At 38.2% G+C, this 288,358-nt stretch overlaps 1 protein-coding gene and 1 pseudogene across 3 annotated transcripts; one reads left to right on the top strand and one right to left on the bottom strand.

Annotated features, from left to right (window-relative positions):
* Positions 1 to 124,121: 124,121 nt before the first annotated feature.
* On the bottom strand, positions 124,122 to 138,177 carry LOC122490499 (annotated as a pseudogene).
* Positions 138,178 to 164,754: 26,577 nt separating this feature from the next.
* On the top strand, positions 164,755 to 282,006 carry CEP162 (centrosomal protein 162). Of its 3 annotated transcripts, none has more exons than XM_043593037.1 (28): positions 164,755 to 165,023; positions 166,067 to 166,182; positions 178,068 to 178,182; positions 181,150 to 181,296; positions 181,627 to 181,810; positions 184,195 to 184,259; positions 190,912 to 191,027; positions 193,227 to 193,257; positions 204,464 to 204,577; positions 209,046 to 209,237; positions 209,829 to 209,910; positions 214,854 to 215,136; positions 216,049 to 216,310; positions 223,807 to 223,940; positions 224,196 to 224,423; positions 224,955 to 225,095; positions 226,855 to 226,967; positions 228,595 to 228,700; positions 235,414 to 235,540; positions 236,743 to 236,906; positions 237,890 to 237,994; positions 245,664 to 245,876; positions 249,428 to 249,653; positions 249,963 to 250,080; positions 253,407 to 253,548; positions 255,829 to 255,927; positions 264,807 to 264,941; positions 280,397 to 282,006. In XM_043593037.1, the coding sequence occupies exons 2-28, from the start codon at positions 166,126 to 166,128 to the stop codon at positions 280,604 to 280,606; spliced, it is 3,909 nt and encodes a 1,302-aa protein (XP_043448972.1). In that variant the 5' UTR covers positions 164,755 to 165,023; positions 166,067 to 166,125; the 3' UTR covers positions 280,607 to 282,006. The 3 variants fall into 3 exon arrangements, with proteins under 3 accessions (XP_043448972.1, XP_043448971.1, XP_043448970.1); XM_043593036.1 differs by having other exon boundaries at positions 249,428 to 249,878; XM_043593035.1 differs by having other exon boundaries at positions 249,428 to 250,080.
* Positions 282,007 to 288,358: the final 6,352 nt, after the last annotated feature.

The following is a 288,358-nucleotide window of genomic DNA, read 5'->3' as shown; positions in this document are numbered from 1 at the left end:
TCCATTGGTCTGTAAATCTATCTTTATGCCAGTACCATACCGTCTTCATTACTATTGTTTTGAACTATGTTTTGAAATCAGAGGGTGAGAGACTTCCAACACTGTTCTTTTTTGGTCAAGATTATTTTGGCTATTCAGGGACCTTTGAGATTCCATGTGAATTTAGGACTTTTTTTTCCCATTTATGCAAAAAAATGGTGTTAGGATTTTGCTAGGGTTTGCCCTGAATTGGTAGATCATTTTGGGTAGTATGGACATTTTAATAACATTGAGGCTTTCAACCCACAAACATGGTATGCTTTTCCATTTATATATTCTTTTATTTCCTTTACCTAGCAATGTTTTATCATTTTCAGTGTATAAGTCTTTTCTGCTTTTTTAAGTTTATTCCTAAGTGTTTTATCATTTTTGATGCTATAGTGAATGGGATCATTTTCTTAATTTCCTTTTCACAATGGTTGTTGTTAGTGTATAAAAACATACTTTATTGTTGATTTTGTATCTTGCAACTTTGCTGAATTTTCCAATTATTTCTAACAGCTTTTTGGTGGAATCTTTACGGTTTTCTGTATGTAAGATAATGTCATCTGTGAACAGAGATCATTTCATTTCTCCTTTTTCAATTTATATGCTGTGTATTTCCTTTTCCTGTCTAATTGCTCTGGCTAGAACTTCCAGTACTATGTTGAATAGTAATGGTAAAGTTGGGCATCCTTGCCTTATTTCTGGTCTTAGAGGAAAAGCTTTAAATATCTCCTCATTGAGTATGATTGTTGTGGACTTTTCATGTGTGGCTTTTATTATGTTGAGGTATAGTTTCCTTCTATTACTAGTTTGTTGACTGTTTATCACGAAAGGGTGTTGAATTTTGTCAAATGTCTTTTCTGCATCGATTGAGATGATTATGTGGTTTTTGTCCTTCATTTTTTTAATGTGGTGTATTACATTGATTGATTTTCACGTTGAATTATCCTTGTATCCGAGGTATAAATTCCATTTGGTCATGCTATATGATGCTTTTAATGTGCCATTGAGTTTTGTTTAATACTATTTTACTTAGGATTTTTTATCAGTATTCATTGGCGATATCGGTTTTTGTAGTTTTCTTGTTTTGTCTTCATCTGTTTTTGGCATCAGGGTAATGCTCGCCACATAGAAAGAGTTTAGGAGTGTTCCCTCCTTTTTGATTCTTTGGAAAAGACTGAGAAAGATTGGTGTTAATTCTTTAAATGTTTGGTAGAATTCCCCAGTGAAGCCATCTGGTCCTGGACTTTTATTTGTTGGGAGCTTTTCTTTTATTGCTTCAGTCTCCTCACTTGTTATAGGTCTGTTCAGATGTTTTATTTCTTCATGATTCAGTCTTAGTAGATTGTATGTTTCTAGGAATTTATTAACTCCAAGTTATCCAATTTGTTGGCATATAATTATTCTTAGCATTCTTTTATAATCCTCTTTATTCTGTGATATCAGTTGTAATATCTCCTCTTTTATTCCTAATTTTAGCTATCTGAGTCTTTCTTTTTTTCTCAGTATATGTAAGAATTTATCAGGTTTTGCTGATCTCTCCAAAAAGCCAACTCTTGGTTTTATTGATTTTTTCTATTGTTTTTCCATCCTCTCATTTGTCTCTGCCCTAATCTTCATTATTTCCTTCCTTCTGCTGGCTTCATCTTCATGTTTTTAATATTTATATGCCAATATTTTAAAATATTTATACCTCCAGATGAGCCCTTTCTCTGGAACTCCAGATGAACATATCAGCCAATTACTGGATGTCTTCATATGGATTTCCAATACCAAAATACCTAAACCTGAACTCCATCTCATCACCTTTAAAACTTGTTCCTTTCCTAAAACAAAAGTGGTAAGAACTTTTATTGTACTTTCTATGTACCAGCAGCAATTCTAAGTACTTTACATCCATCTACTTATTTGAACCTCAAAACAATTTAAGAGGTAATATTCTTAATAAACTTCCCATTTTATAGATGAAGAAACTGAGGCACAGATTAGGTCATCTGCTCAAGGGTTACATAGTTAGCAGTGGCAAAGCTGAGATTTAAACTCAGGCTACATGGCCCCAGAAGCAATGCTATTAACCACAGTGCTGTATCATTCTCACACCAGTTACCCAGCCACCAAGGTTGTGCACCCAGAGACCAGCCTCATCACCTCTTTTCTTCATCTCTACATCTAAGAAATTTTGTATACCACAAATCCATCCCTTCCTCTCAGATACAGTATTCCATTTTTTCAAATATACTCAGAATTCTTCAATAACTCCCCAACATGGAGAGAATAAAGTCACACAATTTCTTCATATGATCTGACCCTGCCCTACTCCTCCAGCTTCACCTCTTTCTATTCCTCACCTGGCAGGATGCTCTAGCAACACTCAACTGCTTTCCATTTTCTTTGGACACAACATTATACTTGTCTTGCAGATTTTCCCACAGTGTCCTCTTGGTTGAAATGCTCTCCCCATTTCCACCTGTCCACCTCCCAATTCCTGCTCATTCCACGTTTAGCTTAGTGTTCCCTTTCCAATAAGCCTTCCATAATATCTCTGCCACCATTGCTGTCCCCTCAAGTTGACTGGGTAGTTCAGCCATCCTTCATGCTTTCATAAAAACTGGAAAACATCATGTTTCCATCATTGACTTCTTCTATTTCACTATTCATTCTGTTCATTTCTCTGACTCTCCCACCAGAACCGTTTGCTCCTTGAGGGCTGTCACAGCACTCAATCAATCATAGATTCTCTAGTGTTTAGTTTGGTGACTGAAAAAAAAAACCAGTATAAATTTAATGAATTTTTCATATGTGAACAGACATGAAGAGAAACTGAAACTGAAGTGCCACATGGCATTTATGAATAGACCAAACATGCATATCCATAGGGAAAAGAATGGCTAAAGTCTTGCATGGATTATTTAGGCAGTATTTAATAAACACCTGCTTTGTACCCAGCCCTGGTCACATGACACACAATTGAAATATTTGAATGGAGAATAAGATCATTCCAAATTAAACCAAATATGTCAGTTCATCACAAGAGGGTTACTCTCCAGACATCAGCCATCCCCTTAGGATGTGCCATAATTTCTCTTGAGTCTCTAGAGTTTCAGGTAATATCAGAAAGAAGAGCCACTGTGTCCTTGCGTCCACCTTCAAGGCAAATGTGAAACTCAGAGGGCTGCTCACCCTGGTTTTCTTCTGGAGTCTCTCCTTGGCAGGCATGCTCCGGACTGGATTTTCTTGAAACTGAAGTGGGAGAATATCAGATACAAAGATGGCTTTGGGACAAAAATAAACAAAGGAGGCCAAAGCTGAATTAGATTCTTTACCATGCTAATTACATATTCTAGATCATAGGGTAGTAGCTTAGCTCACCAGAGAGCCATTTTGAGGTGTGACTAATAGCATAACTCTTAGTACTTAGTACTTCTTAGAGTTATTTGTATGTAATAAAATAAGTCATCCATTTAGCATCTCTTGAGAATCCACATATGTCAGGTACTATGCAACTTTCTGGAGATAAAAAGATAAATAAGAAATAGGTTTGGCACTTAAGACACTTATAATTTAGTGAGTGAGACAGAGAAGAAAATACATAATTACAGTAAGTCATGATGAGGGTGGATGAGTTACAAGAAACACAGGGTTTTGTGAGAGCACGTGTGGATTAGGGGAGTGGTGAGGAGAAGCAAATATTCTCCACCCCCCCCCCTTCTGCCTCATAAGACTTATTCTCTGTAAGACAAGACTGGGAGTGACTAGATTGAGAACTGACAATGCCCCTTTCCACAAATCGGTCAGTCACAGAAGCCGAGTTTGTGTGAAGCTGGAGTATGGAGGATGCAGCATGAATGATCTTGGTGTTAGAAAGTGCCAGAGGAGCACTATGAATTTCCACCATTTGTGAATAGCATAGGAAATTGCAGGGACTTAATTTGCTTTTTCAGAAGTCCCAAAAGGGCTACCTGCTGAGTAAAAGGGGACTCCAGAAGCCAGGTAGGTGGAATAGACCTCCCCCTGCTTCATGAAGGCTAATAAAATTAGAAGAAGCAGTCTCACGAAGGACATCCCAGAAGACAGAGGAGGCAAGACCCCCTTTCTGTTCTCCAAAGGACAACAGATGTGCCCTACAAGAGACCAGCACTGGGTGTGCAACCCAGAGAGACCAAGAGAGTGGAAAGGCTAATGTCTGAGGTAAAAAAAAAAAAAAATGTGGACAAGGCCTCAGAGTCTAGATTTGAAGTCAAATCAGAAACAGGCATGGCCAGAGCAGGCTTCTGAGTCAATAACTATAAAGACTATGCATATTGTGTATCTGTCATGTGCCAGGAAATGATGGTGCAAAGGAGATCTTTAGTCCACTCCAACCTCACCCCAAACATATAGGTAAAAATAGTGGCATTGCTCTGCTAACACAACTTCAAGGCAAATCCTTTAAAGCTATTGTCCCTCTTCCAATGAGATGGTGACTCAAGAGTCCCTCCTATATGTAGAGTAACCATATGTCCTTTAGCATGGGCAATCTTGGTTTACACCTATCTTCCAGAAAAATTATTAATAGCACCTCTTTAATTCTCAAAAGTTATTATTTGGACTATGTGAAGATTCTGGAACCCTAACTGTGTCAGAAGCTGGGTTCAACACATTGCTTTCATCACATAATTTAATCCTTACGATTATCATCTCATTTTTATAGACAAGGAATTGAGGCTTAGAAAGTTGAAGGAGGTTTCCCCAAGTCCCTCTATCATTAAATAGAAATAATGGCAATTGAACTCAGCCTATCTGAAGCCAAAATGTGGCTACAGTTTACCTGTGTTCCTACAGTGAAACACTGTGCCCTGGGCAAGAACATGAAAAGCTATGTCCAGGGTGAAACTAATTGAAGAAGTACATGAGGATTTATGTAAAATCACTATGTATTTACCATGTTCCAAGTAACCATGCTCTAACTTACTTTAGTTGGGTTTCAAAGGATGACTAGTTTGACAGTAAAAGGAAGCTAGTGTGGGGAGTTGTATTTCAAGAAGAGGAAACAGAGATGAGAAAGAACATGGCCTAATAAAGAACTTCTGGATGTTTAGTAAAATGAGAATAGAAGGTTCAGGTTTGCAGAATAAGCAGAGAACAACCATTAAACTGGAGGCACTAAACAGTTCATGACAGCCAAAACTAAAGCTGTAACAGTGGAGAATAAGAGGAGAGGTGTGGTTTGAGAGATGTTTAGTAGACACAATGGATAGACCCCAGTGCCTGAGTGGAGGGGTAGGAGTGAAGCAAATGGAGAGGGCAAGAATGAAACTCAGTCCTATCTGTGCTTTCCAAACAACCCAGAACAGCCAACTGAATCAGCATTTCTAGTGAGAAACCTTGTAATCTGATTAGCAACTGGTGCAAGTGATGTTTATCATCTGGAAAGTTGTGGGAACACTGGATAGTGGATAATGGTACCATTAATAATATATTTTGGAAATAATAAATTTGATCCCATGGAAATGTTTAACACATAACTGGGTATCTGGAACTAAGGAGAGGGGCATGCTGGAAATTTAAATTTTTAATTTAGGAAATTATCCAAGAGTAAATGAGAATGAGTAAAATCACCCATGGGACCCGATACTGTGATAAAAGACAGAAATCAAGAACAAAACCTCAAATAATGGTGACATTTAAAGAGCAGATGTAGGAAAAGGAAACAATTAGAGAAAGAGATGTTTTGAACGTCATAAAAGAACCAAGAAGGGGTGATATTGGAAGCCAATGAAATATGTTTTTTAATGAACAGTGAGTGGTCAGCAGTGTCAAATGCCACAAAGGAAAAGAATTTGAATTTTCCCTTGAAATTGGCAATTAAGAAACCTTTACCCAAGTATGTAGATTACAATGAGATGGAAGGTAAAGGGGAGTGAGAAGGTGCAGAAAACCTGCATTAGCTACACTTTCTAAAATATTGGTGGAGAAGGAAAGGACTGGAGAGAGAAAAAAAAAATACCTTCACAGGGATTTGGGATTGAGGGAGAGCTTTTCTTTTTAAAAAGGCTGGTCAGCAATTGTCAAGGAAGCAAGAGATGAAGACACAGGCAGAAGAGAAAGAACAGAAGAAGACCTTGGCTTGACACCCACACACCCAGTAGATGTTATTTTATACTAAAGGATACATCATCATGTCTTTAGCCCAAAGGAAAGGAATCATGAGGAATGAGGTTAACATGTAAGAAAGAGAAGATAATAGGCAAATGGCTATGAGGAGGTAGATGGGATAAGACCAAGCTATAGATAGATTTTTAAAAATTAGAATGCATTGTTCTCTAAGAAAGGAGTGAAGAAAGAAGAAAGAAATTAAGATGATCTTTTTGGTGGAGAAAGAATTCAAATGTAATATATGCCAGGCGGCCTGGTTTCCATTAAGAGAGAGGTAGGGATTGGATCATGAGCCTATGTCGGCAGCTCCAGTGAGGAACCTTGAGAAGACTATGGCAAATTGACACTTTTTTTTTTAACTTTTAGAGAGAGAGAAAGCAGGAACAGGGGAGGGGGCAGAGGCAGAAAGAGAGAGAATCTTAAGCAGACTCCGTGCTCAGCATGGAGCCCAGTGCAGGACTCAATCCCATAACCCTGGGATCATGTCCTGTGCTGAAATCAAGAGTCAGACACTCAACCTACTGAGCCACCAGGTGCCCCCAAATTGACACTTTGAACCCCTTGGCTCAAAATCCTTGCTTTGCTGTGTCCATCAACTTATATTATGATCCTTACCCAACCATAACCAAGTTCCACCTCCCATACTAAACCAGACTTCAAAATGTCTATAAAAATCTCAGCTTTGCCCTTGTACTTCTGAGATGCTAGTGAGACTGTTGAGGTAGTGCTATCAGTAAACTCAGCTTTCCTTTATCTACAGATTGTTCTGTCAATATTTTGGAAAGCCAACATTCAGGAGTTATTCCTTTCAAAAAAATGCAAACTGGTATAGCCACTCTGGAAAACAGTGTGGAGGTTCCTCAAAAAATTAAAAATAGAACTACCCAATGACCCCGCAATAGCACTACTAGGAATTTATCCAAGGGATACAGGAGTGCTGATTCATAGGGGCACATGTACCCTAATGTTTATAACAGTACTTTCAACAATAGCCAAATTATGGAAAGAGCCTAAATGTCCATCAACTGATGAATGGATAAAGAAGATGTGGTTTATATATACAATGGAATACTACTTGACAATGAGAAAGAATGAAATCATGCCATTTGCAGCAATGTGGATGGAACTGGAAGGTATTATGCTGACTGAAATAAGTCAGTCAGAGAAGGACAGATATCATATGTTTTCACCCGTATGTGGATCTTGAGAAACTTAACAAAAGACCATGGGGAAGGAAGAGGAAAAAACAGTTACAAACAAAGAGGGAGGAGGCAAACCATAAGAGACTCTTAAATACAGAGAACAAACTGAGGGTGGATGGGGGTTGTGGGGGAGAGGGGAAAATGGGTGATGGGCACTGAGGCGAGCACTTGTTGGGATGAGCACTGGGTGTTGTATGTAAGCGATGAACCATAGTAATCTACCCCCAAAATCAAGAGCACACTTTACACACTGTATGTTAGCCAATTTGATGATAACTTATATTTAACAAAAAAAAGAAGGTAATTAGAACTTTTCTTGGTAAATAGGAGCCAACCATTCACGTGATAACAGAGTTCTAAAAACGGATTTTTCAGAAATGTAAACACTCAATAGTTTAGAGATTTCCTGATCAAATATATACATTTTACAAATGAGGAAAATGAGACTCAATAAATACAAATGATATGGTACAAAAAAAGGTGAACAAATAGAAATCCGTGAAAGGGTCCCACAGGGCTTCACTTATTAAGGAATCTCTCTAATCAAGGAAGCTGTTTTTCTTCCTCTTCATCCCTGGTTCTCTGATCTCCCTATAATAGTTCCATTAACAACTCCACAGGCTACTACTACTTCTATTCTACTGGGCATGTCCCCTCCCCTAAAAGGCAGGCATAGGGGAAGCGGGGAGAGCCTTTGCCAGCAAGGGCAAGTGCTTACAGATGAGAGTGAACTTTGAAATATGTCAGAATTCTAAACTCAAGCCAAAGAAGTATGTCCAAACAGGCTCTCCACCTATAGAGCATTTCCTCCCCTCCCTGAATTCCTCTTTTGCATGTTGTTCTTCTATCTCTTGTTGCCTTTTCTCAAAATAGGTCACCTCTCATAGTACCAATTAGAGTGGTGCTTGTGTTCATATCATTAACTTGGATCAAATTTATTATTTCCAAAATATATTATTATTGGAACCATGATCAAACCATTACACAAAGAGAAAGAATATTTGATATATTCTCTTAATTGGGCAAGTTTAAAAGAAAGTAGAATTGCAAACATTATGACTAGTGGCAGAAACTTTTGGAGGTTAATATCTTTGCACTTGTAAGAAAAGAAGCGCTCAACACAAGAAAGTTTGTAGGCTCCATTTCTCCCCTAACACTGGGGTGTGTTTTCTCTGCCCACATTCTATTTCCACCTGGGGAAGTAGGAAAATGTGGGCAAGTGACTGTGAAATTCCATTTTATTTTTCTTGAAATAAAAATGTGTCTTCTTTGTTCTTTAAGGCACTGCCTCTGTGCTTGTAATTCTTAACAATCCTTCCTTTACAGAGACTCTAAGTGGCATAGAAAATGGTTGCCAAGAATTCAAAACCATCACAAGTCGTAAGGGATTATATTTGAGTGAGAAGCTGCTAAAATTGTTTCAAATCACCCAATTTCACGTAGTTGAAATGTGAACAGGGGAACAGAGGTGAAACGTAAGCTTTTAAAGGAATGTTAACTGCTATCATCAGGGAAAGATATCAAAAAAAAATCCTACTGTCAGTAAAAATATGGATATATTCACTGGGATATGGGGGGGGGGGATCCAGATGGAGAAAACGATGGAACAGAGAACAAAAGGGCAGACAATGTGAAATCTCTGTTTAATAAACACAGCTGGGATGCAGCTGAAGTTGAGGAGACACTGGAAGCTACCTTTTTACTCACAAAGAAAGTCTGCTAATGGTGGAAGTGAAATTGAATATTTGGTGAATGAATGGACATTTTCATGCCAAGAAATAGGCATGATTATTTATTCCCAACAGCTTGTAGGACTTAACATTAAAGAGAAATTGCAAGAAGCAATGACTGCCAGGAGAGGATATCTGCCTGGTTGCATGGGAAGCACATTGACTGTAAAAAGAAGAAATGTGCAAATCTTTGCAGCCATTAATGCACTCAGAAAGGCAGCTATCCTGTTGTCCTTGGGCATTATAATGCACACGTGCTATTCTTAATTAAAGAAGATAAGCATTTTTTAATTCCATAGGTAAGATTTATTTTAGGACCAGATGATTTTATCTATGAGACAAATCAGTTAGCCAAAAGTAATGCCTTATTGAAATATAGCTGTTAAAATATAGTCTCATAAATACAAAAGTTGTAGCTTTACTGGATTTATAGATCTTGACTTAGGCTAATTTTACTTATTAAAATGTTGATGAGAATGTATAAGAACTCATTCTAACCCTAGCTATTCTGAGACATGAATGTGATTTTTACCTATCTTGATAGTTTAATATAGTAGGTTTTGTTAGCAGCATGAATTCAAAGAGTTCATTCATCAACAATTACGACGTATTATTTTTTTTAGCAAGAGTACACATCCCCTTTGCCCAAATTACCAGGCTTTCCTCCCTTAGGCCAGGGGGGAAACAATGTGATTAAACAATGCACATTTTCTCATTATTCAAGATGATAGCTGGATTTTGCATTAGCTTCAAAACTGGTTTAGTTTTCCATGAACCTCTACTAAAAATTCCTTTATTCATATAAGATAGGTCATGAACTATCTGAGTAAAGAAATTGCCGTGCTAGCCCTTTAAACACTGCCTTATTATAAAGATGCCCACTCCAGATTTCTGTTCTCACAAACTGAAAGCAGAAAAATAATGAAATTGTGAATTTTTTCTTAGATAATAAGCTCATATTTGTTTTATATAACAAACATTTATTGAGTATCTACTATATGTGAAACACTATTGTAAGGCCCTGGTGGAATTCAAAGATGAATAAGGCACAGTCTCTGTGTTCAAGGGACTTATAATTAGTAATGACACAAGGATTCAACAAAGTATTGGGAAAAGGTAAGTGTAGAGACCAGAGGCTAGAAAACTTTACTGTTAAATATAGCAGTTACCAGCCCCCAAATCTCAAATAGGTATTTTCCTGTGGCAGTGGTTGGTTCTGTTTTGGTGTGGGTCATTGAAAATTCCTGTTCCATCCTCAGTATTAAAAGCCATTTCCAGGGGCATCTGGGTGGCTCAGTCAGTTGAGTGTTCAACTTCGGCTCAGATCGTGATCTCACGGTTCATAGGTTCGAGTGCCGCATTGGGATCTGTGCTGACAGCTCAGAGCCTGGAGCCTCTTGGGATTCTGTTTCTCTCTCTCTCTCTCTCTCTCTTTCTCTCTCTTTCAAAAATAAATAAACATTAAAAAAATTGTAATAGTATAGGTGGAAATAAATGCCGCAGCCTGGAAATCTAGAGATTGGGAAGTCAGCAGTCTGCTTCTGACTTTCTATTTAATCCTGAACTATCGATTTCATCTCCTTGGACCACAATTTCTCCGCCTTTGAGATGGTGTTAATAACATCTACTAATAGGGGTGCCAGGAAGACAATTCTTTGCTTATTTAATGAATTCTGCTTGCTAAGTTTAAATTGTCGAAAATGCGCTACATGCATCATGTGACGTATTCTATGTGAATGGCTTCTCCTGAGGTTATGTGAGTTAGCATCTTGCATGAAATGCCTTTCCCAACGTAGTGAACTAAACATTGAACCAGCAGTTTGGCTTTGGGATTACAGTCTCACCCACTAAGCAACACTGCTTCTGAGAGCTAACAAGATGATGTACTTAGAAATGTTAGAAGTGCTGAAGATACCAGAAGTGTTGAAATTAAAGCCCACTTACTTCCTAGTGTTTCACAGCAGAGAAAAGCCATCCCATGTGAAGATTTTCTTCAAGACTTCCAATATTTTTTTTCAAGGTTTAGTCCCCTAAAGCAGTCCTTAGAGAAACCTCCTCACAAATAAAAGCATTGACAAGTTTCCACTGAATATTACTGTGTGAAACCAGTGATACTAGGATATTATAGCTCAGGGGGTGGGGGATGAACATAATGGGTTTCTTGGGTAAGAAGACGTGGAAAGGAAAGACAGACTCTGGCCGGGCCATAAACCAAACTGTATGTAGACTCATCTTTTAACATACTCCTCTATTCTTTGATGTGATGTAATAAACATATAAAGTCACCCATTTTAATCATCTCAGAGTTAACTTCGTGGGGTGCTTAGGGAAAAAAATGGATATTCATCCATCCATCCACCATTTACTAAAAAAACAGTTGTATTTATTACATGCCAAGAGCATTCTAGGTTCTAGGGTTCAGAGGTGACTGAGAAATGTCCCTGCCCTCAGGTAGCTATAATCTGATGAGAGGGGGAAAGAAAGCAAAAATTAATTAACATTTTGTGGTGGGGGCCAATATTTAAAAAGGAATCATGTGAGATGAGAACACAGAGAGCCAAACAGCTGATGTAGTAGAGGCATAAAAGGCTTCCTCAAAATAGGGACCTCTGACCTGCTTCTTAAAGGATGTGTACAGTCTATTCAAATAGGCCAGTCTTTGTGCAGAATGAAGCTCCCTCCATCCCCACTCTGCCATCCAGCCACCCCAATATAGTAAATAAAGAAAAATGGCCTTATCTACCAGCTGTTTTTAAAGGATAGATGAAGCCTATTTATTTTCTAAAATTATAAATGAAGAACTTAGATTAGTTATCATCTTGTTAAGATGACAATCAGCCGAAGTCAGAGTAAACACAACACTCTGAGATAATGAAGACAGAATTGGATGCGCATGGGAGACCCCGTTTCAGATCTCGGTCCACACCAGCTTGTAGTGCAATCTTGTGTAATACTATATCTATGATATATGATATACAATATAATGAGAAGAAAAAGTGTTTTTTTTTTTTAATTGCAGTTTGAGCTGGAAGGTATATAAGAATGACCCTTCGGAAAGAATCAATCCTTCCTTTATTTTTTTAAAAATTTTTTAACGTTTATTTATTTTTGAGACAGAGAGAAACAGAGCATGAACGGGGGAGGGTCAGAGAGAGAGGGAGACACAGAATCTGAAACAGGCTTCAGGCTCTGAGCAGTCAGCACAGAGCCCGATGCAGGGCTGGAACTCACGGACCACGAGATCATGACCTGAGCCGAAGTCGGATGCTTAACCGACTGAGCCACCCAGGCACCCCTCAATCCTTCCTTTAAAAGGAAAGGGAGGGAACCATGGACCATATATGTTGTTGCTGTTTTGATTTTTGAAAGGAGGTTCCTTGGGTGGAGTCTGCCTGAAGGGAAAGCCATGAACAGAGAGAAAGGTAAATCATTCTTCAGTTGGAGGGTCGTCCCCTGGAGACTCAGGAGATGGGAGGTGCTGGATGCCACAGAGGACTCCGGGGGGAGAGGGGGCCACGTGGAGGGAGGATTGTAGAGGCAGAAGAGCACAGAAGGCCGGTGCAGGGCCAGAAATGAGATGTGTTCTATTCAACTTTAAATTGTTTACTGCGGTGTATACTCTGCTGTGTTGTGGTGCTTTGGGGGAATGGGGAGGGGTGGTGGTTATAGCGGTGTGGGGTGTGAGCCAGAGCTGTGGCCACACGAGAGCAGGAGAGCATGACTGCCCCCCAACCAGGCGCTGGGGTGGAGGGCTTCAGTAAGCAAGAAGGAGCTACAGAAGGGTTTGTGGGAAGGGGCGCCTGGTGGCTCAGTCGGTTAAGCGTCCGACTTCGGCTCAGGTCATGATCTCATGGTCTGTGAGTTCGAGCCCCACGTCGGGCTCTGTGCTGGCAGCTCAGAGCCTGGAGCCTGTTTCAGATTCTGTGTCTCCCTCTCTCTCTGACCCTCCCCCATTCATGTCTGTCTCTCCGTGTCTCAAAAATAAATAAACGTTAAAAAAAAAGGGTTTGTGGGAAAGCAGCGCATCTGCTAGTATTGGGTAGTATAGCACTGTGAAAATTAATTTGGTAGTATCTATTAAAGTAAAACCACATATACCCTAGGATATGTGCAAAGTCACTTTTGGAAAACTATCGGCCAGAAATAAAATTACCACTATGAAAGAATTTTGTACAGAGATGATAATAGCATTGTTGGGTGGTGGCCATTGAGGTAAGAAAAACCTGAGTATCTATCACAAGGAGAGCAATTATGTGATACTGTGCTGTTGAATATTATGTGGCTGATACAGGGATCAGGCACAGCTGATCCACAGCTTTCAAAGCAACCCTCTTAATAGAGGAAAGGAAGGAAGAGAAGAAGAGAAGGAGTAGCAGGAAGGAATGCTGGAGAAGCCAGAGAAAGGCAGAACTCCAGCTCTCAAACTAGCCTGCTTGTATTTGAACCCTAGTGCCCCCACTTACAATGTGATTTGTACAAATTATTTAGACTATCTGCGACTCAGTTTACTCATCTGTATATTGATAATGATAGTATCTACCTCATACATTTGATTTAAATAGCAAATGATATAAATTCGCGAAGAGCACTTAGAACAGTGCCTCGCGCTTGATGAACATTATCATTGTTATTATTATTTGCTCATAGGAACACAGATAAAAGTGCAAAAATATATTCACCAAACTGTAAGCCTTGTTTTTACAGGAGAGTGTGTCTAGAAGAGGGAGGGGGAAATGATTCACTTTATGTATACACCATGCTCTGCAGTTTTTGTTGTAAGGAGCATGTGTTAATGTAGTGATTTAAAAATCAATAAAATACTTTAAAAGGCTAAAAACAAAAAGAAAAAAGTTTGAAGTCAACCAGTACTACAATACATTAATAAGTACTACTGAAACAGAGTGGCTCTAGTGATTAAATATATCCCAATGGATAGAATAGAAAGGTCTGGAATGGATCCCAGCAGATACTAATTTTTATTATAGACTAAGATCAGTATTTCTAATTATTCTATAAAGGTGGGATTATTTTTAAATGGTACAGAAACAGTTGATTAGCTCTTTGGAAAAAATAATGTTGAATTTCTCCTGATACCATACCCTGAAATAAATACCAGAGATAGCAAAGAGTTAATTATGTAAACAAGCGAACAAACAAACAAAAACAATGAAAGACAATGTAGAGGAATATTTTGCTGATCTTGAGGTAAAGAGAGCCTTTGTAAGCATAACAACAAACTAATCATAAGTTATAAAGAAATGGCTATATAAACATTTAAAACTTGTATACATCTCTCCTTTGTCCAATTAAAAGAAAACTATAGAGCAAAAAGCAAATGAAAATCTGGAATCATATTTTTAAATGACATTGAAGATGAACACTGCAGTAGAAAAAGAGTGAGCAAAAGAAGTGACAATTTAAAAAAGAAATAGACATGAAAATATGAAAACTGTTCAGTTTTCATAGTAACCAAGGAAATCTAAACAAGAACGTAACACTTTTATTTATAAAATTGCTAACAAGTTTTACAGATTAACTCCTGAAAGACTGCTTTAAGTTAATTCATTCCTAGATGCAAGTGACACCATCCAAGTGGCAGTCACCGCCATCTGTTGGTGGCAAGCAGGGGTGACCCACTTTTGCTCTGAGGCATGGCTTTGTTCCTCTCCACCTTATAAATCAGAAGTTTGGAAGTACAGGAATGCTTGTACTTGTGGGGTTTGGTGTGTGGGGAAATGGCTTTCTCATTTTATGCTGTGAGAGGGATGGAGTGGGATAATCTAGGGAGGGGACTTAGCAATAGGTATGAAAATAGTTTAAAAATATATGTGCATGTACATTTATGTATATGCACAGACTTTGATTTAATGTTAGTCTGTATGAAATTATAATGAATTATCTCAAATGGGGAAAATATTAACCTGAAAGCATGTCCATTGAAGCATTGTATAGGATAGCAAAAAATGAAAAGAATCTCATCAATGGCAGATCTGTTAAATAAATTAACATGATGCATTCACTAAAATGTGACGTATAAAGACATGGAACGTATTTACTATACCAAGCTAAGCTATGGTGAGGGAGAAAAAATTGCAAGACCCTATGTACATTATCAGTCCATTTTCTAATTAAAGTTTGGCATTATACATGCTATATGCTGAAGGTGGTCATCTCCAGGAAGCAGAATTAGAAATATTTCCATTGTCTGTTTTCCTGTGTGTGTGCGTGTGTGTGTGTGCTTTACGTGTTTCATATTTCCTACAATAAATACATACCTACTTTTGTAATCAGAAAGGAAAAGTCTTGAGAAATGGCCAGTGCTGGGGTCAGGAAAAGAAAGCAGTCTACGGATTTGTTCTTTGAGCCAGTGTGATAGGTGAAAGTGACAAAATCAAGTTGCTGGACGCTAGAGGCTCCAGTGGGCTGCTCGTCACTGCTGACAGCTGCCCCTCCCAACCCCCAAGTCCCTGGCCGGCTCTGGGCTCTGTTTCTCCCATCTCTCCTCTGCTCCGGCCCAGGCCCCTGCTTCTCCCCAGTGCCGGTTTACAGAAGTCTCCAGCATCTGTGCTCCTTGTCCATCTGCCTCCGCGGCACAACCAGCCCTCCCTACTCTCCCGCTTGCCTTGTATTCCCATTTCAAAGCCCGTTTCCTCTAACGGGGTGTTCCCTCTTCTGTGCTAATGCACTAGAACAGTCTGTGATCCTGTGCAAATTAATTCGCCTCTCTGTGAATCAGCTTTCATACAAAATGGGAATAATGAGAGTACCTATGTCATGGAGTTGTTTTGGTGACTAAATGAGTTAACTCATGTAAAATGCTTCGAATAATGCCTGGGAAATGGGGAAGCCACAAGAAGTGCAGGTTATTCTGATTGTTTAGTAGTCGCTCTTATTTTACTATTTCCCCAGAGTTTGTCCCATAGCACCTTGGTTCTACAAAGTATTGACAGGTGTAAGACTACAAAAATAAATCCCAAAAAGTGAGGGAAGCACCTGCTAGACAAAATTTATAGGGTTCTTTCCTGCAAAATTAACAGGATCTGTACTAACTCTGAATGAGGGAGAGAATGTGGAGGGTTTTCCAAACTTCTATTTTAACCTATTCCCTGGGTCCCCTTTTCTTAAAGCATCTTAATAAATGGCTCTTGTCTTTCTCCTTCTATTGACTTCTGTTCGGTAAATTGAGGACAAAGTCCGGGTTGCCTTTATTTTCGAAATTTTATATGAATCCATTAGATCTTTTTAAAGCACTTTCTTATAAGAACTATCTAATTGTGAGGTGATGGCTCCTTTAAACGGTTTGCATTTCTGAGACATGAAACCGTGCTTGCCTGGCTCACATGAGTTTGAAATGGAAAAATCAGCAGATGATTGCAAAGAAAACAATTCCAGAGTCTGCAATAATGAATTAATTAATTGTTTTGGAGAGCTGACTAAAGCAGCGGTTCTGGGAAGGGAGGCTGTGTTCTATATGAAATGTGTGTACTACATATATAATTTACACTATATTCTTGCTTACTGTATGTTTTTGGAAGCTTAACTCAAGAAAGGCTTGTAAGAAAGCAGAAATACAGCAGCACATTTGTATCATAAAGAGTCCCCCCAAAGTCCGTGTAAGTGCAGACATAAGAGCTGATGTAGTCAGTCAGTGATCTTGGCTGTCTGCTCTGTTTAGATTCTTGGCATATTGTGATCGATGAAATGGACTCTTGCACCGATTTGCAGTGGTTCAAGTAAGATACATGCAGGTGGTCTGGGCTTGTAAGCTGGCAGCCTCACCCAGGCCTCAGTTCACAGTTCACACTCTTGTTCCCCCCATAGGTAGGCTTTTTGGTCCACTGACCCTTGGTCACCCAAACAATTGTGTTTACACCCAGGATAGCAGTTTTATCTAAATCAGGATGCTTGGGACTGCCCGCCCTTTGCAGATGATGGATGTAGATTAGCTGATCTAAACAATTAGTTAAGGAACTATCTGATCCCTAGTGACAGTTAGGATGTTTAAGGCATCTTGCTGACAGTTGTGGTGACAGCGGACGGACAGTAAAACTACCCCTCATTGAAATCAAGAAACTGGGTCTTTCTAATTTACAGGCAGGTTTGGGGGTTTGGGGGTTGGGGTTTTTTGTTGTTGCTTTTGTTTCCCTTTATATGGGCTTTTAAAGAACTTAAAAATGACTGAAGGGATTGCCACATAGTGAAAATGTAGAAATGGCAACCTGTAATTCTAGCTGAGTCATTTCTCAGATGCAGCACTTCAGAGGATTAAACTGACAGGAGAAAACTGACACCTTACACTGTCCCTGAAAGAAGCCAATTTGAAGACGTACGTCAAGGTATTTTCAGAGACGGCACATGTGAGGTACTCCTGTCTTTTACTTCCACTAAGTATGAAAGTGTTCTGCAGCTTACGGAGTGATATGCTTTTAACCTTTGCTAAAGGCTAGAACAGCAGAATTTACAGAAAATACTTCACTTAAGGAATCTGGAAATGCTAAGATGCCAACAGAGTACTGCTGTTTTGCTGCCACTCTCAAAAAGGAAATATTTTAATTATAAATGCTCTGAAGAAATTGATTTTTAAAATCTATAGACACTTTTGTATGTTTTATGTTTTGTATGTTTACATGATCTTTTCCCAACTCTTCCCTCAGTTGAATAAGCCTGTGAATGTGCCCCAACCTGGCTCCTTCCCTACAGAAAAGAACACATTTCTTCAGAAAGGATTTTAAGGAATGTGTCCAAATCCTAAATCCCTTTGTCCCCATGAGAAAAAATGGGGAGGGAATCGGGACATGGATTTCTATTTCAACTCTTCTTTCTTAGATCTTTGAATTACAGGATATTAAAAATAAACCTAGAAGACATTGCAATGAATTTTTGGAGCAGCTGGAAAAGAAGCCATAAAACGAGTGATTACAATCAGCAAAGTGTGATAACAGCTGAACGCATTAGACCCATCCTTAAGAGCTGGACCCCACCTCCTTCCCCTCTCCGGCCTTTTCGACAGAGAAGGGGATGTCACACAATACAATCCAAACACGTTCTCTGTCTGTATTGGGTTAAGAAAATAGAGTGCTGGTCATTGTCCCCAAATGACAGACATCCACAGATGGAGAGCAGGAGGATTCGACTTCCACTGGGCTGCTCATTCCGCCAGGCAAATTCTGTTAGGAAAACACCCACCTGCACCAGGCTCTGGCCTGAGTTCTGTAAAAACCAAATTCATCATCATCATGGTCATTGCCCTCTAGAAGCTTAGATAATTTCTGTGTGTCTTCCTTTGACTATGATAGTAAAAGGAAAGCCGTAAGAGTATGTAACATTTCTTGCCTTCATGAGAGTTCTCAATTTAAAGAGTCCCGTTCTCTTTCATTTGGAATGCTTAAAACTTGCCCTTTTGAAGAAATGCCTTTTTTGATATGTGAATATAATAGTTCAATTTCCAAGTTGTTATCTGACTGCAGTTAAAAGTTATCTAAGTAGCAGTGGGGGAAGAAAAGTTAAAGATGAAATGTGGTTCACTGAAAACAGTGGTAGGATTTTGAAATTATCTGCTTGAACTATATTAACTAGTTTTAACAGCCTAGGTGTAAAAATGTAGTTATGCATCATGGTAGTTCTCTTTCACTGTCTCATTGGCAAAGTTTAAAAAGAGGAAAAGTTTTCCTTCACTAAGAAATTACAACTATGATGTGTATAAACAGAAAGTCAAAGAAAAAGAGACTATGCTCAAATACCTCTGAAAAAGTTTATGCCCAAATATAGAAAGAAAATTTCAAAGCAGACACCATATGTTTAACTGTATATTCAAGTATAACCCTTCATATCTTCAGATTTTCAACCACTATTTTGACATCATAGACAAATGTCTTCTGTATTTAGCAACATTTATGTGGGAATTCATTTTCAGTGCACAAAATTAAATACACAATCCTCTCAAAAAGAAGGGCATTTTCTTAGGCTCAGGGGCATCAGAGTTTTTCCTAGCAGAGCTCTTGATCTCCTTTTCAAATCCATTTCTGTAGAAAATAAGATAAAACATCAACATTTAAATATTAAATTAAATTTAATATTTCAGATCTGTTGAGTAGCCTGACATTAACTTATATATTAACAAATAGTTCCAGAAGTAGCTTTTATATTTCTAGAAATAGAAATGTAGCATCTTAAAGTTGATCCAAGTTGATCTGGTGTCAGTTCACTCTTCTTAGGGACTTTAACATCCAGACTAAAAAAAAACCCATGTCTATATTCAATTAATTTTATATCATATAGGCTGATATTGAATTAATTCTGCAAAGAATGATTTCTTTTTAAAAATAAATTTTTTAACATCAAGATCAGAAATATTTTTTATATTAAGTGAAAACTTTAAAATCTAAAGACAGTTGTTTCATAAGAATTTATATATATAAATGTAAATTTTATTGATATGAAATTGAGAATTTATTAAATTTTATTAATAATTATTAAAGTGTTATTTAAAAAATAGAAAATAGTCCTGCACAATAATTAATAAGCAAATTTTTAAGACAATTATGATGCAGATATCAGCAGATTTTCTAAGAGGCTTTAATAATTTGGGAAAATGCCTGTGATATGATATTAAGTCAAATGAGCAAGATGAGAAATGGTAGATATGGCATGACTCAAGTTGTGCATATAGAAGACTATTTTCCTCTTGGCAGTGGAAGATGCTGATGGTTGAGCAGACCACTGTCTTTAAGACGGCTTCACTTTAAAATGAATCATATGTATTTTTGTAGCTGTGAACCTTATCCTCTATGCTTCTTTCCCTTTGAAAATGAAGTGCTTTCTTTTTTCCCTGTGCACAGAGCAATATATCTGCCTAGTTAAACAATAAAAATGATTGAGATTATGAGGGGAACAGAGTTTAATTTGTGGTTTATTCCAAGACTTTGCATATTTCATTAATGATTCTCATAAGGGTGGAGTCCAAGGTGCTAAACTAAAACAAGATGCTGGCTCGAAGTCTTCATTATTTAAAATGTAGTCACCTTTCTTCTTTTATCATGAAAAAATATATATACATACTATCCCCGACTTCAATAATAACTTCCAATCACTTTGAATCATTGGATTTAAAAACTGTATTTTATGGCACAATTTACTGAAAAGTTAAGAGTGGATTCCTGGGAGTTTAGATGCGAGGGTTGTTTTACTTTTGATCTACTAAAGTATTTTCAAGAAAATATTTAATTCAAAGTTTGAAATTATACTGATACTATTCCTTTTATCCCAAACCTTCATTTCCATCCCCTGTATAAACATAGTTGGGATAGCTAATAACAAATGTCCAACTGATTTCTAATTACTTTGTTATTTTCATCAGTTCTGGACGGTCAATGAGTTTTTACGGTATATATTTCACATATACAGTGAGAGGAGCTACCAGAGAGAGAGAACTTGATTCAGGTTTGTTCTCTGCTGCCTACAATGGCGCAAGGACGGCGAGGGCGGGCGAATCTGGGCCTTAGAGCGCCACCCCATGGTAAAGTGAACGAAGGGCACCGCCCGGGCGTGCTCTTTTCACTCAATGTTCTCTTCTTAGTCACAGTACTTAACACGAACGTTTGTTCACCCGATGTATTCAAAACGTTAGCAATTCTAAATAACTTACTTTATCTGCACTGGTGGCTGAGAAACTGCCGAATTTAGGATTTTGATTACTTTTAGGATCGCTGAATATTTTGTCGTCTGACTTAAAGAACAGCTTTTTTTTTGCCTTCCGGATCTGAGTAAATAAATACTGCCACAACAAAGAAAGCCTTGTGAGCCTGTGTTACCAAATTCACTCTTACAAAAACTCTAGTTTAATTATCAGTTTCAGTACCTTAATCATTATTCATAATGTTTCTGTACTGTTACCTCGCAAAGGAATCCTAAGGTTTGCTAAAATTGCCCAAACCGATACACAAGAATACGTGCAATTAAACCTTCTGGGAGTATTAAAACAGAATTTGAATATGTGAGTCGTTAGATTTATGGATAAGAAAATTAGGAACAAAAGCAAGCTATTTGCGAAATTACAAGTTTTTGCATGAATTAAAACCATTTTTTAATAGCTGCACATCCCCTCCATTTTCACCTTAGTGATTTCTTTTATATAAAGTTAAAGGAAAGTTACCTTTCCTATGTTCATTACAAAACTACTTTTTTTAGACTAAAAGGAAAGAATATAATTGAAATTCTACTTTACACTTTTGTATCCACATTAGCAGAAAAAAAATATTTTAATAACACTAGCTTGAAGGCTATTTGTGTTAACTGTTAAATTTTTTACTGTTGTTGCATTTTTCAAGATTAATACGTCCTCAAGACTCCCACACACAATGGAAAAAATCCATTTACAAATGTAACAAGCCCTGGCAGTGACATTTCTTCAGGCGATTCCCAAGGAACAGAATTGGGACAAGGGGCCAGATTTAGGAGTCTAATCCAGCATTTCTGGATCCACACAACCCCTTTTTTCCCAAAAATCTTCCAGTCGGCTTCACAGATGGCTTTTGCAGTCATAATTGGAGTGAAAACCAACAATAGTTGTGGGAGGGGGATATAAACTCTGTAAAGAAAAGAAAATGTTAAATAATGGGAAATGTCCCAGGAAAAGCACTTGGAAAACTGGATAGGAAGACAAGTTTCATGGCATTTTTCTGCCTGTGCCCCAACCCTCGCTCTTCCAATGACTTCTTTTGTGTCAACAGAACTGCCACTTTACTTACCTCTCAGGATTTCTCTTTTTCAGAAATGGTGATGATATGAAGTATTTTTAATGTGCAGAGTCATTGTTTGCCTTGCTCTGTCCTAATCCCTGAAGAGAACTTCCCTTGTGATTTAAAGCTGGAGTATGAAAAATTTTCAACTTAAAGACATTACATGTCAGTGGGACTGTTGTCTAATATTTGTGCAAATATTTGTGTCTAATATAACTGTGCAAATCAAGGGTACTGCTTGATATATTTTAAATAAAAATGAAATAAATGGGAGAAAAGTATTTTTTATACTTCATAGTCCAGGTTAATCCTGCTATCTTTTTTTTTTTTTTTTAGTCGTGGAAGATAACTTACATGGGGAAGAATATATAAAGCATTTATTATGTAAAGAGTAATAAATTACACACATATGTAACTGTTGATTAAGAAATAGAACATTGCTCTACTTTAGAAGCCCTCTACTGACTATTCTTGTTATATTAACTCCCTTCCCACAGGGGGAACTTTTATTCTGACTTCTGTGATACTCTCTTGTTTTTTGAAATATAATTTTACTATCTATGTAAGTATAAAGGGAATGATTTTGTATGTTTATATCAATCTCCCTTAAGGTAGAAATTTTAGAGAGTTCATATACTCACACCTCTTTCTCTTGGCCTAAAGATTCACATTCCCCAGGACTCATGTCCCCTTCCCAAGCCGACTTCAGTCTCCTGAATTCCAGTTTACTCTATCAGATGCTTAGGCTGTAAATAACAGGGTACAGTAGATAGCTAATAACCAGTGCATTCTATGAATGCTCCAAAGTTACCAGTCCTGGGTATAGGCTAACGAAGAGTAGGTGAACAGTTGTGTTGTGTGATTTCATGACATCAGACCTCTCATTGTGTTATCTCAAAATATGTCTCAAAATCCAGTTAATGCCTAAATGCTACAATGCAGGGCATTATTGCTTTGACCTTAAGCTGTGTTTTAAAAGTAGATAACCCTGGAATAGGTACCCTAGTCTGCTTTATCAACTGTGTATTCTTTCTAGTAAAAGAAGGTCTTAGACTGTTTTCTGGGATGATGTTTTTAGAGAGGAAAAAATGAAGACATCAGAACAAAAAGGATCACTAATGGGATCTCTTAAAAACGTGCCATTTGATGACTGAACAGGCAGGACAGGTAGAAAAAAAGCAACAACAACAGTGCATTGAGTAGAAACTGTGTGTCAGCAAGGGCCCATTGTGTTTAAGCTTTGGATATTGGCAGTCTTGGATTGTGATACAGGCTGGCTTCCTGAGTCAGGTGGAACTATACCAAATTTCCCTCCCAAGTTTCTTCTGGAGCTTTGCTGTGAAAGAAAATCTGTAATCCATGGAGAAGGGCAGCGTGTAAAATAGTGTTGAAAGAAGAGTTTACTAATACTTTGGACAGTCCAACCCAGCAAACGTCACCCACACTGATTAGCACCTCAAGAGTTCTTACAAAAAACAGTATGGTATCTTTATTAATGAGATGTGCTTAGAAAATTTAGAAAAGGATTCTTCCAGCAATACGGTGTCCCCAACACGACCCAAAGCTCTGGCTTAATTTAGATTTGGAAACAAAGGTTATGTCTAGCTCTAGCCCTTTTACAAAGAGTACTCTTGAATTAACAAAGGCACAAGGTTGGAGCTTGATTTTCTTGTAAGTTTCCATCAAATCTTGCTTTCAACCCTTCTATTAAACTCTACCCCCTACAGATAAGGGTTGGCACAAAGCACAGGCAGAAATGATATGTAGGAATCAAGTACCATGATTTCCATGGGTGAGCTGATGGGACAACAAATTCCTCTAATGTGTCTATATTCTAGAATACTAGATTTGTTAAACAGATAAATCCCAAAGATTCTGTTTTAATCTAGAAAATCCGAGGCTTCTATAACCAGACTCTAATTGCATCCTTGTTCAGCAGTTCCTAACTTTGTGCATCGGAATCACCTGGGGAGCTTTAAAAGGATAGATGCTCATGCTCCACCCCCTGAGATAAAAGATGTCCCAGGTGATTCTAATGGGCTGTCAGGACTGGAAACCACTAGGTTATTCACTCTAGAATTGACCACATTTTATAATCCAAATAGAGGATAATAGAAATAAGTGGTACAGGGGTTTGTTCCCAGGCACCATGTGTAGTGGATTGAATAGTGACCACCCAAAAAGATACAACTATGTCTTAATCTCCAGAACCTGTGATTGTGACCTTATTTTGAAAAGGGTCTATGCAGATGTAATTAGACTACAGAACTCAAGATAACATCATCTGTGTGGGCTCTGAATTCAATGACAAGTGCCCTTATAAGTGAAAGGCAGAGGTACATTTGAGATGGGGACAGAGGAGAAAGCCATTTAAACAAAAAGGTAGAGATTATAGTTATGTAGTCACAAGCCAAGGAACACTTGGGGCCACCAGAAGCTGGGAGAAGCAAAGCCCTTAGAGTCTTGTGAAGGAGTACTGATGATACTTCAATTTCAGACTACCAGCCTCCAGAACTGTAGGAGAGTAAATGCTGTTTTAAGTCATTCACATTGAGATATCGTGGTATGGCAGCCTTGAGGAAGTTAATACACCATCCAACTGCTTAATTCACATGATCCTCATGGAAATTCCTACAAGGGAGGTATTATTATCCCATTTTAGAGATGAGGAAACCATGGCTGAGCAGCTTGCCCAGATACAGAGCTAGCAGTGGTACAATTAGCATTTAAACTTGGCCAGAGCATGGGGCACCTGGGTGGCTCAGTCAGTTAAGTGTCTGACTCTGGCTCAGGTGATGATCTCATGGTTCATGAGTTTGAGCACTGTGTCAGGCTCTGTGCTGATGGCTCAGAGCCTAGAGCCTGCTTCGGATTCTGTGTCTCCCTCTCTCTCTCTGCGCCAACCCCACTTGTACTCTGTCTTTCGCAAAAATAAATAAATATTTTTAAAAAATTAAACTTGACCAGAGCCATGCTGGGTGGAATCAAACTCCGAATATGGGACTTCCAGAAACTTGATGGCAACTTTGACTTGGATCCAGTAAGTCCAAAGACATCCTGGTTCCAGCCCCACATCTTACCCCCAAGGTCAATATGCTCCATCATTAAAAGTTTTTAGACACAGTTGTGTAAATGATACTTCTCTATTCATACGCATTAAAAAATATGCAGTTGAGAGCAGGTACTGGGGAAGAAGAATGTTGAAATTAACTTACGCTGTTGCTTGCTAGGAAGGTTTTCCAGGCCTTGGGCTGCTGGCACATCTATGAATGTTTTGTGGTCTTCAAAATCACTAAATATAGGTTAGGTGTGTTAAAACTTGAATTGCATTTCCAATTCACTTACTAAGATCTAGAATCTAGTGGAGACCTCTCAACTCTTCTGTGTCTCAGTGTATTCATCTGTACAGCGACATGGGAACAGCCTACCTTTCAAGGTTTTATGTGTGAAAAAGCTTTGAAAATGATAAAGCTCTTTACAGATTTATGTTGTGCCTGTGTTTGCCACAAGTTATTACTGAAAGCCATAGAGGCTCCATGATTTAAGTAACTATGGAAGTTGGAGAAATCGAATGTCTTTTTTTAAATTAAGAACTGTGCGTTAAAATGGTAAAAAATACTTGGCAATCTGCAAAGTCAGTGAGTCTTTATAAGACTTCAATCCCTAGGGGCGCCTGGGTGGCGCAGTCACTTAAGCGTCCGACTTCAGCCAGGTCACGATCTCGCGGTCCGAGTTCGAGCTCAGAGCCTGGAGCCTGTTTCCGATTCTGTGTCTCCCTCTCTCTCTGCCCCTCCCCTGTTCATGCTCTGTCTCTCTCTCTCCCAAAAAAAATAAATAAATGTTGAAAAGACTTCAATCCCTAGACAGTCTCATACAATTAATTTCCTTTATAAGATTAACAATAAAACCAAACGTATTTGAAAAGGAATTGTCACGATTCTGGAGGTGTGTGTAAGAAATTTATTTTTTATTAGTGATTTTTCTTCTGATACCCCCAAGTCATTCTTCACTCTCATATATTTTCAGTTGAAAACAAATAGATATGTTGAATTTTAGATAAATTAAATGGAACGGAATGGTTTTTCCTTATATACCAAGAGCAGTGTGATTTTTCTACACACACACAAACACACACACACAAACACACACAAGGGTTTTTTTTTTTTTTTTTAATTTTTTTTTCAACGTTTATTTATTTTTGGGACAGAGCATGAACGGGGGAGGGGCAGAGAGAGAGGGAGACACAGAATCGGAAACAGGCTCCAGGCTCTGAGCCGTCAGCCCAGAGCCCGACGCGGGGCTCGAACTCACAGACCGCGAGATCGTGACCTGGCTGAAGTCGGACGCTTAACCGACTGCGCCACCCAGGTGCCCCAAGGGTTTTTTAAATAATCTTCAAATTAGAAGACAATGATGAAAGAACAGATTTTCTTTGATGAATGGTACCTATTGTAATTGTAACTAGCACCATAAATAGATGGCCCATAATTTTATAGGAAACTAAATATTTGATTACAATGTGGGCAAAATTTTCCCAGAATTTGGTTGACAAGAGATGGTAGTACCAAATTTTATTTATAAAGTTACTCATTTCAAATGAGATTTGTTTAATGTACTATCTCTTTAAATTAAGATAGTTTTAAGTAGAGATAATGTTCCTGTATATCTAAATAACAGAGATCTAACTTCCCACTACAGTCATGTAACATCCTCCTAAATGGCATGAGAGAAGAAGGGATGGGAATAAAATCAATGAACATATGTAATAGTTCACATTTGTTTATGACACTTTGGCAGCATTTCTTTTTCAGATACAGCCCACATGATATGATTTGACTACATTTTATCATAATAATATCATAAGAAAAAAATTATTTTTCTTGTCATGTGAGAACAAATGCAACTTTTTTTGCTTCATTTGATGTCACAAAATAGAAAACTCTAGTCACTTTCTCAAGAAACATAGTCTTTTTTCCTCTATGCATTCACTTTGCCTTTACTCGTGCAACAGCAGACCCCGATTCTTTCTCTAGAGTCATCCTTCTTTGGAAAATATCCAAATATTTGGCATCCTGAAATCCTTGGAGTACAGTATCTTTAACCATCATTACATATAGGGACTTTTTTCAGAAAGTTATCACAATGCAGTAGAGAATAAATAAAAAAGAGTAAGTTCAAAAATAAACACTGATCACATTATGAAATAAATATGCTCTGATTTTTGTATCTAGTTTTAGCCAATAAAAACATGGCAGAACAGGATAATGAATGTGGATCGGAACCTATTCTTTTCTTAGATAACACTAGGATTGCTCAACAGAAATCTCTCAGGTCCCTAAAATGATCCAGGTTTTATTACTCCCTGATTTCCATCCAGAGAGTTACAAAACTATTCCTTATTGTTTTATGAAATGCACTACTTGGAAGTCTGCAAAGGTTATGTTATTTAGCAATCAGTGTTTTAGTTAGCTGTGAAATTGCCTGTTTGCCTTTTCAGGGTCTGGGCTTGATGGTGGATGAATTGCAGTGTGAAAAATTTCATGGTCACATTTAAGCCTCCTTTATGTTGCACTGCATTAATTTATAAAACCACATTTTACTTAAAATCGAGGGGGAGAAATCTACTTTTTATGACAAAATAAATTTGCTTTTGGATAACACTCTCTTTCCTGTGATCTGCGTAGGATGTGCTCTCCAGCGCCTTCTCTTTTAGCTGGTTTAAAATTTCAAAGCCCTGCAGCCGGTTCTGAGGAATCCCTGGGTTCCCCACAGCAGAGCCCGCACACCTCCACCACCTCTAAGGCCTTCTCTGCTGCTGAACACAAGTCCACGTGCCCCCAGGCATCTTTCAACAATAGTATCAGATTTGCTTGTAGTTCTGAAGTCAATGTTTTCATGGTCTGTCACCTTGATTTTATTAAAGGTGTTGGAACTAAAGCATTAACCAAGGTTGAGAAAACTCATATAAAGGTTCTGAAATGTTTGGAATTTATAATCACCCATCTTTTTCAGCCTTCTATCAATTGTTTTCACATGGGCCATATCTACAATTAATCAGAAGTTAAATAAGACACCACAGATGTTTTCAAGCATGGAGCATTTCATTTCTGTGCCTATAATGCTTAGATTTTAGGCAAGGCAGCCAGATTTGGGGGTTCCTTGGTCATTTGAGGTGGAGCTTTGCCTCACTTGCTCTGGTTAGGATCAAGAGTTTTCAGGTTATATGATTTGAATATAAAAAGTCTCCCCCAGCCCCATTGATTCCAACCCCAGTGATTTCACAATCTCTTTAAAAGATTCCCTTTCCAGAAAGCAGCCGACTAGAAACTTATTTTATTAAATTTGTATTGATTTTCCAGGCTTTTGCAATACAGGAGTCTTACTTTAGTCTTATTTTAGTGCTTTGTTATCTTAAATGATATTCACACAATTTTTTTAAAAAACGGCTCTAAAATAAAAAATTTGAGAGATGTACATGAAATTTATCCATAGGTGATATATACACCAGTGTGCAAACTCAGAACATAAACTTAGCTCTTTTTGCACACTGCCCCTACTCCCCTCTCCCCATTTCTTCTCAAAGGAAACATCCCTTGGAAACTGAGCTACTTGGAAGAAACATATACTTTTTAACAACACAGATTCTGAGTCGCTGAGCTAAGTGCAAAATTTAATTAAGTGGCGGGAGCCATCTAGTCCCCACGTGAAGTGCTCCCGGGCTGCTGATAGGTGGTGAAGCAAAACAAGTGTATTGTGGAGTCCTGGTGCAACGCAGCTGAATTGTGTGTGGTCTTGGGTGGACGTTTTCTGTCATCCTGTTTGGGAACCAATTCAGGATCTGTTTCTGTTGGCACTTTCCTCCTGTTGTGAATATATTAGTACATTTCTCAAAGTCTCTGCAGACCTGAAAAGCTGGTAATTTAAGCCCCGTGGCTATGACAGACAGTTCCCCTCCATCAGTTCAAGCTTGGGTGATGGGATTTCTCAGAAAGGAAGAGACAATGCCTCAAAGCAGAAGAAATAGCACTGGCCCAGAGTTAGCCATGGGTTCTTATCTGCCTTTTAGTTTTTACCATAAATGTTCAAGAATGCTTTATCTTTGGTTTGGAAAGTTATGAGAAAACCATGCCTGTGCTCCAGTCCTTCAGCTGATTTCTGAGCCACGCTTGAAAACTGAGATGAGAAACGTGGAGTTTTCCATAGGCCATAAAACTTCACATCATTGTAAAAGTCATATTTATGCCTACTTTCATGAACTGGGTTTTGCTCTCTCTCTTCTACATTCTTTGGTAGAGCCATTTGAAGATGTCATTTCCATCCTATCGTACTGAGCTCACTAATAATGCAGTTATGTGAAAGATTCCCTTTTATGAAATGAGCTCATATTTGTACTTAAGATAGCTGTTGTCCTCAGCAGTAAGGAAAAGGAAAAGAAAAATTATACAGATATTCAGCTGTTTACAAATATATTTCTAACACGTTTAATATAAAATCAAATTTTATTTTAAATTCCTTAAAGTTTCCTTTTACATTCTATAGTTAATGATCTCATTAGCCCCCAAAATCCTGGAATCAAATGAATGCCAATTACTCCCCGTGATATTCTTGTAGTATTTATGTTATTTTGTGCACAATGATCTCTATATGTGACATTATTGTGACATTATTCTTTGTGTTTTCAAGAGTTAATGGCAGCAGTGAAAGGTATCATATAGGCAAATCTTTTATTTTTCCAAAATACCTAAACGAAAGCAGCACAGAACTTTCAGGTATCAGTCCTGATAGTTTTCTGTATGTTCATTTATGTGACATTTCACACTCATTGAAATTAACTATCCACCTGATACCATAAGACGGTACAACCACGACATAAGCCATTCACACTGGCCACATCTGCAAATATTTTTTCCTCTAAATTTTAGTTCCATTAATGAAGACGTGGTTGTTTCTCTGTGACCTTTTAGCACACTCCAAATCCTAGGAGAAGAACTGCTTCTCCTCTTAACCCTACTGCACCACAGATGTTCCTATTCACACTGAGTATCTCTTATCTCACAATGCTCCCGCCTCACCATTTAAGGGAAGGCTGCCCCCTCCCCCAGATTCAGGACTGAAAATGAAGCGTAAATCTTACGGGCTAATAAGCGCGGCAGTTACTTCAATAAAATGTTACTTAAAAGTCAATAGGCTGCACATGTTAAAGACATTAGAGCTGTTAACAGACCGTTGTAAAGTAAGCAGAATCTTTAATAACCTGCATGCAACATTGAACCATTCCATTTTCGGTTCAGGGAAGGCTTAGCTCTGGCACTGAGGCACCGTATTTGTGGTATGAGCCACTCTTGCATTCTCAGAGTTAACAGTCTAACAAGAACTGGATCAAGGACTAACATCCCAAGCCTCTGGGAAAGCTTAAAACCCAGAGAGATTTTGCCTTCCTCCACCTTGAGCATCAGGACAAACAGCATGATGCTCAGCATCAGACCTGGCACGTCTCTCATTCCTGAGTTCCTAAGCCTTCAGCCTGAGAGGCAGGAGACACAGCACTGGAGGAAGTGAGACCTGAGAATTAGGTTCAGCTGTGGTCTTCTGGGGCCACTGGACCAAACCCAAGGGGCACCTCTGCAGCGCACGTCCAGACACCAAACTGCAGAGTCAGAGACAGCGAATGGTGGGAAATAGAGGACAACAGCCAAAGAGCAATTAGACAAAATTAATTTGAAAGCATTTCATGCCACTTTTCTCCAGAAGGAAGAAAGGCAGCAGTTCTTTTGTCCAAGAAAATTTCTTTCATGCTGCCCTGAATGGCAGTATTTGTTTTTTAAACGGCTACTTTGAAAGACACAGATATTGAACAAATATGACATAAGGGCAGAACATCTCATTCCTTAGCGTTACTGCTTGTCTTTCTGCTGTTTCTGGGCTCTATGTCATTTTCTAGATGGAGAAAAAAGGAAAGGAAAAGAAATGGCTTTGTTTTTCTAATTAGGTTACTCTTAAATTCAACGACTAAACTAAAAATTTTTAAGTCTGAATTATTAAAAGAGTGAAAACTGATTAGAGGTCCTATTTATAAATTTAATCTCACTGGTAACCTTTTCCTTGTGGCAATTCAGTATGTATCCTAATTACCTTTTTCATTCACAGATGGGATTTTACACAACTTCCAAATTGTGAACTGAAAGAAAGTGATCTCAATCTAAAGTTGAGAAAAACCATGTCAGTAAAGGTACTAATAATTTGGGTAGGGAAAAAAAAGGCTGGGTCAAAACTGAGGATTATTGTCAAAAAAAGTAGGACAAGGTTACAGAAATTTTTACATTTGAAATTTCAGTTAATCTCACTACCCAGATCATCTCTATTCATGTTTCACATATCCCATTTCTGTCTTTGTCCATAAGGATATGAATTAAATGAATCATAATAAACATAACATTTCACACTGAATTTTTTCAATTAATATTTTTATTTTTCATATCTCTCTATTATTTTTATTATGAGCACTTAAAATACTTCCCTGAGGGGCACCTAGGTGGCTCAGTCGGTTGGGCGGCCGACTACAACTCAGGTCACCATCTCGCAGTCTGTGGGTTCAAGCCCTGGGTCAGGCTCTGTCCTGAGAGCTCAGAGCCTGGAGCCTGCTTCGAATTCTGTGTCTCTCTCTCTCTTTGCCCCTTCCCTGCTTGCTCTCTGTCTCTGTCTCTCTCCCAAAAATAATAAACAATAAAAAAAAATTTTTAAATACTTCTGAGTTGAGGCATCCTAAATTTATTTTTTAATTGTACATTTAGATTTTCAACTTTTGTGATAATTTGAAGTACCTATTTTTTTTTAATGTTTATGTATTTTTGAGAGGTCTCAAGCCGGGGAGGGGCAGAAAGGCGGGGGTGGGGGGACAGAGGATCCAAAGCTGGTTCCACACTGTCAGCACAGGGCCCCATGTGGGGATTGAACTATGAACCTCGAGATGATGACCTGAGCCAAAGTCGGATGAACAACCAACTGAGCCACCCTGGTAGCCCAAAGTACTTATTTTAAGATCAGTTTTTCAGATGGTTGACGATAAGAGGCTGAGAAAAAATGGATGCACAAGACGATGTCTGCACTATCCTCCAGAGCGTTCCTCCAAAACCACTGGAGAGTTCCAGGGAGAGAGGTGAGGGAGCCAGAAGATTTTCGGATATGATAATTAAAAAGGGACATAGTAATAAGTGGTGAAGCAGTATGGCAAAAAGGGTACACAGAGGGTAAGACCTGAGGAGATTACCACAGTCACCCAAAGGGAGGGTCAGGGAGGGAAGGAACAGAAACCAGCAACAACAAGAAAAGTAGGATAAGCAGAGAATCTTGACATCCATTTGGGGAACAGAGCCAGATACAGCAGTAAGAGATGAAGTGTTCCCTGGCAATTTCACAGAGGGACCAAGTCTATGTAGTGACTGGGAGAGGCTCCAACCAAGCATTCAGGGAAGAAGCTGGAGGAGAGAAGAAACCGGGAGCTAGCTCTCTCTGCCAACATTTACATATGTATTCAGTTGTCTGAAGCCTTTGGTCTCAGTTCAGGAGTAAGTACGTGAGTAGGTAGTTCTGCTTCTACCTTTGACGTAGAGTGTGGCCAAGGGCAACCTGTTTCCTGTTTAGTTTCTCCTCAGCTATCACATGAGGGTAAGAGCTTGGAGTGTTCCCTTGGTCTACTGTGTGGGCTAATGAGCAGCTGTAAAGCATGATATATGTATAATGTGTAGTGTAAAATATTTAACACCTCTCTTGAGAAAGAAAATCCTAACTGTCCACCTGCAACTGTCACCCACACTAATTAATTCCAGTTTAGGATATAGACACAAAGGGTCCCACCAAATCAAGCACATGCCTATGAAGGGATCGAACAGGTGAAAGAGTGAGACTACCACCCACCGTCAACAAAATCACAATGCCTTTGGAGGAATTATGCTTACAACAGACCAGCCAACCCGCCCCTGTGCTTTGCAGGTAATATTTTCATAAAAGAGGTTTCTTTTTGCTCGGTTCGCCTGGTAAGAACATTTAGAAAGTAACGAGTAGCTACTGAAGCTAACCAGGGACATTTTTCCACCCAGGGAATTTTCATTATGTTCAACATTTGGAAATTTCAGCTGAAGATAATTGCGGGTAGGAATTCACCAACAGATGTATTCATTCTCCATTGTAGTTTCTTAAAGGGGTACTTGTACACAAAAGACCTCCTTCCTGTATACTTCAGCTCTCCAGGGTACAATTGCATGAAATTATTCAGCAGCCAAGTTTGCTTTGTATCACTTGACTGTGTAGGGACATGGAGAAAGCTGCTCCCTATGGCACTGAGAGCTGCAAATCTTTTTGCCTAAATGTTTAACAGCCACATTCATCACAGTCTAATAACAAGGCCTCCCACAGACAACACAGTTCACTTGTTTTCACCCTCCTGTTAAGAGTTTACCAGAAAGACCAACTCGGGTCTTTATGTTGATTTGATATTCCTACTAACTGTACATTGGTTGAAATGGTCCTGCATGTTCAACATATCGCACTGAGCTAACACAAATTGATTTTTGTTCCCATTTATATCTCCCCAATGCCATCTACAGTTTAGATGTTCTTGCATAATATTTACATTTTTAAGTAGCAAAGTCTTAAATAAATTACAACAAATTTAATAACTGTAATGTATCTTACACTTGAAAAACATTTCACATTATAAATCACACTGATATATTGTGCATTATTTGTTCCTTAGAATAATTCATTAGAGTAGGCATTATTCTTAAATGATAAGATCAAAAGTATTTTTTTTTGATTCTGTTCTCTTTGATGATAGTGTAGCAAAGCTGGGCAAAAGTTTATTTCTTTAACCTTCAAACCCTTGCTGGTGGTTCTTATTTACTTATTTATATTTTCTTTTTCAGTTTAACATTTACAAGACACTATGTGCCAGGAAATAGTAAATGTGGATTTCTTCCTGGGAGATACATGAGGGTGATAGTGATGCCCTACACCCATAAAGATCTTGGCTATAAAGGAAGGAGGTAGAGTTGCCTTCTGGGAGTTAAACTGTGAAAGCAAAAAATAATGGAAGAGGGCAGAGGTATTTAAAAAAAAAAAAAGACTTTAAGGAAGATAGTCTCCTAGACTAGATCCAGGGCAAAACCTCACTGCAGGGATTTATATGCATAATTTTTTAAAATGAGTGTCAACAAAGCATCAGTCAGTCATAGAGGCCCAGAAGAGGTGCATGTTCAACAGGGGAGAGCTGCTGGCTCCGGGCTGTGACTTGGCCAGTCTCAAGACTAGGTTTACTCCTTTGGGGTAATCATGGTTCTTTGCTACCAAACACATGAGCTACAAGACAAACCCTCTGCCTTCTGATTCCATGGACCCATGACCTATTCTGATGAAGACATGGCTTCTGTCCCAGTTTCCAGGAAAGAGCATATAACAAAGCTGCAATAGGTGCCTTTAGGTGCCTATAGATCTCATAAAATAACATTGATGCACTGTTTATACAACTATCTCTGTAAATTCTGTGCATTGGAGTTTGCCCCTAAAAGTATACCCACTATCAGTGTTCTAGGTCTGCAAACTTGATGGCTGCAATCTGAACTGTGACAGTCATTAATGGAAATGCCAACACCGTGCCTCTTTGGGATTTGTTTTTTTTTTTTTTAATTTCAACAAAATAAACATGTTTTCTGTCCGTAAGAACCTTGCCTGCTTCCATAAAAAAAACAAAACCTTATCTTATTTAAAGATGAGGAAAAGGAATCCCAGAGAGATTAAATGATTTACTCAATGCCATTCAATCAATTAGTATCAGGGTCAGAAGAAGATTTCAAATCTTCTCCCTGTACAAAGTATTCGTATTCTCCAAGGAAATACTAGTTGCTTTACGTATTTTTTAATATGAGGGATTTCATTTGGCTATTGGTATTTCTCTTGCATTTGCCTGTCACTTCAAACACAATCATTATCTACCCACTCTTCCACATCCCTTCTCACATCTCCATTTTTCTTAAATCCCCTTATCTTTCTTCTGGAATCTTAAGTTTAAGGGAAAAGACATCTATGCTCTAGAAATACACAGAGCCTTTATTTGGTTTACAGTTTCATTAAAAAATATTGAGATATTTTACAATATTTTTCTCATTCTAGGTCTTTGAAATCAGGTGCTTGTTTCAAACTTACAGCACAGCTCAATTCAGATTAGTTGCACTTCAAGTGCTCAGTAGTCACTTGAAGCTAGCTGCTACATTGGATGGCACAGGTGTGGACAATGGGCTGTGGGGACCAAGGTGAGGCAAGGAGACCAGTGGAAGGCCACTGTCCAGGGGAGAGTTGTGGCAGGCTCTGGGATCCCCACTCAGACACCAGCCCAGGTAGGCACACAGGAGAGACTCAGGATGACGAGTCCCAGCTTGCACAGAAGACAGTACCAGGTCTACACTGTCCGGTGGGTGGGTTTCAGAGCAGCAGAAACACTCACAGACTTTAATATGGTGATGTTCGTCATGCATCTCCAAGGAGGATATGGGATGCAGTGTCTCCAACTTTGAGAAACTTTTACGCAGAGCATCTCATTATACTGTGAATACACATTTCAGAAATGCTGCATCCGAATGTCATAGTGCATGTGCTTTTTTCTTTTGACATTAAATACTCTTAGCCTCAGGAAGCACGTGAGTTAGGGGCAATGGAGAGAGTTGAAAGATAACAAGAGTGGTGAGTGGAAAAAGTTAGCAGAGTCATTTAACACGCCTGCCTGTAAAACCAACCAACTAAAGTGCTATAGTATTTCTTCACACTGGTCCAGAGAGGATTCATTAATTAGTGTTTGAAAAACAGATCATTGGGGAAGGTACCATGTGAATGTGGTAATCATCAGCTCCATTTACAATCACGTCAATAACATGTGGTGATGGCATGTTGACTCTGATTGTGAACAGTTGTTGCTGTTGATAAAGCTGTGAACTTTGAATTGTTAAATGTGCTTGCTTTGTGGTTTTGAAACCCCATAGCAGATGTTATGTAGTAGAGTTAAGTTATATCTTGAATATGTTCCTGGAGTCCAGAGCTAAGAAAGAAAACCATCAAAGAGCCCAGAGCGCATGACAAACAGGTTTTGACAAAGCCTCTCCCATGAGAGCCGCCATCGAGAAGTGATATGATAGGTTAGTTCCATTGTCCCATTTCTCTTTCCTGTTAAAGAGTATTTTGCCAGCTCAGCTTACAGTACATTGAAGTTCATAGTGGACTGTCAACCTTAATAAATTTTCCATTAACTTTTATTCATTCTAAACACAAAGCACCAGAAAAAAATTTTGATGATCAAATACATTCCCAAATGACTCTTCACTCCTTAAAATGGATAGCGCAATTTGAGAATAATTTATGAAAATGGATAATCTTCTGAAAAGTCCCCATGAGATGTTGTCTGCCCACTCCCACTTGCCAACTATATCATCTCATAGAAGACTTACTTTTCACTCCAAAAAAAGGGGGAGGAAATGGGGGAAAGAACTGAAGCACAGAAATGTATATGTCAGCCATTGAAATGAGGTATTTGGCTGGTTGAAAGAGAAAGACCTGCTATATTGCTTTGACCTCTAACTTCTGTTTGTCCTTTAGCTATTAACCTAATTTTGATCTTACTCCTTGGTTTTTCCAACTAGTACCTGAATTGCCCTCAAATTACGTTCCTCATCTGTTTCCAGACCCCAAAAACTCACATGTTCAATTTCTGGACCACTTGCCTACCTTCTGATACTGGATTCCGTTGTAACTCCCTGCTACCAGATACTTACACAGGACAAGCATATTCCAGTAGGACATGCCTAAACTGAGGGCACCCACCTTTGCCTTGGCCTTCTTTGGGCTGGCTGCCTGCCGTGTTTTAGCAAACCACTGCTGATCACAGTCCAAACATCAAAAACCAATTTTGAGCTTTCCTCCATGCATTTGAAAAAACAGTGGCTAAACATATGGGTGAGAATATAGGAAGTAATGTTCTTACTATATTTGTATGGAAAAGGGAGTTATAATAACATTGTGACGGTAACTCAATTTGTTTTGCACTTTCACATGATCCTAGAAGGTGCATTCTAGTTGTAAGAGAGGTGAGCGCCTATGTCCTCAGCAATCTTTGCAGAACTGTCTCTTTTGGAGTCCCAGGATAAGGGGCACTTAACAAATGGCACTGCCTGTAAATTATGGGGCTGACCAGTTAGTAGATAATGGTGGCAAATTCCTGAGGACAGAATGGCTATTTCTGATTGCTATGCTCCTGTTTTAGCCCCCATTCCCTTATCACCCCTTCCAAAAATGGTCTGGTGGAAATGAAGTTGGGTGAGGTTAAGGTAGAAGTGGAGTATGAAATGGAAACATTGATAATTGACTTCAGTGGTTTCCAAACCAAAGAACTTCCCACAATATGCAAAATGTCTCCCTATTAAAACAGTTTTACTGAGGCTGTTATAAAAGATCTTTCCATTCTTCCACATTTTTCATTGTTGCCAGGCATACTTTGGCACATACATAGCAATGTCTGCAAAATCCCAACCAAATTATGGAAGGTATTTTCAATGTCTCTTTTGATATTGACATGAAAGCTTCATATATTCAGAACTCAATGTGGCATGATCTGTGTATAGATAGAAGAGTTTTCTCCTTACTGATTAATGCACTCATTTGCCTGTCTATTGAAGCAAAGAATTTTGACGACACTTTTTTTTTTTAAGGATATAGACTTAGTCATTTGGATATCAGTTAATGTGCTTTAGAATAAGACAGTATTCCATTCAAGGTATGTGGAAGTGTTTGCACAGTTGTGCTTTCGGAGTGCCTGTTTTGCTTTTTAGTGAGTTTTTTTGTTTGTTTTTTTGTTTTGTTTTTGGTCAACTTGTGCTGTTATTGGTGTTTTTTAATGCAATTTAGACTGTAATGCCCTCCACTCCAACCCCATTCTTTTTTTTTTTTTTTGAAGGTTTTATTTATTTATTTTGAGAGAGGGAGCGAGTGAGCTTGCATGAGAGCAGGCAAAGAGCAGAGAGAGAGAGAATCTCAAGCAGGCTCTGCACTGACACTGACAGCGCAGAGCCAGATGCACAGCTCAGTCTCTTGAACCAGGAGAACATGACCTGAGCCGAAATCAAGGGTTGAACGCTAACCGGCTGAGCCACTCAGGCAGCCCCCAACTTCATTCTTAAAGATTCTACCTACTATGTTGTGGGTTGAGAAACCTCTTTGTTTTGTTAGAGTTTTCTGGAAGATAAAGTCAATGGACTCTCATGAATAACCATGATATTCATACTTATTTAAATATATGGACTCCAGGGTTCCTATCACTGCTTTTCAACAGCTTTTGGGTAGGGAACCGAGTTACTACTTCTCAGCTGAATTCTGTAGAGGGGAGTTTATCATGTAGCTGTGTTCTAGTAAAGAGTTCATCCACTGCAATCCTAATATGTTGTGTAAAACTTCGTGACTCTACTATTTCTCTCTTCCATAGCCCTGTGGTATAAAATGTTCACTGGGGGAGAATTTAAACTGTTTATAGTTTAGTTTATGCCCCCTTCCTTCTTGTTGCTCTCAGTTTCCATTTTCTCTCCTTTCATGTTTTCCCACTGTATTTTTTTGTAGTAGCAGGAGACTTAATTAGGGAAATATAAAACTTATGGGGCTCAGTGGAAGTAGGTATGTTTTTAGAATCTTCTTCTTTGTTCTCTACCGATTTCAATTTATACCTCATCATGCTTTGTCTTCTTATCTGTTTAATTTTTTTTCCCTGGCACTTGCATCCTGATATGTTATATACGTGTGTATGTGTTTTGTTTACAGCTAGCTATAGGGTCAAAACCTAGAAAAACATATAGTAAATAGCTCACTTTTTCTCTCTCTTATAGTGAGACCCTCAGATTCCTGAAGCCACTTCTAAGATAAGTTGTCATACTTTGCTTTAGAGAAATCCAGATCCAGTATTTAATATCCATCTTTTTACTGCCATTTGAGTTACTTATAAGCTCTATAGGAATTAGATAGCCAACACATATATAGTGCTTCCTATATACAAGCTGTTTATAATTATTTACCCATTTAATCCTCATAACAGCTCTCTAAATAGAAAATGTATTATCCCCCAATGATAGGTGAATGAGGCAGAGAGAGGTTAGATATCTTGCCCAAGATCACACTGCTCTCACATGGCATGGGCAGAAATTGAATGAAAAATCTGGCCTTTGTGTCCTTGCACTTGATCCCTAAGCAACACTGTCTAAAAGGTCATGCTGGACCACATAATAATTGATTATATATTATCTTCCATTGAGCCAAGTTATTATGTTTCTGATGATCTCTCTTGTTTTGGTGGACCTATTAGAATTATCACCACTCAGAACATTTATAACAGAGGCAAAAGCTTTGCCAATTAATCTCAACATTCATAATTTATTGAATGGAAGCAAATGATTTCCTATTTTAGTCTCCTGATAAAAGTAATGAAACGAAAAGGTAAAAAGGTGACTTTATAATCTTAAAAATATTTTTCCTAATAAATTAGTGTCATATCTTCATTTTTACATACTGGGAATATTCTACCAACATTTTCCCAATAATCCCAGAACCAATACTGAACAGAATTCCACCACATTCTCAGCAAATTCTAGCAAGGGTTCAGCAGCAAGTATATACATAACCACATACATATGTATGTAGAAATTTACAAGCTACAATATCCAGACATCATGAGGCTCAGCTCATAATTTTCTCAACCTTGCCAGACTGTAGCAACATTTATGATCTGGAGATTTATTGATTTTAGTTTTTATCCTCTCATAATAGGAAACCACCCTTTAGACCATTGACCTTCTCTTGTTATAATGAGAGTAGAATAAAGAAATATATTTATAATACCATTCTTGGAAACAGGCAAGCTTTTTAAGGTGTTATAAAGAAGTGCTGGTTATATAATGATGGTGGTTGTAACAAAGGTTATAAAATGGTCATTTAACACTTGAAAATAGGAGAGCGTATACTGATTGGATTTTTCCCTTGTCTTATTACTTGAGTAACTTGACCACATTTCATTTTGTAACAGGTTATTTAAATAATTGAGTGAGTATATTTCAAAATACTGTACTGTAGAAAAAAAATGCTCTCTAAAGAAAATCAGATGCCAAAGCAGGTCACTGTCTAGTCTTGAATATGGATTATTCTAGAAGGAATTTTATTAAATAAAGAGACAGAGATAAAGAAGAGGGAGAAAATATTCACCTCCAGATAATGAAGATATAAAAACTACAAAAGTAGTGACCTTGAGAAGAAGATGAGGAAAACAAATATACAATAACTTGAATTGTAATGTTCTTGAATGTAATGTTCTAGTTTATAGCTTTGGAGATCTGGGCATACGCAAGTCGCTGAATCTCCATGGCTAAATTCCTCTGTAAAACAAAGTAGTCAAAACAGTTCCCTATCTTGCAGAAACAACTCAATTCAAATTCATTATAAATATGAGCTACTCTCTTTGTTAAGAATGATATTAAGATATTAAATACTAGCTGTTGCTCATATTTGACTGAAAATTTGAAATACTTTGTCTACCTTCAGACCTCAAACCTAATCCAAAAACAACTTGTTTTTATCAAATCAATATGTGTAAAGTAAAAGGCAAATGAAAGGAGCAGTGAGGTGGGTCTGACAGAGGATGGAAACCTCATATATCCACAGGAAGGTGAGGGTGCTGAGTGTCTCAGTTCTCCTCAGCTGGTTTCTCCTAACTCATAAACCCATTCCAGCCGCAGACTCAGGGACCTCCCCTACCCTGGGGAGGCCGGTGCCTGACCTCCACATTAGCCTGCACCTGGTGGAAAAGGTGAAGGCCAGGCAGATCAAGCACACAAGTGTTCCACTAGCTGGGACTGCTACCCAGCATTCTCTCAGATCATAGTGACAACACAGAAGCGATTCAAATGTATTCAGAATAGCTAGCATTGAGTCAAAGTACTGCAGACTGCAAAAAAGATACTCAGAGAACTCTACTGGCTTTCTGTGAACCTTATAGTTCAGTAGAACCAAATGACCTTTTATTGTCATGATTATTGATTATTCCTTTTGGCAAACCCAAGTAACTTGCTAGAATTACATCGTGATAGCTAAGTTTGTGGTGCTAATATACAAACAGTGAAAGAGAGCTCCTATTTTATATCGTTTATAAATCAAATCATAAAGAAACATTTGAACATGTGATATCCTCTTAAGAAGATTTATACTACAGCCTCTGTCGAAGTCCTAGCGTAATTCAGAACTCATTGAGTAATGGTAATAGCTGTTGTCTATTGAGAGTTCGTTTTCTTCCAGGGACTGGACTAAGTATTTTACACGTATCATTTTCCTTAATCCCTACAACAATCCACTGCCATAGGTATCGATTTTATCTCCATTTTTTAATGGGAAGAACAGGTCAGAGACGTTAAGTAATTTACGCTCGGTGCTAAGAGAAGTGAGTGGTGGAGATGGAGTTCTGATCTGAAGAAAGTTGGCTGCAGAGCCAGTGCAACTACCAGTAATGCATCATTGCTGTAAGCTAATGATTGACGTATTTAATGAGACTTGGATTTCGAATATCATTGAATTATAACTGGAAGGCCATGTCTCAAATCTGCAAATTCAATGCTTGTAGAGGCCCGGCATTTAAACTGGGGAGGAAGCGGCATTTTGCCGTTTTCGATCTTGTTCCACTGTCAGGTCTGTCGTTCCTTTGCACTACACTTCCGAGTCCTCTCCGTGCTCTTGTAACTCTGCGACAACACGCTGTTACTTTCTACTTGATATTTGTTAGCCTAGTGGTGGGGAGCCTTTTCTGTTGATCTGATGAAACTCCAGTCTTAGGCACTGTGTCCGTGTATCTCAGGGGTGTGGCTGCTCAGCCCCTCTCCCAGTTGTAGTTCAGAGCCCAGCATTTTATTCCTGCCCTTCCCTAGGGCAATTGGTTGGTTTTTTTGTTTGTTTATGTTGTGCTCACTTTGAACTGCAAGGGATTTTCAGTAGCATCCTAAGGACAGCAGTGTTTGCTTCACTTACACTTTCACGCACATACACACATAGTTCAAGGATTTTTATTCTGTTGGAAGAAGGATCTGGGTGAGGTTTTATGCCTTTCCTGCAGTGTTTGCTATTCCCTGCCCCTGGCCTGTGCTATGAGGGACACTTTCTCAGGACCCTTACCAATCTTTTCTGAGAGAACCTGTGAGCTCTGTAGTCAACAGCCTGGGAGGGAATGAAAACTCCCTTTGTTCTGTTGTTTTAACGTTTATTTATTTATTGTGAGGGAGGGGAGGGGCAGAGAGAGAGGGAGAGAGAGGCTCCATGCTCAGTGCAGAGCCTGGCGCAGGGCCCAGTGCCATGACCGTGAGATCATGATGAGCCAAAATAAGAGTCTGACACTTAACCGACTGAGCCACCCAGGCGCCCTGAAAATTACCTTTGTGTCTACCTCTCCCGAGGTTTCTGTATTTAGCCCTTATTTTTACCCTTACTAATTTAATAACTTTGGATAATTTCTTCTTATCAGTGTCCAGCTGTGTCTGCCCCAGATAAATGTTTATATTTTTTCCTTCCTTGAGGTCTCTATGAACTCAGTTTTTAGATTGATTAATAAAAGTTGTGAATTTGTGGTTTGTCTGGCTTATTTATTGTTTGTTGTTGTTGTTGTTGCTGTTGTTGTAATGTGAGTGGGACCTATGTTCTCTCCAGCTTTCTACATCCCAAGCAGAAATTCAGGAAGTCCTAAACAAATATTTTAGGTTATAAAAGCAATACAAATTTGTTATAGGAACCTGGGCTAACACACAATAATATAAAGAGAAAATAGGGGCGCCTGGGTGGCTTATTTGATTAAGCACCTGACTTAGCTCAGGTCATGATCTCACGGTTCGTGGGTTTGAGCCCCACATTGGGCTCTGTGCTGATGGCTCAGAGCCTGGAGCCTGCTTCAGGTTCTGGGTTTCCCTCTCTCTCTGCCCCTCCCCTGCTCGCTCACACTCTCTCTCTCTCTCTTAAAAATAAATTACCCATAGCTTCCCTATGAGGAGATGAATATTTTGATGTGTTTCTCATATGGAATATGTAAAGTTTTGGTCAGACTGCATGATTGCTTTGAAACCTTTTCTGCTTGCATGTCCTTGACTCTATGAACAACAGTTGACATGAGCTCAGGATAGATCCCTACCTAGATCTATAATGCTTTGATAGCGGATACACTTTAATACTGTTATCAAAGCTTAAATTCTGGATTGCCACAATTCAGCATAAACCCTTAGGACAAGAGCTGGGATTAAGCTTTCCTTTTTTTTTTTTTTTTTTTTCTTCCTCTCAGGATTGCTACCTCCTCTTTATTTTGAGGCTGTGCCCATTCCTTTCTTTCATAACAGCCAAGTGATATATTTTCCAGGATGATTTCTAATACTTTAGCCAGAATTTTTTGTTTCTTTGAATATGATCCTTTGATATAGCTCTTTTGCAAGACTATTGGGAAAAGAAGTCAAAGTCATTTACTCTTCCTGTTCCTCTCCAATCCATCCCATTTGGCCTTACTAAATAAATAATACCTGATTATATTGTTAGCCTTCAGTTATGGATGGATTATTTTCCACCACTTGATTACAAGTTGTTTGGAAGAAGGAAGAGTTCATGTTTTAGATTTTTTGTAGTCTCTGAAATATCTAGCAGAAGATACTGCACGCAAAAGGTGATTAATAAATAGTTTTTAATGCATCACTGATGCAGGCATTGTATTCTCTCTAGGTTGGTATGGGGACCACCAATATGAACAATGTGAACATTCGAAACATGAGTAACTCATGACAATGAATTCGCTATTTAATTTGAGTAGAAAAATAGGTTACTTTCTTGTTGAATATGAAACTAATTTCTTTGTAATATAGCCCTTCAAAATGTATGTTAAGGTTATCAAATACAATATAATTTAATGAAAAATCCACAATGCTGAAGTTTGACCGACTAGGGTTTTGAATCCCAACATTTCATTTATATAAAAACATATAAATTAAATGTTTCATATAAATTAAAACAAAAATGAATTATATATATGTAAATATATATATAATTCATACATGTATTCATATATGTATATATATTCTCATATATATATAATTCATTTTTGTTTTCATTTATTTCATTCTCTTCTCTCTTTTTCAAATGAGATCCTTTCCATCAACATTGTAAAAAGTGTAAATGAATACCTTTTAATGCCTCCCACTGGTCAAACAGAGAAGATGTGTGAGCCTGGAAAGGTGGCTGGCGAGGATCAGTCCTCTGTAATTTCCAACCTAATCAGTCCCCATTCGGAACAAAGGATGAGGACTGGAGATGAGTAAAAAGTCCAGGAACTGGCACAGGTCCACTATTCTTGTAGTCACAATGTGTCATCAACTTTCCCTGACTAATTGCATCTACAGTTACATATCTGAAAATAATAGAGTGTTAGTTACAATTATTGGGTATTATTTCACCAGAAGAACTGAGAAGACAGTGAGTCTTTTCCTTTACTTCACAAGGCTTCACAAGGTCTTTCCGATTCACAGATTGGAACCCAGATTTGTCTGGCTTCAAAACATAGCATCTAATGTTCTTGATGACCTCTTAAAAAGCTTCCTAAGCAAGAGTTTTAAGAACAGTGATATTCTAAAACAATAAGAACAAGTATTATTCCATGTGTACTTTTTAGGTAATGACCACTTCACCAAATCCCACTTTTAAAGTCTGGTAGTATTATTTCTGTAGATCTAGGCTCTGGGGATTTATTGAAATGCTATTTAAAACATTTATTAGACTGGAAAAGAAGACACTTAACAATAATTTCATCATTGTTTGAGGTTTGCTTATATTGTTTGGGGGAGAAATCCTTTGTTCAAAACATTTTCAATGACTTGAGTATATTAATTTATGTGATTCAATGACTCAGACTTTTCAAAATAGTGATAGATTTCCATTCAGCAAACATTCTGTATATTAGTTTAACAACCCTAGTGGGATGTGTATTAATTTAACAGCCATTGGTTTCTATGATGAATTGTTAGAGTTCCATTTTCTTCCAAGCTTGAAATAGAACTTTTAAATAGAATGATGACTTTTTTCCAAACTAAAAATTTTATTTTGGAATCCATAAAGTATAGACTGCTGCCAACATCCAGGTGGATCATTAAAGGATCAGGTACTGTCACACAAACAAATTCAATCACAATGGACTTACTGTACAACTGGAAACTCTTCTTATCTTGTAAATCATGGAAAAAGAGGACTGGCCATTACCGTGAAGGAGTACACTAAGGAAACCCATGGACTTCCAAGGTCAGACATATTTGCCAAGCAGTTTCCCAACTCTAGGTCTGTTTGGGGAGTAAACTCTTTTGACTGAGCTTGAAAAAGAATGGTACTTGCTTCACGGTGAAGCCTGCAAAGCCACAGTAACTGATAGTGGTGAAGCTCATTCTGCCTTGTTTATCCTTTGATTCAGATCTCCCTCAGAAGTGTATACATGTACACAAAATCGTAGTATCTAGTCCAGTCTAAGAAAAGTGTACAACCCTTAGAATATAATGGAGATAACATTTATGCTAAATCTTACATGTACGCATGATATCATTTAACCATTCCAATTACCCTCTAAAGTGAATACTACAATTGTCTGCATTAATTCATAGATAAAGGTATCAAACTGCCAAAAAGGTAGGTTACTTGTCCAAAGTCTTATAGCTATAAATATGCAGAACCAGATTTGAATCCACTGTATAACTGAAGAGGATGAAGCTTAATTTGCTATGCTGTTGTGCCTTTCATATACCCACCATTTCAAGCCCTTACAAATATTTGTTGTATTGATCATTGTATCTATTACTAAATTCCAAACTTCAGTAAAAATGTGCATCATCTAGAGCACCACTATAACATCAGGGGCAATTTTGATATTACTTTATGCTATTTGACCAGAGGACCCAGGAATTCCCGCATCTTACCCAGAAAATCATCCCCCTTTTCCAAAAGGTTCTCAAAGAAGTTATACACCCAAGGAAAGAAGAATCAAAGCATCTCTTTCTTATTTCATGTGCCCATGTCCTAAATCCTATAGTGCTGAATTCTGATAAAGTTGGGTTGGAACATGAAACTTAACTTTAATTCTAAGCAAAGCCTCTGTCTTCTTTATGACAGAAGCTCAATCTTAGGTTCTGAGACCCTCTGGCCAGCCACATTATATAAAATCCAAAGCAAAAATCTATCCTGCATGGGAAGGGAGAAAGATGCATGGCCTGTCCCAAGCCAAAATCTACTTAATTATCATTCAAGGAGATAAAAGCAATCAAAAAATACTAAAACATGACAACACGTGACCACTTAATACACTATAACTCTCATCTGTGACAAATAAGGTCTAATCAGTTCTCTGTGATCTGAAAATTATAATTCCTGCTTGGGTAGAAGAAAGAGGAAGAAAGAAGGAGAGATGTCCCTTGTTAGAAGAAGATTGTTGAAAACTCTCCTCTTACTAAGAAGCCTGTGAATAATATTATCAAAAGGTGATGCCTTCTCAGTCATCACTGACAAGAAAAGAATCCTGGGGTAACAAAAACCCAATGAGAAGCAGTATGGCAAATGAAAACTAATAGCATGGAATCCAGTTTCCTATCCCTCGGGGACAAATTAGTTCTAGGAACTGAGTAAGTTATTTAACTTTTGGGCTTTAGAATTTCATTTGTGAAATTAAAGGATTTTGTAAACCATTAATTATGCTCTAAGAATGTATAATTTTCCAACCATAGCTAGAATAATATCTTGACAATCTATGAAATATAGAGACCCTGAGGTAACCCAATAAGCAGGAGCCTAGTCCCTCTTTTTAGGAAGTTGCTACTGGAGTCAAACTAAGAAGAATGGAAACAATCTCCTAAGATTTACAAACAGACTAAATTGATGCAACTAAATGTAAATAGACAGTCTCAAAGACATCACCATTCTTCATGTTAATAACAAACTTGATAACTACCAAAGTATATTGTTATTCTATGCTGCTAGAGAGATCCTTTGCACAAGGCTTTAGATTTCAATGAACACGTTCTCTAATCCCAGGGCATAGTTCAAAATTTCCTTTCCCATGAGTTCTATCCCCAAGAAGGAGAAGCACTGATACATGTCAAGAATATTCCTTTGTAAGGGCTAGTATCCAAAATCTATAAAGAACTCACCAAACTCCACACCCGAAAAACAAATAACACAGTGAAGAAATGGGCAGAAAACATGAATAGACCCTTCTCTAAAGAAGACATCCAGATGGCCAACAGGCACATGAAAAGATGATCAACGTCACTCCTCATCAGGGAAATACACATCAAAACCACACTGAGATATCACCTCATGCCAGTCACAGTGGCTAAAATGAACAAATCAGGAGACTACAGATGCTGGCGAGGATGTGGAGAAACAGGAACCCTCTTGCACTGTTGGTGGGAATGAAAACTGGTGCAACCACTCTGGAAAACAGTGTGGAGCTTCCTCAAAAAATTAAAAATAGATCTACCCTATAACCCAGTAAAAGCACTGCTAGGAATTTACCCAAGGGATACAGGAGTGCTGATGCATAGGGGCACTTGTACCCCAATGTTCATAGCAGCACTTTCAACAGTAGCAAAATTATGGGAAGAACCTAAATGTCCATCAACTGACAAATGGATAAAGATGTGGGGTTTTTTTATACAATAAATTTCATATTAAAAAAAGATGTGGTTTATATATACAATGGAATACTACTTGGCAATGAGAAAAAATGAAATATGGCCTTTTGTAGCAACGTGGATGGAACTGGACAGTGTTATGCTAAGTGAAATAAGTCATACAGAGAAAGACAGATACCATATGTTTTCACTCTTATGTGGATCCTGCGAAACTTAACAGAGGTCCATGGGGGAGGGGAAGAAAAAAAAAAAGAGGTTAGAGAGGGAGAGAGCCAAAGCATAAGAGACTCTTAAAAACTGAGAACAAACTGAGAGTTGATGGGGGGTGGGAGGGGAGGGTGGGTGATGGGTATTAAGGAGGGCACCTTTAGGGATGAGCACTGGGTGTTTTATGGAAACCAATTTGACAATAAATTTCATATTTAAAAAAAAGAATATTCCTTTGTAGAAAGTGGAGCTTCGAGTATTATAGTAACTTTGATATTTCTTGCCTCTCTCTCTTCCCACCTATTGTGGGTGCTCTTTGTTCTCTTGCCGAGATCACCTTGATGCTGGTGCACCCACACCCTAGGCTGCTTTTGAGTATTGACTGCAAAGGGTTCATAGCTGCCTCCTTCTTCAGAGAATTTCCCTTGGCCAGATAGGACTGGGAGATTACCATACACCTCATTAAAAATTGCCAGTGCCCAATGACTGACTGATGCGGGAGCACAAAAGACCAGACTGGCCTTCGTGCCTCACATTGAAAATAACTCTGTAGTGCACTCCTTCTCCCAGGGCTTCTTCATGGAACCAAGTGGAAGCTAGTTTTCAGGCTAAACAATTTCCTTGCTTACCTTTCTTTACTGATGTACCCTGTTTCCCCAACTCCTCTTCTGAGAGTATTCCATCAATACATCACTAGAAAAGAACTTTTATCTCAGGCTCTATGTGTAGGGAACCCAACCTAAGACACACCTATGAGTCTAGTCGATGTCAGATAGCCTTGGAACCATATCTAAGTTGAGAGTGGAGACCTCCTCAGAAATGTCACTGAACCAGTGATGTCAAAGAAAGGATGACTAAACCTCTGTCCCTCTGTGGGAAGGGATTTGTTTCTATTAATTTCTCAACCTTCTCATAATCATAGTAAAAAGATCCAGAAGGCTGAGATTAGAATATGAATCCAAAGAATGGAGCCAGAAAAACCCACTTGATCTATCTTTCAATCTTATAGGGAAAAGAGGGGCTTATAATTATGTGGTCCACCTTAGTTCAATATAATAGAGAGACTTGGAGTTTCAATTCTGGCTGATAGGAAGTAATGTGAGTTGACCCAGAAGAGCTCTGAGTACTAACTCCCTGTAATAACTGAATGGAAAGAAGGGCTGGTCAAAGCGTCTGTTATTCAGAGTTCTAGCCAGATCTCCCTCTTGCCATCGAGAGATCATCTAATACCAAATACTGCCCAGCATCCGGCAGTATATGGTATAGCATGACTTTACACACAGGATGGGTGGACTAAGTCAGAATAGTTTCTTCTGTTTCACATCGAAGCTAGTGATAGGAAATTGAGAGAGGAAAATCTCATGATGAGGATCCATAAAGAAGCCTAGACCAGGAACAGATAGAGTTAATCTGTATCCATCTGTTTTTATTTTTCTCCAACCCACTCTGTCAGCCACTACAAAATATTCCCATGTGTTCCTGGGTACTGTTGAACAAGACATCTGGAAACAAGCTTCCTTGTTTTTAAACCATGATAACAATAGAGGAATTAGAAAAATTATGTTAAATGCTTCATTATTCTGATGGGAAAAATCTCTAGCCAGGAAAACTCTGTTAAGACCCATATTGGAAAGTGTTGTTAGCCTACATGTCTTGTCCCAACTTACAGTCTGATTGGCAAGCTTATGAAAGAGGTGGGAGACCCAGCGCAAAGGGGCAGGACTGGTCAGGTGGCTGTTGGAATCAAAACAGCCAAGCAGTGTTCTGAGTTAGAAAAAAGAATCAAGTCAGGGGTTAAGGACCTCCAGGCTGCTTCCAATAAATAGAAAACACCAAAGGAATAAAAATACCAAAAAGAGAACATTTAAACAAATAAAAAGGCTCTATTAGAGCACACATGCATGTACTTAGTTCTGTTAGTTCAGAGATACAATTATTCCCTAATCTCAGTTTAAACATGGGAGTCAGAATCATGCGGTCACAGAATGGAAACCTGGGTAGGACTTTTGTGCTCATCAAGGATAACTTGTTCATTTTACACTGGACTCAGAACGGGTCAGGAAGAGCAGCTGGGATGAGACCCCATGGCTCTGCCACGCAAGTTAGTACACGTGCCCCGCACTGTGGCGTATGATCACTGCCCCCAAAATGTGACCATTCCCCAGAATTAGCTGCAGACACCAATGCTATCTTTAAAAATGTAATTAAGATACATTGTGTTAACAATATGCTTTCTCAGTAAAAAATAATGTATTTAGCCCAGAAAGTTTAGCTCTGCATATAACTATCGTTTCTTCCTTGCAAGTGGAACTATCATCTCTCTCCATTGCAACCAAAATTCACTGAAACAAAAAAAAAATGCAATGATATTTATTATCAAAAACTGTTTTTTATTACATCAGAACAAATACCACTATATTGTTAACACCTTGGCGTAAATTATCTTCAGATCAAAGCCAGGACATTATGAGACTTGCTATGGCCTGTGTAGCCAGGGCACAATTAAAGGGAACCATAAACAAAGTTACCAGCCTGACAATTCTGCCTTCCTTCTGGCCAACCTCAGAAGGGTAACCTAACACTGAAATCCCTAATCTTCACAAGCTTCAAGCTGGGAAGCAGAAATCAGCTGGCCCACTTCACTAACATTTTGTAAGAATTCAGAGTTAGAATAACTGCTCCAAATAAAAGCCCACTGTGGAGCCAACACAGTGTAATTATGTGCCGGTGGCGGTTAGGGTGGGGGGTGATTGCCAAGTATAGAGATGAGGGTGAAATTAAAATTAAACCAAATCCCAAAACTCTGTTAGAGCATCATCAGCCTTAATTCTGTCCCAACCAAGTAGAAGAGTAGGGCCGCCTTGCTGACATCAAATAAAAATGGATTAATTTGCACTTACTCAGGGTTGCCAGGTAACCATCCCCTTTTTCCCCATTCATTAAAAGCCCTCCAGATGTGTAAATTCCACCTTACATCTATATTCTTTCTGCGGCACATTATAAGTCCCCTTTGTGGATTTTAATGGGGATGAAAGACGAGGCTGCACCTGGGCACAGCTAATGTTCAAAGTACAGGCTTTGGGATTTTCTAGACGGCCAGACACTCATAAGAAGAAAAACGGCAGATTCCATTTTCTTCTGCTTCAGAGCCTTGTTTTTGACAACTCCCAGTGAAAAGGGTGCATTTCCCTCCAGCTTAAATCGGCTTGCCAACCTTTGTGAGCAGCATTGCCAAGGTCAAACAAAGGCCAGGAAGAACCTTTGGGAAACCAACGGTGATATCCCTACTTCTGCACCCTCACTCTCCACCTCTCAGCAAGCCACCTTAAGAAGGTGTTACATTTAAAGCCTTGTTGGGACTATTCCTTACCCATGCCAGGCAGTGTGTGCACAGCAAGGAACTCCCACCCTGCTGGCCCTGGAATGCACCTTTCATTCATTCCATAAACATTTACAGGGTGCTTATGATATGCCAGGCTGTGCTAGGTGCCAGGGATTAAGAGAAGAATCAGAAAGTCCGTGCCCACCCGGAGCTCAGCCTGCTGCACATATAATAGAGTTCATTTACCATTCTGGGTTTTATTTGTTCATTAATTTTAGTTTGGGGCCTTGGAATAAGAACTCGCCTTCTTTTTGTCAGTATATGCCTATATTTAGAAATTCGTGTCCCTTTTCTGAGGCTTCATTGGATCCAGATAACTCTATCTTTATGACTAAAAATCTTGTTAATGCTGAGCACTATCTACATTAGTAGACAAAGCAGGAGTTTATCTCTGAATGGTGGTCAGGCTGGGGGCAGCGATGAACAGTGGTGAGGCAGCAGGGCAGCTGGGCCCCCTGTAATGCCCAGGTGCTAGTCCTTCCTCTCAGGAATCTACTGGATGTCGGAAGCCACTTCATTGGATTAATAACATGGAAGATGGTAATAAAATGCAATCGCAAAAGGTTACATTTGAAGAGGGCCTAGATTTGATCTAACACACGTTTTGCTGCAGTCAGTGTGACCTCGTAAAACTCTCTTGGGTCTCCATGCATGTTCAGTTTTTTCATCTCTATAGAAAAAGAGATGAAAAAACTGAACATGCATGGAGACCCAAGAGAGTTTTACGAGGTCACACTGACTGCAGCAAAACCTTGGGATACTGGGTACTGTTTGTGATCTAATAACATGTTCGGGGCTCTAGCCCAAAGGAGAGATAACTGGAGGACTCCAGAAGCCTGTCAGGCTGGCAGAAGAGATTTTTTTTGTAAAGGAGGGTATTTGGAAGTTTCTCAGATTGCACCAAGTAAATGTTACTCATTCCAGAAAACCCTGCCTCAGTGGGTGCCCTCGCTGGAACAACTTCTGTGGCTGTATTAGTCAGGATTCACCAGGGAAATAGAACCAAGAGGATTGACTGATTGATTATTATTAGCTCACACAATTATGGAGGCTAAGGCAGCCCATGATCTGCAAACTAGAGACCCAGGAATGCTGCTGGTGCCATTTGCAGCCTGAATATTGGAAAGCTAATGGTGTCCATTTCAGTCTGGTTCTGAAGGCCTGGGAACCGGAGCACCGAAGCACTGAGGGCAGAGGGAGATGGATGTCACAGCTTAAGCAGTCCTCCCAGAGCCAGTGATTCCTTCCTTCTTCTACCGTCTGTTCTAGTTAGGCCTCAATGGCCTGGATGAGGCTCACCTACACTGGGGAGGATAATCTGCTTTACTCATTCTACCCATTCAAATGCTAATCCCTTCCAGAAATACCCTGACAGATATACCCAGAAATGATATTTAAGTACATATCTGGGCATCCGGTAATCCAGTCAAGTCGACATGTAAAATTAGCTATCACACGGGCATAACTCACACCCTCTTGCTACAGAAAAAAATGGAACAAATGGATGGATGGTGGTCTGTGCTCTGCTTTTGATGTGCTGTTTTCTTTTGAGTTTTCTGGAAGACTCTTAAAAAGAAGGCATTCCTTTATTCTAAGAGAGTTTAAAGAAATATACTTCTATAATGTATGGAAGTGCAGATTAGTGGAAATTTATTGGTATCTTTAACTGCTGCCATGTTTAAATTGATTTCCCTTTCTTCCAAGCCATATTTTTTAAATGCTTCCAGGGGAAAGAAGTATAGGTGAGGATAGGATGAGGCCATGAAAAAGTGAAGACTATAGAATCCTGAAAGAAATCCAGCTTAGGTTTAAAAAAAAAATCAGGCAGCTGTAATAACAGAAATATTGAAGTGCCTGGATGGCTCAGTCGGTTGAGTGGCCGACTCTTGGTTTTAGGTCAGGTCATAATCTCACAGCTTCATGGGTTCGAGCCCCACATCAGGCTCTGCACTGGCAGCAAGGAGTCTGCTTGTGATTCTCTCTCTCTTCTCTTTCTGACCCTCCCCCATTCATGCTGTTTCTGTCTCTTTCAAAATAAATAAATAAACAAAAAAATATATAGGGGCACTGGGTGGCTCTGTCATTTAAGTGTCCAACTTTGGTTCAGGTCATGATCTCGTAGTTTGTGAGTTCAAGACCCACGTTAGGCTCTGTGCTGACAGCTCAGAACCTGGAGCCTGCTTTGGATTCTGTGTCTCCCTCTCTCTCTGCCCCTCCCCCACTCTCTCTTTCTCTCTCTCTCAAAAATAAATCAATATTAAAAAAAATTTAAATATATAAAGCCTTCTCTTTTATTACATTTTAAAATCAACCCACAAATCTAGTTTGTTCAACTCAGATGGGGGATAAAAGATGCAATCACCATCCCTATCTTCAAAGAAGGAAGGTGGCAGTGAGGAAGAATAACACAGCAAGTTTACACTTCAGAGCAATATTCCATAAGTGCCAAATGAGTGCTAGTGATAATCAGTTACATCTGAAACATGCCATGTCTTTATCTCCATTGCCACCTTCCTATCACCAGCCGCTGTCATCTCTTGCCTTGACTGGTATAGACGCTTCCTACCTGGACTTCCTTCATCTTCCCTTGCCTCCTGCGATCTACTGTCCTCACAGGAGTCAAAGAGATCTTTTACAAAATCCAAAAATGACTCTGTCACACACAGTTGCTTGAAGTACATTGAAGGCCTCCCATTGCTTTCAAGATAAAATTTGGCCTGAATAATCTGGCCCTACCCTTTCTTTCAACGTTATCGCTCACATCTCTCTCCCTCTCTCACCCTGCTCCCAAGCTCCAATGCACTTTGCTCTATTCCTGGAATGTTCTAAATTCCTGCAAGTTTCAGGAGCTTGAATGGACCCCACTGCTCCTCCTACCCTCCCATGCCATCCTATCTATCAACCTGGACATAAATTCAGTATAACTGCCTGGAGCAGGTCTTCCATGATCTTCCATTCTCAAATGTCCCCTGTCATCCTTTCTTATCATGCCTTCTACTTTTCTGTCATCACTTACGTTAGTTGACTACATGCTCCAAAAAAGCAAGAATGATCTGTTTTCGTTACTGCTTTATAACAAACAAACATATTAGTAACTATTTGCTCTAGAAACATTTTTGAAAGAATGATTGAACTGGGAGATTAGCGGAGACACCAGAGCACGAGCATTTGAGGTAGTGAGGGAAGACTTAAAGAAACTGAGCTTAGAGTCAAGCCTTAATGATTAAGTAGGGCGGTAATGGCTGAAGAGAGAAGGGAGGAATTCTAAGATTCATGTTTATAGTGTGGCTTTGGTCATGGTTATAAGGCTTAACAAAATCCAGTGCCATTTTTCAGGTGGGTTCCATTTGGATCTGATGTTTGGCAGAAACAATTGCTGAGTAGCAAATCAAGTTTTGAAAAAACTCAATCCAGTTGCTTTCCTAACAATAATTCAAATAGACTCCATGACATTACTGTCATCACTTTACATGTCTACATTAACATTTAAACAGAAAAGCGATATAGATTTAAAGTGGTTTTAGCACAGACTCCTAAATAGTTGATTTGGTGTTGAGATCACCCTCACAGTGGCTGTGGTAAGTGGGAGGGAGAGAATACATAAAAGGGAAGTGAAGATGGTGTTGGCTTTGGTGGGCAGGGACTGTGCAGTGGGTGAGGTCAAAACCTGTGGAAAAACTTAAACATAATTTGAACTTATCTGCTAGGATTTGTCTGCTAATGCAACCGGAATTTTAAAAATACTTAGCTGATTTAGGTGAGTCGTTAAAAACTATTATATATGAGGCTACCTCATAAGTAGTTGAGAAAAAGTGCCTCTATCACAAAGAAAGGGATAAAAGCTGAGTCTTCTCAAAAGGTAATTCTAGTTTCAAGGCCTAGGGGTGGGAACAGAAGAAACGAATTTGGGGACAAGGTAATTCTTATCAATCTTTCTATTTTCTGCAGTAGAGCAGGATCCCCTGCTCTTTTTCTTGAATCCTTGGAATGTACCAAGCTCCCTTTGATTTCAGCCGACTCACAACTTCCTCCCTCTTTCTGAGAACTCTTTGCTGGCATCATCACCTGGCTGATTGCTGTGCATTCCTCAGGTTTTCTCTTACACCAGTTTACAGAGTCCTCACCACTCCTTTTATACCTTTCACAACTGTCCTTCTTTGTAGCACTGTCAGGATCCAAAAAGCTTTTGAATGTGAACCCCAAGACCAAACTAAGGGCTAACCTCAATGATGTCTGAGGTTCTTTTATTTGCAATTCTGGGAAGATTTGATAGAAGCTTGGTGGTATTGTGCTTATCTGATTTGGCTTCTTAACTGAGGCAAAGAAACACAGAAACTAGTTTTTTAGCTCTATAAGAATAATGATTGGCTCCATTTAAACCAAAGGAAATGCAGGAATTCTGTTCTGTCCCACTGGGTTCTAAATGATACAGATACGTACTTGGCATTTTCTACTTTTCCAGTTTCCTCTTACAGGCTTTAAGTCCTTGCCTATAGATAGCATATTCCTGGGCCCCACTTGGAGAGAACGGATTGGAAATGACTAGAGAGATGGTATATAAATAATTTAGATATGGAAATCTAGCTAGCTAGCTATTTTACCATACACACATATTTTTATTATAGACATGTAAGATAAATATCTATTTAAGCACAACTCCTGACCTAAATATGGCGTGTATAATTCTCAGGCCACAGACTCAGAAAAAATATTTTTCTTTGTTTTACCATAATTCAGTTTACTTTCTATTCTCAACGCACAGATGGAAGAAACTCAATCTCAGCTGATTCCATTTTACTTCAGTTCTGTGTTTCTCAGTTGATCAGAATCCCTAGGTCTTCATAGAAGTTCCAGGTGCCTAGAGAGAGCCAGGTGTCAGGAAAGTGGTGCAAAGAACCTCACATCTGATTGTCATCCCTTCAAGTGGGCACCTGCAGAGTCTTCTAGATGCTGATGAGTGTCCTCCGTCACCTTGCAGATCACTGTTGCATTGACCTCACACTGTTTGGGAGGCCCTGACCGGCCCAACACCTTCCTCTGCCTGTCTGCACCCCTCTCAAACACTCCACTCCTCTACTTCCTTCCTTACACCACCACCACCTGGCAGGGTGTTCTTTGAGGTTGTCTCTCAGGCTATTCTGCCTCCAGATGCAGCCTTTTCTCTCCATTTTCCCCATGCCAGCTGAGTTAGATGTAGGTTGGCTACTTCTATCACATGGCTTGGTCTAAGAGCTGAAGAACGGTGGGAATAGTCATGGAAATGTCCTCACATATTCTTAAAGGACAGGAAAGACATTTCCAGCATATGACATGGTTTGAGAGAAGGTTCTGAGGTTGACATGAGATAAACCAATAAAAGAGATACTGAACAAGGAAAGAGACTAAGGTGGGCCGTTGAAGAAATGAAAGGAGATAGGTTCTGCTGAAGGATTTTCAAAGAGATGCTAATGATCTTGAACATGATCCCTGACTGAAGATGCTGCCAGTGATCTTAAATAGAAAATATAGTACATGTTATTGTATCTAGAAATGTTGAAACATACACGGACTTGAATATCACTCAATTACCCGTGAGTCTCAAACACAAAAAAGTATCCTACAACTCTGGATGCTTGCCTCATTTGCTACACATAATATGGACTTGTCCTCAGTCCCTTGGTTTAGAGATGTGACACCATTCTAGCTCCCCAGTTTTTAGGTCTGTATTTGTTGGGGAATAATAGAAGGTAAGCACCACTTCTTCAGTGAAATATTTTTGCTCATTTTCTAAAATGCTATTTTTTTCTGGCTATTTAATAAAGAAACTTCATTACAGAATATTTGGAAAAATACAGAAAAAATACAGAAAATAAAATACAGAAGAAAATAAAATACCTATAAATCCGTCACTCAGAGATAACCACCATTACCATTTTGATGTATGTACTTACAGTCTTTTTCTCTACATAAAGATGTAAATTTTTTATTACAAAAACGTAATGATACTTCACATACTATTTTCTACCCCATTCTTTCCCTTGAATTTATTGTGACCATTTTCCAAATCATTAACTGCATTCCTAAAATAATTCTTACTGGTTGCTCAGGCTTCAATTATGTGTATACACCATAATCCATTAATTCTATTCCCTGTGGTTCAACATTTAAGTTGTTTTCAATCTTTCACTATTACCAAGAGCACAGCTTCACTTAAAAAATAGTAAAACAATTGCTATTGCCATTACCACTGCATTTTCTCTCTTCAGAACAGTACGCAAATTGAAATCACACATACAGTTCAGGGACTGAAAAGACCAGAAAGAGAAGATTACTTTGGTAGCAGTGTTTATAATTTTTAGAGGCTGTTTAAATTGAGGGTAGAAAGTTCCAGTGGGAGAGATAACTAGCATTTGGCAAAGACTTTACACGAAGGAAGTATCACAAACAGAAACGGTGTGAAGGACTGTAAGGAGGATTGAGGAACAACACCATGTAAGAAGCAAAGCAGAGAGGGTGCCTGGGTGGCCCAGTTGGTTAAGTTGGCTCTGGTCATGATCTCGTGGTTGGTGGGTTCAAGCCCCATGTCTGGCTCTGTGCTGACAGCTCGGAGCCTGGAACCTGCATCGGATTCTATGTCTCCCTCTCTTTCTCTGTTCCTCTCCCACTCGTACTCTATCTCTCTCAAAAATAAATAAAGATTTTTTAAAAATTAATAAGCAAAACAAAGAGCTTACAATGATATTTTAAGAGGCAATTTTTTTGACTTTAATGACAAACATGTCAAGTGCTGAAGTCCATTGGGAGGGTCACAAGACAGTGTGATGCAGACAGCTTCCAGACAAGCACTCTGGCCTCCATGCTCACGGCTGTGCACTGGGTCTTAGCATCAAGCCAGTTTAGTTAACATGCTGACCTGTGGTATTTATGGACATGAAACTGTACCTACAGATAAGGTAAGTAGGACAAAAAGAGTGTGAGTCTACAAAATTTTATCCACATCTGAAGTGTCTCTGAAAAGTCCAGTCCCTTGTGACTCACTCATTCGTCCTACTCCATAAGTAACATTATTTTGGAATAATTTATAGCTCAGAGAAGATACTCTCTCCATCTGGAAATGGGAACATGCAAGGAGGCAAAGTAAAACAAAAACAAACAAACAAACAAACAAACAAAACAATTGAGCCCAGGAAGTTCAAGACATTCAGAATTGCTTAGAGAGACTACGGATACCTTCAAAGAAAAGGAACTGGATTCAATTTCCTAGCACTCTTCCCCCTGTCTACATATAGCCTAAGTAACAGCCATTAAGAGAGTTCTGCCTCTGACTTTCAGTTTGTGTCATGATGTTGGGCAACGGCAGTGCCAAGAATTTTTCACTCTTTAGATCTTTGTGGAGAGATGCTTGCAGTTGGGCGAATGAAAATGTTTGTGACATTAAAAGGCAGCAACCTGTCCTGGCCTCAGTTTGTATCACAAGTGACGTGTGTGAATTGCCTTCTACTCAGGCAAGTAAAAGAGAAAGTTGAAAAAGAAGTTCAAGGATTAAGTTTCCATGTGGGTCTCCATTCACAACAGATGGCCTCCACACGGACAAGCTTTACGCATTCGGTGATCTCCAGATGGGCAAATAAAATGCCATTTTTGATCTTATTGTAAATTCGGGAGGGGGGTTGTTACAATCTTTCAATCAAACAAAAAGGAGAATGGATTTTCTCCAGGCAGGGACCCTAAGCTAAAAGAGTGAACATTAAGGCCATATAAGGATTCTGGACGTAAATTTATTTGTCTTCACAGAAGCTGAAGTTTTAATTTGTTGCAAGCCTTGGAGATAAAAATATACGAATAACTGTAGAATACTTTTGATAGGTTATACATATGGCACACTCAAAGAAAATTAGTGTACAACTTTTGGGCAATCTTATGCAATTCAATATGTATTGTGAAAAGAAACTGATTTTAATAGTTTCATTGAATATTTGATTTTATAACTATCTTCCCATTTAAAATAGGGAATTATCTTTCCTAAAATTATCTTTCTCTTCCTTATTCTACTAAGCAATCAACTTTCCCCATTATTCCTGAAAGGGCTCCTTTCCTCTTCATTTTCACAACGACAGCCTCAGCCATATCATCAGGCGACTCTTTGATTTATATAATACAGCACACGATTGGCATCTTGCCTTTGATCTGGTGTTTCATTCTGCTTCCCCACCTGAGCCAGTCTCTTCAATATTCTCCTCAATTATGTGACTCCCCCATCACTGACACACACACACACATACACACACACACACACACACCTAAAAGCATCTGATTTGAGTAGCCACCTCATGATTGAAGTACAAGATCCTTATTACAGCAAAGAAGGTTAAGTATCAATTTAAGCAAAATAAAGTTCTGTTTAAACTTCAATTCTTACTAAAAACCCATTGCTCTGCTTTAAAAATAGGACAATGATAGGGGCACCTGGGTGGCTCAGTCGGTTGAGCGTCTGACTTTGGTTCAGGTCATGATCTCACAGTTCGTGGGTTTGAGCCCCACGTCGGGCTCTGTGTTGACAGCTCAGAGCCTGGAGCCTACTTCGGATTCTGTGTCTCCCTCTCGCTGCCCCTCCCCCACCCATGCTCTCTCTCTCTCTCTCTCTCTCTGTGAAAAATAAACTTTAAAAAAAATTTTAAAAATAGGACAATGATAACGCACACATGTTCTTGATTCTATTAATATATTTAAATATCATAGACTTTGCATTTTACCCTAGGACACCAAACAGCCAAGACACTCATATACATGGAAACATTTGATTAGTGTCTACACCTTTAATTAAGCCAAACAACCTAGCCCAGTGCCAAACCTATGGTCAATTTTCAGTGAATAATTGATTTTAAAAATTTTAATTATCTATTCAAGTCTTAATTTTTAAAAAATGTAGTAGCTTCTGAGATTTACAGTATAGCATATTGAGGTGAGGCCCAAATACACCCACCCAGAGAAAAGCTAAGTGAGAAGCAGCACCATCTATTGGTGATAACCATAGTCTCTGGAGTCCAGTAGATCTGGGTTCCAATTCTGACTTAAATATTGGTTTGTACTCTAGGATGGTTTGTACTCTAGGATGTTACCTGCCTCTACAAGCCTGGGTTTTCACACATATCAAATAAAGAAAATAGTAGTACATACCACATATCAAATTGTGTAAGGATAAATAAGATTGTACACGTAAAGCTCTTTGTGCATTTTAGCAATACCCTGCCCTGCCCTTACATACACACAAATTCACACACAGCTATGATTATGTTCAGCATCAATGAACCTTTCTTTATAAGCTACTAGAAGAGAGGGGCTTTGTTTCTGTCGTGTGGAACAATGTTGAGCAGTACATCTGTTGGATGCTTCATTATGCCTTTCGTTTATTGTGGTGATAAAAATTCTGTTGCTGTATTCCCTAAGTAACCCTCTATTTCAGCTACATCAAAAGTCTTATCTTTCCAATAAATCCGATGTTCTTTTAAAACCCCCTGACTTCACCCCCGATCTCTCACCTATCCCCAAAGTTCTGGGAACTAGCAAGTGACACAATGGTTTTCTAGTTAGCACCCATGTCTGTAAAGGTCACCTGTATTTGACATCTGTTACCTTGTCCATAATCAAGACTGAGGTGACTGCTTTTGGTTGTCTGCACCTATGTCTCCTTACTTTATCACCTGGTGGTCTCCTTTCCAGAATTCACACCTTCAGCCAAAAAGACCAAGAGTTCCTGGGAGACAAGAAGCATCCTTCATTCGAGGGTGTGGGAAGGAGCACAGACATATGGTCTATGATCACAGGTAGGAAAATAACTTGGAATTTTCATAGGTGAGCACCTATCACTGCAGCCATGTTGCAGGTCGTGTCCTTGGAACATAATTGGATCTGTCAGCCCTGACAAACACAGGATTTCTGCTCCAATCCACTGAGAACCCACTGTTCTAACTGCTTGTGGGATTTGTATTACTACCTGCCTTGCTTCTCCCACATGATTCTTGTTCATTTGAGTCTTTTCACGTGCTCTTGCTCTATGATATGCTGGCCAGTCTATACAGCATTCCACTTGATCATCTGCTGGAAAAGGGGCTTTCTGTTGACTTTTAAAACCTGGATTAGTTGAACATTCAACTAATATAGTAAGTTTCAAGGTAAAGTTCTTTTTTTTTTTTTAATTTTTTTTTTTTAACGTTTATTTATTTTTGAGACCGAGAGAGACAGAGTATGAATGGGGCAGGGGCAGAGAGAGAGGGAGACACAGAATTGGAAGCAGGCCCCAGGCTCTGAGCCATCAGCCCAGAGCCCGACGCGGGGCTCGAACTCACAGACCGTGAGATCGTGACCTGAGCTGAAGTCGGACGCTTAACCGACTGAGCCACCCAGGCGCTCCAAGGTAAGGTTCTTTTGAATATTGGAAAAGAAAAATCCCATGGGAACTCATGACAGAATGGAATAGTGGAAAAAGCACAAACTTGGAGTCTCATAAGCCCTGTGAGATCTGCATCTGTTTCCTCACTGCATACTTACAGTGCAGAGCTGTGATGTGCATGGAGTGAGATAAACAAGTATATAAAGTACCTGGTGCAGTATGTGAGACATTAGTTAGAACCCAATTCATTTTCCGTACCTTCCTCCCTACGTGTTCTACATCTCTTCTCTGAGTTAGAGTCTAGCAAGTAAGAAGGCAGTTGCATGTGCCGGGCATCTCCCTGGAACCTACATTCTTGGCCCAGAGATGTTTACATGCAGTATGCAGGGGTGAGGAGGCTGTCAGCATTGAGAGTAAAATAATAATGAGTTTATTCTCCTGAAAACAAGGTCTAGCTAAGCTGATATTTTATGCCATGACTGTCTTATAGAGAAAGATGGTCTCTTCTGTGTACTTCTGAGCATTTTTGAAAGGTGCATTGAAAAAGACTGAGGAATTCCAAGAAATTTCAAGCACACCATTAGAGTATCAGAAGAGAATAACCGATGGGTACCCTTTATCCCAAGAGTCGTAGACATGGATTTTTCCGGAGGAGGCTGTGTCTCAGTGCAGGCTGCCATGACAAATACTATAGACAAAGTACTATTCACGTCAGAAATCTATTTCTCACAGTTCTGGAGGCTGGAAGTCCAAAATCAAGTGCCAGATTGCCAACTTCTTCTTGTACCTTCACATGGCAGAAAGGAAGCAAGCTAGTTCTCAGTCTTCTTCTTACAAGGACACTAATCCCACTCATAAGGTGCCCATTCTCATGACCTAATCACCTTCCCAAGTCCCCACCTCCCAATACCATCACATTGGGATTAGGGTTTCAACATATGAATTTGGGGGAGGCACAAACATTCAGTCTACTCAGGCTGGGTTTCCTTCTGTTTTCTCATTTGCTTTCATCTTTCTCCTTCCATGCTGCTTCCACATGGCCCTCGCTTCATGAAAGCACACGACTGGTTTGTCTTTTGATTTTATGTCATAGAGCCTCCCTCACACCTTAGTCTTCATCTAAAAGTGGCTTCTTATTATGTATTTAATATCCTTTCCCTCTGTTACTGTCTCAGTGCCCCCAGTTATGGATGTCCATGGTGACTGACAGTTCTTCAAATTCTTGCTTTGAGCAAAACTTCCTCCTGATTCTGTAGAAGTTTCAGATGGATAAGCAATGAACCTCTCATACATTATATGAACATTTTGCCCCGTGGCCTAGAATTTCTGTATTTAAATAGGAGTGGTTTTTTTTAATGAAAGAGGATTGGATTAAAAGCTCAAAATATTGTTCTCTAATTGTGTCCTGTACTACTTCCTGAGATCCACAGATAAGACTTAAGTAGGTTCCCTGTGAGTTAAATTTCTTGTGTTTAATATACCAGAATATATGGGGTAGACCGTTAGCTTTTGGAAGAAAAAAATTATGGTTCTTGGCATTGTGCTTTTTTTCTTTTTCTGCAAATACGACTGTGGAACCATCTCTGGATTCCCTAGTCTTAGAGACATACACCAGGTTGTTTATAATTTTGTGATTTCTCCATATATCACACACAGTATTCTAGAACCTTAGCTCTGACTAAATGCCTCTGTGAATTCAAATACCAATCTGTTAATCAGTTTTCATGATCAAGAGAAAACAAATAGATTATTTTGACATTTTTAGCAATATATTTAAAGTGAAAGATGATCTTGTGGACTCTGTGGTCTGGTCTCGGCTGATGCAATTATGCCAGGAGTCCCCTGTAAAAGTAATTAGGGAAGTTGAAAAAGTGAGCAGTCCCCAGATGTGATCTTACCAGTGGCCTTAATATATGACATCAATGAGTTAAATGAGGAAACTACCAGAGGCCAAACATCTAGGTTTTAAGTTTCAGATGAAGTTTTTGCTTGTGCTCACCTCAGGAAATGAATATTGCATTCATAAATTGTTGTTCTTATCCAGGAGATGAACCATAGCAGTTTCATTTAGCCCTAGAGTATTAAATTTCTTTAACACTTTGCCACATTAGAATATGTTTTCCATCCGAATGTGATGATGCAATATTTGAAGGGAAAAATCGTTAGCCAAGTGACATTCCATAACAAGCCATAAAAGTTTATGATGCACGTAGTAGGATAATTGGCACAACAGGAATTGAATACTTCCTTATGGATAATATTTGATAAGCTATGGCATGTATAACAATCATAACATTCCAATTGACCAATGATGGCTACTTTAGAATGCATTTATTTTATTGTTTCCATAATGGATTTTACAGTGCCAGAATTGGTTCTACTCTACTGGAAAGATGGAAAAAGGACCATATTATTTTTCCTCCTGCATTTATTTTCCATTGTAATCTTTTGCTTGTGCATTTTATTTTCCCCCCACCAGACTTTTTCACCACAAGCTGTTGACAAAGGATTTGTTGAAAGGCAAAACTAGTGGACAGCAATGTTTTAGTTTTCTCCTCAAGGTGGCATTCTTTTGCATAAAGTCCTTTTATAATATTAATTAACTCACTCCTGGACAGTGTCCTTTCTCCCAGGCTCTAGCTTTTCTAAACCTCACACCTGTTTTTCCTTGGGTGTTGTGCTCTATAAGCTTATACATTTCCCGATATTTCCCAGTGTAGCTTCTTATGAAATAACACATTTCCCCCAAACCCCTGCAAAACTTCTACCCAACTGTTTTCAATAGTGGCAGTCAAGCCTGAACTTGTCAGTCAAAGCACAGCTTATCAGTCTGAGCTTTTTCTTTTTAAGCTTTTACTCGGTGACTTTTGAGACCTGTCAACACCCAGTTGATTTTAGCCCTAACAATAAAGTCACACTCTATCTCCCACATAGAAGCTTTAAGATTAAATTCTGATGTCATATACGTCATATTTACATAGTTAAAACTCATAACAAGCAACCCACAGGCAATAGGATGTAATAACCATGCAACAGAGCCATTTCCTGTCCCCCTTTTTTCTCTCACACTGTGTTTCGTGCGGTTTATTGGATGTGAATGTTTATGAAAATGAAAATCGTCTGGGAGAAACCTGCTGGCCAGGTCTGAGGTTTAGAAGAATTCAACTGGAGGGGAATATAGAGCTGTAAATGCTTGGCCACCTCTTACATTATAAAGTAGAAGCACTTTCAACATTCCCTTCCTTTCCAGAAAAGAGAGAGATGGGAGGCCACCATTACATGCTCTAACAGCAGATTTTTAAGATCTTTAATTCTTCTGCTCTTAAAGGAAAATAACTAACTTAGGGTCAAAAAAACACAAAACACCAAAAGTTTTATAGTTTTCACTTTTAAACACAAAGCACCTACTTCAAATGCACTGCAAGGTGAAATTTAACCACGGATGCGATTTAAGAGTCAAATCTACCGTGGCACTTTAAACAGCCAATTTGAGAGGAGTTAAGCATTTTCTTGGCAACCACTTTAGAGCTAGAAATATGTGTGTCATGTTAAAGCAAGAAAATGAAAGCCACTGCCTCTGATTTAATATGAAACCTCTGTCGCATCAAAAGATTAGGGCTTAGGTAAAAATATTGACAAGAAAATAAGGCTTAATGGAAGCACATTAAATACCACAATGTGGACACTTTCTTGTAGTTTCATTATTTAAAGTGAGGCAGAACGAAATCATTCTCTTAAGAGTGTTACTTTGGAAAACCTTCCGTATACAGAAAGCCTAAGATACCATTTTTAAATAAGGTCTCATTCCTTCTGGGATAATCACACATATTATTCATGTTAAAAGATACACACGGCAATTTAACAACTAGATGCTAACATGCTAGCAAACATTTGCATTTCCTTTCTATAGTATGTAAAAGGTGCAGTCCTATTCCTCATGTGAAATAATATTAAGAAAAACTCAATGGAATTAATCATTTCTCACCGTTATGATTTTGAGAAGTAAAACAAAAAGAAAAAAAAGACAGTAATAACATTCTTCACAAAGGCTCATCTTCCATTGTTTCCATACAAAAATCAGGCTATCTCAACATTTTTTTTTTCTTATTCAACTATAAAGGATGCTGATTTTTGTACTCAATTTTGTTTCAACAAATAGAGTTCCTAGAAGTATATAGACCCCAGAAATACAAATGCTTTTTTTTTTGCCAGCAAAAGATATATTTACACACCTCTCTCTCTCTCTCCCTATCTCTGTCTTTGTCTCATGCGCATGCTCATGCTTACACACACTCCACGTGTTCATGGAATAACTGAGAGAATTCAGGAAAGGACTCCTCCAGCTAGACCTATATGCTTTCTCCTCACTGGCCTGAGGTTCTGCTAACTGAATCCATTCCTCCTTGTCAGGCTCTCTGTCTTGAACAATTGTCAGTTCAAATGAAAATGCTCCTAAAATAAGAGTTTGTGGAGTCCATGAACTACCCCACATCAAGCTAATGAGCTAATATTGTTCATTAGCATCATATTGACAAATAGTTTAAATTTACTTGGAGGAATAATTATTATCGTTTTGAGGGCACCTACAAGTTTTGAGGGCACTGTCTAGGCACCGTGAGGAGTATCAGGACCACTCAGTCTCCTACCCAGTGGGACGTGAAAGAGACAGGTCAAGGACAAGAAGACAGAGAAAATAAGGTTATAATAGAAGAGATAGAGGAAGAGATGACAACAGGTGGAAAAGGAAATTAAAACAGAAAACCAGAAAATGTCAAAGGCAAATTTCCTCTCTTACAGTTTTGCATGGCATGACCAAAGAGCCAAAATATAGCAACAATTTGTCAAATCTGCTTTCCTTCACCTGCCCTTTTGCAGACCAGAGAGCCTTGCAAGAATAAGAAAAATCAGTCATGCCCATGACTATGTTTTTAATTGCAGAAATATCTGACATACTTACCCAAACATTTGTCTCTATGAATAAAGGGATGCTATTAAGGATTGCATAGAATTGCAAGGCTTTTGCATAAGGTTTTATGAAATTTTAGTTATTAATATAATTGCTGTTGAAACATGAAACTGAGACACATCTCTGCACGACAAAAACATAACCACTTCATCTCTGCCTGATTCTTTCACTTGTGTGCTAAAATAAACTAGAGGCGGCTGAAGTTTAGAACAGTTTTTCAGAACTGTAAATCCTGTTGAGTGTAAGCCACTTAGAGAAGGGTGATTGGTCGAAGATTATTGGTCTCTTTCAGATGGTATCAAATTAAGGGCTGGATTCAGCTCCTGGAGTCTGTGATAGCAATTACAGATGGAGCGAACTTCAAACGCTTTGGAGCTTGTGTCTAATTCAGAGTAACACATGACATCTTGGACAGATCCCGACATGCTTATGAAAGTATAAATGGAGTTGGAAATCTCACGAAATAAGTTAAAGATATCATCCTTTATGAGGTATGACTATAAAGTAATAGAACTGCTTTTGAAACCAACATTGCAGAACTTACACGTGCAAGTTGAATGTTGTCCCTTTAAAAACAGTCATGTGAGAGGTTCTACATTCACCCAAATGTTGCTGCCAGAAACGGCCATGGTCTTTCCTTGCCAATGGAAATGCCTCTGCTTTGGAGTGTAAATTGGAAATTTAAAATGGATGAAGATGTGCAGCCCAAGGTCTGATGAATAAAGTTAGTAGTTCAACTGAGGGATGGAATTCAATGGAGCAACAAGTAAATGAACCTTGTTAAGAAATTTTGCATTGTAACGTGTAATAAAAATAGCTAACACTTGCATTCTTACCACGTGCCAGATGCTGTCCCAAGCATTTGACACACGTGATTTCATGCAATGTCCACACTAACTCTGTGATGCAAGCTGTATCAACACCATTCTAAAAGGAGGGAAACTGAGGCACAGAGGAAAACAAAGCACCAGACCAGGCGGCTAGTAAGTGGCAGAACCAAGGATTCAAGCCTGGGGAGTCAGTCTCCAAAGCCCTTGCCTTTAAGTACTGTGCAATATTACCTCCAAGAGTCGCCCTAAAGGAAGACCTAATCAAGTTCTGATTTAGTGGAACAGGCTGTTGGATGTAACATTTGCTCATTATCAACTCTGAACATTCATAATGTATTAATGTGCGAGTATTCAAAGGCTTGGATTTGAAGTTTACGGGCTAGCTTGCAGGAGCCTATCCTGTAACGAGTGATTGAGCCTGTTTCAGTCCGCTTTGTGGCAACTGTGGGGGAAAGTTTATGCCACTACTATTCCCTCTGAATTTGGGGTTTTGAAAATTCTCTAAATATAGTGTTTGTGAGTGTCAGACTCTCTTATAGGTTCACAAACTTTCAGGGACAGCATTTATTCGGATGCTGTGCTTTGAGAGTATTTGGAAATATTCAAAACAGCGAGGGATCCAGCTGAGGACAAGTGGGCTTGTGAGTTCCTCAGGACTCATGCCGGCCAAGGAGAGCCAACAGCAAGATATGCTGGCGAGAGTGCAGGCTTCATAATCAATCAGACCTGATAACGTTGAGTAACTTTGTTGACTTCTCTGAGCCTCAGTTTCCTCACCTGCAAAGCAGGGGTCCCAATGCTCACAGGCTGTGTAAGGATTAAGTAAAATATAATTTAATCTAATTTTGCATGGTACAATCTGTAACAACACACCTTTTATAAATAGGAGTTTTCTTCCTTTTTCAGAAATATCCTTGGATTCTCCAGCTGAAAATAAATTACCTTCCAAATCATTGACTCAGCTTTCTCAGTGTTAGGAGTGTAATTGTGATATGGTAATTTAGACGCACAGAGGAAGGTTATTTTTACTGGTCTTGTTCATGATTCACCCCTGCTATTTTATTTGCCTAAAGTTTAGTGCCTGCAGCAGGCACCAATTGGGTTCCAACTGATAGAGACAGCACATGGGAGGAGGTGTGGGGTCTGACAAAGGGCTTGCAGCTGTTGAGAGAGCAAATGGATTAGGCAGCCAAGACCAGAAGCATCTGGTAAAACCGACATTTTTTTTCCACAAAATTGACGTTTCTGTCATAAACAATAATTCCTAGCTTTCTTTTCACTACATTTGGAAACTTTTTTTTTTTTTTTTTAGTGTGGGGATGAGAAGATAGGGGTAGTTCTCTGTCTGATTACCATTTTCTTCAGAGGAAAAGAGGAAGACAACTGAAATACAAAATAAAGGCCAAGGAAAGTATGTATATTTGTGCGAATGCTTGTGTGTGTTGGGGGGGGGGGGTGTGCGGTGCATTTGTCTGCAGCACAGAATAGGCATAAGGGGAGGCGTGGGCCCAGAGAGGCTGGGAAAGTTCACTGAAGTAAATCTTGGGAAAAACAATGGAAATGTTAAGGTATGCATCAAGATTACCAACCAGATAGCATTGATCATCAAACTGATGTCCCAGGATATCTCTGAATTTGCACTGTCACATGTTGTCCAGTTCTCCTTTCCTCATACAGACCAAGTACCACCTGAGCCTTGAGGAGTGACTCCAGGTGGAGAGACAGGGAAGGAAGCAGTATCTAGAACAACGCTGAGTCATTCCCCCAAATATCCCTCAGGAGGCTGAGGTGCTCACAGCGACAATGTGGTAATTTTGTCCACTTTAAAGAATACTCAGGTCCAAAACCCAGTACAATCTGAAAGCAAAGCCAGACTCAGACTGGCCCAGGACTTCCCTGGCCTTATGATGCACCCCTCCCCAGGAACAGCCCAAGGTGGACCTACCATTCCTCAGAATAACTCATTCAATAAACACTTCAGAATGAATACCTACCCTCTGGCAGGCCCTGTTAGTATGGATAGAGATCAGGAAGTAATCACAAAACCAAGGCACGAAAGCCTCTGACCTCCCAGAACTTATATTCTTATGGTAAGACAAAAACAATAAACAAGCTAAATAAATAATAAATAGATATAGTGTAGTAGATGGTGATAAGTGCGGGAAAGGGGAATAGAGTGTGAAAGGAGCAGTGTCAGCCTCAAGTGAGGGAAGAAGCCTGATGTAGCTGCAGGTAGCAGTCGCCAGGTAGAGGCAGGCAGGGTGCAGAAGCTGGGGCCAGAGTATGTGAGAAGGGCTTGAGGGACAGCAGAGAGGCCAATGTCAAGTGAGCAAGGAGGAGAATATTAGATGAGGTCAGAATAATGGAAGCAGGATACAGGCTATTGTTAAAAACAAGACAACATGGGGGCACCTGGGTGGCTCAATCGGTTAAGTGTCTGACTTTAGCTCAGGTCATGATCTCACCGTTCGTGAGTTCAAGCCTCGCATCAGGCTCTGTGCTGACAGCTCAGAACCTGGAACCTGCTTCAGATTCTTGTCTCATTCTCTCTCTGCCCCTACCCCACTTGTGCTGTCTCTCAAAAATAGATAAATGTAAAAAAAAATTAACAAAAAAACCAAAAACAAAAACAAGACAACATGTCCCAAATGGAGTCACTTATGCTAAGCCTCACATCACCAAACCAAGACCTGACTTAATTACAGTTTTTGGCTCTTTCAGAATTGGAGTCTTAAACCAACCAATGAGAAATTCCCTGGTCAGCAGTTGATCTAATAGACTCCTGCCATTCCCTATAGGAAAGTAACTTTGTAATAACTAGTCTGTTTTGTTGCTGGTGGTGTTACTGTCATTGTTGCCTAGTGTGGCTTCCTTGTTCTTGATTCCTTGCACCTATAAAAGCCTTTCATTTTGCACAGCTTCTCAGAGCTCCTTTCTATCTACTAGATTGGAATGCTGCCTGATTTGTGAGTCACGGAATAAAGCCAAGAGTATCTTTAAAATTACTCAGTTGAATCTTTTTTAACACTGGGGAGGGCTTTTTGGCTTCTACTTTGAGTAAGATGGGACAGAGCACCTACTGTGTGCTAGGCATTAAATGGGGTTCTGTCTTATGAGTATTCTCTGGAGTGCTACCAAACAGATAAAACTAGCTCCTTTATCAGACAAGGCAAGTGGAGCTGAGAATTCACGATTAGCCCAAGATAACACTGCTGCAAGATGGAGGAACAAAGGGTGCACACCAGAGCCCATGCAGACCAGAGCCTGAATCCCCACAACCTGCAGGGCAGGTAAAAATCAGAAACCCTGGACAGGGTGTGACCTGCCAAACTGCAGGGTTGCCTAAAAGCAATCCTGTTGTGAAAAAGTTGTCATAAAGTGTTGCCATAAAGTATTTACATCTGTCTTAGTGCCATCCTCTCTGGAGGACTCTAAATGACTCATGGTTTCCAAGACTGGTTTGTACAGGAATCACTGAGGGGATTATTTGAAAACACTGGTTTCAGACCCAACTGGAGACGACTGAACCAGGAGATTGTGGTCCGTAAAACTTTCTGATGATGGACCTATATTTTACTGAAGCACTTCATAGATAAAAGTATTAGGAAGAAGGCATTTTGGAAATGAAACCACAAGTACAAATCTCGTGGTATACAGTCTTCGATCCCAATTAATTAAAGGACAAAACTCAAAGCCTTTACTGCCTTGTTAGTTGTTCACTTAATTGATTTGTTGCTTTATCTACTGAGTTGTTTTTACATTTTGGAATCATAGCTATTAAGTGTTCAGTAAATGTGCTTAGCTGACAAGTTTTGCAATAACCTTTTTTTATGGTCTACTTACTACTTTAAATTTTTTAAAATGTTTATTTACTTTTGAAAGAGGGAGAGAGAGACAGAGAGAGAGAGAGAGACACGGAGAGTGCGAGTAGGGAAGGGGCAGAGAGAGAGGGAGATACAGTATCTGAAACAGGCTCCAGGCTTTGAGGTGTCAGCACAGAGCCCAACGCGGGGCTTGAACCCAGGATCCATGAGATCATGACCTGAGCCAAAGTCAGATGATGCTTAACTGACTGAGCCACCCAGGTGCCCCTACTTACTACATTTAATAAACGCACCATTTTTTTTTTTCAACGTTTATTTATTTTTGGGACAGAGAGAGACAGAGCATGAACGGGGGAGGGGCAGAGAGAGAGGGAGACACAGAATCAGAAACAGGCTCCAGGCTCTGAGCCATCAGCCCAGAGCCCGACGCGGGGCTCGAACTCACGGACCGCGAGATCGTGACCTGGCTGAAGTCGGACGCTCAACCGACTGCGCCACCCAGGCGCCCCATAAATGCACCATTTTAACCTGTTAAAAACAAAAACCCAAAAGCCATGCAAAACAAGTGGTTTAAACCACTAGTAAGTTTCACTACCTTCCTCTGTGCCTGTAATCTCACCACACCTATAACAAAGACGTAAATTCTGCTTTCTTAAGAACTAATAAAATAATCTCCTAAGGACCACCATAATCATTTTAAAAATCCAAATTGACGTACGTCGTTCTGTTTCTTTACCAAAAAATGTTTCACTTTTTATAGTGACCATGAGATAGCTTTGCCTTTTACATTACCGAAATGTGAATTGCTTCATGTGGTATTATTTGCTAATGCTGCCACACAAGCCATAGGTAATCTGCAATACTGTTCAGATAGGGGGGAGGTGGAGAGCTTTGATGGTTCACACCGTGGAAGAAACAAAGGAAGGACGTGTGCCCTGGAGCTGTCCTAAACTTCGAGTCTCTCTCACCACCCATTCTGCCACCAGTGGCCCGATCTCTAAAATCAACCGAGTCCCACCAGTTTACTGTGGCAGGTTGAAAACCAGTTCTTTTGCTTTTTGTTTTGTTTTCTTACAGATTTGTTCCTGTATGATCCCATTCCAGTGCTTGAAAAAGCAGAGCAAACATTACATAATCCCTGCTGATTGAAGGATAATGAATATTCAGTTTTCAAAATCACTTCCAGATAACATCGGCCACTTAAAATTAGTTTAAGTACTTTAATGTGTTTTAATCGGAAATGGATGAAATCGAAGTGGTACTTCTCTACTAAATGAAGGTGTTTAGTTTATAGGAATTATTTCAGTAAGATAGTCCTAAATGTTACCATCTGAGAATAAACAGCAACCTATCAACACTTCTTACGTATGTACACGACAGACCAGTGGCACTCAGAATGCAGGCCTCCTTCCCCTGCTGCCAGGCAGGCCCTGTACCCGCTTCTGGTTGATGGACTGGGAAGACTTGGCAGAATGTGATCATCCAGGAAAGGCCTCCTTTGTTCTCTTCCCCTGCTGAAGCAGTCATAGGACAGGTGAGATGACAGATCCCTGACATCAAAACAAATGGGCTCCTGGGTGACCACGTGGAGGACAATTGCACAATTGGTCTGACAAGGCAATCAGACTTCCAGTAGACTTTGCACAAAAGAAAAATAATGCTTCTTTTGTATTAAGTTGCTGTGATTTAGGTGCTATTTGTCACTGCACCATAACCTATCCTAGTCTGATGAATACCGTATGGACTGAAGAAACATGTTTAACAATGCCAGAATGCTAACAACATAGTAACCTCATTTAAAAAAATTTTTTTTAACATTTATCTTTGAGAGACAGTGAGAGACAGAGCGCAAGCAGAGAAGGGGAAGAGAGAGAGGGAGACACAGAATCTGAAGCAGGGTCCAGGCTCTGAGCTGTCAGTACAGAGTCCGACATGGGGTTCAAACTCATGGACCGTGAGATCGTGACCTGAGCCAAAGTTGGACGCTTAGCCAACTGAGCCACCCAGCACCCTTCACAGTAACCTCATTTTAGAGGATTCTCCAGCATTCTGTCCATTTGGACCTTACTTCCAGCATTCTGTCCATTTGGACCTCACTTACTCCTTTTTGGTTTGTTTGGGTTTTTTTTTTTTTCTTTTTTTGATAAGTTTTTCTTTTCTGTATCCATGTATTATAACTGAACATTTATAATATGCTTTTTTTCATTGTCATCTCCAAACAGAGTTCAATATACATGTAAGAGAATTATAAAAATGCAAAATCCTTCTGGTCCCTTACTCGGTCATCCCCTACGTCATTACTACCTCTTCTGTATGGTCATAGGTCAGTCTCTTTCCACAGCATACACAGTGGCTAAGAGTATAGGCTGTAGGGTCAAGCAGATCCAGATTAAAGCCACCTCAGTAGGTGTTTCCATGCTTCGCTTTCCTCAGTGCTGAAGTCCGATGATTGGAGAAATGATCTCATGAGTTCTTGTTCTGGGTTTTGTTTTGCTTTAAGATACACAAGACAAATAGGTATAAAGCATTTAGCACAGTGCCAGAACAGATGTTTCATCACGTGATTTAAAGAGGAGGGAAACAAATGTTTGCTGAACGGATCTTGCTGTTTTACGTGAATTATCTCACTTAAAACTCAAAACAGCCCTGCCATTAGGTATCATCCCCACTTTATAAGTAAGAAAACGATGGGGCGCCTGGGTGGCTCAGTCGATTAAGCATCCAACTTCGGCCCAGGTCATGATCTCACAGTTCGCGAGTTCAAGCCCTGCATCCAACTCTGTGCTGACAGCTCAGAGCCAGAGCCTGGAGCCTGCTTCAGATTCTGTGTCTCCCTCTCTCTCTGTCCCTCCCCAGCTCATGCTCACACTCTGTCAAAAATAAACTTAAAAAAGACAACGAAGATTCCGAAGGGGTTAAAGAACTCGCCCAATCTCACAAAAGCTGTCAGTGCTAGAGCTGTGAGTGGAGCCACATCTGTCAGGAGCCCAGCCGACTGCTCCTTTCACTGCACCAGCCTTGTCCTTACTCACCATTAGGGATAAAGATTTTCTGGGCACATGTTTTTATTTATTTATTTATTTTTATTTTGAGAGAAAGAGAGGGAGAGGGAGCATGTGAACATGGGAGGGGCAGAGGGAGGGAGAGAGAGAGACAGAGAGACAGAGACAGAGAGAGGGAGAGAGAATCTTAAGCAGGCTGCAAGCTCAGCACGGAGCCTGACACAGGGCTTGATCCCACGACCCTGGGATCATGACCTGAGCCAAAATCAAGAGTCAGATGCTCAGCTGACTGAACCACCCAGGAACCCCAGGCACATGTTTCTAGAAAACATTAAAAGGCAACAGCTCGAAATTGTAAAAATCCAACCACAATGACTAGATAGTAGTTTAAAACATAATTTATATTATATATTAAAAATATTTTTAAATCATGTTAAAAATAAATCAAGCTTATATAATCAAGTTCACTGATGTTTCTTCTTCAACTCCTTAGCTCCTTAGTCTAGTCTCCTGTCAACAAAGATTGTACCTTTTTGTTCATAAAAATGGTTGGTTAGGTTAGAGCCATTTGAAGAAATTATTTCAATCAGCGCAAGTAACATTTTTGTCTTTAGGTATTTCCTTTATTAAATACAGTGTTTACAAAAATTTTCTAGTCAAAGTCTGTCACAGGAAACATGAGGCAGTTACAAAGTAGTAACCACTTTACTTGTATCCCTTCCTTCTGTAGGCGTTTTATTTTTCTATGTTTCTTTTGGGGCCTTTCCCGTCATCTAAAGAACCCATTTAATCACGAATTAATAACTTTCAAAGACTTCACCCAGTAGATACCAGAAACCAAAGTACAAGAAAAATCAACCAACTAAAGGAAGGATGTTACTTTGAATTTCGAATGTGTTTGGATTTAAAGTACATCGACCTCTGCCCGTGCCCTCATTTTTAGAATGCACCTCATCCTGGCGAATTATTCCTGAAATAGCAACACAAATGGCACCTCCATGTATGTATTAAAACCTCAAATAAAGAGCTGCTAATTGTGATTTGAGGTGATTTTTTTAATGGCCGGTCCTGGCAATTTTTTATGACTCCCAAATGAATTTTAGTCTGAAAGGGTTTGGAAATCAAGGTGATAAACAATATGTCTAATTGCTGGGGTAATGTTCTACACACCGTGAAAATTTGGGTTTCGTGTAATTAAAATTTTATTTTTAAATAAACAAATAATTGATGCCGGGGCAATTGCCAATGCCAGTGGCATCCCTGCTGGAAGAAAGGCACAGTCCCTCGCAGCTGGGGCGGTGCCTGCAGGCGTCTCCACTTCTTGAGGAGACCTGCTTCAGTCCTTGACCCAGAGAAACATACAAGTACCTAAGGCAACAAAGCTTTACTTTGTTTCTTTCCATAAGTGGTACATATATTTTAGCTTTCAAAATAATCTCCTTTCTGGAACCAAAACAATCTTCCTTTTAAATTTATGACCTGCTTTAAAGGGTTTGATTGTCAAACTAAAGGTTAGTTAATGTCTTGGCTTCAATAAAACTTGATTAAAGCTGAAAGATATAATAGTTACAAAATCATAAGAAATAGAAAAAAATGCCTTTGGATTTTTAACCTAAAACTCAGCAAAGTATCTGGAAGGTAGACTTTTCTAGAAAGAAACAAATGGTAGTTATTCTTTATGCAGTACATTTAAATTGGTTTGTAATGCCCTGCCCCAGCAGAAATTTTATTTTTAAGTTAAAAAGAAAAAGCAAAAGGATATAGTATGTGTGCATTGTTGATAACAGAAAACGCAAGAGATCATGTTTTGTAAAAAATATCTGTTATGTAAACCATTTTGATCTTACCTTTAAAAATGTATTATAAATGCCTATATTTTACAAGTAAGTGCTATATTATCTTGGAAGTTAAAACTCAAAATTTAATTGGGAGGTAAATGAAGAGCTGGAACTTTTTTTTTTTTTTTTTTGGTTTAATGAACCTACTTAAAGTTTAGAAAAATGCATCAAATTAAAAACAATCCTCAATTTAGGCTGCAACACAAAACACCCACAGACCTCAGGAAATCACCAGGCTCATTCACCTTGACCTTTGGCCTCTCACACATTCTAACATTTAGTTTTCTTCCTTCTGTCCATCTGCTTGAACCATTAGTAAAGTTCTTTTGCAACAGCTCGCACAAGTAAGCCAGCTGTCATCGGAGCATATTTAAACTCTGCCTCTTAGTTTCCACTGAATCATGTGTTTGCCCACAGGTCTCATTAAATACAAGGAAGGGCAGTAGTGCAGTCTCAAAACGCTCTGGGGGAACAGACCGTGTACATAAAAGGGTGGTCCAAAGGCCCTTAAACTAATTTGCTTGCTTAGCTTTTTTTTTTCTTTTTTCTTTTTTCTTTTCAATCTTCAGAGGAGTTTTCTGTGGAGAAACAAGATAAACGAGAAATGTATGCAAGGTGATCTATAGAATAAAAAAAAGGATGATAGGTACATTACCAGAAAAAGAGAGAATGAGGGAGAGAGAGCGAGAGAGCCTTTTTTAACAATAAGCTTTAAAAAATACAACTCTTGCACCAACTCCCTTTGATTTGACTTAGGAAATAAATGAATCGTTCATGGTAAGTTCCTGATTTTACCAGAGAGTACAGTGGAGAAGGGGATTTAAGAAAATGGCCAGATGCCACATCAGAGTTGTCAAACTTACTGCTCAAAGGTTAATTGAACTGTCTTTAGTAAAACCCAAAAAGGAAAATGAAAACGTGTCCACTTCCGTACTGTGGAAAGGGTTAAAATGCTGGACTTCCAAGTGAACAGGATATGAAATTTCAAGGCCCATTCTAAGGAGGAAGGCCAGGAAGCAATTAACACCAGGTAAAGCAGGCAAATTAGAGTGGATATCAGGGCATTTGGGGTTCCATTTTTCATAGGGGCAGTATAGATATTTTGGCTGGTCTCCTACATACTTTTCATTTTCACTGCCATCAGTCTGCTGAGGCTGAGGTCAGACTGTAAAATCAATCACAATGAATATTAACCAGGGCACACTCTGCTAAAGCCAGCCCATCAACAGAATGATCAGAAACACAAATCAAAAGTAGCAAGGCTGAGATTTCACTTGTGCGTCGCAGGAATGGCCAACATATTTGCATCTCTACTAATAGAGTCTATTTCAGAAGTAAAATTAACAGTGGCATTTCCCAAGTCTCTCCAAACTATATGGAGCTCTGATGGATCAAGTCACATCTCTTGGACTCTGTTTTCAATCTCGCCCTCCCCGTCCTTGTCAGGCAGACTCATATGCATTCCATACCTTACCACCCAGTCCCCAGGTACTACAAAATAATGTGTCATTAGTGATTTTACAAGGAACATTATTTCATACAGAAACCCTCTCTGTGCTAGACACATATTTGAACTCAAATTCAGTTTGTGATTCTGTTTCTGTACACTGTTTTTCTTGATTACTTTGGGAACAAATCCTCAATGGGAATTTTCAAGACTGTTCAAGATTGGTGGGCACGTGGGACCTACTTATGCTCCTTTCCTCACATTTAAGTTTCTGCCCTTAAAACTGCATCTTCTCTGGGAGTGTAAGATAACAATAGAGAAGGGGCATATCCTTCCCTCTTTCTGGCCTTCCCCTACTTCTGAGAGACTGAATACCAACAGTCCCCAGATCACATATAACAATGGAAATACGATCCACAACCTGCAGCAACCTTTTCAGGAAAACAACCCCTTTATCTGTAATAAGCAGCCAGGAAGCCAACCTGCCAGAAGTCAGACTTGTAAGAAGTCCGAGTGTTACCTCTAGTAATAATCCAGGAAGCCAAACAATAACCCCTCTAACAATGGGTCCCAAATGACCAGTACTTGATTAATAACTGACAGCTCCCCTACTTTTTGTTTCCACTTCCGCCTCAGGACCAACCAGAGAAAGCCAAGTACACACTCTTAACCAATCAACTTAACACAACTCTTTTTTTTTTTTTAATTTTTTTTTTTCAACGTTTATTTATTTTTGGGACAGAGAGAGACAGAGCATGAACGGGGGAGGGGCAGAGAGAGAGGGAGACACGGAATCGGAAACAGGCTCCAGGCTCTGAGCCATCAGCCCAGAGCCCGATGCGGGGCTCGAACTCCCGGACCGCGAGATCGTGACCTGGCTGAAGTCGGACGCTTAACCGACTGCGCCACCCAGGCGCCCCAACACAACTCTTAACTGGAATGTCCCACTTCTAGTTAGCGCACCGACAGCTTCCCCACACCAACAGCCTCTAATCAGGGCACACGCGAAGCCTTCCCTTTTCTCTACCATAAAGCTTTCCCACGCCTCTGCCAGCCTTTGAGTCTCTGCCACATGAAAATGATAGTGCTGACTCTCTTGTTAAGCAAGCTCTGAATAAATAGCTTTTGCTTGTTCTCATTTGATCGGTCGTTGTTTATTTCCACACTTCCAAGAAAGAGAAGCAATTCATGAGTATCCAATTCATGTCTTGGCTAAAGTACATTTTTCCAGTCTTTTTGGCAGTAACTGAATTCACACAAAAAATAATGAGATCTGTACTAATTTCTCTTTTTTTCCTGCATGTATCCTCCTTCTGCCAAAACTCCAGAAGAGAGGAGGTTATCGGCACTTCCAATCTCAGTTCATTGTCTTGCCACATGGAGTCCAGTGGTTATAAGTTCAGGCACTAGCATTTTGGGGACCAGAATATCCAATGAGGAGATCAAAGCTCTTTCCTCTGACATAGACAATTGCAGCACAATCGGCCTACCTGGCTTTAGAATGTGGCCGAGGCAGCTGGTGGCTCCTGTGGGCTAAGATGATTCATATTGTGGCCGTAACTGTGTTCCAGGATGGTGCTAGACTACCAGAATTTGAATGCTAGAAGAGGCAGGAGGATACTTAAATTCTGCAAGAATTTCAGGGCACCAGTGTTTGAGATTTGGAACATTTAAATGGCTACTATTGAGCATTTCATATGCTTAGTGGCATTTAGTGGCTCTTGGATTCATTATGTAGTCTACAGGCTCCTGGGGTACTCAATACCCCGGCCCCACCGTGTGTTCTCAAACTACCATAAAATTATTCACTACACAAATGCTAATACAGATTGTGGGTTTAGCCAGGTAAGAAGATGGACTTCATCAATGAATCATTTAAGAGAATGGGATCATTATGGTAAAATATGTGCATTATATTTTAGGCATATTAAGGTAGAGAAAAAAATCTGTGTAATTATTACAAACTTAAGGACTAAGAAGAAAAATTTTAATGTATATGCCATAAAACTCTATCTCTAGGAACCAGGGAATCAAGAAAAAAGAGGATCATTTTTTAAATCAGGATTTTTAGTCTTTCTTTCAGAAACTGGATGGCATGGATTAGAAAGAAAGAAAGAAAGAAAAGATAGAAAGACAAGGAAGGAAGGAAAGAAATAAGGAAGGAAGGAGAGAAAGAAAGAAAGAAAGAAAGAAAAAGAAAGAAAGAAAGAAAAGAAAGAAAGAAAGAAAGAAAGAGAATGAAGGGAAGGAGGAAGGAAGGCAGGGAGGGGGGAAGGAAGGGTAACAGAGAGGAAGGGAGATGGATAGGAGAGAAAGAGGGAAAGAGAGAAATAAAGACACACTGACTTGCTCTGAGAAAGAATTTTACTCAAGAAAAAAAAATTTCAATGCCTAGAGGTCAAGTTAAATGGATATGAAAAATAGAAAGGAAATACACTCTCTATGTAAATGATTTTGGGGGACTAATCAGGCAGTATTGGATTTAGATCAGGAAAGGTAATTGGAGACTTTCAGGCAAGAATCTAACTGACAAAAATCTGGGGACCCTATGGAACATGCTTTAAAGAGTAAGATCTTGGATCAAGGTATTCCAGAACACACAGCAGTGGAAGCAACCAACCGGGACACAGAAAGAAGAAGCCTTGGGACCCTGCAGAGAACGGAGAATGCAGAGAAAAGATCAGACCATGTATTTGGAGAAGCCAGCCCTTTGAATAATGCTCAGGGACGTGCTGATACACCATGGCCACAGAATTAGAGCCTGTGGTCACTAAACAGAAAGTCTACTCTTGTCAACACTGGATTTCCCGGGAACACAATAGGAGAAGGAAAATTAAGTAGTTTAAAACACGTATGTAATTACTAAGGGAAGAAGAGAACTCCAGACTTAATATGGAGACTGCCACCATTTTGTAGGAAGACAAGGTTGCCTTCTTTTTGATGTAAAATGCCATTTAAACAGGGGGGTTGTGTTCCTGCGTATGGAATGCACAGGGCTGCATTTAACTTAATGATAGGGATTTCTCCCAAGTTCAAATGAATTTGCATTTTTAGGTCACAGGTTCAGGAAACTAGGACAAACTGATCTATTCCAGTAAAGCTGAAAAATACGTGTACGCTTTTTTCTTTTACTTTGTTTGGAAAAGGCTTTTGCTACAAGAATTACCTTGGTCACATTGGTTGTGGGTTTCCTCCTGTAATATGTTCTATTGGTCCTTTGTAACTTTGGAAAACCAAAACAGGAGAATGACAGAGTAGGGTTAATTCACCGATGGAGACACCGAAGGAGTGGCATCTATTACTCAGCTGCCATCATTCTAGTCCATGCTGTAGGTGCCACAGGTACCAGGAGTCTGAATGGGACAATCTCATTCATGCACACATCCAGCAAATACTTACTGAACACATGCCTACAGTGTGCTGGCAACTGTTCTAAATTCTGGAGATATAATGGCGAGCAAAAACACAGACATTCACGAAAGAATCACTCAATGAATGTATTCTGTCCAGGGGAAATAAATGTTCTAGAGGGAGGAAGCATCTGTGGTGTGAGAGGTTTAAACAAAAGAATCTACGTCAGGGAAAGCTCTCCTACAGAAACGCCATGAACTGCGATCTGCAGAAGAGTAGAATTTAACTAGGGTGAACGACAGAAGAGCTTTCCAGACAGAGAGAAACTGCCACAAAGAGGGCCTGATTCCAAGGATATGAAATAAGCCAGAGTAGGTGGAATACAAAGACTGAGAGGTGCAGTGAGAGAAAGAGACAAAGGCTCAGTGAGACCATGTAGGGCCTCAGGGCTATGTTATAGATCTGAGTCTTTATCTTAAGAGCATTATAAAACTATTGACAGGTTGTAAGCAATGAGGATCCAATTTGTTTCTGAAGTTTACTTCAAAACCCAACAGGCTGGGCAATAGAAGAAGAGAGAATGTAGGAGGATTACGTTTAGTAAGAATTGAAATAGTACAGATAAGAAATGAAAGCACCTTGGGCTAAGGTGTTAAATGCAAATCAGTTGATGAATTTTTAAAACTTTAAAGAAGTAATAGTTGACAAGCCTTGAGTGTAGACTAGAGGTGAGAGTGTGGAAGTTACCCAAGATGACTCCTTAGTTGCTCACTTATGTACGTGAAGGACCAGATACTGGTGCCGTCACTGAGACCAGAACACTGGGAGGAGAGGGAATTTGGAGGCAGTCGTAATCTCGATCTTGAATTTGAGGAATCTTTGTGACATCTAAGAAGATATCCAAGGAGTCATGATGTGTGAGTCAGGAGTTCAGATGAGAGGTCTCTGCTTGAGAAATAGATTTGTAACTTACAGTCGTATTATTTACAAGGCAAAAGTCAAGCCATGGGCATTGAAGGAGATTGTCTAAGGAGAAAGTAGATAGTGGGAAAAGAGACCGTAGAGCTGAGACTGATGAACTTCTGAAATTTAGTGTCCACATGAGGAGGGATGAGCCTCAAGGTGACTGAGGAGGCAGGTCCAGAGAGGGAAGAGGAAAACCAAAGGAATATTCCACCACCCTGATACTTGCTCCTCCCCAGAAGAGGTAGGGTGTCTAACTGTTATACCTCTTAAAGCTTCATCTTCATGGCGTGAGGGTGTTTCAAGTAAAGAAAACTCTTCAAGTGGAAAGTTGACTATTTTCAAATGTTTCTTCTAGATTGTATGAGATGAAGATTGAGAACTACCCTTTGGGTTTAGTGGTAAGGAGGCCAGTGGTGACCAGGGGGAGAGGTTTCAATCAATGAAAGAATGAGGAGGAAGCCAGACGGAGTCTTTTGAGAGGTGGGAGGTGACCAAATTAGATCTATAATTGTGCAGTCAATTGATTGGAGTTCCAGTGTTCTAAGGGACCTGGCAGTGTTCAGCTGCTGAAAAAGATATCGGTTAATGGAGAATTTGATAACTTAGGAATGCACGCTAAAATGATAGGAATAACCAGTCTGAATGCCAATATCACATTTAATCTCCCAACAAATAGAAGGCATGGAATAAGAGAAAATACTCCATCAGTCCAAAGGAAAGCAAGAAAAAGTTACAAAAGAAACACAGAAAAAGTGGAAGAAAAGAAAGTACAAAATAATAGTACTAATCCAAGTTTATCTGTAGCGGTAAGTGCAAAAATACTAATTGTTCCAAATGATGGATTTAAAAAAAAAAAAAGATTCAGAGGGCTCCTGAGTGGCTCAGTCGGTTAAGCATCCGACTTTGGCTCAGGTCATGATCTCATGGTTCACGAGTTTGAGCCCCATGTCAGGCTCTGTGCTGACAGCTCAGAGCCTGGAGCCTGCTTTGGATTCTGTGTCTCTCTCTCTCTCTCTGCTCCTCCCCTGCTCATGCTCCATCTCTCTCTGTCTCTCAAAAATAAATAAATAAACATAAAAAAATTTTTGTTTAAAGATTCAAAATGTAACAGCAACAAAAATATAAATTTCCTAGGAATAAATCTGGCAAAATATGTATAAGAGCTTTATAGAGAGATTCATAAAATTTTATTGAAATACATTAAATAAGGCTCTATATATGGAGAGATATGTGCTGTTCATGCACACTTAATTTATGTGTGTATCTGTCTATATAAATATTTTTATGTATATACATATATAATGGAAGAAATAAGTATATTACACAACAGGTAAACGCAACAATTTTTACTTCCATACAACACTATAGGTAAATCTCAGGACAGAGATTGAATGAAAGATACGATTAATAGATACGTGATATGTTGTTTATGCAAACAAAAATACATTGAAATATAGAAAGGTGATTACCCTCTGAGAGGAGATGAATAGAGATAGATGGGGAGTGCATGGAGACCCCAAAGGAAATAGTAATATTTTATGCTTTAATCTGGGTGGGGGGCATACAAGGGTTCAATGTATCATCCCCCTTCATACCCCACATATATTTTATTAATATTATTTTAATATTCTCTTTGCTTTTCACTTGTTTTATTCAACAATAAAACAGTCTTTAAAACACACACACACACACACACACACACACACACACAAAACACACACACTCCCATCCTGCTAAAGATCAGTCACCCCATTGCATATATACCTCATCTGATTCCTAAGGTATAGTATGACCAGAGTTTATCACCAAAGTCTGGATTAGCGTGAGGATTTGGGAAAATTGATTAAAGGTACTACAGACCACCGGCTTTCGTAATCTACTGTTTCTATTACATTTGCTGTTTCTTACAATAATTTTTTGTCAAAATTATTTTTTCTAATTACTCTGGAAATGGTGTTGTTAATTAGCAGTCTCATACAGAGGCCTAGTTCAGTAATGTGCATTGTATTCTTTGTGCTCCCATTACCATAATTTAAAATACATTTTAATATCTGGTAGAGTGGGGGTATCCTTATCAACCTTACATATGCATATATATATAAATGTTTATTTATCTTTGAGAGAGTGAGAGAGAGAGGGAGAGACAATGAGTGGGGAGGGGCAGAGAGAGGGAGACACAGAATTTGAAGCAGGCTCCAGCCTTTGAGCTGTCAGCACAGAGCCTGACATGGGGCTCGAACTCACTAGCTGTGAGATCTGACCTGAACTGACATCAGACACTTTACTGACTGAGGCACCTAGGTGCCCCAAAGGCATCTTTATCAGTCTTAACATTTCTTGCCTATTAATACTTCCAGATGATCTTCAAAATCATAACAAGTGTAATCAATATTATTTTCATTAAGATTGCATTAAACTTATAAAATAATTTAGAATTTATAAATAACATATTTATAATGTTTCCAGCATAATCTGGAAATATCTCTCCATGTATTAAGATTTCCTGTTACTCTGTAAAGTTTGCTAACTTTAGATAGTTCTCATAATCCCTTTGGAAGTTACTTCAGTATATTTTCTCTTCTTTTTTTTTTTTTTTTTTTGCTATTTACAATGTCATATTTTTAATACCTACTAATTGTTTTTGCAATATAAAAATTCTACTTGCTTTTATTTTGTGTTTGATAATTTTACTTAATATTCTTATTATTTCTCAAGGTTTTTCATTCATTTTTTGGTTTGCCAGGTATATAATCGTATGTTCTGAAATGATGATGTAATCACCTTTCCAGTTGTAATATTTTATTTATTTTTTTATATCTGATTTCATTGGTTAAACATTTAGGAAAAAATTAAATAATAATGATCATGAACATGCTGAGAGGAATGTCTGCTATTTCACAATTAAACATGGTGGTGTTACCTGATGGATTAAGGTAGATGTGCTATAACAAGGCAATAACCTAGTTTTCTAACTTTTAAAAAGTATTTAAACAGGAATAGCTATTCAGTGGTATCAAATGCTTTCTCAAAAAATCTATTGAAGGGGCGCCTGGGTGGCGCAGTCGGTTAAGCGTCCGACTTCAGCCAGGTCACGATCTCGCAGTCCGTGAGATCTCGCAGTCCGTGAGTTTGAGCCCCGCGTCAGGCTCTGGGCTGATGGCTCAGAGCCTGGAGCCTGTTTCCGATTCTGTGTCTCCCTCTCTCTCTGCCCCTCCCCCGCTCATGCTCTGTCTCTCTCTGTCCCAAAAATAAAAAATAAACGTTGAAAAAAAATTAAAAAAAAAATCTATTGAAATTATTTCATGGATGTTCTTATCAGACCTATTGATGAATGTATTGATTTTTTTAATACAAACCGTCTGTTCATTCCTGGGGAAGCACAACGGCTTGGGGTGACTGATTCTTTAATTTATAAATTCTAACATTTGTCACTCTTTTTAGGTAACTGAAAGACAAACTCATATAATTTACTTATTGAAGGTATATTTGCTAGAGTTTGTTATCAAAATTTTGTTAGCATCATAAAATTAAAAAGATAACTATCTTTTAATTTCATTATAACAGTTAAACATTATGAATATTGTTTTCTTCAATAGTTTAAAATAATAATGCACTATCAGGTAAAAAAAAAAACATATTGTGCCTGCTACTTTTTTGAGGTAGCTCTCTATTAGAATTATTTTTCATAGCTGATGGTCTATTCAAATATTCTACTTCTATACTCATTGAGTGTTCTAAAACCAGAATACTTGTTTTTATCAAGCTTTTCAAATTCCTAAATATATCAAAGAAGTGGGTGTGGTCTTCTCTTATTTTGTAAATATCTGTTTGTTTCCTATTCCTTGATTATATTTGTCATATATATTTTTCCATGTTATTTCTGGCTTGTTTGGCTCTATTAAAAAAAAATTAATCCTGAGCTTTAGTAACAGTTAGCCAATGTAGAAATCAGTTCCCCTGAGTTTTCCTACCCTGATATATTTTTTAGCGTCTGGATAGTTAACAGTTCAGAATGGTAAATTAGAAGGCATGCTTTAAGTGCTCAACTGGTATAACTTGTTATCCTCAGTTTACAAGCAGCTATTAACAGTCTGGACTAGCTATAATCTCTAGGACAATTAACCCACTGGTGTTTATAAACAACACATTCATTAACTTTATAAAAACCTAGACATCAGCTAAACTGTCAGAGCTCAGGTATCAACAATTTGAATTGATGAAGAGAAAAGCAATAGCTGGAAACACTGATAGTAAAACAGGCACTGAGAATTTAGGTATAATTAAAAAAGGTTTTTTAATGTTTATATATTTTTGAGAGAGAGAGAGACAGAGTGCGAGCAGGGGAGGGGCAGAGAGAGAGGGAGACACAGAATCTGAAACAGGCTCCAGACTCTGAGCCATCAGCACAGAGCTTGAAGCTGGGCTCAAACTCATGAACCACATAATCATGACCTGAGCCAAGTCGGATGCTTAACCCACTGAGCCGCCCAGGTGCCCCTAGGTATAATTTTAAAACAAGATTCTTCACCAAGTAAACCAAGTATACAACATGTCACGTTTAAATAATTTTTTTTTTTTTTTTAATTTTTTTTTTTTTTCAACGTTTATTTATTTTTGGGACAGAGAGAGACAGAGCATGAACGGGGGAGGGGCAGAGAGAGAGGGAGACACAGAATCGGAAACAGGCTCCAGGCTCTGAGCCATCAGCCCAGAGCCCGACGCGGGGCTCGAACTCACGGACCGCGAGATCGTGACCTGGCTGAAGTCGGACGCTTAACCGACTGCGCCACCCAGGCGCCCCACAACATGTCACGTTTAAAATTATTGTCCTGTCACAAATTTTTCTGAAAGAGGCCACAAGTGGCACAGAGCTAGCTAGCAGCCACAAACAGCTAACACTTTACAAGTTGTTACCATGTGCCAGGCATTTTGCTAAGCATTAATTAACGGCAACAGAATCACTATGAGAAAGATGCTATTATTATGGGTGGAGAAGCTGAGGCTTAGATTAATTAATTTACCCAAGGTCAGAAAATTCTAACTGACAGAATTAGGATTTGAACCCAAATTTCTTTTTCTTTTCTAATGTTTATTTTGGGGGAGAGAGTGCACAAGATCCAGAGAGGGGCAGAGGGAGAGAATACCAAGCAGACTCCGCACTGCCATCACAGAGTCCTACACAGGACTCAATCTCACGAACTGTGAGATCATGACCTGAGCCGAAATCAAGAGTTGGACACTTAACCAACTGAACTGCTCAGGCACTCCCCAAATTTATCTTTCAGTATATTCATATACTGCCTACTATGTGCCAAGACTTGTGTTAGGCGTGGAGGATAAGGAGGGCAACAGGACAGACAATGCTCCTTTTATTTTTTCATTAAAGTAACATAGTTTATTCAGATTTCACCAGTGTTTCCACTAATGTCCTTTTACTGATCCAGGATCCAATCCAGGATGCCACAGTACATGTAGTATCTCACCTCCTCCGATCTGTTAACAGGTTTTTTGGGCGTTTCTAGTGTTTCGTAATGTTCAGATGGTTGAAAAATAGTGCTCAGATATTGTGAAGGATGTCTCTAAATTTATGTTTGTCTGATGTTTTCTCCTGATTGGACTGAAGTTATAAATTTGGGGGAAGAATACCACTGAGAGGATGTGCCCTACCTATATATCAGGTGACACGCGATGTCACCATGATTTGTCATATTCACCTTAATTGCTTGACTAAGGTAGTGTCTGACAGGTTTCTCCACTATATAGTTAGGATCGTGCCTTTCCAGTCTACACTTAAAAGTGGGTTGCTAAATCCTGTGCACACTCAGGGCAGAGGAAATAAGTTTCATCTTGAATTTGTGGTCATATTTAAAAACCACTACCTTAGTAAATTTGGAGAGAGACCCTCGGAGGCTACACAAATATACTGTTTCTACTTAGAGTTTTGGCCACTAATTTTAGCTCTCACTGCTAGACAAAGCTCCTATTTTTTTTTTATTTTTTTTTTTAAATTTTTTTTTTCAACGTTTATTTATTTTTGGGACAGAGAGAGACAGAGCATGAACGGGGGAGGGGCAGAGAGAGAGGGAGACACAGAATCGGAAACAGGCTCCAGGCTCCGAGCCATCAGCCCAGAGCCTGACGCGGGGCTCGAACTCCCGGACCGCGAGATCGTGACCTGCCTGAAGTCGGACGCTTAACCGACTGCGCCACCCAGGCGCCCCCAAAGCTCCTATTTTTATGAAGCTTTTGTTCTAGCAAAGAGAAACAGATATTAAGGAACAAGTAAATACTATGAATATTTATACACGCACATGTAATTATTTCAGAAAATGAGAGTACTATGAATCTCTCCCTCAGACATAGTCATTTCAAATGTAGGGAATGAAGGAGAATGCAAATTCATTGATAATGGTAACCCTTCTGAAGAGTTCAGATGAACAGATCTCCTGAGAACAGTTTTTATTGCTTAAAAAAAGAAACTGAACATATATTAAGGTAACAATATTAGGTTAAATCATCTCCTAGAAAATGTTAACATCACTATCAAAGAAAAAAGAAAAAGATACTGGGATGGCTTCCTGAAATTCTTTAAACCCAAGGCCTGAAGTGGCTTAGCAAAACTTTAGAGTCTTTTCTGCACATTTGGGGCCATTTTCTTCTCCCCCTCCCCCTCCCCCTCCCCATCCCTATCTCTGTGCCTCCATTCATGACTTCACAGTAGTTCATACAAGAGGTGATGACCATGAAGATGGTTTTGGGCAGGCTTTCCTGGCAAGGTGAGGAGGGGCAAAATAATTTAGCCATTGATGTCAAAGGAAGACAGGAGTTAGGAATGACTCCGGTAAAAATTGAAGGAATTTAAGATTTTCATCTCAGTCTCGTAATTTGGGGGTAAACTTCCTCAATCCACAATGAAGTCCTATTTCTTGCCAGTTATTAAAGTTTTTTGCCCTGTCAATCAACGTCACTTTGGTTGAATGTAAGCCATGTGGATTTCATCAGGACCTCTATTTTAAACAGGATCTCAAGGAAACTTCTGTTTGGGTTTTGAACATAGACCCTGTACGCTCTCACAAAGAGTAAGCCTAAGATAGAGGATTGTTTTATAAGAAGGAAAATTTGTGTTATGATCTCTAGATCTTCCAAATTGTTAAAATAAAATGGTGTGACCGCAGTGATAAAGCTTATGCTTAATTAAAAGTGATTTCTGATTGCGATGTTCCTTTCACACCACAGAGACAGAGGCCACAATGGGCACAGTCCAGAAGAAGAAGAGTGTGTTATGTTTCCCCTTGAAGTAGATTTGTTTCTAGTGAGAAGTTAATGAATTTTACTCTATTTAGTTTTGAGATTCTTTCCTTGATGGATGAAGTGCCAGGATGCCTTCCCTCCACCCTTCAGCAGCGTGAAACCCCAGTGAACATCTCCTAAGAGAGGGCACTAATTCAGCCTTCAGCGAGTCTTCACATAATTCTGAGGTGAAAAACACTAATTTTTAAAAATTTTTTTAATGTTCATTCATTTTTTGAGATAGAGCGTGCGCAGGTTAGGGGCAGACAGACAGGGAGACACAGAATCCGAAGCAGATTCCAGGCTCTGAGCTGTCAGCAGAGAGCCCCGCATGGGACTCATGAGATCATGACCTGAGCCGAACTCGGACACTTAATGGACTGAGCCCCCCAGGTGCCCCAAACACTTCCTAATTGAACGGAATTACTTGCATGTCTAGATAAATTGAGACTAACCAGCAGTTTGTTAGCATAAACATACACATTTATTTGTTTGTCCTCTATTTCCAGAACTGATTTAAGGCAGCTTAAAATAAAAAGAACAGAAAACATTGTGACATTGGCCTTGGTATTCCTCTGGTGCACTTTTTTTTCTTTAATTTTCTGAAACTTTTTTTGAAGTAAACTTCACACCCAGTGCAGGGCTTGAACACCCAACCCTGAGATCAAGAGTCTCATGGTGTACCATCTGAGCCAGTCAAATGCCCCTCAGGTGTACTTTTATTCCATCCATGGTACTTGACTTCATAGAATGAAGAGTTTCCTTTTTTCTAGGTGATGTTATTTTTTTCTCTCAAATTCAATTTATGTACTTAATTTATTGAATGTGTATTACCCTAACATCTTCCGGAAATAAAATGAACAATAAGAAGTCACGCAAGGAAAATCTATCTCCTACCCACCCCTGTCCTGTAATCACCTAGTTCCCTCCTGCCATTCTCAAGCCATCCTAACCAGAAACGCTCTTAAGAATTTTCTTAGGTATCCTTTGTGAGTTTTTTAATGCATATTCAATATGCATGTATATGTACACATGTATATGTGTGCACACATATACATACATACATAAAATATTTTTTACACTATGCACCTGGTTTCATGCCTTGCGTTGTTTTCACATAAGGATCTTGGAGGTCTTCCTTCAGAACATAAGAGTGAAGTCATTCTTTTTTAAGTTGGGTAGTGTCCCACTATATACATATACTCTAACATGGGTATACCCTGATATGGGTATAGTCTCTTTTAAATGAACATTGGGTCACCATGTCAATGTCCATAACTTTATATTTTTCATGTATTTTATATAATCGTTGCATGTATAATTTTGGCAACTTTTGCTGAGTTGTTTTCTGTAAATGGTTGTCAGTCTACACTCCAGCCAATATGAGTGAGCCTGCCTGTTTCCTCACAGCCTCACCAAAAACTTCGTGTCAATCTTCTATTGGATTGTTAGTCTAGGGCTTTTTCTTGATAATTTCTAGGAACTCTTGGTATGATCTTCCATTGTTAAAATCCATTGTTAAAAAAGTGAAATGGTTGAACTGCAGTGATGAACTTTATATAAGGAGATCAGCTTTTTATTCCGTGATTATAATTGTGTGGGTTTTCCCCCTATTTTGTTATATTTTACTTTGCAGAAGGGATTATTTTTACTTGTTTTTTTTTTCTTTCCGCCATGCAGAAATCTTTTTTTTTTAATTTTTGAATATGGTCTGATTACTTATCAATCTTTCTTTTATGGCTTATAGATCCTAACATAGTTACAAAGATCACAAGATCACAAATGAATGTTGCTATTTTTTTCTATTACATTTATGGTTCCACTTCTACACTTAAATTTCCTATATCCATTTTGTAGTGTATACTGATGTACATGACATGAGGTACAGTTTCAACTTTATTTTTTTCCAGATGGTTATTCAGATGCTCCAACATCATTTAATGAAAAATTCATTGTTTATCATTAATTTGTGATGCAACTTCAGCTTTTTCCTCTATCCTATTGTTCTGTCTACCTGTTCCTGTGCCAGCACCAGAATTTAATTATTAACGTTTTCATGATACATTACCTGGGAGGTATAATCCCTCCTTATTGCTGTTTTAAAATTTTCCTGGCCCTTCTTTTTTTGTATTGCTTTCATTCAAACATTAGAAGTTTCAAGTTTAAAAAAAGATCTATTGGCATAGGGGTGCCTGGGTGACTCAGTCAATAAAACATTCGACTTTGGCTCAGGTCATGATTTCATGGCTCGGGAGTTCGAGCCCCACGTCGGGTTCTGTGCTGACAGCTCAGAGCCTGGACCCCACTTCGGATTCTCTTCTCTCTGCCCCTCCTCTGCTCACTCTCTCTCTCTTCTTCAAAATAAACATTAAGAAAAATCCATTGGTACAGTTTGGAGAACATAATCATCATGTAAGTTAATTCAGTGTGTGTCAACCTCTTTGTGGTAATTGAGGTTTCCTATCTAAGAACATGGTATGACTTTGCATTTATTTATATCTTCTTTGTACCCTTCAGAAGTATTTTAAAGTTTTCTTTATGTGTTTTGCATATTTATTGTCATATTTATACCTCTGGATGTTTCTTTGCATTGTTTCTATAGGAAATGGGATCTTCTATAGTAGCTTCTAAATTTGCTGATCACTTATTGTTTGTCAGGTATAGTAATAAGCACTGGAGTATAGCACCAAACAAAACCAACAAGATCCCTGCCCTTGTGAAGCCTTACAGTAAACAAATAATCACACCAGTAGTCATATGATTATCATCATAGTGATAAAGCCCACAAGAGGGAACTACTGTGGCTGAGTTTAAATAGGAATATAATCTAGACTAGAAATTCAGATAAGATTTCCCTGAAGACATGTTACTTTAATGGTCAAAGAGAGGTGGTCCAACCTGTGTAATTAGGAAATCTTGAATAACTTCTTGTGATCCATTTGTGCTCCGTTTGTGTATACCTTTTATATTTGAGACTTAGTCCTTGAAATACTGAGATATTCAGAGAAGAAAAATCCTTGTATTGTCAGCGTTCGTCAGTTTGCCAGGTTCCAGAAACGGTTGTGTCAAGGCAAAGCACCTCAACTCCTACTAGAGTTGCCAGATAAAATACATACTTACGCAGAAATAAGTTGTACCTGGCAATCATTCTCATGTACTATTAGAGATATTTATAAAGAAGATTTCAGGGGCACCTGGGTGGCTCAGTCGGTTAAGTAGCCGACTTCAGCTTACGTCATGATCACCTGTTCGGTGGGTTTGAGTCCTGCATTGGGCTCTGTACTGACAGCTGGAAGCCAGGATACTGTGTCTCCCTCTCCCTATGCCCCTCCCCGGCTCACACTCTGTCTCTGTCTCTCTCTCTCTCTCAAAAATAAATAAACATTTAAAAAAAATTATGAGGATTTCACTAGGAGCATCTGGGTGGCTCAGTCAGTTGAGTGTTCGACTCCTGATTTTGGCTCAGGTCATGATCCCTGGATCCTGGGATAGAGCTCCATGTTGCACTCAGTGCTAAGCCTGGAGCCTGCTTGAGGTTCTCTCCCTCTCTCTCTGCCCGTCTCCCCCACCCACTCTCTCTCTTTCTCTCTCTCTCTAAAAAAAATTAAAAGAGGAAAAAACAGAGTATTTACTTAAAAAAAGAAAATTCACTAGTAACTAACAACTTTAAAAGAAGATCCCTAAGGTTGTTTTGTTGTTGTTGTTGTTGTTGTTGTTGCTGGTTGCACAGTGAAATTACCAAGACTGGGGAGAAATATACCATAAGGAAAGTGAGAAGAAATTTCAGAATAGACAAATAAAAACATGCCTAAGTGATAAATCTGCTTTAAGTGTTCTATATTGAAACCTCACTATTGAGTTCAGGCTCGTGAACAAGACTGGGCTGCCCTTGTGGGAGACAACACTGAGGGAAAGACATGAAAGTGAGGTATTTCAGGCTGTATGAATTAAGGGCACAGTTTCTCCTTGATGCCACTACAGGTATCCTAGGAAACGAAGCCAAGGATCAGGAGCTTGAAGGAAGTCAATGTTCTGTTTGCAAAAGAGAGGACATGGAAGAGGTGAGACAAAGATTCTGATAAGTGTAGAAGATGAAGAGGGGAGCAGAAGGGAACTAGGTACCAGCTGTATGAGGAAGGGGGTCAGTAATCAGGCCAGTCAACACAAGAGTCTATGGGGTAGGAGGTTACCTATTTTCTGCTAAGTCCAGAGTGAGCCCTTTAGATCTCTCCTAGGAAAAACAAATTCAGAACAATTGGGTGAAGACTAGCCCTGGTTATGGAAAAGTCTACATTAGAGAACATTTTATTATTTTTTTTTGAAACGTTTGTTTATTTTTGAGAGAGAGAAAGTGTGCATGAGCAGAGGAGGAGCAGGGAGAGGAGACACAGAATCTGAAGTAGGACCGGGCTCTGAGCTGTCAGCACAGAGCCCGAAGCCAGACTGAAACTCACAAACCTCGAGATCATGACCTGAGTCCAAGTCAGTCACTTAACTGACTGAGCCATCCAGTTGTCCCAGAGAACATTTTAAATAAAACACAGTTTTTATATTCTCAAGTTTATTCAACAGCATGTGTTTTTCTAAATGTGTAAAACAATCTGTTCTCTTATACAACATAATCTTATTTACCCTCCTAATTTACCCTACATTCTTCATAGATAGGACAAAAATTAACTGTAGTCCCTGGCTTGTTTAAATGAGCAAAAGTATTTTATTGATGAAGTGCAGTTCATGAGGTTTTCCATGCTGTCTAGCTGCCTCAATCTCCCTCTTTTCATTCTGACAGACAGCTATAGTCTGTTTTGCTAATTCTAAGCCTACCATTGTCTTCCATAAACTCAGGTTTTGTAGTAGGGGCATCCTGGGTTATATCTGAGTCCTTTAAAGAATGGAGATAAATGATGCTCAGTTAAACAAGAAATCACAGCAGGCTGTAAGACCAGTATTTGTGAGACTCTCTTGCTGGTTGTCTCCTCCCAGCTTCTTGGAATTGAAATTCCCTATGGCTGGAAATGACTTCCCAGATGTTATTCTTCCAGAATCCCTAAAGCCAGGTGCTTCTTTGATTCAGGGAGCTCTGGAAATAAATATTTTTGAAGCACCTTCCAGCAAGGGGATTCCTGTTTCTCTCCTTCCACCCAGGAGAGTTAGAGTAGGCAGCTGGGCTGAGGCTGACCAGAAACACTGGGGCCAAGGGCTGGCAAAGAAGAGTGCTTTTTTTTTATGTTTTTTATGTTTATTTATTTATTTTTGAGAGAAAGAGAAAGCGCACAAGCAGGGAAGAGCTGAGAGAGAGGGAGAGAGCAAATCCGAAGTTGGCTCCAGGCTCTGAGCTGTCAGCGCAGAGCCCAACATGGGGCCAGAACCCACAAACCGTGAGATCCTGACCTGAGCCAAAGTCAGATATTTAACCGACTGAGCCACCCAGAGGCCCCAAGAAGAGTCCTTTTGTATACCAGCTCTGATTGGTCATAGTGGTCTGGAGCACGCCACTGGAAGATTGTGAAGCACACTCAAAATCTGTGGGGAGGTGTGCCACAGTGGATAAGTAACATCTGCCACGGACATTGAGGAGAAGTGGCAGAATATGGGCTAGTAACATGCCATTACAAGTCAAAATTGCCCCACAGATTACCTTCTGAAAAATTCTTCATGAGCATCTGGGACTCTCCTGGATAGAATTCACACAGAAACAGGAAATAATAAGGAGCTATATCCTATGGGGAAGATATCTTCCCACTTGAGAAGATTTTGACGGCCCTGATTTTGAGGAAAAACACTTTGTGAATTGTAACAAACCTAGAGAGGAACGTTTGATTAAAGAGGGGGAAAAGGGGCACCTGGGTGGCTCAGTAGTTAAGGATCTGACTTCGGCTCAGGTCATGATCTCTCAGCTCTAAGTTCGAGCCTCGCATTGGGCTCTGTGCTGATGGCTCAGAGCCTGGAGCCTGCTTCAGATTCTGTGTCTCCGTCTCTCTCTCTGCCCCTCCCCCACTCATGCTTGCACAGGCTCTCTCTCTCTCTGTCTCAAAAGTAAATATATAAATATTAAAAAAAAATTTTAATAAAAATTTTTTTAAATGAGAGAGGGAAAAAAAAGGGGCACTGGATGGCTCAGTGGGTGGAGTGTGTGACTCTTGACCTGTGGGTTGTAAATTCCAGTCCCAGGTTGGGTATAGAAATCAGTTAAAAATAAAATCTTTAAAAAAAAAGGTAGAGAGGAAAATCTTGTTTATAACTTTTGGTGCAAAGAGGAAGAAAATAAAATAAAGGCAAGTGTGATGTTTTTTATTTGCTAAAATCAGGGAAGCTTGCAGCACACCAAAACATTTAATCCTACAGCAGTTTATGCTAATTTATGTGGAAAAGTCCCCAGAGAAAAAAACAAGGAATTGCTTCGTGTCATTCCGTGCCTCCCTCCCCGCTTTGCCACCATTTGAGGAACGGCACAAACGTTTACTGATTGGTTTGTTCATTTCTGCAGTGTTTCCATTTTCTCCTGGTGCTGCTCCTGCTTAACACAATCCATATTACTTAATAAAAGAATGAATAAAAATACTGAGATTTTTTTGAAAACTGGAAAACCTAGACAAAGACTTGCACTTCATCAATGAGGGCTGCAAAGCTTTTAAATTAGGAAGTAGACTTCCAGGTTGTGAATGCGCAGTACTTAAGTACTGCCCCACTCCTCTGACACCAAGCTGCCGCACAGACCCAGTTGGTGTGGACGGCGTGCCAGCAACAGCCCCGGACTACTGGCCACTTGGCCCAAATGTTCCTCCACATGGCATCAGTAGCAAGCAGCAGTTCTCTTGGCCGGTTGGGGTGTCTGACACATCACTGGATGTTTTTTCCACACACAGCGCCAAACAGTGTGCTCAGCTACTCAGAATACATGTGTGTTTCAACACACGGTATTACGAAAGAAAAACAAAGTATTATCAAGTGTCTTTTTTCATTTTAAGTTCTCATTTGTTCTTCTGCATTCTTTTAGCATTTCAACATGTTTTGGAGGGTGCAGCAGGACAGGGAAAGAAGCGAGAGGAAGGAGGTAGAGATTTCCCCTGCAGGCTGGAATCCATTATTGCTGAGTCATCTGCCTGATGCCCAAAGTGGGTCAAACCCATCACGGTGTGGGACATGAGCGCCAGGACTGAGCGTGAAGACCCAGAAGGTGGTAATACAAGACTCACTGCAAAGTGGAGGGCTCTCCTTTGACATTCAGAGAGCGTGTTTGAGAGAGATGAGAGGAAACCTTACAAGGTAAAAAGGAAGGATAAATGGGAGGTATGGTCACAAATCCTGAAGTGTGTGTTTTACTGGGATGTTCCAGGTGTGTTGAGTGATTCCAGGTGTTTGGGTTTTGCTAATTATGTCTAACTTTTTGCCTGTATCTGGCAAGTTGAAAGCACAACCTTTCAAGTTTACAGGGGAAAAAAATGCTTCAATACTTGATATCCTTGTGAACTCTACATTTCTGTAGGCTCCTAAACTAAATGTCTAATAGTGTCAAATGCTGCTTCTCTATCAAAAAGCATGGGGGAGTTACGCTAACATCTATCACCCTCTTCACAGCCAAACCCCTATGTGTGTGCTGTCGTATTTGATTCACCAACTACTGCCCAGACCTTCAAGCCAGATACATAATCCTGAACTTGATTGACCTCACAGAACATGAAACTTGTTGGCAGGTTCCAAGATTTACCAGATTTTACTCAACCCCTTGTTTCAGATTTCACTTGCAAATTTAGAGAGTATATTGCATATCTCCATTCCAGAGTAAGAAGGTACATATCATAGCATCTGCCCATAAGGGTTGCTAAATACATCTGTTATAGTATTAATTACCATAATGCCGATTATTTTGTGAAAATGCTGGTCTAGCTTGACAAGTAACCAATACGTCAGTTTCTTAATTTGAGACTGGAGGGTTTTTATTTCTTTATTTTTTTGGTTTTGTCTTTTATTTTAAGCAGTCTGTCACTCTCAAAAGACCTGGCCCCAAACCAAATATCAGCCTACATGGCAGGCTGACCCATTCAATGCTCTTCAGCCTCAGCAATCTAAATACACACCACATCGTAGCCGTTGGCTGATCCCACTGAACCAGAGTCAGGGTTTGAAAATGGCAGTGATAAGGACCACACCAGCCCCACCCCCAGTGGCTCTCTTTCCTAACTAACTATAACAGAATGAGGTACCTCCTGGGATAAAACACAAAATAAATAGAACAGTGTCAGTGACTGCATCCATGCAGACATGTCAGCTGAATTTGGAAGACCAAATGAGAGCCAAATAAAACCAGAGATGGGATAGTTGGGATACCTAAGAGTTGTCTCCTTACAGTGGAAGGAAACTGGTGCATGAACTATCCTGCTGTGGAGCCCAGAGAAGACAGGCAGAGGGTTCCCAGGTGTAGAACCTGGCTTAGGTTCTCCAAAGACAGGTGAATGTGGCCACTGAAAGGGTGGTTTCCACTCTATTTAGTCACAGCTTGGGGCTCAAGGAGCCTTGCTTTGAAACTTCTAAATGAAAACACAGATTGGAGTATGTTCTCTCTTCATGTTCAGCAACCTCACAGAGCAATCAGACCACTTCTCACAGACAATGGCTCCCCTGCCAACGGATTTCAGGCTTAACTCACAGTGAGAGCAGCAGAGCCTCCCTGAGCCACTGCCAATATCGCAACAAAGAGGGACAACCCAGACCAGCTCTAGAGGCACTTAAGGATCCCTCTTGGGGCTCCTAAAAATACTCTGGGGAAAACTCTTTAAGAGGGCATTACATTATTCTCATTTAATAAGATCTTTGGGATTGCAAGTGATGGAAAAACAACTCAAATTGGTTTAAACAAAAGATTTATTAGCTTACATTATGAGTAATCAAAGGGGATGGTACTGGCTTCAAATATTGCTGGATGCAGCCTCTCTGTCTCTATCTCTCTGGCTCTGTCTCTGTACCTCTCTGGCTCTGTCTCCCTATCTCTGTCTCTTTACCTCTATCTCTCTGTCTCTCTCTTTCTCCCCTCTCAGTTTTGCTTTCCATCAATAAGTCCTTCCATATCAACAATACATCCACCAGGCTTACATCATCTTTGTAGCCAGTGTTCCTAAAAAGGAGTGCAACCTGCCAGTGTTCACATCAGTTTTCAGAAGGGCTTGGAAATGCCTGGATTGTGTGACTTGCTCATCCCAGAATCAATTATTAAGGCCAAGGTTTTGAAGTCCTGCAATGCTCCAGCCTGACTCAGATGTCTACTCCAGGGTTAGAAGTAGTCAATGCCTGTTGATTGACAATGCCTGAAATGGGAAAGACATCCTAAAAAGGAAGAAGCAAAAAAAGGAGGCCCAAAAAGTTACAAAGAACCTAATATTGTATAAGCAGACTGGGGCTTAGAGCGAAAATATTTTGAGATTAACTACGAACATAGAATCAATAACACAAATACCATTTCCCCCTTAAAGTGTGTGGATTTACCAAAGCACACTTGGGGTGAATGCACATATCTATTTTCCTTTTTTGATTATGAGAAATGAAACAGTAAGCGGACCTCTTTGCTGATCTTTAACATGAAAAGCAGCTTCTGCCTCAGGGCCTTTGCATCAGCTGCTCCCTCTTATGGGATCACTCTTCCCCCAAATATCCATATGGTTAACTCCCCCATCTCTTCAAGTCTTTGCTCATCCTGACCATTCTGTATAAAATTATAAGCTACTATCTTCACCCCCACCTACTCCCATGCTTTTGCTCTGCTCTTCCTTTTTTTCAATGGCACTTATTACTTTATAAATCATTATTTATTTATTTATTTTTAAATGTTTATTTATGTATTTTGAAAGAGAGAACAAGCAAGCAGGGGAGGTGCAGAGAGAGGAAGAGAGAGAGAACCTAGGCATCTTTGCACTGTCAGCATGGAACCTGATGCGGGGCTTAAACCCAAGAACAGTGAGATCATGACCTGAACCGAAACGAAGAGTGGGACACTTAACCACTTAACCAGGTGCCCCTATAAAACATAATTTAAATAACATATTTATTATTTTTCTCTTATAGTCTTTGATCCTTATTCAAATGCATGCTCCAAAGAGCAGGGATCTCTGTTGTATCCCAAGCACTCGGAATGGTACCTGGCACAAAGTAGATGCCCAGTAAATATCCATTAAATGAATACACTTCCCCAAAGTATCAAAGGCATAAGAAGACTGTTAAGATTTGGAGAATTTTAGCACAATACAAATAGCAATGTCTAATTAAATATTATATATATGTTCTAAGAACTCATTAAACAATTCTTGGCTGCAAGGAATTTCTCTCCTATACCCCAGTTTATTGCCCTCATCATAGACTTCTTTTTTCTAAGCCTTTTTTTCTCTCTCCTTCTTCTCTGCTTTAGGACAACCCCTGGAGAACTACACATTTTCCTCTTTATTAGATAGAACAATTCAGTTATTTCTTTTCTCACTTATTCAAATATGATACACCCGAGAAACCTCATCAAGAAACATGATGGTGTTAATAAAAGTATTCCCTATCTCTGAAATGGCACTGCCCCTCCCCAAACTGTGGACTGAGTAGTAAGGTTTTTGCTCTAAAGCTCTTTTCTGCTACTTAAGTCAGTATGTCAGAAAATGCCAATGTCAAGACACTAACCTCAATATAGAAGACTTAATGGTGATTTTTGCTTTCTTCTTTTTGCTTATTTTCTACTTTTTCTGAAATAAATATGTAGTACTTGTGTAGTAAGGAAACCATTAAAAAATTATTCTGCTATTATGAGTATGTACATCTAGTAAGTAAGCAAGCAGCTTTCAAGACATCTGAGTCACAGATAAGGTAAGTAGAGCATGTGTGTGCTGAGCATAGGTAGGAAAGGGTGAAAGGAGCAAATAGCCACCCAAGATTAATGAGGCAACTACCACTTCTGGTTAAAAGGAAGGAACAGAGACTTCTCTCTTTAAACAATTAAAAAACTGAACAAAACACATGAATTAATGGTTTTCAGACACTGGACAACAGGCAGCACAGGGCAGTGATCCCTGGGGAAAATAAAAAAAATGTGGTGAGCCTTACACAGATGGGAATAACAGGAGACTGGAAGGGAATCTATAGAGAGAGTTTTGAGGCCACAGAGTAGGGAGGGAAGATTCAGAGAGAGCCCATCGGCTTCCCTGAGTTGAAGATAAAGACTTAAGAATTCAGGGAGACCATGGCAGCTGGAATTTGGAGGGTAGAGAACTAGAGAAGAATTGCTTCATGAGGAGGAATGAGTTCTGTGGAAAGGAGAGAGCTTCACGGGAGACAGCCAGAGAATTTCACAAAGTCCCCCTGGGTATTCAGCTGAATTCTGGTCAGCACATGTGAGAAAACTGCCTCATTCTGGGGAATGAACTGTAGAGAAGAAGCAGGCAGAATACTAGAGCTCATAGAAGATTGAGAAGAGTTTGTATTATCATCAACCATTAAAAAAAAAAATACTCCACAATAGACAAGAAATCAGATACAGTGCTCAGAAAGGTACTGATTGCCTCAGTGGGTCAAAATTAGCTCTAGACAAAAATGGTTTTCTTTTCCCGCCTAATAAAGCATAAAAACATGCCTTGAAAGATCAAACTATGTCCAAGTACTTAACTGTATGCTGGAACAAAGCTCAACAATATTTAAATAAGTAGAAAAATATCTCGAACCCAACAAGTAACATTACAATATCTGACATGCAATTTAACAATTACCCAACAGGCAAAGAAAGAAAAGAAATATAATTCATAACCCAAAGAACAATTGGTCTATAGAAATAGACTTAGAAATTATATGGAAGACAGAATTAGTAGGCAAAGAAATTTAAATAGTTATTATAACTATTTAACATATTCCATATGTTACAGAAGACAGAGAAAAACATGAGCATGATAGAGAGACATGGAAGACCAAAAAAAAAAAAAAAAAAAAGACCAAAATTGATCTTCCAGAGTTGAAAATGACTGGATAAAATTAACAGCAGATTAGATAGTGTAGAAGAAAAGGTTAGTAAATTTGAAGACAGAGCAATAGAATCTATTCAGAATGAAACACACCAAGAAGAGTGACAAAAATGAATAGAGGATCTGGAAATGGTGGGACAGCAACTTCAAGCAGCTTAATATACCTGTAATTGCAGGCCCCAAAGAAAAGGAGAGACAGGAAGATATGGAAATATTTGCAATAGTAATGCCTGAAATATTTCCAAATTTGGCAAGATCTGCAAATCCACAGATCCAAAAAGCTTAATGAACCCCAAGCATAAGAATAGTGAATAGGAGCACCTGGGTGCCTCAGTCGGTTAAGCATCCAACTTTGGCTCAAGTCATTATCTCATGGTTTGTGAGTTTGAGCCCCATGCCAGGCTCTGTGCAGACAACTTGGAGCCTGGAGCCTGCTTCGGATTCTGTGTCTTCCTCTCTCTGCCCCTCTCCTGCTCATGCTCTGTCTCAAAAATAAATAAACACTAAATTTTTTTTAAATAAGTGAATAAAACTATACTAAGGCAAATAATAATCTCATTGTTTAACTAGTAATAAAGAGAATATCTTAAAAGTATCAGAGGAAGAGGTAGATATATTATTACAGAGGAAAAAGGATGATAGCCAAATTCTTGAAGCAATGCAAGCCAAAAAACAGTGAATCAATCTTTCAAGTACTGAAAATAAAAAGTCAACCTAGAATTCTAAGTATATCAAGTATCTTTAAAAAATAAAGGCAAAATAAAGATTTTTTTTCAGATATGCAAGAGCTTATAGAATTCATCAGAAGAATTTAAACACACGCACACACACACACACAAATATGGAAGAGGAAACTGAAATCAAGTAGAAACCTGGGTCTACACAGAAGAAGGAAGAACATTGGTGGTAGTAAACATGGCAGGAAAAAAAACCTTATGAGATAGCAAATATTTATGACAGTTTAGACTCCTTTCATCAGCCATTGATGACCTCATTTGGCCATGGATTCAAAGGTAAAGGTTGTGTCTGGTCATCAGTTATCAATGAGCTTCTGAACTCAATGAACTCTGAACTTTCTGGCCTTGTGTGCTTTCTCCTGCATCTTTGCAATAGAGCAAGCGTACATTGGTTCTGGGCATCTTCTGTCTTTGGAGCCCCCTGTTCACTCTCAGCTCTGATCCTTGTAACCACTCAGTCAGCAGGGAAGGTTGATGTGGCAAAGAGGATTCAGATAATGATATCCTTCCACCCCCCTGGATTCTATCCTAAGTGTGTTAATCTACCCCATCTTTCCCCCTTGTTTCTGGCTAGAGGTTTTAAATTGACTCAATATATCATGTGATTCATGCATCTAAACTTGGCTGGTGAGTCTTTGTGTGTCTGGTCAATGAGGCTACTGTAACACCACAGTATTTTCCACTGCAATATACTAAGAGGTTTATTTGAGGGGGAACATTTACCCCTGTATTAATTCATATTGACTGTGACCCAATGAGCATTATTTTTTTTTTTTGTCAAAGTAGTCAGCTTCTTTCCAAAGATATTCTATGTGCTTTGTCAGATGAACTCCTTACTAGGAATTTTTTTTTCTGTAATGAACTGCATTTTCATGGGCTATACGTAGATCATTGGTCTTTTTTTTTTTTTTTAATTTTTTTTTTCAACGTTTATTTATTTTTGGGACAGAGAGAGACAGAGCATGAACGGGGGAGGGGCAGAGAGAGAGGGAGACACAGAATCGGAAGCAGGCTCCAGGCTCTGAGCCGTCAGCCCAGAGCCTGATGCGGGGCTCGAACTCACGGACCGTGAGATCGTGACCTGGCTGAAGTCGGACGCTTAACCGACTGCGCCACCCAGGCGCCCCGTAGATCATTGGTCTTAAGAACAGAATTCTGGGTTCAAATCTTACCCTGTTCTCTTGCTTCAATTACAAGGGTTCTCCAAAACTCATTATTTGGAAATCTATTAGAAATCTAGATTTCTCAGATATGGAGATGTATGGAGTGGGAATCAAAATTCCCTTTCTTGTCAAGTTGTTGTAATGATTAAACGGCTTAACACTTTTCTAGTGCCTGGTATGAAGCTTAACACATAATAAGTAACCAACAAATACGTTCACTCTATTTTTCTTCTTTCCTTTCCCCCTGCCTTTGCAACATTTCTGCTGAGCAGCTATCCTCACCCTTTCATTTCAGCTCCAGAAATGGGGCATAGCAATCCCTGCCTGCATGCCATCTGCATCACCTTCTGTCTCCAGTTAGCTTCCTCCTCCACTCTGAGACACTTCCATTTGGGGGCTCCACCCTCTACAGCCTCTTCCCAGGCTGGAAGCTGTTTTTGTGGTCCACACACTTGTTTATGAAGAGCGCTGAGAAAATGCTAGGGCCCACACTTTCTGTTCTTCAGGGCTTCAGTATCATTGTCTTCTCCCTCTACTACTGAACCAGTTACATCTTTCCTAAGGCAGGAATCAAAGGTCTGCCACCGGCCTAGGCCAGAGGAACAACTGTAGAAAAATACATAATAGTTCAAGACCCTGCAGTCAGCTATTTTAGCATCCCTGGGAGATGATTTTCTCAGAGACTCTCTAAAACTTTGGGTGCCTTGGCCACTCCCACTCAATTTCCATGCTGAGAAAATTACTACCTTGTTTCTACTGAGAAGAAAACTTTATCAGAGATAGTGTTGTAATCCTATCCAAAGAGAAGAAATGGCTTTCAGAAGGTAAGGGCCGTCTTGTGATTCGGTGAACCCAAACTCAATTTCAAGAAGGCTCCCCCATTTCCTAGTTGGGTTTGTCACTGCTAGTATGTCCTTTCTCTCCCCTGGATCTAGACCCAGTCTTGCTCTACCAGACAGATAACTGCCTCCTGTTTTTGAACTTGTTACTCTAGTTCAATGAGGGAAAGAACTCAGTTGAATTGATATTTATGTTGAAGTCCTTCACCTCTATCATTGTACTCACATACTGTTTGTGTTTTATGGGATATTCATCCTTTCTAAGGCAAGCAGACTTATAGTGTGTGACTGTAAAAATGAGAGATAAATACACTGGAGAAGAAGAAGAAAGGAGAAGAGGAGGAGAAGACAAAATAGAAAATACATATGGAGGGAAACAATTTCCTTGGCCAATAAGAAAAGCATATTATCAAATTCCTTGGGCATTTTTGTAAATTCCCGGGTTCCTTCTGGAAATTTAACCCCCCTAAAGCAGTAATTGCACACACAACTAGAAAGCCATTTCCTTACTGTTCGTTTTCATACATTCACTGGACTAGTCACCAGAGCTTCTCAACTCAAAGCAAAAGGTACCAGATCCTCCAGACTTGGCCAATCCATGTTTGTGTTATTAGAGCCCCTTGTCCAATTCAATTCAGTTAGAGCCCCTTGGACACACACACATCATGTGCACACACACACACACACACACACATACATTTTTCTACATGGAAAATGACACGTTCTCCAAATTACCCAGTTACAGATTAAAAATTTGAATACAACTTGAAGCATAAAAAATGACATAGCCTCAACTCTCTAAATGCGCTCCTGACTATATTAATTTATACTGAGGCCAGGAAAATCAAAGAATAAATTATAAAAGAAGTCTGTAAAACCTGAGCTTCATACTTGTAACTTGTTGAGAATAAAGTGGTCTTACTTTTTTTAACCTGAGTCTTCCTTCCAGGTTAACTGTGCAATACCTTTGACAATCAGTTCTCAGATTAGGGAACATATAAACTGAATGACTGAATTTTTCACTCTTTTAATCTTTTTCTTTCTTTTCAAAGTGTTTCTTTTCAAAAACCGCATTTGTAAGCCACATTTCTAGATGGACTAAGTTGCCTCTAGAGTAGGAGTTAGATGAGCAAGGAATCCATTCAGATGTAAAGAGGTCTTCAGGAGATCTTCAATTTAGTATACTGGTGATACAGTGAGGTGGATAATGGGCCTAAACAGAAAGGAAGTTACAGGAACTACATCATCCCCACAGTTCTTATACACCTATCCTGCTCTCTCTGTCCTTCCTTTCCTGAGCAGAGAGGAGGCAGGATCATTGTATGGAAACAAAGATGAGGCAAGCAGGGGACCTCCCACAATTGTCTCTACCTACTCTGATGGAGACATAGGATCTTGGGATTTGAAAGCCAGAATGCATAAACTGGTTGTAGAATCAGTTCATTGTTTTGGCAACTAAATCACTTGAACTCTCACCACCCATTTCAGGGAACCAACTCCAGACCATCCTGGCAATAGTGACATGGTTATCAATCTCATCCCATTAGAATTGGTATCTGTATCTATTTTTTTCAGTAGGCAGTTTTAGTAGGAAGTTTTAAAACTGTTAAAAATTGGTACTCATGATTTTTTTAAGGTGAGGACACAACATCATTGGAAAGATGGGATTAAAGGGTGAAACTTGTTCTGCGAGAGCCTCGTTTGTTTGAGAGCCATGCTAGAAGCCAACTGCATCTAGTTGCCTTTCCTTTCTTTTCCCTGAGGAAAGTGCAGGGAAAGAATAAAGGTTGATAAAGGGAGTTCAATAAAGGGATGCCTGAGAATCACAAGAATTCATTGTTCTAGTTTGTATTATAAGAAGAAAAATGCTGAGAGAGAACATCTTATACTTGTAAAGCTAAAATAGGATGGAGATTCTTTCTTAATCTCTGAATAAACTCCATTTCCCCACTTTGTACACCTAGAGAAGCTTTCTCTCAGCTTCCAGCAAGTGGAGGACAAGTGGAGAGAGAGGACTATAGACTGGCAACTACGATGAAGGACAATGAAGGGTTTTAAGAGAAAACCGTTGTAAGACAAATGAAAAACTGCAATAAAACTGCAAAAAGTACTTATTTGAATAAGATAATTCAAATATCAAAACATGCATGGCTCAGGGATTTCCTTTTTTTTTTCTTTAAAGAAAGTTCATTTTAAAAAATGTCCTTGATATTTGAATAGAATCCTCAAAGCAAAAACAGTCTCCATGGCAGAATCTGGAGAATCGCGTGAAATAAGAGCCTTCTGGCTACTGGGAGGTATTTGATGGAAAGATTAAAAATGTAAGTCTTTATAAGGTACTGATTTTTTCAGAGTGGCTAAAATTAGCAACTCGGGAAACAATAGGTCTTGGCAAGGATGCAGAGAAAAGGGGACCCTCTTGCACCATTGGTGGGAATACAAACTGGTGCAGCCACTCTGGAAAACAGTGTGGAGGTTCCTCAAAAAATTAAAAATAGAGCTACCCTATGACCCAGCAATTGCACTACTAGGTATTTATCCAAAGGATATAGGAGTGCTGATTCAAAGGAGCACATGGCCCCCAATGTTTATAGCAACACTGTCAACAATAGCCAAATTGTGGAAAGATCCCAAATATACATCAACTGATGAATGGATAAAGAAGATGTGGTACATATACAATGAAATACTACTCGGTTATGAAAAAGAATGAAATCTTATCATTTGCAACAACGTGGACAGAACTGGAGGATATTATGTTAAGTGAGTAAATCAGTCAGAAAAGGACATATATATGTTTTCACTCATACGTAGAATTTGATCATAGGCAAAGGGAAGGAAAAATAAGATAAAAACAGAGAGGGAGGCAACCCATAAAGGCTCTTTAATACAGAGAAACTGAGGTTTGATAGGGGTGGGGGTGGGGAGAATGGGCAACAGGCATTAAGGAGGGCGCTTGTTAGGATGCGCACTGAGTATTATATGTAAGAGATGAGTCACTGGATTCTACTCCTGACGCCAAGAATACACTGTATGTTTGCTAACTTGTGAATTAATTTTTTAAAAAAGTACTGATTTTTTTATTTAGTATGTTTCTATCTTACTTTTTAACACAAATTAAAGTACTATTATGCTTTTTCTTTTCTTTGAGATAACTGACAATTTTTAACACTTTTAGCTTGCATTTAAGCATATTTTATTTTAAAGTTTTCTTTATACGAGCATTAGAAGTTTTTAAGAGTTTAAACCTTTTAAAGGTGTTCGTTCTTACAAACAATATTGATGAGAAAAGTAATGCTCCTAAAATACAGTTAATCTCGGACTTCCTTTGAGGGCTTGGGAGAAAAACATAATTTTGTAAAACACTTAACAAATTTTATTATTTCTAGCCACATTTTGGGCCTTATACCGCTGGTAGTGTCTATTCCATTTCATTTCAAAAGAGTTTTGATTTGGAATCCAAGACCCATTTCCAGAGGAAAAGGTATCATTTTGATTGACTTTTCTGTACCACACCACACATCTCTTCCCATGACTTTCATCTTATACTTTCCTGGGTGACTTCTCTCTATGGAGAACCACGTCCTGGTAATTCTGATTACTCAGAGTCTCAAATGGCCTTCTTCTAAGAAAATATAACCTTCTTCAAATTGAAAAGAAAACCAAATTCAAGCTTCCAAATTCTATTATGATAATTTATTTTAAAAATAAAACATTCATTTTATTCTTTTTCTTTTAATGAGAAAAAAAAATTTTTAAAGCGCTTAACTAGAAGCAAGACAATTAATTATAGCCATTTAAAAACAATAAACTGGGGCGCCTGGGTGGCGCAGTCGGTTAAGCGTCCGACTTCAGCCAGGTCATGATCTCGCGGTCCGTGAGTTCGAGCCCCGCGTCGGGCTCTGGGCTGATGGCTCGGGGCCTGGAGCCTGTTTCTGATTCTGTGTCTCCCTCTCTCTCTGCCCCTCCCTCGTTCATGCTCTGTCTCTCTCTGTCCCAAAAATAAATAAACATTGAAAAAAAAATAAAAATAAAAACAATAAACTGGTTATCTATAACCAACAGATATGTCAGCTACGCTTGTGTGTGTGTGGAGGGGTAGATTTTCCTTTTTTAACCTAATTCTGATTTCCAAATTGTTTTTAACATGTTTGTATTATTTTTATAATAAAAACACCCATAAATATTTCAAATAAACATTAACTGAATGAGTTAACTGTTAAGTTTCCTCAAGTGTTTGCTATAATTTTTTATTCATAATTCGGATGCAGTAAAGCATGCCAATTTGTATTCACAGGTGTGAAATTCCCTAAATGTCTTTCAGGTATCCTATTCTTCAACTTAGCTAAGACTTTTAAGAGTTAAAAATGGCATTTTACATAAACAGGAACATTAACTTCTTAACATCGTTGATGAAAAGGAGATCTGTGCTCAGAAGAAAATACCCAGTGGCACCAGAAAAGCAAGAGGTGTGGATACCAGAATTGACTGTAGTTTCCATAGGAACTTGTCCTCCCAAGGACGCAGGCTGGATGGGTTGTTATAAGTCATCCTAGTTGCCACCTGACCTTCTATCATTGTTGAAAATATCTGAAGCAGGTCAAGCATTTTTTCCATTCCCCCCAGTGGTCTCCTCTATGGGGAGGAATACATCCCGTTATTCATGAAGTTACATGATCCATGGCTACGGTCTTCTCTAGAGACCAGGAGAGAGCCTGCCATTAGTAGATACTCTATAAATACATGTTGAATGAATATGATATTGACGAAATGTAGTATTTCATTTACCGGTTTTGTGTGTGTGTGTGTGTGTGTGTGTGTGTTCTGTCATGTTTATGTGTTTTGTTTTGTTATCTATTTGTGCTCATTACAAAAATTAACTTTCTTAGGGGCAAGAACATGATCTTTTTGGCATCTAGTAGAGTATTGGTACCCAATTAATTTTAAGGAAGGTCCAAAGTTTTAAGTTCCAGGATAACACTGTGGAAATAAGCAGGTTAGTATAATGGTTAGATGTTTAGTATAATGGTTAGGGACCCAGACTGTCTGGTTTCAAATCCCAGCTCCATCCTTAGGAGCTGTGTGACCTTTGGGCAGGTAACTTAAATTCTCTTTTAAAGTAGAGATGGTAACAGCACCTACCTCATGTGGTAGTTGCAAGAATTAAATGAGTGAAAACACCAAAAATGCTTAGAAGAAATCAAGCAATAATAAGTATAACATTCAGCCTACATTTGAAGTCTTCTAATACTAACCTTTAGGTTTTTTTAGTTAGTTTACTCTTAGAAAAACACGACTTCCTGTTTCTAAGGAGGGAAAAAGCCTTTTAAAAGTTATAAAAAGACTCAAAGTCTCCTTGGACATCAAATAGCTCTTACAAAACAACATTTTGATGAGTTAAGTGTAAAGGAATCAAAAACATACGGATTAAATTTCCTTTATAATACACATGGGCTTAAAATGAAGAGAAAAGTGCTTAGCAAAACACACTTTGGGTTTGCCAAACCCAAAACATTGAAAAACACTTCAAGACATTCTGCAGGCCCACAACAGAACCAGGTCTTTCCCATCCACAATTAAAATCCTCACTCATCTGGATTCTGAGCTTCAAACTGGGCCACAGCTTGTCATCTTTTGATCCCTCTCCTCAAAGGGTAACCTTCCCCGGATTTATGAGGAAGTATACTGCACCTTGGAGCAGTACATAAGCAGTTTATAAATTAGAAGGCAACAAATAGATTGTCATCTGCATATGATTTTCAGCTTAATATTTTATTGAAGATCTACACTATGCACGTGAATGCAGTAATATGTGTTGCAGATACTGAAACTAAGATGTAAACAAACATAATAGGTTGCCATTATATTGTTCTGTTTGCAACATAACCGTGAGAAAGAGGCAACTTGGACATTTGAAAGTATTATTCAAGATTGAATAATATTCTAAAAATTGTTTTCTGTATAAAATATGCTTTTCTAAAATTATTTTGAATTTGAGAGTCTTGATACTATTCTGTCCACATGTTACAAGGATTGGAAAACATCTAATTGCCTGACCTGGACACTCTTTCTCCCATGTATTAAGCCTATGAAGTGTTCTATAGCTGTAATTTATAAAAGCAAGAAGCTTCAGGTTTTAGATTTCTTATGAAATAGATAATTTTCTACACTGAACTGTTTACAGGCTTTCATAGAGGAGCAAAGAAAAGCAACCTGCAAAACTAACAGATACTCCAGAAAAGCAGACAGGAATCAAAAACCAATGTTAACATTAATGACCGGTTCACATCTAAAAAAGCAGTTTTTTGATAACACAGGCAGATAAAATGAACTATTATTTTTTCCTGCTAAGCCCTGCTATGTTTGATTACTTCCTATAGCAACCTGGATCCAATATCATAAAACTTAATGCATCAGTTAGTAAGTTTCTCTGTAAATAAAATACTAGGGTAAAACAGAAAAGAATATAATGTTTCTGAATATATCTTAAATTGAGACTGACAGTGGCAAAACTAACTTAAAACATTTTTTCTCTATTTTGAAGTGTATTACTTTTAAATTGTTTCTATTTTTTTTCTTAAAACGATATTAGCCTTCAATGTATTTTTCCCTGTTTAAGAGCAATGGGATGACCCCTTCCTTTCAGGACTGTCAGATTCCCTTTGAGTAGGAAGTTCACCACTAAAGATCAATCTTAAGAACAAAATGTTGATCTGATATGCACTTGTGTCATCTCATTTTTAGAACAGATTAAAAATTTGATGAATATAGACAGTAGTTTACATTTCATTAATTTTGTAGAAATGTCACAGAAGAACTCAGTGCAGGACCTTTTATAATCGCCACCAGTCCCCTACCCAGAGGTGGAGTTTGCCTAGGAACCTTCCTTTTGATGAATTCTTAGATTTTCTGCAGACAGGTTATCTTGGCTTACAAAGAGACTGATAGGTTCTTGATCAGTCATGGAAAGTGTTTCAGTTACAAAATAAAAATTACCACTTTGAAAGTAATTTTTTTAACTTTTTTTCTTTTTCTTTTCTGCACTTTCTTTTCATTTTGATTTCTCATGATAAAAGGGATAACCTGTCTCTGATTTTTGCCACAGTAAAGTTTGTCACAATTTTCAAACATTTCAGTGTTCAGATAGGAAGACCAGTCAACATTAGTGAAAACCCTGCATTATAGATTATTTTCAAGAAAATGCACTTGAATGAATTTAAATTTTTTAAGTGATTCAAAATAACCTTCTAAAGTTACCTATACTTTAGCAATTGGTTTGACTGTGTTTATGATTATTCATACATAAGTGAGATTTTCTGGAATAATTAATAACAAATAATGCATAATAAATAATAATGCAACTGTTCTTCAATACTATAAACATTTCCCAGAAATCTTTTTTTAAGTTTGTTTATTTATTTTGAGAGAGACAGAGACAGTGCAAGTAGGGGGATGGCAGAGAGAGAGGGACAGAAAGAATCCCAAGCAGGCTCTGCGCTGCCAGCACAGAGCCTGAAGCGGGGCTCAAACTCATGAAACCTTGAGATCATGACCTGAGCCAAAACCAAGAGTCGGTTCCTCAACCGACTGAGCCACCAGGCTCCCCTCCCAGAAATCTTGATTAGGACACCTAAGAAAGAGTTAATTAAGGAAGAAATACAGCCCAGCCACTATGTAAACCATCAAAAGCATCAAATAAATGAAAATCAAATGAATGAAGCTTTAATACAATTAACATACATTATATAAAGGAAATGACTACAAGTGCTCACTACTTGACCTGTTTCATATTTCATGAACTGCGTTGACTTAAAATCAATAGCTGTAAGAATATCTGTAGTCTCGGGGCGCCTGGGTGGCGCAGTCGGTTAAGCGTCCGACTTCGGCTCAGGTCACGATCTCGCGGTTCGTGAGTTCGAGCCCCGCGTCGGGCTCTGGGCTGATGGCTCTGAGCCTGGAGCCTGTTTCCGATGCTGTGTCTCCCTCTCTCTCTGCCCCTCCCCCGTTCATGCTCTGTTTCTCTCTGTCCCAAAAATAAAATAAACAAACAAACAAACAAACAAAAAACGTTGAAAAAAAAAAAAGAATATCTGTAGTGTCTGATTACTTATTGTCACTTAGGTAGACAAGTATAATGGCTATTTGATCATTTAGAGATATTTGAAAAGCATAATGGCACTCATCAAAATAAAATCTATAGGTTTACTATGTCTGTGGACAAAGACTCTAATTAACCTCCCTTTTCTTGTAGAAGCTGGTGAAAAGGACTCGAAGTTCATCAAGCATGTACTAAAGATCCTATTGCTGCTGGCCACTGAGGAATCTAAGACAAATAAGATGTCACAGTTTAATTATAGGTTATTTACTTATTTATTTTTAAATTAAGACTTAAAGCCTGAAAAATTAGAGTCAGAGACCTAAGAGATCAATCTAATCCAACACTCCAGTTTTAAGTTCCAAAACAGTCAAAAGATTTGCCCCAATTCAGGGTCATTTGGTATGTTTAAAAACTTAGAAAAGAATGATACATAATTTATGCTCTTTTGACATGTATGTAAAATCTAGTGAATTAGTTTATGTAGCCAATATTTATTGTTTTATTGCCTCATAGTTGTCTGTGCCATTCTTTGGTTCAAAATAGGTTTGTTTGCGCTTTCCTTTGGGCAAAATCTCTAAACATCGCATTTGGAACAGTGTTAATTAAATCAAGGCTATGTGCTAAATCTTGTTTGAATCAGTTAATTCGGTTATGTGCCAAGGTCTTAAGTCTGACCAAGCATCTCATAAATATGCTTGAGGTAATTTGGGCAAGCTATTACAGCTAAATCAAACAAAATCCATTAGCTTTGCCAGAAAAACTACTGAGCCTAAATATCCTATTGAAAATGAATCTGCAGGCAGAACAGGCCTTGCTGATAGCTAGGTGAAATTACTCATTGACCTCTCAAGAATCATTCAATTTTCTCTCTCTTTCTCTAATTATCTCCCTATCAGCTTGCCTTGCAGGAGCAGCTGAAGTGACATCCATTCTCTGCTCATGTTCAGCTGAGTGTAACTATTTTGAAAAAGACATTGGTCATAGTGACTAGGAGACCCCATTGGTTGGCCTCTCCCTTCTGCAGAATCCCAGTTTTACTCAGATATTCATTATTCAGGGTCCAGTGTAAGCAATCTTGGGTTTCTAGGGACTATCTGAGTTGGAGAGGCCCAGGAAAAGGACTGGATTTCTTGCTAGTCTGGGTAGATGGGGGCTAAACAGTCATTCTGATTTCATCTAAAAATAAATATGATCTTATTTTATAAACCACATTGGTGAAGCAAAACATGTCAAGTATATTACTGTAATCATTTTTTGAAATTTGGAATACTGGGCATTTTTTCCCGAGAACAAAAAGTTATTTGGGCACAAAATATCTTCTTCTTTTTTTTTTTTTTTTTTAAATTTTTTTTTCAACGTTTATTTATTTTTGGGACAGAGAGAGACAGAGCATGAACGGGGGAGGGGCAGAGAGAGAGGGAGACACAGAATCGGAAGCAGGCTCCAGGCTCCGAGCCATCAGCCCAGAGCCTGACGCGGGGCTCGAACTCACGGACCGCGAGATCGTGACCTGGCTGAAGTCGGACGCTTAACCGACTGCGCCACCCAGGCGCCCCAAAATATCTTCTTTTTAAGTCAGGTGTAGTTGCATAGGTGGAATAAATCTGGATGCATTATATACCTATTATAAAAAGATTTGGTTAGTGATAAAGAACAAATGAAACTGGGCACTGCTGAATAAATAGCAACCATCTGTAAGAATATTAAAGACTTACAGAATTTTAATGACGATCTTAAAAAACTAACCATACCTACGTGCTCTCAGATAAAATCAAATTAAAGTAAGTCTAATTTACTCACGGTTATTGTTCTGTCAGTTCTATAGTTGTATGCACACAATATTCTTTATCGCATACAGAAACATATAAATATTTGGTCAGCTTTCAAGAGATTTAAATTTTAAATCACTTCAATTAGCTTTTAGCAACCATATCCTACAACATGAAGATTAATAGTGACCTTAGATAAGAGTAGTTTCATGGAATGGGAGTATAAGCCTGGTTGGAATGTGTTCAAAATAAATGAAAGATGAAGAAGGCATGATCCTGAGCTGATGAGTGTGAAAGCTTGGTAAAGTATCTTCAACCACAACCTTGGTACTCCTGCCCCTTTCTAATGTTTGGATAAAAGAATATATTTGAATAGAATAGATGTATATGGATTGGATGTATGTATACATACATATACACACATGCACTTCCCCCCACACATCTTAAATGATCATGCATTGCTGTATCTCCTATGATTCACCAAGGGAGATAGTAACTTAAGTTTCTAAGTGATTTCCTCATAGACAGGTTCTAAAGACTTCAGTTAAATAAAATAAAAATAGCAGAGGATTTATAAGGAAAAAATAGATTATCGTTAGAATTTTTGACAGCAGCACATTATACCAGGAAAAAAAAAATGAAGTAACACATTGAAGACACTCGAGGGGAGAGAATGAGAGTGTATAAAGGCCATAGACAAACTGTTGTCAACATTGACATATGTCAGAGGGGGGTATGAACAAAATTGAGCAGAAAAGGAACAATAGACACAAAGGAGAGAAGATTTAGATACAGTGTGAGAGAGCAAAAGAGCCAAGAAACCTCAGAGAGCAAGCCACTGTATTTTTTAATACTACATGAAAACAATAAAAGAGGGTGCCCTTTATTGGGTTTTGTTTATTTATTTATTTTAAGACAGAGAGAGAGAGATCATGGGAGTGTGAGCGGGGGAGGGGCAGAGAGAGACTCCCCAGCAGGCTCCGTGCTGTCAGAACCCAAGGCGATTTGGGGCTTGATCTCACAAACCATGAGATTATGACCTGAGCATCAAGACCCAGGTGTTTAACCGAGGCCTTCTGAGGGTGCCCTTTAAATCTAGAAAATTTTATCTGAGGGGTGCATAGGTGCTCAGTCGGTTAAGCATCTGACTTCGGCTCAGGTCATGATGTCTCAGCTCGTGAGTTCGAGCCCCGTGTAGGGCTCTCTGCTGACAGCTCAGAGTCTGGAGCCTGCTTCAGATTCTGTGTCTCCTTTCCTTTCTGCCTTCCCCTGCTCACGCTCTGTCTGTCTGTCTCTCTCAAAAAATAAACACACACGAAAGAAAGAAAGAAAGAAAGAAAGAAAGAAAAGAAGAAAGAAAGAAAGAGAGAAAGAAAGAAGAAAATCTATCTGAACCAAGCCTCCTCCAGAGGTTTTGGAAAACTGAATTCACATTTAAAAAAAAAAAAAAGCGGGGCGTCTGGGTGGCGCAGTCGGTTAAGCGTCCGACTTCAGCCAGGTCACGATCTCGCGGTCCGTGAGTTCGAGCCCCGCGTCAGGCTCTGGGCTGATGGCTCGGAGCCTGGAGCCTGTTTCCGCTTCTGTGTCTCCCTCTCTCTCTGCCCCTCCCCCGTTCATGCTCTGTCTCTCTCTGTCCAAAAAAAAAAAAAAAAAAAAAAAAAAGCAACAGGAAACTATGAAGGTCAAATCCCTTAGAAACCATGAAGGTTACTATAAGAAAAAAGAGGAAAAGAGGTAGAATCACAGTCCCATAAATAATTACAGTATTCTATAAACATGCTCGAAAAACAGGTCAGTATATAATGTAGCATTTCCAAATACGCCAAAAGGCATTAAGGAAATGATGACACAAGATGTGCAAAACCAACATAAATCAGATTAAGAAAATTCATAAATGAGGTGACAGATTTAAAGAAAAATTGAAAATAAAAGAAACATATCATTTTAGAAATGAAGACAAGAGCCAAAGGATCACAAATATAAATAAACACAACAAAAAAGTGCCTAAAGAGATATAAGTGAAGAGAATGAAGCTTTTGAAAATCAGAAGTAAATGGAAAGGGAAAGGGGAAGAATGGGTAGAAAGTTTCAGTTTGGGACCATGCAAGCATTCGAGAGATGGTGGTGATGGTTGCACAACACTGTGAATGTAGTTAATGCTACTGCATTGCACAACTTAGACTAGTTAGATATAGTATATTGAATGCAATGTGTATTTTACCCCAATTTTAAAAAGCAGATTAAGAATGAGATTAAAAAGGGAAAGGGAAAAAAGATATGAATAAATATTGTCGGTAGTCAAAAAGTTTCTGCTAAAGAGAAAAACAAAACAAGAAAATGAATAAACACGAACAGTATAATTCAGGAAAACTTACCTAAAATTAAAACAAAATGAAATTACATATTGGAACACAGGTACTTGAGAATATTGACTCAGAACAAGCAATATCTGCACATAATTTAGTGAAACTAATGGACTTTAGAAAACAGGAAAAAATACTTTTTTGCATCTATGTAAAAATAGCAGAGGATTTATAAGGAAAAAATAGATTATCATTAGAATTTTTGACAGCAGCACATTATACCAGGAAAAAAAAAATGAAGTAACACATTGAAGACACTCGAGGGGAGAGAATGAGAGTGTATAAAGGCCATAGACAAGCTGTTGTCAACATGTAGGAACTCAAGGAATATTATTCCCATGGATCTTTCTTTGGAATCTATGAGAGAATGAGCTTCAGACATCTAAAACGACGAGGACATTGACATATGTCAGAGGGGGGTATGAGCATTTAATACACCGTTACCTATAGAACTAAGATTTAATGAGAAAGGTATCCTAGAATATAAAGGACATATGACCTGATAATATAGATACAACATAATTACCTTTAAAAAAAAGGTAGGGGAAGAATAGAGACTGCATATGGCAATACATCTAAATGGCTTTACATTATCATAATAGGGACCTTAATATAAATTTTGTTATTCTGAAACTATCCCCTGTGTAACATGGGATAAAGGAACTGAGTACTATCGAATTCTATCATCTCCTCAATCTTTGATAACCAAGATTTTCAGTGTAGACAGAAGAAAATACAGATATAATACAGGAAAGGTAAAGTACAAACCCTGTAGCCCTATATTTGAATTGGAAATATTAGAATGAATTCTCTGAAAGAGCCTAGAAATGATGATAAGCCAGTGAGTGATCCTAGAGCTAAGATTGTGGTTTTTATGTATCATTTCCTATTAAAAGACGTTGGGGCTTCTTGGAGAAATGGCCAATTCCAGGTCAGAAGCATACATAAGATGACCTAAAATATCTTGACATACCAAAGAGCAAAAGAAGACCATTCTATAATATCAGAAGACTTTAGAGCCAATTTGAAAGAAGCTCCCACCGGCCAAATACAGGACAATGAATATCAAGAAGGGTAAAAATGATAATCAGTTAAAACCCATCAAACATATTTATATTTTGTAACAATATTTACAAAAACTAATTGGTCATCTCCTGAGAATAACAGATAACTTCTCCATTATCTAAAAATTGAGTAAATAAAAGAAAACAATCAAACATTTATACTGCCACTCCTTTATGAACTGTATGTACCATTGGGTAGCCATATAGTAGATGAAGAAAGCATTTTCTTACAAAATTATGCCAACCAGTAAATGAAAAAGAAGTAATAGAATTAAATATTACCTTTTTGTAACCCCAATAAAATAATATATCTACGCTTTGAACATCCACTGCTATAAAGATTAAAAAAGAGCAAATAGCAGACGTTATGTGTCTCCTGATGAAAACCATCATATTGCCAAAGGAATTGAACCTGAGTCTCAGTAAGTATTTGGATCCAGCTGCCAGTCTGAAAGAGTACAAAAGGACAGAGAAACACGTTGAACAGCACCATGAATATGCATTCAGCAAAATTCAGATTGTTGACTCTGGAAAGGTGAGATGCTCTGGATTCTTCACAGATATATTGTAAGAAATGGCTGAGAATCCTGTAGACTACTGTAGATTAAAAGAGGTGTAGAAGATGTATCAATTGTTTTAAATGGGAAAGACTGTGCCATAGTGTTCAAAGTTGCTCACTTGAGTGTTAAAACCAAAGGAAAACGCAAGGGGGTCTTTACCACACATATCAGGATCCTCATTACTTGTAGAGGGAGGGGGGTGTTATGATTGGGATAGCTCTATGAAAGTTGTTCTGGAGAGGCTGCTGTTGTTAGTCAGGGTTCTCTAGAGAAACAGAACAGGTAGGACATATAGATTATGGATATAGGCATAGGTGGTATAGATACACATGTACATATACATATGCATATGCATACACAGGCTCATGTGATGATGGAGGCTGAGAAGCTTCGCCCATCTGCCTCCTGCAAGCTAGAGTACCCAGGAAAGCTGGTGGTATAATTCAGTCCAGTCAGAAGGATTGAAAACCAGAGGAGCAAACGGTGTAAATCCCAGTCTATGAGTTGGTGAAGATGAGATGTCTCAGCTCCTGTCTCAGCAGGAGAAAAGGGGGAATACTTCCTTCCTCCAGTTTTTGTTTTATTCTGGCCTTCAGTGGATTGGGTGATGCTCACCTACATAGAAGAGGGCGATCTACTTTACTGAGTCCATAGATTCAAATGTAACTATGTCTGGAAGCATCCTCACAGACACACCTCTTAGCAATGTTTAATCTGGGCATCCTGTGGCTGGTCAAGTTAACACATAAAATTAATCATCACAGCTAGTAATATTCTATTTCTTAACATGAGTGGAGATTTCAAGCTGTTTGTCTTATAATAATTTTCCAAGCTATACATTTTGTGTGTGTTTTTCTGTACCTGTTTTATTTTACAATAAAAGGAATAAAATAAATAAAATACAAGCATATCAATTATAGTTTATATATCTGCATGAAAGTTACATTTTGTAGGTAGGAATATTTTTTATATTGATCATGTGTAATGTTTCAACCTACTACACAGAGCCTAGGTTCTTAATATAATAGAAAAAAATATAACTAATATTATAATATCTTCAAAAATATAGGCAGTGTCTTAAACATCTTTTATGTTAGCCCATGGACCTAGCATAATGGTAAGACTAGCTACCATTATTTTTTATTTTTAGAATAGCTACCATTTACTGAGAGTTCACCATGTGGTAAGCACTATACTAATTGCTTTACATGAATTATTTCACTTAATCCTCCTGCCACCTTAAACGCAGTGATTGTAATATCTTAAAGAATATTCCAGATAAGGTGGTTGAGGCTTATAGAGGTTAAGTCCCATATGTGAGGTACCCCAACTCTACATGAAACAGTTAGAATGAACCCTAGCAGTCTGACTATAGAGCAAGTTGTACCTCCAGAGCAGATGCTCCAAAAATACTTGCAGCATTGAAATTTTTTTATTGAAGTATAATTAACATACAGTGTGATATTAGTTTCAGGTGCAAAATATAATTATTCAACAATTCTACACATTACTCAGTGTCCATCACAATAAGTATACTCTCGATCCCCTTTATCTATTTCACCCCTCTCACCACCCCCTCCTCTCTGGCAAATAACAGTTCTATTTTTTGAGTTCCACATATTAGTGAAATCATTGGATATTGGTCTTTCTCTGGTTAATTTATTCCACTTAGCATTGTACCCTTGAGATTTATCCATGTTATTGCAAATGACAAGATCCCATTTTTTATGGCTGAGTAATATTCCATTATATATATATATATATATAATTTTTTTATCTGAAACTAGATTACTTTTTAACACCATACACAAAAGTAAACTCAAAATGGATTAACGACTGAATGAAACGTGAGATCTGAAACCATAAAACTCCTAGAAGAAAACATAGGCAGTAATTTCTTTGACATGGGCTATAGAAACATTTTTCTAGATATGTCTCCTGAGGCAAGAGAACCAAAAGCAATATTAAACTATTGGGGCTACACCAAAATAAAAGCTTTTACACAGCAAAGGAAACCAATAAAACAAAAGAGCAATCTACTGAATAGGAGAAGATATTTGCAAGTGATAAATCCAGTAAAGGGTTAATATCCAAAATATATAAAGAAATTATGCAGGGCAACTTCCAAGGGAAAAAAAAAATCTGATTCAATGAAATTTTTCTAAAAAGTGAAATTCACTTTGCCTTCCTAATTTCTGTTCATTGCATCATTATAGATATCTAAAAAGTCAATTATAGTTGTGTTTGAGTTGAATATATTATACCAAATAACATAGATAATAAATAATAATGTAAATAGTACATTACATAAAATTAATGAGATACCATATATCAAGAACATATGACAATTTTCACAAAGTGTATATAATCCCATGTAAAGTGAGCGTTTGGGCCGGTAGTTTAAAAACAAAAGGAAGAAAAGGACCTATCTTCAGATTTATAATCCTTAGGAAAATCACTTAATCTCCCAGAGCTTACTTCCTCGTTAGCTTCCTTTAATTTCCCAGTGATTTTCTTAATCAACACTAAATGAACAAAGTGAGATGGACCCAAAGGGTACTTAGGAGAATCAATGATCACATTGATCATACTCTCTACTTTTTAAAGTACTTAACATGTTAAAAATAAAATACTGTGGGTTTTGGCTACATTGCATATGCTACGTTAGTGTTAGTATGAACCTTTGGTCCAAGTGATTTTCATAGTTTTAACTGTCTATTCAAGCAAATCTAGGCAATCAACATAATACAGAAAAAATGATGCAATTGTTCTTATCAAATTATTAAACATAAAGCTTTTATGTAGGAACACCTTAAAAAGTCGTTCTACTCAAAACAGCATTTATATCACCCAGTTTAACTTTACGTTTTCTAAGAACAATTCATATAGACTAGATAATTGGATAATGAACTTATCCAGAAGAATGATGACTCTAGAAATACCCTCATTTGCGGTTGTCTGAAGATAAGAAAAGTTAGTAGTATTATTGAAAAAGGTAACCCAAGGACCCATGAATGTAAATACCTGAACTAACCTCCTCAACTAATAGATAGCTGATGCATTATTGAGAGGAAGAGAGAGACGGTAGTGGAAAAAAAATCCATTCAAGCAAGAGTCACAACCGGAATTATGAGTTAGCATTGTGATATCTGAATTTCGGTAGGATATATGATTTTAATAAAATTGTACATGAAACTCTACATTCCCGAACCTTGCTATTATAAGAACACTTTTGGGGTGCCTGGGTGGCGCAGTCGGTTAAGCGTCCGACTTCAGCCAGGTCACGATCTCGCGGTCCGTGAGTTCGAGCCCCGCGTCAGGCTCTGGGCTGATGGCTCAGAGCCTGGAGCCTGTTTCTGATTCTGTGTCTCCCTCTCTCTCTGCCCCTCCCCCGTTCATGCTCTGTCTCTCTCTGTCCCAAAAATAAATAAAAAACGTTGAAAAAAATTTTTTTTTAAAAATAAGAACACTTTTACATTATGCAATTAAACTATGGAATCTACACTATCAAAGGGTCTCTTCACTTTACAGTGAGGTTTATGGTTATGTTACATGTTTGCTATTGCAAATATTATTACTAACCTCATTAAAAACAAATTGCTTTCTGGGGCACCTGGGTGGCTCAGTCCGTTGAGCATCTGACTTCAGCTCTGGTCATCATCTCATGGTTCGTGAACCTGAGCCCCATGTCGGGCTCTCTGCTGTCAACATGGAGCCCACTTTGGACCCTCTGTCCCCCTCTCTCCCTGCCCTTGCCCCACTTGCATTCTCTCTCTCTCTCTCTCTCTCTCTCTCTCTCAAAATAAACAAACTTTAAAAATATATTAAAAAAAAGAACAAAATTGCTTTTTGTTGCCATCATTTGTATTGGATCATACCCAGCAATGTTCTGTGTGAATTTTTTTACTGTTGTTATTACCAGATTCTGTATCAGTTTAAAAATTCACTTACCGTCTAATTTTTTTTAAATATTCATTTATTTTTGGGAGAGTGCAAGTGGGGGAGGGGCAGAGAGACGGGGACAGAGGATCTGAAGCAGGATCTGTGCTGACAAGATGACAGCAGAGAGCCCAGGTGGGGCTTGAACTCACGAACCGCGAGATCATGACCTGGACTGACATTGGACACTCAACCAACTGAGCCACCCAGGTACCCCACCCTCTAATATTAATTTACTACTCCATGACACCTTTTTTTTTTCTTTTTTTCTACTTGCCCTCCTTTCCTTCTATCATCCATTGAAGGAATAATTATTGACTGTCTACAGTATACCAAACACTATGTTAGACAACATAGTGTGATCCTGCCTTCATGTTGCTTGACAAGGGGACATAAACAAACACACAGGTAAATATCACCAAATGTGATATTTGCAAAACAGAAATAAACTCTGAATGGTTTGGGAACACAAGGAAGAAGCATTGGGCTCATTGGTAGGGGAAGTGGAGAGTGACACGCTTGTTTCAACATCACCACCATCAGCAGTGAGGGGAACTGTTCCAAAGCTGGTAGATAGAATCAAAAATTTTCCCATAGGATTGTCTGCAACCAGACCCATTTCCTTCCATAGCTCCAGCTCATTGCTCTCCTGAGCTGGTCTCCCCTATTTAAAGCACCACTTAAAAAATGTTGCCCTTAAAGGACTAAGATCAGGAAACTGACAGCTCACAAAGCAGTCTGCTGGCACCAGGGCTCCAAAGAACAGCCTCTAAAAGCAGAGGCTCCACTCGTTAGCCCAAACACAAGTTGTTATAATCCCTTTCTGCCTTCTGTGCTTATATAATACAGGCCTTCTTCGATTACAAGACACTTTGAAGATCTCACCTTCTCCCATTACTTGTCTTCTACATAAAATGCCCACAGATGTGAGTCTGTTAGAATGTGTGAGAACTGCACTTGATAATTTATAAACCAATACTTCCTAAGGTTTGAAATCCGTTAGGATTCAGTGGCATTGAAACAGGGCATGTTGCTGCAGGAGCACCCCCTACTGACCACAAGGAGAGATGTTGTAAAACTGGAGGTAGAAGCTGACAGGTCTGGAAATAATACTTAACTCTTCCCATCTAGTCACAACTAGTTATTAAGTAGTATTCTGTGATACAAAAGGACTGAGATTATACACTCAAGTGGCCAAAGCAATCATCTTATTTTTTAAAAAATTTAAAAACTAATACATTTAATAAGTTGACCTCTCCTAGAAAAAGTCACAAAAGAGACATGTGGTTTGGCCAATTTCAAGCATTGTGGAGGTGTTTTATTTTCTTGTTTCTCCTCTAAATGTAGTCTACACCTAAGTAGACCATGTTCTTACACGGGAAGATTCAATAACATGAAATTTCCAATTGGTCCAGATACATCTATAAATTCAACATAATCTTAACCAGAACCTAAATGGGATTCCTTAACAGATATGATAAGTTGATTTTAAAGCTCATCTCTAAAAGAATAGACAAGAGGTTTTTTATTTGATATACAAAATATGAAAACACAATAGAAAGCTACGATAATTAAAACATTATGGTATTGGCAAAGTCAATGCACCAGAAACAAATCCAGGTATTTAGGGGGGAATTAGAATGAGGTAAAAGTATCTTGTAAATTAACTACAAGAGGATTCAATGAATGATGTTGAGACAATTGGATATAATGCCTATCTTAAGAGATGCCCAAGAATATGTTACAGCTGGGTTAACAAACAAAGCAAAAGAAATAAAAACAACAGAAGAAAATGTAGGACGACATTTTTATAAAACTAAGAGAACATAGGCTTTCCTAAACCAAACATAAAGTGATCCATAGTTTCTAGCTCTAAGAAATATGTATTATTTTGCACCTTACATAATATTTAACACGTACAGAGTATATTTCCTCTGTTGTGATCTCTTTAGCCTCACTCTTAACACCTGTTTTGTTATTGTTATTGGTCAGGATCTTTTTTCTTGAGATGATAAGATGAGGCAAATGGAAACGACTTAGGCTGGCTAATAAATGTGGGGCCGTGGACATAGTTTCAGGAATTCAGAGACATTACTTATCCTTTCAAACCCTTGGATTTCCTCAAACTAGTTCAAAACTCACATGTGAGCTGGAGTATCTAGGTATCTGGCACGTGCTTTGAATATTCTATTTTTCCCTGAATACTTATATCTCAGTCCAGAAAAACAACCACCAAAAAAGCAAGGAGCAGAGACAACATCCTCTCCATTTCTAGGGAAAGAACAGGTGAGAGGTAAAGAGCTTCAGCTGCCAGAAAACTCACTTTTAAAGCTAATGTGAAGAGGCACGTTAATGACCATACTAATCTGTGGAAGAAGGCCACTTAAAACGCCACTGTCTGAACCGGATTAGGAATGTGTTGAAGAAGCCACTACCCGCAATTTAGCATTCCAGTAATTGCTCTGTAAAAAGACCCTTGAGCCACTGTGTGAAGGAAATGGTCTAGACAGCCCAGCACCAGGAATGTGCCATTGTGTGTGTAGCAGATTGAGTTTGCACTCTATTCCTGATTCACAAAGGGGGCGAGTGTGCCAGTGGGCCGCGGGCCAGGATGTGGGTGGTTAAATAAGTGTTCTCGGAGGAAGCAATGTTCTTTTGGGATCTGCATCAGCACACCAGCTGATCAACAAATGCAACAGTTTTGAATGAAGTTAGACAAAAAGATAAATTGGACATGCTCTTTTCCAATGTGTAAAGAGTGGGTATCCACCAAGTTTCAAAATTTTTACAGACGGTTAAATTGCCAGGTGATTCTGAGTAAGTACCAATGTTTCTCTGCAAAATTCTATGCGGAAGACTTGTCTCTGCCAATTATACACGGGAGTTCTGTGACTATACCTACACTACTATATTTTCGAAACTACCTACGTGATTTGATTGCACTTGCATAACTACATGCACCTTCTACTCACATTCAGACGAGCAGATAAAATGGGGACAGGAAAAAATCTAGCTGTTTCTAGTGGATTGGCAATACATTAGAGAAAAAGAGCTTGCTGCCAGAAACAATTTTTTGTCTTCATTCATTGAGAAGAATCTTAAATCATTTTTAATGTTTATTTATTTTTTAAAGACAGAGACAGAGCATGCGTGGGGGAGGGGCAGAGAGAGAGACACACACGCACACAGAATCCAAAGCAGGCTCCGAGCTGCCAGCACAGAGCCCGATGCGGGGCTTGAACCCACGAACCATGAGATCATGAAATGAGCTGAAGTTGGACATTTAACAGACTGAGCTACCCAGGCACCCCTCATTACAAAAGAATCTCAAACCCTACCTCTTTCATGAAGAATGTCGTTGCTTAATGAAAAAGAGTAACTACTCCCAGACCTCAACTTGTTCGAATTGATTTCCTAGGATTATCTATTTACTATTTTGCCTATTATTATTATAATATAATAATATATAATATAATATAATATAATATAATATAATATAATATATACTAATTTGCCTATTATTAACATAAATGCTTTTATATTCCAGGTGTTTAATCTCATGATATTGCAATATTCTCATATTGCATCCTGGGTTTTAAAGAAAAAAATAATGGGAAAAAAAGATTTACTTAAAAATTTCCCCACCATTTACTTTTTCCTAGGTTTGGCAGAAACAATACTACCATCATGAAATTCAATTATGCAAACTTCTTTTCCCTATCAGAACAAACACAGGATTTTTAAAAAGATCTTTATTCCAGTGAGATGCAGGGTCAGACATCTAACGTATAGAACTGCAAGAAATTATTTTATGTGACTATGCTTGTGGTAACATGTTACAGTCAACAGTAAATGGATCCAAGGTCCTACAGAAACCCCTCAGTCACAGAGCTAAACACACAGGCCAGGCTCAGGAGACAGAGAAGCTGATGGAAGACCGGGGGAGGCAGAGCAGTTACAGACCCAGCTACTGCTTCATGTCAAGGTGAGTCAGCAGATCAGCAATCACGTGTGTGTGTGCTACAAAATAGCTTCCTTTCCACTTCCAAATCTCTCAAGCATCTCCCCTGTGGCCTATGTCATACAAAGAAGAAGATCTCGGGAAATTCAGTTCAGCCTGGCCAAAATGACATTTTAATTAAAAGCCATTTTATAGGTTTTCCGTGCCATCGACTTCACCGCTGATTTTTTTCTCCTTCCTTCCCCTTGAGAAAACGAGTATCAAACTGACTGATTTTAAGATTTTAATCTGAAAATGTTTAAATGTACCAGGATGTTTTCTTTAGAAATAACAAAGGAGCAAAATAAAATATTCCCCATGACCCTAGGGTACCAGGCATAAATATTATGTTTCATATCCACATTTATTTGTTTCATGACTTGCAGGAGGCAAATTAGGTTCCTAATTGAGATCTGCACAGTTTCATAATGAACATTTTATGAAAAGGCACGCAAATTGTCACTATCATAAAAAAAATTTATTCAAAGATGCAATGCATCTGTATTTTGATGTGGGAAAATGAGTAAAGTTATAAAAGGCAAAAGGTGTATTTATGTTCTAGGCCCCCCTCCACTCTGGATTGGGTGGGCTTATAAAAAATCATCTTATTTATTTGATATTTAATTACCTCATCTGTAAAACAGGAATGAGCTCTTTAGCAACCTTCAATTCCAGGAAACTTGTAACTTTGAATTATCTATGATTTTCTAAAGTCCAGAAATGTAATAGGAACAATGGTTCCTATGAGGTGGTTGTCCTGAACAGATTTCCTGTTTGATATAATCAGACTCTACTCAGGCAGAAAACACCAGAAGAGTAACTGGATAGTTAGCAGCCATCAAGACCTGTTTTTTGTTTTTTGTTTTTTGTTTTTTAAGAACTTACCTGAGAAGAACAGTAAAATGCCTGGACATGCTAGGATTATCATCTATTTGGGGAAATCCTAAGCCTTTGAAACACACAGCAAGGAAAAACTGACCTTACCTGAAAAATACCTTACCCTGAAAAATAATGTAGCTGTGTTAAAAGAACGACAGGCATGGAGTAAGTGAATGCTTTGAATCTCTATTGTTTTACAATGAGCCTTAGTGACCTCAATCAGGCTTGTGCTTTTCTGATCCACAACTCTGAAAAAGCAAATTTTGACTGTAAAATGTATTAAGATTTTAACTTATTTGCCATATGTGTTATCTGAAAGAGGGGGAAAAAAAAACCCTGCTGTGAAAACCTTTAAAAAAAGTTCGACCACATTAAAAGAGTAAGGCACAAAAGGACAAAAGGATAATGATTTTTTTCCCCCTAAACGCCTGGCCTGAACATAAGTCCTCCAAAAGTCCCCCTTACCAGATGGCTAACCCAGCAAGGGAAGACAGCCAACTTGATTTCAAATGTGAGAGTGATTTTTTATTTAAATGAAAGATAGAAACTGTCTCAATTTTATTATATCTAAGAGGGGAGCTCAAGTGTTCAGCATGTGGGTCTGGTTTGAGTAAAAGTTTGTCTTTTTTTGAATAGAAATCATATGTAATCCCAGGCAGTGGCCTGAACCATTTGCTAATACTAATTGTTGTTGGTTGAAAGTGGAGTAGGAGATTGTTAAAGTCTTCCCTGGCAGAAACCTGATCTGTGGAAATGTACTTCACAGGAACTGTGATGAGGTTTGCAGCTGGCAGGGGAGTATGACAGTGTGGCCACATGCGTCTCCATCTTTCCTTTGGCAACCAAATCGAGACTCACATGAAACAACTCTGGGAGTTAGCTGATGGCCCGAAATGCAGATCTGGCATTCTTTTCCTCCCTACCCCCTTCTCAGCCGGTGATTTGACAACAAAAACTGAAGCGGGTGTATGTCCCATTTCTAAGAACATATATTTTCAAAAAATTATTATTTAATGATGTGGCTATTTTGAACTATGATTAATATAAGTACATTTAAGATATAACATTGGCAAGTTAGAAAACCACCAAGTAAGGCCAGATGTGTAAACTGACTTGATGTTTAAATTTAAAACACCGGCATCAGACTGAAAGGTCTGTTATTCTATGAGTCAAATCACAGAGAATTCATACACAAATTATGCTTACCTGTTATTCCCGGAACCTAGAAAGAATTGCTTTTTAAAGTCATCATTAACTAATCTATCCATCATCAAGATAAGTGGATTTTGTTAAAAATATTGAATTATAGAATGAACTTTAGATTTTATGGTAGTCTTGACAACACTTGAGAATCCAGTTATGTTCTAGAAACTGTACTACAAATTGTGTTATGCTTTAAATTATTGTGAGATATGTAAAATTGTTGCTAAATTACTGTTATATTCTTTCCTTATTTAGCTTTGTTCACTAATACCTAGATATCCTACCCCCATCAATACTGTAGGAACTCTGTAGAACTCTGTCATTTCAGTCATTACCACGACTACTTCCAGATCATGGAGAAAGGAATGAGCAAAGTTCACTAAGGGGAACTAGCACATAATATCAAGTAGATATTCTAAATGCACTTCAGAGAAGAACCACGTTCCCACTACGCATGCACCTACTAGCATTCACTTAATGAGTATAAAAACCTGTGTATGGTCCTTTCACATTTGCTAGAGTTAATAATACTCTATTAATAATAATTAATAATAATACTCTAGCTTTTCAACCATTTACTATCACCATTTCACAGACAAGAAAACACAGTCCCAGGGATCCCGAGCAGACCTGGGGCTCAATACCCACCCCTTTCCAGACACCTACTCATCTAATAACAAGAACAAGTGCAATTACAGATCCTACCTGGGGAAAGGTGTAGAGTAGCCCACCCCATGAAATAAACATAAAATAAAAACATAAAAATAAAAAGAACCCATGGCTTATCATTTATCAGGTATCTTATCTTTGGAATATTATAGAATAAAACCCTATCAGAATGCTGCCATTGGCCTATACAATAAAATTTTGTCCTGCTGCCTGGCAAAAGCTCTTCAATTCTAACCATTTAAGAGAAAACTATGTCTTTTACAAGTTAGTGTTCTTTTTTACAGCATATTTTAAACAAATTATATTATGTAAATTTTATCTAGAAGTGTATTATTCTTTTTAAGCAATTTTATAAAAGGGCTTCTTGAGTCGGTTTTGGGTTTTTGTTTTGTTTTGTTTGTTTATTTGTTTTTAAGTCCTTAGGAGAGCCTGGAGTAGATAAGCAAAAGTAATGGTGTGCTATCCACAAGAATGGTGTCCTAGCTTCTAATCCCCTCCTAAGATAAAATTTTCCTCTAATGAGTCCTTCTAAATGTATGTTCCAGTTTCTTCAGCTACAAAGCATGACTATTATCAGATATTTGCTATGATCTTCTCTTCCTTTCACTGATGCACATTTGAACCAATTTTACCCCCAGTCTATGGCCCTTCACCACCGCCCCCTACCCCCCCATCCTCCAGCCCTGCTAAGCTTAGCCTCTCTCCCAGAGCAATGACACAGTTGAAGCCAGAACCCATGTCTTAGCCCCCAAGACCAAGCACGGTGTCTGGCATGTGATTTAAATGATTAAATCTGAGCTGATTAACTAGAACTTGCTGTTTTCATATAGCAGGTAATCCTATCTAATAGACCAGCGCTTCCCAAATTGTGCTGTGAATTGGAGTCACCTAGGGAGCTTTAAAACATGCTGGTGCCTGGGTCCTACTTCCTGAGATTAATTGGTCAAGGGTATGACCTGAGCATCAGAATGTTTTAAAGTTCCCCAGGTGATTGTACCAAGAAGCCAAGAGTGAGAGTCACTCCAATAGCCAAATGCTTCCCAAGTTGAGAAATGCCCCAAGTGATCCCATGTTTGCAGGGTAACTGCAATGTCTTAGGTTATAACATAGAGCTATTTTCCCTCCCTCAATGGCCTCATTCCCTGTTCTTTGGGAATAAGCAAAGTTACTGCTCTTTAGTCATTGGCTTTCAAACCAGTATTTAGATCAATGCAACAAAAGAAATGCTTCCGAACTTTTAATGAAATGCATTTAGATGGAATTTTAAGTTGGTTTTTGAGCAACTTTTCTTCTAGAAAAGAATATCATTTTACAAACCCAGGCAAAAAGGGACAAAGGGACATACATAATTTGCAACTCTCACTGCCTGTGATACACTGAATTCCATGCCAAGAAAAGTGACTATTTGTGTCTTCACACAGAGCCAATACATTAAAACACCTGACCTTAAATTATATTACTGAGTGTGGCATTATTTTAAACAGTTCCTTGGTAGAGGCATTTTAAATGATCATTATCTTTATGTTTTAATTTACTTTGAAAACTGTTTAATATTGATCTGTTTAATCTCTTTTATTTCTGCCAAAGAAGGAAAACTAGAGCACATGTCAAGGTTTACCCCAAAGTGCTGAGGCCATTATCTTACTGGAAATCCTCTAGTGCTCATTCAGCTTGACTCATTTGTTTATCTTGAGTTGCAGTCCTGTGGTTCTTGTTTGTTTACTTATAATTAGTCACTTGCAAACAATTTGTACCAACAAGTAGCTACTTAGCACCCTTACGCCCATCTGCTGCAAAGACTGCTAGCTGACCACTAAAGCTACTTCCTCTTCTTCCCGGACAAGTAACAAGCTACACTTTCCACTCCTTTGCAGTCCCATATGGTCACATGACGTGAGCCAATGCTCTATGAGCAGAAGTGATGGGAGCCCCCTTCCAGGCCTGACCCAATCTCCAATGCACATCCTCCGGTAGCACTTTTGTTTCCCTCTTCCACCAGTGCTAAACTTCTACAGTGTTAAGTGACTGAAGATTCAGGGGTATATCAGTGACAGGGATACTACCCAGCTCAGAGCTGGGTCCCCTTCCTTTTTTTTTTTTTTCCTTTTCAAGTCTACTTATTTTGAGAGAGAAAGAGAGTGCAAGTGGGGGAGGGACAAAGAGAGAAAGGGAGTGATAATCCCAAGCAAGCTAACTCCACACTGTCAGCGCAGAGCCCAATGCAGGGCTCAAACCCACAAATCTTGAGATTATGACCTGAGCCTATGTCCGATGCTTAATCGACTGAGTCACCCAGGTGTCCTGAGCTGGTTCCCCTTCTAAAAGAGCTCCACACAATATTGGTGCAGAAATGGCTGTCACAGCTGCCACTAGTGTCTGGGACAATTACCACCCTTGAGTCCTCACTGCTCCCCTTTCGGGAACTGGTTACTCATCAGGGCAACACACCCACAAGAGCCTCTTAGCTCCTAACCCTTGCTCTATAGACCCAGAAGGAGCCCCTTTTTACCCATTTTGCTTCAGAGTTTGGTGGTGGTGGGAATGTGGGGAGGGGGATCCAGAGAACATTTTTGAGTGTCTGCTGTGTGCTCCTTCATTCATTATCACATTTTAGTCATCACAAAGCCCCATGAGGTAGGCATCACTATCCCCACTCTATATAAGGGGAAACTGAACACTCACACAAGGTTACCAGCTGGTGAGTGGAAGGTTCCAGCTACAGACTGGTTCTTCTGACTAGAAAGCCAGGGATGGCGATGCTCATCATGGGCCCTCTTGTGCTGACATATACCCTCTCTACCTCCCTGTCTCAGGGTCTCCCTTGGAGCGGGGGCCTCTGGAAAGGTCAGTGTGGGAGCCTGTCTGTGGAAGCCAAGTCATTTCATGGAGACCAGAGTGGGTGGAGGATGTGTTCCTGGCCTCCTCATTTAAAACTTGGAACACATTTTTCCATGGAAAAAATATTAGGCAGAGAGAATCCATTTTTGTAACGTATGCAAAAGCACTTTGCAAACCATCAAGGAGTATGTAATATGCCTAAAAGGAGTTACTACTCTGCAGTGCATTTGCACTGTAATTCCGACACTTTGTGGATTAAATAGCCTGTTGTGAAGCAGAATTTAACCGCTAACTGTTATGCTGACTGTCTCAAAGGAAAAATACATTCCAACGGCCAAACAACTGACTTACAACAGACATTTGGAACCCAACCCATTCATAAACTGAGAACTGCCTGGATTAACATGAAGAGGACACATCATCACCATCTTCATCAAGTATTATTTATTAAGGGCAGTGCATGGGGTGAAGGCTTCAGCGTAAAGGAAAAAAAGAAGGGAAGTGTTAATCTAATTTTTAATGGCTGCAATTCCACGTCCTGGTTGTGAATGAACTCAAGCTGTTCCAAAACATCCCACTCATCTTTCTTTTTACTTCCTTCCCCTCAATTTAGCACTTATCTTTTACTCTCCTTTCTTTTTATTTTCCCCTTGCCATTCCATTTTTTTTTTGTCTCTCTTCCACATCTATTCAACATTTGTTCTAGCACTAAACAAACTCTTTGCAAGGGCTAACTATATTCTCAGACTCTGTCGTAGAGTCTAGAAACAACCAAGATGAGAAAAATGCAGTTCTCAGCATACTCCTGACCTGACAGTCAGAGAGGGGACCCTGAAAACAAACCAGATTCTGTCCTGAAAAATACAGAGAGACACAGAGTGAGTAGAAAGTGTGTTTTCTAGGCAGAAGTTAAAGGAGCAATGCCATTTCCTTTTTTGCTCATCTCACACCTGCATGCCCTTTTCCTCCCTTTCTTGGTCCACACCGGTGTCCACCTTCATCACTTCTCTTCATTACTTCTCTTTGCTACTACTCTGCAATTGTCCTAACCAGTCTCCTTGCCTCTGTCCCTCCCTACTGTAATCCAACGAATATATTGTTGCCAGATGAATGTTCCTTTGGAATGGCTCCAATTATACAGTGCCCCCTAATTATCTCATTGATACTTCTTGCTCTCAGAATTTTATGATAATTCCTAGCATTGCATTTGGAGGCCTTCCTTGGCCTCATCCCTACACAGAGCTCCCTCATTAGTTAGTCAAGTGGAAATGCATACTATTCCCCAAATCACTTCCTTCCTTAACACTATTCCGTCTTCCTTCCTCTACAGTGCTTCTCATACCACGTAGACTGAAATTCTATGCATCCTATAATACTCCTCTCCAAGGCCATTGGCAGAGCTTTCCTTATACCCCCAGCTGTGGATCTTTTATTGCTTATTTGGAGGAAGGGACCAGTGTTTGCTGAGCATCTTTTATATATCAGGCCCAGTGCTGGGCACTTTTCATGTATTAACCTGTTTACTGTTCATCACATCTCTGTGAAGCCTGTTGGTTTCCCACTTTCAGATAAGGAAACCTAGGTTCTGAGACGTAAAGTGTGCTCTAGGTAAGGAAATGGCAGAGCCAGAATTTGAAGCCATACACCCGTGGACCGTGAAGGCCATGTTTATCTCTTTCCATCAAGCCTCATTGCTTCCTTCATTATTTCTCTTGCAGCAACAGACTTGAAAAGTGGTACGTGCATTCCTCAATACCTCCATAATATTGTGGATACTTTTCTCTCGAAAACGTCTTTGCCTATTAGACTGCCTCCCACCATGACTGGAATTGTAGAAACTTTCAAGTAATGTGACATTCATGTGAAAGTGCCGCACTGGCATGACATTGCAGGATTCAGTCAACAAGACATATGCAACTTAACTCATCAGCAAGCAACCAGTAGAATCACATGTCCACAGATATATTAATACAAAGAATCAGATATGGAGTTCTCACTGGTGCAATTCTCTAAAGAGATTCTGAATAGAACAAAACCTAGAGATACTGGCCTTTGGTGTTTGCATCTGGCAAAGTTTGAGGATAGGATAATGAGTGTCAGCAAATACTGAAAATGCTTTGTTTATTTGCTTAGATATTCAAAGTGAGCCATTTGCCAAATTTGTGGACCCAAGGACAAGACTGAGACACAAACAAATGTTTCTTCTCAGCCAGTAATAGCTTCTAATACCATCTGGAAACCTACACCAGTTAAGAAAGAAACAAATATGCCTTTTTTTGCTTTCCTTCTAAGACCTCAAAGCTTGTAAATTTGGGGTCTGTTGGGGAGGGAAAAGAAGAGAGTTCCAAAAATGGAGGCCCTCCAGAAACTCAAGCCCCCTGGCAACCAAGACTTCAGATTGCAGAAGCAATCAGAGAGCATGTTTACGCTGATCTCAGTGGCTCAGGAACAAAATAGAGGTTGCTGCTATCTCTGTTCACACTGAAAGAGCTTCCCTGTGACCCAGTTTAGAGTTTAGTCCAACTCCGTAAATTACTAAGATATTTTTATTGATACCATGAAAGTGCACCCTCATTTCTCTATTGTCACAAAAGCATGTTGTTGAAACACTTAAAATATCTTGGCACACTTTAAAAGTGCTTTTTACAAAAGAGACATGAAATTAATGGTGCATTTCAGTCAACACGTCCTTTGCAGTGCTTTCTTTCCTCTTCCTCAAAGCCACGGAATAAAACAAAGTGGGTCCAAACAAGACCTCTGAACATTTCTGTGATGGGAATAACATCTGGGTAGTCAGGAATGGGAATCGATGTTGCAATCTCCTCTCCTACCCTAATGTACACGTGAACAGCATTAAGCTGGTTTTATCATTAGATTTCACTTTTCAGTGAAGTTTTAATTACCAACCCTTATAATGTCATTTCTGGGAGGGGGTCTTGCAGTTTACCTCCTATTTTCTTGCTTCCCAAATCTTTCTCTTGCTGTGTTCCAGCCTACTCTGTTTCCTGCCCCCATTCAGAAAGCTTCAGATCCAATGTGATTGCTCACCATTCCATCACCATCATTTTTTTTTTTTTGAACAGTGTATTATCCTAACCACACAACAGTTTCCAGCCATCAGGCACATAATCTTAGCTGCACATTAGCCTGGAAATGGGCTTTTCCCCCCTTTGGTTATCTTATCCATAACATGTGCAACTATTACCTCATTCACCCTTGTGCTGGTTCCAGAGATTAACCCCAAAACTGTCACGATAAATGCACAATTTAAAAAATAGTCAGTTTCCTCAAACTTCTTGTCAGTCTTGTTTTATATTTCATCCCCTGTTATGACATGGCTACTAGAACTTGCCATCTTTTATACTGTCTGGTTTCCAAACATTAGAGCCAAGTATGATGTCATATGGTCTAGTAGCATAACACTTATCTAAAGGAAAAAGCACATCCAGAGCTTTTCCCAATGTTTTTATTTGTTATAATAACACACAGAGCCCAAGTTAGAAAACATATTTTTAAAGGAAACCAATGAGACAAGCTTTAACCTTTAACCATGAAAAAGATTCCTTAAAATTTCAAAGGAAAGACAAATTCTATCCCTTAGACACATTAGGCTTTGACTGGCAGAGGCTTTTTCATCCGCATTCAATATTAGCAAGATCACTCCGCTAGTCAGCCTGCAATTTTGTCATAAGCACTGTGCAGGCATTATGGAAAATGTTAAGAAGTGTTCATGTCCAAACCAATTTAATATTTATTCTTTTTTAAAAAGGAAAATAAAACAACAACCAAGGTTCTCCCATTTTCTAATTAGCACCAGTGGCGTCATATTTAAATGCCATAAAGGGAAGATGGTGTCATGGGAAACAGAAGGCGCGGACCTAGGAACATGAGATGGGGCAAGTCTCTTATGTTTCCTCATTTATTAGAGATAATCTGTTCTATCTCTAAGTGCTTGAGGAAGAGCAAACAAATAATGCATGCAAACACACTTTAAAACTATAAAGTACTATACAAACATATGGTGTCATCTCGGTCAATTTTCAGTCCCCACTCTTAATTTTTAAGACTATTGGAGTTGGCGCCCTGCATGCCATTTGCACTATGTACACCCTTCTCTCCGAGCATTGAGCACACGGCAGTATGATCATATCTACGTGATTGTTCCCCCTACACGCTTGCAAGCTCCCTCAATTCATCTTTATAGCTCTGCTGCCAAGGGCAACCTTGGGTCATGTCTGTTGATTGATTTACTTGCTAAGTGAGTACCTATATAAGGCCCCCAATTTTTATTAATTCATTTCTCATTTTCTCTGTTTTCATTAAAGCCTGAAGCTCTTGTCTTTGCCTCATTTTTTTTACTGTCTACACAGAATGTTCATTTTTGTTCCACCTCCCCAAACTGCCTCTAGTGTTACTTTTCTGTGGAGGAAGCACGGGGGGGCGGGGGGGGGGGGCGGAAGTAAACCTAAGAACCTGGGGATGAAGAACAAACATCTTCTAGTAGCAAAATTCCAAAATAGGAATCCAAAGTTGCAGACTACAGATACCTAACTTAGAGAGAAGGGAGTGGCTCTGGGGTGTGGACTTCACCGTAGCTGATTACGGGTGTTGATATGGCTGAAGAAAGGATATGTCAGTCAGAAGAAGACAGTTATCACCAATGGATACATGGAAAAGAGAACCAGAAAGATGGATATTGACAGAATGACTACAGCATTGTTGGAGAGAGAGGAAAGATACCCCCCAGTGGAGGGGGCCGCATCACACTTGGGTGAGGCAGTGAGAAGCACAAGAGTGTGAGATCCAGGGGCGCCTGGGTGGCGCAGTCGGTTGAGCGTCCGACTTCAGCCAGGTCACGATCTCGCGGTCTGTGAGTTCGAGCCCCGCGTCAGGCTCTGGGCTGATGGCTCAGAGCCTGGAGCCTGTTTCCGATTCTGTGTCTCCCTCTCTCTCTGCCCCTCCCCCGTTCATGCTCTGTCTCTCTCTGTCCCAAAAATAAATAAACGTTGAAAAAAAAAAAAATTAAAAAAAAAAAAAAAAAAAGAGTGTGAGATCCAAAATCACCTCAGGCTAAATCCCGACTCTATCATTTACCAGCTGTGTGATCTTTAAAAAAATTTTTTTTCAAAATGTTTTCCAGTTTTACTGGGCATATTTACATGCGCAATGTATTTAAACAATGGGTTTTACAATACATAGTTACATCACTTGGTTTACAACCAAATATACTGTGAGTGTTCTCTCTTTTACAACAGTTAAAATACTTGCAAGGTACGGAGAAAACCTAATTTATTAAGCTCCTTTGTTGGGGAAATTTAGATAGAATTTTTTTTTCCAAAGACACTTCAATCTCTTTGCCACGCATTGAGAAGAAAGGGGTGTCCTTGTCTTCTATAGCTTTCTATAGATAGAAACTTGCCTTCCAACTTAGCTTTTCAATTTGCTTCTCAGACCCATCTAATCATCAACCAGGTAATCCATTTGGTTTGCCCAATTTCTTCCCCATTTGCTTCCTCTTTTCTAGTATCCCTGGTACACATGCGCACTTCCAATACTTCAGTGTCCTGTCCCTCACCTCTAATATCTGCCCCCTGCCCTCTCATCTGCTCACTTTACAGAGGCTTCCTTTCCTTTCCTTTTAAAGATGAGTTCTTGATTGATTTTGATCAACTCTCTACCCAAAGCTTTAGCCTCAATTCCATGTTAGGAGCAGCCTTTAATGATCTGAAGATAGAGTTCACTTGTTTAAAGGAAAATAAGAAGAAAAAACCCTTGGTAGAGATACATGTATTAAGAAACATAGAACTTGGTCACAATGTAGAAATGGCTGACTTTTTTTAAAAAAAGTTTTTTGGAGAGGGCAGGCAGAGTTTGTACTTTAAGAAATGTTAGGGAAATGTTAGGGACCATGATGAAAATCTGTCCACTATTGCGAGGCAACTAACAAATGATTATCTCCCAGTTAGGGAATTGGAGTGACAGCCTTTACAAGTTATGAAATTGTATGACAAATATTGCATATGCAAGTGTCCTTTAACAGTAACTTTGAATTTAAAAAAAATTTTATGTTTATTTTTTTTTAATTTTTTTTTAACGTTTATTTATTTTTGAGACAGAGAGAGACAGAGCATGAACGGGGGAGGGGCAGAGAGAGAGGGAGACACAGTATCGGAAGCAGGCACCAGGCTCTGAGCCATCAGCCTAGAGCCGGACGCGGGGCTCGAACTCACGAACCGCGAGATCGTGACCTGAGCTGAAGTCAGACGTTTAACCGACTGAGCCACCCAGGCGCCCTTTATGTTTATTTTTGAGAGAGAGACAGACAGAGCACAAGCAGGGGTGGGGCAGAGATAGAGGGAGACACAGAATCTGAAGCAGACTCCAGGCTCTGAGCTGTCAGCACAGAGCCTGACTCAGGGCTCAAACTTATAAAATGCAAGATCAGAACCTGAGCTGAAGTCGGACGCTTAACCGACTGAGCCACCCAGGCGCCCCAACAGTAACTTTGTATAGCAAGGCAGATGCCAGCTAGCAAAAAAGTGGTGCCCAAAGATGCTTATTAATTCTGGAGTCCTGGAAACCAGGAAGTGCTCATCCATCACATGGGCCTCACACCCCGGTAGAAATGTCTGAGGAAAGCAGTGAAGTTGGCCGCACCAGCATTTACACATGGAACGTCTCTTGGAGAGCCAGGTGTCATGGGGCACAGACTCACAGTTGTCTTTGTGTGAATCATGCTCACAGTTCCAGCCATAGAAGGAGGGGGGCAGGCAAAGAAAGACCCCAGCATGTAGGTTCCCCCATTCAGACAGCAGGTTTTCTTTAGCTCTTTACTGTCCTGGATTCCTATGGACAGCACAAACTGGAAAGACCAATGATGAATTGAAGGCTCCTCCTGGGACCAATTGCAGTCATCTCTTAAGGCTGGGGTCTCCCTGGAGGGACATGCAAGTTCACAGTGGCTCAATGCAGCAACTAATTCCAGTTCAAATGCTTTGGAAATGGCCATGATGAAAATCACACTGCAAGAGAAATGCTCTTTCTGTGGTCCATGGCTCGCTTTCCCCAGAAGGTCTTAGAGGAAGCAGGAGCCAGGATGTCCAGAGACAGGGGCTTATCACCAAGTTTTGTCCTAAGGAATGCTTTGAACTCAGCCAGGGACTCAGCCTTGCCTGGGACTCTCCTTCTCAACAACTACTACCTGTGTGATCTTATGTAAGTCACCTAACTGCTCTGATCTTTGTATTTTCATATGTAAAATATGAGAAACAGAGTGTTTATATGGGCACAGAGTGTAAGTGTGTTGGTTGTTTGCCCTTGGTGGGAAGTGCACCTCACTGCCCCTACTCAGCCTCACGAGAGGATCGTACCACATATCGCCAGCTCAGGAAAAGATCCAAATTCAAAATTCGAAGTAGGTTTTCTACTATATATCATCAGTAGCTATTTATTTATTTATTTATTTATTTATTTATTTATTTAAAGTGTATTTATTTTTGGAGAGATAGAGAGAGCAGGAGCAGGGGAGGGGCAGAGAGAATCCCACGCAGGCTCCGTACTGTCAGTGCAGAGCCCCACACAGGGCTCCAACTTATGAAACTCTGAGATCATGACCTAAGCCAAAATCAAGAGTTGGATGCTCAACTGACTGAGTCACCCAGGCACCCTTCAGTAGCTATTTATAAATGATGTCTGAATCATTCAACATATGTTGTATAGAAACATCAATGAATATGTTTCATTTCCAGCTAAGAAATAGCTGAAGGGTTCTATGCCAGTGATAGACTTACTTTATGTATTATTTGCAGAATTTTTATGTTGTGTTTTTTACATGAAAAAGAAGTAGACATCCCCATATTGACACACAAAACCTTCTGCATACAAAAAGAATAATACCATTATCTGTGAGGAAATATTTATTTATTTATTTATTTATTTATTTATATTTGAGAGACAGAGAGAGAGCAGGGGAAAGGGGCAGAGGGAGAAAGGAAGGGAATACCAAGCAGGCTTCACACTCAGCGTGGCACCCAATGCAAGGCTGGATCCCACAACCAGGTTCAGAATCTGACACAAAATCAAGAGTCAGACAGTCAACTTACTGTGCTACCTGGGCAAGCCAGAGGAAACATTTTTTAAAAAGAAATTATTTATATGCGTTTCTTATTGTTATGTTGTTGCTTTCGTCACCTTGGAATCTGACTGACAGAAAGAAAGGAATGTTAGCGGGATTTTCATGTATCCGTCTCCCACTTTGTGGGCTCTATGCCTTGTGCAGACTCTGGTGAATGCTACAGCCTTTTCTCCCACAATTAACAGACACAAAATTTTACTTTCAGTTTCATCAGCTTATGGACCTACACACCCAGGGTCAAGAACTCTGGGTCAATCTATAAGATTTCTGGTCATGGTGGGCTCATGATCTCAACTGCAAGGGAGCCAGAGTCACATGGCTTAGCTTATTTGCGTTTGCCAGATTTAACTTGTAGATAACTACATTAATCTCCACCTTGTAAAAGAGGGAAAACTAGGCACTCAATCCATGAGCTGATTCCTCCTAAGAAAGACAGTTGGGAGCACAAACCTTATGGTGCTCACAAAATTGGAAAATTATGTAAACTAGCAAGAGCCATATCAACAGTGTGCACATTTGTATTCACAAAAGAATATAAAGAATACCACTAATGTATGTTTTATTATATTTGGTCACTTTAATCCTCCAAATTGAGAGAAAGCCCCGTAATATAAAAATAATACTCCTACACGGGCAATTATTGAAATTGTATGTCTATATGACTTGAACATGAAGAGCCTGGGATATGCAGGTTTTTCTCTCCAACCCACTGCCATAGGAACAGTGTGATGCTTTCCACGCTGGTCCCTGCTTGTAGTCTCTTATCTTACAAGTAGCTGAGTCTAAAGAGATAGAGTCAGAACTAGAAAGAAGAATATTTCTGAGAGTATGGATTTTTACTTCCTGCCAAGCATTCTATTCTCATACACCCTTGTGACCCTATGGAAATGGGAACCATAAAAATATTTTCTGGCTTGGAGGTTAATCTATAGTTCACTTTCTCCAATGTGCTCCACCAAAGACCAGATGGGATACTAAAATGAACTAGGTTCTGACTACAAAGCACCCTTGTAGCCTGAGGCAGGGGAAGGCATTACAAATATGTATGTTATGTGGAAGTCCCAGCGGGATTTCCACAAAGAGCCTGTCTGAAGGCGCATGTCCACTCTGGGAAGCAAACCACTCTGAAATTCCCAATTCATTCTGAGCACTGACCCTGCAGCATGGGTACGGAGGCCAATTGGAACCATGTGTATGGGCTACCGCTCTGGACAGACCGCAGTGCCCTTGCCACACTGACTTCAGATTGTGGCCCCAGAGCCTTCCCAGTCACACAATCATAGGCAAGCTCTCTAAAGGTGTTGATTTAGGCTTCCAGAAAAAGCGTAGCTCTTGTGACAGAGAAGCACAAGCTTTGGCATCATTCAGTCCTGGGCTGAATTCTGGCTCTACCAGCTATAGAGTGCTATATTCTGGGGGAAGCAACTCAGTTGCTGAACTTCCTCTGTCCTCTTGTGTATGCAAAAAGAATAATTATGCCCATCTTGCAGGATATTATAGATATTGAGTAAGAGAATAGAGTAGTATAGGCAAGCAAGCTAGAAACTGCTTAAGAGCTCTAAATTCTGTCTGCTTCAGTTTCTTCCTCTGCAAAGTGAAATAACAAAATACTTACCTAATCAGATTCCGGGTAAGGATTCAGGGAGTTAATATACTTAAAGGGCTTTAGCTAGAGTTTGACACATATTAAATGCCCAATAAATGCTCACATTATTGGATAATGTACATAGAATACTTAGAAGTATGCTATGGTTAGGTGGGAGATCAAAAATGGCAATATTATTATCTTTTTATTTTTCTCCCTAAACATAGTATGAAGGGAAACTAATGTTTATTTCTCTTGTCCTACAGACAAATTCAGTATGTTAAGTGTCCTCAAAACCATCTCTTTTAAAATGCCTAAAACTTTGTATACCATATCCAGATTGTCTCTACCAAACTCAGTCTGTGTCAACTCCCCAAATTTTCTGAGAACATTAAGCATAGGCTAAATTAAATGTATTTGGTGAAAGCTAAAGAAAAATGTACAAGGAGAGAAGGTTGGCCCTGGATTAAAGATGTGTGACAGAAGAATTTGGTAACCTCTACCAAAAATACTATGGTACTTCTTGTAAATCTCAGGAAAAAAAAAATGTTTTCCAAAAAAAAAAAAAAATCCTTTTTCAAGTGGCCAAACGAAAGATTTGTATAGTACTTACTCAAAACAGCAATTTTCATTCTGCAGCCAGGATACTTTAAAGAGGAGAAAGACCAATTGTATGTACTGCCATGAAAATGATTCCAGGTGCAACGAGCCCTCAAGATTTATATAACTCAGCTCTTAATTTATTTCCTTTAATCCACACAATATTTCCCAGCTTCTCAATTGTCAGCCACATGTTTCTCAATAAAGACCATGGTGGCACCAAACTTCCAAGTTAGATGCTATGATTGTGTTTCCTGAGTGCCCAATATAAAATGTAGTTAGTGTTTTTAATAATCATTTCTCTTATAGTATTTCCAGCAAAAGTCTGTGTGTAATGCCAAACCTTGGTCTTCTGCATGGAACCGGTCAGTCTGCGTGTAGTTTACTAGAAAGCCGGGTTTTCAAACTCTGGTGTTAATTTCAGTCACCATGTTCTAGACCTCAGTAAGGAGCAGGGTTAGAATTGATAAAGAGCTATCTCATGGGTATGATGCATGAGGAGAAAGTAGCTAATTAGAATAGAAATCCATTGTAATCTCAAAATAGAGGCTTGCTTTGAAAAAAAATGCAATATAGGCATATTATCCAATAAGCAATGAGCTCCTATTGTCTATCTAAGAAGGAAAAGCAATATAAATCTGTGTAGATAACACAAAAGATCTATAATATAATAAGTTTCAGTGAACAGAAATTCAAACTCATTTATCAAAAATTAATTTTTGAGAGAAATAAACTTTTACCTATCTATTTTTACATTTGTCCTGTTTGTCCTTCTTTACATGCAAGAACAATTTCTTGCAGCCAATTAAGTAGAGATGGTTATGCAAACAGATAGAAAAATTACTGTTACATTTGTTTTACATTAGATTCATACAAAATAAACTACGTGAAATTGAAAGTTCAACCCTTTCCTCTAAGGGGTCTAAATAAGAATTCATTAGATTGGGAAGGTAATTTATGAAAGTTTTATGTGAACAACAATGACATAAATTCTTTCTTTTAATATTCAACATGAATTTGTAACATCCTTCCTTCCACTAACAAAACCTATTGTACACCATCAGTTACCATTGAAAATTCCAGAAGAAGCCTTTGTTACCTTCTTTGTGGTATTTTAGAGCCTCTGGAAAGATAAGCAGTAGTCATTTCTCATCCTGTGACTTGTGATAATTGATGGAACGTTCAAATGAGCAACTTTTCGTACGCAATGTATACAGTGTTCATGTCAACATCAGGCAGAACAAACATGGCTTATGAACAGAGGTTAAATGACAGATAAATCATTTCATGAGAAACACACATAAAACTCTTGACTCTTCATGTCTATTAGTGCTTTGGTGCTGTCTTTATCTTCACTACAGCCAGCATCCTTCTTTTTCTTTTTAATATGATTCCCAGCGTTTTGATGTCATATGTTTTGTCTTATTCAACCATTTGGAGTACAGGTGTGCCACTGTGTTTTTGATGGAGTGTTGCTATTCCAGAAAGCCCCATCCAAAACACAACCCCACACATGTAATCCAAACCCGAAGATGAGTCAGCCATTGAGACTTTGCTTCAGTTCTTAAGAGAACTCCTCACATAGTTGGACAGAATGTAGAATTAGTAACACACACAATAGTTAGGGAGTAATCCTGAGCTTTAAAAGACCTCAATATTCCTCTATGAATTTTCAAGGGAAAAAAATTTGTTTTCCAGTTCTGTGTCCATGCTACTAGAATTACAGTCAATGTTTTTAGACTGTAGAAGTCTTTCCTTAGCAAGAAAAACCCCATATGCATGCATTCCTTATACCACCTCAAAAATTCCTTATACCACCACAATACTGATTAAATGATTTTCCGAATCAGAATGAGGAGCTTGAGCTCCACTTGCAGTAAAAACATTTCCTAAAGTGCTGGCCATCAGTCTATTGATCCTGACCAAATTCTGATTTCTTTGAAAATGTTTCAGCTTCTTATCACATTAAGGAAATGAACATTTTCGAAAAGCTTGCAACAACAAAGAGAACAGCCTGGTCTTTAGGCTTAATCTGGGTATTATTTTCAAGACACATTTTGGAGAGAGTCTTTGAGTGTTCTGCCGGAGGCTGGTCTCGGCCAGTGTTTATTTCTTGTACTGATGCAGTTCAGAGGTGATTAGTGAAAAAGATGCTGAAAGAAAGGGAATAAACGAGAGGACAGGTGTCATATTCTTTGTGTTCTCTTTCAGAGCTTGCACAGACGATTCCATGGTGGCAAATTTGGCACTATGTGGGTGGCTGCGTGACTTCAAATGCTCAGCTGCTCTGGCTCCCAGGGCACTGACAGACTGTCTCCTCCACTTTGGAACCCCCAGATGATGAGTCTCTGACCCTTTAAACAAAAAGTCTGAGCACCATATGGTGAGTTTTTTAAAGTGCTATCTAAAGATACAAGGACTTTATGAACAGCGTTTGGACATCACTCCACTGCATGGTGTCGGTTCATTCTACTGTTTCTGTTGTTAGAAACCACCTTCCAGTCTTTATCCTATAATAGAAGTATCGCCAGAGACTAACAGAAGTTTAAAGTTGGAACTTATAAACCATCTAGCCTAAACTTCTAGAGGATTAAAGAAAGAACATGTGGAAAACACTTTGCAAACTGAAAAATTCCCCCTAAATGTATTTTGTTTTGAAGATGGGAAAACAAAGGACTAGAAAGTTATGACTTACCTATAATTCCTAAGGCTGAGAGGTAACTGCATAATCAATTTTAACATTGTCATGCAAACTTTTAATACGAAGTTCATATAAAGTTTAAAATTAGGCCATGGGTCCCATGACTTCTTTTTTGAATGTATATTTTAACTGAGGAATTCAGGATTTTTTAGTGCAAATCTTATAAGCAATACATGAAACTTCAAACAAAGTAGGTGTCAACTGCAGCCAGAACTCTGGTGTATAGGTGAGCATACAATTTGGCCTAAGGAAAGTGCAAATCAGGAACCAATGTTATATGTTTCACAGGGCAGACAGACGCGCTTGGTCAAAGTGTTTTCTTTGGGTAAAAATAAGAGTATGATATAAAAAGTTGTATCATATTTTAATACCAGAAGTCTCCCAATGCCTTAGTGTAGGAGTACTGCAATCCAAAAAGCAGAAAGGTATAGGCGGCCATCTAGAGGGGTCATCAGATCTCCGAGTCTGATGCCAAGGACGCCTAAACTAACAGAGCCACAGTGGGACTGAGAAGCAAGTTCGTACATGGCATCACATAGCGGGGGCACAAGAAAGAGACAGAACTGAGCTCAGACCAAACAGCTGATCTCAGGCCTGGTTCTGGATGCCATGGTGACAGGGAAACCAGGAGGATCTTTACCTCTATGCTTAGGGGCCATCAGTGGGGCTCTCAGGTTTGAAAGAATGGAGTTGAAGTAACAGTTTGTTTACTTCAGGATCCCCCATAGCATCCATTCTGAGGCCATACACAAAAGACCTGCGTGTCCACAGAGAACAGCTTCACAGAGACTTGGCTAAGAGGCAGAATCTGGTGGAATGATGGTCCCTGCTGGGATCTTGGCTGAGCCTACCGTCCTGTTTCCTCATCCTCTCATATAACCCGAATGCCTCCCAGCTCTCTGCACAGACTGTAGGATTCCCTGGCCCAAACGTGCTCCAGTTCCTCCACTAAAACCCCCTTCCACATTTGCCACGCTTCCTTGCAGCTGCCCACACGGTGGCAAAGAAGACTCAGGGTATTGCTGAAGAGAGAGGTTGAGAAATTCAAAGAGGAAAAGGAAGGAAATGTAGCAGGGTTAACTTTACTCATGGCTAAGATTCAAATTAAATGCCTTGTTATAATCTGACCTTTCTTTAGCTTCTTCAGTTTTAACAGGGACGTCAGCAATAGGAGGAAATGTGCAAGAACTGGAGTGATTTTCAAGTTATCAAATGAATGTGACATGCAAGACAATCCCTCCATCTTAAACAGTGAGATTGAAGTACAGGGCACGTTCGTGATTTCCCAAGCCTGAAAGATGCCAGATGTCCACTATCTTGTATTTCAGTACTCAGCCCCTTTTATTTGTTTTCTTTCATGAAGTGGTGACGCTGGGGACGGGGACGCCTAACGTTGCTTATTCAGTAGCCCTGTCAAAGCTACTGATGACAACTGTCAGCACATCGACCCCCATCCCACCCCTCTCTGGTCAGACTCTGCCTCCTGTTCTCCAGGCTAAAATCTGGCAGACCCAGGAATCCAGTGGTAGAGCTGCGATAGACTTTATTTCTCGACTCCCCCCAAGGGAAGAACCTCTACCCACACTTACTCCCGGCATCCGCTTCCATTTTAGTAACTGAGCGAAAGGACCGCATTAAATTACTCCAATATCAAATTCGAAAACTTGAAACAAATATCCACTTTTATAACTAAAATATTGCCCGATTTACCTTCTAAGCTCATAAGAGGGATGAAAAATGGTTAACATAGAGCACAAACACTACCAGAGAGCGAATATCTCTCTCAGTGTGGTGCTTAGGATAAACATACATTCACATACTGTTTATTATACTTCAAAAATTAAAAAAAAAGTTTAGTGTGGGGAAAATTTTTCTAGCTGTATTTAGAGAGTGACCTGAGATGTGGGAAAGTTGTCTAGTGCTTATGTTATTTTTTTCACCCACTTTTGAATTCTTTGAGGCTACATTTCCCCTGAGTTGAGCAGAGATTGCCACCCACCTTGGCTCTTCCTGCCTCTGCCCTGACAGAACCTCTTTGTTGTTTTATCTAATCAGATTCAGAGGCCCTGCTATGGTTGGCTCGCTTGGATTTTTCAAGGAGGTTATATTTCTCATTTCCCAGGCTTCAGAAGAACTAAAAATAACTGGGTGAAAATCTGAAAGGCAAAACTGCTCTGTCTGCCAGCATTGTAAGGAGATAGGATCAGCCAGCCTTCACCAAAAGAGAGCATCTCTGTCCTGTGATGATTAAAGCAAACTTCTGTCTCATACCAGTTTGGTAGCTAGAGCCTCCGCTTGGTTTGATGTCTCTATTTCATAAATGTGTTTTTCCTTATTTGCCACCTAAAAATATCCATCTGAACACCTATGCTTCCGTGACCATCTTAAAAGTAAAATTGCTTGGCCTTCACGTTGGTGCATGTAATATTTAAAAACAGAACACAACAAAACAAAACAACTAGTTGAGTAAATTTAAAGTGGCACCAGTAGATGTTTTATCCGAATGGCCGCTCCCACCATTGGTATACTTGCAGCTACTTTCTGAAATTTAGTCTCATGCTAGTTTTTTTTGCCACTCAATGTAGACTTTCCTCCAGCAGCCTGAATAGTATAGGGCCCTATGATTCATTATGAAGGATTTGCTAATCAAGACAACTAGTCCTCTCTTTTCAAGAGGCTTTGCTGGCAGCAATATCCATCTCCATGTTTTCAAAAGCCGGATTATGCCCATGAAACATGGGTGAGGGAACATCTGTCATACATGAAAGATAAAATATATCTGGAGTTGCCTTTTCATGTTTTATTTTTTAGAGCCATAAAAAATTAAGAGACTAAGTCAGGGAAAAAGTTCAAAAAAAGGAGTTTGTACCATTAACTCTGCTAGGGCGTCAGAGGAGATATAGGATTTCAGTTCTGAACTTACAAATATGTGAAACTAGAGATTATGAAAATAAATATTTAGCCATATTCCTAGTTGTCTTTTTGTAGAGGTTAACAGTTTCATACTGAATTAAAAGCAAACAAACAGTGGTGAATTAAGAACTTTGTTCAAACTCCTCTCTTTGTCATGTTCGCAGTGATAACTCCTCCTTATAAAGCTAAGCAATAAAAAAAGATAAAGACTTTCTAAGATAACACTAAAAAATGACATTATTATTGGTAAGCATTTCCATGCGACACTGAAATTTTAATAAGTAATTCATCTTAGATATAACACATGAATATATATCACACATAAATGTAAATAACTGAGTTCAATCATCAGGTTTACCAGACAAATTGTTTCATATATCTGAGCCAAGTCCCAGCTAAGAAGTTCGAATAATAAAATTGATTTAAGTGTCAGACCGTCAGCCTATGGGAACAGGAAGGGTATCATTCCCAATGTCTTTTGTGTTTTTCCTACTGAATACAAAAATGGTGGGCAGAGATTCCGGGTTCTCTATGTGGTTTTTGCAAAAATTTTTTAAAATTCTGACCACTGTTAAGCCCTGCCAGGGCAAGGATCATCTCTACCTTATTCACAGCTCTTCTGCAGAGCCTATCAGTCACCGGTGCTCACAAAATATTTGTTGAATAAATGAACAAAAGAATGAATGTATGAACTACCTGGATGGAAATGGTCTCATTTCCAGTGATAGATTTTACATGAGAAATATAGGAAACATTCAAAACTTTTTGGAAGCGTAGATGATAACATTTTACCGTCCCTCTCTAAAACATTTTTTCAATCTAAAGCTTTGCAAACAAGGAAATAGAAAATTTAAGCCATTATCTGAAAAAACTGAAGCCTTCTGTTACTAAATAGTTATTCCATGCAAGGCTTTGTTTAAGAGAAAGAAAGGATGAATGGATTAGCAAGGAGCAGGAAATCTCTTTGAGGAAATTTCTGTGTCTGATATAAAATGAGACGAAGAGAAGAACATATGGTGCAAAAAGGTCACAAACAAACTGACAAAATACTATTTTACAAAATGAAAACGGTCAACATCTGCATGATTTTTCCTGTCCAATAGCCCTTGTGCTTATTTTCATTCCAAAATCTTGTTTTGCTGAAAATGCCTTTTTAAAGCATAAAAGTTCATTCCAAACCATGTTGTTCCAACAATCGTGCCTGTTCCAAAAATTTGTTCAGAGTCAAAAGCCACAAATGCTTTGGTACAATATGTCTATAGGTCCACCCTTGCTCACAGATTGTTATTTGGGAATATCTTGAAAATATTTATGCAGTTCAAGTCAATTTGAAGTGGGATCTTGTACACACAAAGTTTAAAAAAAACCCACTTGATCTCCAGAATAAAGAGAAGATATAGTTCCTCATCCATATTAAATGATTTCACATACTTGACATCTGTCTCACCTGTAAGTGCATAGCTCTCCTATAATACACATGTGCACACACGCAGGGAAGGTCAGTTTTGAATGAAAAGGACAAAACAGAACACAGTGGAAGCCCACTTCGAAAGGCATATACTAAGTACACCCACTTTAATTTTCTAGGTAAATAGATCAGACCCATTTTCATAATTATTTGCTAAGCACCTACCAGTGCCAAGTACATTACCAACACCATCTTGTGTCTTAACAACCCAGAGAGATAGGTATGGTGACAAAACCATCGTTCTTTCCCAAACTGTCCAATGATTTTTTAAGCTGTGTTCCATGTGTAGCAGGTCATTTTTGACTGGATATCAACGCATGTACATACCCTTCACCTTTTCCCCGAACACATATGCATGCATATGCATATACACGCACAAGCACACCTTTACAAATATATGTTTGACTTCATTTATTTGCCTTTTTTTTTTTAAATCAGGGTGAGGTTCGGTAAAAGAAGGTATAGATGGAAGGGATGGTATGGTGTCTGTTCCCCTCTGGACTAGTAGACAGGATTTACTCAAAAGGCAATGAGTATAGGCAGATGGAAATGTTCAAATGTGCTTTGGACTGTGGAAAAAGGCATATCAGAGTGTGGGAGAAAGGGCCCTTATATTCACCTGTGTGGGCACCCAACATTGTTCTGGCATCCAGGTTAGGGGGCTTTGAGAGTACCTGAGACTACGTTGGTGTGGACATCAGGTCTTCATGGAGGCAGTGGCAGTGTGTAGCTCCTCCACACGGTATTGCAAGCAGCTACCAGGGCAGCAGAAGAGAAACAAGGCAAATCCACCTTAAGCACAGGTGAGGACTGGCGGACACTTTGGAGGGAGGCTGTGAGTCTTCTGTTATAGCTCCACACATGCATACATACAGATGTATGTTACACCTGGAGCCTTTGGATTCTGAGGAGGTGTCCCAATGCTGTCTTGGGACTTCTGGCCTCTGTGCCTGTTTTGACCAGAGCCTCTTTATCTTCAAATGTTTTATAGATCGGGGTTCTGATCTATAGATCATATAGATGGCATATGTCCTTTGAAAAAGTATTCTGCTGCTTTTAAAATGTAAACTACAAAATTAAACCATAATGTACCTCGTTTCTAACTAAAACTGAGGTTGAACATCTTTCATAAGTTATGCAACAAAAAAGCTTGTCATGGATGAAAGAAGTTGTAAAGTAGCTTTGAGAGTAGTTGCTGTTGATAGTCTGAAGATACTTTCATTAGCCAGCTATTTAGCTATCTGTAACTCTCAAAGTTCCTTTAACTACTCTGAGCACCCAAAAGGTCATTCATACCTTTCCATCCCTCACTTTTCTGCTCCAGTTAAGTTCTGTATGTGCACCTGCCTACTGGGTAACTCCAATTATACCTTAAATTCAGTAATTCGACATAACCAAAACCTCTTTGGTCTACTTAGTCAATGGCCCCATCACCCTTCTATCCATCCATTTTCCCAAGCTAAAAGCCTTAAAGCCTCATCAACTTCTCCCTCTACCCCAAAGTATAAGTCACCCAAACACATACATTTAGCTTCTGGAAAATCTTGCAAATCCTCTTTCCCTCTCTTTTTGTCATTGCACTTTTCTTTTAAAGCCTTCATTATCTCTTGCCTGACCATCACAATAGTTTTCTATCGGAACTCCTATCTCCATTCTTTTCTTTACCAATCACAACATCAGCAACAGAATTATTTTTTAAATGCAAACATGATCATATCATTCCCTTATTTTAAGCCTTTAATATGAAAAATATATTTAGCACAGCAGGAGATCCTTCACACTCTACCCTAACTTTCTCAACTCAAACATGAACACCATTGACCTAAATAGGGTCATTAGTTGCAAGAATTATGGCTGATAAAAAAATTATGACAGGATATATTGAATAGCTCATAGAAACCTTGGGAAGATTAAAGAACCAGACTAGAAAAGGCAGGAAGAAAGAGAGACAAAGCAGAAAAACCACAGCCAAAAGCAGACTACAAAACCGAGGCAGCGGAGACTGTTACTACAGCCACCACAGGACAATGGTCCTGTGCCTTGTATCACTCTCTCTGGACACTGTCTCTGGACAGTGTGTGCGGCACTAGCCCCACAACCACGGCCCCTGGAAATGTCAACCCCGATGATGCTATTAACACCAGAAGGATTGTCCACTCAACGTGTTTTTCTGCTTCCCTTCCTTGCTCCATCTGAGTGGCAGAGCCTAAGTTAGATAGCCATTCCTTGCCAAGAAAGGGGGAGGTGGTAAGGACTGCAAAAACAAGAGTCCGAGTTTTGAGCTTCATAGGGAGAGCCCGGCCATAAAAAGTGAAATTAGATGTTGGAAAACAAAAATCAACAGAGGTACAATCTCTGCTTCAGCTACTCAGGATATGCAACATTTTCCAAAAGAGACAGTGTTGTTCTCAATATTTGAAAGATGGTTCCCTGTTTCTAATAAAGCAGCACGTATCTCCTTTATTAGAAAGGAGTTGGTGCTCCTGTAATTTGAGGTCACTATGCTTTATTGTAGCACTTCCCACAAGGTATTGTAATTATTTTACCACTTCACAAGTCAATGTCCCATGCCAACAGGGAGTTCCTCTTGGCAGGGACTATGTCTCCTATCTCTGTGCCTAGGCATTATGCTCAGGACAAATTATGTCCTCGGTAAAATTTGTTGAATAATTTTTGTGGCTTCCCTAGGAAGAATTTTTGGGGTCTACAGGTGACCCCTAAAAGACCCTGGCCTCCACTGTCAGTAGCAGAGGCACCATCTTCCTCTTGCCCAGTGACAGGAACTTAAAGTTTCTAGAACTTTCTTTACAAGACAATTGCAAGCTGGGAGGCACTCCTGACATGAACAATGGCCATCAGTCTCATAATCAACACCTTTCAACTCTGCTCTCGGTCCTAACGTTTATTATGGTGTAGACTTTGGTATACTGCTAAGGTGTTACATTTGTACTCAAGCTTATTGCAATTGTTTTATTGCCGTTTTAGTTATAAGCTGGATAATATAGCAATCGTGTGAAAAGTCTTCTATTATTTCATAGATGAAAGTTAAAGCAATTTCAAAAGTATTGAAATCCCGTTGGGTAGTACTCATTCACACTAAAATATATGTTGTCTTCTCTGTGCAATGAAGATAGTAAAAAGCCCATTGTCTCTACCTAGATTTCAGATTGCAAATGAGACAAAATTCTTCAAGCTCTTTAATGTCACGCAATACGTCAGCATAACAACATAAACTGATAATTTTCAGCATATCTTTATATGCTTATATTTATTTTTTAAATATATTTTTAAATGTATTTATTTTTTAATGTTTATTTATTTTGAGAGAGGGAGAGAGAGTGAGAAAGAGTGGGGGAGGGGCAGAGAGATACAGGGAATCCCAAGCAGGCTCAGAGCTGTCAGCCCATTGCAGGGCTCAAACCCACAAACCATGAGATCATGACCTGAGCCAAAATCAAGAGTTGGACACTTAACTGACTGAGCCACCCAGGCACCCTTATAGTTATTAAATTTCTAAAGACAATAAATGTCATGCTAAGCATTCAATTTTTTGATCCATAACATAATGGAAGATAGCGTTCTTCATACTATTAGTATTAACTGCGAGGTAAAGTATTTGTGAACAATGTTCATTTGTTTGACAGATGAGATTTTTTACTTGGTATCCACTTAGAGGTTGGCATAAAAGCAACATGATTCTTCAATAAGCACCACTGTTAGTTATCAGCTGGATACCTGTTGGAGGTGCAGAGAACTATTGTCTCCCAGGTATTTAAGAGATAGTGGTCAAAAGACATGGTAATTATTCCTCCAACATGCATCACACTTGCTCAAAGGAAATCAAACTGAAATAGCTAATTGGAAAGAGAAATGATAGAATAGTTAAAATAAAAAAAAATTTGTGTGAGGAATAAATATACATAAATTCCAGGAGAAATGTAATTATTCTCTTGTAAGAGTCATGATATATTGTTTGTAATATATCTAAACATATTTTTTTTCATTGTACAACTTAAAGCTTTCATCAGTGTGCCTGGGAAGGTTGGGCAGTCCAGCCATCCTTTATTTCAATAAAATCTTTCAACTTGGCTTTTTAAAAGAACCTTTCTATTCCATTCAGTCTTGCTTGTTTTCTGTCATATGTTCTGCCAGTTAAGGTGTGAGCAGTATTTTTATTAAGGTGTATCTTTGTCCTTTCCTTACTTCTGTCTCTAAATTGCCTTCTCATCTTCACCTTGGGCCCCTGAATTTTGTCCAGTACTCTAAGAAATCAAAAAATATGTGAGTTTCCAGCCTTATGAAGAAAGTATCTAGATTCACTGTGACCTACATAAAGGCACAACGATAGAAAGAAGAAGTTTTGTTACAAGTCTCAATCAGCATATCTATCATTTCTGTTTTAATATTCATTTATTTTATTATTAAGGCATTATTACTTTGGACCCCCTCCACATGAAATCTTAATTATACATGTACAACTTCCTTTATCTTCATGTAAGCTATAAATGACCTTAAACGTTTGATTATTCAGCATTCTGTGGATTTTTTAAAATAGAAAACTCTCACATTACAAACTGCCCGTGGAATGGGGATAAACATGGGAAGTGGAGGCCTGTCAACAACCGTTTTTCAGAAAGTTAAAGTATTTCCTTTTCTGATTATAAATGTACTTTTAAATAGATATTAAACAGAGAACTTTAGTTTTATCTCTGATAATTTATTTCTATTCCAAAAAATCCCAATCAAAAAGTTTAAAAATATAAATAAAAGTAGTGAATACTTGCATGTTTCATTTATTACTTTGTATTTTCCCTTTTTCAAACTTCAAAAAAAATTGCATTCCCCATGCCTATAATTAGAAAAATATAATAAGATATAAAGAAAATTAGTCAAATATGTGCCCCAGCCCAGATAACCTTCATGTATAGCCTATGCATTTTTTCTACGAGATACACACACACACACACACACACACACACACATTTAACAAAATTCAAATTACAAATTCTAAGTTTAATATTTAAAATTCTATCATATACTAAGGTTTCCATCTTTAAAAACCAGACAAGTTTTCAAAAATTAGAAAGAAATAGAAAAGAAAATAGCTTTTTGTTCATGAAGAGTTGTCAGAACTGCAAATGTAAAACAAACTCAGATTAGCAGTATATTCTGGATGTGTTGTCCAGACCTTAAAAGACTATTGATCTGAGCCAAAAGTACATGATTCTCTTCTAATGTTCAGATGTTACTTTCTCGGTAGCCTGTCCCTAACTTGTTTCCATTCCTGTTCCTGCCTACACTGCCAGCACCCCTTCTCCACCAGTGTGATTCACAGGGCTGTGGGTCTGCTGCAGAGGGCCGTGAGTTCTTAGGCTTTCCAACTTAATCTCCGTGATGGTAGACATCTCTGGTCATTGGTCTGCCATGTTCCTAGATGTTTTGCTTCAGAGTATATTTGTGACGGTGACGCTTCTAAGCTCTATAAAGGGTCTGCCTCTCATAGCTGAGACTCTCATGAGAGGCCTTCCCCTGAATCAGCCTATGGCTTTTTCCTAGATTTACATATAAAACATGTTTAAAAACCCAGGGTTAATGTTAATAATGTTAATATGTGACTATATCTTTATTTCTTACAGTGTGTGTTACACATTTTAAAATAAAAAATTCAATTTCAATTAAAATTAAATCAAATTTATCTTCTTTCAAAGAGTATCAAGAACTCAGAAACAACCTTGACATATGGAGGTCATAATGTCATGGATTCTATTCTACTTCTTAAGAAAAACAAAACATTAACACCTTTCTTCCTGGGGAGGAGGGACAGAACGGGGAGTATAGATCCTGCATCTTAACCTAGGTATTACAAGTAGCTTTCAGAGTAGGTGAACAGCCTAAATGTGTTTATTGTTGTAAGAGGAAGGAAATGAAACTGCTGGAGAAAGTTACTTTAAGTTACATTAATTTATGAGAAAAATGTGGCACAAATAGTAGAGCTTCCTGTGGCTTCTCAAAGACATTAGGGAAGGTAACTTATCCAGAAGGTTAGCACCAATGGTCATAGCTGTTCTAACTCTGAGGGACTCTATTCTTGAGCAGTAAGCAATTAATCAAGATTTTTTATTTGTTCTGAGCGCTTCAGAATTAAGATACAAAATGAAAGAATTTCCCAATTGATGCATTATTCGTTCAGATTAAAAGAAGCAACTTAGTCATCCATTCACTAGACCCTGGGAGGGTAGAGCACATACAGATTGGTGCTGAGCAGCTACTGAGCTGATAGAGGGGATTCTACAATTCCCACATCTCATTGTACTAACCCTAGACATGCGGCTACCATTGCTCTCATTGGGATTATAGAGAGTAATAACAGATCACCACATTTATATTGGAATTGTAATTACTCCTGCCTAGAAGTACTATATTTGCCTACACACAGGCCAAGGACAATCTCTCTACCTAATACCCAAGGATGGGCTAGAAGGTGGTGGGGGGGGGGGAGGGCACGGGTAGACCATTAACCCCATCCATGTGACAGCCATAGAAAAGCTTTAAGCGATAACTTAAACCAGCGGATAATAAAATGGGACCAAGAAATAAAGCCAATAGTTTCGATGAGTAGCTATGGAATCTATCTGTGCAAAATATTTGTATAATACAAAAATTAATAATGCAACACCCAACCTCAAGGAGTTTATGATACGCTAAGAGAAAGGAAAAAGAGGAAGAGTAGAAATTCAATAAATCAATTAAAATATAAAAACATAAGAAAAATATTTTCTATTTATGATACAAGCAAAAAAAGAACTCGATTCCAACTTGAAGTATCAGAATGTCACTGAAAGCTTGGCTGTAGGCATGAAATAAATCTTAATTGGATGTCCTTTTGCTCCTTATGCAATTTTCCCAAAGTCAAGTAGATCACTTAATAAGGCATTAGTGTTATAGAGCTATTTCTATTCTCATTGTCCTTGATTATTAAATGTGGAATAATGCAGGTGGTGGATTATTCCGAATTTTTCTTCCTTTGGCTTTTACCATGAGAACCAGTTCATTGCTCATTAAAACCCGCTGCAGAGGCCAAACAAGGGAAGGGATGGAGATGAAATTCATTTTGGAACTTGTTAGAAGCATTGGTGAAAGATTTGGTGGAATTGTAGAAACAGTTTCTTCATATTTTCTTTCTCTTTCAAAGAAACCTTGTTTTCCATCCATGAGATTTATATGGTGACTAGAAAATGGCACGTGCATTTTGACTTTCTGAATAAGGGAGTTCTTCAAAAAAGAACTTCAAGAAAAAAAATCTCTCCCATTTCATATCAACTGTTAATTTATATTTTTCCTTTTAACATTGATTACATAACCAAAAACAAACAAAAATAGAATACGGTATTTCTCAACTAACAGAACACACCAGTATTTACACAAGTATCAGAATGTATTTTCATGTTAAAATTGATGGACCTTAAATTTACTAATGAATCAAGCAAGTGTGAACAACAAAAAGCCTAAAAGTAATATTTGGAAAACCCAAAGAATGACTTTAGAATAGTTATTATTATCAAGAAAGGAGCATGGACTAAAATAATAAAATCTGTGAAGATTGCTGAAGCTCCAGCTTCTAATCAACCTCTCCCAACCACCACACATCATGGTTATTGTATGTAGAGAGTGATTTCACGTAGGAGTAGGCTGCACATGTAACAGTATGGAGGCTTCCAGAACTTGAAAGCCACTGGAAGATTAAAGAGTAAATCCAGTAAGACACAACTGACTCTAAAAGGAGAACAGGGCACCTGGGTGTCTCAGTCAGTTAAGCATCTGACTCTTGATTTTGGCTCAGGTCATGATCTCCGGGTTTGGGAGATCAAGCCCCACGTCAAGCCCTGTGTCAGTCTCCACGCTCAGCATGGGATTGTCTCTCTCCCTCCCTCCCTGCCCCTCCCGTGCCCTCTCTCTCCTTCTCTCTTTCTCTCTAAATAAATAAATAAATAAATAAATAAATAAACAAACATTAAAAAAAAAAGAGGAGAGAAGTGAGGGGAGGGACAACTGTACGGACATTAGTAAAGACTAAGGAGGTTTAGCTATTGACAAAAATAGCCCATGAAAAAGGATTCCTGTATTAGTCACAGAAATGTGTTCTTACTATTTAGAAAGACTTTCTGATAGATGTCATGTGCCTGACATTCCAGGAGATGAACAATACGCTATATTGGAAAAACAGAACAATAATAATACGCTATATTGGAAAAACAGAACAATAATAATGGCTATGATAATAGGTATCAAATCATTGTTTACCATATATACACTATGACACCTCACAAATAATACAATAGCTAACACGTATTGAGCGTTATGATACATTAGTCACCATTCAAAATGTTTACATGTTGTAACTCATTTATTCCTCAAAACACTATGATGTAGATCATATTGTTGTACCTGGAATTTTGAAGGGCGGTGTCACATTCAAATCTAAGTTTCTTGTTCAAGTCAAATACAATATCTCTCAACCAGGTCCCCACACTGCAGGGGTTCCTTTTGCCCACTGGCATCTCCTTTGGCTGCCCAGACTCAGCTGTTGAGAGGCAGCACAGGTGACTGCAGGTGCTGGTGACATTGGACTCCCAACTTCAGTGGAAAGAATTTTGATTGTCCAATGTCAACTCATGTGCCACAGTATTTTTTATCCCCATTTTTTAAAATTGTGGTAAAATATACATAACATAAAATTTAACACCTTAAATATTTTAAGTGTATAGTTTAGTAGTGTTAAGTTCATTCACACTGTTCATTCATCTCCAGAACTCTTTAAATCTTGCAACACCGAAACTCCATCCCCATTAAATAACCCCAAGACCCACCATTTTACTTTCTTTCCCTATGAAAATGCCTACTCTAGATACTTCCTAGGGGGAAATCACACAATATTTGTCTTTTTATGTCTCACTTATTTCATGTGCCACAGAATTTTTTGAAACATTTAACACTTTGCTAATGCAAAAATATTAATAATTATTGTATAAGGAGGTTTTATTATTATTACCAAAAAAAGGGCAATGGCAACAGATGACTTGTGTGTTTTCATGACCCAAAAGCAAATTTTGAATTTCTAATTACTTACCCAGAGCAAGAAAAGTTTAGAACCAACACATACTACTAATGATTAAAAAAAGACCTATCAACAGTAGATATTTAAAATAAATTTATTGTCTGTAAGATATTTGAGATATTCTGCATTGCCAGTTTCTCAGATACAAAGTTTCTAACACTTCACTAAGCCATGTTATGAAGTATATGCCATGTTCACTAAAAAATGTATTCCTAGACCTTTCTAAATTTTAATGTTATTTATTTTCTCTTTTTAATAAATTGAACATTTTTGTCAATTATAGGCCCCCCCAAATCCAGTTGAAATTAAATATTACATATTTCCAAGACAAATAGTCATCAATACTTTCCACTTAAATTTTTATTCTTAAACTAAAAATTGAAAGGACTGACGTCAAATAATAGCCTGATGTTCTTGTAACCCATCAGATAATTTTATTCTTCAAAATTATTTTTCTTCCTTTATAAACTACATTGGAATTAAAACAAAAACTTAATAAAACTATAGTATGAGATCATAATTAAATTAAAAAAAAAACATGATCCGATTGCAATTTTTTCTTTTCTAAAACCCTTAAAGGAATGCTAGTTCAAATTTCAAACTAGTTTATTTTCAACAAAGTTCTAATTTTCTGTTCAACGTTGTCCTTTCATGACCTCTGATGGTGAAAGCATAAACTGACATTACAAATACCAACAGAAATAATGTCACAAAATCCATTTACCTTATTATTGAAGATCCTTTTCCTTTTCATATTTATTTACCTTGAGAATGTAATGGTATCAATTATTCGACAATATAGAAAGTGTTGGACAATTTCATGCTACTTCAAAGCATAAAAAAACCCTTCTTACAGTCTGTAAATGTCTGTGTGTGCACTTTATATAGCAGAATGAATATTTCAATGATACAGCAACTTATTACTGTGACTACTAGCTCTCAAATACAAATTGAATAAAGTTTGATAAGTTGAACCAATTAGGTTAATTTACAAAAACATCACTCTTCCTAAATCTCTGTACATATGAATAATGAAGCATAATTGTATATTAAGACCTGAATTATTTGGATGAATTTATTTCAACTTATTTAATAAGATTAATGTCTTATCCTGAGTTCCTCCTAAAAAGGCTTTCCCACAGGTAATTTATCTGGGAATATGACTCCAGGGAGCAGGAATAACGAACAGGGGGGTAAAAACAAGGAAGAAGGAAAAGCTGGATTAGGGATGCATTATCAAAATGACTATGGCTATGGCCAATCTGTGCTGCACTCCATAGACTTTCTTAGAAACTTTAATGAAATCTATGAAATAAAACAAGAAAGATTTTTCTATGGGCTTCCATCCCCCATGGGTGGAGGTGGCCCCTTGAACTTTGACTACCTACTGCATAACCACTTATAGGTTGCACATGTATGGCATTTCAATGGACATTCCACACTTCTATGTTAGTAAAGTTCCAGGAAAGGAAGCGAGAGGCTCATACCTTGAGCAGAGGTGAGGCTTTCTCAAGTTGCACCTGTAGGAAGCTGGTCAAAACCTATGAGAACTGGTTGTAGCAACAATGACTTCAGTAAAATGTAGGGCTGAGAGGATTTTAAGTGATGCACAAAGTGGCAACTGATGCAGTAAAACCTTTGCACTACTCAGATTCACCCTTTCTCGCCATTAACTCCAACCTGTCACCAAGTCTGTTTCAATGTGCTAGCCAGCTACAATTTCTGCAAGTGGCTCTAGGGAATTAGCTACAGTCCCTACTGCCACAGCTGGTTCCAAAGCCTTGTTGATAATCATCTCTCTCCTCCACTGCTGATTTTAAATTTCTCTCACCTTTGGCCAGAAGCTTACTGATCTAGAGTTGCTTGCCCAGTAGAGTGACCCAGACCTTCTTATTTTAGGTTTGGTTTACTTTGCCCTTATCAGTACATAGCTGCTGTAACTGTCCATTCACCATTATCACCTATCACAAAAACATCAGGAGGTGCATCAGTCAAGTCCTTGGATATTTCTCCCTGCCTCCATTATATAACAGTGACCCAGGCTATTTATGTTAATCAGGGCAAATTAATCCTGTAAACATATTGACATATTAATTCCCTTTTGCTTGATGACCCAGGAATGAGAAGCCCAACCATTGGAATGAGGAGCCCCAAATGACCAGGTAACAGTCAAGTTCTGTGGAACTGTTTTACTTTGTCCTCTGGTGAAAGTGTTCTCCTTTCTGGAAGCCAGAATCTCTAATTCAGAAGGGCCTAAGGTTTCAGGTACAGAAGAAATAAACTTGAAAATGGGTCATTAGGAGTAATGGGGACAGGGACCAATTTTATTTCCATCCCTTGCTTCCTGAAGGGACATAGCGCCACATGTTAGCTGTTGATACAGCACATATATCTCATCCTTTCTCCAGCCTGGAACTTTAGCTGGGCCTTCAACAGGTCATTCCACTATTGCATTAGTTCATCTGCTTCTAAGTGATGAGATATATGGTAATCCCAGGGGCTCCTGTGGTCATGCACCCATTGTTTCACCACCTTTGTCAAAAATTAATCCCTTGAACAAAACCAACACTGCAGGGAATGCCATACCATTGAGTAAGACATTCTGTAAGCCCTGAGTTGGGGCACTGATGAAGGCTTTTCTGGCAGAGAATGAAAATTCATGAGCATAGTAGGTTTAAATTCCAGTAGGGATGAATTGTTGCCATCTCTAGGGTGGAAGGGATCTAATGAAGTTAATCTGATATTAAATGGCTGGCTGGTCATCCTTGAGGGGTGAAATCATATCAAGGACTCAGTTTCAGTCTCTATTGCTGACAAGCTGGGAATTCAGAAAAACGGTGGTAGCTAGATCAGTATTGGTAGTGGGAGCCCATTCTGTCGTGCCCTTAAACAGCCTTCTTTCCAGACACGGTGTAATGTTTATTCATGGACCAGTTGTCCAAACAGTGAAGTCTCTAAAGAGTAAGGGGGAGTGTAGCTCATATCCACAGGGCAAACTAACCTATTTGGTTTTTGCCTTCTATGCAGAGAATGCTCTCTGGTGGGCAGTAACATGAGACACAATGATCTGCATGTTATGTGCCCACTCCTCTCATAAATCTATCCGCAAGCTTCTTTATCCAGATTTCCTTGTCTCTGTTTTATTGATCTTGCTTTATCAAGGCCTCTGACCAAATGCCCAAGCCATTTGTCACTATCCAGTAGTCTATGTATACCCATACCTCAGGCCACTTCCACCTCCAAATAAAGTAACTGATGAAGTGTTCTGCTTGGGCTCTTCCTACTGGGAGGATTTCCCTTCACCATATTCTTTTAGGGATACCTATGAGTGTGGCAGTAGTGTGACAACAGTCTATTTATGGCTACCATCAATATGCCACCCTAACCTATATGTGAACAAGGCCAGAGTATTTTTCTCTGTCATCCATGGACACAGGTATTTCTAGCCATGATCAGATCCGCTGGGCCCAAGCTTCCAACAAGCTTGTACAACTGCTTGCACATACAACCTATTGCTCTGGGTAACATTCAAGTACAATAAATGGATTGGTGCAATATTCTCCAGTACAATACATGCTGTCTCTAAAATCTAAATAAGCCTACCTAGCACTTCTGATATGTACCGATTTATTCTTTACCTTTATCTTTTTGGTACCAGCATGTCCCAAACAATAGATCAGCTAAAACTTCACCAAAAGGGCAGAACCATAAAGTTTTGTGAGGTTTATCTTCTACTCTCTGGTTTGAATGTGCCTAGGTAGGATAACTTAGAATAATTTCCACTTCCTGCTCACCAACTACAGTCAGTATTATGCCATCAATATAGTAAACCATAATGATATTCTGCAAAATGTCAAGACATATTTCCTACACATTACATTCTGATAGAGCACATAAGAGTTAGTTTAGCCGATGGGGAAAACAGTGAATTGAACTGTTGGTCTCCTCAGGTGCATGCCAACTGCTTTCATGCTTTTTCTGAAGGGAATTTAAAAGACCATTTTTTCCAGATAGGTAGTGGCATACCAAGTGCCATGAATTCTGTTGATCTCTTCCAATTAAGCAACTATATCTGACACGGCCACTGTAATTGGTGCTCATACTTGCTAAAGTTTACCATAGTTCATTGTTATCCAAGATCCATCTGTTTTTCTGCAGGAGCTAAATAGATTGAAGAGCTTTATGCAGGGTTTACTACCCCTGTGTCCTTTAAATCTTTAAGTGGTGGTGCTAATCCCTGCCATTCTTCCTAGGAAGTAGTATTGTTTTGGATTTGTTCATGTGGATGGGGGTGGGGCATTTTCTGGGCTTCCATTTGGTTCTTCCTACCATAATGGCTTCACAGATCAGGGAACCAACACAAGGGTTCTTCCAGTTATAAAGTATACTTGGAGATTTTGTATATCCCAATTACTCATTTGGAGCCTGGGGATACAATCACAGGGAAGGCCACAGACCCATTGTACCCCTGTGAAACATACTTGGTCTAGAACTATAATTTTTATCTGGCCTCCCTATGCCCCTACTCTAACCGGAAGACCATAATGGCATTTCAGGCTCCCTGGCACCAGTGTCAGCTCACACCCCTTACCCAACAGTCCTTGAAACCAATTTGACAATAAATTTCATATTAAAAAAAAAAAGAACTAAAAAAAAAAAAGAAACCAATTTGACAATAAATTATATATTTAAAAAAGGGAAAAAAGAAAAGAAAAGCTTAAGAATCCTTCTTTCAAAATTTGTATAAAAAGTGGATCATGCTGGGGCGCCTGGGTGGCTCAGTCGGTTAAGCGTCTGACTTTGGCTCAGGTCATTACCTCACAGTCCGTGAGTTAGAGCACCACGTCAGGCTCTGTGCTGACAACTCAGAGCCTGGAGCCTGCTTTGGCTTCTGTGTCTCCCTCTCTCTCTGCCCCTCCCCTGCTCACACTCTGTCTGTCTCTCTCTCACAAATAAATAAACATTAACAAAAAAAAAATTTTTTTAATGCATTATGCCCTCTATCCATTCCAACGCTCTCCAAATATAGAGACAACTATGAATTAGTTAAGAGATTTCAGTTTTTTTTTCTTTTTTTTAAACGTTTATTTATTTTTGAGACAGAGAGAGACAGATCATGAATGGGGAAGGGGCAGAGAGAGAGGGAGACACAGAATCGGAAGCAGGCTCCAGGCTCTGAGCCATCAGCCCAGAGCCCGACGCGGGGCTCGAACTCACGGACCGTGAGATTGTGACCTGAGCTGAAGTCGGACGCTTAACCGACTGAGCCACCCAGGCGCCCCTAGGAGATTTCAGTTTTAAACTATACTGGCTAGTTTTAATATCTAGAAATTACTATAAAGTTATGGAATCTAAAATTTGTCTAAGGCAGTAAGAAAAGGGATAGGGATAGAGGTATTCAACACAGCACTATTTTAAAAAAAGTGATCATTAAAAATAACTTCAGGTTTTGGGGCGCCTGGGTGGCGCAGTCGGTTAAGCGTCCGACTTCAGCCAGGTCACGATCTCGCGGTCCGTGAGTTCGAGCCCCGCGTCAGGCTCTGGGCTGATGGCTCAGAGCCTGGAGCCTGTTTCCGATTCTGTGTCTCCCTCTCTCTCTGCCCCTCCCCCGTTCATGCTCTGTCTCTCTCTGTCCCCCCAAAAATAAATAAACGTTAAAAAAAATTAAAAAAAAATAATAACTTCAGGTTTATACTCCAAAAAGTTGAGATGTCTCGGAGAACTGGATATAGTCAAACCTGCTGGGTGATTTTCTTGAGCTATATTCAATGGCTCCAGAGCAGGTGTTTCTTTGGATAGGCATGCTCTAAGTGCTCTGAGGCAAAGCAGTTGAAAGTATTTGCAAAAGGCCTTTGGAAGGATGATAGAATGGACGCTGGATAAGAAAGGAAGTGAAAACAAGTCTTGAATTCTGGTTAGGCATTATTACTTTGAGCAGGTCTTTTAACCTGTCTGCTTCAATTTTCTCGTCTATAAAATGAGGATAATAATTTCATAGTGACCTTGTGCATGTTTTTAAATGGATTCCTTCAGACTGAATACTGCCTCTTTTCACCAACCCTTGCTACCTTCTACTTACCCCTCTGATGGTCTAGGTTTCATTTTAAACTTCCTCTAGAAAGCCTTGTCTAACCTCCCAGGGGGTGAGGAGACCTTTAACATCTTCTAACTGCACCCTATGTCTATCATTGCTGTTGTCATACAGAATTGCAATTGTCTGATCACTTGTCTATCAGCTCCATTAGACCAAAGACTCTATTAGGGCAGGGACTATGATCATTTGTTCATTTAGTACATATTAGAAATAAAAATATAAGCTAAACTGAATTGACTTGGAGAGTATAACGATTAAGTGAAATAATGCTCGTGCAGCTCCTATCAACCTACATGTTCAATAAATAGTAGCTTTAAAAAATCTCTATTATTATTCAAATCTTTATCTGAGGGCACAGCTCCTGGCATGTATACATTTGTATCACAATAAACACTTGCTGAATGAAAAGTTTAGACTGGTGATAATGACATCCTTAGCCTATGTCTGCCAGTGGCAATTCTTTCAACTGTTGTTGATTTTACTTTCACGATCTCAAACGGTCCTCTGAAACTCCAACTTGTGCGTGTACGTGTGTGTGTGTTTTAGAGCAAGAACGGGGCGGGGTGGGGTGGGGGGTTAAAATCCAAGACAGTAATTGTAAGATGCCACTATAGAGGGGGAATAAGGGAGGGGCAGAGGGACACCACAGAGAGGCTCGGGTTGGGGCGTGTATGTGTGTTTTCAATTTCTTGCCCACTAGATGGTGGAACAGAGCCCCTAACCTGATAACCGTATGCTTTCTCACAGATCTGAGTTTCTCTTACAATGCCCACTCAGCGGTTTGCACGTGGAAGAATCCAATAAATTGTTATTATGCTTTTCAAAACTTCCGCTTGGAAAACAGAGCCGAAACCACAAGGGCGGGAAGGTTAGGAAGAGTAGAGACTTGCGGAAATACACGACTAGGGGAGCTAAACTACATTTCCCAGGAAGCCACAGGCTGGGCCTACAACACCCAGCATGCCATTGTTCCGGCTCTCGTGACCTGCTCGTGCCGTCCACTTTCCCAAGGAGCGCAGCAAATCTGTGCATTCTCTGTTGGTGCGGAAACGACGGCTCTTACCTCCGGATTATCCTGAGCCGCAGCAATTCCTACTTTCGCTCGTAGAGCAAAAAAGACACTAACCACTATTCCGTGGAGCCCACAAGCCACGTGACCAGCTCGGGTCATGTGACTCCAGAGCCAGGCGGCAGAAGTGGGTTACCCTGGTAACTGTTGAGCCCCGCAGACCTTCCCGGAAAGCGCGGAATTCAGAGACCGAGGTAGGTGAGGCGTAGACACTTGTTTCCCACTCGGTTGACTCTGACCGAGACTGTCCTCAGACCCCCTCCCCAGGGCTTTAGTTTCCCAGGTCACTCCCCTCCTCCGCCTACACTCTACTTCCAAGTGCGTCTTTGTCTTCTCGCCTCTCTGGAACCCGCGCTTCCTGGAGCAGGGCCCCACCGAACGGAGCCGGTTTGAGAGGATCCGTCTCCGACCGAGATCTTGGGGCTAAGACCTTAACCGCACACATCCCCAACTGATCAGAAATGCTAATGAGTCAGGGAGGTGTTATTCTGCAAATTGGGCAAAATATTGTCCAGGGTGTTCACACACAGAGCCACCCTCCACCGCTTCTGGAAAATGAAGCTGCGGTTTGAGCAGCCTCAAGGAGGCCCCGAAACTGGGACAGATTTGAAAGTTGGTTGGGTTCATTAGAGGGACAGAGAGAGCTTTGCTCCACGAGTCACTATTGTATAGTTTTGTTGGCCTTCCCACGCTCCAAAAGAAACGTAATATGTTCTAATTTGGATACTTCATTAACTTTATCTTAGGTAGATTTGAACCGTAATGAATTGCATTTTGTCTGTATCTGGAAACAGTCTGTCTTGCAAAACTATTACTAGGGACTGATAACTAGCTGAATGACAAGGCAGCACGTACTGTCCTGTGCTTTGCAAAAAAGAAACCGTCTTTTGAATTTGCTCATTTGTACTAAATTTTTGAAAGATTCCTTGGGAGGACCTGCTTTGTTTCAGGAATGTTATGTAACACACACACCATAGAGTTAGGAAATATTGTGGTCACCCTTTAACACTTGGATGTTAACAATGAAAATGTAATCTTGGACCCTGAATACAAAGCAAACTGTGAAAGCTGCTTTTCCAAAGCAGTTTTATTCATGAATTTGGAATCTTTTGTCCAGGTTATTGGTCAATAACTGCATATATGCTAAATCGTAAGAGAAATGTCTGAGGTTTAAGTTTGGTTGTTCTTATGATGTGTTGTGAATTTCCTCAAAGAATATTTATCTCTTGTTATTTAGTGTTTCCAGTGTTGTAAATACTTTGGAATGTTTACTTTGGGAAGTGAAAATTATTGATTATGGCTCACTATTCCAAAGAAGAGCTGGATGAAGAGTTTGAAAAGTTCATGAAAGAGGTAAATTTATCATTTTAAAAGCTGTATTGTAAATTTGTGTCACAAGAAATTCATCCTTCAATTCTTTCTCCTCTACTATGCAGTTTGACCACCTTGAAAATAAAACAGCCAAGTTATTTTACCAGCAAAATGGGTTTATTTTTTAATGGCAGAGGAACTGCATTTCAGACCTTGCAGGCTATGGCAAAACTATAGGCAAGACCTGAGATCAAAGGAGAAGAACTATTACCTTTATAAAGAAAACGAGGAGAAAGGTGGGAGGGGATGCTTTGAATGAAAGTCCATTGGAGGAAAAAAGTAGTCACTGTATTTTCTTGTTGGCTGATCTAATTGCTAGGCCTGGAGAAATTCATTATTCCCCCTGTTGGAAAATGCAAGGTACATTTCTTCCTTTTGGGGTCTGAAATTGATGAGTTGATAGGGCATGAGAGCTCCCCCTTCTGGCCTCCTGACTTTTTAAAATGTAGTTTCCTTTATTTGGTTTCATATTTTTCCCTTTGGATCCAGATCTTTCCTCAAAAGCATCACTGACCAAGAAATACGTCATCTGTGCCTCTCTGTGCCAGGAAGGACCTTTTCTGGGTGTCACGTCCCACCAGAGAGAAAGCATATGGCAGTTAGAACCCATTTAAGACCATATCTGAATAACAAGCTTAGGAAGGAAAACTCTCAGGCATTTCCCATCCAAAGTCTATATCTATATCTGTGTCTTGTTGAGGTAATACATGTTGGAGATCATCTTGAAGTGTTGAGCTAGCATCACCTTATTGGGTACATGGTTTCTACAAAAGTTTGACGACCAACACGTGCAAAACTTAAAAATTACTGTACAAAACGTAACTAAAAGAAACATGACAATTCCAAATTGTGTACTGGTTCTGAACCATGACCCTAGGCCTGAAGGTAGCCAGCTAAATAAAAGATCTTTGAGAATCATGTGAAATTTGTTGTAGTTAATGTGCTTATTCCCTAATTTTGTGCAGTTGGGTTTCTGCTTTTCCAGAGTAGTTTATCCATGTGCAGTAGGTGGTGTCTGTCACACAGACGCATCCTTACTCAGCAGGTAGGTAATGCGAACTCTGTGATTGTCTAAAACTACTTTAGCCAGTGATTTGAATGATCATTGTTGGGCTGCTTCTGCTTTGGCTATAGAACTGACCAGATCTCCTAATTTAAGGAGAGATTTCTAATTGTGTCTTTTAGTACTTGCTCTACTGAAGGGAGAAAGACTCTCTCTATGGAGGCAAACCTGGAGTTGTGTATGCCTCTTGGAAGTTCTCATTCAAGGTTGCCATGAAGGTTTAGTGAGGTGGACCAGTGGGAAGCTGCTAGTTATGAAGCAAAAGCAGAACAGTGAATATAGCAAGAGCACATTGTCCTTTTATCCTTCAGCTGTCAAGGCAATGAATTGCTCAAGCATCGGGGCCATTACCAAAACCTCCATGTATAGAAGAATAGCCAGGAGCTGCACATGGGGCTCCCTCAGAAGAATTAGCATTTGTGGACCCATTTGTGGGTATAAAGGCATTATTCAACCAAGACTCAATGTTATCACATACTAAAAGTCTTCCTAAATATATAGGTATGACAGCCAGCTTACAAATGGTCCTACTTTGGCTCTTTTACAATGTGTTTTATATATGTATTCACGGGATTTCATTTCTCCTACCCAGGGTTGGGTTAAATTGAGGCAGGGAACAAGTATGTGTGGATTTAATATTCTAACCTATAAAAGGGACCTGGGCAACAGTTTAGGCATGAGTGGCAATTGGGATTCCAGTGAAATTGCTTTTAGGGGGAACTAAGGTATCCCTGTTCCTATGGACTCGATCGAGGTTTCTGGTGACAAATCCAACAACCAGTTATTGGAAAATGTGAATAAGAGCAATATCTGTCCATGGAAGAGGAAAAAATAGAGTAAGAAGTAACAGCGAGAAAAGGTATGCAAGCCTGCTTCAGTCATGTCGGGAAGGTTGTCTTTATCAGATGTCTGCTTTAATTCTTGGAAACTTTACTTGCAGGTCACCAATTGGTATGCAGGTCCAGCCTGGATTTAGTGCTGTCTTTAGATGTGACATGTGAATCAGGAGTCTATGTCTTGAAAGTTGGTGGCACAAGGGTTGGTTAACAGTACCTGATAGGGCCCCTCCAGTGAGGTTGAAGAGAGAACTTTTTGGTGTGTCTTGCAGTAGACAAAATCTCTGGGTTGCGAGTCATGGTGCTTAAGGCTTTGTCTCCCGGGAGTAAGCCATGAGGACAGTTTTACTAAAGCATAATTATTCTCAACAGAAGGAATCAGGCCTTTACAGTATTGGAGTATATCTCCTTTTATCAGCTGTGGATCAGAGGAGGCAGGAGCCAGGTGCATCAGGTGCTCTGTGACTGTCTTAAAGGGTCAGAGTTAATGAGTTACAAAGGGGATGGATCGCAGATTTAGAAAGACCCAATCACAGTGCTTTTGGCCAAGTTAGTTGAAGGGTTTCCACAAATTTTGCTAGTTGAGTCTTAATGGTGCTGTTAGTGCCTTGCACTAGCCCAGAAGATTGAAGGTTGTGAGCATAGATAGTGCTCTAGAACCGGCCAAACAGCGCAGACCTATTGACAAACTTGACCAGTGAAGTAAATGCCTTGATAACTTTGAAGCTTGAGAAGGCCTCCTTAGGTGGGAATACTCTTTTCTAATAGGATTTTAGCTACAGAAGGGGCCATACCCTCTCTGCAAGGGAAAGCTTCAGTTCAGTGAGAAAACAAACCATGACCAAAACATTTATATTCATGGGAAAGGAGCTGAACTTCGAATGGTCTATTGGGCAACTTAAAATGCCAGTGGGTGGTGTGGATGGGTTTCCCAGAGTTGTGTTTTGGACAGGTAGAACAAGCAAAGTAGGCACTTTTGTGGGCTTGTTAATATTTCTGTACCAGAATTGATTCATAAAGCCTATCATCTTATCGGGAGAGCAATAATTAATGCTTGTACAATGGTTAGTAAAGAGATTTTGGAGTGTCTGGCAGGACTGGGTTATTATTTGGCTCAAGATAGAGTTCTCTCTTTTTATCAAACCAACAATTACTAGATTTCCAATATAGTTTTTCCCTCTCTGGGGCTAGTTTTTGGATATATCTTGTCAGTTTTTCTAGATTATCATTTGGGGCAACATCTCTTAGGACCAAGACAGAGGATTGGTTATTGGTTCCTTTAAGAGCAGCATCTTTAATGGAAACATCAGCAAGGTAGTTTCCTTTGGCTTCCAGGGAGTCAAGTCTGGAATGCACAGGAGCCTTAATAGTAGCCAGGGCAGTCGGCAAAAATTTGACATCTAGTAAATTTAGGACATAAGAGCCATTTTTAATTTTATTCCCATTAGAAGTAAGGAAAGTTGGCTGTTTCTATAATATCCCAAAGTCATGGGCTGCCTGAAGGACATATGGTCAATTTAAATATTTTCAGTTTTACCCTTGGCTAAAGTACAAGTCTGAGTAAGAGCATATAATTCAGCCTGTTGGGTGGAAGTAGCCAAAGGTAAAGGTGCTGCCTTGATGATTTCAAAAGGTGTTGCAATTGCATACCCAGGGCAATACCATTTTCATTCTTTAAATAAGACCCATCAGTAAACCATGAAAAATCTGCATTGGTTAGGGTTATCTATTAATTGTCATGGATAGTCAAAAGGTGATCTGCCCACATCAAGTGGTGGTGAGAGGTTTTATCAGAAGGATAAAGGAGTAGAATAGCAGGGTCAAGGTTATTACAGTGAGGAGGAGTTACTGAGGAGCAGCGAGGAGGATTTCATAGGAGGTGAGATAGCTGGCCAAAAGGTGTTGAGTGTGGTAAGGATTCAGAGGGGCTTTTGCATGGGGCACAAGGGTGGTTAAAGGGGTTCCCATGATTATTTCTTCAGTGGCCTTATCCAAAAGGGCAGGCTCTGAGGCAAGGGGGTTATCCCCGTGCCACAGTGTCCGGTTGTTGGCTATAACATCCCATGGGTTGATGACAGCTTCCATATTTTGGGGTGAGTACTTCAAAGGCATTCCATTCTCATATGCAAAAAGGAAAAGAGGAGCTGATAATTAGGATGTCCAAGGGCAGAAGGCTTTATTAAGATTTTCTTTAAGGCCCCAAAGGCTATGTAATTCAGATCTTACCAAATAATAGATTCATATTTGTTGTTTTTAAGTAAGATATACAGAGGTTGGACCATAGGAGAAGTTTGGAGCCCAGTTTTTGACAGTAGTCACCTAGCTGGAGAAAACCACATAATTGGCTCTTATTTTTAAGTTTCAGGATACCACAAAGCCTGTCTCGATCTAAATGAACCCCTATTCCAAGATCAGGTGTCTTAAATATCAAACCTGAGTTTGAGCAAACTGCAGTTTTTCCTTGGAGACTTTATGTCCCTTTAAGGCTAAAAGTTTTAACAGCTACATTCTGTCCTCCTGTGAAGAGGCTTGGGAAAGGGAGCAGAGAGGCAACTCCTCTACATTTTGTAACAAGGTAGGTTCTCCAGAAAATTTTATATCATTTAGTCAGCTTTTAAGGTTTGCAAGAAGTAAGACTTTCTATAAAACCCCAGGGCATTACTATCGAAATGTATAGTCTTCCTTCCCAAGTTAAGGCAGAAAGATACTAATTTATCAACTGGAATACTAAAGAATGCACACAGAGATCAATTACAGTGAAAAGTTTGCTTTCAGTAGGACTAGATGCTAGTAGCATATTGGGTTAGGAACAGCAAGGTGCTAAGGGATAATATTTATTGCTGGAGGTCCTGGACAAACCTCCACCCTCAGCCACTGGGTTTTCTTACAGGTAAAATAGGGGTGTTACAAGGACTAGTGCAGGTGATAATGAGTCCCGGGGCCTTATAATCTTCTATTTTGGGCTTGATGCCTTGAAAGGCTTCTTTCTTTATAGGGTATTGATTAATTTGGGGGAGATCTTTTGTGGGGTCTATTTGAGTCTTAGTACGAGGTGCTTTGAGGATTTTACCCATAAGAAGGGTGGTAACTGATCCAATTGGGACAATGGTTAGTGCCCTTAGAATTAGTTCCAATGCTGTCAGAAGTGAAGCAAGTAAAAGATGTTGAAAGGTCACTTGATTCACCAACTTGGCAATCTTGGTTGCTTCTATCAAATTCTAGAATTGCTTACCCCTTTTTGGAAAAAGGAATTCCAGCAAGATACTTTTCTAAGAAATCTCAGCCCAGTAAGTGAATTGGAAGAGAGAATTAAGGAAAAAAGGGTGGGTACCTCTTAAAGGACCTAAACCAGAGGGAATAGATTTATTAGAGGTAGGAACCTCACCGCTTAAACGGTTTTGTTCCTCTGAGGCACGGGCTGCTTTATAGTGGTGGGTTGAGCACCGGGAGTGTAGCTCCAGTGGCAGTGAGTACAGATAGAAATTCATTCCCAGTCTGGAGGGTTGTTTCTCTGAGCCAGTTGAGACAGAGAATTGGGACAAGCCCCTTTTGTTCCTCAGAGCCCAGTGTTTGGGAATTAGGAGAACATTGGAAAGAGTGGTTAGAGGGCTGACAGCATCTGGAGCACTTGAGTTTGTAGCAGCCTTTTTTCCAGTGTCCTGGTTTTTTAAAATAATGGCAGGCATCAGGAGGGTTTTGGTTTTGTTTAGGGGCCTACATTTGTTGGAGATGAAAATTAAGGATTTTAGTGGTCTTCTAGTTGAATCATCTAGAATGCGGGTGAACTGCTAAATTAACTAAATCTAAGGCAGATGTAGTTTCCCATTCCATTCTGGTCATTTTAACTGGAAGGGAAAGATCCGATTTAGCCGGTTAATGAACATAGAATTAAAGGCTACCTGAGTGGACTCAACATCTACAGGAAGACCGAAGTTTTCATTAAAAATAACCTGAAGTCATTTGTAATAATAACAGGTTTATTCAATTTTTGTGCACAAGCCTGAATGATGTTCCAATTAACAAGTTTAGGAAAAGCTTTTGCAATTTTTCTGTGAAGACCTCTAGTGAGTGTCCTGCCAAAAGTCAGAGATCTGTTTTTCTAAATCTCTTTCAGGATTTTTCTATCAGGCCAGTTTCATCCAATGTTAGGCCTGGCCCTCACCGACAAGCGTGTGAACTAATTGATATAACTCTGAGAAACTAAGTTGATAAGTTTGAATGTGTATGTTAAATTACTCAGCAAATCTCTGAGGATCCTCAGTAACTTTGGCAAAGTCTTCGACTCTAGCTTGTAGTTCAGCTTTAGTCCAGAGAACATAAGAAACTAGGAGTTTAGCAGTTGGATCCTCAGGGGGCTTAACTTTAAAGGAGGAGGTTCTGCTAGGTTCAGAGGAAGAGAGCAGGGAGAGATAAGGAGGAAAAGGGAAATCCAGAGAGAAGAGTAGGATGAGGAAGGGAAAGGGTATGGAGGGGCTGGGATGCTGCTGCAGGGAAGTAGGAAGATGGCCCCAGAGGAGTGGCCAGAGCACAGGATGACTGCTGTGTGTCTGGAGATGAAGAATCCAGGGAAGGGAAAGAGCACTCAAAAGCCCTTTTGAATTCTCTCAATTGTTTCGTAGCCTCAGTTAATTTAGAAATGGTATTTTGCAAAGGGGTAATTTTAGAGTCAATATGTATGGAAGACTTTGGGTACTAATTAAAACAGGCATTCCATGCAGTTTGTTTAATTTTAGAGCCATGGTCTTCTAATTTGGTTTTGAGAAAATTAAGTTGGAGGAGATCAAAAGTTCCCCCATGACAGTAATTGAAGTTCTAAATTTAGTTAAGTTGGTCTATTTTGTTAGCATTGTGCATGCAGGAGGATCATAGTTTTTAAATATAAAGCCAGCCAGGATCCCAGGAGGAGGAGGGCTGTCCTGAGAGAGTTTAGAGGATTATGATCCCATTAGTCAATACCAGAAGTTCAGAAAAACATGAGTACTCACCATATAGGACAAAACCTTCGTAAAAAAGAAAGAATAAAGCTTTTAAATAGATCCTAAATAAAGTCAGAGAACTCAAAATGCAAAGTGAGCAGAGCTTGGAACCAGGAGACACATACTCTCAGACTCCAGGGTCGGGGAGAAAAGAATGAGCTCATTTGGCTCAGTGGGTACAGGCACCTGTTTGCTCACCAGCCTCGTAGTTGTTGAGAGTCTTCTCTGGATCCCACTTCTGATCACCAAGTAATGTTGACCTCAAGGTTAAAACAGCCCGTTATTTTATCATTTATTTGGGAATGGCAAAGGAACTGCAATTTGGGACATGCAAATGATGGCAAACCCATAAGCAAGACCTGAGATCAAAGGAGAGGGACGTTATTTTCTAGAGAAAAGGAGGAAGTTGGGAGGGGCTGCTTTGAACGAAAGTCCACTGGCGGAAAACAGGAGTTCAGGATGGTGATGGCTTCTCATTGGCAGGGCTGTTGCTGGGCATGAAGAAAAACCTTCCTTCTTCCCACTGGGGTAGTAGAGTAGGCTTTGTTCTGTTAGGAAATGCAAGATACACTTCTTTGTTGGAGTCTGCAATTGATGACAAATTGATGGAGTGTGAGAGCTCCCCCTGCTGACTTCCCCATTGTGTTCTAAATGAGGTGTCCTGCATTCAGCTTCACAAGTCTGTCACCACACTCTGTCAACTCTTCCTCCAGAATATATCTGTCATCTTCCTCATTCTCTCTCCTTTCATCTGCCATCATCCCAATCCATGGTGACATCTTCTCACCTGAGGTACTACAACAGTTCCTACGTACTGTCCCAGCATTCCTTCACCACATTGCAGCCAGTGCCGTCTTTTACGTAAATCAGACTGTTCCTCCTCTTTGTAAAACACTTTATTGGCTTCCCATCACAAATGGAATAAAATCCAAACTCCTTCCCATGGTTTACAGAGCCCTGGATGATTTTGCTCATGTCCTCCTCACTCGCTTTATACCCCTCTTCTCCCTTATTCACTTATGCTACAGTGAATACAGTGAATTCAGTGAATACAGTGAATACAGAGCTTGTGCTCTGTCTCACCCTGTCTCAAAAATAAACGTTAAATTGTTTTTTATATAGAATTAAAAAAGAATTAACGTTTATTTATTGTTGAGAGAGAGAGAGCAAGAGAGAGAGTGAGCAGAGAGGGGCAGAGAGAGACAGGGAGACACAGATTCTGAAGCAGGCTCCAGGCTCTGAGCTGTCAGCACAGAGCCTGATGTTGGGATTGAACTCATGAGCCGTGACATCATCACAAGAGCTGAAGTTGGACGCTCAACCAACTGAGCCACCCAGGTGCCCCCAGGAGAGTCACATTTTAAATGATTATACTAACATTCTTGTTCATAAAGGGAGTTTGATATACGATGTAGTAGAAAACCTCAGTTTAATTAACAGGAAAAATAATGCCTACCTTGTAGGATTGTTGTAAGGTTTAAAAACCGCATTTAAGAATTATCCGAATATAATAGATACTCAGGGTAAGAATCTCACTTCTCATTTGGAAACTGATTTTTTATTTTCAAATATGGGCACATTTTGAAAATTAAGTTTATAGAAAGTGTTTTCACTGTAAAAGATAAAAGCAGTGTAGACCAGTTTTTTTTTCCTTTTGCCCTTTATTTGCCATCCCTTCAACACTCTCCCTCCATATCTTTCTCTCATATTCAATCTCAACCCATAAAAGCTTTTATCTCATGTTAGAGATTTGGGTCATTTTTTAATGTCTCACTTTTTAATAATAAAAACCATGATTTTAGAGTCATGGTAACTTCTTTAGTCATTTTGCTAAATTGTTCAGTAGATTGTTCAACGATATGGCTTACATATCTTTATAAGGAGATTGCTAGGACCAGCTTTTTTTATTCTTTTTACAGATTTATTGAGTTGTCATATACCATACAATTCACCCATTTAAAGTGTACAATTCAGTGGTTTTTAGCCTATTCGCAGCTATGCAGCCATCACCACAATCACTTTTAGAACATTTTTATCCTCAAAAGAAACCCTGTACCTGTTAGCAGTTACCCCTTCTCCAGCCTTGCGCACCACTATACTTTCTGTCTCTGAACATATGCTTATGTTAGACATTTCACAGAAATGGAATCATACAGTATGTGGTCTTTTGTGACTGGCTTTTTCCACTCAACATAATGTTTTAAAGGTTCATTCATGTTGTACATCTTTCAGTACTTCATTCGTTTTTATAGCTCAATGGCATTCCATTTTTTGGGTTTGTCCACATATCAGTTGATGAACATTTGAGTTCTTTCCACTTTTTGGCATTTATAAATAATATTGCTATGAACAATCATGTACAAGTTTTTGTGTGGGTGTGTGTTTTCATTACTGTTGTGTGTATACCTAATAGTGGAAATGGTGGGTCGTATGGTAACTCTGTGTTAAACCTTTTGAGGAATGGCCAGATTGTTTTCTAAACTAGCTGTGCCACTTTATGTTCCCACCAGCCATGTTTTAGTATATTAGGTTTCCAACTTCATATGCTCAGCAGCACAGTTACTCTCTGGGGACTTGCTTTTGTGTATTGTTTTGTTTTTAATGGTAGTAACCTGAAAAGCATTGTGGAAGATTATCAAAAGTGAGAATACCTAGTATATATTAGACAGTAGAGTGAGCACTCTCCATTTCATTTTCTGATCTTTGTCACAAGCCTGCAAGGTCAGTGGTTTTTCAACTCATGAATAAACTGAAAAGAGAGGATAATTTTTTCTAAGCAACAGCTAGTATATTTTGAAGTTAAAATTTGAACTCAGATCTGTCTGGCTCCCAAAACCTCTACTCCTTCCATACTCTTAGGTGGCTATGGGGCTTAAGAGGAATAGACCAAGTCTGTGGCAGATTGTCAGAATTTGGTAAACAGCGAGATATGGGGAAGAGAGAGGATGGAACATTTCTAGGTGATGACCAAGTTTAGAGACCGAGTAGAAAGTGATAAAACTAAAATTCAGATAGACTCCTTTTCCTTCCCTTTTCCCCGCTTCCTGCTTGATTGTCAGGTTGTCAGGGAAGACCGTGAGTTCTTTTGGAACACTTTAAAGTTGACACTATTATAAGTCATTGAGATAGAATTGTTTGGTTGGCAGGTGGAAATTTGTGTGTTGTCATCTTGGAAGTAACCTGGCACTTACTAGAGTGAAAGGGCACTCTGGTGCCAGTTGGGGGATTACATAGTGTAATGGAAAGTGGACAGGTGTTATCAGACCTCCGTTTAAATCCCAGGTGTGTAACACTTACTAACAGTAACAACTGAAGCAAGTTGCTTAATCTCTCTGAGCTTGTTTCCCCTTCTGTAAATCTTGATTGGATTGCTTAAACATTGAGATAACCTGGGGATAGGTCCTGATACAGAGCAGGTATGGAATAAACGTTGGTTTCTTCTCCAGGAAAGTTGTGTAGGATGAAGATAAAGGACCAAGAACAGAGTCCTGGGGAAGTCTTGTAAAGAAATGGGCAAAAGAGCCAAGACCTATTAAAATAGACAGGTGGGAGAGGTCACAGAGCTGAAGTATAACTTGGAGGAAGTGATGCTGTGAAATCAAAGGTAGAGACATTCGAGAAGAGTTGGTCACCGGTATCAAGTTCCATGATGTGATCAGGAAAGATGACTAGCAGTGGTCCTTTATTTGTAACATTTAGGAGGCCTTTGGAACTTGGAGGAGAGTGTTTTGGATGGGAACCAGATTCTAAAGGGTCGAGCAGTGAACTCACGATGCTAGTATGTAAAGGAAAAGTGGTAAAGAGGAGGTAGGAATAAGGATCTTAATCTTGTTTGTTTTGTTTTGCTTTGCCTTTTTTTTTTTTTAAGTTTTTTTTTTTTTCAACGTTTATTTATTTTTGGGACAGAGAGAGACAGAGCATGAATGGGGGAGGGGCAGAGAGAGAGGGAGACACAGAATCGGAAACAGGCTCCAGGCTCTGAGCCATCAGCCCAGAGCCTGACGCGGGGCTCGAACTTCCGGACCGCGAGATCGTGACCTGGCTGGAGTCGGACGCTTAACCGACTGTGCCACCCAGGTGCCCCTTGCTTTGCCTTTTTAAGAAAAGTGGAGTAGACTTGAATGTTCATTCTTTCATTCCACAGTTGTGCGAGGTGCTGTGCTAGGCCCTGGCGAGGCAGAGATGGGCAGGTTTATAACCTGAGGGAAGGAGGGAGTGGAGAGAGAGGAGGGGATGCAGAGACAGAGATAACATGAGATGACCAAGAAAGTAAGGACCTAGAAAGGCAGGAAGTGACCCCTCTGCAGATTCTCCCAGGAGTGGAGGAAAGAATTTCTTTTCTGAAAGAGGAAAGCAGTGTCTAACAGGTGAGTGTGATGGTGGAGTGAGGGAAAGGAGGGTGGTTTTTGAGTGAAGGTCTTTATTTTCTCTGTGAAGAGAGAGGGCAGGTTACTGACCACGTGGTGGAGGTGGTGGGTCGATTAGGGTTAGAGTAGGGGATTTAGGATCGTAGTAAAATTTGGACTTGAAGAGTAGAAAAGGACAATAAAAGTTGATTAAAGTTTATTAATCATTGTGACAAAATGTTGATTTCTCTGGTAAACACCTGAAACTCAGTTCTTCTGGTCTTAGAATTCTGTGTTCTTCTAGAGTGATGCCAGGTAATTTTGCTCAATCATTATTTATTCTTAGACCCTAGAGGATGTCTAGAAGGGGATTGTATCCTTCTCTTTTCTTTCTGATCAAGTTTCTTGATAAGTTTTATTTCTTTGTTGTTATCATTGATTTTTTCTGGTTAGTTTACTTGTTTAACTCTGGATGTGAAATTGATGTTCAGAGTTGTATATTTGATATTTAAGTTATTTTAGCCACATATCTGAAAATAAGAATGTATACATTATTGCTGAGAAAATTGTTTATGTACAATGAAGAGAAACATTTTTAGTGATGAATCTGGGATTCTTTAAAATCAATGGCTTATATCCGATTTAGCTTTCAGATGATTCTTTTGAGAATTCAAACAAAACACGTAGACAACCTGAAAGAGAAGTGAAGAAGAAAGATGCATTGCCATGGTGGATAACTGAAGATGATTTTGAAGATGGTGGTAAATATTGCTGGGTTTTTTATTTCAAATTATTTGACCACAAGGGGTCAGTCAAGACTTTTAATTCTGGGATTTTGTTGTTGTACTATAGGTATTTAAAGAAAATAATACTAGTATTGCGACTTTTTAAAGTTTGAATTACATATTACTTCATTTTATTATGTATTACGCAGTTGAGAATCTATGATGATTCTGCATTATCAGGTTATATTGTTATATTGGGATAATTTATATTCACTCAAATTAAGATGATATTTGTGTATTGTCATATTTCATGGCAGATTGATTTGAGGTGATTTAATAAAATGTTCTGACAGTGTATTAATGTCTTTGCACTGGGTAGATTTTAAGAAATCTATAGATTTTGGTATCACAGTCTGTTAATAACAATAGCAAGAAAGTAATTTATTGCCTTGGTAAAGAACTCATTGTTGATCCTATCTGACATACATGTATAGCTTTCCCAGAACTAGTCCTAGTCACATCTTTACAAATGGAAAACTACTCTCTGGTACCTGTGCTTTGGTGTACATGCTATATAGGAAACTGCCATTATCCATAAGGAACCCCAGACCATGTCTATTAACCTATGTTCAAACTATTTGTGGATCTTTAAGCACCATTTTGTAAACCCACAGGATTTCTGTATCCCTGGAGGAAAATTTGCCCTGTAGCTTTTGTTTTTTCCCCATGCAGTTAAGCCCAGATTCCTTAATGTGACAGCTAAGGCTTGGTATCATCTGACTAGGACCCTCCTTTCTAGCTTTCTGTGCTCCAGCTATACTTACTCCCTATCTCCTGGAAACATCATTGACTATGCCTCTGTGCATTAGCTCATGCTTGCTCACCACAAGGCTGCCTTTGCTCTCATCCTTCTTGTCCAGTAAAGCTTGACATTACCTCCTTCCAATCCTTTCCTAACTCTTCTAAATCCCTTTTCAACGTAATTATTTTCTCCTTCGTTTTGATTTCAAAACATAGCAACAGCACTTACACATTGTGTTGATAGTTATAACCCATAGGGCTACTCCTGAGGTTGTGAGCTTTGTGAAGGCAGGAAACACTTCTTTTTGTTTGTATCCCCTGACCCTCAACAGTAAGTAATAAATGTGTTTAATAAATGAATGTTAGAGTGAATTTGATAGTCATTTCTCTGTTCTTAAAATTGTAAATAAGGAATTGCCCTACTGAAAAATACAGTGCATTTTTTCAGAAGTCCCCCAACCATGTAACAATGCTAAAGTTTGCATGCAAAGAATTCTTTTTTAGAATTTTACCCCCATTGGTGCTTGGAAAGGATATTTATTATATGATGAAGTACTATTGGAATTGTTTACGAAGATTTGAGACTTAATTAGCATTCAAGTCTCTTTTCTAGAAAGTAATGAATTAGAGATAGAATGTGCATACTCATCCTAAAGGAAAAGAATAGGCCCTGGACCAACACTGGAATGTAACCTGGCAAAATTATTAATTTTTAAAAAAGAATTTATCAATCAGAAGTGGATTTGATTAGTAAAAGATGCAAATAAGGATACTTAAGCAAACTTTGACAATATGCGTTTGAACACAGAGGAGAGGGTTTTTCTACCCAAGGACATAACGTGGTCCCTCGTTCAATCACAAACATTTACTGAGTTCATGGTATATTGTGCATACCAGACACTAGTATACAGACAGGGTATGAGTCCTGCCATCAAGAGTGTAGAAGCATCACAGCGGGGAGGTAAACAGCCTCAGGAGGAGAGGAATGCATTGCCAAATTTGGATAGGCATCAGGAAACATCAACATTGAGCTACTTCAACCTTAGAATTTTTCTTTCAACTGCCATAAGGATAAATGTTCTGCCTAGAGGATGAAACAGTCTAATCCTTCTACAGGTTATACTCTTCACTATGAATGATCGAATGGATCTTGGTTTTGGTTATTAGTTTCTTGTAAGATCAGTTAGTCTGGTCATATCCCTGAGTCCAGCTTCAGAGCCAGGGTGAGACTCCGCAGACACCACAACAACACCCCAACCTGTGGCATGCACTTTTTCATTGGAAGTGTCTGTAGATATGTCTTTTGACACTCTGCAACCGTAGAAGTTACTATTTGATGTATGAAACCATTATTTACACAGAGCCATGAGAAATAGATGCTGAATCCTTTCCAAGAGGACACTAATTAAGATACTGAAGGCAGAATTTGTGACTTCTTATTAAGACTTCCTTCTAAGCAAAAGTGGTATTCTAATCTTAATATTTATACCACACAATGTAATTATTTGACTTTTCCATATTTCAGGTTTTTTTACAACAAATGTATGCTATTATGATAAATGTTGATATTGCATAACTTTTTCAGTGTTTTCTAATGTTTTTGGAATAAAGAGCGAAACCCTACTTTGGGCTATGAGTACCAGCCTGGTCTGTCTGACCCATCGATCCTGCTCTGGGCTTATTTCCACCTGGACTCACCCTCACAATCTAGATCCAACCTTACTGGCCTTTTTGTGTCTTCCAATGTGGCCTGCCCCTCCTGTTGCTGACCCTTTCTTTGTACCTTTCCTTCTTCCTACTCAGAATGGTCTCCCCTTTCTCGTTCACCTAGTTGTTTCTTACTCTTCCTTCACATAAGGCAGAAGATATCCTTACAGTGGCATGGTATACTGTATTAAATAGTTGTGCTTTCAAGTAATTTTTAAAGTTTGTTTCATTATGTATAAACTTTTGAAATTACTTCATAAGATACACTGCAAATAAATAGTACTGTAATTTTTCTTTGAATTTTATGTTTGATGGATTTTTATTAAATGGTGTTGGATTTTTATCAAATGGACCAGATTTATTTTGTAGCTACTATCCACAATATTAGTATGACAGAAAAAAAAGTTAGTGTAACAATATCACTGGGTAATACATTGTGGTCAGAACAGTTTTGTGAACATAAATATCCAACTGTATCTTAAATCCCACCCCTAGGACAGCTTGGAACAAATGTAAGCTATGTGAAAGCTAAGAAGACTTCTCAGCCTATTATGGAAATAGAAGAGGAGTGTCCTGAAAGGATTCAGTTTCTTCAGAGCAGTGGAACCTCTATCTTAAGTATTGACAGCTTAGAAACAAATGGTAAGAAATATGAGGGATACAAATTGACAGGTTAATTACTATGCTTATAATTAAAATTTTTTTAAAAATTAAATTGTATCTTCGAGCCTCCTTTACTGAAGTGTGTAGACGTACTTAATACCTTCCTAGAAGGTTTAGAATTATATCTCGAGAGAAACCTTACAATGTTACATATTGATTATGAATATAAATCTGTATTTGGTGGGTAAGAGATAAAGTATTTTTAAAAATTTTAAAGTTTTATTAAGAACATCAATAAATGCACCATTAAAATTAATTTTGTCAAAATTCTGCATGTTAATAAAAATATATTCATTCTTTTCCATTTAGAGATCATAGTTTCTGAACTCAATCATAGTGTTCTTGGATTGGGATTGGACACATTAGAGGAACAAGAGGAAAAGGAGCAATTTTTTGCCAGGCTTGAGGAAGGCTTAACATCTTCCATTGATTATTCAAGATTAAATAAGGAATTGGATTCTAATGACTCCACACAATTTAAAGCTTTACATAGGTAATATATATACAATATCAACTATCATTAAATGATTTTTATGTTTTTCCATATTTTTGGAAGGCTGGTATATGCATGGACTTAAATTGATAAACATTGTAACAGGTACATGTTGAATCTTATTTTATCTCTTTTTTCTCTGTTCATTTTTTTGGTCATGGTTTCTCATATATGAATGGAATATGTTAATTTGTGTTTGAGAGCCCACTCTGCATCCAGCTATGTGAAATGTCATGCCTGAGATGCTACTGAGACTAATGGCATACTGCAAAAAGACCTTACTAGGAAAGTAGTTTATTTATTTATTTATTTTTTAAGTTTATTTATTTTGAGAGAGAAAGAGAGCGCGTGCACATAAGCAGGAGAGGGGCAGAGAGAGGGAGAGAGCGGATCCCAAGCAGGTCGAGATCAAGAGTTGGATGCTTAACAGACTGAGTCACCCAGGTGCCCCACAAAAGTAATTTATTAAGCAATTTTCCACAGATAAGGTAAATAAGAAAGTTCAGGTAGCTGTTGTAAACTCAGAGAAAATAGGGACAGAAAAGAAAGGAGGAACCAGGGAGTAAAAGATAGGTTTTGTTTCTGTCCTATCTTTGTGTGTGGTTGGCCCTGATGATTATCAGGAAACTTCATTTATCCTGGAAATCCTGCTAGCTGACTGAGCTGGTCATCTGTAAATAGAGCCGACCTTTGACCTTTTAAAATTATAAATGGAAGTCATATCACATCTTCAAGGTTTTAAGAACACCAACTATAATTAAGACTGAGGAGAATCATAACCTTTGGTTATTGGAGTACCTGGTCTTATGATGCTTAGTTTCTCACAGACCAGGGGTAAAGCAGTATAGTGACTGTCACGAACTGTATAGAGTTTGAGATTTTTACCCTACTTATAAACTAACAAATTAGCTGATCAGTTTTATGGATGCTGAGTATAGACACAGTTTCCTGGGTCAGAAGCAAAGGACTTTATTTCTCACAACAAAAGTCCAGTCTACATCTCACATTTATTTGCCTCAGTTCCCCCATGCTCCACATGGCCTGCAGAGGCAACATGGAGAGTCCATAATGGCTCTCTGCACAGATGATGGGTTGCTTTACAGGAAAAGATCACTGAGATTGGGGAATCTATTGCTTTTATAGTAAGAGGAAACAAGCCTGCTCCTTTTCTGGGAGGAGATACTGCCTCATCTCTCAAGGTTGCTTGATGCACACACAATCCTGGGAAATGACCTAGGAATGAGGGGTTTGTGCCTTCCTTTCTTGGTGTACCCCACAAGAACATGCAAGGACACTCAGGGCCCGGGCTGATTCCCTCTCCCAACAGTGACAACACAGATTAAGCATACACAGGATCATTGGCCACAGGTTTTTGCACCTTTGCAATATTTCTTAGCTTGTTTTATTTCTTAACATTATTCCTAACTACTGATATTTCTTTTCTAGAATAGGCCAGTTAGTGTGCTAAATAGCATTGAGTACACAATAGTGTTTGCTGCTGTTATTATTATTACTACAGTTTTATAGCTTCTTGGATTTGTTGATCTCACTAAAGAGAGGGTTCATGGACTGGAAAAAGTAGAAGGGAGTCCTTGCTTTGAAAGCAGACAGTATATGAACTAAAAGTATACTCAATTTATTTAAAACTTGCTCAAGTTCCTTTGTCACCTTGCTGAGATTTTATAGGTTTAGGCCTCGTATCCAGCCTCCATTTCATGATTAAATTGCTTGTTAACATGTAAATGCTGAACCTGGCATTCTTTTCTGGCCTCTATGTAGACTTAACTGGTTCTCATAACTTATAGTCAGTTTCTTTTTTTTTCTTTTGTTAAATGTTCACTTATTTTTGAGAGAGAGAGAGAGACAGACAGAGTGTGAGTGGGAAAGGGACAGAGAGAGAGGGAGACACAGAATCCGAAGTAGGCTCCAGACTCTGAGCTGTCAGCACAGAGCCCAACACGGGGCTCAAACCCACAAACCACGAGATCATGACCTGAGCCGAAGTCGGATGCTTAACCAACTGAGCCACCCAGGCACCCCCGTGGTCAGTTTCTAATCTTTAGTTTATAAAGGATATCTGAGCCCTGAGACATGTAAAGGCACACATTTATGTGTAAAATTGTGTGTATTCGTGTATAAAGTTAAAAAATACGGCATTTTTTCTCTTTGTGTTAATTGATAGCGACAGTCTTAGACTTTGAGGATTCTTTCTTTTCAAAACATTTTCTTTATAGCTCCTAAATTTTTAGTTTTTGATAGAATAGGAGTACTTGAGAAGAAAATATATGTTAGGGATTTTTAAAAAATATACATGAAAGATTGCATGGGAACCTATTATTAACATGTAATACTAAATTAGGTAATTTTTTTTTTTTTTTTTTTAGTAGTCAAGCTAATGTAGAACTAACTGAAGATAAACATGAGAATGAATTGAAACATGAACTAGCAGGTAATTTTATTGGTTTTAAAATTTACAATATTTGTAAAGGTAGTATAACTTTTAATAAAGACATTGATAGAAAAATAATTAAAAGGAAAATGGTATCTTGGAAAGAGCTTTGAATGGGTAGAGTGAACTGCCTATGTTACAATCTGAGCTACTAAGAAATTGTTGAAAGTGCACTATTGCCTCATTTGTTGGGAGTGGGTGGTGGACCAATTAGGAAGATAGAAAAAGGACCATGGGAATCTGTGGAGCGAGGACCAGTATCTCTAAAGCATGGCTCTTCAGGTATTTCTTTTTGTCCTTTGACTTTTAATGTGTCTTTGTCTTTGTTTTTATATTTAAAACGATTTTCTCATGGATTGTATATAGCTGGATTTTACTTTTCTATCTAATAATCTGACAGTTTCTGACTTCTGACTGACATGTTTCTACCCTTTATAAAAGTAAATTCATTGGTATGGTTGTTTACTGTTCTGCCATTTGTTTGTTTTGTTGCTTTTGTCCTGTAGCCTGTTGGATTGAGTACTGATAGCATTCCATTTTATCCCTTGTTTGGGCTTGTTAGTTACACTTCTTCGCTGTATTATTTTTTTTTTTTTAGTTTTTTTTTAAATTTTTTAAAGTATTATTTATTTTGAGAGAGACAGCGTGAGCAGGGGAGGGGTAGAGAGAGAGGGAGACAGAATCTCAAGCAGGTTCCACGCTGTCAGCTCAGAGCCCGACACAGGGCTCAAACCCACGAAACCATGAGATCATGACCTGAGTTGAAACTGAGAGTCGGACATTCAACTGACTGAGCCACCTAGGTGCCCCATTTTCTTCTTAGTTTTTCTATGATTCACAGTGTGCATCTTTATCTTATTAAAGAAAGTACATTCAAATAACATTATACCACTTTATGTGAGTCTTAAAAACAGTAAACTCCCTCCCAACCTTTTTGGTATTTTTGTCACATATTTTTCTTCTATATGCTAAAACTCCATGATGCATTATTATTATTATTATTATTATTATTATTATTTGTAACTGTCTATTTAAAAAATTTTTCAGGAAGATGATAAATTTATATACATGTAAAAACATTTATCCACTTAGTTATCATTCCTAGTTTTTTGTATTTTGCATAGATTTGAGGATTTTAAATTTCTTATTTGAAATGGATTTTTAAAAATTAATTTTTAAATTGAAGTATAATTGATATATAAGATTATTTTCAGGCATACAACACAATTATTTGATACATTGTGAAATGATCACCATAGCAAGTCCGGTTAGTATCTATCACTAGCACAAAACATTTTTTTTCTTGAGATAAGAACTTTTAAGATTGATTATCTTAGTAACTTTCAAATACAGTTGAACCTTGCACAACATAGGGGTTAGGGATGCTGACCCCCTGCACAGTCAGAAATCTGTGTGTAACTTTTGGCTCCCTAGAAACTTTACTGTTAGCCTCCTGTTGATTGGAAGCCTTAATGAGAACCACAACAGTTGATTAACATATATTTTGTATGCTATGTGTATTATATACTGTATTTTTAAAGTTAGCTGGAGGAAATAAAATGTTATTAAGAAAGTTGTAAGGAAGAGAAAATACATTTACAGTACTGTACTGTACTGGAAAAATATCCTCATGTAAGTGGAGCCAGTTGTAGTTCAAACCCATGTTCAAGAGTCAGCTGTGGTAACTACCTAGTATTTTGAGTTTCTATGTAGTAATTTTTTTCAGCATGAAGAACCTGGGTCTACTAGGAAAAACTTCTAGAGTTTTGTTTTCTTTGATCACTTTAGCAATTTCATTTTGTCTTATGGTATTAGTTCTCATGAGAAATCAATGATAATTCCTATTATGATTAATGTATATTGGGTCTTTTTTTTTTTTTTTCAAGATTTTCTCTTTAGCCTGGTTTTGAGGCAGTTTGATAATGTATCTTGGTGTGCTGTTCTTGTATTTATCCTCTTTCGAGGTGGTTGAGCATCATTGATCTATGGATTTGTACTTTTTTTTTTTAAATTTTTTTTTTAGTGTTTATTTTTGACGGAGAGAGAGAGACACAGCATGAGCGGGGGAGGGGCAGAGAGAGAGGGAGACTCAGAATCCAAAGCAGACTCCGGGCTCTGAGCTGTCAGCACAGAGCCTGACGTGGGGCTTGAACTCACAGACCTCGAGATCATGACCTGAGCTGAAGTCGGATGCTCAGCTGACTGAGCCACCCAGGGGCCCTTATGGATTTATACTTTCCGTCATAATTTAAAAAAAATGTTTTGTCCATGGGGTGCCTGGGTGGCTCCATTGGTTATGCATCTGGCTCTTGATTTCAGCTCAGGTCATGATCCAGGGTTGTGGGATCAAGCCTCATGTCCAGCTCTGCGCTAAGCATAGAGCTTGCTTGAGAATCTCTCTCTCTCTCTCTCTCTCTCTCTCTCTCTCTCTCTCTCTCTGTCTCTCTGTGTCTGTCTCTCTCCCTCTCCCGCCCTCCCTCCCTCCCTCCTCCCCCACTTTGTCTCTCTCTCTCTCTCTCTCTCTAAAATAAAAAAATAAAACATTTTTTAAATTGTTTTGCCCATTAATTCTTCAAATATTATTTCTGTCATCCCCTGCCCTCTGACTTTAATTATAATTATGTGAAATGACTAAATTTTGCCCCACAGGTAACTAAGACTTTCATTTTTTAAAGTTTTTTTCCTCTCTGTTCTTCAGTTTTTATTACTGTGTCTTCAGGTTCACTGATTTTTTTTCTTCTTTCTTTTGATCTTTTGTTAATTCATTGAATCTTATATTTTTTTTCTTTCAGTCTAGAAGTTCAATCTGAAAGTTTTAGGTCTTTTTAAAAAAATTTCTTCAGTATCTTTTCTCATGTTCATTTTTTCAAGTTCTTAGCATTAAGCATATTCTGCTGATCCCAATGTTTGTGCATTTGTAGGTCTCTTTCTATTGACTGCTGCTTCTCCTTGTAAGTCTTAGTGATTTTTTTATTGGGTGTTGGATGTTGCAGACTTTTACATTGTTGAGTGTCTGCATTTTGTTTTTCTTCTTATAAAGAGTGTCGAGCTTTGTTCTGGCAGATAACTGATTTTGCTAGCTTGATCCTTTCAAGGATTTTCTTATGCTTTATTAGAGGAAGTCTAGAGTAGACTTCCGCAGTACAGTTTGACACTAGGAGTAAGGCACAGCCTTTTTGAGGTTCCTACTGAATGACCCTATTAAACAATGAGGATTTTTTCCACTTCAGCTGGGTAGAGTTCCAGAGTCTCACTACCCCTTGTGAGCTCTGTGAATTTTCCAGCCTGTAGCTTTTCAGTTACTCAAACTATACAAATATGACTTAATATTTAGGAAAGACTCAAGGAGACCTCATGCAGATCTTTAGAGCTCTGTTTCTACATAGATATTTCCTCTGTTACTGCCCTACAATTTCCGATTGCCCAGCTTTTCTGCTCTTATCTCTGTCACCTTAGCACAGTGAGACTGTCCTGATCTTCCCCTCCCTGCTTAACATTCATGAATGTATGTACCTTCAAGTTCCATAGGGCTCACCTCACTTGTTTTTCTTTTCTTAGGAATCATATTTTTGTGCTGCCAGTTGTCCAATGTCTGTAAATAGTTTTTTCATATATTAGGTCCAATTTACTCATTGTTTACAAAGTTCTTGAAATCCAGGATAGTAGAGGAGAAAGTCCTGTAGGTTGCATCGTATTCAAATTAAAATTATCAGGGAAATTTTCCCACAAAGAATGAAAATGTCTACAAAATCTATCATTCAGATCTTATACATTGACTGTTATTTACTTTATCTGAATTTTAAAACACTTCTTCTATTTATGCAAATAATTTCAAAGTTGCAAAGTTAGGGAATATAATAGAAATAGTACCTTGAATGTATAACATCTTTGTCTCAAAAGGTTAGAACACTACAAATGAATATTCTCATTGTTTTCCAAACAATATGGAAGAGCCAGCATATTATTATCTCTGGGATTTCTCATATGAAAACCACCTTCTCAGTGTGGTTTTACTCTTTCATTTTTATATAAACTTAATTTGCCTTAATGTTTCTGAAATCTCTGATACGCTGTTTTATTTCCACTTATTTCTCATCTGTTGTCATCTCTGTATCTACCAATGATTTTTCCTTAGTTTACTCATGACAAATTCCTGGAGAAGGGATTGGTTATTTATATGTTATAGTATTTGCCTGTAGATGATTCAGTTACAAAATGCAACTAACAAAATGTAATTTTGAAAAGTGCACATTAGGGGCGCCTGGGTGGCGCAGTCGGTTAAGCGTCCGACTTCAGCCAGGTCACGATCTCGCGGTCCGGAAGTTTGAGCCCCGCGTCAGGCTCTGGGCTGATGGCTCAGAGCCTGGAGCCTGTTTCCGATTCTGTGTCTCCCTCTCTCTCTGCCCCTCCCCTGTTCATGCTCTGTCTCTCTCTGTCCCAAAAATAAATAAATGTTGAAAAAAAAAAAAAATGAAAAGTGCACATTAGCACTTTTTCCAATCCAAAATAATATTTGGCCTTAGTAACTTTTGATTCAGATTAAATGCAACACTAGCTATAATAATGCTAACAAAGATAATTATTACTAAATGTAATAGCTAACACTTTTAAATAGGGCATATGATATACCAGCCACTCTTCTAAACACTTTAACTCTTAATCTTCTTAGCAACCATTTGAGATAAGTGCTATTAGCATCCTCACTTTACAGATGGGGAAAATGAGGCAAAGAGGATTTGTGACCTGCCAATGATTCTATACTATAAGTAGTAGAACCAGGAATTAAATCCAAGCCTTCTGGCTCCTGGTCATGCTCCTTTTTTTTTTTTTTTTTTTTTTTAAGACTTTATTTTTAAGTAACCTCTATACACAATATAGGGCTTGAATTTACAACCCGGAGATTAAGAGTTGCATGTTTTACCAACTTGAGCCAGCCAGGTGCCCCTCCTGGTTATGCTCTTAAGTGCTATGGTATACTGTCTAAACTGTTTGGCATACTGCCTCTTTGTAGTCAAACAAACACTATTTTCCTTCCGTTGATTTCAAGTAGTTCTCAAATCCCACATAGTTGTTTAAGTTCATTGTCATACCCTCCCATATTTTCTTTCCCATGTAGAATATTAGAATTTTAATCATGTTATACTGGTTCTGGAATCTAGAAGTATGTCTAATACAAAGTAATTTCTTGATAGCTGTTTTGTGAATTATGTCTACTAATATTTAAAAAATAACTGTGTTGCAAATTTATGTCTGCTAATATTTAGAAAATCTCAGTGTTCTTTCTTATATGGGAGAGAAACAAAGGTCAGCTTCTCAGCCTCAGAATATAGATAATTGATGTAGTTAACCAACTAAACTAGTTTATTTACCTAATGTACTGTACCCACTTTGTATTCTTATGAACTAATAAAACAGAGATGTTTACCTTCAGAAACATCTCTGTTTAACTTGTAAGCCCTCTCAAATTCATTTCCAGATTTTCATTATTAATTAAACTCAAGTTTTCCTCTCCATTCTAAAAGGCAGTCGTTCCAGAAGCAGACTCTCTAGTACCACATACAGTCTTTCATTCATCAGGCCATCTTGTTTCTGAATGTTATCTAATTTTTGAAATACAGTTAAGGTCATGTTTATTTCTGGAATGATGGTTTCCACTCTGAAAAGGTCACAGATCTCAGTCATTCCTTTAAGGGCAATAAATAAGTTAAAAATTGGGGAAGTGGGGCACCTGGGTGGCTCAGTCGGTTAAGCATCTGATTTCAGCTCAGGTCATGATCTCACAGTTTGTGGGTTTGAGCCCCATATCAGGCTCTGTGCTGACAGCTCAGAGCCTGGAGCCTGCTTCAGATTCTGTGTCTCCCTGTCTCTGCTCCTCCCCCACTCACATTCTCTCTCTCTCTCTCTCTCTCTCTCTCTCTCTCTCTCTCTCAAAAATAAACGTTAAAAAAATTGTTTTTAATTGGTGAAGAAATCCTGCCCAGATAGTCCCTTCCACACCTTCTCCAGAAGTAGTCTAATGGCATCATGTTAAAATGGACACACTTTCCCTTCTGGTGTAACATAACTGAGATATGATTTGGGACATTAGCTGAGAAGTGCCCAGGATTGGGAAATGTTAGGTCATGTAGAGCCAGTATTTACCCAAGGGAAGGGCTAGAGATAGACCTTTCATAGGTACTGTTTCAGGCTTACATTGTAAATAACCTACACAGACAAAAAAAAAAAAAAAAAAAAAAATCAAAAAAAATAAGCAAATTTAACAATTGTGTTTAACAACATCAAGATTTCAAAAAAGTACTGCCTTTTATAAGTAGGGTGTTTGAGACTTTGTCTTTAGTGTTAAACTTTGTTTTAAAGATACAAAAATTTTTGGACAGTTCTAGAAATTTTTAGTCTGTTAATTTAAAAGATTAAAATTTAAAACTCTTATAACTATTTGAAAGTACAAGATGACAAAATAAACTTAAGTCTACGGATTGAATTCTGATTAAATCTTTGCAAAAAAAAAATGTTCTCTAGAGATATCTTTATGTAAATATTTCAGCAAATTATTCTTATGCCGTCTCCTTTCTTTGGAACTCAGCAGTCTTTTATTGGAATATGACTTTTTTAACAGTGTGATTCTTGTATCTTTTTAAATTATTTTCTTCAGAAAATTACAGTGATGATTTTGAAGATGAGGAGGATATTGATGCACCTTTGACCACTAAAGAAGAGACTAATTCCAAAGAAAATCCCAAATCTGAAAAAATACATGTACCCAAACAGGTGATACATCAATTATATATTTGACAGTTTTGAAATTCCTTTCATCATCTTAGCTGACTGTCACTATATGGAGAGCTCAAAATACAAAGTTCTTTATTGTCTTTCTCATTGTTATAAAGCTATAGGTCTCTTAACACTCAGACATTTTCTTAATTCAGGATGTCAATCGTAATAAATTTGGCAATTGATTTTCTTTCTTTTTTTAAAACTTTTTAACATTTATTATTTATTTTTGAGAGACGAAGAGAGACAAAACATGAGCAGGGGAGGGACAGAGAGAGAGAAGGAGACACAGAATTTGAAGCAGGTTGTAGGCTCTGAGCTGTCAGCACAGAGCCCGATGCAGGGCTTGAACCCACAAACTGCGAGATCATGACCTGAGCTGAAGTCAGATGCTCAACTGACTGAGCCACCCAGGTGCCCCTGGCAATTGATTTTCTAAAGGATCTGTTTTGGCAAGTAATTTCCTTAAGCTTTAAAAATTAAAATTTTAATTGAAATCTCAAATCTAATTTTTAAACAGGCATATTAAGCTACACTTTCTTTGGTAGATCTTGTCCTTGTGAAATACAAAAAACATCCCTCCTCAGTATTTATGCTATCAGTGACATTACTGTCTGAAACTTATTAGACTAAGATCATGAATTAATTCATTACTTCATTCATATTCAGTGTTGCTATACTTCAGATCTCTTCTTAGTTCTTAGCAAGATTGGCTAAGGGTATTACTACATAATGTCTGCCATATAGAACTCTCTGAAGCTACCTATATTAACAAGTAGGATAATTACTATTTGTTATGTTAGTCTTTTTTTTTTTTTTAAACGTTCATTTATTTTTGAGACAGAGACAGAGCATGAATGGGGGAGGGTCGAAGAGAGAGAGGGAGACACAGAATCTGAAACAGGCTCCAGGCAGGCTCTGAGCTGTCAGCACAGAGCCCGACACGGGGCTCGAACTCACAAACTGCAAGTTCATGACCTGAGCCGAAGTTGGACACCCAACCGACTGAGCCACCCAGGCGCCCCATTACGTTAGTCTTGATCTATATAGTCAGGTCTCTTTGGGGACTGCATGTTAGGATTACATGTTTTAAACATGTGTGAAACCATAGACTGTCTAAACAGAAGCAAGAAATACTTTCCAGGTATCAATAGATACTCTCATTTTAAATATACCTGGTGCTTTGTCACTAGTTGTCTCTATATCACTCAGTTTAGTGGGGAAAATAAGAAGACCTCTAGAAATACATGAAGATTAATGTGATCTGCTGGCTTTCCTTAGAAGCTTACTAGCATTTATATTTAGAATATGGCAATTTAAATATTTTATGAAAAATAAGTCAGTAGAAGACACAGTGGTTTGATATATTAAGAAAATATAGGGGTGCCTGGATGGCTCATTCAGTTGAGCATCCGACTCTTGGTTTTGGCTCAGGTCGTGATCCCAGGGTTGTGGGATTGAACCTCACGTCAGGCTCCACGCTGAGGGTGGAACAGGCTTGAGATTCCCTCTCTCTGTCTCAGGCATGCACTCACTCTCTCTTAAAAAAAAAAAGAAAAAGAAAAAGAAAAGAAAATATAAGCCTGCATAAAAATGTGTCAGTGTAGAAAGAATTAAAGCTCTGTTATTATGGAATAATCAATCCTACGTGTTGCCTATCCAAGTGGAGAACGTAGGTGACACTAATTATAAAACTCTAACGGAACTTATAATTTTGATAAATTTCAATTATCTTGCCATTTGGTGGCCTGCCTCTTTGAAAATTTTGTCTCTCAAAATGTAACTGAAACAGACTACAAATTATAGTTGATCATTAATTTTGAAAAGAAGAGAAAAATTATTGGTGATGTTATAATAGCAAGAATCTTCTATAAAGTATCCATGTTATCTTGGAGTTCAAAAAATAGAATTTCTAAGCAAGGTGAATGAGCAGATGGCATTGAGATTCTTTAAACAAGGCTTATAAAGGCCTAAATTAATTGGTAATTGCTACAGTCCTGAAGTTCTTTCATAGCTATGTTCTCTAGTCTTGTAAAATTATTAGTGAATGGGAGTAATAAAAGAAATCTGGAAGGTACATTTCTTTCTCATGATGGAGTAAAACACTGGTTTTCAAATTTTGCTACTGTTTGCATTATGGTCATTTTATATAATTTCGGTTTCAAATAATATGATTATTTTCTTCTTTTAATTTAGGAAGAAGAGAAAACTGGCATGCTGGCTAACGGTAAATATTACATATTCACATATTTTAGATAGCAAAAATTGGTCTGTTCAGAATAGTATCAAAATAATTCTGCACAAATTGCTATCTCTCTTTTGTTTTTAAATATCTTTAATGAATTAAAGTCCACAGATTTTCTCAATGATAGGTCCCTTATGCTCGTCTTGAATCCTTCCTGTTATATGTAAGAATATATTATTTTTCTAAACACTAGGAGCAGATGGCATTATGGGTAAATTCTACCAAATATTCAAAGATGAATTCATATCAATTCTTCTTAGAATCTTCCAAAAAAAATGGAAGAGGGAATTCTTCCAAACTCATTCTATGAGGCTAGCATTACCCTGATAACTAAAACCAGACAAAGACACCTCAAAAAAAGAAAACCACAAGAAAGCAATCCCATTTACAATACCATGAAAAAGAATAAAATATTTAGGAATAAACTAACCAAGAAGGTGAAAGAGGTGTACACTTAAAACTATAAAACATTGATGAAAGAAATTAAAGAACACACAAATAAATGAAAAGATACTCTGTGTTCATTGATTAGAAGAATTAATGTTAAAATGTCTGTATTACCTAAAGTGATCTACAGATCCAATGCAATCCATATCAAATTCAAATGGCATTTTTCACAGAAATAGGAAAAATAATCCTAAAATGGAACCAAAAAAGACCCCAAATAGCCAAAGCGATCTTGAGTAAAAAGAATAAAGTTGGAGGTATCACACTTCCTGATTTCAAATATATTACAAAGCTACAATAATCAAAATAGTATGGTATTAGCATAAAAAAAACCACATAGATCAATGGAATAGTAATCAAAATAGTATGGTATTGACATTTTAGAAAGACTCATAGATCAACGGAAAGTCCAGAAATAAATACATACATATGTGGTCAATTAGTTATTGATAGTGGCACAAAGAATACACAGTGAGAAAAGGAATAGTTCTTCAGTAAATAGTGTTTGGAAAGCTGGATAGCCACATGCAAAAGATAAAACTTGACCCTGTCTTACCCCATACACAAAATTGAACTCAATGGATTGAGCACTTGGGACGTAAGACCTAAAACTGTAAAAGCCATAGAAGAAAACATGGGGTAAGCTCTTTGATACTGGTCTTGGCAACGGTTTTTTAGATTTCATACCAAAAGCAGAAATAAATGAGGTTGATTGCATCAAACTAAAAAGCTTCTGCACAGCAAGGGAAACCATGAACAATATGAAAAAGCATTCTGTGGAATGGGAGAAAGTATTTGCAAACGACATATCCAATACAGGGTTAATATTCAAAACATACAAGGAACTCATACAAATTAATAGCCAAAAAAATGGCCAACAGGCACATAAAAAGATGCTTAACTTCACTAATTATCAGGGAAATGCCATTAAAAACCACAGTGAGGGACACCTGGGTGGCTCAGTTGGTTAAGTGTCTGACTTCAGCTCAAGTCATGATCTCATGGTTCGTAAGTTCAAGCCCTGCGTTGGGCTCTGTGCTGACAACTCAGAGTCTGGGGTCTGCTTTGGATTCTGTGTCTGCTGCTCTCTCTGCCCTCCCCTGCTCGCTCTCTGTCTCTCTGTCTCAAAAATAAATGAACATTAAAAAAATTAAAAGAAAAAAACACAGATATTACATCATACTTGTCAGGATGACAGTTTTCAAAATGATTAGAGATAACAAATGCTGACTAGGATGTGGAGAAAAGGGAACTCTTATTTGCTGTTGGTGAGAATGTAAACTGGTATAACCACTACAGGAAACAGTATGAAGACTCCTCAGAAAATTAAAAATAGAACTATTACGTGATCCAAAGTCCCACTTCTGGATATATATCCAAAGAAAACAAAATTATTATCTCAAAGAGATATCTATAGTCCCATGTTCTTTGCAGCATTATTTATAATAGCCAAGTATGGAAACAAGCTAAATGTCTGTCAGTGGATGAATGAAAATGTGACACATATATACTAATGAAATGTTGAATCCTAAAGGAAATTCTGTTATTTGCAACAATAATGTATCACTTGGCTATATTAAATAGCAAGACAAAGGTGAATATTGCATGGTATCACTTATAGATAGAATTTAAAAATAAAAGTTGAACCCAGAAACAGTAGAATGAGGTTGCTAGGAGCTGAGGGGTGGGCAGAATGAGGAGAGATTAATAAAGTATAAACTTTCAGTTATAAGATTAAAAAAAAAAAGTCTGAGAATCTATATAACATAAGTACAATTGTGATTGTTATATAATTAAAATTTGCTAAGAGAGTAGAACTTAGCTGTTCTCACCAAAAAGGTGATGCATGCCTTAATTAACCCAGTTGTAAGAATCCCTTCACAATTTACATAAATCATCACATTTTCCACATTAAATATATTACAGCTTTGTTTTTCAATTATACCTCAATAAAGCCAAAGAGGGGAATAAAAAGATGGTTAATTAACAATAGAAAGTATAATTTACAGAGTCTCAACCAGTGGTTATGTTGGTATATGTTTAACAGCTATATTCTGGAAGAAAAGAAAAAAGCCTGTTTTGGACAGCCTGCTTGTGTTTATGGTGTAAACACTTACATCATAGATGATTTTAAGACATCAATATGAATATGCAAATCAGTCAATATGTTAAAACACATTAACAAAATGAAAGAAAATACATTGCTCCGCCCATGTCGTTGCAAATGATAAGAGAGTATTATGCTAAGCGAGATAAGTCCGAGAAGGACAGATATCGTATGATTTCACTCCTATGTGGAATTTAAGAAACAAATGAACAAAGGGGGGGGGGGTGGGGAAGAGAGAGGGAGGCAAACCAAGAAACAGACCCTTAACTATAGAGAACCAACTGATGGTTACCAGTTTGTTGGGGGGATGGGTTAAATAGCTGATAGGGATTAAGGAATGCATTTGTTTGATGAGTTGTATGGAAGCATTGAACTTCAGCATTCACTGTATTGTACAACTGAAACTAATATTACATTGTATGTTAACTAACTGGAATTTAAATAAAAACTAAAACAAAAAAAAAAAACCCTGAGCATCTTACACACACAAAAAATCCATTTGACAGAGTTCAACATCCATTCATGGTTAAAACTCTTAACAAAATAGAAATTACACAATAAAGGCCATGTGTGAAAACTCTGCAGCTAACATTTTAATCAAAGGTGAAAAACTGAAAACTCTCTTTAAGGTTCAGTATAAGGCGAAGATTCCTCCTCTTCACACTTCTGTTCAGCATTGTACTAGAAGTTCTAGTCACAGCAAACAAGAAAAAGAAATAAAAGGCATCCAAATCAGAAAGGAAGAAGTAAAATTGTATTTATTTGCAGATGGCATGATCACATACATAGGAAACCCTAAAGACAACTGGCAGAATTAATCAATGAATTGAGTAAAGTTTCCAGATTAAAAAAAATCAACATACAAAACGTAATGTTGTTTTTATAAACAAACAAACAGAATAAAAAACTTAGGAATAAATTGAATCAAAGAAGTGAAAGATTTTTACAGTGAAAATTAGAAAACATGAAGAAGACATAGATAAATGGAAAGACATCCTGTGCTCATGGATTGGGAGAATTAATACTATTAAAATGTCCCGACTACCTAAAGTGATATACAAGTCTACAAGGTAATCCCTATCAAAATCCCAATAGTGTTCCCTATAGAAATAGAAAACAATTTTAAAATTCATAGGGAACCACGAAAGACTCCAAATAGTCAAAGCAAGCTTGAGAAAGAGCAATGCTTAGAGGCATCATCCTCCCTGATTTCAAAATATATTACAAAACCATGGTAATCAGAACAGTATGGTATTGGCAGAAAAGCAGACCTATAAAACCATTGCAACAGCATAGAGCCTAGAAATAAATACACACATCTGTAGTCAACTGATCTATGACTGATCTACAAGAAGAGGGCCAAGAATATACAATGAAGAAAGGATAGTCTCTCTTTAATACAGGCATACCTCATTTTATTGCTCTTTGCTTTATTGTGCTTCACAGATACTATGTTTTCTACAAATTGCTTTATTGTGCTTCACAGATACTATGCAGTGTGGCAACACTGCATCAAGCAAGCCAATATATCGGTGCCATATTTCCAACAGCATTTGCTCACTTTGTGTTTCTGTGTCAAATTTTTGTAATTTTTGGAGTTTTTCAGACTTTTTCATTATTATATTTGTTGTAGCAATATGTAGTGATCTTTGATGTTACTTTTGTAATTGTTTTGGGGCACCATGAACCATGCCCATGTAATATGGCAAACTTAATCGATAGATGTTGTTCTGATTGCTCCACTGATTGGCTCTTACCCCATCTCTCTACCTCTCTTCAGCATTCCCTATTACCTGAGACCAACAATATTGAAATTAGGCCAGTTAAGAATCCTGTAGTGGTTCTAAATGTTTTAAGTAAAAGGAAGAATCAGATGTCTCTCACTTTATTTATTTTTAAAAAAAAATTTTTTTTTTTCAACATTTATTTATTTTTGGGACAGAGAGAGACAGAGCATGAACGGGGGAGGGGCAGAGAGAGAGGGAGACACAGAATCGGAAACAGGCTCCAGGCTCTGAGCCATCAGCCCAGAGCCTGACGCGGGGCTCAAACTCCCGGACCGCGAGATCGTGACCTGGCTGAAGTCGGACGCTTAACCGACTGCGCCACCCAGGCGCCCCTCACTTTATTTTTTAAAAATTGATTTAAGTTTTATTTTGAAAGACACCAAGACAGCACAAGTGGGGGAGGGGCGGAGAGAGAAGAGACAGAATCCCAAGCAGTCTCTGTGCTGCCAGCACAAAGCCTGATGTGGGGCTCAAACTCACAAAACCATGAGGCCATGACCTGAGCCAAAACCAAGAGTCAGATGCTTAACTGCATGAGCCACCCAGGTACCCCACATGTCTCTCACTTTAAATCTGAGGGTAGAAATGATTAAGCTCAATGAGGAAGGCATGTTGAAAATCGAGATAGGCCATGATACACTTGATCATCCAAGAGTTCTGATAGAGATATATGATGAGATTCATGTTATTCCCATGCCCGTGTTTCATAACACAACATCCATTCTACAGCCCATGTATCAAAGAGTAATTTTGGTGTTTAAGTCTTACTTAAAAATTACATTTCATAAAACTATAGTTGGGCTAGTTAGTGATTCCTCTGATGGATCTGGGCAAAGTAAATTGAAACCTTCTGGAAAGGATTCACCATTCCAGATGTCATTAAGAACATTAAGGATTCATGACTTAGAGGAAGAATGTTCCCAATATATAACAGGATTTTGGAAGAAGTTGATTCCAACCCTTGTGGATGACTTGGAGTGGTTCACAATTTCCGTGGAGAAAGTTAAGTGCAAATGTGGCGGAAGCAGCAAGAAAATAAGAATTAGAAGTGGAGCCTGAATGTGTGACTGAATTGTTGAAACCTTAGGGTCAAACTTGAAGGGATGAGGAAAAGAAAGTAGATTCTTGAGATAGAATCTCATCCTGCTGAAGATGCTGTGAAGTTTGTTGAAATGACACAGCACAGGATCTAGAATATTACATAAGCCTCATTGATAAAGGGGCAGCAGGGTTTGAGAAGATCACCTCCAATTTTGAAAGAAGTTCTGTGGGTAAAGAAGTTCTCTATGCTACAGAGAAATCATTCCTGAAAGGAAGAGACAATGTGTCAAACTTCACTGTCGTCTTGGTTTAAGGAAGTACCATAGCCACCCCCACCTTTAGCAACCACTCCTGATCGATCAGCAGCCATCAGGACTGAAAGACCCTCCACCAGCAAAAAGATTACAACTTGCTAAAAGCTCAGGTGATGGTAGTTTTTAGCAACAAACTAAAAATTTTTAGTTTAATTTTTAAAAATGATATGTACACTATTTTCGATGTAATGCTATTGCACACTTAATAGAGTATAGTATGGTGTAAATACACCTTTTACATGCACTGAGAAACCAAAAAAATTAATTTGACAGGCTTTATTGCAATATTTGCTTTATTGCAGTGGTCTGGAATTGAACCTGCAGTATCTCTGAGTTATGCCTGTATATGATATTAAAAAACTAGATGTAGATAGTTACGTGCAGAAGAATAAAATTAGGCTCTTATCTCACCCCACATACAAAAGTCAACTCAAGATGGGTCAAAGGCTTAAATATAAAACCTGAAACTGTAAAATAACTAGAAGACATGAGAAAAAAGCTTCTTGGCATTGCGCTAGGGAATATTTTTTTAGATATGACCCCCAAAACACAATCAACAAAAGGGAAAATAGACAAATGAGATTGCATCAGGTTAAAATGTTGTCTAGCAAAGGAAATAATCAGGTGAAAAGGCAACCTATGGAATGGAAGAAGGTATTTATAAACCATATTTCTGATAAGGAGTTGATACCCAAAATATGTAAGGAGCTCATGCAACTCAATATCAAAAAACCAGAGAACCCAATTAAAAGTGAGCAAAGGACCTGAATAGAAGTCTTCAAAAGAAGACATACTAATGGCCAACAAACACATGAAAAGATGCATAACTTAACTAATCATAGGGAAGTGCAAATCAAATTAGATATCCCCTCCTACCTGTCAGATTGGCTGTTTATCAAAAAGACAGAAAATAACATGTTCGCGAGGATTTGGAGAGAATGGAATTTTTGTATGCTATTGATGGAATATAAATGGGTGCAGCTACTATGGGAAATAGTACGGTGGTTCCAGAAAAAAATTTAACATGGAACTACCTTATGATTTAGTAATCCCACTTCAGGGTATATATTTTAAAGAGATATCTGTACTCCCATGTTCACTGCACCGTCACTTACAATAGCCAAGGTATGGATACAACCTAAATGCCATTGACAGATGACCAATAATATGATAGTACACTGTGGAGGACATACTGCTAAGTGAAATAAGCTGGATGCAGAAAGACAAATACTGCACTGTTCTGTGAAAGGGAGGTATATGCAAATCAAGCTTCAAAGGCCAAAAGAGTCCTAAGACCAAAGGAAAAGGCTGACAAGTCCAGCTTGACAAGAAATGGTTTGTTAGGGAAACTTGGAGAAGCCTGTTTGTGCACCACAAGATGAGTAGATCTCCACAACCCTCCTCCTTAGGACCTGCTTTTATAGCCCTCAAGGCTGGGAGTACATGCTGAGGGATGACTCAAGGGGAAAATGTTTAAGAATATGTATGGATCAGCTTTGGTTTTCTTTTTCAACATTACTTTGGCTATTCAGGGTCTTTTGTGGTTCCATACAAATTTTAGGATTGTTTGTTCTAGCTCTGTGAAGAATGCTGGTGTTTTTTTGATAGGGATTGCATTAAATATGTAGATTGCTTTGGGTGCTATTGAATTTTAACAATATTCTTCCAATCCATGAGCATGGAATGTTTTTCATTTCTTTATGTCTTCAATTTCTTTCACAACCTTTGTATAGATTTCAGTGTAAAGATCTTTTCACCTCTTTGTTTAGGTTTATTCCTAGATATTTTATGGATTTTTGTGCAATTGTAAATGGGATTGATTCCTTGATTTCTCTTTATGCAGCTTCATTATTGTTGTATAGAAATGCAACTGATTTCTGTACATTTATTTTATATCCTGTGACTTTGCTGAATTCATGGATCAGCACTAGCAATTTTTTGGTGGAGTCTGTTGGGTTTTCCACAATTCCAGACTTCAAGCTGTATTACAAAGTGTAATCAAAACAGTGTGGTACTGGCACAAAAACAGACACATATCAGTGGAACTGAATAGAGAACCCGGAAATGGACCCACAAATCTATGGCCAGCTAATCCTTGATGAAGTAGGAAAGAATATCCAATGGAAAAAAGACCGTCTCTTCAGCAAATGGTGTTGGGAAAACTGGACAGAGACATGCAAAAGAATGAACCTGGACCACTTTCTTATACCATACACAAAAATAAACTCAAAATGGATGAAAGACATAAACAAAAGACAGGAAGCCATCAAAATCCTAGAGGAGAAAACAGGGAGCAACCTCTTTGACCTCAGCTGCATCAACTTCTTACTTGACATGTCTCCAGTGGCAAGGGAAACAAAAGCAAAAATGAGCTATTGGGACCTCATCAAGATAAAAAGCTGCACTGCAAAGGAAACAACCAACAAAACTAAAAGGCATGGAAGAATATATTTACAAATGACCTATTAGATAAAGGGTTAGTTTGCAAAATCTATAAAGAACTTATCAAACTCAACACCCAAAAAACAATCCGGTGAAGAAATGGGCAAAAGACACGAATAGACACTTTTCCAAAGAAGACATCCAAGGGCTAACAGACACATGAAAAAAAATGCCCAACGTCACTCATCATGAGGGAAATACAAATCAAAACCACAATGAGGGGCACCTGGGTGGCACAGTCGGTTAAGCGTCCGACTTCAGCCAGGTCACGATCTCACGGTCCGTGAGTTCGAGCCCCGCGTCAGGCTCTGGGCTGATGGCTCAGAGCCTGGAGCCTGTTTCCGATTCTGTGTCTTCCTCTCTCTGCCCCTCCCCCGTTCATGCTCTGTCTCTCTCTGTCCCAAAAATAAATAAACGTTGAAAAAAAAATTTTTTTAAAAAACCACAATGAGCTGCCACTTCACACCTGTAAGAATAGCTAAAATTAACAACTCAGGCAACAACAGATGTTGGCAAGGATATGGAGAAAGGGGGGAACTCTTTTGCACTGCTGGTGCAATTGCAAACTGGTACAGCCACTCTAAAAAACAGTATGGAGGTTCCTCAAAAAATTAAAAACAGAACTACCTTACAACCCAGCAATTGCCCTATTAGGTATTTATCCAAAGGATACAAAAATGCTGATTTGAAAGGGCACACCCCCCCCCAATATTTATAGCAGCACTATTGACGATAGCCGAAGTATGGGAAGAACCCAAATGTCCATCAACTGATGAATGGATATAGAAGATATTGTGTGTGTGTGTGTATACACATACACACAATGGAATATTACTTGGTGATGAAGAAGAATGAAATCTTGCCACTTGCCACAATGTGGGTGGAATAAAGTATATTATGCTAAGTGAAGTCAGTCAGAGAAAGACAAATATATGATTTCCTCATATGTGGAACTTAAGAAACAAAACAATGAACATAGGAAAAGGGAAGCAAACATAAGGTAAAAACCTAGAAGGAAACAAAACCATAAGAGACTCTAAAATATAGAAACTAATGGTTGCTGGTGGGGTGTTGGGTGGGGGAGTGGGCTAAATGGGCAATAGGCATTAAGGAGGGCACTTTTTGGGATGGCACTGGGTGTTATATGTAAGTCATGAATCACTAAATTCTTTCCTGAAATCATTAAAAAAAATTAATAAAAAACTACAAGAGCTCACTCAAGGGGCGCCTGGGTGGCGCAGTCGGTTAAGCATCCGACTTCAGCCAGGTCACGATCTTGCGGTCCGTGAGTTCGAGCTCCGTGTCGGGCTCTGGGCTGATGGCTCAGAGCCTGGAGCCTGTTTCCGATTCTGTGTCTCCCTCTCCCTGTGCCCCTCCCCCGTTCATGCTCTGTCTCTCTCTGTCCCAAAAATAAAATAAAACGTTGAAAAAAAAAAAAAAGCTCACTCAAAAGAAATAAATAGGACATCCATAGGAATGGATGAGTATGAAATTCCCAAATCCTCTCCTCTGAAACAGTAATAAGAATATTGGCTAAAACTCAACATTTGGGGGGTCCCTGGGTGGCTCAGTCAGTTAAGCTTTTGACTCTTGATTTTGACTCCAGTGATGATCTCACCATTCGTGAGATCAAGCCCTGTGTTAGACTCCAAGCTGACAGCAAAGAGCCTACTTGGGGTTCTGTCTTCTCTGCCTGCTCCCCCTGCTCATAAGTGCTCACGCTCTCTAAACAAACAAACAAACACAAACAAACAAACAAACACTAAAAAAAAATTGGTGTGGGTCATAGTCCTATCTCCAGGGCAGATCAAGGACACTATGCCCCAAGAGTGTTCTTAAGGATGTGGTTAAGGAAAAGGAGAGAATGTTGATGTTGGAAGGCAGCTGTGCTCAAGAAGGTTTCAGGTCACAGAACAGTTATCATGGCAGGTGTGTCATGTTAGTTTTGTTCACACATGCATGATCTCATTTCTATGTGGAATCTAGGGGCACCTGGGTGGCTCAGTCAGTTAAGTGGCCAACCGGCTCGGGTCATGATCTCACAGTTCGTGGGTTCAAGCCCCAGGTCAGGCTCTGTGCTGACAGCTCAGAGCCTGGAGCCTGCTTCAGATTCTGTGTCTCCCTCTCTGTCTGTCTCTGCCCCTGCCCTGCTCATGCTCTCGCTCTCTCTCTCTCAAAAATAAACATTAAAAAAAAACTTTATGTGTGGAATCTAAAAATGTTACACTTGTAGAAATGAGAGTAGAATGATGGTTACCAGGAGCTAGGGGAGGGGGATATGGGAAGATGTTAGTTAAGGAGTACAAAGTTTCAGTTATACAAGAGAAGTAAGTTTTGGAGATCTAATGTACAACAGCATGATTATACTTAATACTTGAAATTTGATAAGAGGGGAAATCTGAATTGTCACCATACGCACACACAAAAGGTAACTATATAAGGTAATGGATATATTAATTAACTTGATTGTGGTCATTATTTCACAGTGTATACATATGTCAAAACATCAAATTTACACATTAAATATATACAATTTTTTGAGTTTATTTATTTATTTTGAGAGGGAGCGAGCCCGCACAAGTGAGAGAGGGAAAGAGAGAGAATCCCTGTCAGCACGGAGCCCATCACGGGGCTTGAACTCAGGAGCCATGAGATCATGCCCTGAGCCATAGTCAGACGCTTAGCCAACTGAAGCCACTCAGGCGCCCCAAATATATACAATTTTTAACTGTCAACTATATCTCAATAAATTTTAGCTGTCAACTATATCTCAATTTTTAACTGTCAACTATATCTCAAAAAGGGGTGGGGAGAATACCTTTTTGTTATTTTTCACGGGCCCTTTGCACCCCACACATAAATGTACATTAGATTTGTATATAAGTATAGTTATGTGTGTTAATGTGATCATACTTATTACAGATATATGATTATATACTCCTTACATGTAAATATCTTTGTTTTTATACAGCTTGCATATGATTAAAATACTAAATTAAAGGAACTGTACAATTCCTCTAATTTTTTTTTTTTTTTTTTTATTGTTCTAGTGGTACTGCTTGATTCCTTAGACTCTGTTGCAGAGGTCAACCTTGATGAACAGGACAGAGCAACTAAGCCAAAGTCCCTGCCAGAAATGACTGATAATGAAATGACAGGAACAGGTAAAAGTGAAAAACTGTTCTCTAAATACGTAGGAGTTTATGACTAAATGACTTTATTTCTAGATAAGGAAATATATAATAATATATGTAATAGCTATATCAACAATAAAAATTTAAATCCCACATTTTTTACCATATTTAACAACCTAAGTAATCTGAATTTGATAATGGTGACACTTAATGCTACTAGGCCAAGTAAAGTCTGTTTTTAATAAAAACTTATTAATAAATGGATGAAAGCTGTTGATACAAAGTGTAATACTATAGGTAATATTAAATAATTTTCTCTGCCCCTCTAGAGTATTCTGTTAAATTTGGAACATGTAGGAGAAATGAGATTTTGGTCTTACTTTGCTTTTCCATTGTTTCCTCTGTGCAGGAAAAAGTTAAATCACATTCCAAAATTCTAATGTACATTGAACCATGCCTTTTCAAACTTGTAAAGCGGTGGAATCCTTACCTGCAAATGAAATCTCATGTGCTATTCTCTGTGTGGATAAAAATGGTGTTTTATCAGTATAAATTTAAATGTTTACATTTATAATATTTATTTAAAAAGTTAGAACAGTAATGGTATTTTGAGTTTTTTTAAATCATAAGTTTCAGATATTTGTTATATTCTTTTTTTTAAGTTTATTTATTTTGAGAGAGAGAAAGAGAGCGTGAGTGGGAGAGGGTGAGAGAGAGAATCGCAGACACTGCACTGTCTGCACAGAGCCCATCACAGGGCTCAAACTCACGAGTGGTGACATCATGACCTGAGCCGAAATCAAGAGTCAGACGCTCAACTGGCTGAGCTACCTACGCACCCCAGATATTTGTTATATTCTTTTTTTGTTGTAGTTCTTGTATTATCATCAGACTTCTGATATGTTTGTATATCTTACGTTTGTTGTATAATGTAAAAAAAAATCTTGGTTTACTGCATAAATGTTGCAAATGAGAACTTTTTAATCATCTTGCTTTGAAAGTCTCAGTTGACCAGTATGGTCAATTAAACCAATCCAGATACTTGGAACAAAAGAGCAATAGAAATGATAAATCACTAGTGAACTCTAAACATCTGCTTGCATTTTATTTTTATTTTATTTTATTTTTTATTTCTTCTTTTTTATTGGAGTATAATATACCCATAGAAAAGTTCATGTATCATAATAGTGCCACCTGATGAATTTTCATAGCATGAATACACCCATGTAACCAGTAACCAGATCAAAAAACAGAGGACAGAGTCCGCTCAAGGTCTTATTTGTAGTTACTGCCGTTCCAAAAGTCACCACTATCTTGTTTCATCCACTTCCATTTAAAAATATAAGTATGAAAGTAAAAAAATTACAACAAAATCATGTTACTCATTTTCTTGTTATTACCCAGTTGAATATTCACCATAATGAAAGCATGTGCTGAGCACATGTTCTTCAGTCTTACTGTTTAAGTAGATGTCACATATGTGTTATGATAGTCAACCTTACATGCAGTTTTCAGTAAGTTGATATGAATTCTATAACTCTTACATTTTTAAAAAAATATTTATTTTTGAGAGAGAAAGAGGGAGTGAGGGAGGGGCAGAAGGAGGGAGAGGGCAGAGGATCTGAAGCAGGCTCTGTGCTGACAGCAAGAGATCCCTATGCAGGGCTCAAACTCATGAACCTTGAGATCACGACCTCAGGCAAAGTCGGACACTTAACCATCTGAGCCACCCAGAATTAATTTAGAATTTAATTTAATATAGAATTAAAGCTTTTCTAATCAGTGATATGTTAGGAAATTCATTCAGAGGAACTGCATTCTAAGATGTACATGAAAACAAAGCAGGAGGCCAAAGTTATCACTCTGATGGTTTTCAAAATATTCCACAAATGGCACATTGGAATGTGCAGATTAATTTCTATTTTTATGTGTTAAAGAACAATTTAAAATGAAATTTCAATCAAACATCTGTAGAATCCATGATTTTCTCTGAGAAACTATGATTTTGTAAAACATGGTATGAAAACCACTGCTGTAGGTTATAAACAATTTTTTTTAAGGTATTGCTGAATGTAAAAACTCTAGTAAGATGATTCAAGCAGTTTTACAAAGGTGTAGTTTTCTGGTCTTATTTCTTAAATGTTCTTGACTCAGAAATAATTTGTTATTACTGGAGGATATGTGATCTTATTGTCATATAGCCTTAGATTTGTATTTCCAGCCTTGCCAGTTATCAGCTGTGTGACACTGGACAATTAATGCTTCTAAGCCTGTTTCCTCTTCTTTAAAATGAGACCTTGTGTTGGTCAACTGAGGGAATGTGTAGTGCCTAGTATATTGTTAAGATTCAACAAGCAGTAGCAACGATATGGTTCTCATCACTGTTATTTATATCAACCCTTATTAATGGTAGAAATCATAATAAAAAACCTGAAGGCATACAGTATAAATACTTATTAGTTGTGGGGTATTGAGTTTACCTACTATTTCAAAAATACACTTGAAAATCTTCAAATCAGCATCTGAACTTGGGTTAAGAACGGAAAAATGAGAAGGTTGTTTTGTAATTTTTACCACTTTCTTCTAGAATTAAGAAACCTCAGTTTAGTTGATACATTCTCAAAGATCATCTTTTTAAAAAGGTATTACTTTTGAAATTCTTTGTGCTTTATTGTTTTAGAAAGGTTGGTAACTGTGAAAATGGGGGCCAGATCCAGCTTTTTGCTTATTTTCATTTGTCTCATGGGCAGGTACCCTTTTGTGCGATGACTGCATGACAGGAGCAGTCCCAGGATGACAGTATTACTTCACGACTAGATCCTTGTCTCTGCACCAGAGGATTTGACATTTGTCAACTTCCTAAAGTAGAAAAATTAGGGAGCTTTTAACTTGTAATAATATATAAAATAACTACATAAAGTCCTTTCTTTGTAAGGTAAAAAGCAGAGAAGTCAGCCCTTTGCTGATGAAGCTACATCTATTTTATTTTTAAGCACTATATGATTAATCACGAGTATCAGCAGAAGAGGAGACTACTCACCCTTTTTCTTTTCTTTTTCCCCACTCTTCTATGACTCTTTTATCCTTTTCTCTAATTTTGAAAATTACAGCATTGGTAGTAAAAGGTACAAAATGAGTAAGAAAAATACTTATAAAATTTTAGATCATTATTGTCATATTGTCTTAAAATTCTTTTTTCCAGAATTTATTTATCAATTGGTAGGAGGAGGAGAAGGTTAATAGGGAAGGAAGAGTGAATGAAGGCATCAGGTTTTCTATTTTGGATGACTGGGTGAATAGTGATACCATTCCCAAAATACTGATAGTAGAACAAGTTTTGTTGGGGAATACAATTAATTCAGTTGGGAATATGCTAGATTTGATTTACTTATAGAACAGTGTACATATCTGTTAGAAGGTTTAATATTCAAAAAAGTGTTAAGGACAAAAGACATAGATTTGGGTGTCACAAGCATATGGGTAATAGTTGAGCTAAGGGTCTTGATAAAATTAGCCAGCTCAAAAAAAAAAAAAAAAAAAAGTGAGAGGTTTAAAAAAGAGGGCTAAAGATGGGACCCTGAGATGAACCATTTACCAGAAAGCACAAAAGAGGTAGCCATCAGAGTGCTGGGAAGCACAGGAAGAAGAGGCTATACAAAAGAAGCAGTTTCCAGGAAAGCACAGTGTCAGACGTCTCACAGGGTTGGAGAAATTGAAGATGGCTAGATGTGACTATTAGAAAATTACTTTTGATTATAACAGCTTTAGCAGGATATTGGAACACATACTGGATTGCAGAGTTAGAGGAGTGAATTTCAGTTAAAGAAATGCAGACTGTAGGATACTTGGTGGCACTGGGAGCAGAGAGAGAGTACAAAAGTGAGAGAGAATGGTAATAGTAAGGGAAAGACAGAATTCTTGAACAATTTTGTCAGTTAGGAAATTTAGGGGTAGTTGTATCCAACGTAATGAGGTTGATTAAGGGTAGTAGGAAGAGAAGGCAGTAATCAGTGGAATCAGAGTTCACAGTTATCATGTCAGGACACATCTTACCTTGCTAAAGAGTTTTTGAGGGGCGCCTGGGTGGCGCAGTCGGTTAAGCGTCCGACTTCAGCCAGGTCATGATCTCGCGGTCCGTGAGTTCGAGCCCCGTGTCGGGCTCTGGGCTGATGGCTCAGAGCCTGGAGCCTGTTTCTGATTCTGTGTCTCCCTCTCTCTCTGCCCCTCCCCCGTTCATGCTCTGTCTCTCTCTGTCCCAAAAATAAATAAACGTTGAAAAAAAAAAAATTAAAAAAAAAAAGTTTTTGAGCGTTACGTTTTCATACTGGTAGGCTATAGCTACGTATTACCAATGTTTGTATTTAACTCTTGTGTTTATAATGTTGCTGTTGTCCTACAACCTTGTTCACCATTCCTAACACACTAACGGATGCTATTAGTGGTTTATGTTTCTCACGTATTTGTGTGATTATACTGGAGATTACATTTATTTCAACAGGTGTTTCTTATGGACAAAGCAATAGTGACATTGAAGCTCTACATCAGGCTTATTGTCAGGTAGCCCAGTCTTTGGGAGATACAGATGAACAAAGGATTGAGAGTAATGCATTGGAAAATATCAAGAGCTCAGTGAAAGATTATCCTCAAGAAAATGAAGAGTCCTCTAAAAACATCTCTACTACAGAATCTGGTAAAAGTTAATTTGAGACCCTCTGAAGAGTTTCTCTTGTGGTATGATTTAAATAGTTTGCTATAGTGATTGTTTCTCAATCTCTGAATTTAATTTAAAAGGTTTGCTGAAATGAAATTTGGCAATCAGTAGTTTAACTATAAAGTTAGAGCTGAACACAAGATAAAATTTCACTTCCTCTTTCAGTATGCCTTGACCAAATCAGAAAATCACCTAAGTGTTTGCACATTTTTTATGCTTTTCATTATGCATATACTAAAGTAATTTTTTAAATAGAGAATAGTATTTGGGGATCAACTAAATAATATATTTAACAAATGTGTGTGCATGTATGGACATACCCATACGCATATATTTGATATTCATGTAGATGGATACATCAAATATATAGATATATATATTTCAAATATAAAAATCAAAGGAGATTTTCTTGGTACAAGTAAGTTTATAGTAGGAAACTGGGTTTACTGTATATATCATTTTGTTAGTTCTGTTGGTCAGAAAAAAATGTAATCTTAGTGGGATTAGACATTAAATTAAGCAATTCACATAATTTCGGGGGTTGCTATTTTAACTTTTTTTCCCTCTTAGATCTGCCCACGGTAGAGGAGTTGATGAAACCTATCAGAATAGATTCTTTTGGTGTCAGTGGTTTTGATTTACAACCTGTCAGGTATGAGATTTTTTGGAATGGATTATACAGATTGTTTATTTGCTTATTGTTTTACTACTGGAAACTTTTAGAATCATTTGTTCTGCATGCTCATTCCTAGTGAATGATTTAATGAGTAGCTTATATGAGTCTACCTTTGAGTCACTGCTCTCCTTATTAGTAGTTCTTACTCAGTTTATCAAAATTCTTCTAGTGCTAAAATTAAAAAATACTTTAAAAATAGATGCCACTAAAAAAACGTTTGCTGCCATCAAGTATTCTGAAGGCTTTTTTACTGAAAACTAAAATCCTTTCAGCTTTAAATAGCTCAGGGCAGTTGATTTGAATTCTATTCTGTATGAGTCATAGATTTGCTTATTTATAAACCAGTTAGCTTTGTACTTAGTCACAGACCAGCCATCGTTTTTCAGGGTAAGGTTTTTGGTCACAGGAGCAGTGGGCTTCATGAAAATGCACTAGCGCCAGTACATCTTAATGGAAGCTTGTGGGACCTTCCTGTCATTCTCCAGCACAGAGTAGCACGTTACAGTAACCTTGCATTTGTGTCACATCTATTAGAGTGTCACATTCATCATTTCATGTGATCCTCATAACAAATAGGTCAGGCATCTTTATTCGCATCATTCAGGTGTTGGAACTGAGGTAAATCAGTTTAGTAGTGGAGCTCTCACAAGAACCAGGTCATGAAGATGGTGGTGGTGGCAGTGGTGGTGATGATAATAATGATAACAGCTGACGTTTTTATCACACACTTACTGTGTGTGCAAAGTTCTTTACATCTTTGCATTTTAGATTTCTTTTAATCTTACAGCAACTCTATGAGTTATATTTTATTATTATCCCCATTACATAGATAAGGAAACTGAGGCTTAAAGAAGTTAAATAAATTGCCCAAGATTGTATGGTTATGTAGGGGTGCCTGGGTGGCTTTGTTGGTTAAGTGTCCGACTCTTGATTTCAGCTCAGGTCATGATCTTCTGGTTTGCGAGAAGTTGGGCTCTGCACTGAGAGCATGAAGCCTGTTTGGGATTCTCTCTCTCCCTCTGTCTCTGCCCTTCACTCAATCACATGCGTTCGCTCTCTCTCTCTCTCTCTCTCTCTCTCTCTCTTTCTCTCTTTCTTTCTCTGCCTCTCTCTCTCAAAATAAATAAACTTGAAAGAAAAACAAAGATCATGTGGTTATAACCAGGAAACACAAGAAATATTTGTGTGTTTTAACAACTTACATTGTCAGATCTCTGATCTCCATGAAATATTTCTGTGAAAAGCCTGTCATCCATTCCTGTATTTATTTGTTCATTTGTGTTTTCAGCAGACACAGTTTGAGCCCTTCCTTGTACTACATCCTCATCATGTAAATCCACTTGTAGTGATTTCTCATCCTGTTTCTGCGTTTGTGCTAGTTGAGAGAAAGTGACACAATGAAGCTTACACTAAAACCCATCTACTTGAATGCTTAGTATTCTCCCACTGATCTGCAGTACTAGATAGTATTTTTTAAAGGGCAGACTATTCTCCCTTACTGCTGTTTGGGACTGTGTTGGTGTTAATGAAGAGATTTTTTTTACACATCTTGTGTGTTTGCTGGCATAGGTGGAATCATTTTACTACTGTAAATTCTAAATATAATTTTTTTCATTTTTGTTTAAAAGCTAAAAACAAGTATACTTACATTAAAGCCATAACAATAATTACTAAAATGTCAGTGGTATAAGCTAGTACACATATCTGAAACCTCTTTAGTAAACTGTAAATAATCTCAGCTGATATAGCAAATAAATCTTTAAAATTTTAGTAGCTAAACATCATCGAAAATGTATTTTTTGCTTGTGTCATAATCCCATGTGTGTCAGTGGGGTTGGAGTAGGACTCTACTCCACATAGTCATTTAGGGACCCAGGCTACTTTGTCATTAACACATGGTTTTAAGGTTGTCATGGCCTCATTCAACCAGTTGATAAAGAAAAAAGATAATTTAGCACAATTCTTTTTAGCTGCCTCAACAGAGAAATATTACATCACTTCATATTCTACTGGTAAGAACCAGCACATCTAGCAAATTGGGTCCAAGAGGGCTGGGAAATATGATCTGCTTGTGTGCTCAGAAAGAGAAGTAAATGAGTTTATTAGGCATCTAATTAGTCTCTACGAGAATCTGCCCTTTTAATAGCCAAATATCCATTTTACTCACCTTCATACAAAGACCCACTATCCCCTCCCCAAAGCAAATAGCCCAAAGTCTCATACAGGACCCTGTCCATCTAAAAGGCCAGGATTTTCAGGTGGAGCATAGTCTTCTCCATCAGGTTTGAATGCAGCTCTTCAGTGTTTACTAATCTGTGAATTAAAAGCACAAGTTCTGTACTTGATCCAATATATGATGGCGAAACTGCAACAAATACTCCCATTCAGAAGGGAAATATATGAGGAAAATACAGCAATCAGTAATGCAACCTTGAAGTCCACTGGAAACGCCTTGTAAGGATATTTACACCCTTGGCCACAACTGAAGTCGGTTTTGCAGGGAGGCTGTGCCCATCTTGGAGGATGCATTCCTTTTTTAGTCCACCTCCTACCACCAGGTGGTTTTAGGTCTCCCAAACAAATCTCTGGCTTTTTTTTTTTTTTTTTTAATGTATGGTCGTAGTTTCTTTATTATTATAGTTTGTTCAAAAAGTTTAGTGGGTGGTGAGGGGTGGGGCGCCTGGGTGGCTCAGTCGGTTAAGTGTCTGACTTTAGCTCAGGTCATGATCTCACAGTTTGAGTTAGAGCCCTGAATCGGGCTCTGTGCTGACAGCTTAGAACCTGGAGCCTACTTCAGATTCTGCCTCCCTCTCTCTACCCCTTCCCTGCTCACGCGCGCTCTCTCTCTCTCTCTCTCTCTCTCTCTCTCAAAAATAAACATTAAAAAAAAGTCTTAAAAAATAAATTTAGTAGAGCTTCTGATCTATTTGGTTCCAGTCAGTCCCTTGTGCCAGTAACTACACTTAATTTTCTAGACAGAGGCTTTAAATCTGCTTTAAGTCTTTGCTTTTTTTGCCCCCCTTTTTTTCCTGTCAATTCAGTGGCAGCTGTTTGGATATTATTGGGAACAATAACCTTAAGTGAAGATGACCCCTTTAATATGATCTTTGTCAAAGGACTGAGTAACTCTTTTCAACTGAGAAGTGTCATGAAATCCTGCATTTTTCAATGCCAAATCTTACTCTTTTGAGTCTATGCTCTTTACAAAGTGAATCTATGAGGCCCTTAATTTCTCGACTCTCTCTGTTCCCTTTTATTTTTTCCTGCAAACTGGCCCTTTTTAAATCTGAGCTCATGTCTTTCTTATAATATCTAGTCAAACGTAGCCAACAGTAGCTAGCGCTTAGAAATTCTCCTGCTATTTTTCTTAGTATCCCAGACTCAGTAGCTATGTGATCTGCCTTATAAACTATTGTAGGTAACAGTTTGGCAAATGTTTTGTCAATGTAAAACATGGGTTGCCACTTCTCCAGCTTTTAGCATAAGTTTCCTTGCCACCCCAAACCCAGCCACTAAGCCAATGACACATATCTTAGGTTCTTGTCACCATAGCGCTCACGTTCTAAAGGCAAGAACTAGTAAGCGGCCCCACCTAGATGCAGGATGGCAAGGAAACATAATTTAGTTAGTATGCAGGAAGAACAGGAAACAGTTTTGATAACTTCTAGCCAGATTCTGCTACCATGAAGAAGGAAAGAACTATTATATTTTCTGATGATTCCAACTACTTTAGAAAATTCTCACAATTACTGAGAAACCAATCTATCTCATATGAAAATAGTAGCCTCTTAAACTTTATTTTATAAATGACATTATCTTATAAATTATAAAATTAAATGACCTAATAGACCATGATTATGTAGTTTGAAAATAACAATATCCCTATTTTTGGAGCCCCTATAATATACTGATATTTAACCACATTTAGAAAATGTCCTTGGGGCGCCTGGGTGGCGCAGTCGGTTAAGCGTCCGACTTCAGCCAGGTCACGATCTCGCGGTCCGGGAGTTCGAGCCCCGCGTCAGGCTCTGGGCTGATGGCTCGGAGCCTGGAGCCTGTTTCCCATTCTGTGTCTCCCTCTCTCTCTGCCCCTCCCCTGTTCATGCTCTGTCTCTCTCTGTCCCCAAAATAAATAAACGTTGAGAAAAAAATTAAAAAAAAAAAAAAAAAAAAAAAAGAAAATGTCCTTAAGGGATATTTTCTCTATTTTAAAAATTGAATGGTCTGAAATGTTGCATTGTATTTAATTATTTTAAACCACAGAAATGATTTTTCTCTAAATACTAGTGATTTTCATGTTTTACTTAAAAATTTTTCCTAGACTGTGATGAAATTTATGCTTTTTAATATTTATATTCTATTTCTCACTGACATAAATTATGATTACTTCTTTAGTTTCTTGTAAAAATGTGTAAAATCTTTTTCCTGCCTCAAATGCATGTTGACTTTATAAGGTATTATGGATAAATGATATATTACACAAAGGTCATTTAGAGATTCATTTTTTATTTTTTCTTACACTAAAACCATCTTAGTCTTGTTTTGTTTGGCTTTCCTTTGAAGTAGGTCTCAGAGTTATCCATGTAATTCTTTATATTAAACTGCATTAAAATTACATTATCTGAAATTTAAAACAGTTATATGACACTATGTGAGCATACTCTGTCAGCCAGAATTACAAATAATGTATTTAACATTCAGGACATAATTTGAATAGTTATAAATATCAAATGTATTTAATATTATGTATAAATAACATTATACATATTAAAATATAAATCTTATATTTTGTGTGTGTGTATATGTGATATATATAGTGTGTGTATATGTATATGTGTGTGTGTGTGTGTGTGTGTGTATGTGTATAAAACTGGTATTTGAGGAGTCACCTAAGGTTCATGCTCTGTTTTGTTTTATAGCTATAAGAAACTGGCTGATAGTAAAGAAACTGAATTTGTTAGCCCTATACCCCTTAAGAGGAACCCAAATATTATATCTCAAGAACCACAAAATGTAAACCAACTTTTTGACAAAAATGAAGAGAATGTGGTTTTACAAAAGACAACAAATAAAGATAGAGAAAATAGCTGTCTAGGAGTAAATGCTACGGAAGAACATATAGATAAAATGTACCTTGATATTTTGAGGAAAAAAATATCTGTTGGTCCTCCATTATTGCCTCCAGATGACAAAGTAAATAAAGTAAGTGTTTATAATCTAAGTTGATTAGACATATTGAGAAATGAAGTTATGTAAATACTATTGATAAGTAGGTACTTCTTAAGCTGGTGGGACTGATTACATACTAATCTCCACATAGATCCTGGATATTTGTGAGCAGTATTTATTACAACATCCTATAATCCCCAAATTGTAAAATACCACTATCTAGCATTCACTTTCTTTTGGAAGCCATTATTTACATTCTTCCTTTGTTTTTAGTAAGCATAGTATAGAATTTGAGTAGCATAAGAAAATAAAGTTTATTCATCATTCTAATGCTTTTTATTTAATCTATCCAGTAGTGTGTATTTTGCAAAAGTAGATAAGTTGTCATTTACAAAAATGCTATCAGCAGCTGTTGAGAAAGTTATATTTTACTGCTCCATTTTCTTCTGTTCTTGATCTATTCTGATTTATAGTTTCTTTGATCTTGGTATTGTAGTTTTATGGTTTTGAGTTATATGTTTACCATAAACCATCTGAAGTTTTTTGTGGAATAAGGCAGGGTATTAATAAATTTTTATCTTGAGAATTCTAGGGAAAAAAGATAAAATTTTATGTTATTTCAAAATATATTCCTCTCTGCTTTCCTCCATCTTAATTCTAGTAATTACACGTCTTGCTTTCTGGCAAGCTTATTTTGTTTAATTCTTTTGTTTTACTCCTGACTTTGAAGATGTGCTTCAAAATATTAAAATTCTGATGAGTGAGACTTTGAGAATTCTAATATGTCTTCTAATTTGTCTTCTACAAACTATTATCTAGTAATCTAATTTGTCTTCTACAAACTATTATCTAGTAATCACTATGGTTTGCCATCTGTTAAATCTCCATTCACAGCTGTAGTTGAAGTTAATTTATATATCCTAAAGAGTTTCTACTTGCGTGCAGACTTTTAGATCTCAACTCAGTTCTGGCGAAGAAGGGGCTGTAACTGGTAAACATGAACCACACAAGAAGGCCAGAAGTGCACCTCCTGTACTTAAAAGAAAACCCCAGAGTGGATTATATGCATCAGTTAGGAGCTCAGGCTATGGCAAACCCAGTTCACCATTCAAGTCTTTTTCTACTCTTGAAAAGAAAACTTCAAAGGACATTATGAAAAGTAAAACTGTGAGATCCATTCCTACTTCAAATCAAGCTAGGAAAAAAGGTAATCATATGCTCTTTTCATATTATAGTTCTGTGCATATAGTGTATTATTTTATGGTCCTTGTTCTCTACGTTTCCTATTTATTTCTCTCCTTCTGTGAACTTTTCTTCTTATAAAAAAAAATTAATATTCAGTTAGTATATTCCATTCTGAAAGATTCATTAGATTTTGGCTTTCCAGAATGACACTTGTGAAGTATGGGAAATGAATAGACGATAGGAGAGTCAAACTTAACCTCATCTGGTTGACTTTGGAATATCCGTTGTTTACCAGAGAAGACCTACAAATTCAGAATGCAAATGGCAAGCTACAAATGAAGGTTGATATAGAGATTATTTGGATATTAGTTTCATATAGGCCGAGATAGGCAGGATGTTTTATATATCACATAATGCGTATTTTTATATATTGCAGTGCCTCTGTTAGTTATTTCCTAATGCAGTTCATTTACACTGACAGTAGGAAAGGGTAATTTTCAATTTAGAAGTCTATGCAGCTATTAAAAGAAACAAATGTTCATATCAAACCAACATTTCTGCTGCCTTTAAACTCCACTGAGGGGGGCTCCTGGGTAGCTCAGTCGATTGAGCGTCTGACTTTGGCCCAGGTCATGATCTCACAGCTAGTGAGTTCGAGCCCCACATCAGGCTCTGTGCTGACAGCTCAGAGCCTGGAGCCTGCTTTGGATTCTGTGTCTCCCTCTCTCTCTGCCCCAACCCACTCGCATTCTGTCTCTCTCAAAAATAAATAAACATTAAAAAAATAAATAAAGAAAAAAAACTCCAGTGAGGAAGGGGGAGCAATGGAGCCAGAAGCATTTCATCCTTTCCTTTATGATTAAATGTAATAGGTGACCAGTTTCATCATTGTTATATGGTGATGGTTGTCATGAGGAGAATTGTCCTCACTGGAAAATTCATTTCTAGCTTAAAATGTCTTTCCTTGCTTTTCCCTAAGACTATTAATTCCAGGACCACTTTGACTGTGTTTTAAATTCTTGAGGCATTAAATAGACTCTCTCCTGCCTTTGTATTTGTATGCCTTTGTATGTATTTGCTGCAGCAGCCTGTGCATCTCAGATGGAAAAGAAGGCCTGGGCTGATTTATGTGAGAGTAAAGGAGAAAACAGCAGCAGGAAGTAGTTATTCTGGACAGACAGGAATATGATTCTGTAGGATTAATGCAAGCATCCTTTCCTCCTGTTCTTAACCTGTGGACCTCCAGTTCCTTTCCCTACAAGGTCTTTTGTATTCTCTTATTTGCCTGTGGAACACCAACTTGTGACGTTGTCATCTACTTGTCACTAATTAACCATTCATTGGAACTAGTGCTTAATATTAAAAAAATAAACACTTGGGACATTTTTCAAATTTTAGTATGATCAAGAGAAGAATGAAAATTTTTCATTGATGTTTAGGAGTATTCATGCTAATTTTGTTTTTAGTATTATTTATTCTATTATATTTATTTTAGATAAATTAATCCCCAACATTTTTGAAGTTTATTTTATCCAGATTCATTCATTTAACAAATGTTTTTGGAGCACCTGCTTTGGCCCAGGCACTATTAGGCCCTTGGGCTACCTCAGTGAGGGGCTACCTCACTTCCCCTCCCCCATCTTTGTGGAATTTTCATCTGATAAGGAGAGACATTTAACCGTAAGCATAATAAATAAGTAAATGATGTTACATGCTAAGGAAAAGTAAAAAGTAGAGGAAGTGTCAGTGGTGGAGTGCAGCAGGTCACAGCTTTAAATAGGATAGAGTAGGCCTCATTGAGAAGGAGCCACTGAACAAAGACTTGTAGGAGATAAGAGTATTGGCCATGTGGATACCTGGGGAATCATATTCCAGAAAGGTGAAATAACCATGCAGAAGTCTTAAAGTAGAAAAGAATATCTGGCATGTTTAAGGAACAGCATAGAAGCTTGTATCATGAGGGCAGAGTGAGTAAAGAGGGTAGTAGGAGATGAGATCAGAGAATCAAAAGTGCTGGAATGTATCAGTTTTTCTAGGGCATTTTAAAGACTTAGATTTTACGCTGAGTAAACAGGTGAGCCGCTGAAAAGCTTTGACATGGGAGTAACCTCATCTGACCTCTTTAGACAGATTTCTCTGGCAGTTGTGTTAAAGATCATATACATATAAATACATTCACATAGCATACGGGGCATGGGAAGAAGGACAGAAACCAGTGAGATGGTGATTTTAGGAATCTAGGCTAGAAGTGATGGGGCTCAAACCAGAGTGGTGGCAGTGGAGGTAATGAGAAGTGGTTGAATAAGGATATATTTAGAAGGTAGAACCAAAGGGCCACCTGGGTGGCTTAGTCGGTTAAGCGTCCGACTTCAGCTCAGGTCATGATCTCATGGCTCATGGGTTCGAGCCCCACATCGAGCTCTGTGCTGACAGCTCAGAGCCTGGAGTCTGCTTCAGATTCTGTGTCTCCCTCTCTCTCTGCTCCTCCTCCGCTCATGTTCTGTCTCTCAAAAATAAATAAACATTAAAAAAAAAGTAAAAAAAAAAAAAAAATAAGATAGAACCAAAAATCTAAAAGATTGGTTTGGGGTTGTGAAAGAGGATTTCTGAATGATGCCAAAATTTTTGGCTATAGTAGCTAGAAAAATAGAGTCACTGTCCAGCTGGGATGGAGAAGGCTTTGGTAGAGTAGATTTGGGGGTGGAAGGAAGATCAAGAGTATAGTTGATGAGATGATAATTTTGAAATGATCGTTCTATATGCAAGTGGAGACAACAAGGAGCCAATTAGATTGAAAAGTCTAGACTATAAGAGGGAGGTGTGGACAGCAGATATGACTTGGGAGTTTTTATTAAAACTAATATAGGTAGTTTTTAAAACATGAGACTGACAAAGATTATCAAGAGAGTGAGCATAGCTAGAGAAAAAAGCAAACCAAGGCCTAAGGAGTAACCTACAAAGAGAATAAAGTGAGATTGGAGGAAACCTGAATATGTGGGATCCTGAAAGCTAACTGAAGAAAGGAGAATTTATTTCTCTATCAGTTGCTGCTGAGAGATAAAGGAAAGTAGAAACTGGGCACCGACCCTTGGGTTTAGCAAGGAGGAGGTCATCAGTAAACTGGACAGTTTCCATGGATATGTGGCTGTAAAATGCAAGTTGAATGAGAATAGGAGAGATTAGGAGAAATGGAATTGGATACTTAATTTATAGACCACCCTGGAGCACAGCGTGTAGGGAGGTGGAGTCAAGAAAAGCTTTTTGTTTTGCTTTTTTTTTAAGTGGCTGAAATAATAGTATGTCTAATAGTATGTTTATGCTTTTTGGAAAGATTGAGTAATTTATGGTAGAGGGGAAGAATTGCTACAATAATGTTCTTGAGTAGAGGAGCTATAAGCAAATCTACTGTTCAATGGAAGGGTTGGCTCTAGATAGAGGCATGGACAGTTTATCTGTGGAAACAGATGGGAAGAGAGAAATGTAGGTACAGATACTGGTGGGTAGGTAGAAATGGTGAAAGAATATGGATGATTTCTTCTGATTGCTTCCATTTTCTCTAAGAAATAAAACATAATATCATTAGCTGGCATTGAGGATGGGGTAGGAGTGTTGGAGGAGAGAAGAGAAGATGGGAAATAGCCATCCTGAAGGACTAGAGTGCCAGCAGCAGAGTTCTCTTGTAGTTAGTGATTATGCATTTAAGTTGAATCAGGCAGCATGTTTGTGTGTGTGAGTGTGCGTGTCCACATTTTGCTGCGTGACTACAGGTGTTGGATAGTTGTATAGTTGGATTTATCAAGAAGAGTGGTTCCTGCCAAATGAGTGCAGTGTATGGAGAGAGGAGTAAGAAGGGAGCTTAATGGTGTATGTGGAATTCAGGTAGAGTAAGGAAGGAAGAAAGGAAATCGAGGGATGTAGTACAGTATGAAACAGGTAGGATCAACTGACTGTGAGTCCTTGAGTAGAGGAGCTGTCATGGAATCTAGTAATTGGTCAAGGGATTGTTGGAATCCAGGTACCAGAGGGCATGAAGTGGAAGATAGGAGTGATAGAGAGTAAATGCCTAAGACTGAGATCAGGAGTGATTATGTTACTGGTAATAGAAAAGGTCTAGACTGTACCAATGGAAGTAAGTAGCTGAGGTGGAGAAGTGGAGTATAATGACCCAAAAGCCAGAGTTTGAAAGGATCACCTATGAGTGTATTGAAATTACCAAGAATGGGGGTGCCTGGGTGGCTCAGTCGGTTGAGCGTCCGACTTCGGCTCAGGTCATGATCTCACGGTTTGTGAGTTTGAGCCCCGTGTCGGGCTCTGTGCTGACAGCTCGGAGCCTGAAGCCTGCTGAGGATTCTGTGTCTCCCTCTCTCTCTGCGCATCCCTTACTAGGACTCTGTCTGTCTCTAAAATATAAAAATAAAAAAAATAAAAAGTTTAAAAAAATTTTTAAAAAATTACTAAGAATGAAGACAGAAGTAATGTCACAGTTGATGGAAAAGAAACGAGGGGCATGCTTTAGAGGTTGATAGATGAAGACAACAATATTTTTATGAGTATTTTTTCCTGTTTTAAAATTTTATAGTCTTTGTGACTATCAAAATAGAAGTAAAACACTAAAATTTATATTAGAGTACAATGATAAACCATGACTGTCCATTTTTAAACTGTTTTTCATTAGACCATTAAGTGTAATATCTTTTCTATCTCTTTTTCTTATAAAATTCCCTCAGAGAAATTTTACTTTTATTCAGAAGAATTTTAATTCTTTTGGATGGTTGTTACTTGTCACAGGTTGGGCTTTCCAACAAGCAGACTCCGAGATAGATATTAGTGTACAGAAGGTGCATTTTCTAACTGAGCTTAGAATCAATATTGGTTAAGATGAAAAATAAGCCAGCTGCTGGGGCTTACTCAGAATTTCTCTTTTTCATGTAAAATGAAGTCAGGGATAGGCCGTTCAGAGCTAGTGCCACTGTGCAAGGAACAGATCCCTTTTCTTTCCTGCTGCAGAATCCTTTATATGTGACTTTTGTCTTCATTGTCATAAGATGGCTATTCAGCCTCCATGCCCTGTCAGGAGGAAAGGTGAAAGGTAAAAGGTTCATGCCAGTTAAATCAACTTCTTAATCAGGAAAATAGTGTCTTTTCTGAAAGCCCCAGGTAAGGAACTTTTGGTTTCATCTTATTAGCCTGAATTTTGATCTTGTGGTCACCCCCAGTTACTTGGAGTCCAGGGAGATGAGTATTTTCAACTGGCTACATTGCTGCTTGGGCAAAATTAATAAGGAAGTTTCTAATTAATAGGGAGGAAGAGGAGATTGGCAATTAGCAGTGCCTGCTATGCAGTTGTTTTCCTTTTTATTTTAAATTAATTTTCTTTGGCTGTTAATCTGTGTTTTTATTTTTAGACTAATAAATTTCTTGTTACAAAAGGAATAGTTGCTCATTTTTTAAATTCAAAAATACATAAAAGTAAAGCAATTGCTTAGCAAGAAACAACTAGTGTCACACTGGGTTAGCATCATTTCATGCTTCTCATGTGTATGTCCTCATACAGATAGAAGGAAGCGTAGATGGGTGGATGGAAGGAGAGAGGCAGACATAGCTAAGTGGACAAAACATTTTATAAGAACAGGATCACTCTTTATAAGTTCTTTTTAAATAAAATATTAAATTTAGTTTTTCTTAAATCTGTAAGAAGAAAATGAAACTTCATCCTAGGAAATAGATCTCAAAAGATCCCTTTAAGAAAATAAATTTTGAAAACTACTCAAATGTTGCCAAAATCATGCTGTTTTTAACTACATTTTCAATTTTATGCATTATCAGTTTCCCCTTCTATGAAATATAAGATAGTAAAACTCTTACATCTCCCACTCACATGCCTTTTACTCATTCTTGTTGATTTCATTTTTACTTGTCCAAAATGTATTTAGTCTCTCCTGCAACCCCCTCAGCTTTGGAGTTTAGATCTTGGTTCTGGTTATTAAAGAGATGGAATGCTTTTCACAGGTCCCTTAGCCATAGCTTCTTCATTCTGGAATTATAATGATTGGTTTCTTATTTGACTAAATTTTCTTAATCCATTGTTTTTTTCAAGAAAGGTTCATAAAGTCCAACTTCTGCAGCGTTTTCACATTTGAATTTTATATCCAGGCAGATTTTCTCTCATATGTGAAGAAAAAATATACTGTCTGTGTACCATTACTGAAAATAATTACTTAGAGAAATCATAATTAAGAACTCAGGAAGAGAGAATTCTGGTATAAAAGCACTGGCTGACTACAACTTGACTAAGAACCACCTGCCACTCTTAGCTGCCACTTCCTAGGGAGAATGACAGTCCTAGCAGATCACTCCCCATTCATTGGCCATGTTAACGGACCTCCAGTGACCTGGAAAGATGAATGCCAGCTTTCACAATGACTCAGTTTCTTTGGGAACACTTCAGGAAATTTCTCCAAAAAAACCTTTTACATCAGAGAGTCCAATTAAATATGACTAGTGCTCTGTAAGGAAAACCTCTGCATGCCTGGAAAAAAGATGAGAAAGAAATCTTTGGGTGAGGTGCTATTGGTGACTTGTTTCTTCTTTTGACTCTTCTATATTTTCCAGATCTTCAATAATCATGTATTTCGCTTTTAATGAAAATGTAAACTTTACACTTAAAAAGTTAGCACCTTGAGGAAATTATATTTAAAAATATAAATTTCAAATTCTTCATTTACCTCTAAGGCAGATAAATAAATGTTTACTGACTGTTGAGCTCAGAACCTGTAGTATTTGAATATGGGCCTCAAGATCTCTTCCAGGTATTTGTCATAAATGTTTTTTTTATTATTATTAATTGAATAACTTATTGGCCTTAGAATTATTCATACTATTTGGGGATTTATGAAGTACCTTAAAATAGCTAAAAATTTGACTAGAATATACATTTATCCCTTTTTTTTTCTAATGTAATATATATTATCAGGGTTTTATAGCAGTATAATAATTTTATTTTTTAATCAAATTTAGACTAGCTGTTATAAAGTTGCCATGCAATTTATATTATTCCATTGATCCTATATCTTGATACACACTATTTATGAAAAGTGTGCTTTGAGAGCACACTTAATCTGAACTAAAATGCTTTATAACGTTACCAGCTGCTCTTTGATTCGTCATTTAGATATTATTATTGCTGTGAATATTTAAAAGGATAGTTTATTTAAAATTAGTAAGGCCTGAAATTATCCCTGTCCACATTCTTCTCACATTTTTTAGCTCCATTTATCATTTGACGTGAATCTTGGGTCAGTTAGCCTTCTCTGTCAAATTGAGTGAAATGTTGATTATGGGCATCCGTGAGCACGTAGTGAAACAGCTGTGTTCTAGTGTTATACCTCAGCCTATTTTGAGATCCTCATTTATGTTAGTGTTCCCATTGTATTAGTATTTGTTGTTACATAATTGCTGAATAAACATTCAACTTTGTTTGCATTTGTGGTGCTTTTGTCTTTTGTTTACAATATTCAGAAATCTTATCTGAAACAAAAGTCATCAAGCCTGCAGCTCTGGGTAAACCAGCTCCCAAAATTGAAAATTGCCTGGCCACCCCTAAGAAGGCTGAAGATTCTACAGAAACCGATTACTGTGTTCAGTTTCAGAATGTAGGTATTGAATTTCAAAATCACATTCATAATTTTTTTCTGTTCTGTAATATTAAAACTCAAGTATAAGTAATATGTGAAATTTCTTTTGCATCATGTGATGTTCTAATCTTACTGAACATTTATTGATTTCCTTATATAGTAGAACATTGTTAACCATGTCATTTTTATTCATTGTGGGTTTTTTTCCCAACCACCTATGTTCAAATCTACTATGTAAATATACTATAATGAAGTGATGCTTCTCCTTAAAAGGATTCTTCAGGATACTGTGGTGGGAGCAAGGAGACAGAGTTACTTATGTTTAAAAGAGTTCAGGAAGCAGAGGAAAAATGGAGGGGTGCACAAGCCCTAATTGAGCAAATTAAAGTTACATTCTCAGAAAAAGAGAGAGAGCTGGAAAATAAGATGGAAGAACTAAGGAGACAACAGGAAAAGGAACTCTTCAGACTAAATCAAGATAATTATATTCTTCAAGCCAAGGTACTAGACACATTGTCCTATTTCTCCTTTCATTGATTAAAAAAAAAAAAAAAAAAAAACTTTTACTCCCTGCAAAATGCATTGTCATCCTTTGTTCCTGTGGCTGTTTGACTTGCTGTATTTGCTGTGTAAAATATGAACAGGGTTCCGAAGACTGCCTCCTCACAGCAGAGCCTAAATCAAACCCAATGGGGAAAAAAATCAAAATTTAAATTGGCCCATTTTGATAATTTTCTTCTGTTAGCAGTCCTTTCTGAGAACAAATCCCTTAGTTCACTCTGATCTTCAAAGAAGATGATTTCAGAAAGAACTGCTATGGAAGGGCCTAGATTCAGAGAATGACACTGTGGCATTCCTGAGTTACTTTCATCACCAGAACCATCAGCATAAAACTGATTTAACTGTAGTTAGTGTTATTCCATTGTGGTTATGGGACAGTTTTATATATATGCACCTTGAGTTTTCTGTTATTCTTCCTTATTTCTCATTTCATCATTTCCTTACTTAAATAAAACGTCTGTTTTCTCAAAGTTGAGTAGCTTTGAAGAAACAAACAAAAAGCAAAGATGGTTACATTTTGGAGAAACAGCTGATCCTGTCACTGAAGAAAAATTGAAGCAAATTCAAAAAGAAATACAAGAACAAGAGACACTTCTTCAAGGATATCAACAAGTATGGTGATTCTTCAGCACTTTGTGAATTTGTTCTTGAGATCCTTTAATTGTAAAAATAAGGCATATTTAAAAATGTGCTCATGTAACAGGTAATAGGAATTCTGGCAAATATGAGGAAGTAATAATTTGACTAGTCTGAACATTTTTAATGGGTATAATTAAAGTGGTTAAGAGCATGGGTTCTGGATTCAAAGAATCCTGTGTTAGTCTTTGCCCCACCACCTGCTGTGCTGCTTTGGGCAAATCACTTCACCTCTCTAAGCCCGTTTCCTCATCCTTGAAATGAGATGGTAATAATGGTAGCTGCCTCATAGGATGGTTGTGAAATTAAAATAAAGTGTAAACCAACCTGTTAGTACCTGGCGCATACTAGCCAGTTAGTGAATGTCACCTGTTACTATTTTTAATAGCCATATTCCTTAGAAACTGCCCTGTTTTTCTTTAGTTTTGTGTAATGCTTTTCACTGGATGGTATTGACTAGTTTTGGTATTCTATTCAAAAATACAAATCTGAAATTAATTGCCAGTGTGCCAAGAATGAAAAAATTTGAATTAAATGAGAGAAAATCTGTGTGTCCTACAGAGGGCAGATACTTGCCATATGTGATTGAATCTTGGTGATGTTGACTAAGCCAGTCAGCCAGGACAGGTTTAGTGATCTCCAGCATAAAACTTCATCTTAGTTTCCTCCTTTTCCCCTTACTGTCATCTCCTTCTCTTTCTCTTTCATTACCTTTTTCTCTTTTGACCTTTAAGCATCAAGCCTGTCAATAACAAGCATTGTCATCAGAGGACATCCAGAGAAAGCATTGTCACAACTTTTCCTATAAATGAATACTGGTTTCAGAGGACACACTGCCCTAGAGTTAGAACCTTCTAAATCCTTCGCCTGCCATTCTGATCTTGCTGTGTAGAGCACACATTTTTAAGGAGGATTTCACAGACCCAGAAGGATGCCAACTACCTTCTCCCACAAAGATAACACAAAACTTGTGTATCTATGTACATTAAATTGCAGGTATTCAGGCACAGACCATCTACCAGGCACTAGGCCAGACATGGTGAGAGAGTCCGTGGTTTTTATTAGATCCTCAAAGGTCATTGGTTTTCATAGGATTCTTAATTTTAAAAAGGGTTAATAAGCCACAGCACCTAAGCACAGATGGGTACTTTCTCCTTCTGATCTCACTGTTTGAGTCACTCTTTAGTCCAAGGCTGGTGGAGATCTGGGCCTAGTCTCTGCTCAGCCTTGTCCTTACACTTTCGGAAACACCTGGTGTCTAACTTCCTGCTCACAGAAAGTTCCAAAAACAAGCATGGAAGCCTGTCATAGCTAACTATATCCAATTACTTCACTGCAGGGAGCCAGGTTAGAAACAGAAAAAAGAGAATGCAAACAGTCCCAGTGGGCCTTTCTGACCCTGTTTCTCACAGTTGGGATGTAGTTATTCCTACAGCCACTCCCCCACTTCTGTGAAATACAGTGCCTTACACTGACTTTAGGATCTCTTGCTTTGAGAGTTTTTGCACCTTTTTTTTTCTTTTTTTCAAGTAAGCATTTTGGAAAGAATTGTTTTCAGATTAACAGGTTTTCTTCTGAGATAAAGAGTTTAATAAAAGAGTTTGCTTACTCAAAAACTGAAAAAATTTAAAAGACTTTAAGAATGCTTAAAGGATGTATCTGTTGTGAGCATATATATTTGCTGTATAAGTACTGATGACTTTTAACTAAAATGTAATTTTCTGTTTATGAAAAGGAAAATGAACGATTATATAGTCAAGTGAAAGATCTGCAAGAACAAAATAAGAAAAATGAGGAGCGAATGTTCAAGGAAAACCAGAGTTTATTCAGCGAGTTAGCTTCCTTAAAGTGAGTCTTTTCTGAATTCTTAAAATCAAATATACTTAGGCTATTTCTAAGCATTTTATTGTTATATTAATAATACATTTTATTTTTACTTAGAACTGAAAGAAATTTTACATTGATTTATAGTTCATAACTTTTATAGGTTTAATATTCAATGTATTTTTCCAAAGTACAAAGTTTAGTATTTTCAGCATACTCATATTTGAGTTTTATATCAGTTTTAGGAAATTGAGTATATAGTATTCATCTTGGTCAGTCATTAAGCCTGAGGTGCTTAACCATCTCCTAAAGAACCATGTGATAAATAATACAAAAAATATGATACAATGTCACTAAATGCTTTAGGTTAGGTCCTATAGAAGTAGAGCCTGAGGTAGGGATCCTTATGGAGGTGATTTCCTGGAGGATAACTGTCAGGAGAAGGGGAACAAGAGAAGCAAGATGGGAGGATGAGGGGAGGGAAGGTAAGTAAGAATGTGGTCTTAGCCAGAGACTGGCTTCATTCTCTTCTCCCCAGAAAGCTCAGGAGAACAGATTGTACCACAGAGTTGGCCCCACTTGAGGCAAGAGGAGCAGGCTTTCATACCCCCAAATTAGTCGTCACTGGAGGAGGTATGCTCCGGGAAGAGGGTAGGGGATATCTTCCAGGCCAGCGGGCAGAGGCTGCTATTGAGAAGGAGAACTAGTGAGTTATTAACCAACATTCAACATGGCAGGCTGATGGAGCACCAGCACCTACTAAGAATCATATTTCAGACTATAAGATCTTTAGGATATTACTACATTCAGCTTTAACATATTAAGTGAAAAAGCTGAACTCACAAACATGGGCAAATTAGGGTACTGTCTTCTTTTAGGAAATGACTAATGGTTTTGTGTCACTTCATATAAACACCTAATTACTCAGAAAGGACTGCTATTAGAAGAAACTTCTTAGGCCATGAATGTATGACCCGAAGCCAGGTGTGATAAAATGCACAGTTCTGATATATGAAAGCATTATATCTGATTTCTTTCCAAATGCTTCAGTAAAAGTATTTTAAAATGCCACTTCTTCTACTGCCTGGCTTTTAAAAGAGATCTATTCCCCGATCCCAAATTGAAATTTTAAATGAATTTTCACAATGAAATACATGGTGTCTTCACTGCATTAGGATTACATGATCTTATATAGATTCCTAAATTCCTTGTATAATATTTCTGGAAAAACAAAAATTTATTCTAACTTTAGATAATAGACTATTTGGTTTTGTCAGTCTCCATGTGTATGATTTGTGCTTCTTAGAAAGGAGTCTAGAATGATGTGACAAGGAGGGCACATTACCAGAGGAAAAATGCAGCACATCTTTCTGGGACATAGGGTTTTTTCCTCTGAGAATTAGGAGAAAATATTTTTTATTTTATAAATAAAGCAAGGTGTTGGGGTTTCAATTCTTTTAAATTAAACAGACATCTCAAAGTATATTAGCATTTTAATACTTTAAATTTTAGAGTAAATAAACTTTTTCTCTTCAGTGGCTCAGATAGTTCCAATGTCCATCAGGTTTTTTTAAATTTTAAGAATTGTATATTTTTCATTGAAAGGAGTACTTTGTTAAAAAAATTTTTTTTTATTTTCAAACTAAATCAGAGAACAGATGCACAAAAGTCGTTTCCTATCTGAAATAGTTGAAGATTCAGAACCCACCAAAACCCAGAATTTTACAGATCTGTTAGCAGAGCTACGGATGGCACAGGTAAATTTCATAAGGATTTTACCTACTAGATTATTATAAAAATTTCCATATGTTAAAAAGTCTGTTTTTTAAATTTATGAATAGATAAAATTTATTTATAAATTTCATGCCATTTAAAAATTAAGGCATACCTAAAATTAGCATTTATTATACATGTGAACTTCATATAGAAAAAATGACACAATACTGGTTTTAGATAGCATCCTCTTTATAACCCAGCTTCTCATCTAGCATTCATCACATGGAGCCGTATTAGAGGCATAACCTTACTTAGGGCATGTACACTTTATTTCAAACAAACAAATTCCTTATTGGAAATGTACAGCTAAAATAGGAAAATAATTTAAAGATGATTATTCACCTTAAAATGTTAGTTGGCTTTTTACCCTTCTTCAATGGACTGTGCATTTATGGAAGGCTGAGACTATCTACAAATGTTTGCATCTCACGTACCTAATGCAGATGCAAAATGAAACAGCTGCTTTGTAACGTTTTTTCTTATTTGTATTTAATTGTATTATAAAGGATATAGCTTACAATTTTCTTTTTTTAGGTTTTATTTTATTTATTTTTTATATATAATTTATTGTCAAGTTAGCTAATATACAGTGTATATGGTGTACTCATGGCTTCGGGATTAGATTCCTGTAATTCATCACTTACATATAATACCCAGCGTTCATCCCAACAAGTGCTCTCTTCAATGCCCATCACCCATTTTCCCTGCATCTTACCCCCCCGCCCCCAAACTCCCTTCTACCCTCAGTTTGTTGTCTATATTTAAGAGTCTCTTATGGTTTGCCTCCCTCTCTGTTTGTAACTATATATTTTTTTTTCTTTCCATTACCCCATGGTCTTCTGTTAAGTTTCTCAACTTCCACTTATGAGTAAAAACCTATGATATCTGTCTTTCTCTGATTGACTTATTTCCTGTAGCATAATACCCTCCAGTTCCATCCACGTTGTAGCAAATGGCAAGATTTCATTCTTTTTTATTGCCAAAGTAGTATTTCATTGTGTATATATATATATACCACAGCTTCTTTATCCATTCATTTGGGCTCTTTCCATAATTTGGCTATTGTTGATAGTACTGCTATAAACACTGGGGTACAGTGTGCCCCTATGAATCAGCACTCCTGTATCCTTTGGATAAATTTCTAGTAGTGCTATTTCTGGGTCATAGGTTAATTCTATTTTTAATTTTTTGAGGAACCTCCACACTGTTTTCCAGAGTGGCTGCACCAGTTTGCATTCCCACCAGCAGTGCAAAATAGTTCCCCTTTCTCTGCATCCTCGTCAACATCTGTTGTTTCCTGAGTTGTTAATTTTAGCCACTCTGACCGGTGTGAGGTGGTATCTCAGTGTAGTTTTGATTTGTATTTCCCTGATGATGAGCAGTGTTGAGCATCTTTTCATGTGTCTGTTAGCCATATGGTGGCTTACAATTTTCTAAATAAAGCAGTATTTATTAATGGGAGACATTTGGGAATTTTGGTCAGGTTAATTCTGTTTTAAGCAGAACAATTCCATGTGTTGCATGATTTTTATCATCCCTGTCCCCAGAAAATACATACTCATAGCACCCACCAGTGATTATAAGAATCAAAAGCACTGCCACATTTCCAAACTTGTACCCTGTGGAAGGGCAGTTAATTCTCCCCACTCCCTCCCATTGAGAACTGTATTATGAAACTATATGAATGATTATGTGAATTAGAAAAATTCCAATTATGTACCACTTTTTAACAAGAAACTATATAAAGTTTTGTTATATAGAAATATACACATACCCTAGGTTAATAACTGATGTTTAACAGGTTTTTGAAGTATATAAAATGCAGCTGCAAATATGAATCCATTAGGGTACTTTCTTCAGGCACATGTATGCATGTATAGCATGATTAGATAGGTAGATAGTTAGGCAGATAGGTTAGAAGAAGGAATGAATGGTTGGACTCCCCCTAACTCCCTTGTCAGTAGGCCTCAAAAATTAGGAAGGTAAAAGAGAAATTATTATTGCTGTGTTTTATGAAGGCTTGGGAAAATGTGGTAAGGTTTCAAGCCTAACATTAGCTTTATTTAAACTGTTATTAGCAACTTTTTAAAAGTGCTGTTTTGAAAATATTTTTCTGAAGATAGGAAACTAAAACTGCCACTAAAAACATCAGAAAATGCTGGATAAAATATAATAAACATCTTATAAATGCATAATGTAACAGCTCTCAAGAAAGTAAGAATTCTTTAGGGGCCAGAAATGAGAAGGGATACAAACTGGTCAGTAAGCTGCTAGACCAGTAGTTCAGTAGCCATGGGCTTGAGCTTTAACAGCAAAGTGGAGACAGGACACTCAGATTTCAAAGAGCCATGTCCTTCAGTATAACAGTGGACTAGGAAAAAAATCCACCCACCTTCACAAGGGGCTAAGATGTCAAGAAGCTTTTCTTGTAAGAAGTTTCTGTCTTAACTTGATTGGTCAATATAATGTCATCCGTCTGCCTTCATTTGTGTTATAGTATTTGAATTGACACTACCTGCAAGGGTTAGTAATGCTCAGACTGAAAAAAAACAAAACCAAACCATATAATGTGGTCCTGAGTCAGTGAGAACCTCCAGTGTGTCTAGAAGAAACAAATGCAGAAAGCTCTTAGAAGTATACAACCTTAACCCAGCTTACACAGTATTTCTACAGATAAAAACCTGCTGATGATATGCTCACAATGCAAAATTACGAAAACACGGAGAAACTATCCACAATCGCACAATGATTTAATAAACAGCAGTTTTTGAACCTCAATAGAATTATTGGATAAATATATAAATAGACTAAAAATGGAGAACATCAGATATATGAAATGCTAAAATATATTTAAATATATTATGGCTGAGGATTTCCCAGAAATAATAAAAAAAGATGAATTCTCAAATTTAGGAAACCCAGTGATTCCTGCTCAGGATAAAGTAAAAATCACCCTCTAGGCCCCTGATGGTGAAACTACCAAAGGCAGGAAAAACCTAAAAAGAAATTAACAACAACAAAAAAAAGAGTGTTAGTTTAAGACAATAGTAAAAACTTTGAGGATTTTTTTATTTCTGAAAATATTGTAAGGTTGAATGTAAATATACCTTTTATTTTCATTTGCTATGGTATTCTGGGTTTAGATGGTTTTAGAGCAAAATTTCATACTGGGATAAATCTATAATATTCACATTGAGTATACTTGTGTAAAGTCTAATTCGTACCTTAAAAATTAATAGCAATTATTGAGTTGGTTCTCTATAAAGCATAGATAGAAGCATAGTAAAAGCAAAGGTTCTGAGCTCTTTCTTTTTAGTATCCCAAGGTAGGAAGAAGAATGAAGCTGACCACAACTTACTCACTGAGTCGTCCTTTATGAAGCACCTGCCACATGCCAGGCACTCATTCTGGCATTGTAAATACAGTAGGTAAACAAGACAGGCACAAACCTTGCTCACTAGGACATGTATTCCAGCAGGGAAGACAGACAGTAAGGTAACAAATGAAGCAATATACATAGAAATTTGTGCTTTGAAGAATATTAAAATAGAGAATAAGGGTGCGTGGGGCAGAGAGTAAGGCACCAGTCAATAGTGCTCTAGGAGACACTCTGAAAAAGTTTTGTCAGAGTTGAGAGCTAAAGAGAAGCAGCAGCCACTGGACAAAGATGGAGCCTCCCAACCAGGAGAAAAGCATAAACCTTGCATCAGGAAGGGGCTTGTCACTTTCCAGAGTCAGAGACCTCTGAGACAGAAGTGGGTGAGTAAGGACAAGGCCAGAGAGGCAGGCAAAGACCCTCTCTGAATGTCTGCATTGTAATTTACAAGAGAATTAAAGTACTTGCCAGCCACAAATCCTGTGCCCACAGGGTTGACCTGGGACATTACTGGCCTTCTTCAGGGTGAGAAGTGTCAGTCCCTGGGAGAATGCAAGCATGAAGTATCATTTGTTTAAGTGTCAAATGTTTAACTGAACTCAAGATGTTTAAAGTTCCTTTGAATGCTAAAACTCTGTAAGTCCATTTAGTACACTCCACTGGAGAGCATTTCTAAATGATTGAACTAATTAAACAGAAGGTAGTTGCAGAAAGATGCCTGAGCATTCAAATACTTGAAACTCAGTGCTCTCCTGAAAAGACATCTACAGAGGATCACAAAGAAGATTGAACAATGAAATTATGCCATTAAATCTGTGATGCAGTTAGAAACCAGTATTATACAGTGCTTTAATGAATGGATTTATTTTCTTCACAAGACTGCATTTGGGATTATAAAATAGGGAGATACAGAATTTGTTTTATTTTGAAACTTAATTACACCAAGTGTACTTCTGTGACTCCAAGAACTTTTTTTTTTTTTTTTAGCAGTTATGAGTTCAGTCCAATAAACATTTATTGAGTACCAGCTGTGTGGTTAGTGCCATAAAGTATACAGGTATTAGTAGTAAGTCAGTCTTAGTCTCCATAGAGTTCTCAGCCTAATAACAAGAAGAGGTATGTACACAAATCAATATCATATGACACAGTAATACTATACTAGAGGTACAACACAAGTTTATGGGAGCACAGAGGAAGGGATTATCAGGAATAGCCTCATTTGAACTGTGCTTTGAAGGATTAAGTATGATTGTGTCGAGATGAATGGGGGCTATTGAGAGTAGTGTTGAATGTAAGGCATATTTAGCATTCAGTCAACCTTTTTTACGTGCCAAGCATTTTTTTATGTGTTTTTTTCATGCAAAAATGAGTAAAATCTCTGCTTTCAAGTAAACGTATGTCAGGTGGTAGTGATGAGTTCTGTGACAAGAAAATAAAGCAACATACTCGGGGGTTAGGATGAAAGTTTTTGTTTTAGAAAAAGTAATCAGGAAAGATCCTCCTGGGGTTTCATTTGGGCAGAAATCCTGATGAAGTAAAAGAGTGAGCCACCTGGCTATCTGGGAGCAGGGCACTAAAGGCAGAGGAAACAGTAAGTGCAAACACCTTGGAGTGAGAGTGTGCTGGTTATGTTCAAATAACAGCTAGAAGTCTCTGATGCTGGACTGGAGTGGGAAGAGGAAGATTTATAGTAGATACGCTCAGAGGCATGGGCAGGGCTGGGTTACATGACACTGAACATCATGGTAAGGACTTTGGATTTATCCTGAGAGGAATGGGAGCCACCAGAGAATTTCAGACAGAGGAGAAAAACTCACCATCTCTTTAAAACAATTCCTCTCTTGAATAGAGAGTTCATGAAAGTATCCACACATATGTGGTCAATCCAAGACAGAGGATGCAAGAATGTAAAATAGAGAAAGGATAATCTGTTCAATAAATAGTATTGGGAAAACTGGACAGATACATACCAAAGAATTAAAGTGGACTACTGTCTTATACCATATGTAAAAATAAATTCAAAATGGAGTAAAGACTTGAATATAGGACCTGAGACCATAAAAGTCCCAAAAGAAACCATAGACAATAAGCTCTTGGACATTGACCTTAGCTTTTTTTTCAAACCAGTCGCCTCAGGCAAAGCCAACAAAATCTAAAACAAATGGGAATATATCAAACTAAAAAGCTTTTGCACAGTGAAGGAAGCCATAAACAAAATGAAAAGGCAGTCTACAGAATGGAAGAAGATACTCGTAAGTGATATATCTGATAAGATATTAATATCCAAAATGTATGAAGGATTTATACAAATTAATATCAAAAACACAACATGATTAATAACAGCCAGAGGACTTGAGTAGACATTTTTTCAAAGATACAGAAATGACCAGCAGACACATGAAAGTATGCTGAACGTCTCTAATCATCAGGGAAATGCAAGTCAAAACCACAATGAGATATCACCTCACACCTGTCAGGTTCACTATTGTCAAAAAGACAAAAAATAACAAGTGTTGGTGGGGTTGTGGAGAAAAGGGAACCCTCATATACTGTTGGTGGGAATGTAAATTGGTGCAGCCAATATAGAAAACAGAATGAAGGATTCTCAAAAAATCAAAAATAGAACTGTATGATACAGTAATTCCACTTCTGGGTATTAATCCAAAGAAGACAGAAATATCAATCTGAAGAGATAATCACCCCTATGTTCCTTCCAGCATAAAATACCCAAGATATGGAAGCAATGTAAGCATCCAGTGATAGATAAACACACTGGACATTACTCAGCCATAAAAAAGGATGAGATCTTGTCATTTGTGACAGCATGGGTGGATCTAGAGGGTATTGTGCTAAGTGAAATAAGAAAACAAATACCATATGATTTCATTTATATGTGACATAAACGAGACTCATAGGTACAGGGAACAAACTGTTGGTTACCAGAAGCAGTGGTGGGGAGATTGGAGGGCAGGTGAAATAGGTAAAGGGGATTAAGAGGTATAAACTAGTGGTTATAAAATAAGACACATGGATATAATATACAGCATAGGGGATATAGCCAATAATATTGTAATAATTTTGTGTGATGACACATCATAACTTAGGACAGATCCTCGACTTATTGTGGGGATTATTTCATAATGTATAAAAATAACAAATCACCATGATGCTCACCTGAAACTAATAGGATATTTATTGTATATATGTATTTATAAAAAATATGTATGAGTATTTATGATAGGTGGGGTGAAACAGAGCCTATGCCACAACTTTTTGCGTCCAGAAATAATTTGCTTTTGTAATTCTATGAATATCAAGAAAGAAAAAAACTGTTTATTGGAAGACATCAAAAGACTGAAGCAAGACAAACAAGCTCTTGAAGTAGACTTGGAAAAAATGAAGAAAGAGAGAGACCAAGCCAAAGATCAGATTGCTTATGCCACAGGTAAAACGCTGAGCTTAAACAGTTTACCTTTATACTCGTAACTGTTTTTAATCTTGAATTTAAGTAATAGCAATTGCTATTACTACTCAAGGAATCAAAATCCTACTTCTTGAAGTATATTGTAGTTTTAGAAACTTTAAAAAAAAGTTATTAATGGTGGGTTAGTTGGTTTTGGCAGGACTAATTGCAGGATCAGAGAATATCAAGGATTGTTTTGAATTTGTGGCATATTATGTCTATTCATTTTCATGTCTGTGACCTTCCTGAGAGTATGGTCTGCCTTTTTATCCCTGGGTCTGAAACAAAGGCTCTTAAGTATTTGCCAAATGAACAAATAACACTACACCTATGTTTATAGAAAACACAAGGATAAATGTGACATTCCCCATCAGGGAAAACAAGGGAAAATAAGAATGCAGAAAAGTTTAATATAAAAAAAAATACAAATAACATGAGACATGGTACTAAATAGGGATTTCAGGGAAGAGTAGCATTTGAGCCGGGTCCTGACAGATTGAAAGACTCAGAAGTGAAGGAATGAAGGGAGGTTGCTGGAGTGTGCTTGCTTCATGAGCATATATCGAGTGCACCTGTGGATTGGAGTTTAGGATGACAGAACACAGGACTAGAAAAGTAGATCGGAAGAGTCCTTGTAAGATCTCTCCACTGTGATACCATGATCTTCACTGTGAGATATACACCACCTGTTTGTAAGAAAATTATATTTAGTCTCCTCATCTGTAAAATAGAATAATAATAATACCCATCATATGTTTGTTGTGTTAAATGAAATCCTGTATGGCAAGCAGCCTCTAATGTTTCCCGTTGCAATTTATTAATATAGTTCTAGGAATTCTTCATTTTTATTATCTCTTGGATCCAACATTTATTGTCCCATGGAAATGACTTTGCTTTTATAATGAAAGTCAGTGGGAAAACAATTGATTTATCAAAAAAAATTATACACAGCCAACTTTGCTATGAATTTGAGGAGTTGGACTATGAACACAATGTTCATCTCTCTTTATTAACAGATTAAACTGGATACTGCCTTGCAAAGACTAATTTTTTTTTTGCCTATTATTTTTTCATAATGCTTTCATTAGATTAGCATTGGTTTCTATGTAATTTAATTTATTTCCATATTTTGGGAAATTATAATCAAGTTCAGGAGTTCATCTTATAGGAGTTTCATCCTATAGGTGAAAAATTATATGAAATAAAAATTTTAGAAGAAACACATAAACAAGAAATCAGTCGCCTGCAAAAAAGATTACAATGGTATGCTGAAAATCAGGAACTTCTGGATAAAGATGCATTTCGGCTTAAAGAAGCAAATGAAGAAATTGAGAAGCTCAAACTTGCGGTAATAAGATCATTTGAGAATGTATTTCTGTAGATGTACCCCATTCAACAATTAGTTCTTCTTAGCCTTGTAAGTGTGATTAAATCAGTACTATAAACTCTGCCAATTAAAATAGATGGTTTGGGTTTGCTCACAGATGTGTAGTCTTGTTTTAGAATAGACTGAGAATAAATCCAAGCTCCTTATCACAACCTGTCAGGTCCCTGTATGGTCTGAATCCTGCCTGCCTGTCTCTCCAGCCTCATCTGTATCACATTCCACAAGTCACTGTCCTGCAGCCACATCAAAACTCTCTCTGATTCTTGAACATGCCAAGCTTGTTCCACCGGTTGCCTTCACTCGATTACTCTTGGCCTATGTTCTTCCATGTCTCACTCATTCAAGTCTCAGCTCCAAATTCTACTCCTTAGAAAGACCTTTCCTGATCTTGTAATCTAATGGAGCTACCAATCCTGCCCTCTTCTGACCCTTTCACTCTATTTTCTTCTTTTTTTTAAGTGTTTGTTTATTTTGAGAGAGAGAGAGCATGCACATGCAGGCATGTGCACAAATGGGAAGAGCAGAGAGGGAGGGAGAGAGAGAATCCCAAGCAGGCTTCACACTACCAGCACAGAGCCCATCGCAGGGCTCAGTCTCATGAACCTGAGATTATGACCTGAGCAGAAATCAAGAGTTGGATGCTTAACCGACTGAGCCACCCAGGCGCCCCTGTTTTATTTTCTTCATAGCATGTGTCACTCTCTGACGTTATTTTATTTACTTGTTGTTTTACTTTATTAGCTTATCATGTGTCTCCTCCATCAGAGTGCAAGCCTTGTTAAAGCGGGGACCTGGCTTATCTTGTTTGCCCTCCGTGTCTCCAGCGCAGCACCCTATCTGGGAATTAATAAATAAATGAATGAATGACCTACCATTATGCTTCTCTCCTGGTGTTTCTCTGGTATGTTTTAAATATGCTTAACAGGTTCTTTACTTATTGACAGGTTGAGAAACTGAAAGCTGAATCTGGAAATCCATGTATTCAGCAGAAGATACGTTTAAAAGAGAAAGCAGCTGATGCCAAAAAAATTCAAGACCTAGAGCGACAAGTATGTGTTCAGGGTAAATTTTAATTAGGGCATTTTTTATACAGAGAGTTTTTGTTTTCTGCTATTTCAGTAGTTCCTACAAAACATAGTCAACCTGAAAATTCTTACTTTTATTCATTTATTTTAATATAGAACTGCCCTCTAAATATTCTTTATATATAATATTTAAAGTGACAGCCATAAAAGTAGTAAACAACATCATTTTGTACAACCTGTGGCTTTATACATGAAGAATTTTTAGGCTGCTGTGCCTCATTTGATGGTAGACCTATGGATGAAAGGTTATTTTCATTCCAGCTCTATTAGACATCTAGAAAGAAGGGAGCAGCATTTTAAAACTCTGGGTATAGAATTAGGATTCCTTCTCCTCATAAAAGTTTGGTGAGAGAGGAGTACAGGAAAGGAGACTTTTAAATTGGGAACATGTTAGAAGTGCTTGAGAAGTGTTGCAAACACCCTGGAAATAAATGGAACATTTAGCCTTCCAAAAAGCTCCGTCATTTTGAGTTCTTGCTCACCATCAAGCTTACAAGTATTCATTTTACAGTCAGTGTAGCTGGGAGACCTTTTCAAAAATTATGTTGTAATGCTTATTAGGATAAAGATTTTTTTCATTAAAGTAGTCATATGTGGGGTGGAATATTAACTTTTTCCTTTTGTTTTGAAAACTCTGTAATTTAGCATTTGTATTCATAACTCAATTATTAAAATGAAAGAAGGATTTCCAGCCCTGTGCATAAGGGAGCATAATTCTATAGTCAAGTCATGACACTTAAATATACAGTTATTATTCCATCACAAACCCAAAACTGTGAGGTCATCACTGGGCTCAATATTACCCCAGTTTTCTGAGAGAAGGAAAACTAAAAAATTAGCTTTTTGTAACTTTTACAGGACCTGTTCTTACAGTAAAAGGTATGGTCGGTAACTTGGCTTAGTAGCCAGGAGAAGAATAGGACAGAGGTATTTTAAAGAGTTAGAAGTATTCTGAAATAACTATAGTACAGGATTGCTTGCCTATTTTTCAGTGCTTTTGATTTAGATTAGCTAATGTAGACGAAGCCATCCAGAATTGTGAGGGAGAAAAGACCAAAGCAACTACTTCCCTATTTGATGACTTTAAGAGAAATAATTTAGAAAGTTATTTTATTTACTTGTTGATTTACTTTATTAGTTTCTCTCCTCCATTGGAGTACAAGTGCTGTTAAAGCAGGGATCTGGCTTATCTTGTTTGCCTTCTGTATCTCCAGTGCAGCGCCATATCTGGGAATTAAAAAATGAATGCAGAACTAAATGTATCAGGGTGAAAACAAATGAAGCATGCTTAAAAGCAAAATTAAGACTTGAAATGGTAAATCATATTGACTAGAAATATAGCACTGAATACAATTTATCTTCCTCTTTTATTAATGCTTTCATTAAGGGGTGCCTGGGTGGCTCAGTTGGTTAAGTACAAACTTCGGCTCAGGTCATGATCTCATGGTTTGTGAGTTTGAGCCCCATGTCAGGCTCTGTGCTGACAGCTCAGACCCTGGAGCCTGCTTCAGATCCTGTGTCTCCCTCTCTTTCTGCCCATCCCCCAATCACACTCTCTCAAAAATAAAAAAATAGGGGCTCCTGGGTGGCTCAGTCGGTTGAGCGACCGACTTCAGCTCAGGTCATGATCTCGCAGTCTGTGAGTTCGAGCACCGCATCGGGCTCTGCACTGACAGCTCAGAGCCTGGAACCTGCTTTGGATTCTGTGTCCCCCTCTCTCTCTGCCCCTCCCCTGCTCATGCTCTGTCTCTCTCTCTCTCTCTCTCTGTCAAAAATAAATAAACATTAAAAAATTTAGGGGCGCCTGGGTGGCGCAGTCGGTTAAGCGTCCGACTTCAGCCAGGTCACGATCTCGCGGTCCGTGAGTTCGAGCCCCGCGTCAGGCTCTGGGCTGATGGCTCAGAGCCTGGAGCCTGTTTCCGATTCTGTGTCTCCCTCTCTCTCTGCCCCTCCCCCGTTCATGCTCTGTCTCTCTCTGTCCCAAAAATAAATAAACGTTGGAAAAAAAAAATTTAAAAAATAAATAAATAAATAATTTAAAAAAATAAATAAAAATAAAAAATAAAATAAAATAAATTCTTTTGTTAAAAAATGTATTGGCTTACCATTTTAGACTATATCTTTCTAAAATACTGTTTATTAATAATATTTTGTATAGTTTACTGTGTGTACATTTCAGATCTTACTCTGTTCCCGTGAACATTTCCATCCTAATGATTTTAAACCTTACTATATATTTATTGTTTTAATGTTTATTTATTTTTGAGAGAGAGAAGAAGAGAGAGAGAACATGGGGAGGGGCAGAAAGGGAGGAAGAGAGAATCCCAAGCAGGCTCTATGCCGTCAGCACAGAGCCTGACAAGGGGCTCAAACTCGCAAACTGAGATCATGACCTGAGCCAAAGTCAGAGGCTTAACCGACTGAGCCACCCAGGCGCCCCTAAACCTTAATATATATTTTAAAGTAAAGGTATACCGCAGTGTATTCAGAATAATTTTGGAGCCATATTCTGAGATAGGTTAATTATAGAATAAAATATCTCATTTTCTAAATAGTTCATAATTAAAAATGGGGCCAATTAATTAGATGCCTGTTATAATGAAAATTTCAGATTATGTGCATTTTTTAATTCATACTTTTATTTAATGGAATATTCCATAGTTTAATTTCCAATGAGAATTTTTGAAAAAGCAGTTACTTTTGTGTATGGCAGCCACACGGGTATCAGTGACCAGCATTTACTCATATCAGTGACCGAAGAAAAATATTAAAAAGCAAAATTAAAGAAAATATAAAGTAAAATCTAATTTTCCCCAAAAATGTAATCACTTCAAGATATCAAAATTAGGTTGAAATATTTCTTAAAATTTTAAGTGAATGCATTAGTTATAAATATGTTAAAACATTCTTTTTTTTTTCTTTTATTTTTACATTCAAGTTAGCATATAGTGCAATAATGATTTCAGGAGTAGAATCCAGTGATTCATCACCTACATATAACACCAAGTGCTCATCCCATCTGTCTTCCTTAATTCCTGTTGCCCATTTAGCCCATCCACCCACCCATAACCTCTCCAACAACCCTCAGTTTTTTCTCTATATTTAAAAGTCTCTTAAAAACATTCATTTTTTTAAAATCTAGCTCTTCTCTTTTCAATATACATTTTGTATATGTGTATGTATGTACCTTTGTATGCTTAGCTCTACTTCAAATAACTAGATTTTTAATACCAGAGAAAGCGAAACTTTGAAAATGTCACAGTTGAAGTTATCAATATTTGTATCTGGATATATTTCAATTTATGGTACATATATGAAAGTGCAAGCAGTCTTCATGACTGGAAATATTTACTATAAATGTTATAAATGATAAACAATATTCAATGCCTAACATGAACAATATTCAAGTTATATATAGGATTTTAAGTACCAGCAATGCATCTTGCCTTAGGGAGGGTAGTTTTTGAGACCAGATCGTAATAAAAGCCAACATTATCAAGCCCTCACTGTATACCGGATGTTCTGCTAAGCACTTTACTAAGATAAATGTCATTTGATCCTCACTTAAGTGTGCCAATGCCATGAAATTGGTATTGTCATTCCCATTTTACCAGTGAGGCAAAAGAAATGTAGTTTGAAGAGTAGACACAGGTCATAAAGCTGGTGGCACAATCTGAACTCCAAACAAGCTCTAACCAGTGCACTAGACTGCCTCTCAGGTGCTACTTTATTTTATTGTATGCTCAGAGGTAGAAAACTATTCAATAAAGAATTTAGTATTTTAATATATGTTTTTCAAACACATCTAAACTGTAATTTAACAAAAACAGGTATAAACATATGTACATATATAATAGCAAGCTCTAATTTCTGTAGACCCTGCACAGTTCTTTCTCACAAAAAGACCATAAAATATGTTATTGCTTAATAGACTAAATGAAAAGTAGTGTTTTGTGAAGACTTCATTAAATATCATCTAACCCTCCTTGCTTTCTAATTGAAAGAAGTAACTGTAATTTTAAAAATAGATTAAACTTGGGGCACCTTGGTGCCTCAGTCGGTCAGACGTCTGACTTCGGCTCAGGTCATGATCTCACAGTTTGTGAGTTTGAGCCCCGTGTCAGGCTCTGTGCTGACAGCTCAGAGCCTGGAGCCTGCTTCAGATTCTGTGTCTCTGTCTCTCTCTGCCCTCCCCTGCTCGTGTTCTGTCTCTCTATCTCTCTGTCTCTCTCTCAAGAAATAAACAATACCAACACAACAGAAAGAAAAGCAATAATAGAATATTATGGGCAATTATATGCCAATAAAATGGGTAATCTGGAAGAAATGGACAAATTCCTAGAAACATATACACTACCAAAACTGAAACAGGAAGAAATCGAAAGTTTTAACAGACCCATAACCAGGAAGGAAATTGAATTAGTAATCAAAAATCTGCCAAAAAACAAGAGTCCAGGGCCAGATGGCTTTCCGGGCGAATTCTACCAAACATTTAAGGAAGAGTTAACACCTATTCTCTTGAAACTGTTCCAAAAAATAGAAATGGAAGGAAAACTTCCAAACTCTTTCTATGAAGCCAGCATTACCTTGATTCCAAAACCAGACAGAGACCACGCTAGAAAGGAGAACTATAGACCAGTTTCCCTGATGAACATGGATGCAAAAATCCTCAACAAGATATTAGCCAACCGGATCCAAAAATACATTTAAAAAATTATTCACCATGACCAAGTGGGATTTATACCTGGGATGCAGGGCTGGTTCAATATCTGCAAAACAATTAATGTGATTCATCACATCAATAAAAGAAAGGACAAGAACCATATGATCCTCTCAATTGATGCAGAGAAAGCATTTGACAAAATACAGCATCCTTTCTTGATAAAAACCCTCAAGAAAGTAGGGATAAAAGGAGCATACTTCGAGATCATAAAAGCCATATATGAATGACCCAATGCTAATATCATCCTCAATGGGGAAAAATTGAGAGCTTTCCCCCTAAGGTCAGGAACAAGACAGGGATGTCAGCTCTCACCACTGTTATTCAACATAGTATTGGAAGTCTTAGCCTCTGCAGTCAGACAACACAAATAAAAGGCATCCAAATCGGCCAGGAGGAGGTCAAACTTTCACTCTTTGCAGATGACATGATACTCTATATGGAAAACCCAAAAGTTTCCATCAAAAGACTGCTGGAATTGATTCATGAATTCAGCAAAGTTGCAGGATATAAAATCAATGCACAGAAATTGCTTGCATTCCTATACACCAACAATGAAGTGACAGAAAGAGAAATCAAGGAATCGATCCCATTTACAGTTGCACAAAAAACTGTAAAATACCTAGGAATAAATCTAACCAAAGAGGTGAAAAATCTACACACTGAAAACTATAGAAAACTTATGAAAGAAATTGAAGAAGACTCAAAAATTGGAAAAAGATTCCAGGCTCCTGGATAGGAAGAACAAATATTGTTAAAATGTCAATACTACCGAAAGCAATCTACATATTCAATGCAATCCCTATCAAAGTAACACCAGCATTCTTCACAGAGCTAGAACAAATAATTCTAAAATTTGTATGGAACCAGAAAAGACCCTCTATAGCCAAAGCGATCTTGAAAACCAAAGCAGGAGGCATCACAATCCCAGACTTCAAGCTATACTACAAAGCTGTAATCATCAAGACAGTATGGTACTGGCACAAGAACAGACATTCAGATCAATGGAACAGAATAGTGAACCCAGAAATAGACCCACAAACGTATGGCCAACTAATCTTTGACAAAGCAGGGAAGAATATCCAATGGAATAAAGACAGTCTCCTCAGCAAGTGGTGCTGGGAAAACTGGACAGCGACATGCAGAAGAATGAACCTGGACCACTTTCTTACACCATACACAAAAATAAAAACATGGATGAAAGACCTCAATGTAAGACAGGAAGCCATCAAAATCCTCAAGGAGAAAGCAGACAAAAACCTCTTTGATCTTGGCCACAGCAACTCCTTACTCAACATATCTCCAGAGGCAAGGGAAACAAAAGCAAAAATGAACTACTGGGACCTCATCAAAATAAAAAGCTTCTGCACAGTGAAGGAAACAATCAGCAAAACTAAAAGGCAACCAACAGAATGGGAGAAGATACTTGCAAATGACATAGCAGATAAAGGGGTAGTATCCAAAATCTATAAAGAACTTACCAAACTCAACACCCAAAAAACAAATAATCCAGTGAAGAAATGGGCAAAGACATGAATTGACACTTCTCCAAAGAAGACTTCCAGATGGCCAACCGACACATGAAAAAATGCTCAACATCACTCATCATCAGGGAAGTACAAATCAAAACCACAATGAGATACCACCTCACGCCTGTCAGAATGGCTAACATTAACAACTCAGGCAACAACAGATGTTGGCGAGGATGCGGAGAAAGAACCCTTTTACTCTGCTGGTGGGAATGCAAGCTGGTGCATCCACTTTGGAAAACAGTATGGATGTTCCTTAAAAAACTAAAAATAGAACTACCCTACAACCCAGCAATTACACGACTAGGCATTTATCCACGGGATACAGGTGTGCTGTTTCGAAGGGACACATGCACCCCCATGTTTATAGCAGCACTATCAACAATAACCAAAGTATGGAAAGAGCTCAAATGTCCACCGATGGATGAATGGATAAAGAAGATGTGGTATATATACATACAATGAAGTATTACTTGGCAATCAAAAAGAATGAAATCTTGCCATTTGCAACGATGTGGATGGAACTGGAGGGTATTATGCTAAGTGAAATTAGGGAAAGACAGAAATCGTATGATTTCACTCATATGAGGACTTTAAGAGACAAAGCAGATGAACATAAGGGAAGGGAAACAAAAATAATATCAAAACAGGGAAGGGGACAAAACAAAAGAGACTCATAGATATGGAGAACAAACTGAGGGTTACTGGAGGGGTTGTGGGAGGGGGGATGGGCTAAATGGGTAAGGGGCACTAAGGAATCTACTCCTGAAATCATTGTTGCACTATATGCTAACTAGTTTGGATGTAAAGTTTAAAGCATAAAAAAATTAAAAATAAACATTAAAATACTTAAAAAAATAAACTTCAGTTGGAGGGGGACATTTGTAGGAGGGTTGGGGTAGGGTGGAGATTGTTGCACATAGGGGCAGGTGCTTAGGAAGCTGTGTGTTTATTGTACAAATTCTGTACATTCATATGCAGAAGTAATTTTTCAATCAATAGATAGTATAAATACAATCATCAAAGGGAGTCTGTGGGAAAAAGGGAAGGGAAAAAGCTTTCTCTTCAGAAAGATTGGTTATTACTAGTAGAGTAGAAAGTCCCAAGATCTGTTTCAGATAAATGTAAGAGGATTTCTGTAAATTAACCAGTAACCAGTACTAAATTAGACATTAAACTATAGGGTTTTAAAATCAGATAATCTAGGTATGTAAAATTTGATATTAATCTGTGTTTCTGTGCATATGATTCAGTCTTGTGATGTGATATAAACATCTCTTTGAAATCTAGACATGACTGATAGAGCATAATCTCAATTTATACATGAAACTGCTTAATTTTAATATATTTGTGATCTTACATATATGCAAAAATATTTTAATAGGTTAAGGAAATGGAAGGAATTCTAAAGAGAAGATATCCCAATTCTTTACCTGCTTTAATACTGGCTGCATCAGCAGCTGGTGATACAGTGGATAGAAATACAGTGGACTTTATGGAGAAAAGGATAAAAAAACTAGAGGCTGATTTGGAGGGCAAAGATGAAGAAGCAAAGAAAAGCCTTCGTACCATGGAACAACAGTTCCAGAAGATGAAGGTGGGTGCCATCTAGCCATGGACATGGGGCTCAGATCTCAAGGTTTCAGTATTGTGGGAGCTGGGCACTTAGGTCTCATTTTAACAAATAATTGTAAACATCCTTCCCTGTAAAACCTTTACCATGCATGTCAGTAGATGCAAAAGAAACCTAGACCCATCCTATCTTTCTTGCTCTCCTTTATCTACTTTTCTTTTTATTTCAAGCGTAGAAAATCAAGCACAGTGTTCCTCTCAGTGATGCTAGAATTAGTGGTAATCAAGTTATGAAAAGGCAAAGTAAAACATGTCTGGTGTATATTCAGTATAAAATTGTTTTTTAGTTACCATGGGTGAAAATACTTTTTTGAGGGATGCCTGGGTGGTTCAGTCGGTTAAGCAGCCCTCTCTTGATTTTGGTTCAAGTCATGATCTCAAGGTTCATGAGATCAAGCCCCATGTTGGGATCTTGCACTGTGGTGTGGAGCCTGCTTGGGATTCATTCTCTTTCTCTCTCTCTCTCTCTCTCTCTCTCTCTCTCTCTCTCTCCCCCTCCCCCTCCCCCTCTGCCTCTCCTATCCCTGTTGCATGTGCTCTCTCTCTCTCTCAAATACACATTAAAAAAAAAGAAAATACTTTCTTGAAATTTCCCTAGACAAGGGGGAGGAAATGAGACAGGAGTATCTTTGGAGTAGAGCAGGGAGCAGGGCAATGTTGGTTGAAAATGTCTTAACTTTCTGAGTTTTTTAATCCTTTGTGAGGAATGAATTAGAAAATACAAGTAGTAGGATGACCAAGTATGAAAGAAGATGTGATATTTAATTTACTTTTAAAAATTTGTTTAGCACACAGTTTCTGCAGTAATTCTTGCTAGATGCTTTCATGAACATTTTAGTTCATCCTGCATCATCCTTCCAATCACCAGTGAGAAACAGATATTGCTACTCTGCTTCACAGATGAGGGAACGGATGTTCACAATTTAATTTCTTGCCTGAGGTGCTATTGCTGGTGAGTGACAGAGGCCTCAAATCCACAGGCCACAGATTTCTATCTTGAGAGAAGCAACAGATGATAGAATATTAGATTCCAGAAACAGTAAAAGGTTGAAAACCTGGAAGAATATTGGCCTGCTAGTTAAGGTCATGTCAGGGAAGTTGGCTTTACTTTATTTCATACTCTTTCAAATCTCTCAGCCCCCTACCTGGTTTTCTTTGTTCTCCTGTCCTAAATTCCAAGGCGTACTTCTCTTTTAACTACCCTCTTTTCAACCATACTTACCTCCCTTACCTTCTGCTCCAGCTCACCCATCTCTTCCTCTGCTCCTCCTCTCACACAGATCTCTATGAGGAGGTGGCATAGATGAGAGAGGAGAGCTGTCACGGTGTCTAGGTGTCTGATCCTGGGAATTTGCTCGGTGCTACTTGGCAGTCCTCTTGCTGTGACTGATCAGTTTCTTCCATTCCCCTAAACACTCACCACAGACCTCCTTCCATCAGGTTCATGTGACCCCCACACCACCTTTAGCAGACTGCCTCCTATCCATAGGAGACTGTGGCATGATGGAAAACACACAGGCTTTCTAGGGTCAGACCAACCTCCAGTCCCCAGACCGGACTTTGTGCTAGTTACTTTACCCTCTGAGCCTCTGTCTCCTCATATGTAAGAGGAGTTGTTATCTACAACTGACTTATTGCCAAGTATGCCACTTTTTCTCTTGAATTTCTTTCAATTCCTCTGTTCCTTTTCATCACCGTGTTACTCGGTTGCCATCATTAAGAAACAATGACCTGGATAACTATTGTAATCTCCTGACTAGTTTACACATACCCACATCACTCCATCCTCTAATCAGCTCTTGATGCTAAAGCCAAAATTATATTTTCATATCTGTCTTATACACACACACACACACACACACACACACACACCTACCTTTATTTATATCCCTCAATAACTTCCTGTTCCTCTTAGGTTAAATAAATGGCCTATAAATCCATGTATAGCCACACCCCTCTTGCTGTCCAGTGTGTTCTCACACTGCTTTCTCATCCAGTCATATGTGTTTCTCCTACTTGCCATGTTTCCTGCAGCCACAGAAGTTTGTACACTTACCTCTGACTGGTATGCACTGCCCACCTCTTTCAGTTGAGATGTTCCTGCCCTTTAGCTCTTAATCCAAGCATTGCTACCCCAGTGAAACCTTCGTGGACTCCCTGGTAGACAAATTATCTTATAGGCACTTTCCATGCACTTCTCCATTGTGTCTACCATGTTCACAGCTTTTTTGATTGGATCATGAGTGATCTCTCTCCCCATCTAGCTTCTGACTTCGTGATGGCTGGAACTGTTCTGCTTTTACTCACCATTGTGTTCCGTCATTCAAGACACAGAGTAGATGTTAAAATATTTTAATTAGTTAATCCTTAATTCATAGGATATTGGGAGGATTGAGTGGCAAAATATATGTAAAGCCCCACGGCCTTATGTGGAGTATAGCAAACATTCAATAAATGATTATAGTAATTACAGCTACTATTAACATTCCAGTGACCACATAGAGGCTAGAATTCCAACCCTCTACCTGATTTTTATATATCTAAATCTCTTCACCCTGATTTTTCTCTTTTTGTGCTTCCTTAGCCCGTCCCATTCCTGTCTCTGCTCACTCTTTATCACTTCTTCCTTTCATTCTGGTTCCCAATACACACCAAGCATTAGATTGCCTTTGCAGGTGTTCTTCCTACTTCCGTAATGTCCCTGCTTCCACTTATCCCCAAATTTACATTCCTCTCTCAAGCCCAAACCTAAATGTGCTCCCTCTATTCACTCTTCCCCCTTCTCTCAGGCACACAGGGGGAGCCTCGTCCTCTTTGCACCATATTCATAGGCCCATTATCACAGTTATCATAGGACACTGAAATTTTCCATCGCTCTCCTGACCAGGCTATAAAATGTTTGAAGGCATGAGCTGGACTTCTTTATCTGTAGAATCTGGTGCAGTGCCTGGCACACAGTGGTAGCTCAATAAATATTCATTGAATGAATGAACACTGCTGTGCCCCCTCTGCAGAGTAACCTGCTTAGGTTATTTTGTTTATAATAATAAAGCTGCAGTGTGACAAATCCAAGCTGACTTACTCCCTATGAGATTCCTAAATTGATACTAGCAAGTTGAAAACGAGCTATCTCTTAAAGATTTCAGCCCCCCCGATATCTTTCCCTGTTTATCCTCAGTATAGTTTGTCAGTTTGCATAGAGAAAGGTACACAATAATAGGTTTGATTGTGATACTTAAAATAAGTTTTGGGGTGTACAGAAACGTGTTATATAATGTTTATAAAGCAACACGTTAATTATTAAATTATACAACATATTGAGAACATATAATGTTATGTTCTTTAAAGATTAGGACTTCAGCCCATTGGACTTACTCAGGGAACAGAGCTAGAAGCATCAGAACATGTAATGAATGCCTGAATGAAGGAATAGGTAGGACCTAGTAGAATGCTGGGCTTTGGGAACAAGTGATATGCTTAGCAGTGGTTTGACGTTACATGGATTCCTTTCTGCAGATCCAGTATGAACAGAGACTAGAGGAGCAGGAGCAGCTACTTGCCTGCAAATTGAAGGAAGCACCCCAGAACCAGCCTGACAGCTCCTCTAGGGTTGAAGCACTAGAGAAGGAGCTCGACAACATCAAGGAAGCCCATCAAATCACTGTAAGAAACCTTGAAGCTGAAATAGACATTCTTAAACATCAGAATGCTGAATTGGAACTCAAGAAAAGCGATAAAGAAGGTAACGATTTCCAGTCTATAGAACTCCAGGTAGAACAGGCTCATGCTAAAGCTAAACTGGTGCGACTCAACGAGGAGCTGGCTGCAAAGGGGAGAGAAATACAAGACCTTTCAAAAACTGTGGAGAGGCTCCAGAAGGAGAGAAGGATGATGCTGTCTAATCAGAACTCTAAGGGTAGAGAGGAAGTGACTGCAAAAAGGGGGAAGAAAGATGGTTTGCATTCAGGTAAAGGAAGTGCTAACGCATTCCCTGGAACTCTGGATGGCAAGCGTTACCAACCACACACTTTTACTGATTCCCATGTTTCAGAGGTTTTACAAGAAAACTGCAGATTGAAAAATGAACTGGAGAGATTAATTGTGGAGAGGAATGAGCTGAAGATGAAATCTGAAGCAGCAGTGACCCAATTTGAAAATTCCATGAAAAGGTAAAATGTGAATTTGTAAATATATGGGGATATAAAAAGATAAAAATGCCAAAATTATAAGATAGATTTCCTCTAGATTATCAATTTTACCCTCAACTGAATTCATCACCAAATTTTATGAAGTTGTATTGCATTGCTAAGCATAGATCTCTTTCAGAGTAGGATCCTCTACCTGTTGAAGGCCAAATCCTGATAAGCCTGAATCTCTGTGTCAGCCCAAACCATGTGCTTGGGCTGACTGATCTTGTCTTTCTGCAGTTTTCCAGATGGTGTTAATAAGCTGACCCACTGGGCCTTCTTATAAATGAATGTCATCATTTATGACTGCCATGGGCAGACTGCAGAAAACTGCTATTATTAAAACTAGCTGACATTCTAAGAGGAAAGGTCCTCTTTTCCAAAATAACTCTTAAAGTTAATCTAGTGATCACATCCATTCATGCCTTAAAGAGCTTTTGTGCTCATTCCTTCTCAGAGTCACCAGGTACTGTCTACTGTCTTTCCTCTGAGCCTTCTAACATGCTCAGATCTTTTTGTCCATCATCAAACCAAGTCTCTACTCATCTTTCTGTCAGGAACACTTTTCCACAAGTAACGTCTTATTTGCAACTCACTTCCTCTTAACCGGGACTCTTATCCTCAGCACTCTTTTAAATGTGATCTCTCAGTAGTGCTTTCCTGGTCCAGTGGTGTTTTCTCCATATTCACTCTCCTTGACATTGTTCTTTCTTGAAATGGTTTCCTCCCATAACCTCCATGACTCACACTAGGGAGTGTGACTAGTACGCCTCTCCTGTACCTTTAACGACTCCTGACTCTTCATTCTCCTTCCACAAAAACCAGACTTCTACCAGGGTTTATTTTCAACTTTCTGTTTATTCTCTGTTCTTTATCCATTGCTAAATTCATGTATTCTTATGGCTTCTATGAACCACCAACCCGATTTACTTTTCAAGGCTGTTTTCTTCCCTGAGCTCAGATGTTAAATCTACTGGGGTTTTTTGGATTATTCCTCTTGGACTCAGTAGTATCTCAAATTTTATTCCTTTTTTTACCTATAAACTAGCTCCCCTCACAGCTTCCCCATCTCCATCTAGCACCATATTTTTTCAGTTGTCAAGTCCAGCTTTTACCTCCTTTATTTCTTGGGCTCACAGTTTATGGGGGTGCTCCCTTATAAATAGGTCTCCTTTCACTTTCTACCTTACTGTAGTGCAGCCTTACTTGCTTTACTACAGCATCCCACCCTATCTCCCTGATTTTAGTTTCTGTCTCCCTTAATCATTTTGCTTAAAAACCATTAATATTCTTAAATATCCCTGTATTTGAGTTACTCTGCCCTCCACTGAATCCCAGCTTCCTGAAGTATCACGACTAACTTACTCCATGTGGCTTCTCAAGTGCCATCACCATTACAAGACTTCTGTGTGGGCCTTAGTTGCTGAAAGTCTTTACTACATTTTGCTCGTTCATGTTTCAAGTGCTACCTCTTCCACAAAATATCTCCTAGAGCCTCTCAGGAAATTTCCTGCTCTCACTTCCAACTCCTCCATAACTTATATACCATGTGCCAGTATTGAATATCAAGAAAGCACTAATCAGACAATGCCTGGTAACTCCTTGAGAACTGATATAAAATTATACTTCTTTGCAACGTGGTAAAGGAGCAGAGTGAGCATAGCAAGCACCAGACAAATGCTTATTGAATGATGGGCAGCTGTGTCTGAATGCTTCCAGATTGAAACCTTGTGTTTTTAGTTCTCAATGTGATAATAAAAGCTATTTGGAAAGAATTGCATTCTTTCCTAGAAAAAATGGAAATTTATCCTATAAATTTTCCTATATATAATTTATATATATATAAATAATATATAATTATAATAAATAATATATATATAATTTATAATTTTTTAGTATTAATCTGTTTTTCAGGCAGCTCTGGGCCTGATAAGTAAAGAATAACCTTTCCTAATCCCAGGTTTACGCCAGTGAGGTATTTTGTTTATTTGGTTTTTTGTTTTTTACTTTAGTTCAGTTGTGTCATAAGTGCTTTAGATTTTTATGCTTTTCCATACTGTTTCCATGAATAAATGTTCATATAGTCAAATAAGCAACTGATAAATTTGTTTATAGCAACAGTGAGTCACTAAATATCTGCTTTGAATAAAATCCTATCATTTTTTGGGGTGCGTGGGTAGCTCAGTCACTTGAGCATTTGACTTCAGCTCAGGTCATGATCTCACAGTTTGTGGGTTCAAGCCCCACATTGGGCTCTGTGCTGAACACTTGCTCAGAGCCTGGAGCCTGCTTCAGATTCTCTCTCTCTCTCTCCCTCCCTCCCTCCCTCCCTCCCTCCCTCCCTCCCTCCCTCTCTCCCTCTCTCTCTCTCCCTCCCTCCCTCTCTCTCTCTCTCTCTCAAAAATAAATAAACATTGGGGCGCCTGGGTAGCTCAGTCAGTTAAGTGTCCAATTTCAGCTCAGGTCGTGATCTCACGGTTCGTGAGTTCGAGCCCTGCGTCCGGCTCTGGGCTGACAGCTCAGAGCCTGGAGCCTGTTTCAGATTCTGTGCCTCCCTCTGTCTGCCCCTCCGCTGCTTGCAGTCTGTCTCTCACATTGTCTCAAAAATAAATAAACATTAAAAATAAATAAGTAAACAAACATTTAAAAATAATAATAGGGGCGCCTGGGTGGCTCAGTCGGTTGAGCTTCTGACTTTGGCTCAGGTCATGATCTCGCAGTCAGTGAATTCAAGTCCCGCATCAGGCTCTGTGCTGACAGCTCAGAGCCTGGAGCCTGCTTCAGATTCTGTCTCCTTCTCTCTCTGCCCCTCCCCCACTTGTGCTCTCTCTCTGTCTCTCAAAAATAAATAAACGTAAAAAAAAATTTTTTTTAATAAAAAAGTAAATAAACAAAAGAAGATAAAATATTAGGCCCTTGCTTTAAATCCAGACAGAACATTTAGAACCTTCCATTCTCTCAGAAAGTACAGCCCCAGGCTAGGGAGCCAGTGGAAGGCCCAGATTTTGAGGTCTAACACTGTGCTGGGCTTGAACCCCAGCTCTGCAACTTCCTAATCTGAACTCCAGAGACATCACTCTTTCCAAAACTCAGCTCTGCCCTTATAAAATTCAGTAAATAATAGTGAGCTCATGGTGTGGTTGTAAGAACTCACAAGCAATAATGTATAAAGCACCTGACAAAGTGCAGTAAGTAATGGTGTTCTTTCCCTATGCCTCTTTAATTTCCAAGCTTCCTACACTATTTTTATGCTAACTCTGAATTGAAGAGCTGTTTTTATGTGTGATTTTGTTTGATTTGCTCTACAGGGTCAAGGAAGATACTGCAGCACACATTGCATCTCTCAAAGCATCTCATCAGAGGGAAGTAGAGAAACTCCTTTGCCAAAATGCAGTAGAAAATTCTTCTTCCAAAGTAGCTGAACTAAATCGTAAAATAGCAACTCAAGAGGTAGACAACTTTAACAAACTTTCCTTGGCTTTAAAATTATTTTTTTCAGGACTGTTACAGAACATTTAACTTCACTTTCTAGTAGAAATGAGAAAATATTGACTTGATTTTTTTTTTAGTAGGAGAGGATGCCATTACCATTTAACTATTCTACTTTAAAACTATTCTCTCTAAATAAGTGGTTTCACAGTTTTGTCCCTGTATTTTTCAAATAGTTCTTCTCCTAAGTCATTTGTAACAAATGGTAGAAGTATGGTCAATCACATTTTGTGGTTGAGAACTGAGTACTTGAACTTGAATGTTGAATCATTTCCCTCTACCCAAGTCCCAGCTGACAAGTAATTATCCTAGTCATTCTCTTGCCCATTTATCTTTCATTCATTAAACAAATAATGATTCAGGGTCTATAGACAATGAAGCACTAGGGATAAAATAATGAACAGAGATATGCACACAGCTTGTAGCCATTATGAAACAGTCTTCTTAGAATTATGACAGAATATGCTGAAAGCTCATCCACATTTCTTTAAAAAAGTGTATCTTCCTTTTTGGTTAGTGTGTATATCTTCAAGGAATATCTATGATTATCTACTGTGATGGTAGCAAGTTGAAAAAAACAGCATTAAAATAGAATTTGTATCTGCAACTTACTTTCAAATGGTGTATCCCAGGAAAAGAAAGAAAAATAAGGCAAATATGGCAAAAATGTTAGCAGTTGGTAAATCAAATTAAAGAATATAGGTCCACTGTGTTCTTTTCTCTAGGTTTTAATTTTTAAAAACAAGCTGAGGGAGAAAGACTTCAAGAAACAATTATCTTACCATTATTTCTCCCTTTAACAATCATTTAATAGTATCTTGATTAAAAACAAATTGCTCAACTAAGAAGTTTAAGTATGGACTGGGTATTAGATATTATGAGATTATTGTAAATTTTTTAGGCATAAAAATGTTGTTGAGTGGCTTAACCAGTTAAGCATCCAACTCTTGATTTGGGCTCAGGTCATGATCTCATGGGGTCGAGCCCCAAATTATAGTTCTGCACTGAGTGTGGGATTCATTCTCTCCCTTTCTCTCTGCCTCTCCTACTCATGGATGTGCGTGCACACACACACACACACACACACACACACACTTTCTCTTTCAAAATAAATAAACATTAAAGAAAATGCTGTTGTGGTTTTGTGAGATGTCCTTGTAAAAAGATGCATGTTGAAGCATTTGGGGTATTTTAGTGTGAAATGAGGTCTCTAATTTAAATTCAAACAAAGAACTTTGACTGTTTTAATATTTCAATGAGAAAGTGCTTTTTATTTTTTTTTTAACATTTATTTATTTTTGAGAGAGAGAGAGAGGGAGAGAGAGAGCGCGTGCGCGAGAGCATGAGTGGGGGAGGGGCAGAAAGAGGGAGAGACACAGAATCCGAAGCAGGCTCCAGGGTCTGAGCTGTCAGCCCAGAACCCATGAACAGCGACATCATGACCTGAGCCCAAGTCGGACGCTTAACCGACTGAGCCACCCAATCTTTGTACAGCAGTTGCAGATAACTTCTCTGGCTTTTTTCCCCATAGGAGTAGGGTGTCAGTGGGCAGTATAAACATTATATCAAGTTATTATATATTATGTAGTTGGGAGAGGTGGGAAAAGTAGTGTCATTATGCCATAGTGCCTGCCCTAAGTGTTACTTTCCCAGAGTTCTAAATGTAATATTGTAAATTATAAGTTAAATGGAAGTCAGCATAGTCTGATGGTAAAAACAGTAAAAGTATTAGAGGTAATAGATGCATATTTTCCTAAGTTTTAAGATCCTTGATGAAAGTATCTATTTCAGGTTGCCAAAAATATATAAGCATGACATTTATTTCATGCTTATTAATAGGCTTGTGCTATTATTCTACTTAATCACAAAGTAATAAAGACAGTATTGGCTATCTTCAAAATGCTTAGACTTTACAGAGGTTTATTTTAAAAGGTATTTTTCAGGCCTTCAGAAGAAAAGTATTAGAGATAAAGAAGCCAAGTAGTTACACAGCCATTATTTGTCATACATGTGATACTTTCCATTAAATATTGAAAGAAAATAATGACTGTATTCAATCAGCTTAATTTATTCAATGAACTTGATTCCTGTGACATTTTATTTTTGTTAGAATTTGGTAATTTAAAAATATTAGGATTTTTTTTTGCTACAAAAACACATCATTAGTTGGTTTTCTGATATTTTTCAAATAATGTTTGAGAAGACTTCTATTAACTCAGTACTTCTAACATAATTTCATAGGTACTTCTAAAACATTTCCAAAATCAAGTTAACGAACTGCAGGGTAAACAGGAGTCTCTGGTAGTTTCTCAAGTTCGAGAAGAAATCTTACAGAAAGAGGTAAGAAGTAACAAAAATATTGTACTAAAAAGCTGTTTCTTAGCCATTTCAATCATATTCTTATTTTTGTATTAATTTTTGTTAACTTAAATGTATAAATGGAAATAACCTGAAAGTATCACATCAAAAAAATAATAACTTGTTTATGGTAAGTCTGCTTTGCCCAGATGAAACTCTTCAATGGGTAAATAAGTTTCTTATATATTTGTATTTGATTTTGAGATTTTTCTGGGCAGTGGGGAAATAGGGAGAGGGGCATTTGGTTCTTTTGATTGTTTTAGGAGGAAAAATTGGATGGTTAAGGTCATTTTTGTATTAAGTACTTGATACTGTTAAGAAATAACTAAAGTAGTCATTACAGTGATGCTGGATCCCCAGTAACATTATAGGAGATAGATCTTTCTGGAAACTCACCGTTTTTATTACTCTAAGATCGCTTTGATTCTAGAAAGTGTAAAACACCAGACAACTGTGCATTCCATTCTTTGAAGTGTATCCACCACATTTTATTATTCAAGAATTTATTAAACCATACAGGAAAAACATAATTGCATTATGAAAAGATTAATATAAAAATACTCCACAGTTACATAACTGTCAATTTAAAAAATCTTGTTTCAGTAATTGAAAGGCTGTGGTTCAACATGTGCATTCTTTTCAGTGTTTAAGATGTACATAAACTTTGTTGTATAAGCAATAAGTTAACAGAACTTCACAGACCTAAGGTAAAATTTTGGGGAAAAGCAATAAAAGGAAGTATGTTCTAATGTTTGCAAGATAAAGATTAAGGTCACTTTTAGTTAAGTTACAGTGTGTTCTTAGTTTAAGAATAGCTAAAATAGTTTGGAAATAAAAAAGCTGCAATACATGATTTTCAAGCCTGTTTACTAGAAAACTAAAACACTCCATCTTTTGAATGAAATGACAATCTGCCTTTCAATAAGCAGTATATCTATAATAGTTATGTTAACAGGGCTTATTTATTCCCACTACTGATAACCTCCTGAGGGTCCTCAAAGGGATTTTCTCTTAGGCTGATGGGAACAGCTCATTTTCCCAGCCCTACATTAGCTCCCAGATTGTTCAGGCTGCCATTTCCACTGGCTTAGAAACCCTCTGGGCAGCAAAGTAGGCAGTCATTGAGTTCATCTATTGTGTTTCCCTTCTCTCATGAATCACCATCATGCAGTGCTGTTAAGTTGATGTTTGAGAACAGTTTCATATGTCCTTGGTTGTTCTGGTTAAGAAAGGAGGGTAAACCCCTGTCTCTTTTTGACCACAGAGAAACTACAATATACATCTTTTAACACTAGCAAATACTGTTTTATTTGGTTACTGCTTGTTTGTAATGCATCTCTGCCTTTCTACCTCTACTCTATCTACCTTTCCATTTATTTGTATCTACTTCCATTATCAATGTCTTGTAGATTTAAGTGTAGAAATCTTTCACCTTCTTGTTGAAATTCACTTTTAAGTATTATCCTGTTTTTTGATGCTTTTTGAATGGTAGCATTTTCTTTTTTAGGTAGTTCATTATTGATGTACAGAAACAGTACTGATCTTTGTTAATTTTGTATCCTGCAACTTTACTGAATTCACTGTTTAGATCTAACAGTTTTTTGGTGGAGTCTTTAGAATTTTCTATATATAAAATCATGTCACCTGCAAATAGAGACTATTTTAATTCTTTCCTATCCTGATGCCCTTTATTTTTCTTGCCTGATTGCTCTGGCTAGGGCCTTTTGTACTATAATGAATCGGAGTAGTGAGAGTGAGCACCCTTGTATTGTTTGTGAACTTAGAAAAAAGCTTTCAAGCTTTAGCCATTGAATATGATATTAGCGGGGCGCCTGGGTGGCGCAGTCGGTTAAGCGTCCGACTTCAGCCAGGTCACGATCTCGCGGTCCATGAGTTCGAGCCCCGTGTCGGGCTCTGGGCTGATGGCTCAGAGCCTGGAGCCTGTTTCCAATTCTGTGTCTCCCTCTCTCTCTGCCCCTCCCCTGTTCATGCTCTGTCTCTCTCTGTCCCAAAAATAAATAAACGTTGAATATGATATTAGCTGTGGATTTATCATATACTGTATTGTTGTATTGAGGTACATTCCTTCTATACCTAATTTAATAGCTTTTATCATGAACAGATGTTAAATTTTATCAAATGTTTTTTTCTGCATCTATTGAGATGGTAATATTATTTGTTTCTTCATTCTATTATTACCTTGTAATGTATTACCTTGATTTTTGTATGTTGAACCATCTTGCGTCCCAGAGATAAATTTCACTTGATCGTGGTGAATATTTTTAATTCACTGTTGAATTCAAATTGCTAGTATTGTATTTAGAAGTTTTTCATTTATGTTCATCAGAAATAGTGGTCTGTAGTTGTCTGACAGTGTCTTTGGCTGGTTTGTAAAATGAATTTGGAAGTGTTCCCTCTCTTCTGTGTTTTGGAAAAGTTTGAAGAGGATTAGCATTAATTCTTTAAATGTCTGGTAAAATTCACTTATGAAGCCATCTGGTCCTGGACTGTTCTTTTTTGGGAGATTTTTTATTATGGATTCAGTCCCCTTAGTAGTAATTGACTGTTCAGATTTGGGGTTTTTTTTTCCTGATTCAGTCTTGTTATGTTGTATGTGTCTAAGAATTTTTCCATTTCTTCTAGGTTGTGCAGTTTGTTGGCATATAGTTCATAGTAGCCTTTTGTGATCTTTTGTATTTCTGTGGTATCTGTTGTAATGTCTCCTTTATCATTTATAATTTCATTGATTTGAGTCCTCATTTTTCCTTGGTTAATCTAGCCATAGATTTGTCAATGGACAAATGTCAATGTCAATGTCTGTCCTTTCAAAGAACGAATTCTTAGTTTTGTTCATCTTTTCTATTATTTTCCTGTTCTTGGTTTTGTTCATTTCTGCTCTGATCCTTCTCTCTTCTACCTGTGGGCTCAGCTTATCATTCTTTTTCTGGTTCCTTAAGTGTAAACTTAAATTGTTTATTTGAGGCCTTCTTGATTTTTAATGTGTGAATTGCTGTGAATTTCCATCTTTGAGTTGCTTTTGCTACATCCCATTAATTTTGGTTTCTTGTGTGTTTCCATTTTTGCTTGTCTCAAGACACATTATTTCCCCTTTAATTTCTTTTTTGACCCATTGGTTGTTAAGGAGAATCATGTTTAATTTCCATGTATTCGTGAGTTTTCCAGTTTTCCTTATCACTACTGATTTTCACACCATTGTGGTCAGAGAATATAGTTGGTATGATTTCAGTCTTCTTGCATGTGTAAGTTTTATTTTGTGGCCTATCATACAGTCTATCCTTGAAAATATTCCATGTGCACTTGAGAAGAATGTTTATTCTGCTGTTGCCAGATTCAGTGTTGTGTATGTGTCTATTATATCCATTTGGTCTATAGTGTTGTTCAAATTTGCTATTATTCACTGCCTGGATGATTAATATGTTGTTGAGAGTTGGGTATGAAGTCCCCAACTGTTATTGTATTGCTGTTTATTTCTTCTTCTGGCTCTGTTACTTGGCTCTCTGAAGTTGAGTGCGAACGCAATTACTATGTCATCTTCTTGGATTGATATTGACCTCTTCATCATTATGTAATTACCTTTTTTTGTCTCTTTTTACTGTCAGTCTATGTGTGCCTTTAAGACTAAGGTGAGTCTCTTTCAGGTAATGTGTCATTAGGTCTTACTCATCCATTCAACCATTCTGTTGATTGGATAATTTAACCCATTTACATTTAAAGCAGTTATTGATAGGTAATGACTTATCACCATTTTGTTGATTATTTTCTGGCTGTTTTGTAGGTCCATTTTTCATTGTTTCATATCCTGGTATCTTTTTTGTGTTTTGATGTCTTTTGGTATCAGTATGCTTTAACTTCTCTTATTTTGTGTAAATACTATAGGTTTTTCCCTGATGGTTACCATGAGGCTTATATAAAATATCTTCAAATTATAATACCTTATTTTAAATTGATAACTTCAATAAAATTCCTAAACTTTACACTTTTCTCCTTTCCCTCACATTTTAGGTTATTTATGTTACAGTTTACCTATATTTTATATCCTGTAATTTATAGCAGATTATTATAGTTATGGTTATTTTTATCCCTTTTGTCTTTTAATTTTTAAACTATAGTTGTATGTGGATTACACACCACTGTTATCATGTTATACAATCTAACTTTGATTATATATTTACTATTACCAGTGAGTTTTACACTAACTTCTTATGTTTTTACAATGTTAATTTTCTTTTATTTATACTTAAAGAGCTCCTGTTAGCACTTTTTGTAAGGCAGGTCTAGTGGTGAAGAACTCGTTCAGCTTTTATTTGTTCAAAAAAGTCAGTTTTAGCCATTGTTGCTTTAAATATACTCTGTCCTTTTCTCTTTCTCTTGTGGAATTACCATAATGCAGATACTACTTGTTTTGATTGTGTCCCATACGTCTCATAGGCTTTTTCATTCTTTTTGCTCTTTTGACTGTATAATTTTAAATGACTTGTCTTTTAGGTCACTGGCTTTCTTCTGTATGGTCAAGTCCCTATTGAATTCTTCTTTTTTTTTTTTTTTTTTTTCAATGTTTATTTATTTTTGGGACAGAGAGAGACAGAGCATGAACGGGGGAGGGGCAGAGAGAGAGGGAGACACAGAATCAGAAACAGGCTCCAGGCTCTGAGCCATCAGCCCAGAGCCTGACGCGGGGCTCGAACTCACAGACCGCGAGATTGTGACCTGGCTGGACGCTTAACCAACTGCGCCACCCAGGCGCCCCCCCTATTGAATTCTTCTATACAGTCATTGTATTCTTCAGCTCTGGTATTTCTGTTTTGGGGTATTTTTTTCATGGTTTTTATTTCTTTGTTGAACTTCTTGTTTTGTTCATGCATTGTTTTCCTAATTTTGTTTAGTTGTCTGTATGTTCTTGTAGTTGTGTAAACTTTTTAAAGAGGATTATTCTGAATTCTTTGATCATAGAGTTCATAGATCGCTATTTCTTTAGGGTTAGTTTATTGGAGCTTTCTTTTCTTTGGTGGTGTCAGATTTTCAGATCCTTGTTTCCTTTGGTTGGTGTCTGTATTTGAGTAAGTAGTCTCCTCTTCCAGATTTTACAGATTCACTTTGGCATAAACAGTGTTCAACAGTCAGTGCACTTTGGGTTTCTGGACGTGTCTGGTGGTGATGTCCTTGGGCAGGGGTGGCTTGCTGTCAGGGTTTGTTTTTTGGCCAAGGCTACTGCCCAGGTAGCTACTGCCCAAGACCTCACTCTCTGAGGTCAAGAGTGGGGAGGTGTCACTAGTTGAATATAGTTGGATAGAAATTTTGGCTTGGTTCCCTGCCTAATAAGTCTTTAGGAAGGACTTCATGGTTGCCCAGCTTCTCTTGTAAGGTTTTTATTAGACTCTTGGGAACTGGATATATACTCAGCAATAGATGGGGCTATGAATTAGCTTCTCTGCCCTGGTGGAGTGACAGGATAGGCCCCAGTGCCTGTGTAGTTCATTGTCTGGGCACACAAATCAGGCAAGATTGTGTACTGAATTCTCTGGCTGACAGGGCCACATGCTCTGTTGATGGACAGAAAGCATAGCCTGTGGCTCTCCCCAAGTGCCACTGTATGCAGGGCTCTCATGGGTTGCTCTGCAGCTTCCCATATGCTCTGGTTAGGTTCTTTGGTTGAGCAGCCAGAAAGCTGTATTCAGCAATGGGCAAAGCTTCAAATGAGTTTCCTGGCCCAGGAGCAATGTAAGAAACTGCTCTAATGCCAGTAAAGCTTTTTGACTGTAGTCTTGACTCAAGCCAACCAGCGCCCCAGGTTCCCTGGCCAGATAGGCCATTGGCTTTGCAGACTATCAACTCTGACTGCTGGACTCTATTCTAGTATTGCTGGGCTACCCAGCTTTTCAGGTGTTCTACTCAGGCTTTCTGGTCAAGCAGCACTGTCATCTTCACTCAGCAGTGTGCCAAAGTGTGGCTTAGCTTCCCTGCCTGAGTGGATGCAGTCCCAGCTTGAGGGCTGGCAAGTCTTTCTGTTTGAGGACCTGAGTCAGGCAGACCTGCACCCCACCAAATTCCACAGTCAGACTATACCACCGACTTGGATCTATAGGTGAGCAAAGCTGCTGGTTGGGATTACTACTTGGGCACTGCAAGTATGAATTCAGTCTGCCAAGATCTAACTGCCAGTTGTTACAAGCCCTTTCCCACATCTCCATCACAATCAGATGCCTAGTGATTAGTCCCCGTGGGATAAAGACATGCGGGGGCTCTCAAGAAGTGACCCACAACACTGGGGGAGTTGGATGTCCAACCCAGGCTGTCTTTTCCCATGGAGAAATGGTAGTCCCGGGGAGACCTCTCCATATTGTGCTGCCTGGGCCTGAGGGAGGGGCAGTGCAGCCAGCATGTAGCCACTCTGCTTACCCTTATGATGTAGTCTGTCTTGGTCTCTGTGATGCAGGGGGATGCTTCAGCCTCACCCTCATATTATATCATTCTCTCAGTTGCATCTAGTCCATGAATAATTGTTAGTTCTTATGAGGGGAAACAGCATCAGGAACTACCTATGTCACCACCTTGATGACGTCACTCTTCCTTTATTAACACTTTTTTTATATTACTTTATAATAGTCAAAATCATGATAGTTATAGTTTATTATTTAGTATGTACTAAGCACTGTGGTAAGTGCTCTGTGTAGTTTTCACCATAACCCAAAAGGGTAGGTACTATTATTCCCATTTTATAGATGAATATTGATGCTAAGAAAAATAAAATAATTTGCTTCAGGTTACCAAGCAATGTGTAAAAAGTATCAGCATCAGAACCCAAGACCTCTTACTCCAGGTCCCAGGCTCTTAATTAGTATTTTACTAATGCTGTATTTATGGACATCAGGTATTTGCCAATTTTTTTTCCATAGTATTCAAGAAGCAGGAATAATTTTTGATCATTCATCTCATGTATCCAGTTACTCCCATAGGGTAAATTCACTAAAATACAAGGATTTTAAAATACATACATTCACTTTAATTATACTTTTAAAGATGCTTTTAAGTAGGCACTGATGAAGGGAAATTTTTCCTACTTTTTTTCTAAATATAAATTTCTAAATTTATATAATTTATAGACTAATGTTTAATCATTGGTGAATTCATTAATTCATGAATAATTATTAAACACCTGTGCTCTGGCATGCTTTATGTGCTAGGAATACTGAGAACAAGATAGACAAATCTTTGGTCTTACAGAGCTTATATTTTACTTGGTGAATCAGAAAATAAATGTAAAACTTGATAAAATTAACAGAGACAATATCTGTAAAGTACTTAGCATAGCACCTCGCACATGATAATGTCATGACTCCACTACTTACCCTTTAAGACTTTATTCAACGACAGCTGCCTCAGGTTAAGAGTCCTGCAACCTAGCTCTGCTTCCAGTTAGGTATTCCCCACTCATCACCTCATTGCTACTTGGTCATCTCTCCATAACAACATACTATATTAGAATTCTCATTCACTTGACTGCTGCTTTCACTAGAGCAGAACATCCCAGCTGGTATACCAGGAATGGATTCCCTATGGATCATAAGATAGCAATTACTGGAAATGTTGTCTCATTATAAACCCAGAGTCACTTTTCAGTCATTAAGTTTACAGAAGCTGAAGTGATATTTGACCATTACGTGTATGACAATGCCTCTTACAAATTTCTTAGTTCAGCAATCACTGGTTTTGTGTTACAATTTTTAGTAATCATTCTTTTGACATAGAAGATTTTATGCCCAGCACTCATCACTGCAGCATGTTCCCTAGGGTCTCTCTCCCTAACCTTTCTGCAAATCATCCCAATTAAAGTCTGCAAATTTCTGTGGTCACTGATGATATCCCATGGATCTCCCACATATAAATATTTAGACTTATGTAGGCTTATAGTTTCACATTTGAAACTAGAGAGAGTGGCAGTTTTGGGAGGGGTTGGGTTTTTTTTGTAGTGTTATTAGGTACTGGGTGTTTCCATGGAAAATTTGGTTGAATTTGTTAATTTTAGCCATTTTTACTTGTTAATTATTTTGCTTTTTGATACTAACAGGAAATAATTATGAGTATATGGTATAAAGAAAATGCAGTTGTTTCACCAAGCCCAATATAAAGATATCTCAGATCCCCTCTATTTTACTGACTGGCATCATGAAAATATCACCATTTTCTCTGCAGACCATGGTATAAAAAAGGAGGTACCACACAAGACTGTAACCTCCATGACTAGGTCATCTCTGTATCCTCAAGACCTAAGACAAAGCTAGAACAGAAAGAGTTCAGTATATTCTCTCTTTTATAAACATAAATGTATTTGTGGAATGAATTATTATAAAGTGATAAGAGCCAGAAGAGGATTACAGATAGAATTATAGAAAGTTGACAAAAGGAGGATTCATATTTACTGAACTCTGTGTGTGTTGGAAGCTATACTGGGTAGGGTGCTTTAAATGTTTGATTAATCCTAGAAGTAATCAACCTTTTTAAATGTTTTGTAGCAAAGCTGAATATACCACAGACCGTACCCACCTTCATTTTTAATGCTATAATCAGCCTGGCATACATGGGAGGAAGTGATCCAGTCATCTGGAATCATCTGGATTGTGAGGTCACTTCAGAGCTAAGAGGAGCCTTTTCTTCTTGTAGATAGAATAATTAATAGCTTGCATTCCCTAACAACTCAAGATATCTTTCTTATTAGCAAGAAGCCTCTTCCCTAGAGAAATTTTATACAAAGAGAATATGGTGAACATTCTTAAGACTACCTGGTAAAAATAAATGATTTTTCTTGTTACCAGTTTTTCATTTACTTCATACCTCAATTTTAGATTACAAAACTCCTAGAAGAATTAAGAGAAGCCAGAGAAAACCATACACCAGAGATGAAACATTTCATGGGCTTAGAAAAGAAAATTAAGCAGATGGAAATGAGACATGAGCAAAGAGAGCAGGAACTTCAACAGGTAAAGTAGTAAATCATATTTACATATTTGTATAGCTCTTCACTTTTAAGTACCTCCAGTTTGATATAGTTTTGCCATCCCTAGCAGCACTTCCTGAAATGTTTCATTGTACATTGATCTTATTAAGAATAAATACAGTGTTTAAGAGCACATAAGACTTTAAATTTCAAATACCTGAAGATTGGTTTGCCAATTTATATCATGTTCTTAAAATGTTAGGCATTTTACCCTGGGAATTGGTCTTTGGAAGCCATATCCCATATTCCAGCCATTTCATGTTTGTAAGAAATGTTTGTAAGAAATAGCTATATTAAAATGTAATTGTTTAAAATATTATATGTCTAGCACTAGTGATATCACAACAATTAGTACACTTAATGACAGATAAATAGAAATTAAAAATGGCAGAAGTAAGGGCATGATGTTTTTAGGCATTAGCCTTTCTGCTAGTATTTACCTTTGCTTGAAGAGTCTATTGGTCGGCTTGAGCTGTTACAACAAAATACCATAAACTGGGTTACTTAAAAAACAAATTAGTTTTCTCACAATTCTGGAGGCCAGAAGTCTAAGATTAAATTTCCGGCTGATTCATTCTGGTTGAATATGCTCTTTCTGGCTTGCAGAGGGCCTTTCCTCAGTGTGTGCTTTGGGGTGAGGGAAGGAGACTAGAGAGAGAAAGAGAGCTATCTGGTATCTTTTCTGATAAGGACATTAATCTACTCTGAACAGGACCCCACCCTTATGATTTCATTTAACCTTAATTAGTTCCTTACTCCAAAAATAGCCATACTGTGGGTTAGGGCTTCAACATAGGAAAAGGGAGTAGGGGAACACAGAAAAAATTCAGTCTAAAACAGTATAAATATATATATTCTTTGAAAAAAACACAAAAAGATATGCAATGGTTTATGGTTGACCTAAGTTCCAGAGAAACCCTAGCTCTATTTAATCATATCAAAGTTTTAGGTCTTCATCATTATAGGAACTACAAAATGTAAAATAGAGGACAAAAAGATTAGTGTAATTCATTTCTCATTTTTACGTAAGGTGACTGAATGGATTAAAAAAACAAAAAAGACCTCTGAATGCTGCCTACAAGAATACTGCCTCACTTCAGACTTAAAGATACATTATAGATTGAATGTAGAGATAGAAAAAGATATTCCATGCAAATGGAATTTTTTTGAAAAGGTAGCAACACATATCAGTCATGAGACAAAGAAGGACATTATGTAATGATTAAGGGATCAATCCAACAAGAGGATATAACAGTTGTAAATATTTATATTTACATAGCAGCACCTAAATGTATAAATCAAATATTAACATCCATAAAAGGGGAAATAGTAATACCATATTAGTAGGGGACTTAAACACCCCCACTTACATTAATGGATAGATCATCTGGACAGAAAATCAATTAAAAAAAAAAACAAAACAGTAGCTTTGAATAACACGTTAGACCAGATGTACTTAACAGATATTGGATGTAATGGGCTGTGAATAGCAGCAGCATATACATTCTTTTCAAGTGTGCATGGACTGATCTTTAGGATAGATCACATTAGACCAAAGAATAAGCAAAATTAGTGTACAGAAATGCAACAGATGTCTGTACATTAACAACTAGCAAGAAGAAATTAAGACCATCACTTTATAACTACATCAAAAAGAATATACATAAAAATGAATTTAACCTAAGAGTTGCAAGACCTGTACTCTTAAAACTGTAATACATAGGTGAAAGAACTTGAAGATAACACAATAAATGGAAAGATACACATGGATTGGAGGCATATTATTGAAATGTTCATAATACCTAAAGCAATCTGCAGATTTGGTGCAGTCCCTATCAAACACCAGTAGTAGTATTTTTCATGGAACTAGAACTTATATTCCTAAAGTTGATATGGAATCACAAAAGACCCCAATTACGCAAAGCAGTCTTGAGAAAGAACAAAGCTGGAGGTATCACACTCCCAGTTTTTCAAATGTATTACAAAACTATAGTAATGAAAACAGTATAGTCCTGACATGAAAACAGACACACAGATCAATAGAACGGAATAGAAAACTCAGAAATAAACCCATGCTTATATGGTCAATTAATCTATGACAAAGGAGGCAAGAATATACAATGAAGATAAGATCATCTCTTTAATAATGATAATGGTGCTGGTAAAACTGGACAGCTGCATGCAAAAAAAAGTAAGATGACCACTATCTTACACTATATACAAAACAAAAGGAAACAAACAACACCTCAAAATGGATTAAAGACCTAAATGTAAGACCTGAAACCATAGATCTACTTTAAAAAACAGTAAACTCTTGGACATTAGTCTTGGCAATGTTTTGGGGTTTTTTTTTGTTTGTTTTTTGTTTTTGAATAGGCCTCCTTAGAGAACAAAAGCAAAAATAAACAATTGGACTACATCAAATTGTAGTAGGCATGGGGTGCCTAAGTGGCTCAGTTGGCTAAGCATCCAACTTCCATTCAGGTCACGATCTCATGGCTCCTGAGTTTGAGCCCCGCATCAGTCTCTATGCTGTCAGCACAGAGCCGACTTTGGAGCCTCTGTCTCCCTCTCTCTTTGCCCCTCCCCCACTAGTCAGAAATAGACATTTAAAAATAATTTTTAAAAAATTAAAAGCTTTTGCACAGCAAGGAAACCAACAAAATGAAAACATACTGAAGGAGGTATGTAAAGAAGTCAAACTGTTAGGAGGTATTTGCAAATGATATATCCAGTAAGGGGTAAATATCCACAACAAATGAAGAACTCCTAACTCAACACCAAAAAAAAAAAAAAAAATCTAATTTAAAAATGGGCAGTGGAGGGGAAGGGCCAAGATGGCAGAACAGCATGGAAGCTTTTTTTGTGTGTCTGTCGTTCCTGAAATGGAGCCAGATCAACACTAAACCATCTTGTACACCTAGAAAATTGATTTGAGGATTAACACAACAATCTGCATAACCTGAACCACAGAACTTGGCAGGTACATGGCATGGAGAGGTGAACTGGGGGAGAGAAGCTGTGCAGGGCAGGGGGCTGTTTTTGCTTGTGGAGAGAGGAAGGGGGGAAGGGGAATGGGAAAAGCAACCCCACACTCCCCTGCCTCCCCTCCGCTGAAAGCAGCTGGAGAGAAAGTGGAAGAGTGGAAACAGCCACAAGGGACTGAACAAAAAAGGGAAAAAGGAGAAAGGAGACAGTTTAAATTCCATTAAGACTCTATAAACAGGGGGGGGCACAAGAGAGTCTGAAACTCCACAGCTCGATACCGCGCAGTGCCCTGGAGGGAAGAGCAAATCCTGAGGAACAGTGAGCAAGGTCCAAGGGGTTCAAGGTCCACACAGGAAGTGGCGGTTCCCCTACTGGGAGGATATTTGGTAGAGACTGTGCAGCCTCCACACAGACAAAGGTCCCAGGGGACCCTGGAAAACAACCACATTCGCTGGTGTTGGAACAAGGACATTAAAGGTGAAGCCTGGTACCAGATGTGTGTTGTGATTTTCCATAATCCCTGAAACACTGCTGCTACACGATCATGTAAACTTTTTTGGCAGTAGGCTGGCACCCAGCCACAGTCTCTAGGCAGCAGCATGATCTCACGAATGTTTTCTAGGGGCAGACTGGCACCCAGTCATTGCTCAGGGAGACCCTCCCACAGAGAGGCTGAATGGGTCCAGCCACAGTTCTTCAGAAGTGAGGGGTTGGGAAAAAGCCACATCTGAGATAAAACTCAGGAGGGAGGTGTTGGGAAAAAGCCACATCTGAGATAAAACTCAGGAGGGAGGTGCCACCTGGCAGCCTCATGGCTTGGCCAAAGACAGTGTAGAAGAGGAAAATGGACAGAAGCCAGAGACAAAGGAGGGGTGCTTGATTGCTGCATGGAGAGAACACAGAGTTCTGATACTAGAGAGTAGGTAGCTGGGGGATGCCATTTTTACCCCTCCCACACAAGGGCATACACACCCACATGCATCACAACAATCAACCCCAGTAAGCCAAGCAGTGCCATCTAGTGGAGAATGGAGCTGTTACATTAAGCCCTGCCCAACCAGGCCAACCATGCTCTTGAGGAACAACACCACAAGACTCTCTGCCAGCTTATAGACTATAAAGGGCTTCGTAGTTTGACTTCTGGGGAAAACCAGATGTAATTTCAGTCCTATTTCATTTTGTTCACTGGTCCATCTATTCAATTTTTTTTCTTTTTCTTTTCTTTTTCTGTATTCAAGAATGAGGAAAAAATTTTTATTTTCCACTTTTCTTAAAAACATTTTTCTTCATTTTTTTTCTATTTTTTTACTTTTTTGTAAATTTTTTATTTTTTTGAAAATTTTTAAAATTCTATTTTACTTTCATCATTTCATTCTATTTTGTATTCTTTTTCAAATTTTCAAATGTTTTCTTTTTATTTTTTTTCTTATCTTTCCCTTTTTTCTCTAATCTATCAAGCTTTTTTCAACAACCAGACCAAAACACACCTAGTATCTAGCATCCTTTATTTGATTTCTTTTGTGTTGTTTTTAATTTTAATTTTTTTTATTTCATTAATTCCTTTTGTTCCTTCAAAATGACAAAATGAAGGAATTAACCCCAAAAGAAAGAACAGGAAGAAATGACAGCCGGGGACTTAACACAGATACAAGTAAGATTCTGAACCAGAACTTAGAATCATGATAATAAGAATACTAGCTGGGGTTGAAAATAGAATCCTTTTCTGTGGAGACAAAAGAAGTAAAAGCTAGTGAGGATGAAATCAGAACTGCTGTAACTGAGCTGCAATCTCGAATGGATGTCATGGCAGCAAGGATGGATGAGGTAGAGCAGCAATATAGAGGACAAAACTTAGGGAGAATAATGAAGCACAAAAAAAGAGACTAAGGCAAAATAGCACAATATAAGCATTAGAGAACTCAATGACTCATTAAAATGGGATAACATCAATCATAGGGGTCCCAGAAGATGAAGAGAGAGGAAAAGGGGTAGAAAGTTAATGTGAGCAAATCATAGTAGAAAACTTTCCTAACCTGGGGAAAGACACAGACATCAAAATCCAGGAAGCACAAAGAACTCCCATTAGCTTCAACAAAAAATGACCATCAACAAGGCATATCATGGTCAAATTCACAAAATATTCAGGCAAGGAAAGAATCATGAAAGCAGCAAGGGAAAGTAAGTCTTTAACCTACAAAGGAAGACAGATCAGATTTGCAGCATACCTATCCATAGAAACTTGGCTGGCCAGAAAGGATGGCAAGAGATATTCAATGTGCTGAATCAGAAAAATATGCAGCCAAGAATTCTTTATCCAGCAAGGCTGTCATTCAAAATAGGAGAGAGAAAAACTTTCCCAGACAAACAAAAATTAAAGGAATTTGTGACTACAAAACCAGGCCTGCAAGAAATTTTAAGGAAGACTCTGAGGGGAGAAAAGATAAAAAAACAAAACAAAAAGACCAAAAGCAACAAAGGTTGGAAAGGACCAGACATCACCACCAGAAACTCCAACTCTACAGGCAACATAATGGCAATAAATTCATCTTTCTGTACTCACTCTAAACGTTAATGGTCTAAATGCTCCTAATCAAAAGACATGGGGTAATAGAATGTATAAAAAAATATCCATCTATATGCTGTTTACAAGAGACCCATTTTAGACCTAAAGATACCTTCAGATTGAAAGTAAGGGGATGGAGAACCATCTATCATGCTAATGGTCGCCAAAAGAAAGCCAGGATAGCCATACTTACATCAGACAATCTATATTTTAAAATAAAGACTGTAACAAGAGGCGAAGAAGGGCATTATATCATAATTGAGTCTATCCACCAAAAACATCTAACAGTTGTAAACATTTAAGCCCCCAGTGTGGAAGTACCCAAATATATAAATCAGTTATTCACAGACATAAAGAAACTCATAGATAATAGTACCATAATAGTAGGGCACTTCAACACCCCACTTACTGCAATGGACAGATCATCTAATCAAGAAATCAACAAGGAAACAATGGCTTTTAATGACACACTGGACCAGATGGACTTAACAGATGTATTCAGAACATTTCATCCTAAAGCAGAGTACACATTCTTCCTGAGTGCACATGGGACATTCTCCACAATAGATCACATACTGGGACACAAATCAGCCCTCAACAAGTATCAATAGATCGAGATCATACCATGCATATTTTCTGACCACAACACTATGAAACTTGAAATCAGCCACAAGAAAAAATTTGGAAAGATAAATACCTGGAGACTAAAGACCATCCTACTAAAGAATGAATGAATGGGCTAACCAAAAATTAAAGAGGAAATTAAAAAGTACCTGGAAGCCAATAAAAATGGTAACACCACAGCCCAAAACCTCTGGGATGCAGCAAAGGCCGTCATAAAAGGGAAGTATATAGCAATCCAGGCCTTCCTAAGGAAGAAAGGTCTCAGATACACAACCTAACATCATAAAAAGCTGGAAAAAGAACAGCAAATAAAACCCAAAACCAGCAGAAGACAGGAAATAATAAAGATTAGAGCAGAAATCAATGCTATCGAAACCAAAAACACAGAACAGATTAATGAAACCAGAAGCAGGTTCTTTGAAAGAATTATCAAAATTGATAAATTCCTAGCCAGTTTGATCAAAAAGAAAAAGGAAAGGATCCAAATACATAAAATCAAGAATGAAAGAGAATAGATCACAACCAACACAGCAGAAATATAAACAATAGAATAATCTGAGCAATTATACGCCAATAAAATGGGCAATCTGGAAGAAATGGACAAATTCCTAGAAACATAGAAACTACCAAAACTGAAACAGGAAAAAGTAGAAAATTTGAACAGACCCAGAACAAGCAAAGAAATAGAATTAGTTATCAAAAATCTCCCAAAGAGTCCAGGGCCAGATGGCTTTCCAAAGGAATTCTACCAAACATTTAAAGAAGAGTTGACACCTATTCTTTTGAAGCTGTTCCAAAAAATAGAAATGGAAGGAAAACATCCAAACTCATTCTGTGAAGCCAGCATTACCTTGATTCCAAAACCTGACAAAGACCTCACTAAAAAGGAGAATTACAGACCAGTTTCCCTGATGAACATAGATGCAAAAATCCTCAACAAGATACTAGCCAACTGGATCCAACAATATATTAAAAATTATTCAATATGATCAAGTGACATTTATACCTGGGATGCAGGGTTGGTTCAATATCTGTAAAACAATCAATGTGACACATCACATCAATAAAAGAAAGGACAAGAACCACATGATCCTCTCAATAGATGCAGAGAAAACATTTGACAAAATACATCCTTTCTTGATGAAAACCCTCAAGAAAGAAGGGATAGAAGGATCATATCTTGGGGCACCTGGATGGCTCAGTCAGTTGGGCCTCCAACTTTGGCTCAGGTCATGATCTCACTGTCTGTGGGTTCAAACTCCATGTTGGGCTCTGTGCTGTCAGGTTAGAGCCTGGAGCCTGGTCCAGATTCTGTGTCTCCGTCTCTCTCTGCCCCTCACCTGCTCACGCTCTTTCTCTCAAAAATAAATAAAGATAAAAAATATATAAAAAGGATCATACCTTAGCATCATAAAAGCCATATATGAAAGACCCACCACTAATATCATCCTGAATGGGGAAAAACTGAGAGCTTTCTCCCTAAGGTCAGGAACACGACAGGGATGTCCACTCTCACCACTGTTATTCAACATAGTATTGGAAGTCTTAGCCTCAGCAGTCAGACAACACAAAGAAATAAAAGGCATCAAAATTGGCCAGGAGGAAGTCAAACTTTCACTCTTTGCAGATGACATGATACTCTATATGGAAAACCCAAAAGATTTCACCAAAAAACTGCTACAACTGATCCATGAATTCAGCAAAGTTGCAGGATATAAAATCAATGCACAGAAATCAGTCACATTCCCATACACCAATAATGAAACAACAGAAAGAGAAATCAAGGAATCCCATTTGCAGTTGTACCAAAAACCATAAAATACCTAGGAATAAATCTAACTAAAGAGATGAAAAATCTACACACTGAAAACTACAGAAAGCTTATGAAAAAAATTGAAGAAGACACACAAAAAAATGGGAAAAATATTCCATGCTCATTGATTGGAAGAACAAATATTGTTAAAATGTCAATACCACCCAAAGCAATCTACATATTCAGTGCAATCCCAATCTGAATAACAACAGCATTCTTCACAGAGCTAGAACAGTCCTAAAGTTTGTATGGAACCAAATCAATGTTGAAAAAGAAAACCAAAGCTGGAGGCATCACATTCCTGGACTTCAGTATGTATTACAAAGCTGTAATTATCAAGACAGTATGCTACTGGCACAAAAACAGACACTCAGATCAGTGGAACAGAGAACCCAGAAATGGATCCACAAATATATGGCCAACTAGTCTTTGGCAAAGCAGGAAAGAATATCCAATGGAATAAAGACAGTCTCTTCAGTAAATGGTGCTGGGAAAACTGGACAGTGACATGCAGAAAAATGAACCTGAACCACTTTCTTATACCATACACAAAAATAAACTCAAAATGGATGAAAGACTTCAATGTAAGACAGGAAGCCATCCAAATCCTAGAGGAGAAAATAGGAAGCAACCTCTTTGACCTCAGCCGCATCAACTTCTTATTTGACATGTCTCCAGAGGCAAGGGAAACAAAAGCAAATATGAACCATTGGGACCTCATCAAGATAAAAAGCTTCTGCACAGTAAACAATCAGCAAAAGTAAAAGGCAACTGACAGAATAGGAGAAGATATTTGCAAATGACCTATCAGATAAAGAGGTAGTGTCCAAAATCTATAGAGAACTTACCAAACTCAACACCCAAAAAACAAATAATCCAGTGAAGAAATGGGCAAAAGACATGAATTGACACTTCTCCAGAGAAGACTTCCAGATGGCCAACCGACACATGAAAAAATGCTCAACTCACTCATCATCAGGGAAATACAAATCAAAATCACAATGAGATATTACCTCACACCTGTCAGAATGGCTAACATTAACAACTCAGGCAACAACAGATGTTGGTGAGGATGCGGAGAAGGAGGATCTCTTTTGCACTGCTGGTAGGAATGCAAACTGATGTAGCCATTCTGGAAAACAGTATGGAGGTTCCTCAAAAAATTAAAAATAGAACTACCCTAGACCCAGCAATTGCACTACTAGGTATTTGTCCAAGGGATACAGGTGTGCTGTTTCAGAGGGGCACAGGCACCCCAATGTTTATAGCAGCACTGTTGACAATAGCCAAAGTATAAAAAGAGCCCAAATGTCCATCAACAGATGAATGGATAAAGAAGATGTGGTATATGTATATACACAATGGAGTATTACTCAGCAATCAAAAAGAATGAATTCTTGACATTTGCAACTACGTGGATGGAACTGGAGGGTATTAAGCTAAGCAAAATTAGTCAATAAAGACAAATATCATATGACTTCACTCATATGAGGACTTTAAGATACAAAACAGATGAGTATAAGTACAAAAGGAAGCAAAAATAATAAAAATCAGGAAGAGGGACAAAACATAAGAGACTCTTAAATATAGAGAACAGTGTTGCTGGAGGGTTGTCGAAGGGGGGATGATCTAAATTGGTAAGGGGATTAAGGAATCTACTCCTGAAATCATTGTTGCACTATATATATGCTAACTAACTTGGATGTAAATTAAAAAAATAATTAATTTAAAAAATAAAATAAATAAAAATGGGCAGTGGACCTGAATATTCTTATAAAGACATACAGATGACCAACAAACACATGAAAAGATGTTCAGTATCACTAATCATCAGGGAAATATTTTCAGAATGGAAACACAATATACCAAAACTTAGGGGAGGCAGGAAAAATAACTGATACAAGTTCATAGCAATAAATGCATATATGGAGAACCAAAAAAGATTTCATATAGACAACTTTAAACCTCACAGAACTAGAGAGAGAAGAATAAATGAAGCCCAAAGTTGACAGAAGGAGGTAACAAAGATCAGAACAGAAATAAATGAAATAAAGACTAAAAATAAACTAAGAGTTGGTTCTTTTAAAGATAAAATTAACAGACCTTTAGGTAGACTAAACAAGAAAAGAGAGAGAAAACTAAAATAAATGATCTCAAAATGAAAGAGGAGACATTACAACTGATACCACAGAAATACAAAGGATCATAAGAGACTGGCATGAATAATTGTACAGCAACAAAATGGACAACCAAAAGAAATGGATAAATTCCTAGGAACAAAACTTAACAAGAAGACATCATGAAGAAATAGAAAACTTGAAAAGACTGATTATTATTAAGGAGATTGAATTGATAATCAAAAACCTCTCAACAAACAACATCCAGGACCAGAGGGCTTCCCTGGTGAATTCTAAAAACATTTAAATAATTGGTACCAATTCTTTTGAAACATTTGCAAACAAAAAGGAGGGAACTCTTCCAAACTTATTTTGCAGGGCCAGCATCACTCCAGTGCCAAAACCTTGCAAGGATGCCACAAGGCAACACTGGCCAATATCCCTCATGAACATAGATGTAAAAATCATCAACAAAATATTATCAAGTCAATATCAGCAATACATCCTAAGAGGGTCATACATCATTAAGTTGGATTTATTCCAGAAATGCAGAAATTGTTCCTCATCCACAAATCAGTGTGATACACCTCATTAACAAAATGAAGAGTAAAAAGCTTAAGATGATCTCAGTAGATGTAGAAAAAGCATTTGACAAAGTTCAGTATCTTTTCCTGATAGAAACTCAACAAATGGTATAGAGGGAAGGTACTTCGACATAATGAAATCCACATATCAAAAACCCATACCTATGCTTATAATCCATGGTGAAAAGCTGAAAGCTTTTCCTTTAAGATCATGAACAAGATAAGGATGCCCACTCACACCACATTTATTCAAAATAGTATTGGAAATCTTAACAAGAGCAATTAGTCAAGAAATAAAATGCCTCTGGGGCACCTGGGTGGCTCACTTGGGTGAATGTCCGTCTGACTTCGGCTTCATGATCTTGCGATCTGAGTTCGAGCCCCACATCGGACTCTGTGCTGACAGCTCAGAGCCTAGAGCCTGCTTCGGATTCTGTGCCTCCCTCTCTCTCTGCCCCTCCCCTGCTCATGCTCTGTCTCTCTCTCTGTCAAAAATAAATAAATATTAAAAAGAAATTTAAAAAAAAGAAATAAAATGCCACCAAATTAGAAAGGAAGCACAACTACCACTTTTTGCAGATGACATGACATAATATATAAGAAACCCTAAAGACTTTACCAAAAACTATTAGAACTAAAAAATTCAGTAAAGTTGCAGAATACAAAATAATATACAGAAATCTGTTGCATTCCTATACACTAATAACAAACCATCAAAAAAATTTTTTAAGTTAATTTTAAAAATTTAAATGCCATGCTTATAGATATAGAGAATAGATAGGTGGTTTCCAGGGGTAGGGCATGGGAGGTAGGAAAACTGGGTGCCAGGAGAAAAAGGTACAAACTTCCAGCTAAAATAAGTTACACGGATGTAATATACAGTGTGGTGACTATAGTTAATATAATAAACTGTATATTTTAAGGCTATTAAAGAGCAAATCTCAAAAGTTCTCCTTACTAGAAAAACAAATTTTGTAACTAACTATGTATGACAATGGATATTAACTAGTATTATGTGGTGATCTTTCTGCAGTATTCACAAATATCAATCATATGTCACACATGTGAACCTAATGTTACATGTTTATTATACCAATACAATAAACATAAAAAGCTAAGTTCATCACCTCTAGACCCACCTTAAAATAAATGCTAAATGGAATTTGTCAGGTGGAAATAAAATGAAGCTAATTAACATATTTAAAATGCATGATTATTAGGTATAAAACTCACTGGAAATGGTAAATAGTCCCAAGTCAGATTCACTAAGATTGTAGTGGCAATTCATAATTCATTTACAACTCTAGTTTAAAAGTTAAAAAACAGGTGTGCTTGGGTGGCTCAGTCAGTTAAGCATCCGACTTTGGCTCAGGTCATGATCTCACTGCTCATGAGTTCGAGCCCTGCATCGGGCTCTGTGCTGACAGCTCAGAGCCTGGAGCCTGCTTCAGATACTGTGTCTCCCCCTGTCTCTGCCCCTCCCATGCTCATTCTCTTTCTCTCTCTGTCTCCCGATAATAAGTGTTTTTAAAAAAAAGCTAAAGGACATTAAAAATAACCATAACTATACTAATTTGTTATTGGATACAAAATATAAAAAAATGTTCATTTTAACATCAATAACCTGAAGTTGAGGGGAGGGGTGGAGTAAAAGTGTAAAGTTATCTACTTAAATTAGGTTGTTATATCATATTTTATGTAAGCTTCGTGGTAACCACAAAAGAAAAACCTGTACCAATTACAGAAAAGATTATGATAAAGGAGTCAAAGAATACTACTACAAAAAGTTATCACATCACAAAAGACAACTGTAAGAGATAAGCAAGGAACATAGGATCTACAAAACAGTCAAAAAATAAAATGGCAATTGTAAATCTTTATCAGTAATTCCTTTAAATGTAAATTGATTAAATTCTCCATTCAAACCACGTAATTGCCAAGTGGATGAAATACAGATCCAACAATATGCCCCTACATGAGACTTTAGCTTTAAGACAAACATCATAGGCTGAGGGAAGGGATAGAAAAATGTATTTCAATCAGATGGTAACAAGTAGAAATCAGGAGTAGCTATAATTATGTCAGACAAAATAGATTTTATGCTAAAAATCTACAAAAGAGACAAAGGTAATTTAATAATGATAAAAGGGTCAATCCATCAATTAAATATATCAATTGTAAATATTTATGCATCCAACATCACAGCACCTATGTATAGAGAAATAAACAGCAATACAATGATAGAACAGCAATACAATGGATAGATCTATCCAAACAATCAGTAAGGAAACAGTGGGATTTAAACAGTGGGATTTAAACAGTGGGATTTAGGGGCGCCTGGGTGGCTCAGTCGGTTAAGCGGCTGACTTCGGCTCAGGTCATGATGTCGCGGTCCGTGAGTTCGAGCCCTGCATCGGGCTCTGTGCTGACAGCTCAGAGCCTGGAGCCTGTTTCAGATTCTGTGTCTCCCTCTCTCTGACCCTCCCCTGTTCATGCTCTGTCTCTGTCTCAAAAATAAATAAAACGTTAAAAAAAATTAAAAAAAAAATAGTGGGATTTAAACAGTGCTATAGACAAAATGGACCTAACAGACATACACAGTACATTCCTTCCAACAGCAGCAAAATAAACATTCTTCTCAAGCACACAAGGAAAATTTTCTAGTATAGATAATATGGTAGGCCACAAAAGCCTTAGCAATTTTAAGATTGAAATCATAGCAAGTATGCTTTCTGAACACAATGATAGGAAACTAGAAGTCAACAGGAGGAAGAAAACTGGAAAATTCACAAACACATAAAAATTCAACATCACCTCCTAATTAACAATGGATCAAAGAAGAAATTAAAAGTAAAATAAAAAGTATCTTGAGGCAAATGAAGATGGAAACACAACATACCGAAACATATGGGTAGCAGCAAAAGCAGTTCTAAGAGAGAAGGTAATAGTGATAAATGCATACTTCAAGAAAAAGATCTCAACTTAACTTACCAGCTCAAAGAACTAGAAAAAGAACAAAATAATCCCTAAGTTAGCAGAAGGTTAGAAATAAAGATTAGAGCAAAAATAAATGAAATGGAGTATAGGAAGACAATAGAAAATATTAACAAAAGTCTAGGAGTTGGTTCTTTGAAGAGATAAAATTGACAAACCTTCAGCTAGGCCAACCAAGAAATAAGAGAGGACTTAAAATGATAAATAGAAGAGGAAACATTACAACTGATACCATAGAAATGCAGAGGATCATAGGAGATTACTATATACAACTATATGCCAACAAACAGTACAACTTAGAAGAAATCAGTAAATTGCTAGAAAGATACAACCTACCAAGTCTGAATCATTAAGAAACAGAAAATCTGAACAGACCAGTTACTAATAAGACGACAGAATCCAGAATCGGCAATCAAAAATCTCCCAACAAAGAGAAACCGAGGGCCAGGTGACTTCACAATTGTATTCTACCACACTTTTTTTTTTTTTTTAATTTAAATTCAAGTCAGTTAACACAGTGTAGTATTGGTTTCAGGAGTAGAACCCAGTGATTCATCACTTCCATATAACACCCAGCACTCATCTCAACAAGTCCACTCATTAATGCCCATCACCCATTTAGCCCATTCCCCCACCTTCCTCCCCTCCAGCAACCCTCAGTTTATTCTGTGTATCTCTATTTTTATCTTATTTTTCCTTCCTTTCCCCCATGTTCATCTGTTGCTTCTTTTTCTTTTAACTTTTTTTTTTAAATTTTTTATTTACTATTGAGAGACAGAGAGAGAGAGAGAGCATGAGCAGGGGAATGGGAGAGAGAAAGGGAGACACAGAATGTGAAACAGGTTCCAGGCTCCTAGCTGACAACACAGAGCCCAACGTGGGGCTCGAACTCACAAACTGCGAGACCATGACCTGAGCCGAAGTCAGACACTTAACTGACTGAGCCACCCAGGCGCCCCTTGTTGTTTCTTAAATTCCATATGAGTGAAATCATATGATATTTGTGTTTCCATGACTGACTTATTTTGCTTAGCATAATACACTCTAGTTCCATCCACATTGTTGCAAATGGCAAGAGCAGGGACACTGAGGCCAAACTGCTTGGGTATAAACCCTGACTCTGCCTCCAATCGGTTGTGTGTGAATCCTGAGCAAATTATTTTTTGCTTATCTGTGCCTCTATTTCCCTACCTGGTAAATGGGGGTAAATATATAGAATTCACCTGCTACTATGTTTTGTAGGGTTAAATGAGTTAACATATGTAAAATATTATATGTAAAACCAAGCCTGGCACATGATAGATGCTACATGCATGTACTTTTATCATTTTTACTGCTGTAATGTATATTAATGACGTGTGTTGTATATTAGAACTGTTTTGATTGTGTCTCAAGTGCTAATCTTGAGGAACTACATTGGTGGGGGGGGTGTTTGGATTCATACCAAGGTATTAGAAATTTCTGATGCTTTGAATGCCACATTTTTTTTTACAGCTTTGAGTTAAAAAAAAAAACAAAAAACCAAAAAAACAAAACTCAAGCTCCCTAACTCCTCCCTATCAGAATGAGAATTCCTGGTTCTTACCCTCTTCTTCCACAAGCTTATTGATGGACACAGGCTCCCTCTCCTTCTCCCTCCCCTCTACTACAGTCAGCATTGTCGCACTTGAGCTTTCTTGGAATGTTAAATCTTCACCCCCACGATGAACTGTAACAGTAATAATAGATTTTTATTTTTGTTTATTTTGTTTGCAGATAATACAGCAAACACACCAAGTAGTAGAAACTGAGCAAAGCAAAGAAATTGAGAAATGGAAAAGACTTGCACAGTTGAAGAATCGTGAGTTGGACAAGTTCCGCACAGAATTAGACTCAATATTAGATGTTCTTCGAGAACTGCACCGGCAGGGGGTGGTTGTGCCGGTTGCTTTTGCAGAGGAAGTGAATGCACCGGAGTATTACTAGCAACTGTGATTTTCTGTGACCTCATGGAAAGGCCTGATGATGGATGATGAATGGGATTGTGCCACTGTCAGAAAAGGGCTTTTGAAAACCAATGTTTCAGTATGTTGCCAGAAAGCAAATAGTACAAGAGCAACATTTCAAAATAAACTGCCCTAAACCAGTAAAAAAAAAAAAAAAAAAAAAAAAAGAGAGAGAGAGAGAAAGAAAGAAAGAGAGAAAAAAAACATTATGCTGTATTTTACTGAAAATCATTAACCAGTCACATTTTAAGGAACTTCTGGACAAGTCCCTTTATGTCAGAGGATTAGAACTAGGGAGATGAGTTGTAAAAGGTCTAACTTAAATTCTAGATATGAAAAGAAAAAAACTGCTCATACTCCGCCATTTTTGACTAAGTGTGTATTAATCCTTGGTACCAGAAAAACAGCTCCTCTTTCTCATGGAAACATGGAGAAGAATGTGAGCACAGTGGTTTGAACAGTCACATCCACAGCCACCTGAGTGGCAGAGCTTCCACAGTATTTGACAATTATAACTTTGTACAGGCAGACAAACTCACTTGTGTTCTCCCAGATTTCCACTTCTACCTCCGGGTGCCTCGTTTTCTCACCTGATATAAAAGGTGCAAAACGTATTTCACATTTTAAGAGGGGAATTTGATTTATTGTTTTAATCTTTTACGCTCCATGTCTTAAATGCTAGTCCTTTTTCGTAAGTCTAAGATTATAAACAGAATATAACATCTTTACTTTCTCTATTTAAAAAGTAATATATGTTCATTAGAAAAAAGTAAAAACATGCACATAAGTAGTTGGATTGTTATTTTTTACAATGCCCTTTTCCAAAAGCAGATAATATATGGAATACTGGTGTGTTAAAGCTGTAGCCACCTAATTTTCAAGTGTTTGGGCCTTGTGCTGTCCTATAGAAGTATAATATGAGCCACATGTAATTTTCAGTGTTCTTATAGCAACATTTAAAAAGATAAAAAGAAATGAAGTTAATTTGGGTAATTTATATAATCAATCTAAATATCAGTATAAAAATTGAGTTTTTACATTTTTCCCCATACTTCGTCTCCAAAATCTGGTATATTTTACATTTCAGCACAACTCAGTTTGGACTAGCCACATCCCAAGTGCTCAATTACCATATGCCAGTAAGTGCAATTCTGAAATAATAATTAAAGGGTGAAATACTATGTAAAAGGCAGGTAAAACAGATCTTGGTGAAATTATGAGTAGCAAGTATGAAATGTGGAAATTAAATATAAGGAATGCAAGTAAAAGTCTTAATGTTCAACATTTCTTATGTCCTGAAGATGGTAGAAAAAGCATTATTTAAAGGTAGCTATTTTTTATGTGAAAGAATATTAAGTTATAAACTATTTTGGTTATTAATTGAGTGTATTTTTGTCTGTTTTTTTATCTGTAAACCTATTAATTTATAGCTATACTCATCCCTCCCTCTGTCCTTTTGACTATCCATCAGCCATTCGTTCCAAGCACAAACATGGTTAATTCTGAAACACAAGGAAGGGCAAACATCAAATAGATTATTACAGAGAAAAGTACATCCTGTGTTGATGAGGTTTCTTTATTCTTTTGGAATAAGCTGTGCATATGGCAGGTGTTCAGTTCTGTTTAAAGATCCCTAAGTACTATCAGAACTATTAGTTACACCTAAAATCCTCAGGAACCATACTCCATTCCTTAGTCATTGCCCTAAGGGTCTAGGATGAGAACACAGAAGATAGAGAACACTTAGGCTATCCTGAATAGGAAGACTTTCATGAAGAATTAATCTCCAGAAATGATCAGTCCCCTGCTACCAATTACATCCCTCTCATAAGGTCACAAGTTACCTGCATCCACAGTGCAGGAACCTCACCAGGATATATGGCTTGCTGCTGACACCACTGCTTTTGTGCAGAGGGATTTCTGATTCGATTACTTTGAGCCCATAGCATTCTAGAACTAGTATCAACACATCACCCTTGGGAAATCTAGGCTTTAGTATTAGGGTCCCATTCCCTGTTACAAAAATCCTAAATTTGTGACTAAATGCCAAGAAGGTGAAAATGAGTATTTCTCTTTCCCACCCATACTGCTAAAAGCTCTGATTAAGTCGGATCCACAGGCACATTATGTATGGAGGTAATCCTATTCAGAGTAAGACGCTTTATAGTTACATAGCACTTCACGCTATCCTGCTTTGAAGAGCTCTTTAGCAATAGGTAGTAAGAGGAGTGGATTTGAAAGTTTTCCAAACCTCCCAAGTTACTGTAATTCTATTTTGGTATTTGAACCCATGAATTAGAGCCTTCCCTTGCAGTTTCTGTAGAAAAGTCAAAAATGGAAAGCACATATATTCTCTTTTAGCACCTGTCCAGCCCTAATTAGCCTATTTACTACTCCCCTCTAGTCTAAACCATAGCAGATCCATTTGTCTCCAGGTTTGCTGAAAGCTTCAGTCACAACCACCTAAATATACAAATGGCGGTTGTGGGAGAGGAAGATGGCGGCATAGGAGGACGCTGGGCTCACTGTGTCCTGCTGGCCACTTAGATTCCACCCACATCTGCCTAAATAACCCAGAAAAGTGCCAGAAGACTAGAATGGACTCTCTGGAGCCAAGTTTAGATGAGAGGCCCATGGAAGAGGGTAGGAAGGGCAGAGAAGCAGTGCATGCTACCCGGATTGGCGGGAGGGAGCTGTGGTGGTGGAGGGGCAGCCAGCCCACCCGGCAAGGCAGAGCCCCCGAGTCTGGCTTGCAAAAGCAGAGGGGCTGGACGGAGTGTGTTCTGACAGCCAGCAGGACTTAACATCTGGAATGTTATAACTCAACAGCTCTGCTCAGAGAGTGGGAGAGTTGTTGAGCCTTGGAGGACAGAGCTCAGCTTGGTAGGGAACAAAGGCATTGGGAAGCGCCATCTCCCTCGCCCATCCCCCAACCAAAATTTCAAAGGGAATCAGTTCCCCTCAGGGAATTTGCTTGCACCACGCAAACACCCAACGTTGTGCTTGTGTGGATCCATCCCTCCGACGGGTCGGCCTCCCTCCCAGTGCCGCAGGGCCCCTCCTGAAGCAGACCACCGAAGGTAAAGCGAGCTGAGCCTGCCCCTCCCGCCCCTGTGCACCTTGCGGATCCACCCCGGCTAATATGCCAGATCCCATGGAAGCAGTACCCCAAGACTGGCAGTGTGCAAGTAGCCCAGACAGGGGCCACACCACTCCACAGTGAGGCCTGCCCCTGGGAGAGGTGAAGATAAGGTACACACCAGTCTGTGGCCCCAGTGCTGGGCTGGGGGCAGACATCAGGTCTGACTGCAGCCCCGCCCACCAACGCAAGTTACTCCAGACAGCACAGAGGAAGAGCCCTGCAGTTCTGCGCCACCCCAGGGACTATCCAAAATGAGGAAACGGAAGAATTCCCCTCAAAACAAACTCTAGGAAGTAGCGACAGCTAAAGAACTGATCAAAAACGACTTAAGCAATGTAACAGAAAATGAATTTAAAATAATAGTCATAAAATTAATCACTGGGCTTGAAAAAAGTACAGAGGACAGCAGAGAATCTATTACTACAGAGATCAAGGGACTAAGAAACAGGAGGAGCTAAAAATTGCTATAAATGAGATGCAAAATAAAATGGAGGCGACCACAGCTTGGATTGAAGAGGCAGAGGAGAAAATAGGTGAATTAGAAGATAAAATTATGGAAAAAGTGGAAGCTGAGAAAAAGAGAGATAAAAAAATCCAGGAGTATGAGGGGAGAATTAGAGAACTGACACAATTAAATGTAATAACATACACATAATTGGGATTCCAGAGGAGGGAGAGGGAAAGGTGCTGAAGGTGTACTTGAAGAAATCATAGCTGAGAACTTCCCTTATCTGGGGAAGGAAAAACACATTGAAATCCAAGAGGCACAGAGAACTCCCTTCAGACATAACTTGAATAGATCTTCTGCACGACATATCATAGTCAAACTGGCAAAATACAACGATAAAGAGAAAATTCTGAAAGCAGCTAGGGATAAACATGCTCTAACATATAAAGGGAGACAGATAAGACTAGTGATGGATTTATCTACTGAAACTTGGCAAGCCAGAAAGGAATGGCAGGAAATCTTCAATGTGATGAACAGAAGTATGCAGCCAAGAATCCTTTATCCAGCAAGTCTGTCATTTAGAATGGAAGATAAATGTCTTCCCAAACAAAAAAACTGAAGTAATCTGTCACCACTAAACCAGCCCTACAAGAGATCCTAAGGGGGATCCTGTGAGACAAGGTACCAGAGACATCACTACAAGCATGAAACCTACAGACATCACAATGACTCTAAACCCATATCTTTCTATAATAACACTGAATGTAAATGGACTAAATGCTCCAACCAAAAGACATAGGGTATCAGAATGGATAAAAAAACAAGACCCATCTGTTTGCTGTCTACAAGAGACTCATTTTAGACCTGAGGACACCTTCAGATTGAAAGTGAGGGGATGGAGAACCATCTATCATGCTACTGGAAATCAAAAGAAAGGTGGAGTAGCCATACTTATATCAGACAAACTAGACTTTAAATTAAAGGCTGTAACAAGAGATGAAGAAAGGCATTATATAATAATTAGAGGGTCTATCCATCAGAAAGAGCTAACAATTATAAATGTCTATGCGCCGAATACTGGAGCCCCCAAATATATAAAACAATTAATCACAAACATAAGCAACCTTATTGATAAGAATGTGGTAACTGCAGGGGACTTTAACACCTCACTTACAGAAATGGATAGATCATCTAGAAACATGGTCAATAAAGAAACAAGGGCCCTGAATGATACATTGGATCAGATGCACTTGACAGATATATTTAGAACTCTGCATCCCAAAGCAACAGAATATACTTTCTTCTCGAGTGCACATGGAACATTCTCCAAGATAGATCACATACTGGGTCACAAAACAGCCCTTCATAAGTATACAAGAATTGAGATCACACCATGCATACTTTCAGACCACAATGCTATGAAGCTTGAAATCAACCACAGGACAAAGTCTGGAAAACCTCCAAAAGCATGGAGGTTAAAGAACACCCTACTAAAGAATGAATGGGTCAACCAGGCAATTAGAGAAGAAATTAAGAAAAAATGGAAACAAACGAAAATGAAAATGCAACAATCCAAATGCTTTGGGATGCAGTGAAGGCAGTCCTGAGAGGAAAATACATTGCAAACCAGGCCTATCTCAAGAAACAAGAAAAATCCCCAATACAAAATCTAACAGCACACCTAAAGGAAATAGAAGCAGAAGCAGAGACACCCCAAACCCAGCAGAAGAATAGAAATAATAAAGATCAGAGCAGAAATAAACAATATAGAATCTAGAAAAACTGTAGAGCAGATCAATGAAACCAAGAGTTGGTTTTTTGAAAAAATAAACAAAACTGATAAGTCTCTAGCCAGGCTTCTCAAAAAGAAAAGGGAGATGACCCAAATAGATAAAATCATGAATGAAAATGGAATTATTACAACCAATCCCTCAGAAATACAAGCAATTATCAGGGAATACTATGAAAAATTATATGCCAACAAACCGGACAACCTGGGAGAAATGGACAAATTCCTAAACACCCGCACACTCCCAAAGCTCAAACAGGAAGAAATAGAAAGCTTGAATAAACCTATAACCAGCGAAGAAATTGAATCAGATATCAAAAATCTCCCAACAAATAAGAGTTCAGGACCAGATGGCTTCCCAGGGGACTTCTACCAGACATTTAAAGTAGATATAATACCTATCCTTCTCAAGCTATTCCAAAAAATAGAAAGGGAAGGAAAACTTCCAGACTCATTCTATGAAGCCTACATTACTTTGATTCTAAACCAGACAGAGACCCAGTAAAAAAAGAGAACCAATATCCCTGATGAATATGGATGCAAAAATTCTCAATAAGATACTAGCAAATTGAATTCAACAGCGTATAAAAAGAATTATTAGCCATGATCAAGTGGGATTCATTCCTGGGATGCAGGGATGGTTCAACATTCACAAATCAATCAATGTGATACATCATATTAATAAAAGAAAAGAACTATATGATCCTGTCAATCGATGCAGAAAAAGCATTTGACAAAATTCAGCATTCTTTCTTAATAAAAACCCTCGAGAAAGTCAGGATAGAAGGAACATACTTAAACATCATAAAAGCCATTTATGAAAAGCCCACTGTAAATATCATCCTCAATGGGGAAAAACTGACAGCTTTCCCCCTGAGATCAGGAACACGACAGTGATGTCCACTCTCACCGCTGTTGTTTAACATAGTGGTGGAAGTTCCAGCATCAGTAATCAGACAACAAAAGGAAATCAAAGGCATCAAAATTGTCAGAGATGAAGTCAAGCTTTCACTTTTTGCAGATGACATGATATTATACATGGAAAATCCAATAGACTCCACCAAAAGTCTGCTAGAACTGATACATGAATGCAGCAAAGTCGCAGGATACAAAATCAATGTACAGAAGTCAGTTGCATTCTTATACACTAATAATGAAGCAACAGAAAGACAAATAAAGAAACTGATCCCATTCACAATTGCACCAAGAATCATAAAATACCTAGGAATAAACCTAACCAAAGATGTAAAAGATCTGTATGCTGAAAACTATAGAAAGCTTATGAAGGAAATTGAAGAAGATATAAAGAAATGGAAAAACATTCCATGCTCATGGATTGGAAGAATAAATATTGTTAAAATGTCACTACTACCCAAAGCTAAATACACATTCAATGCAATCCCAATCAAAATTGCACCAGCATTCTTCCCAAAGCTAGAACAAGCAATCCTAAAATTTGTATGGAACTACAAAAGATCCTGAATAGTCAAATACTGAAGAAGAAAACCAAAACAGGAGGCATCACAATCCCAGACTTTAGCCTCTACTACAAAGCTGTCATCATCAAGACAGCATGGTATTGGCACCAAAACAGACACATAGACCAATGGAATAGAATAGAAACCCCAGAACTAGACCCACAAACGTATGGCCAACTAATCTTTGACAAAGCAGGAAAGAATATCCAATGGAAAAAAGACAGTCTCTTTAACAAATGGTGCTGGGATAACTGGACAGCAACATGTAGAAGAATGAAACTAGACCACTTTCTTACACCATTCACAAAAATAAACTCAAAATGGATAAAGGACCTGAATGTGAGACAGGAAACCATCAAAACCCTAGAGGAGAAAGCAGGAAAAAACCTCTCTGACCTCAGCCACAGCAATTTCTTACCTGACACATCCCCAAGGGCAAGGGAATTAAAAGCAAAAATGAACTATTGGGACCTCATCAAGATAAAAAGCTTCTGCACAGCAAAGGAAACAATCCACAAAACTAAAAGTCAGCCGATGGAATGGGAAAAGATATTTGCAAATGACACATCGGACAAAGGGCAAGTATCCAAAATCTATAAAGAGTTCACCAAACTCCACACCCGAAAAACAAATAATCCAGTGAAGAAATGGGCAGAAAACATGAATAGACACTTGTAAAGAAGACATCCAGATGGCCAACAGGCACATGTAAAGATGCTCAATGTCACTCCTCATCAGGGAAATACAAATCAAAACCACACTCAGGTATCCCCTCACGCCAGTCAGAGTGGCTAAAATGAACAAATCAAGAGATTTAGATGCTGGAAAGGATGTGGAGAAACGGGAACCCTCTTGCACTGTTGGTGGGAATGCAA

Source organism: Prionailurus bengalensis, chromosome B2 (assembly GCF_016509475.1).
Source record: "Prionailurus bengalensis isolate Pbe53 chromosome B2, Fcat_Pben_1.1_paternal_pri, whole genome shotgun sequence".
NCBI classification, from domain to species: Eukaryota; Metazoa; Chordata; class Mammalia; order Carnivora; family Felidae; genus Prionailurus; species Prionailurus bengalensis.
This window is presented reverse-complemented; position numbering and strand designations above follow the sequence as displayed.

Excerpts from the sequence above, each read along its gene's own strand:
- CEP162 (XM_043593035.1), top strand. The coding sequence starts at position 166,126 with ATGGCTCACTATTCCAAAGAAGAGCTGGATGAAGAGTTTGAAAAGTTC. Across the intron at positions 224,424-224,954 it reads ATTATATTCTTCAAGCCAAG|TTGAGTAGCTTTGAAGAAAC; the intron begins GTACTAGACACA and ends GTTTTCTCAAAG. Across the intron at positions 225,096-226,854 it reads TTCTTCAAGGATATCAACAA|GAAAATGAACGATTATATAG; the intron begins GTATGGTGATTC and ends GTTTATGAAAAG.